Source organism: Aptenodytes patagonicus, chromosome Z, assembly GCF_965638725.1.
Source record: "Aptenodytes patagonicus chromosome Z, bAptPat1.pri.cur, whole genome shotgun sequence".
NCBI lineage: Eukaryota > Metazoa > Chordata > Aves > Sphenisciformes > Spheniscidae > Aptenodytes > Aptenodytes patagonicus.
Window position 1 is genome coordinate 32,421,723 of NC_134982.1, and position 268,997 is coordinate 32,690,719.

The following is a 268,997-nucleotide window of genomic DNA, read 5'->3' on the forward strand; positions in this document are numbered from 1 at the left end:
CACAGTCTATGTAAAACCCCGTAAGTAAGTCAGGTAAAAATACGTGAACTGTGATGCTATGCTACATGACAGTAAGAAGTTTTACATTTGAACTAATTACTCAACAGAATTTTCTTTAGGAGGAATTTGGAAGGAAAAGTGAAAATGAAGCTCAGCCAGATTTCCCCACTGATTATTTTTAAACAGTAATTTTAACTTTTCTCAGAGGAAAAGATGAGTCTTCTCCATGCCAGGCACTTATGTGTTTTACTTCCTATTACTGGAATGCCTAAAAATGCCTCATTCAACTCCAAATACGCTGTGTGCTCGGCGTAGCTTCTACAGTGCCAGTTTTGGAAAAATGCCCAACAGGAAACAACTTTGCATCTTAGATAGTAATCAGATAGTGAAGCAAGGGCACTGGGTAGGATTTGTCATATTATTTTCAAAAAGCACTGGCTCTGGCGAGCTGCATTTTCTCCTAAGAGAGACGTAGCAAGATTGAAGAAAGGTGTTCACATGGAAACTACTTTTGTCATTCTCTTGCTCTTGGAAAAGTGCTATCTGTTTCACAAAAAATATCATATCAGTAATGTTAAGGTTTTCTTCATAGCACTTGCTCTCGATTAAGATGGGAGCTGCTTTCTCCAGTGTCACGTTGCAGCTATTTACTCTAGCACAAAGTGGACCTACAGTGCTGCTATGAGACCAGAAAGACAGCATTCACACCCTCTTCTGTTTCACCAGGCTAGCTGATTAATTAAACAGCAGGGCTGCTGTTGATTTTACTTGTGGAAGAGAAAAACTAATCTCTCTCTGTCATCACCTCTACTTTAATATCTATGTATTGTACCTTTAAATACTCATTTGTAGCCATTGGATTCAGCTGAGACAAATCCACACTAGGCTTGCTATGTCCTCGCTGACATGGCAAATCAGGTAAGATGTCAGAGAATCAGAGGCAGCTTCTTGAAGCATTGCTTAGCTTCAGATGCAACAGCAGCTTGGGGACTGCCGTGGCTTGTACCATCTAGCAATACTTAAGGGTCAGTGCATAAGGTCAAGCAATTTCTCCCCATGCCAGATTTTCCTCCACTGGGAACTATGAGCCCCTTCTGTCAGCCACGGTGAAAAATCTAACCCTCTGTGTTCCTGGAAGGACTTCATTCTGCATTTTTCTATTTCTTTTTTCCTCCTAATCATAAAATGGAAGTAATTCAAACTGAATTTATGTGGATGAACATAAACAGTACATCACAGCCTTTGAAATTAGATTATGGTGATTATCATTGTTCCTTACTGAAATGAAAGTCATCCTGACATTATCTTATGCTGCTGAGTAAATGTTGCCTTGGCATGGGCAGGGAAGAACAGGTGTGGGCAACACTTCTTGCCCATTTTACGAGCATAGCAAACACTACCCTGCTTTTCCTCTTAATGGTCTGTACACTGAAAGGTTTCACCTGGCATCCCTAGGCAGAGGCAGCTCAGCTTTGCACAACAATCCTACGCCCTATCCGCTCCATTTCATATGATAGGAGCAATAGTACTAGTTACTGTAATAAGCATAAGAATACCCAGAAATGTATCTTGGTTTACAAGTTTCTATTTTTACCAGCTCTCACTGGATAATTATGAACTGCAATAAAAATAAATCAGGATGATTGTCACATCTTAGTATGTGAAAGTTAGCTTGTCAGCAGCTTGACCAGTCTATATGTGTCTATGAATTCATGCATGAGTTGTTTTTTACTGTAAACCATTGAGCATATGATACGTGTGTGATATGATGAGTCTCTGTTCTTTCTGCTTCAGCTACAGTTTTACACGCTGTTATCTTGAAACAGCTGAAGTAAGAGTTTTCAGATACAGATAAACTGTGTGCAAAATGCTTGAAGGGTTTGGGGTTTTTTTTGTTAGTTTTGAAGTTTACAATGAGTCAAGAGCTGATATTATTAGACCAGATAATATTAGATATTTTTAGATGTACTATAAAGATTAGTTTGTAGGGATTGACTTTAAAACTTACTTACACTCTCAACTGGCATTTTAGAGTGGCATAATGGACACCTTGCATAGGAAGCTTCCATTATCTTTTCTGATATGTACCTCCTCTATTAATCTCCATACATTTGTCCCAACTAGGAGAATGTCATAAGCAATAGCATATGTGTACTGTATAAGGTATGGATTCAGTTAAAGTTGGTGGAGTGTTTGCATGGAAAGATGTGCAAAGAATCTACTCACTGGTTTATAGTCATCAAAAACATAGTTCACTGAATTTTAATGATGATCATTTTTCACAAGCAAGTATAAAAAAAAATAGGTTTTAAGTATCAAATTCTTCTTGTCTGGCTAAGGAACACTACTTTTGCAATCCTCTGACCTGCTTTACTATGAGTGAGATATTTGCCATTTTAGCAGAGGAACAACTGGCAAATTGGGTGATTAGTCTTCTTGCTCATTCCTCACCTCTGCTATTTACCATAGATTTTAAGGGCTTGCAGTAGGTTCATCTGGGCTTTTCTACCACAGCAACATTCTTAGTATCTGTGAGCTGCAGCTTGCTCTGTGATTAGGAGCACTGAGGAGAGTAAGATTAGCTCTGTCTTGTACCATGTTCACTTTCATACCAGCAACAGCCTAAACCCACTCCATTTACTTGATTTCCATTAGCACAGACATGGCTGAAAGCAACAGTTAACATCAAGAATGTTAGTATCTTTGGAAAAAGACTGAAGTGGAAGATGGATTTCTAATGGCCAGTTGAAACGTAAGCCTTACAAGACTTATGTCTGCATACCAGGAAACTGCCAGCTGATTCTGACCATGGCTTACTGGGAGCAGTTGGAAATGCCTTTTAGAGGTTTGGATTGCCAATGAACAAAACCCTATGTCTTTCTTAAGAACTGGCGTCGTCATCTTTTCTTACAGAATTTCTTCCTTCACCTGACAGAAACGTGCTGCTTACTACCAAAACCAGTATCTTCCTACTTCACAAAATAGCAAAGGAGAAAGGTTTTACCTTTCTCTGTACACCTCTATACTGTAAAGAATCACCGTTACCGGAACAGATATAACTTCAAAGTAGGCTTTGCTTTCTGTGGGGGTGGGAGTCAACTAAGTGACCTCCAGAAGTCCCTTCTAACCCAAAGTGACCTTTGATTGTAAATTTGTTGTTCAAATTGGCTTCTGTATCCTTTGTAATTATCAGACTTTTCTTATAAAGCACGGCCTGAAAGTATAGCCCCACATCAATGACTGCCATCTGGTTTGACAAGACATCCTGGTTTTCCTCAGCATGTTGTCACGTGTGCCCTGAAATACTATTTTATAGCCAGTGCACTGTAATATTTCACTCAACTTCAGTATGCAGCCATATGGTAAAAAGTAGCTGACACAGGTAAATGCACCATGCAAACATTGTTAAAAGCTGACTTAAAAGAAACATTAATCAAGTTCAAATGTATTTACTTTTGGCTTTCATGTTTACTGCCCTTTTTCTGCATCTGAGGTTTGTTTACTCACAAAGCTCTTTCCTTAATGGGCTTTTCCAAGTGAGAAGTGAAATGTCTTTTATGCAAAGTCTGTGTTAGAAACCACTTTACATAAGGAAATAAGACAAACCTTATACAGTAGAAATTTGAAGAGTGGGTTTAAGTGCATTCCTTACACACACGTGTTTTTCAAGCAGTCGGGCAAGATGATTACATGAGTCTCAGCTGGTGAAGATAGGGCTTTCTGTGGTGAGGTGGGGAATCTATCTAGTCAGAAATTTGGAGTTCTAATTGCAATGGAAATGTTGCTAGCAAGAAGATTGCTGTGCTACTGGATGACTGCATTTGTGTATGAATCCCACCTTTTTTCAGGTGAGATGATGAACATACTCTTCCCAGATCTAAAGTAGACAATTGTCACGTGTTGTCACGTGTGCCCTGAAATACTATTTTATAGCCAGTGCACTGTAATATTTCACTCAACTTCAGTATGCAGCCATATGGTAAAAAGTAGCTGACACAGGTAAATGCACCATGCAAACATTGTTAAAAGCTGACTTAACAATGCTCCAGCTTGGCAACAGCTATACCAAAATGCTAAGCTGACAAACAGTGAAATAACCCTTTCCACCTTGTATTCATGGAGCAGTGAAGTAAAACCTGGCAGAACAAAGAAGCCAGATATTGGTGAAGAGACACATAAACCTGAGAATGTCACTGAGAAAGGAGAAGCTTTTGGTGGGAAAAGAGAACAGGAGAAGGTCAACAATTTTTGTTTAAAGGACCCAGAATTTTTATGAGAATAGTAAAGTCAGATGAAGGACTGTGAGCTCAAAGAATTTCCTGGTTCATGTAAGAAGCCATGAACTGCTGAGGGATGCTTCTGTACGTCCCCAAAATATTGCAACTCCAGTCCATGGAGCTGTCTCAGACTGGTGAGAAAACTGAGGCAGCAATACAGCTGTAAATTTATTGAGCAAAAACAACACATTTAGACCTCTATGCAAAGTCTTTGATTTTCTGTATGTTTGCCATGCATATACTTCATGCTCCTAAAGAGTTGTGAAGTAAAATGTAAATCACAGAGTGTAGACCTTGCTGATATTGGGGAAGATGTCAGAGACAGAGCCTGCTTCTGGACTAGTTAAATGCTCAAAGCCAGGAGCAGAATCTGATTCAGCAAACTTAGAGATGGAGAATCTGGTGAATTCCCAGCTGAGAAGCTTATTTACATGAGAGTCTGAATTTCACAGAGCTGGATGAAGATTAGTATATGCTGTGAATAGGAACTATTTACACCTTCCCATACATTCTGCTGTTGACATAGATTTAACAGTTTAACTTTGGAAGAGACCATTGGATCAGTTGTTTTAATTGCCCCTATGTTACAGCTCATGAAGAATTGTTCAGGTTCTTTATAACAAGCCTCAAACTTCACCTTTACAAAGTTGTTCAGTTTTCCAAAACTGAAAATGTGTATGACAATTGCTGCAAGAGAACAGAAGATCAGAGCCCCAGTCACATCCACTGGGAGGAAGTTGGTTGGGTCAGGTATTCCCAGGATTTCTGCAATGCTGAGTTGTACAAGTGTACCCCACATTGGAGGAAGGAAGGTGGAAAAAGCCCAAGGGTGCGAAAAATTTTGTTGCATCAGTCAAGACAGTCTTGAACAAGACATACTCTGGAAGCCATTTCAGGGCACGAGCCAACTCTGCAAGTTGACAGTTAGTCATTGCTGACCTTGCCCAGTCTCTGATACTTCAGACAAGGACGGCATCATGCTGGAAGCCAAACCATGCACTGGGATAACTTAACACTCCTGATGTTTCCAGGTGACTGGCTACAGTCTGAAACATGGAGATTTAGTTGCGCATCTTGCCCGACAGGAGAACTGCTAATGGGCAGAAGCTGAAAGGTTCTTGACTCAATAGAGAAAGCTATGAAGAATTGTAGGAAGTGATTAGCAAAATTAACTAGATAGATGGGCTCACAGTCCCATGTAGAGAAGGCCAAGGATTTTCTCAAGTCAAAGGTCATCAACATATGAATCTTCTCTGTGCTGGGTCTTGATATAAGCCATGCATCCTTTGTTGATCTGCCTATTTTCAGCTTCATTCTTTAACTGATCTGCCTCAGGTACCCTGTCAGTTACAGCAGCACAACTGCATATATAACTTAGCTCCAGTTCTGGGCTACATGTATGACTTGCTCCTTGATGTGTTATTTGAAACCAAGATCAAAACAAGATCATAACTGAGATAATTAAGCTTCCTGTTTCCAAGCCTGCATAGTTGTCCTTTTTGTCATTGCCCTTTATAGAACTTGAGTACTCCTTGGATTTTGCCTGCCTGCCTGAGAGGGAAGACAGGATTGCTGTTAAGAAAAATATCTCATTTAGGTTATTGGAGGGATAGTCCACCAGGATGGAAAGGAGTTGTTTAAAAGTCAATAGTGGCATAGAAATAAAGGTATAAAGTGGCTCTGTGCTAAATGCAGTGCAGAGATTAGGCTTCTTGAGAGTTTTAGAGTAGGTAGGCTCAGAAAAAGCTTTTCAGTGAAAGTGGTAGAGCAAACCCCAAACTCGTTTACAGCTAGAGCCCAGTAAGTTTATGGAAGCGATTGTATGACTTGGGTCTTGTGACATTGGGGTCCTGGACATGGTAATCATGAGACCTTCTCCAATTCTGTGGTCCTGTCTTAAAGATCACACAAACCCTTTTTACCACATGCTGAGGTGTATACCTGTGAGGACACAGGCTCTCCTGGAGTTACAACTTTTGAGATACTGTTTCCCACCCAGTAGGTGTGGCCTGTATTAATTTTCCTTCACAACCCCCTTAATAAACAAGAGTAACAAGCTGCAGTTATCCACTACTGAGTTCCTACTCAGAGATTCTGATTGCTTAGGCCTATAAACAAAAAAGGTCTGTTCTAATAAAAAAGTTTTGCCCTTGGTGTCTGGCCAAACACTTCTTCATATCTGGGTTTTTCCCAGGAGAACCAGAACATGTGCACAGCTTTGATGTGTATTGAAACTTTACTTCTCATGAGAAACAGCTCTCATCTTGCAGTGTCATGAAGCAAATGCTCTAGTAAAGGGGCCTGCTGCTAGTTTAGAAACCAGAAGCCTCACAGCAGGAATGAGGAACAAGGAAAACCGTTCTTCAGTCCTATGTGGCGACCGCTGTAAGCTAGTCATTCCCACGTGTAGGTAGATGCTCAGGCTTGCTCCACACCAGCCTTTCACTTCCTAGCTGTCTGACAGTGGGAGCACTCATACAGAGGACAGGTACGAGTTGCTGCCCTGCCTGCTGCTCCAATTCTGCAGGCATTGGCCAGCTACCATGTGTGTGTGGTGTTCACAGGCACAACGTGGCATGGCTGTTTGCAGAATGGGGCTTTGTGCCATGAAGATGTGCTCTGTGAAGAGCAGCTACAAAAGCATTTGAAACAAATCGTGCTACACAGTCTGTGGCAACAGAGTGTAGGGGGCAAAAGTGACGCAACCTGGTTTAAACCCCTCCTTGTGACTATGAATGTCCCTGAAAATCTTTTAAACCGTTAATTAAACCCAAAAAGCCACAGGGAGCTAAGAGAAACAAAACTGGAATGAGTTAGGGAATCCAGCTGGTATTTTCAGCCTAATTCTTTGATTTTTTCCACTTTTGTAGATTTAAGTTGAACCTTTCTTTTTATTAGTGTTTTAACAGGATACAGTATCTTTTAAAAATCCACTTTTGTTCATAAGAGAGGTTCTTCCTCTGGCTTTTGGAAGGCTGGGACAACAGGATAAGGTTGTTCTTGTTTTCTTCCAAAAATTGGGAACTGGAGATCTCAGTGCTGCAAGCTGCTTTGTATAAGCAGATGTGATATATTTACAGAAGCCCACTGAAGTACAGCAGACTGTACTGCAGCAAATATACTTGAATGCAGGGACCTATTTTTAATAAATCTGTCCAAACAGCAGGCCACACACCCCAGCATCATAGTACCACGTTTATTTGAACTTTTAACTTTGGGAAACAGTTGCTGCGAAAAGCAGCAGCAAAATAGCTATGTTCCTGAAAATGTAAGAGTAACTGCATTGAAAACTCAAACGGCTGCTCTCTGAAGGAACAAGGCAGCCTGTTTTGGCCCCGTTTTCCATCCCGGGTATGAGTTCACATATGAAGACTCAAGATAGGGACTACTTTTTTGTACTGAATTTTGCTATTTGTCATCTGATCTATTTTGTAAGAAGCACAGAATTTCCTGAGGAAGGGATTTAATTAGCTGACTTCATGGTTTCCTAAGTTAGTGAAGCACCAACACAGTATCTTGTATCTGAGAATCTCGAAGTATTTTCCAAGTGTGCGTAAACACCATTATACTATTTTACTGATGGAGAAGGCAAGCATGTACCCTAATAAAAGCAGGCTGAAGGACATCAAAAGAATAAAAGCCACATCTCTTGAGGTTCCTACCTACTACCTACTACTACTATCCCCATATAACTAGTTTTACTATCCTTGCAGGGCAAACTAAGTGTCAGTGAGCTGCAAGAGCAGTGCTGCCCCATGAGGGGCTATGGACGAGGAGTGGAGGGCAACCTCAGCACCATGCCCTCCCCAGGAGGGTACAGCCCCACGGTGCCTAAGCAGGACCAGGGCTGGTGACACAGTCTCTCAACAACCTCTTGCCAGCCAAGGTGATACATCAGGTCTAAGACCCACCTAGGGGATCCAGTTAGGCGCACCCAGCCAGGCATGGAGGCTGGGCAATCTACAGCACGAGCCCATAGTCCAGCCAGGAAAAGCAGTAAGTCAGGACGGCAGGGGACAGGGCTGGGCACAGACCTATGTACAGCTCAGCTCAGGCAAGGCTTGGGTGCCTGGGCATGAGCTTAAAGGGGACTCCTGGGCCCATAGGCAGAGAGTGCGTTGGTGGGGTCACCGATGAGGCTGGCTAGGGCAGCTAAAGCCTACTGTTGCACGTAGTCCCCTGGCAATGAGGAGTCCATTGCCTTCTGTAAACCATCCCGTGTTCATTATTACTAGTTTTAACAGCAATTATCTTTGTACAAGAGCAGGGCATCTCCTGTGACTCCTGTTCTCAGAGCAGCCACTTCTGCAGTATCTGTGCTCCTTCTGCTTTAACTGTTGTATTTAACTACAGCCCTGCATGTTGCTATTTTTAAATATTAAAGGGGTTTTTTTGCAATAGGGAAGCATAGAACTATTATAGTCATACTCAAATATAACTGACTGTTAACAAAAATTAAAAGTCAATTAACTTCCAGGTGCTCTTCATTGCACAGCCACACGATTTTTTCCTTAGGAAAGCAGGAAAGGCTGAGCTCCAAGTAGAGATTTGGAAAACTCTGAGCAGAAATACAGCCAACTTGATCCCTGTACCCACTCAAATGGACTTTTCTCCCTGAAACTATGAAAGTAATCAAGAAACAAAAGTTGTCCCAGCTTCTCTATAGTTAAGCTCTGCTGAGCTGACCACAATGCTGCTAACATCTTATCTCAAGTTAGGCGGATTGCTTACATGCTTTAGTGACCTATTCACTTCTCTCTTTTTCAAAGCAAACTTGGTTAAATCTAATGAGATGCCATCTCAGGGCAGCTTCCGACAGCTACACGGCATGACTTGGCAACTTTGCTACTTCTCACAACACAGCAGACCAGAAGATGGGTAGGGCTGATAACACCATAGCAAGTGGTAGAGACCTTCTTGCACTAGTTCTGCCTTTACTGAACAACTATGCTCAGGCGAGGCCTTTTAACTTAAAGAGAGTATTATACAAGGTATCATGGTATGGAGCCAAGTGAAATTCAGTTGAATAAATCATCAGCTCAAGTACTACAGAAAGACCTAATAGCAAACAGAGTAATGGAGAATCATAAACAAGATCCCATAATAAGATCCCATCATTTACAGAAAAAAAACATGGCAAAGTGCAAGAACAAAGCAAGTACTATTAAAAAAAGACAGTGACAGGTGGTAACTATGATACTTCCCCCCGCTGTAAAACAGGGAATAGACTGCTAAAAATCTGCAGCATGTTTTACTAAGCAGCCCCTGAGGATGTGAAATGAAAATAGTTTCATAGCTAAGCAAATTCTGTTGTTATTCAGTTATTTAACCCCTGGCCTGGCTGTTGGGCACGTAACCCTGGCATACTGTGTCCCCCAAACAGCAACAGGATTTTGATGGGGTCTCTAATCAGGAATTTGTTATCAAATAAGTAAAGGTTTCTTTGTATGCTAGCCTAATGGTTTTCAGTCCTATTTTCTGTCTGGTTTCTCTCCCTGCCCTCCTCTGCATATTTCATATTTCAAATTTCTCTTGAGCAGTATGTGCCAACTGCCACCAAAAAAGCAAACATAAAATGACAACACATTTGTTAACATTTTACCTATGTAACTAACATCAACTGAGTCAGAGTACCACCATCCGGCTGATGTCTCCAATAATCCCTTTCTGCTGGTAAGTCTCCAAAGGCTTTATTTTACAAATGTAAAGATCTGAATATTTTATGCTATTTGAATAAGGTGCTATTTCAAGTCAGACTCTATAAATACAATCAGATAAGCTGTCTGATGCCTAAGCGCTGTGCTCTGTCCAGGGATGTTGTGTGTGTGCGAGGGCTATTTTCTGAATACCACGAGAACAACACCACAAGTTGCTTCTCATGGGAAACATTGAGGGAAAACAGTACCACTGCTGTGAGATCTGTTTTTCTTTCTTCTTCTTTTTTAAAACACTGTTTGTGTGCACTAGCAGCATGTATGCATTTTGTAACAGAGAGACTCGGAATCTGGCTCTAGTGTTCTTACAGTCTTAATGACACCTAGCCCTTGTCAAACAGGCATAACAGTGGTACCTTCCATTGCTATTGACAGGAGGGAGGCTTGTATCTTACCTGTCAATTACATGTTGAAACACCAGATTGCTAAGTGATTCCACCTGTTTCATCAATAATGAAATTACAATGTCCTGTTCTTGCTGCAAAATCCTGTATTTCTGCACATCTTGTATTCTTCTACTGGTAGAAGTTCAGTTTTCAGCTCCTTAATTCAGATTTTCTTACCACATTTGGAAGCTTCTCTTCAGACCTTTACAGCCACATTTGCAACATAGTGCAGGACTCAGCCTGTAACACGGGCATTTTATTTTGCTGTCTCAGCAAGAGGCACATTATTTTGAAATCCAGTTCTTAATGGGAGTATGAAGGAAGGAGGGATGAAATGTCAGTATTTCAAGGACTGTTATAAAACTTAGGGAAGAGGATCACAAGACAGAAGTCTCACAAGGCAAGGAATGTCACATGACTCAAGACAGCATGTGCTCATGAACAAGCACTTCTTTTAAATCTGGCTTTTCTCCAGATTTTGCTGAGCAATGGCATAACTGGTTTTCCCATGTATACATAGAGCTAAATCCTGAGGGGCACTGAGCTCTTGCAAGTCTTTTCATGTCCAACAGAAGCTGCAAAAACGTAACAGTTTCAAGGACTAGATCTATGCACTTATTTTTTCTCCTGACTTCAGTTATGCATGTCCTGTGCTTGCTTACAAGCCTTGCAAGCTTGTAATTTTTTCCAGCTGAAAAAGCAAAGGTTGCAAGAGCAGTTTTGCCTGTGTGCCTTCCCATAAGCTCTCAGATATCTGTCAGAGGAATTAACAGAAAATAAAGTTTTGCAAATGCATCTATTAAAAATTAATTTGTAATTGGCAAGTCACTAAGGTTCCCTTTTTCATTTCAATAGAGTTGAATTAGAATTCTATCTATTTGTACATGGTTTCTGGATAAAATGGATACTCTGTCAAAGAACACAAACATGGCATTTTGAAATGTGTTGTCTGAGTAAAAGCTCAAGGAGGATCATTGGATACTGTGGATGAAGCATGAGTTTTGCCTCATCTGATGTTGGGGACTGCTCATGGACTATGTATTATGCATCCCAAACGGAGGTGACACTGAAATGACAGTGATTTTGATTCTGGGCATTATGATTTTGATTTTTTATGATTGAACTTACACACTGATAAAATAACGTTCTCATTACTATCAGTAAAGTAATATTGAGTTGGCATTTGCTAGGGCAAAACATCAATGATTAAAAAAGTGTTTAAGAGTTGGTATTGTAGCCCTGGTTTAGGAGTGCATTAGAAGCATGCTCACTAATTTTCAATGTGTGAATAAAAAACTCTCATCTTTACTGTAGGGCACACTAAAAGTACTAAAGTGTTTAACGTATTTAAGTACCACTGAAGCCAATGTGAGTCACAGTCATTTAAAGCACATGCTTGCTAAACTGTAGTCTTCTGACTAAACATCTTGCTGCATCTGTCCTCTATCAGGCATGCGCATTTTCAGCCACAGAGATTATTTCAATATATTCGGGGTTGGCCAGCAATTTTCGTTGACCTACGTAAGTAAAACAGAAAAATAACTCTTAATATGTAAGTATAGTATTCTTAATAAAACCTAGTAATTATTCTTAATAAGACTGTAAATATGCCAGTCACTCTGAGACCTGTGTTTCCCAGGATTGTTTAAGAACAATTGGTGCTATGTTTCATCATATGATTCCAAAAAGGTGAGTAATAGAAACATTTCTGCCTGAGCATGCCCTTATTTTGCATTAATTGTCCTTTATTTACTCTAAATATTAAGCCAAGTCATAAAGCAGTACCCAAGCTGGAAAGCTGGCATCCAATGATACATTACACGCTTACCAAAACAAATAAGCACCGGTGTACAGAATTGCATTTTGTTCTGCCAGCATTCCAACCAGTTCACTTCCCACTCAAGAGTTTTGTGGGTATGGTCTACAAAAGCTGAAATGCTTCTCTTTTTTTATTAAGATCATATCATGGAAAACAAATGCTTTGATTACATTTAGGAAAATGTCTGTTTAACTCTATCAAGGAACTGCTGAAAGGTTGGCATGGTTCAGTGACTGAAAAAATGTGACTACTGGAGCGTAGTCTAAAAGCAGAAGTTCATATAGCACTTCCCCTTTTATTTTGCTGTTTTGATGCTATCTAATTTACATCTCCAGAAGAACAAGCTCTATAGCTCCACACAGTGTTTATTTACAAATGTCAAACCTCTAAACAGGGCACAGGATAGTTAATTAGAGATTTTTCTAAATGTGGATAAAGTCAACCAACTCTCTATATTTCTAATGCATTCTTCTTTAATGGGTTTATTTTTCTGATAGGTTATTTAGTATTTGTGAGGTCCACCTAAGAATATAACTGACAACATTCACACTTTTTGTGTGTATGTATATTACCAGCTACTCCTGACGTTGCATCTTCTGCCCCTTCAGATCTTCAGCTGCAGTACAAGCTTCTCCTTGACAAACAACTTGGAATCTGTCTCCTGAACTAATTTACACATATAACAATTTGGTGAGGCACATATTATTAGCAAGATTTTAACCACAAAGACTTAGGTGACTTCCTAGAGATCGCATAGATGTCCCTGCATGGTCTCAGACCAGAAGTTGGAACCCTTGGCATGTAATTGTCCTCACTGCTCCGAGCCTCCTGATTGGAAAACATATTCTGTTTGATGTGCAGGGGATAGGTGTGAAGAAGAGCAATTTACTCATAAATACAATAAAGAAAAGGCTCTACTTTATGCTGATGATATTCTTGCATTGAATGGGTTACCATTTAATCAATGATTTGGGATAAACAATCAGTTTTAATGTAATTTACCAATAGGTAAATGATTTTCGAGTTTTGTCCTGCAACTGGAAGGTATTTTGAGCCTGCAACAGATCATTAACAAACAGGAAAAAAAAGCAGAGTTCAAACATAATTTATTTTACATTGCACTTGAACAGGAAACAGCTCAAAAATATGATGCCTTCTCTGACAGTGACAATTTCAGTTGTACTTGCAGCTGTATTTTAGGGATGTTGGGACAGCTCTACCTCAGTATCAACTTGGCTGAATCTGACAAAAGGCCCTTATAAAAAAGCTGATTTTTTTTTCAGTGTAGTCACTGATCCCAAAGAACTAAAAACTGAATTGATCACCCGTTTCTTTCAGACACAGACAGGTCAGTATAGACAGAGACAAGCTCCTAAGGGGAAGAGAGATGGGAACTGGAATTCCTGTTGCCCAGGATGCTGTATGGTTGTAACACACAAACCAACAGGACAGGCTCTTGAAACAAGCATGTAATTTGTTTGCGTAGCACTTTGTGGATGTTTACTTACAGCACTCTGTGTTTGTTTCCAAGCAGCTTGGGAATAAAATTCCAAAGTTCAGATGATGATCTGATAGCAAAATATTTAAAAAGAACTAGCTCAACCAGTATAAATACGTAATCAAAATAGAGTGGAGTTGCTACAGCTCTCTTTGCTTACCACATAAAAGCCTGCAGAGGGCACTGCTAATGCTATAGGCATCTTAATACACTGTCAAGAGGTTATTTAATATGCATCTCAGTCCAGACAAGTGCTTACAGTGAAGAGACACAGAAGACAAAATTAAGGTTAATATCAACTAATCATATACAAGAAAATCCCTCTGTTTTCTTCTTTTCTTTTACTTTGTCCTTTGTATCTGGTCAAGAAGTACTTGCAAATGTGTTTTGCATCTTGACACCTGTAAGTTAGGATCCTGCTTCTTGGATAGAGATGGTGTCCCATGCTGCAGATGATGTCCAACAGCCTACCAGATCAGACTCCTGCTTCCAGTATGTATGTTCTCCTTTACTGTTCCTCTTCAGACTGAAAACATTCTTACTCAAATTCAACAGTGGAGTCAGGGCATGATCTATTACAGCTAACACTGTATCCATAACACAAGTGTTATGGATAACATGTATCGATATAATATGTATAGAAATATAATTCAAGTGCACTTTTGTGAGTTTCAGATGATACAATACAGCAAATGTTCGCAATATTCCAGAAACACCTAGTAAAACCAATGAATAAATGTGTAACATACGACAAGTCTAGGTCATCCTAGCTACCAATGCTTCCATATGCAAGAACACCTATCTCTCCAATCATTTTGTCCACAATTCCATATCCATGTAATATACTGTAACTGTACTGTGCACCCCGTACTTCAGGTAGGGGGTGTTACCTGGTAAAAACATGCTGCCGTCACCCCAAAAAGCTTAATTCATTTCTTTCCCCACATGGCAGCTTGCACGGTTCTTTGGTCAGTTTGCTTACACTGAATAGAAAATGTTTTTCCAGCACTGGTTTATACTGAAAATGATGTTAGGACATGCATACCAGAGTCATTTAGCTCCTTCTACAATCCCTTTTTTCTCTTGGAAAGCCATATATGGTTTGTATATAGCCTCTTTATTGAACAGGAATGATCCAATCCAATTAAATGATCTGCAAGTACATAATGTTGGTGCTTTCCTTAAGAGGCTGCATTGTGTGTTCCAGAATCTGAAAGAATAAACTTATTTCCTAAAGCCAAGACTTTAAAAATGATGTGTGATTCTGGACATTTCAGATTCCTACTATCAAATATCAAACACCTTCAAGGAATGCAATTCTCTAGACATGTTCAGAAACCACAATGGCTTTTGGCAAAGTAATTGTGTGCACAGAGCAAATACTTCACTGGTAGGCTACTCATGAAACTAAGAGCATATTCGTCAGTCACTGAAACCCAGACAATAAAGTCTGAAAGAAGATAATGTATTTCTAAGCATATTTTCACTGACGTAAAGAGGAATTTTTTAAAAAATACCCCCCTACTGAATTTATAGCAGTTATGAAAACCAAACTGAAGTCCTCAGGGTTGTTTCTATATGGATTTTATTCCAAAGAACCCAAATCTTCTGCAAATGTTGGGGCAGCTATGTTAAATCTGATAGCCCATGGTTTTGGCACATGTATTTATTGATGCTGACAATGATTAATCCATTAAATGATATGGGTTGCTTTCAAAACTTTTAAATCTTTTTCTCCCTTCATATTTGGCTTTATATATTGTGTATGGCTGTTAATGTATAGGTAAGAGCTCTGCTTTGATCTCCCTTTCTATTTTCTCAGAGACAAATAAATGTACGAAAGTATTTTGGGCCCAAATGTATTTGATTTCAAACCTAACTAAACCATAACTATGACTTTATTGTAATATTTGTATCCACATATATTTCCACTCCAAAATTCACTAGCAAATTTACTAATTTACTTCCAAATTTTAGGTTTGGGTTCTTGAATGCTTGGTGAAAGCCACTTCTGAATAATATACACATTTCCAAAATTCAGAATAAAAATGTGTCAGTTGTTCGGTTCATCCACTGAAAAAAACCTAGAAACATTATTGCAAAACTCTATTGCAAAACTCAGGAAACTGAGTTCTAACACTATTGGTTTATACTGCTGGTTAGTTACATAAATTGCCCAGTGAGAAACTGAAAACAGTACTGTGTGACTTGTGTAAAATGGCATACCACTATAAAATGGATGGTGAGTATTTACAGATAATTAGAGAACGATCTGAAACCAATAATTACTAATTGCAGAAACTTATGAATTATGAAATGGTAAGTAATGCTGCCAAATGATTTTGTGACCATTTGTAAATAATTGATTACTAGGAAAAACAGGTGGAATGTATCCAATTAATTTTATTACTTGCACTTTCTTTGCTCAGAATTAGCTTTTTTTTCTATTTAACCATAACTGAGTAGAAAAATAAAAAATAATTTGACAGAAAGTGAGTATAAACGTAATGATTAATCGAAAAGAACGGTATTGGTCTATTCCAGAATGTTTGTTTTGTGTAGTAAAAAGATGGAGTCTAGCTATTGTAAATTAGTATTGTCCCAGTATTTCAGGTCATATACTGTATATAAGGACAGATTGCTGACTTTGATTTTGCAGTAACAATAGAATAAACTGTTTTTCCCCTTCTTTCTAACAGTCTCTTCACAGGAATACTCCTTTCATGTCTTTTGGCTGAATTCAGAAAATGTCTGCAATAATCACAGGGATTTTTCTCTGTGCTTTATTAAAACTCATGGCTTTGCAGCTGACTAGCCTTAGCATTTAATCTACTGTTTTGGTTTTTTTTTCCTTTTCCTTTTAAAATACGTAAGATTTTCCTGTGGTGTTGTAGCAAATAACTTCCCTTTTACTGTTTTTTTTTTTTCCAAATTTCTGGCATTAGTATTTTGATATTTCTTTAGGTTTCATCTTTAAGGATGCCAACAACCATTGTAACTCACTCTCTGAAATCATCTCTGTGGATGGTCTATTGGAAAATGAGCTCAATATTTGCCCTACCTTGTTCTGTTTACATGCACCTGTTCTCAGTGAAAAAGTCCATTTTTGGTGCGTCAAAGGATGACTAATAAAGCAGGCAGTTTAAGTAACAGGCTGATCTATGCCAATCTTCACATTTCAGCAGCAGGAATCTGCAAGGTAAAGGACTCGTTTGTTCCATAAACAGTTTTAATAAGTCAAGATGACTTTAAATAAAGATATTTTGATGTACATAACACAGATGCTCATGCATTGTCACACACCTTCTGTGGTTTATACGACATAACGCCTGCATCTTAAAGCAGCCTGGCAAAAACTTCATGCTGTTGACTATAACCATGCCTCACTAACAGTCCTTCTGTAAGTTTTTTTTGCCTTTGAGCTATGTTGCTGGCAGTGGTAATAGTGAGGGGAGGGGTAATTTTTTTTTTTAATTTCACATACAAGAACTGACCCTCCATAATTGTTCATGCAACAGCTGCAGATACAACATTAGGTGAAAGCTAGCTGCACAATCTAAATGACAGTTCATGGTAAGAGCTGCAAATCAATGCCAGGAGTCTAACAGTGGCAACTGTGCAGAATACCTACCCTCCCAGAACATTCTCATCCTTGATCTACTTTTGCCACCAGCAGTGTCCCCTCCTTCCTTTCACTAGCCTGCCAGTATCAAGCCTTACCTATCTAGGCTTATGATATTTCAATGTCTCTAGATGTTCCCACAGCTCTGCATGAGCTCTTCTTTTTCAGGGCACAGCTATCTCAAGAGTGCAGTTTCCAAAACAACATGACTGTCACCGAGTAGGCAGCTGCAAGCAAGTCTTATCTTCAACTAGGTGAACTTGATGACAACTGACAACTGGACCTCTGTGCATAAAGGGCTTTCACAACTCTGTTGAGCTTTGTTATCATAGTCTCTCTGCTATATCCTGTAATTGTTCCTTGGTAACCACTGCCAGATCTGTTCAAGAAACTCTGTGAGCTTGGTCCCCTGCATGCATTTCATTCCTACACAACCTTTGTGTCCCAGGGTATTACGAGTTACATTCCCACACCTCAACACTGAGAAATGTGGTTCTATTTTTGTACTCAAGTACAAACAGCCTATGATTAAAAAAGTCTATTATTACCAAACTACCATTCTAGGCATCTAAATATGTTCTTGATCCAGCCCACAGAAATGTACCAAAAATCACATAGTTTAGATCATATTTATATCGCTGATGTAAGGATTTTGATAGTCACTTCTAATGAAACACTGCACCATCATTATTTCCAATTTCAATTATGTGCCTCATGCCTCTCCACAGAGAAAACAACAATAGCAGCAATGCAAACATTACAAAGACTTCAGCCTCTTTACTTTTTGCACAGTGTACAGTTACAACAAAATCCTACAATGTAGTTGCTATTAACAGCAGTAGCCATTTCCTTCATTAATGCTGCTCTCAGCACACAACCTGGCATTGCTCTGCAGGAACAGCATGAGCTGGAAGTGTGTCTGCCTCTTACGCATACACATTAGGATGCTGTAGCATTAACTAAGGAAGCTACAAAGAAGTATGAGAGACACGCAGGTCCCTTACTAGTTGTTTCATTTGAGAAATTTCTCTGTACTTTCATCAAGTAAGATGAACTTGGCAAAATGTAATTAATACAGAAGAAGGGTGATTCTAAAAGTCGTACCTGTTCTTCAGGATGTATTTTGTGCCATTTATTTCATAGTATGAGGAATAGAAGGGGAGCTAATAAAGGAGATGTTGCTACACTCCTGAATATTATTTCCATTTCCTAATTTAGAAGGCTAGCTATCAAAAAAGCAGGCCAAAAAGGGTTCTGAGAAGAGACTGTAGCAAGGAGGGTGTTTGTAGCAGAAGTACTGATTGGCATCTATCTGACAGCAGGGAATTTGATGGTAAGGCATTTCCAAATTGCCCACCTAAAAGTCTAGGGTACAAAGTATCTTGGTATTTTGCTGCTTTACTACATTTTTTTTCAAGGTATATTACGGTTTTGTCTAGATTCTAATATATACATTCTTATAACTCACTTTGCTTTTTGTGTTTGTGTTCAGATGGAAATACTTCCGCTGGAACGTGGTATTCATATGGTAACCTCAATGATTTATTAACAGAAAGATGTTAGGAAAGAGCAGGTCTTAGGTGTGGGGGCAGACCATGTTCTTTAAAAGGAACTGGGCAATTTGCATGCAGTGAGACCTGTTTGGAGACAGCTCAGTCCAGAGGAACTCGTCTAACAAGCAGTGCTGGGGAACTGGTTCAATAAACTTTCCTGATTGTTTCTACTGGTAGCTATTTCTTTCCAACACCAGCACTGTCCTTGCAATGGTGTGGACATCTACCTTTAGTTCTCTTCCATCTCCTTTTATTTTCCAATTACAAGAGGAGACTAACAAGCCTCATACACTACTTCTAAAGCTATAGCTTTAGTTTCCACTTTTCATCCTTCACACCACATCCTCCTGCTCTCTCCTTAATGTATGAATAAAAGCATTTGAGCAATCATGGAAACAAGATTAAGGAATAGGTCTCAGATGAAAAACAACCTGGTGAAAAAATTTTTTTTTTTTTTTTAGATGAATCAGATCCTTGATCCAACTCATCACTTGTGGGAGAAATGTTTGTGCCAGCAACTGGCAGAAGTCTGATGCCAAAACCACGACGCTGTGCACACACAGCTGAGCAACTGTTCCCTACGCCTACGCCCATCTTTTCCCCAAAACACAGCCTCAATGGCAACATCCATGCTAGCCACTCACAGGTCTTTCTCACCCAGACTTGTCTTTCTCACCCACAGCAGCCCACCTCTGTCACTAAACAACCCCTTCATCTCCTAAGTTGCAGGCTGGGTGCGAAAGGGAGCTACTTCGTGCAAAGGCTTCGACAGCACCAAGCCCCGACGTAGGCCCGGGCCTGCCAGGGCTGTGAGGCGTGAGCAGCCCAACCGCCGGCGGCGGGAGCCAGCGCTCGAGCCTTACCCGAGCACCAAAGCCTCCCGGCTTGCCTCTTCGGAGCGCCCCCCTGGCCCCTCACCGACCATCCGCCGCGGGGCGCCCCCTCCCGCTCCCATCACGGCGGGGCGACCGCTCCCCGCCCACCTCGCCCCCGCCCGCGCATGCGCGGACCGCCACCAGAACCCCAGCGAAGCGGCGGACAGCGCCTTTGCACGCTTGCGCAGAACACCTCCGCCCTCCCCCGCGCTTCGTCCCCCCCCCCCCCGCCCCGTTCCCGCGCATGCGCTCCTCCACCCATTCCCTCCCCGCCTCCGGCACCGGCGCGCGCCTTTTCGCCCGGAACCTTGACACGGAGTCTCTCGGGGCCGGGGGCGGGAGCCTCAGACGCCCCTGACGTCACTTCCGCGTGGTCCTGCCGTCGGGGCCAATGGGCGCCTCCGCGCCCGGCCCCGCCCCGCCCCCGCCCTCCCCCTCCCTCCGCCGCCGGGCCGCCGTCGCGCTCGGGGCCGCGGCGTTCAGACGCCGTAGCGGGGGAGGAGGAGGAGGCGAAGGAGAAGGAGATGGCGGCGGGGGCCTCGGTGGCGGCGACGACGACGACGACGACGACAGTGACACGGAGAGCGGGCGGGCGAGGCACCCGCAGGAGGGAGGAGCCGCCGCTGCAGCCGCCGCAGCTCCCGTGGGCCCGCTCGGAGCAGTGACGGGCCGCCTCCCTCAGGCCGCGGCCCGCTTGGCTCTCGCCCCTTTCCGGACTCGCCTCCGCTTCTACCCTCGGTGGCTGCGGCGCTCCCCGCCCCCACGCTCGCGCGAGAGCACCGGCGGCGGCGGCTGGGGGCGACGGCCCGCGGCCCCCAGCGGCGGGGAGGCCTTAGCGGCCCCCCTCCCGGGCGCGGGCGGCGGTGGCGAGCCGAGGGGTACCGTCGCTTTGCTGGTGATTATGCATGGTCGGCCCCGGGCCGGTGGTCGGAGCCCTTCGTTCGGAGGCCGTCGAGCGGGCAGCGAGCCCTCCTGCATCTCTCCTTCGGTTGATGTCCCCGCTGTCCCCCGCCTAGGCTAGAGTAAGCTGAGAGCCCGCTTCTCGGGAAGAGGGAAATCTACAGCCATGTATTTTCTCAGCGGCTGGCCCAAGCGGCTGTTGTGTCCTCTGGAGTCCCTGGAGCAACCTCTTCACATCCAGACGGATCCCCAGAGAGCTTTCTTCGCAGTGTTATCCCCATCTGAGCTAAGCATCTGGTACTGCAGAGTGAGTATCCATCCTCCTGTTAGCCCTCAGACCCCGCTCTCCCAGCTGAAAAGCCCTCTCATCTGTAAAATGTTTTTTTCGTTCCTGTTCCAGAAAGAGTTGTAAAATTTGGGACTAAAGCTTACAGATTACTTCATCAGTTGTGAATCAGAGTGTTTAAGCCACGATGTTTACTGATAGCAATGTAGTGTTAAGAAAATACATAAGATCAGTCTCCTTGGAGTTAACACCAGTTATTCCTGAAAATGAGACTTCTAACCAACTTTTTTTTTTTTGCTTTGACTTTAAATAGCGCTGAAGCTTAAGATAAAGAATGTTTGTAGCAATGCTTTTTTTGCAAATATGCTTCATGTCTTCTGCCTTCATATGTTCTGTGTTTTATATAAAAGAACATATGAATGTAGGAGATATGAAACATTTTTTATAAAACACAGAACAGACTATAACATTCTGTGTAATGATATAGCACAGAAGTTCACAAACTTTTATGAAAAGTTTAAAAGTTTTGTGGCCCTAAACAGAAGAATTGTCATGGCTTTTGCATGGAAGTTGCTGCTCTAGCAACATCCAGTTTGCGACTACGTGAATAATTGACATTAAATGCCTTGCTTTTAATTCGCTTTGAATTAGTGTAGTAACAAAAATGCTGTTTGTCAGTTTGATTTGATGCAGTCAGTGAAACAGCTGTGATATTGACTTCAAATTTTGATGCTGGATCCTTTTAAATACTGCCTAGATTAGACCCTAAATCTGTCTATAAATATCGCCAACTCCAGATAATTTATAGAGTTCAGCTCAGATTACAGGAGAAAACTAACAATCCACTTTTAGAAAGCTGGTACTGAAAGGTATCAAATGACAATCATAGCCTTAAAATCTTGTTTTAAATTATGCTGGGATTTCATCACTTTACCTTGTGTTGTGCTCTGCATGGTTAGTTAGTTCCTGGGTGGGGTGCTGATGCTGTTTTTTTAACCTGTATGAGTATCCCACTAGGACATACCAGCCCAGTAACTATGCTGTGTGAACATCATCATGTGGCCTCTTTTCTTAGTTTTGTGGCACATAGTGTAGATAAAGTGTATGCCCTTCTAGGTTTTGCCAGTTGTTAAACCTATAGTTGTAGTCTGTCAACAGAGCACAACTGATCTTCTTTTCCAGGAAAATACATAAAAAAAGAACAGGCTTGTAGAATGCTTCTCAAGATGTGCCCCATGGTCTAGAATGTAGTTTACTTTATGGTCTGTTCCTGAGGATGACGTTCATTAACTTACATGCTTGGACTTGTTTTGACATGTTAAATGTTGTGTAACTGGCTACAGACAGAGCACTGAAAGAATTCACTCGATGCAGAAAAGTTGAGTGAACTTACAGGTCATTAAAATTTTTTTAATACATTTTAATTCAGTATGTAATGGGTGCTTTTGAGGAAGGTGCTGACTTTGCCAGGCTTGATCACTGACTGATCTTAGACTAAAAAGTATGTTACAATCTCACCATCTCTGTGGACATCTGGCTCTTAGCAAAATCCTGTAAGACAGAGGTTTCTGTTAAGGGCATTTTTTAAGAGAATCTCTTGCATTATTTTTATGCATATAGCTGGGGTTTTGGGTGGGGTTTTTTTTGTTTTGTTGTTTTTTGGTTTTGTTTTTTGTTTTTGAAGGTGAAGCTTAAAATCATATGTTGGACTTCTATAAAACAAACTAAAATTATTGCATTGTAGAAAATATTTTCATTTGTCAGAAGTATCTTCTTTGGAGCAAGGCTAAGTTCTGGTCAGGTTGAACTAATTCAATTGCTTGAATTAGAAAAGCCTTCAGGCTAATGTTCTTGTTAAGACTTACTACTATCTCAGCTATATATGAAAGGTTTCATGTAAGTATGAGGTCATGAGGCTGGTGAAGTTCTGTTTTGAATTTTTCAAGAACAGGGGGCTGTTTGAAATACTTCCAGGCCTGTGAATTTACATTCAGCATGTGTATTTTTCAAGTGAGGTGGTAATGTTTAAAGCTCCTTTTCACCTACCGTTTGCTAAGAACTAATGGAACTAAGGAAAGTTTATCCCAAAGTGTGGATTGTTTTCTGGTTTGGAAACAATATAGGTATTAGGATTAGAAACTGGGATAAATGGTGTAGGTAAAAACATATGGAATTCTGTTAATGTTTTTGAGCCAAGAAGTCCTTGACTATATTTTACATGTTGTTTTGTAGGGAGAGATTGGGTTGTGGATAGAAAAGACCACTGATCAGTGGTGAACGTTTTTGATCATGCACCAGTATTGGTGAAACATTTTTGAGCATGCACCCCCAATATGTGTACATTTATTTATTTATGAATTATATGCATGTGCTACTGTACTAGTATGCACATTATCAAGCATACACAACATAGAAATTAAAAAACAGAGTAGAATAGAACAGACTATTTCAGTTGGAAGGGACCTACAACGATCATCTAGTCCAACTGCCTGCTTCAGGGCTGAACAAAAGTTAAAGCATGTTGTTAAGGGCATTGTCCAAATGCCTCTTAAACACTGACAGGCGTGGGGCATCGAGCACCTCTCGAGGAAGCTGTCACCAAAAAGAACTGTCGTGGTTTAACCTCAGCCAGCAACTGAACACCACACAGCCGCTCGCTCACTCTCACCTCTACCCCAGTGGGATGGGGGAGAGAATTGGAAGAGTGAAAGTGAGAAAACTCATGGGTTGAGATAAGAACAGTTTAATAATTGAAATAAAATAAAGTAAAATAGTAGTAGTAGTAATAATAATAATAAAAGAATATACAAAGCAAGTGATGCACGATTGCAATTGCTCACCACCCGCCAACCGATGCCCAGCCAGTCCCCGAGCAGCGGCCCCCCCGGCCAGCTTTCCCCAGTTTATGTACTGAGCATGACATCACATGGTATGGAATGTCCCTTTGGCCAGTTTGGGTCAGCTGTCCTGGCTGTGCCCCTTCCCAGCTTCTCACTGGCAGGGCATGGAAGCTGAAAAGTCCTTGACTAGTGTAAGAACGACTTAGCAACGACTAAAACATCGGTGTGTTACCAACATTATTCTCATCCTAAATCCAAAACACAGCACTGTACCAGCTACTAGGAAGAAAATTAACTCTATCTCAACCAAAACCAGGACAGACGCCTGTCCCAGGGTTTGAAAAGAAAAAAAAAAAGAATGAGGTAAAGCTGAAATAAACACATTTTAAAATTTTTAGTTTCTTTTATTTATTAATGGTACAAAAAATATTTTCTTCTTGCACTCCAATGGGTTGTATTAAATGCGTCCCACTTTGGAGGCCACTGTTCGAAGTATTTTTCTTAAATCAGAAGAAATTTTTGGCTTAGGTACCTCAGAAGATTCCTTGATACTAAGAGCCAGCAAAACTGTTTTCGTTGACGGCATTGGAAGGCTTATCAGTGTTTTCATTCTGGTAATGTTAAGTACTTGGATGCTTGAAATGAGAAACTTCAATTCATGAAAGAAACTTTCTGAAATGCTAAAATGAGGTACTTGATGTTTAATAGATTGACTTGGGAACTAAAGGTGAGGTTTCACAAGGCAGCTATGCAGTCCTAAGTGTCATGATCTTTCCTGCTTGCACCTGTATTTTAGTGGCTCTTATGGTGGACCAGTGATGGCTTTTACAGGGTTGTTCAGCTTGCTGAACAAATAGAAGCCTGTTTTTTTCAGCTCATGAAGGGATCAAAGGAGCGTTGTACTTGGCTGGTTGAGAGTGTTACTCGTTTAACAGTAGTGGCTTTTAATTTTAAATTGGTTTGGTTATCTCATGAAATAAGAGCTTGAGGCAGTACAGGGAATTCTAGATATTCACCCCCAGGGTTCTAGATATTAAGGGAAGATGTATGCAACTGAGGAAGGAGGTGTGATGGATGAGTGGAATTCCCCCGTAAGTGTTGAAGAGTAAATTGGGTGCAACAAGAATAGTCTGATGATGTAGTTGTATGTATAAATATAGTTCAGTATTTCCTTTCTTTAATCTTAACAAACTTGTGGCAATGAGAGGAATACATACTGGCCTTGAATATTTAATGAAAACTCTTGGAGGTTGTTGGACTATCTGCTCTGACTCTGCCAGTCAAAACCAGTTTTGTAAGTTCTTTAAAGCCAAGAATAGCTTGTCCCAAGTACTCATTTTGAGGAGAATTTCTTAATTAACTAGGTGCTTATCAGCTTATGATTTACATCTGCCCTTGTTTTTAAACTTTCCTGTTTTTTTGTGATGATCTGATGTTGAATCGGATCACCCAAATGAACTATAAGCTTATGGGAAAGCATGCATGTCAGAATCCTAGATTGTCAAATAATCTATATTCATTCTGAATGCTGAATAAGTCTATATTCAGACAGCTCTCATAACTCACTCTTACGTGCTTTTCAGTCTCTAGCTGTTGCAGTATTAGAGTGGAACTCGATTCGTACTTTAAATCTAAGCATACACATTATTTAAACAAATAGGACAAAACAGGGGACTGTGCTTGTTAGAGAAGTGATCTCCGTAACCTGGAATTTTGGCATGCTATAAAAGGACTTACTTGTGACACCAGTGCTTATAGTTCATATGATATATGAATAAATATATTTTAAAAATACGCAGTTGTTTTTGTAATCTTTTTTATTACAGTTGGCCATTAAAAGAAAAAAAATATTATGTTTTCACCATGCTTTCAGGATTATGCTTTCATCCCAGAAGTGTAAGCAGAATAATTTACTGAATTACTGTATGTGGCCTTTTCCTAGATAGGATTAGATACAATCTTTGTAGCATTTTTATCTGAAATTTGATTGCAAAATAGACAACAGATGTCTTGATAATGATGTAAGTGGTTGTGTATTGTAAACAATATGACACAGATAGCATCAATGCAAACTAAGATGCCATGCCTCTTCTGCTGTGTTTTTTCCTTAGTAATTTAACCCGAGATGCTAACCTCTTACTGACACCCATCAGTAGTAGTCTGAGAAGGCCATTTCTTTTCATAAGTCAATAACAGTAACAGTTGTGCTGTTGCTTCTATTATAAAGATGTATTTGTGGTTACATAATTAAAGAAATGGGAAATAGCTGTTAGACTGATGCATTTATCATGTGAAATGTAAAATTGTTATGTGAATATTCAGTAGGCCTTACCAGGTTTTCAGTGTCTCCTGTATTAATATAAAATAGATGACCGCTGAAAGACATCTCAGAAGTACTTGGATGAAGAGAAAAGCATCCTCAGTTATGAGTTTTGACTGTCCAATTAGTTGCACATAACAGAGTCATCTGCCAGTGTGAGATCAGAGATGAGGTTAGAGTCTATTCTCCATCACACACGGTTCCATTTAATCCAAATTTAACCACTTGGCAATTCATGGGGCTGAGGAGCAGCAAAGGTCTATAGAATACGGCCATTCTTATTGGCAACATTTTTGAGGAGTAGGTTAATTGAAAACTTTCACTTGGGAGAGGCAGTGATTGACAGTTCTGATGCACTTTGGTTTTTTGGACTCTTTCACAGTAGCTTACGTGAAGCACTGTATTGGGAGCTGTGTCTGCTGTGTTTGTTGGATGGATGCTCTGCTGATTCTAGGCTTTCCAGCTGCTTTTAAAACTGAATTAAAGGAGTTATGTTTTTATAATTAACCCTGCTTTTAGAAATACTTTTATCACCACCTTGTATCTCTATTACCGACAAAATGGCTTTTTGTTGTCTATCTTTTTTTTTTTTTCCCTGGTGCTTACTAATGAATTTTCCTCTTCCTTATGCATGCATGCATGCTTTTCTTTTTTCCATCTAACCGTTCTGGTTTATTAGTTTATAAACCTACAAAGCTTCAGCCTTTAAAGTGGAGCACAGACCATCTAATGACAAAATAAAGTGCACAGCGTCACCAGGCTTTTGTTCTGTTTTCTCCCAGCCTTGTCTTTGTCATTTAGATCGTAAGCTCATCAGAACAGCGTGGTTTTGATTTTTGTCTTGTGCCTGCAGCCTAATGAAGAGCTGAAGCATTTGTCTTGTGAAACTAAACAGAACATTAGTGTTTTTGAAAGAAATTGCCTCTTGATTCTAAATGAGATTAATTTTTGATGTCTAGAATACTAAATTGTTAGGGGATGAGAGTATTAGGATTTTAACAACTATCTGCAGCCATGAAGGTTCTTGTATTAATGTCACATTAAAAAGCCCAAACCCATACATAATACCATGTTGTCAGCTGCTAATACTGTTACATGCTCTCAGCAAATACAAGAATCTTCTTTCTAGACATAACAGTTGTGAAAAGACTGCTAGTCTTCCAGATATTCAGTGTCTGAAAGCTATAATTAAATGTAAAAAATTCTTTGGAAAGTAAATTAGTAATAGTGAATTGGTGGCATTAAAGATGAGAATCCTTTAAAAGAGAGAAGGAAGTATTAAGGACTGTGAAATTTACTTGGGTTTAAAATTCAAGTTACTTTGGATTTATAGTTACAATAAAAAGAGCAAAATAAAAAATGGAGTTCCGAGCTGAACATGTTGGCTGTGGTTAGGTTAGGCAAAACATTCAGAACTTCTCAATGTTCTTGGGTATTATTTGGGCAGAAATAATTGGATTCAGTGCAGCTTTATCAGTATTTAAAAAAAAATCATTTAACTTTTTGCAGTACATAAGAATTTGAGTATGACTATATCAGCTGCTTGATGCAACATTCTTCGAATTTAAGCAAGGGTATGATTTTGCTATTCATATTTAATACAGATATAATAACTACTGTTTTGTTTTGCATAAAAATTATGGGAGTGCTGGTGTCTTACAGGACCATCCACAGGCCTGAGCAAGAGTATTGCTTCACATTTTTAGTAATTTTTTGGGTGACTATAAATGACAGTGTTCCTGTCTTGCTCCCTTTCCTTCTGGGTTCAAGTGAATTAATAGTTAGAGACCAAGTAAAAATAAAAGAGCACTAAGAAGTTTCAGTGTCTGAATGCATACATGCTGTTAGGTGTTTCCTTCTGAAACCTAGTCCAGTAGTTTTCCATTGTATTTGCTGACCTACTTAACTTCTTAAATCCCCTATATGCACAGTTTGTCATTAACCTGCAGCAGTCAAACCACAGAATCCAAATTAAGGAAAACTCATTTTTTCATTTTATATTCTGTCAAACAAACAATGATTGTACCTCTCTCCAATTGGTTAACATATTGGGTTTTTTTAAGCCCTTTAACATCTTGGTTAGGACAGACACTTGCTCCTATGAGGGCTGCTGTTCAAGTCTGTACTACTTGTCCTGTTGAAAGACAGCCTGTACAGAGCAGCATTCATGTCTTAGTTTAGGGTTTAAATGTCTGCTTGATTTGCATTTACATCAAATGTGGTAGAATGTTTGTATTTAGAGAAGTGAAGTGATAATACCCCGTATCTAAGCTTGCTGAGAGAATTTGCTGCAGGGTTTGTATATCTTGATAGATTTCTTCATAAAAGCTACTTTATATGGTTCAGTATTCTGAGACTCATAGTTATCCCTTAAAAAAGGGAAATGGGAAAGATGCTGTATTTGGTCAGGTAGAATTAAGTAAAATAGTAACAATTTTAAATTATTTCACCACGGGTTTGGTTTTGTGTGGTGTTTTGTGTTTTTTTTTTTTTTAAATTGTTTGCTTAGGTATTTTGTCCTGATGTTGATGCAGAGCTCTTCTTTCTTAGCAGAAAGTCCAAAGGAATTCTTAATGTACAACAACAACTGATAATGAAACAAAAGTGAGTTTTAAAGTAGTTTGGGTTAGATGTCTTTTGCTCATGAAGCTAGCTTGCTACCTTACTGTTTTATAAATAGTGCAATTCCTCTATTTCAGTATTGGTCATCCAAAACACATTTGCTTTCAGCTGTCTCTTGTGAATGTTGTCATAATCTCACATCATGTTTTATGCTAGAAAGGCATTGTTGAGAAATGTAAAGATTTCGGAGTAAGAGCTCCTGTGGAAAGTGCTCTTGTGAAAAGGTAGCCAAGGTAGCTGAATGAAGTACAAGAAGGGAAGGAGATAAAGTATATTTAACTGTAGGAACAAGAAGTTCTGTTTCTTTCTTTTCAGTAGCATTAACTAGAGCACTGGAGAATTTGTTTACTCTTTAGTAATGATACTACTATATTCTTTTTAAGGTTATCTTTCCCTTTTTTTTTTTCTTTTCACCTTTTTTGTTATCCTGTGAGCATCCACCTCCACTGTTCTGTTCATAAGTGAGTGGCAGCTTCTGTTTTGCCTGACCTTACATTCCTTCTGAGAGGCAAAATGTACTATATCAAAATAGATTTTCTCTGCAGCAGATTGTAAAATGCCAGATATGCTTCTTACCTATTTTGGGAAGCTTTTGCTAGTTTTAAGTTGCAAATTGGGTAAAGACTTGCTTACTCAGTTCTTTCTTCCTTAGTCTTCTGTTCTTTCTTCCTTAAAAACTGAAGGTGTTTATTTTTGTTTGGTAGACAAATTATTTTTTTTCAAACAACTCTTCATTTGCTAGGTCACTTGCTATGTTTCTGGAATCACCAGTTTCTCCAAAAGCTGTGGCTCTACCATTAATACTTCAGCAGCGTGCATGTTTCATTAGTTGTGCTTAACTAGAGTTCTTATAATTTTAGTAGCTGCATACAGAAGTATGAAGAGGAAAAAAGCATGTTTTCATGAAGCTGATGTGGAGAGTGGTTTTTCCAACAGAAAAAAAATTAAAGATTTAGAGAAAATTCTGTGTAATAGAATTTAAACCCCTACTGTTTCTGTACAGGCTGAGTTAAATATCTAAAACTAACCAGAGAAAAGTATTGTACTAACTACGTCCTTATTTTTGTTAAAATGTGTGTTTAATGGCTTGCTCTACTTGGGCCAAGTAATTAAAATTAGGCTGAAATACTCCTGTTTATAGAACATGCTCCTGTGCCATTATACATCCTTGGTCACTTCAGATGTAATAAATGACTTCAGATGTAAAATGACAATTTCCTTCTCTTGCATGAGCACAGCAGGATATTGTGCTGCCCTTCTAGCTTCGTTCACCTTGTAGCGGTTCACACTTTTGTGGGAAGCTTGTAAACAGGGGTATAAAGTTTGTATGTTAGGGTTTCCTCACATATGGAATAATGTTTTTGAGTTGTGGAGTATGTAGAAATAAATTGTATCAGTGAAATTTTTACGGTTTAACCATTAGCTAGGTAGCCTTTGTGACCTATTGAATTAGAAGTGGGTCTGCTTTCTAGTAAGAAAAGAAGCTACTTAAACTGCAAAAAGATAAAAATGATTGCTTGCACTCTTAATGTTAACTCCTTTAGTCCTCACTGTAAGGCACAAAGTGAGATCAGTCTAGAAATCAATTTGTATAAATTTTATAGGTGCTGTGTATACAGAATGTTATTCCAGGTTCTAAGGTGTAATAGCAGCTTTCTCATGAATAAATGTCACAAGAACATTATAGTATAAATACTGTCATTATGTTCTGTAAAAGTAGCAATATAGAATATAGTTGTGCATTACTGAACTTCTAAAATTTTTTTTGTCTGCTGCTAAAATGCTTGAAGCACAGAAGTGCTTTAAGATCGGTCTCCAAATCTGCACTAATGATGCAGATTATGAAGATTGTACTGTCACAAGGCACTTTTTCTCTGGACACCTGAGGCACTTAAGGTGGGTCTAAGCCAAGCAGTGAAAGGCTGTGTAGTTCATGAGAACAATCAGTAAGAATCTGTTAAGAATGATTAGTTATCTATTTAATGTTAGATAATTTGATTTGCAAATATTTGCAAAAGAAGCCACATGAATTGAAAAAGCTGGTGTAAATAGTTCTTAGGGTAAAGATTAGTTTGCCTGTTATACTTTATAGTATAAATATTTAACTTTATTTTTGATAATTCAGTTCTGTGTGAGTTTGAAATTTAAGTAATAATGCTGTTTATAGGATGCAAAGTCATACTATGAATTTACCAAGGCCAAGACTGCCTGTGTAACATTAATTCAGCTTCTTATTTATATGTAAGGTGAAAACATTTGATTACTTCGTTTCATACTATTTTTCCTTTTAAACTAATTTGTTCGTAACTCTACTTTTTCTTAAGGGAAGTGGAAGCAACTGATTCCAAATATGATGGTAGTAGATACCCACTGAATTCTGGGGTAGCAGACACCCATGTGATTTCTGGGTAGAATTAATGTTTTTAGATTTGTTGTACCAGCTTCTGCCGTTTGAGCAAGTAAACTAACTAAGAACAATAGTAAGTTGCCATCACCTGTGGTCCTAGTGGTGGATGACAAGCTTTGCCAAGCAGTTTCATGATTACTTTCAGCAAAAAGAGTGATTCCTGTTTAGCCTTTTGGTTCCCTTCCAGGGGCTGGAGAAGTGTGCTCTTTTTGGTACAGAGTTTGCTGCTATAACTCTGAAGAAAAATTGGCATTGATAAAGCTAGGGAGAGCATCTGCTATGGAGATGAGGGGAAACTTCTTTTACAAAAAGAAAAGTGTAGCTTGTTTAATTTAACTGAAGGCTGAGGAAGTACAGTTGTCATCTAACTAATATATATGCACATATTTCTCTGTCCCCACCTCCCACTGGTGGAGGGTAGCAGAAGGGGGAATACCTATCTAAGCTGAAAGCTATTATTGGTTCAAGAGCAAGAAAGTACAAAAAGTTCTTAAATATGTTTAAGGAGAAAGAATGTTTTTAAGCACTGGAGCGAGGAAGGGTAACTTTTCATTAGATTTTTGTGTTACAGCTCTCAACTGCTTTTGTGAAAGGGAATGAAGATATAGTGCCTATGGTAGCATTGTCTGGGCTTCATGACCCCAAAGTTCTTCTCCATTCCCAGGAGGAAAGGTGCTAATGGGTGCATCTCATCATATGCAAAATCTTTTCAGCAAACTGTAGAGGTGGATTTTCTGCACAATTTCTGGCAACCTGTTCTTGAAGAGATATAAAACAGATTTCCTGATTATCATTCTCTTTAATACAATGGCCCATCCATTTAGTAGAAACTAAGCAAATAGTTTGTACCAAATACTCTATAGACTATTTCATCCTAGTTAATTTAACAGTCCTTTCATTATAGGAGCCTGTTTGAGATGCTTTTGTTCATCTTAAGCATTAGTCACACTTTGTCTAACTTGAAACTACTTCTGTATTCTGTAATGACTCCTTTCTGGGCAAATTAAGTATTCTATTTAAATATCCTGGGTTTGAAAGAGTGAGATTAGGAATGACACTGTGGCAGGAGTTCTGCATAAACTCCCTTTAAAAGGACCATTGTGTAATGCATTGTCAAATATGTGCTAATTTTTTAACCTCCGTCTTCAAGGGAAACATGTTGTTGCTGTTAAGGAAACATAGTTGTTGACATTTGTATCACTATAGAAGAAACATCCCATTCCTTCTAGATATGAGATGTAATTTTTTTTTTTTTCTCTCCAGCCCAGTGTATTAATCGTAAGCTACAAGGAACTATCAAAAGCAGCTTCTCAGTTTGGATCTTATAAGCAAGCAGAATGGCGGCCTGACAGCACCATGATAGCTGTTTCAGTAAGTAGGGTTTTTACTTCTTACTGTGGTTAAACTATTTCAAAGAGAGTTTTGTATTACCAATTTCTGTGCGTATACAAACTTGCAGATTGTATATACATTTAATTGATATTTATCTTGTGAAAATATATAATAGTACCAAGGTTTTTTTGGATGACAGAAGCTTCCTTTAGTAGTTTTCATTAATTTTTTCCTCTGAAGAATGAACTGCAGTTCTTTGTATTAAAATAATGTTTAGATGTATTGGTGAGAGGTGATCCAGCATCTCATTACTTTAGTAATCTGGTCACAAAGAATAAGGGAATTTAAAGACATGTGAACGAAAGAAATAGTTGAGGAGTTAGGTGACATAAGCATATTTAGCTTGATAAATAGGGTTTACAGATGTTCCAGAAAGGTGGGGTCTTAAGAGGATGAAACTGTGGCTTTATTAAGGTGCAGTATCTTTTGGTGATTAAAAAAAAAATTGCAAGACACTGAGAACACAGAAATAAGGGCAGTGATAGGTGATACATAGACTCTTCTGTTAAGAGTCTTAAAGGTAAAGATGAGATCTTGTCTCACATGGAAATAAAATCTTGTTTTGCAGCTGGTGCTGTGCTTACAGCAGTAAAGTGGACTATTTCAGCACCAACATTTAAAAATTCGAGGTGTGAGGTAGACACAACAAAGGTGGGAGTAGAGTTTATAGGAGTCAGAATATTGGATAATACTCTTGGTGACTTTTGGTCAGGTCTTACGTTAGGACCAGGTCTTAAACTGGGAAGTTTCTTTTTCTAGCTTTTAAAATCAAGGCTATTGTATTTAAGATTTTCTTGTGAGAAGGTGCAGAGGAAAAGAATGAAATCATTAAAATTCCCCATGAGAAGTTGATTATATGGAATTACAAACTCGATAACAACTACTGTATTGTTGGTACACTGACTTAGAATCATAGAATCATAGAATCATTGAGGTTGGAAAAGACCTCTAAGATTATCGAGTCCAACCGTCAACCCAACACCACCATGCCCACTAAACCATGTCCCTAAGCGCCTCATCCACACGTCTTTTAAATACCTCCAGGGATGGGGACTCAACCACTTCCCTGGGCAGCCTGTTCCAATGTTTCACCACTCTTTCAGTAAAGAAATTTTTCCTTACATCCAATCTAAACCTCCCCTGGCGCAACTTGAGGCCATTTCCTCTCGTCCTATCACTTGTTACTTGGGAGAAGAGACCGACACCCACCTTGCTACAACCTCCTTTCAGGTAGTTGTAGAGAGCGATGAGGTCTCCCCTCAGCCTCCTTTTCTCCAGGCTAAACAACCCCAGTTCCCTCAGCCGCTCCTCATAAGACTTGTGCTCCAGACCCCTCACCAGCCTCGTTGCCCTTCTCTGGACACGCTCCAGCACCTCAATGTCCTTCTTGTAGTGAGGGGCCCAAAACCGAACACAGTATTCGAGGTGGGGCCTCACCAGTGCCGAGTACAGGGGCACGATCACTTCCCTACTCCTGCTGGCCACACCATTTCTGATACAGGCCAGGATGCCATTGGCCTTCTTGGTCGCCTGGGCACACTGCCGGCTCATGTTCAGCCGGCTGTCGACCAACACCCCCAGGTCCTTTTCCGACAGGCAGCTTTCCAGCCACTCTTCCCCAAGCCTGTAGCGCTGCATGGGGTTGTTGTGACCCAAGTGGAGGACCCGGCACTTGGCCTTGTTGAACCTCATACAGTTGGCCTGGGCCCATCGATCCAGCCTGTCCAGGTCCCTCTGCAGAGCCTTCCTACCCTCGAGCAGATCAACACTCCCGCCCAACTTGGTGTCGTCTGCAAACTTACTGAGGGTGCACTCAATCCCCTCATCCAGATCATCAATAAAGATATTAAACAAGACCGGCCCCAGTACTGAGCCCTGGGGAACACCGCTCGTGACCGGCCGCCAACTGGATTGAACTCCATTCACCACAACTCTCTGGGCCCGGCCGTCCAGCCAGTTTTTGACCCAGCGCAGAGTACACCTGTCTAAGCCATGAGCCGCCAGCTTCTCTAGGAGAATGCTGTGGGAGACGGTGTCAAAGGCCTTGCTGAAGTCCAGGTAGACCACATCCACAGCCTTTCCCTCATCCACGAGGCGGGTCACCTGGTCATAGAAGGAGATCAGGTTGGTCAAGCAGGACCTGCCTTTCATGAACCCGTGCTGGCTGGGCCGGATCCCCTGGTTGTCCCGCTCATGCCTTGTGAGCGCCCTCAAGATGAACCGCTCCATAATCTTCCCCGGCACCGAGGTCAGGCTGACAGGCCTGTAGTTCCCCGGATCCTCCTTCCGGCCCTTCTTGTGGATGGGCGTCACATTGGCAAGCCTCCAGTCGTCCGGGACTTCCCCCGTTAACCAGGACTGCTGATAAATGATGGAAAGCGGTTTGGCAAGCACCTCCGCCAGCTCCCTCAGCACTCTCGGGTGGATCCCATCCGGCCCCATAGACTTGTGAGCGTCCAGGTGGCATAGCAGGTCATTGACTGCTTCCTCTTGGATTACGGGGGGTTCATCCTGCTCGCCGTCCCTGTCTTCCAGCTCGGGGGGCCGAGTACCCTGAGGATAACTGGTCTGCCTGTTAAAGACTGAGGCAAAGAAGGCATTAAGTACCTCAGCCTTTTCCTCATCCTCAGTGACAATGTTCCCCCCCGCATCCAATAAAGGATGGAGATTCTCCTTGGCTCTCTTCTTATCATTAATATATTTGTAAAAACTTTTTTTGTTGTCTTTAACGACAGCGGCCAGATTGCGTTCTAGCTGGGCTTTTGCCTTTCTCATTTCTTCCCTGCACGACCTAACGAGATCCCTGTACTCTTCTTGAGTCGCCTGCCCCTTCTTCCACAAAGACTTCATCTCCTAATATCTTTTGTGCTTAAAATGATGCCTGTAATGCTTTGTAGTTTTTAAACCAATCAGATGTTATCTTAGTGGAAAATACCAGATAGTTTATGGAATAGTTCGTGTCTCTACCAATATCATCATGACTCTAAATCAACTGAACTTCCTGTGCTCCCATTTTCTTGTGTGTAATGCACGGGTAGACATTTCTGAGTGGTTGGTTTAGAATGTTTAAATCACCTAAAAGGATCTCATGGAATCAGTGCAGTGAAGTATTTCTGTTAGTGTCAGATTATATCTTCAGTTAGCAAATGCTAACAGTTACCAGCAAAGGCAGAAAGGAGACTTCTGTAACATTTACTATGAATAAAAAATAATTCTTCAATTTTATAATACAGCATATAATCACAAGTAAACTATCCAAACACATTTTAATTATGCCTTTATGCAGTAGTTCAGAAGAGATTTACGTTGCTATATTGAATTACTTTGCATATTATCTTTTTTCTGTGATGTTGGGATCCATTTGCTCAAGAGACCTTATGGTTCAGCTGACAGTCAGATTAGCTTTAATTTCTGCCAGTTCAGTTACTGTACTTTCACATTTTTCTGCAGCTAAATGTGTAGTGTTCTTTTTGGCAGATGATGTCAGAATCTAAATGCCCATGAAGTCTCAGTTTGTAAACTTAAGTTTTACAAATTAAAATTCAAAATGGTCAAACAGTTTATAAAATAATGAGTGTAATGAGATTTCTAATATTTTTCATGTTTCTTATGCTTGTATTGCATTTCCTGGGTGTATATATACAAATAATATAGTCAAGCATGTTTGTTACGGTAGTTTTAGCACCAGTTCCGTTTTGCAAGTTTTTTTTAATACGCTTTTGGAATACATATGAAGTTTAATTTGAAACAGTTAATGAGTCCTACTGAAAGACCACATTTACAAATATTGGTATAGAGAGACAGGGTGGAAAGGCAGTTTTGGGAGCTTAATGAAGAAGGTGTTCCTGCTAATGCATGATACTTTTATCCCCAAGTAAAACTGTGAACTTCTTTCCAAGAGAATAAACATCTTCTACCTGCTTTGTGACTTTTTCTTAAGAAGAAAACTAATGAGTACAAATGAAGGAGCACTAGCAAAACAAGTTATTGATTAAAAAAGAATAGTTTGTACTACTAGTTTTGTTGAACTGAATTAACTTCAGTTAATTACTGAAGTTCTGTGCAATACCTAAAAATACTAGTTTGAAAGCTGAGTTAAGGTGATTTAGTTTCTTACCTGTTATTACCTGTGCTCTTGAATTTCTTGATTGTAGTAGTTTTATGTAGTAATAAAATTATGTTGTACTTTGTTTTTAAGAAGGTGAACAAAAGGCTTAGTATGTACTTATTAGCCAAGTGGTACATTCACTTTTTAAATTTTTTTTTTTAATGACATAATGATGGGGAGTGTAGTCTGGATTTAATGTCTACCAGAGCAGTGATATACAGTGTTTTTTGTTTCTGTCTGCCAGAGTGTTCAGAACATCTCAATGAAAATAAATCACTTTGCAGCATATGCTTTGAGGTAATTATTATTTGTACTGAAGGCAAACTTTGGTCTAGCATATAAGGCTTTATAAAATACCTCAAGTAGCTTTAATGGTATGCAGTTAAACAAACTTAAGCAGTTCTTACATTGTCATCATCCCCTAGCAATTCTAACTTCTTTTACTACTAGTATCTTCTATTGCTAAACTGTTGGTACATTTTCTGAACTGATCTTTTTTCCCTGATATTTTGTAGCTTCTTCTCTCATATTGCTGCATTTGTAATTTTTCCAGTGTTACTGGGAAATATTTTGTTTCTTGTCTAGATTAGTACATACACACAAGGTAGCTAATTCTAATAAACAAACTTGTGAATTGGGTCAAGATGCTTCAATATAGAGACATATACAAGGCATTTTAGTCCTTCCCCTGCTACAGGCAGTCCTATGATATAGACTGCTCTTCAGTGTGCATTCCCATAGCTAAGGCAGAGCTTTATTAAACGTCATAGCATATGAGAAACCATGTAGTGAAATCCCTTGCAAGGTACTATATGTTTATACTTTTGACTGCCAGAGATGAGAATGATCAGGGAACGGATGACAGTGGTGGTTACTTTAGTAAGCTTCATTGCAGCACAGACATTTCTGAAGCAATGTAGAAACCTATGTGAATGAATATGATAAGTCTGCAGGAAGTGTATGGTTGAATGCTTCTGCATTTCATCCAGCTTCATGGAATTTGAGGTTCTATTTAGAAATGAACCTGTAACAATAGCAACTTGGTGCTTTGAATAGCATTCAGTAAGGCCCTTTGTACCATAATGTCAGTATAAAGATACTTCACAGTATTGTTTTACTTTTCCTTCCAGGATAAGATAACTTACAGGTTAAATATTTAATGATGTAATGGAAGGAACCTGTAAAGATGTCAGAAGTGAGCACGTTTCTTTACCACATAATACCTGAACATGATATTACTGCACACAGAAAAGCTTCCATTTATTTTCAGCCTGTCTCAAGCTCACCGTTATGGTTTGGATTTTACTCTTGCATGAGAAAATTATTCTCATTCAAAGCGAGTATCTGTGTTTCTTGGACTTTGAAGCCAAACCAGGAATTTCTTTCCTGATAAAGCAAAATGTTTGACTGGGCAAAACCATGGCATCTGTGAACAGATAAACTAAGCTAACAAGAGTGTTACTTTTTCCTTTGTTCAAAGAAAAGGAAACCAACCTTGCAAAGCAACTTGAAACCATTCATTTCAGTGCTTTTTGTCTCCAGTAATAGTGCTTTGGGTACATGCCCAGCCCATATTAAAATGATTGGAGGAAAACACTGTTTAACCAAAATGCATTTGCCAATTTGCCTGAAGGATAAATTTGTGCTTTAAACAAATCATACTTCTTTGAACAATTAATGTTATTGGTCATCTGCCTCTCCTGTGCTTACTGGATCAGCTTCTAGTCATGACTGGAACATCTGATAACTAAATGATTTATATTTGTTCTCTGAATAGCGTTATAGTTTGAAGTCAGTCTTCCAGAATGACAGAATATGACTTGGGATTGAAGTATAGTAGAATTTTTTTCAGACACCGGAAGATTTTGGAAAGGTGTTGTGGTATCTAAAGATACTGCATTGACATGAGGATTTTTTTAAAACTACCTGGATGACCAACATTGAGAGGCAGTGCCTAGCTTCTTTGCACTCTGTAGTGTCTATATGTGGTCAAACACCTGGAGGTCTTGTTCTGAAGGCTTGCTACCTTCTGCTGCATGCTTTCTGCATTAATTCTCTTCATTGGTGGGAATTAGGTGCCCAAGTTCTAAATATCTGATGTAGCTGTCTGGTTTTATGTATTTGTATGAATCGGAGGAAAATTTCTGCTGGACACATACATCAACAGTGGTGTTTTTCCATTTTTCTACCTACTGAGTGATCCATTCAGTGGGCTTTAAGGGCTAGTATGGATTTTACCTAGAGTGAATTTCAATGAATGCACAGGTTTTTAATATATCTGAAACTTGATATGCGTGTATATTTGTGTTCAATATATGAGACATATGTAGAAATCAAGAGTCTTTACTCATGCAGATAGACCAGATATATATCTTATCAGTGTTTCTCTTTCAGACTGCAAATGGATACATCTTATTTTTTGAAATCCCATCAGCAAGAGACAAGTATCTTTATGAGCCAATGTATCCCAAGTAAGTATTTTAAACTTTCTTTGCATCCCCACAGTGTGAAAAAATATGACTAGACAAGTCCTAAGCAGATTTTATGATAAAAAATATTTCCTTCCAAAGTATGTTTTAAAAATCAATGAGTATATGAAGCATCATTCTTATGACTTAGTCAGTTCAGAGAAGTTGGTCTAAATGGTTTGCTGTGTGCTGGTAAGATTCCTTAGGTCCATCTTACAAGCTCTCAAAATCCTAAATAGCAGGCTTAAAATTGTCTAGTTCTATAATTTGAGGTAGTCTGTTAAATTCATGATCTGTAACAAGCTTTAATAATTCCTTTTGAGTAACTCATTTGAATAAGTCATGTTTTTTAGGAACTATTAGGGTGCAATTTTTTAACAGATTCCTCTCCACCCCCAACTTTGTAATAACCTAGAGATTTTTGAAACAAATGGGGAATAAATTCTCAATATTTTGGAAAGAATATGAATCATTTTTAGTAAGAATATACAAGTATTTTAGCCGCAATGTGTTATGTTGTCATTATCGTCTTATTTTTGTTATTGTGAATGACAGAATACATTTTGTCTGTTAAAATGTGACTGTATGTTGGATGTATTTGTGGTTGACTTAGTTGACTTTGGATTTGGCAAACTTGGGAAATATTTAGGACAAATTAAAACCTCAAGGGGTGTATTTATGTGTGTCTGTGTGTGTTTAGGTAGGCAGAATCTGTAGTCACTGATTGAATCAAATTTGTCCACAGGAATAATAAAACACTCTTGATGTCTCATTGGCTAGAAACTGCTTTTTTTGATATATCTCTATATATACCTTCATCATTATGATAATGCTAGTCAATTTAATTTTAGGTTTTTTTCATATTCATAAAACAAGTTAAAAGTTGATCGGTGGGTGTCTCCAAATGGACATCTATGAGGAGCATTAGCTAACCTATGATGTCATGTAGGAGGAAAACATTTTCATTTTTTAAACCATAACTGTTAAACCATGAACATTAAAAAAAAAAAAAAATCAGGTCTTCACGAGCATTTAAATCTTAAATCTCTATTCTTTTACAAGTGTGTATAGGAAGAAATGACTTGGCAGGTAGTAAATGATTTCAAAGTGAATTCTTACTTCATTGAGTGGAAAATTTTGTGTGTGTTACTACTATAATGCATCTTCTGGCCTCTGAAATAGCCCTCAAAGCTCTGGAATTCAATGGAATTTACTGTTGCAACTTACTTGTCTATTTTCCAAAAACTTAAGACTAACGTAGACAAGTTATATTACTTTACTTGCCTTTTCTGAGACCTGAATAGCATTTTTCAAACTGACTTTCCACATCTAACTTACTGTCATCAGAAAAAAAAAACCCAGACAACCTGTTGCTGCAACCTGTTGAAATAGATAAAGGGATAGTATATCTTCAGCTGTACATAATGCAAAAGACTAAACAATAGTTTATGGTATGTTCTTATTGTTCTATTTAGAAAGTTTTTTTTTTTTGTTGGCAAAATCTGAAAATATATGGAAATATGTATAAAAATGCAGTAAGAGTTTAAAAAAGAACCTTTGGAAGGTTTATTTAGACTTGCCACATGTCAGAACATTTGAAAATATCTATTAAGCAGTCAATGACTAACCAGTCTAACTTTTATATAAAGCATTGGTATTTGATTTGTGTTGTCAACTTAAAAGCGTGTGTTTTATGAAAAAGTCTTTCTGTTAGCTGTGTGTTGAATGGAGGGGATTTTAAGATATATTTGTATAGCCCCAAAGGTTATAATGCTGATTCTGTGGATGAATAAGACAAGGTGTTTGTCCCTAGAGTGTTTATGATAGATTGCTCACGATCTCATAAGACTAATGCATGTGCTTAACTTTAAGCAGATGAATGATCTCACTGAATTTACTGGGATTACTAGTCTGTCTATATTTAGCCCTCAATTTTGAAAACCTACATAAAATTACTACTGTTCTGGTTATATTAGATGAAAAAAAAGACACAAGCATTTGTGTGTGAATTATGCCTGCTGTGATTAACATCAAATTATTCTATAAGCTATTATAATGGGATGAACTTTTTTTAGTACAGGTACAGTGCACTGCCTGTAGGCAGTTTCACTAATTGGCTTTGTAGATCAAGTACTAAAAAACAAACAAACAAACAAAACCAGTCCAAAATGAACAAACAGACAAACTGAACCAAAAGCCCAAAATTGAAACTTTCTTCTGGCATGTGCTCATTCTCCAAAGACATAATTTCACTGAAATGCTTGGATTTCATTTCCACGGGACTGAACAAATTAATTTTGTTAACTCTGAAGCCATTAAAAATCAGTGAAAGGCCTTGTACGTGACTTGCCTTATCCTTGAAAGGGGACATCTTACTGTTTTCTCCCACTGTAACTGTGTTCTTGGCTCCTTTCTCTGTGTTGGCAGCAGTGATTATGCAGCTGTGCCTTAAGTAAAGTTGGGTTGCTGACCCGATGGGGAAACTAAATCTGCCTATCTCCCTTCTTTACCCCTCCTCATCCCCTCCCCCGGATTCCAGTAGCTTATCTTGCAAATTGGCATATAATAAAAGGCTGGCATTAGAAGATGGTGACCATGAAGTAGCCATTAAGTAGCAGCACTGGAAAATTCAAGAACATGGAGTGACTGCTCAGTGATACTTGTATGATAATTCTTGTATGATAGTTTGTGATAAAGCAAATGCTTGCAACATTTTAACTCTCATGCAAATATTAATTATGTCTCATCCAGCTCTGTCTTATGTGATATTTACCTATGTTAGGCAAAGTGAGTGGGAGGGTGGTGATTTTTGCAGAGAGTACAAAAAGGTAAGGCGGTCCTTGCATTAGTGGTGTGATAGGACAGTTGCTAGAAACAAGTCAGTAAAAACAGTGAAATGGGTGGACAACAGGTTCAAATGTGGGTCTTCAAACTTTGCATATTTGAGGTAAAGGTGTTTTTGTCTACCATTCTCCTCTCTGGACACCTCCACAACATACCAGAAAGTTAAGAGATGTTGTAGAATATCATCAGTTGTGGGTTTTGGGGTTTTTTTAGATAGTGAGCACACTTCTGTCAGTGCTCCTAAAAGTTCAGTCTTATTCTACTTTTTAAAATCATGAATAATTCTTGATGTTGATGAACTATCCATATCTACTAACTTTTTGTAAGCAGAATGAAGCCTGTTCTCTAGTATCCTTTCTTTTAATAGTAATGTCCAGTTCTGACAGAAACATAAAATTTCAATGCAGTGACTACAAAAAAATAGGAAAATTCTCTTAATACAGCTTCAGCCTAACAGAATTCTTAGGCAGTATGGGTCAACAGAATGAGGTGGTCGTGCACTGGGAATACACACCAGTAGCATCCTCAGCTGTGCCAAAATCCTGGTGCACGATTTTCTAGTTTAGTCAGTATCCTGAAGTTGAACTTGCAGCTAGGTTTGATCCCATACAAGTGAAAACATTGAGAAAGGTTGTGTTTAAATTCTCCTGTCAGCTTAGCTCTTATTTAAATGAAATGTGTGTATCTTACCGTAAGTAAAAAAAGAACATCAGAAAAGCAGGTGATAAGGTATATGATAGACAGTCACTTTCTTGACTTTAGTTATTTTTGCAGTCTTCCAGATTGGGACACTGCAGCCACAGTAAAGTTGCAGCTTTATGTAGTATTGATATTTTTTAAATGACTGCTTTACAATCTGCTTGATAATGGTTTAGCCTTGATTTGAAGAAAAGGACCAAAAAAAGTTGCTGAAAATAAAAATACCTCCTCATTTGTTCATATGGGAGAGGGATGTTTGTGGAGAAAAAGTACAGTCCTTCCAGTTTATAGCTGTTTATTACACAGAGTGGTTACTATATATGCCTGTTGAGCAAGATGATCCAGAAGAGCTTGCCTGTATTTGATCTGTTAACAGAACTATTCTAGCATACAATTATTGAGTAAACTAACTACGCTTGCAAAAGTTTTTTGCTGGTACCGCTTGAACAAAATGCTTCAAGGTAAAAAAAACCAAAAAACAAAAAACCACAAAACTGCATGGGAAGTGACAGAAACACTTCTGCTGTTTATAACTCACTACGCATTGCAGTCTATCTAATCACAGTATAATTTTCTTTTTTTTAGGGCCAAGTCTCTCTTCTCTCCCAATCTAATCAACACAGATTTAGTAGAAGAGCTAAGGTGTGAGTTGAGGCTAAGCTCTCATTGTGTTTGAATGCAAGAGTTTCTGCTTCCCCTTATGTTTTAGTAGTGTGAAATAACCAGATTTTTAAAAACAGACAGAATCAGAGTCTAGAAAAATTGATTTCCTGTTTAAAAATGGCCATTTGGCATGACTTCCTCCTTTTCATATTAACCTATTGTAATGGTCTTTATATTCTGAAATTCAGTGTTTTAATGGAAATGCTGGAATGCAAGATTATCAACATTTGTGGCTGGAGCCCACAAAACCTTTTAAGTTTGTTCTATCAACATCTGTCAATATCTGAGGGCATAGCTCTTACAAAATCAAGAATATATGAAATACTTTAAGATGGTTGAGTGGGAAATTCTTTTTAAATGCTAGCTATTTTATACCTTTAGAGGTTTAACCAATTTAAAATATACTTATGTAGATATTGTAAGGGTTACGGAACTGACCTCTTCGGCATTATGCACATTTTATGTAAAATCTAGTATTAGATTAATGTGATAAAACAAGTGCTCATATCATAAGCACAGCATTCTGTCATGACTTCTGAATGTTTATGTTTATGTATAAAGAAAGGAAGCTTTTTAAATTTTTGCTGGAGTCAGTTGATAGTTTTTTGTCAAATTGTAATGTTGTAGGGATGTTATGAATTGTAGTTGTTCTATTGAAGAAAATACTTCTGGCTCTGTTGATATGTGGCCAGGAATTGCTAGTCTGTTCTTGGAGTGAACAGACATTCATGCTCAATGAAAACCTAAAGTATACTGCTTAATTTGTTAGGCTAAAAACAGGAAAAAAAGCAGTAATTGTGTGGGGTTTGGGGGTCTTTTTGTTTTTTAAATTGAGCCAGAATAGTCTGCAGGTTCATTCCAGCTCTTAGAGACTTTGCTCCAGTTCAGAGCAGACTTGGAAGAGAATCAGTATTGGCCAGTAGCCCACATTCTGGGATACTTTTCCTGCAGTGAGCACAAGTACAGAGTCCTGCTTCAATTAGTTCAGTCTAATTTTACCACCGTATTACTAAAGTCATTACAAGATAAAACAGGAAGAAAATGTATGTATGGTAAGATAATAGAATGGTAAAATAAAATTAATCTCCACCTGTGATACGCCTAAGAAAAGTGGCAATGCACACAAGCAAACTTGTAGCTTTGTAAGCTGTGGCAAGGTACGGTAATATTTTTTTGAGGAGTTTCCAAAGGAATGTGTGCAGATACTCCTTTGTTTCATGGTGAAGAGATCTGTAACACCATCACAGTAGAGGCTTCCCTGTACTGAACTGATAGTTATTTATGTTTAGAGTTTGGCAAGGAGAGTGACTTAAGATTTCTCACTTGAAGAGACAGCATGCGATGACTTAATGCTGAAGATATTTTTGCCTTTAAAAAAGACAAAACCTAAAAAAACTTTACATGGCTAATGAACTAAATGTGGTAATTGGAGATTCTTTTGCCTCAGATTTCTTCATATCCTCAAGGGGAGCCTGCATTTGGGGGGTGGGTGGGGGAAGGTGATATGAATGTTGTGTAAATTTAGAACAAGACCTCAATGCTGCAGATTTTTAAGTACCTGAAAATGCTTTAACAATTGAAGTTGTTTTCTAACCAGTATGGGCATGTGAACAAGCTAGTGTTTGTATCCTGGTTTGCAATGCTGTATTGTTGCTTTGCTTATATGTCTGGTTACTGTCTTCATGTCCTACTCTTTCTGGCACTTTTCAAAGCTTTTTCCTTTTCTACAGCAAGATTGTTTATAGGTGCCATAAATTACCTCACCAGTGGGAATTTTTTTCCTGATTCAGCAGACTTAAGATTAGTGTGTACAAAGGTTTTGAACTTTAAACTCTGCAAGGGTAATTGATGAGGTGTACAGTTAATTAACTTATTAAGTAATTTTTGTTCGGAATTAAGCTTGTACTAAACTTTAACAATGTGGTTTTCTCTGTAAGTTGTTTTTGGCATTGGTTGGAAAATGTATTTTTAAAACTAGATTAGTTGGAGATTTTTTATTAACCATTATGGCACTTGCTAGCCCTTGATGTGGTTCAGGAGTTTTAACATGTCATCAAGAAATCTTTGCAACTAGAATAATAATTTGGTAAACCATTTAGCTTTTTTACATGAATAGTGGATTAATACGCTAGCTCGTTATTTCTCTTCTCAAACCACAGAAACCTGTTATTACTCAATTGGGTAGAAAAGGCTGTACTAACAATTACTTTTCTAAACCCTTATTCGTTCTTTATAGTTGTTTCTTTTTAAACTTTTGTTTGTCCAGCTCTTGCCAATCTGTGTGCGTGTAGCTCTGGACCCAGCCAGACATACTTCATCTTCAGCTGGTGGCTTCCTGCAGTGTATGGAGGAGAGATGCAGGTTTAGGGCTATCAAAGCTCAGTGTAACTTGTTTTACTTGTTTGAGAACCATTACTAAAAAGCATAGTGGGCAATGAATTGTTAGTGCAGAATCACACGTTTAGAGGTGATAAGGCAGGCTCTTTGAATCAGGTATAGGTATATATTAAGTCCTCAGCTGTACAGACAATTCACTAACTGAAGTCTTCACATGAACCATTTAAAAACAGTTAATAAATGTTGTGTAATTGTGCTAGTGCAATAATAATAACTGTTGTCAGTTTTTTGCTTTTGTGCCTTCAAGGAGAGCAACTCAGAATTCTTGGTAGTGTAAATTCATTTAGAAACATTGTTTGCCCTGTTTTTTCTCACATGTATAATGCTCTTAATAGTTGAAACATCAAGGTGTTGGGATTTTTTTTGTTTGTTTGGCTTTTTTTTCCCCAAAAAAGTACTACTGAAGAAACCATTTTAGCAACAACAATTAAGAATATCATAGCCCCAAAGCAGTATAAAAATATTTTACCTTGTTTGTATCAATTATTTGTTCTAAAGATATTTACTGATGAGCAAGTCTGGAGTCTTTAATATTTTTTTTCAGTAAAATGTCTCCATTACTTCCCAAGCAGCTGTGATTTGACTAGTGGGAATGGATGCTACTGACTTGTTTGTTGTTTGCCTATTTGGTTTTTAAATTAATGCGATATCTGCCATTAGCCACACTAATTTTTTTTGGAAGCACAATACTTGTTGACTGTGAGAGCATCTCTGAACTTTTCTAGACTATTATCCAGCCATAACAGCTACCTATATAACTGTGATTACCCCAGATAGTAAGGTGGAAACTTAAATCCTAATCTAATGCTATTTCTACCTCTGGACTAGAATTCTTCAGTAATAAGCAGAAAACAGTGAACATTATTTTGAAAAACTGAGCATTATTTTGAAATACTTAGAACAGACTAAAAAAGATGATGTGTTATATACCTTAATTGCAAATTACAAAGAAGTCCTTAAGTACACCCTTTCAGATTCTGCTGTAATTAACTTCCTAAGTATTTCTTAGTTGCTTCTGCTAGCAGTGACTAAGTCTGATAGTGATATTTCTGAGTGAGTTTTGTCCATGGATCATGCTGTATCACTTAACCACTGTGCATGTAGTGGAGGACATAAGTGCAGTACTGCTGCTAGAAAAATTAGCTGGCTGTTGTTCTGTGTCCTCCCTGAATCTTCTCCCCACCACAAATAACAAACTCCAAGGAAATTCTTCCTCCCAGTTCAGGGGAGGCTAGCTGACTATGCTTTTGCATGGTACTGCTTCTTTCTTGAATCTAGGTTTGTTGGTTTTGGGGTTTTTTTTTGGGGGGGTGGGTTAAATACAGTTCTCCATTTTCTCATTGTTGCATCTTGCATCATAGTTTGAGCTTACGGTTTTTCTTCTAACAGAATCAGTGTTACTTCCAGAGCCAGTTCTTCCCCTGCAAGAAGATCAAATGAATACAAAAAATTATGACTTGATGCTAAGAATTTTAGCAATTCACTTTTTAATAGGCTCCTCTTTCATTTTGGGGAAGTCAGGTTAGAACTGAACAGCAGGAGAAGGTTAATGTGGAGAAAGCTGAGAGAATTGGAGTTTGGAGAAAGAGGGCAAGGCCTTAAGGTAGACTTACTTTTACCATTCTTCTTTACCCTTACTTAAAAGGTGATTCATGAGAGACAGTTACATAGGCTTTCAACATCTGAAAGACATTTTGTTACATCATGGAGTGCTCTGTTTTCTGTGAACAAGCATGTCACTGATTACATGCTAAGTAGGAAACGGTGAATGAACCCGGTGATTTAAAAAGTGCACCCTGAACTTCAATTCAAGATCTGAAACTTCCCTGTAAATATTGTATTCTACCTTTGAAAAAACAGGCTGGCATTCCTAGTCTTCCCATGTTTGGGGTTTTCTTGGATTGCAGATGTAGTGGGAAATTTTTCTCAGTTCTGAGTGTTAAGAGATTTTATTCATAGGTTTAGTGAATAGAAGTGAAGTAATTATATTTGTTTCAACATGCAGCTGATTGGTCACTGGAATGTGTCCATTCCTCTCAATTCTTGTGCAAAAGTGAGTTACTTAAAGTTCAGCTACAACGGTAGCAGATGCTGATGTGGCAACCCAGACCAAACATTCTTTCCTGCTTCCGTCAGCAGTGCACATTCTTTGTTTAAAGGTCAAAGTAACTTAACTGGTAAGGCTGACTCATGCAGATGTGTAGTATATGAACGCAGTACACTTTTGATTGTGCCCCCTTTGAACCCATAGTAAGGGTTTCTTTTTGAATCTATGAATTTGACATAATCGCGGGCAATGAATTAAAATACTGGCATTTCGGAGTTTCAGTCATGATGATAGTGCCTCAATGGGAAAAGATATACTCCGCAGATGGTAACAAATTTGCTGAAACTAGCTCATGAAACTGAAAATACTGAAATATTCTTGCAAACTATTTTTGGCAAAGTTGTTTAAAGACAAAGAAGCCTGCCCACATGGAGACTTAAAATTTCTCTTCCAGCAAAAGATGTCTTTTAAACCATTCTGGCTTTATAGTTTGGGCTGTGCAGAAACCTGTGTTTATACTTCGTTATGTAGCTCAGTCAGTTACAACAGGCATGTTACATGGTGTGTTATACATACATAACAGTAACGTTTATGCGTTACACAATCCTTTTCTCTCCATTTTAGTCGTTTGCTTACAAGATTCAGTTGTACCACTGATTCTTGATAACCCAGAGTCATTTCATCTTGCTTGGGAGTATACTATCTGGACCTGTATGTCCACATGGGTTGAAAGGCATGTCTCCAAACACATGGGTTTTTGTAAGTGTTTCTCCAGCCCCCAGGATGCTGCATGGCAGATAGTGACATAGAGATTTGAAGAAATTAATCCTGTATAATGTATTTTTTTCGTCTGTGAAATCCCAGAGTCTAAAAGATACCAGGCCATATCAGATGGATTTGGCTTCATGAACTTCAAGAAATGCAGTCTCATTTACTCTTAAAAAAAACAAAACAAAACAAAAACAACACAACAACCCCACAATGCTAGTATTAACTAGTCACCTTTTTTTTTTTTTCTATTTCATACTTCCTGTCAGTCCATGATAGCTGTCTTACATGAAGGACTGTACTTACTTACAGTCCAAGTAAGCTAGCTTACGTGTCTTTCCCAAGACAGCTGTATTTTGTAATTAATTTTCTTTTGAAATGCAAAGCAAACATTTTAATAATTTAATGCTTTTACAAGTTACCATCTGTGGGTGGTAGATTAACTAACCTTACAGTAATTTTTCTCATTTTTCACTATAATCTTTCATTGTCGCCATGGTTTTGTTCTGGAAAGGTGTTACTACTTCTGTCTGCTAACTCCAGAATGTCAAAGGTTGCCTTGGTCTTAGCTTAGCTAGCATATGTCTTTGTCCTTGCTGCATAAGAAAAGGTGTAGTATCCATCAAAGAATAAGAGATATGAATTTTGTGTTTTGCTGTAAAATGGTAATGGAATTAAGGCACTTGATATCAACTGAGATACCAAGGCAGGAAAGAGATTGAGGTATCCTTGTGGTGTCAAACATCTAAAACTGCAGCTGCTTTGGTTTCTGCCACGTCTTAGGCAGTTGTGTTGGCTACCCTGGTGTAAAATAAACGAAGTGCTTTGTCAGTTAAAATCCAGGTAAAGATTACATAGATTTGTGTCTGTATCTGTTGTTTCTGACTAATGAAGTTATACTAAACTCTAACTTGTCTGCAATGCCCGATTCATGCATAGTTTGCATAATGCTCATGACATGGATGAGCGGGATGACATGTTACAATACTTATGATTGTAGGTCACTTTTCATTTAAAAAAAAAAAAGTTAACGCATGGCACATCTGATAACCCACACAAATAAGGACTATTTTAATGATACTGTATTGAGTTTTAAAATAACTGCAGTTCATTAGAGAATGAAACGTGGAATTTAAAATGAGAAAAATAAAAATTGGAAGCTTTCTACTGTGTAATGATCTGTTTAAAGGAAGAGAATCAGTGCTCAGTCATCTCTTTTCTTAGTAGGTCGTAAGTTTATTGTTAATTTGCTATAGGGAGATATATTCTTATGAATTACTGTAATAAATGTCTACCTGTTGGGTTATGCATGCTGACTTAGTAGTATAAACATTGATCTGGCAAAAGAAACTGAAGAAACATGAAAATTTTACAGTCTATAATATCTGTAATGCATCTTGGCAAAGAACAAATTGGAGATACTTAAAAATTCAACACAATTAATGGAAACAGTTGAATACCATTTTATTGAATCAAGATTTGCACTAACATATGTCACTTATTTTAGGATTATTAAGACGGGATACACAGCTATTGTAATGTTCGTTCTCTGTTCGTTGTCTTATTTTACTTACATACTCTTTATAGGCATATAGGATGATATGACAGACTAAACTTTTTGCACTAAAATTATGTCCTAGATATTAAGTGCTGCTTGTGGCAGGTTGCACATGAGTGTCTGGTATATATATATAGGGGGGAAAAAACCCACAGGAATGTAAGTTAGTAACTCTTATCTCTTTTGAGGGACATCTTGTTTCAATTGTAGTATTTCTTTTTTATTTTAGAGGAAGCCCACATCTGAAGGGAACCCCACATTATAAGGAAGAACAGTGTGCTCCTTCATTAAATCTAGAAATGAAGAAAGTGCTGGACTTGCAAGCCTCTATCACAAGGTACGCTCACTAATCATGTCTTAAGAATTTTTCTGCATATAGCAGGTACTTGTTAAAAAGTGAAGGGGAAACTGGATGGAAAAAACTTCTAGTAAGTTTTTAGACTTATTAATAGTAAGGACTAATAGTTACTAATAGTAAGTTACTAATAGTAAGTCTAAGGAGGTGAAAAAGTAAATTGCTGTTTAAGAATTCTTTCTTTCTGTGCTTGGCTATAGTGATATTTTTGACATATAGAAGTATACAGCACATGTATGTTCGGTATTACATTATGTTACTATAAATGTGTTTGTCCTTGGGCTCAAAGTATGGATTAGAGATTTCATGGTGACATAGGTACATAAGAGCAAAACTGTATGTAGCATTTCAATGTTACTCCAGCTGCCCACAGAGGGTCCCTATTTGTCCTGGAAAAACTTTTTGTTTACCTCTTCCTTTTTTTGTGGTGAGTGCCTTCCCTATAAATAAGCTTTGAACATGCTAAATAAGTGTGTGTGAAAAGTTGGTGAAACTGTATAGCATTGGGGTGGGGTGGAAAAGTAACAAAATGCAATTTGGGAAGAGGCTCCATAGGAGAAAATGGAAGAAATGCAGTATATACTGGAAAAAGCTTTCCTGGGAAGCTGCAAGTTTTTATCTGCATGCAAACAGATTAACAATAGTTTTCAGAATTTTTGAGATGTTTGGGGAAGGATTTAGGAGAAGTCTAATTTCTGCTTCATCAATGAGCTTAGAAAGTTAGAGTTAGAAAGTGTTGTGGATTATTTACAGCCTAGGCAATATTGGTAATTTCCTAGGATAGATGAATAATTGATTGTGGGCAGCAATGTCTTATGTTTAGTCAAAAGTATTAAAATTATCTCCACCAGGTCATATACCAGTTAAACAAATAGTCTAACAATACAGACCTGTTCATGAACTCTGATTCCGGGAGAAAAAGAGAGACATATACCATATTTTGTCAGCTTGGTACCTTTACTGCCTAGAGGACTTAGGCACTTAGTTTGTAACTTATTTGATGTAACTTCTCAACATAGTTACTGATACAAGAGGCAGTAATGTGGTGTTTGTTACATTAATTGATTTTTCTGTGACATTGATTTGAGATGCAGTTTTTTAGAGACTGACAAATAAATTTGTTAGTTTGCAGTCAATGTTAGAAGATCTACTTGTTGCTACTGCTGATGGATTTCTCCATCTCGTTCACTGGGATGGTATGACCAATGGAAGGAAGGCCATCAACCTATGTACAGTTCCATTTTCTGTGGACCTGCAGTCTTCTCGAGGTAGGTTTTGGGGTTTTTTTATTGCTTATGATAGTTAACTATCGGCGAAATACCGTCTAATATAAAATATCATCTCTGTTCTCAAGCAGACATGAGAAAAATGTGCCTTTTGCAAATGTGAACAAAATAGCCTGTTTAAATTAGTTTTTTCTGTGAAGTAATAAGTAAACAACTGAAAAGTCTGTTGGCTTGCAATATCGCTGTGTTCACATATTTTTAAATTACTGATATTTTCTCAGCAGGTTCATTTTTGGGCTTTGAAGATGTTTACATCAGAGATATGGAATACTGTGCCACGCTTGATGGTTTTGCTGTTGTTTTTAATGATGGCAGAGTTGGTTTCATTGCACCAATGTCAAGTAGATTCACTGCTGAGGTATATTTCCTTTAGTATTTATAGCATGCACTCTGCAATAAATGTGTTTTCTTTGGTCTCTGCATTTCAGTTAGCTTTCTACTTCAAATTCTGTTCAGCTGCAGAGAAATTAAAATTTAACAACTGCTTAAGAGATAGCATAAGAACAAGACTATATTTCATACCATAATTTGAACTAGGTTGTTCTAGGGTTAGTACCTGTCTATGGGAGAGCATAATTGATAGTAGATTTAATTTTTGTTTATTGCTTCAAAATGCCATTATAGTTCTGAGGTGGTCTTACTGTCTCTGCAACAGACTTCCTATTGCTAGTTATAAGTGGGGTGATAAGAAGTGGTTTCTCCTATGGCGAAGTATCATAGGTACTATTTCTACCTTTTAGCTGTAATCAAGTCTAACTCTTCTCATAGTGACAAGCATACTTCAGAATTTGTTTTAAAGGAATCTTTTCCAAGTTATGTGTTTTCTTACCTGTACTACAGGTAAGAAGTACCTGTACTTACAGCCTACAAACTGTACTACATTTTGTCATTAGAGCTCTTTATTTTAATTACAGAAAACCCAGAAGGATTTGTGTAGTCTGTCCCAAACTCCTTCACACGCTTACAGTATCTGGGATTTCAGTTGTTGCAGATGAGAATTTATTTTCCTGTTTTGTCTTCATCCTTAGTACCATGTGCTGATTTTTTAATGCAGTTTCAGGGATATTCTTGCCTTATAGTTATTGACATGCTTTGGTTATTCAGAGCTCTGATAAGCAATTGCCTTACATACTGGCATCTTTCTGTAATTTTTATTAAGAACAGTTAAACCAGTTTTACATATACTGGATTTTGTTTGTCTGAGCCATGTCAGTTAATCTTGACATTTGCAACAGAAATTTCCTGAGGTGATGAAGGTCAACTGCCAGATCTGTAATATGGCATACATGGGCAGCACACAGGTAGAAGCTGACTATCGTGAATAAAAGCACTGTTTAACCAAAAATTCTGTGAATTCCATTCTTTACAGCAGCTCCATGGTGTTTGGGCGCAAGATGTGATCGATGGAACTTGTGTGGCAGTAAATAACAAATACAGGCTAATGGCATTTGGATGTGCCAAGTAAGTTTTGTAAGGCTGGTTCAATGGGGGGGTTGGGGGGGTGGCGTGGAAGATTTCATTATAAAGCTTAAGTACTAGTTTCTTCTTACCAAGTTGTATGGCAAGAGCTGTAAAGATGAAAACGATCAGTCTTGCTAGAGATGGTACAATCTGCTCTGTCAAGAAGGTGGGAGGGAAGAGGAAAGAAATGATTGCCTGCTTAAAGTGCAATTGAAATTAATGCTTGCTGTCCAGGTCTGGAAAAAAAAAAGAAGGTGGCTGGACCAGTAGCAAGGATTGGAAAGTGCTGCTGTCCCAGTTAATATCAAAGCAGGATTATAAAGTCAGTTTTAAGCAGTTAAGCATAATAATATTGGACAAGAATCAGCACTTCGCACCCATCTGAGAAAATTCTCTGTGAAGTGTTGATTTGGTCAGGAAAAATGTTGCCTGTTCGAGTAACTGTGAATATTTATAAATTAGATGTTGCAAAAGTGCTTTTAGTTGTGGTGTTTTGTTTACTGCTCCTTCAAGACAGTTCCTTCTGTATAATACTGCTTTAGCTGGTCTAGAGTGCAGCTTTTTTTTTTTAAATTGTGTTTTATTTGTCTTTTAGAGCATTTCAAAAGACCTGGGTCATTTAGTCTTCAACTGTCGTCTTAAAAAATAGTATTCTCGGTTGTAGTAACAATGTAGTGTGTTGGTATTTCCCTCTGAAACACGAATAGTTACTATAATTCATTGATCTTGGTATGCATTAGAACACTCCTAATGAAACTTCAGCACTCGGTGAATACTGACTTCCCACGTGGATTGTCTTGCAGTTGGAAGCCATAAATATATGTGTCCATGTGTATTTTCAGAGAATGAAATAGTCTTAGTGAATTGGTTATTATTAAGGCTGGTGTTTTGGGTCCTCCACTGCCTTCTGGAAAGTATGTTATAAATTTTTTTCATGAAGTTCTTTGAGTGTTACTTGACAATGTTTCTGTTCTAGACAAATTTGGTATTGGTGAGAAAAAAGCAGCTTTTATTAACCGCTTGAAACTGATGAGAAATCCAAATGGTCTGTAGTCTAAAGCATGTGTAATCTGTTCCAGCGGCTCTGTGCAGGTTTATACGATAGATACCACCACTGGCGCCATGCAGTTTTCTCATAAATTGGAGCTGACACCAAAACAATATCCTGGTGAGCTACGTTTGTTGCTAGAATTTTCCAGCTGTTTTTAGGGTATTAAAGAATATTTTTATCCTTGGCTAGTTAACAACTATTTGTTGTTTGCATTATCACCAATGGGATTAGTATTTACTTTTGCGTGTTTGTGGTAATTTACTCTTGTGCGTTTGTTCTTTTAGCTGCTTGCTTTTAACTGACTTTTGGATGTGTTTCATATGCGAGGGTTTGGGTTTTTGGGGGGTGGTGGTGGTGTTTGTTTGTTTTGGTTTGTTTTTTTTACTAAATCTGAATCTGAGTTAACAGTTTACAGGCAGTGCTGCTTCTGGTTGTCCCTTTTTAAATGCTGGAGATATTAGTAGTTCCCACATGTAGTCTTGAGATTTACTTTTCCATTACTCACCTGAGAAAATGAAAGATTATTGTCAAAACTGATAATGAATATAATAGAGGCGTGAATTAACTTGAAACAACTGACATGTAGGGTACAGAAAAAAATTGAGTAATCCAGCACCCTGCCTGAGCTGCAATGAACAAAAGCTCAGTGGAATTTTTCAAGTAGTAGTGATAAGTATTGCAGGCTTGAGAGTGAGGAACATATAAAGTGGGTAAATTGCATCCTCAACTGAAAATGTGTGTGCCTATTAAGTTTCAACAAAAAAATCAAATCTGTAAGTAACAGAGTTTTACAGTTGTGCTAAGTGCCAAAGGAAAAGGTTTCAAGGATGAATATAAAATCTTCTTTTGTCCTAAAAATCATTTTACCAGAATTACAGTTCTATGTTTGTGTCATACCACAGTGTATTTTTGGCCTGTTTTCATGCATTCTTAGTTTCCTATGAAACCAAACATGTACTGGAAAGAAAACATGAATTCTTCATTTGCTGTTTTTTCATTTTGAGATGGTCAGTTTGATGAATGCCTCAAAGAAGTTAATTGAAAAATCAAATATTTATTTCCATATATTTTTGTTTCTACTCTTATGGTGAAAGCAGTTGAAGGACATTTGATGTTTTTCACATGGCATTTTATTGTCTGTTTTTAAATAGATATTTGGAATAAAACAGGACCTGTTAAACTAATCAGATGGTCACCTGATAGCTGTGTTGTGATGGTGACGTGGGATTGTGGAGGCTTGTCCTTATGGAGTGTTTTTGGTGCTCAGCTTATCTGTACTTTAGGAGGTGATTTTGCGTGAGTATCTTGAATGAAATTGTAAAATGTTTTATTAGAAACCTTTATTTTTCTAATTAAAAGCATTTAATTAGAAACTAATTCACTTAATGCTTTTAAAAGTCGTCTTCTATTATAATTCCTTAGATATTGGAATCATTGAATAATATTTAGGAGGGGATCATTTGAATATAAATTAAAATGTATTATTTTCTTTTTATAGTGGTCTTTTTGGCCATAAAAGCAAATTACCCTAAAGGCAGGCTTTAGCAGGCAAATATTAAAATTCCCTCAGTGCCTGTATATATTTGCTGAAAATGTGCTAACATCCAGAAATCACAATTCAAACAGTTTATGCTAGACATCTGACAATTGCATTGCCTTTTATGCAGTGTCATGGATCAAACAGGCTTTATAGTTTGAGATGAGGTTCCATGTAGAACCATATAACAATACAAAGATAGGAAGATAATTTCTTATTTTGATCAAGTTATATCCAAACTCAAACTTGTTCTGTTCTGTTTTTAAGGTATCAGTCTGATGGTGCCAAAAAGGACCCTCTAAAGATCAGTTCTATGGTAAATACAAATGTAGAAATACTGTAAGAGGATGGCTGTTAATTTTTTAAATTATTCGTAAATTATTAGTAAAACATTTTCAGAAAATCAAACTGGCTTTCTTTAGCTTCATTACTTTTAAAGAGTAAGATGCCTTTACTACACTTCCTAACACCAACGTTGTATTGAAGGAAGATGAAAAGGGGACAGCTGATGATTCCCCCCCCCATATGCCTGGTCATGAAGTGTGCGTGACATGCCTTTTCTTGGCTTTGCTTTTAATATTAAGAATGAACAATTTGGTTTTCCTTAACAGCTTTTTCTTTAATCTGGTGCTGTATTTCAGAGTACAGTGAGACACAGCACAACACTAATTGTAAACTTACTTATTTCCCTACAGTGACGAACTTACCTTTGGCTGTTGAAGTAGCTTAACTCAGAATATGCATTCAAGAGAAACTTAACTGCTGTTGTCTTAATACAAACTAATTAACATGAAATCCTGCCAGTCTGTCAAATCAGTAGATGTTGATAAATATCAAATGCAAGGACAGTACAATGTACCTTTTAAAAAATCCCAAAGATTGAAATTCTGATACCATTGAATTTAATGAACAACAACCAATGTAATTTTGGAATCAGGATTTTTTTCATACTATTCTGTTCGTGGATTTTTTGTTAGTTGCTTTAAGCTGCAAACTAAACAGTCTTCATTACTTAGGTGGATGTCTTGCATAGTTACTGTTCATTTAATCGACATTTTTTACATAAAAAAGAATTTAAGCTAGATTCTTACTGTTCCTTGTGGATTTTACTGCTATGGGTTACTTATGATTCCTATGATGATACATTTTAGAACACCAAACTGTGTGGTTTTTTACCACGCTCATGTCTATCATAAGATCAGTTACAGTAAGTTTCTGTAGTTCTTGTTTTCAGAGAATATATAGTGTTGGTTTGGGGCTTTTATTATTGTTATTCTTTTACATTCAGACCTGGGGATCAGAAGGGTATCATCTGTGGGTTATTGATGGGAATTCTTCTTCAAACATGAAGCCTGAAAGAGATGCAAACAATGAAGCTCACCAATTTGGTATTCTGCAGTTTCATTTCATCAAGAGCGCACTCACTGTTAATCCTTGTATGGTAAGATTTTGTTGATAAATATATCCTTATTTTAGAGCGTATTTCCAGTTTTCAGGTGATCTCTGAGTTGTTCCCTTACCAGATTTTAAGTCTGTTTTGCAGCCATTAGACTGGTCTTCCTTTTTTGCCATAGAGCCTTTAAAATGATACTTTTAAAATATTGCTGTGCAATATTGTAACATAAAACCTGCTAGTACACAGTGATACAAAAACTGCCTTAATGCTTATTTTTCATATTGTTTACATAGAACCTGTTAATACCTTGATGACGTGTTTTCCTTTGTTTTCTGTACATGGAATTCAAGGTTGCTTTTGGTTTTTTTTGTTGTTTTATTTTTAATGTAGAGTAACCAGGAACAAGTCCTCCTTCAAGGAGAAGATCGCTTGTATTTGAACTGTGGAGATGCAACACAGGCTCAGAGTCCCAGAAATACTTCAGCACACTCTGAACATAAGCCTTCCAGGGAAAGAGGCCCATTTTCAGATGGCAATTTAGATTCTCAGGGTTTAAGCACTTTACTAGGACATAGACATTGGCATGTTGTACAGGTAATGGTTGCTGGTTGCCCGTATGTGCTCTGTGCTTGCGAGGGTTTATAGGACTGGAATTTGCAGCTGATCTCATCAATCTCTGCCATACCCTTTTCCTCTAGTATGAGATCATTGCCTTTTTACTGCCTCTTGGGTTTCCCCTGGTACAGCTTTTTCTTATTGCCAAATGGTAAAGGAATGATGGCCATCTCAGCCTTCTGGCTATGAGTTTGCATCCTAGCCAATAAAAAAATCTAAATGTCTTTTTGACTTCAGGAAGGAGTAGTTAAATTACTTTGAAAGGGAGTGTAAGTGCAACATGCAAGAAATCCTTTAGGGATTTGTTCTGTTATTTATGCAAATTGCTTTAAGCATATTCAACTGATTAATACAGCCTTTGGACTTCGGCTGTATTTTCAAGCAGTCTGAGATGGCATCTATTTAAGCATGTAATTAAAACTTCACAGTATCAAACTTGCAAAGAAGAAATTATTTCCAGGGGTAGTAACGGGACAGATTCTATTTCTCTGTAATATAGAGGAAAAATTAAATAACTTTTAATCTGTAATTCTAGTTTGTGTTCTTCCATGCTTGAATTGGTAGATATTTTTCTAAATAAAGGTTTTTAAAAGGTCCCCAAGATTTTGTTTTTCACATAGTACATGAATAGGTATTATTAAACAGCATTTCACTCTAGGCATGTATGTGTCAGGTTCTAGATACTGTTGAATTTCCACTTCAGCTGGCCAGGTAGCTCTTCTGTCTTCTAAAACTGGCATAGGAGGGGGAAGTCCTCATTCTGTGTAGGAGTGAAACTAACAGAATAGGAATTACTGTGGGGAGCAACATACCCATGAGAACAGCCAGTGGCTGGGTAATGAGAGCACCTACCTGCCTTGTATCAGACCAAGGACTGGAGTTTGAACCTGGATTTGAATCATCATCCCATGTGACATGAAGAATCCAGGATCAAGATTTAATTTGACATATCCTGGTCAAGTTATCTCATGACAAGGCTTTTGGATGTGCTGGTGTGTATTTCTGATGGGATTAGAAATTTCATCCCAACACTGAAAGTCCTTCCTGAATGCTGTGTTTATCAAAACTTGTATGCTCCCATGAAAGGTTCTGATGGAGGAGAAATACCTAGGAGGGGAGAAGAGCAAATTTTGACTATTAATCTGTAATATAGTATTAGCTGTTGTATGTTTTGAATGCATTCTATATTTCTTGTATTAAAAACAGGCTAATATTTAGGGGTCAGTAACTTTTTTTTTTGGGGGTAGTAGTATTTAAAAAAGGAATCCCAACATTAAAAACCTTTAAGCCAGTGTTTTGGAAAAACATGGACATTGTACAAATTCCTTTAGAACATTGTAATTAATCACTACTTTAATGGTGCTTGGTATAGTTATGTGGTTTTGGTTTTCTCTTTTTTTTTAGATTCATAGTACGTATCTAGAGAGCAACTGGCCTATAAGGGTGAGTTATTTTAAGAATATGTTCTTGCTTCTTTAAAAGTATTTGGTTTTTATAACTGTCCCTTAGGGTTGGATGAGCTCTGGAGGATGAAATCATTGTTTTAAATTACAGAAAGAAGAATGTGTTGGGCAGTAAAGTAGAAAACATGAAGATACTTTACAAGCTTTAACATTATATTGCCTTGTAGTGATGTACTTGGATAGGATATATCATTTAAATAAGTTCCCTCCTGAGGTTCTGGGTTTTTTCTCTTTGAACAGTTTTCAGCTATTGACAAGCTTGGACAGAATGTAGCTGTTGTTGGCAAGTTTGGTTTTGCACATTATTCTTTACTCACCAAAAAATGGAAGCTGTTTGGAAACATTACCCAGGTAAGAGATTATGGTACTTTATTCAGGTATACTAGGGAGGTTGTATTTGTTGGAATGTGACTCTTGGAGAAAATTAAAAAATATCTTTTTCGAATAAACAACCTGTAGACACACTTGGGATTAGGGATGCTGGTTTTGCATGTGTTTTTCATAAAATGGCTGAAACACTTACCTTGTGCCTTTGGCACAACAATTTGTGTCTGATTATTAAAAGGTTTCCAAATCTGAGTGCAGATAGTCAGACACTTATTCCCGTATGTCTTATCTGAGAGTTTGTGTGAGACGTAGCTTTGGATGCCAAGCTTGTAAATTCTGGCCAGAAGGAGAAAGCTACTTTGAGAGACTTCAGGGATGCCAGTAGCATAAGGAACTGTGGAGCTGTGTTTTGTAAGATGATGTTTGTCCTTCACGTTATTCTTTAGTACTTTGGTTTTTTTAAACAACAAAAACTTCATATACATAGATTGTCTTGCCACTATCAATAAAGCTTATAGAGATTGTGTATGGCTTTCAGAAATTACCCACAGAATGTACGTGTGTGTGTGTATAAGTAAATAAAAATACATACATATATGTCATTTGCTTGCTTTTTTCTTTTCAGGAGCAAAATATGATGGTAACGGGTGGCTTAGCATGGTGGAATGACTTCATTGTTCTTGCATGTTATAATTTAAATGATCATCAGGAAGAGGTGAGGTGTTTTTCTCCAAAGTAAATAAATCATGTTTAGAATATCTGATCTATTCTACAGTAGTATTATAAATATGAAAAGTTTGATACATACATGGATTTTGGTCACGTTCAGAAATTCTTTATTAATAGGTAAGTAATTCTTTGCAGAAAAGTTTATTATTGCTATTAAAAACTTTTCTGCTGACTACCATGAATGTACTCATTGTTCTGAAAACTTTGTGACATTTTTGCAGGTTAGCACGAAGCCTGTTTTGAGGTATCTAGTTACAGTATTTTGGGACACTTTTGTAAGGTTTTAAATTAGATGGGCAGAAGAGCTTTACTTACTCTTTGCTTTTTAAAACTAATGAATAAAACTCCTTCCTTATGTTTGTTGTTCAGTACTTCAGATTTGGCTGTACTGTCCTTTAACCACTTTGGATGCAATACATAAAACATTTGATGAAACAAAAACCCAGTAATGTGTCTTGATAGAAATCCTTGACAGCCATTCCACAAAAAAGAAAATAATTGAACGTGGATTTACTATTAGTTTGTTGGTAAACAGAACCTGTATTCAAATTACTCCTTTTCCTTGTAGCTGAGAATCTACCTGCGAACGTCTAATCTTGACAATGCATTTGCACACATTACCAAAGTGCAAGCAGACACGTTACTACTGAGTGTCTTCCGGGACATTGTAATATTGTTCAGAGCAGATTGTTCCATTTGCCTTTACAGTATCGAGAGAAGGCCTGAAGGGTGAGTATCAGTATTTAAATGCTTTTGCAGTATAATCTACTTGTAAATCTGTTCTCAGTCTGAGTAAATTCTTACAATAATACAAAGTTGTTTGATAACTTGTGGAGTCAGATTTTTAAAATACAGAGGGGTAAGTGTTATCTGTATGCACAGGTGATAGCTCATGAGTGTTGTCACTTGCATGCATGCAGATATGCACATTAGGTGTGGAGGTAGTGACTGAGATACGCGTGTTTCCAGTTGTCTGTACAAACATGTTCTAGCTGATAGGAACTTGAAAACTGAATTTAAATAGAAGAAAAAGGTACTAAATGGCACCCATATATTCGAATATTTTTAATAAAAAATGTTTCTAACATTAGAAGTAGGAATTGGTGAGGGTGGCAGTGGAGTAGCAAAGATGAAGGGAGAAAAAGTTTGTTCTGTGGTGTGGTTGCATGGAGCTATTTTGGTGCAAAAGAAGTAGCAACATAAGAGCCAGATACTTTCAGACAGTTAAGATTAGTGAACCTAAGGAAGAGATAAAGATTCCCGGATAGTGGTGGTGGTGGTTTTTTTTTTTTTTTTTAAAGTGCCTAAGCAGGTGATTTTTCTTACAGTTAATGGCATCTTTGTTTCAGCAAGAAGGGGCCTTTTTTTAGCAGAAAGCAAGCTGTTGATCTACTTTAGAGGAAAATGTTTTCAATGCTTTTCAAAGAAAACTCCAGCAAAATCCAAACCCTGGGAATTGTCTTATTTGGGGGATGAATAGAGTCTTATTCTGAAGTATCTGATGTTGTCTTCTGTCCACTCATAGCTGTATTCCCCAAAACTATCAAGATAAAGTAGCCCAGCTTAGGTTCATTTGTTAACTTTATGTAGAGTAGATATGTGGGCCTGTGGGATTCCTGGTTAAAGGAAAGTCATTTTGGTCTGTAGAGTAAAGTGTTTGCTGAGGGTAAGTTGCTTATTTTCATTAGGTTTACTTCAAGATACTAATTTTATGATAAATACTATTTTAAAATTGCTAAACGTAGTCATCTTTCCTTTCAGTCTTAACCCTACTGCCAGTATCCAAGTTCTTCAAGAAGTGTCCATGTCTCGGTACATTCCTCATCCTTTTCTCGTAGTGTCTGTTACATTGACATCTGTGAGGACAGAGACTGGCATCACCTTGAAGATGCCTCAGCAGGTAACAGGTCTATAGTGCTCAAAATTTAAAAGAATCGGTGCCTGGATTTGTTGGCTTAGCTCTCAAAGGTTACCTGGCTGATAAATGAATCATAAATCAGTGGTTCTTCTATGTGGTAAAACGCAGAACATGTTTTTTCTGATGCTTGTTATATAGACATTTTATGTATGAATTGGGGGTGGTGGTGGAAATAAAATCCAAACTCTTACTTCTATTTCCTGTCTTCTTTTGTCACCTTAACAAAGTTTGGGGCCAAATCTTGGAGAACAAATTAAACTTAACTATGTCAAGGGTATGTTTCTCTATTGTGTATTAAAAGTTGAACACCAGAGCAGTCCATGGCATTAGGAAGTGACTTTCTTGCAGCAACAGGTCCATTACTCAAAGAATAAACAGAAAAAAGGAAACGATGGCATATGACCCTATAAGGTTACTTCTAAAAATTTCCTACTACACTAAAATAAAGTAAGATGATCCCTCCCACTAATTAAGTCAGGAGATAAGCCAACAGCCAAACAATGACTAAGGTGAGAAGGTGAAGCCCTGTCTTAACTCCAGGAACTGATTCAGGCCACTGAAAGCACCGTGCAGGGAGAAGTTTTTTGTTGTCTGTGGTGTAAACAAATTAAGCTTAACTATTTGAGTAGCTGCAGTATGAAGTGTATTTTCTCATCAGAGCAGCTACCTTAAGCGAGTTCGGAAGTTGTGTTGTCTGTGAGGCAGGCCTGTAGACATGTGAAGGTGCATATTTTTCTCCACATACCAAAGCCACTGGCAGATATGAAAGCAATGGCACAGATGCAAAATCTAAAGGTTTGCGCTTGCTTCCTTCAGTTCATTCTAATTTAGTGTCCCACAATGCTAACGTGTCCTGAGACTGATACAATCTTAGACAAGGGCATAAAAGGCAACATGCTTGTGGTTTTCTAGTCCATCTTGTTGTGAGACAGCGTCCTTATTCCTGAACTACCTGACCTATGGTGTTACCTAATTTTGAGAAAAAGCTGCTGAAACTTCTTAGAGCACTAGTAATATTTTAAACTTAGCTTCAGGCTGAACAAATATTACCCCTTTTCTTTCTAACTAGGAGCCCGTATCTTCAAACTTTGTGAATCGTCCAGATCAAACACTGCACTGTAGACAAAGCAATGTGTCTGACTTAGTGGAGTGTGTCAGCCTTTTCAGTGTTGTTACCTATTAGTGACCTTAACCCCCAATGCTGCAAATTTACCATACAGGCCCTCTACCAATGTATTTTAAAACTAAACTTCATGCACAGGATGGTATTAGCTCCAGTGACTTGGTTTAAAATTAACATGAAACAGTTCTGAAATAAATATTTATAAAGAATACTTTGCTTTCTTGATATACCTAACTAGAAAGATTTTTCTCTAACTGCAGCTTCTAAAAGTTCAAGATGCTGTACCAGTGTGGCTAAACTCTTTTTGGCTCAACTCTTTTTGGCTGGTGTACCAGTGTTAGTCTATGCAGTCAGATACTGGCAATCGTATAGTGGTGATACTGATAAGAATACAGAGCTTTATTTTTCTTTAAATACTGGTGGCTTGCCCATGCCAAGAGGCATAGTTGGAAAAAGCCCATATCAAATAAACACATGGAATGAGTCTAGTGAACAAGAAACTTTCCAGTATTTACTCCTTTGCACAAGAACTATATAAATGAATCTATCTGTAGGTACTTGGTTCTATTTGATTTTTCTGAGTCCTTCTGCACTGAATTTGGTTGTTAGTCATCTGTACGGCAGTGCAGTTAATTTACTCTTTATTCTGGGTTTGTATTGTGGTTATGGGTAAAACAATGCATTCAAAAAGCTTAAATAATTTGCTAATAACTCTTTCATCCTTAGGCTTGTGAGGCTGAAAGTATTATGCTAAACTTAGCAGGACAACTCATCATGTTGCAAAGGGATCGATCTGGACCCCAGATACGAGATAAGGATAACAATCCTAATCAAAGGAAGCATGTGAGTAAATATATGTGGAATATCGTACATGGCTTCAAAGATGTTGTCAGTGAAGAAGTTGTGGAAGAGAATGGTCCAGGCATAAAGAAAAGAGGTCTATAATGCAAGACAGTGTCTACACTTACAGGCCAAATTGTTAGCTGGAAGTAAATCACTACTCCTGTGATTTTTTTTTATTTTTTTTCTCTAAGAATCTGTGAAACATTACTACTTAATTGTGTGAATGTCTAACTAAAGTATTTACTGTGTGTGTTTGCTACTTGTATTGCAGTGAAAGATACAAGTTTTATGTGCAAAATTTGGTATGTACTAATGTCAGAAAATCTCTAGTCTATCTAAAACTGTTCTGTATGTTTAAGGAACGTTATCAATTTTTGCAGAGTATGTTTACAAAGTTCCTAAAAACAACAATAATAGAAATCAGTGACTTAACTTTTCAGTTTTTCTGTGCTGATGAAAATTCTACATGAAACAAGTACTTTGGGAGAGTGAAATCTGAAAAGTTTAGATGAAAAGTTGTTTGCAGCTCAGTAAAATACTAGCAAATTTGGTGTTTGTAGTAATTTTGTCAGTTCTAGGTTGGACTCTTGGGCTAACTGAAGAAGCAGAGAGCAGGTTTTTATTTTCCTCCCTTATTCTCACCCCTCTGGCTTCCTGACTAAGTATAAGGAGGTTAAAAAAATGAAAGACATGTCTTTTGAGTTAATGTAAGTAGTAAGTGTTGTTTTCCCAGGTACTAGGGTGCAGTTAAGGGATAAGCAGATTTGTTTCTCCTTTGTTAGAAGAATAACATGTTTGAAGAGAGTAGTTCTTAGCTGAAAAAAGAGTTCTTGTGAAGAGTGTAAAAAAAAAAAAAAAAAAAAAAAGAATAGTGAATTCTGATTTTTTTTTTTTTTTTTCTTTTTTTTAAATAGCTGCCTTTTTGTGCTCCAGTTGTCCTAGCCCAGTCTGTTGAAAATGTATGGACTACTTGCAGGATCAACAAACAGAAACGCCACTTATTGGAGGCTCTGTGGCTCAGCTGTGGTGGGGCGGGTATGAAAGTCTGGCTTCCCCTGTTTCCCAGAGATCATCGAAAACCGCATTCCTTTCTGTCAAGACGGATCATGCTGCCTTTCCACATCAACATATACCCGTTGGCTGTTTTGTTTGAAGATGCCTTGGTTCTTGGTGCTGTTAATGACACTGTGCTCTATGACTGTTTATACACTCAAACCAGTGCTAGAGAACACTTAGAGGTTCTCTTTCCTTTCTCTATTGTTGAGAGAACCTCTCAGATCTACCTCCATCACATTTTACGCCAGCTCTTGGTTAGGAACCTCGGTGAACAAGCCTTGCTTTTGGCCCACTCCTGTGCCACATTACCATACTTTCCTCACGTACTAGAACTGATGCTTCATGAAGTGCTGGAAGAAGAAGCTACCTCGCGGGAGCCCATTCCCGACCCTCTGCTTCCCACTGTGGCGAAGTTCATTACAGAGTTCCCCCTCTTCCTGCAGACAGTTGTTCATTGTGCTAGGAAGACAGAATATGCCCTGTGGAATTACCTTTTTGCTGCTGTTGGAAACCCGAAGGACTTATTTGAAGAGTGCTTAATGGCCCAGGACTTGGACACAGCTGCCTCTTATCTCATTATCCTACAGGTAACGATACCTCATATACTGCAAGGGAGGTGATACTGTCATATCAAAGTTACACGTTAAACGAATTTTTAATTTAACAGTTTTCTGTTGAGATTATGTCCAGTTATGAAGGGGGAGAATATCATGCAATGTAAGTAGTTAGTTTACTGTTATAAAAAGGAAAATAATAGCATGAAATTTGCTTCTTCTAATCTCTGGTATACTTGAACATGACGTGATGTGACTTGACTTAATAGGACTTTTGTTGCTCGATGGCAAAAGCAAATGACTTAATTATGCTTTGTTACTTGCAGAATATGGAAGTTCCAGCAGTTAGCAGACAACATGCTACTCTCCTATTTAATACTGCCTTAGAGCAGGGAAAGTGGGATCTTTGTCGTCATATGATCAGATTTCTTAAAGCCATTGGCTCTGGAGAAACAGAGACACCTCCAGCTACACCAACAACTCAGGTTTGTGATGAAAATAGTAAATACTGTGCCTCGAACCTTGTATGATTAATCTTCCTATTATATAGCATGTTTGCTCCTTTGACTGTATGTTTGGGTTTTCTTGGTTTTAGGAACCTAGTTCAAGTAGTGGCTTTGAGTTCTTCAGACATCGCAGCATTAGTTTATCCCAATCAGCAGAGAATCTCCATAGCAAATTTAACTTGACAAAAACACTGAGTATGCCCTCTGGTCCATCTGGAAAAAGGTAATTGGTAGTAATGTCCTCTTCCCCACTTTGTTAGGTACTGTATTAACTCTCTTACCAATTTAAGTTACGGAAGTACGTTACATAATAAGAGTTAGATTTGTCATAGTCTCCTGCTACATCCTTCTGCACTTGTCTTTTCCCAACTCTTGTAATGTCTGTGCCTCTCTTACATTCTTGGGAGAATACATTCTCACACACGTGTGTGTGTGTTTTTGTATGTATATACCCACAGGCACACTTACATGGATATTGCTGACCAAAAGCTTTTGAATCCATGGGATGCATATGTAGTGATTTAAATAGCTGGTGAGACCGCATGCCTTAAATTTGAAGGATCTGTTTTGCTGAAGAATAGGTCTTCAACAGCTCACAGTACTGCAGCATCATAGTATACATTGCACTGTGATACTGTGCACATCTTAATCTAGCAGTGTGTTGCCAAGCCATAAATAAAGCCTTCTACACCTTGGGGTGAATCCCTCTTAAACTGCTGTATACAGAATTTATATCAATTGATATTAATGTTCAGAAGTAGCACTGAGCTGGGATTCATTATTATCTTGGTTTTGGCTTTTTCCCCCATATAAGACGTTCAAAACAATCATAGTACAAATTCAAATGCTTTTATTTAGTAATTTTCCATAGAGAGTACTATCTTAAGAGTTTTGATAGGAAGGGTCCTAGACTAATACTTGACTTGTTCTCTAAACTTGTTTCTCAGAAGTCACTTTGCAATGGCATGTGCCTTTTATCTCTCCTTCTTTACTTTTTTCCTGCATTGCTAATAGTTTAATACTCTATGGACACTGCTGCTGTTGTAACTTCCTTCCCTTATCTCACTTACCTGTTGAGGCAATGGGATCTTTTAGAGAACATAAATAGCAAGGAATGGTGGAAACTGCTTTTGCTGGTATATAGAAAGCTCCCATCACTACTCTGGTCACTTGATGTACTGTGATTGTGGCCAACAGCCTTTACGACTCCGTTTCATCAGTCTTAGCGTCACTGTTCGCTGGTCTGTCTACAGGTGGAGTAAAGACAGTGACTGTGCTGAGAACATGTACATTGACATGATGCTCTGGCGGCATGCTCGGCGTCTGCTAGAAGAAATCAAGCTGAAAGACCTTGGCTGCTTTGCTGCACAGTTAGGCTTTGAGCTGATTGGCTGGCTGTGCAAGGAGCGAGCCAGAGCTGCCCGTGTGGAAGATTTTGTGTTCGCTTTGAAAAAGCTACACAAGGATTTCCTCTGGCCATTTCCAGTCATACCGGCTTCGTCCATTAATTCACCTTTCAAGAATGGAAAGTACAAGACAGGTGCTGTAACATCTGAGTTGATTTGGACTAGGTTTCCCTCCTGCAGTCCTACACTCATCAGTCTGAATCTGTCCTTCCTCAGTACAGCCAAGCAAAGAACAGGCTGCTTGCCACCTGCACAGCTTTCTCACACAGGGTGTGTTTTTTGAAGGGGACTCTGTTTAGCACAGACGGCATCTCTTGTGTAGTCTGATTACACTACTGTTTCTGTTGAGGTTTCTTGCTTCTCAGGTGCACTGAACAGGATGTCATTTGTGCAGATGTTGAGTTGAACGTGGATATTGCTCTTTGATGTAAATTCTGCTACAGAAAATTACTAAAATCAACATTGTTATATAGTCTTTAGATGAGGTTTTGATGAACTTTTTTATATTTAAAAAAGTAACATTCCTAGTATTTGAAGTTTGCTTTACGTTAAAGGGTAAGAATTTTGAGGACTTGCGGTAAACCTCCTGTGTATTATTAATCTCTCAGTTCACTAGTTTATCTAGGGCAAAGTTGACACTAGCTGCCAAGTCTCTCCCTCTTTTTGGTAGTAGCAGCACCATTATTTAGTTCTATTGATGCTAACACTTTATCAGCTGATATTTCTTTTATGCCAGTGCTGACATAAAAAGCTGATCAGAAATTCTTGAAATACCTAAACTTGCTGCATTCCCTTGCTTTTGGTGATCCCTCAGCAAACTAATTGAATATTGACTTAGATACAAGTTTTAGCTTCCTGAAATGCCTAGAGAGAACTTTCCAAATTTCCTTTTTGATGGTTACGTGACTTTTCTTTGGTGGGTTCTTTTTTTAGCCGTGGGGGAGCAGCTGCTAAAATCTCAGTCTGCAGACACCTTTGTAAACATGGAAATGGACACAGGGGTTTCAAATGTACCTCGGAGTCGCAGCTGGCTTGGCACTATCAGCTCCTCTCAGAGAGAGATTGACACAGTTTCATCCCATGGACCACACATGCAAGATGCATTTCTTTCTCCTTTGCTAAGTAAAGGTTAGTCACCCTTCCTTCTGTCACCTACCACTACCTGGGAGTATGCACTTATATTTTGATTTTTGCATGCCACTGCTGTATTGTTGCTTCTCAACTACTGATAACCATAATTCAGAAAAAAAAGAAAGAGGACTTCCTGAAAAGTGAACTGAAATTTTTGCAACAGAAAGATAATGCCCATGTCATACACTTTACGTACTTGAAGTAGAATATGAAATTGACATTTGCTGAAGTTCCTGTCTGTGCTGGTAACTTGAAATTTAGTATTTTTACAGTCTGGCTGGGAAGAGTGTTCTAAGTTGGTTTTTTTTTTTTTTTATCTTGCATGGGTCGGCCTCTTGCACAGGTTGGCACTGTTCTATTGCATGAACTTTGTGCTTTTGGATTTCTTTGGAAAGATACTGTATACATTCTTTATTGAGGAAGTTGAGAAAATTGTAGTCCCATATAGTTTCTTTTTTCCTATGGCTTTGTTTAAATCGCTTTTCTAAAAGCTGACATGTATGATCAGCTTATGAAAATACAAAGGGGAATTTTATTCTATATGCATCTTTTCTGATCACAGTCAGAGAAAAGAAATGTTTGTCTGACCATTCATCTCTTTTTTTTTACTGCCTCTTGTCCTCAAGCTTAGAGCTACATTTCAACAGCGTTTATGTCATGCAATTTCCACTTTATTAGGGGAAAGACCCAAGTATCTAAGTGTGAACTACAATCTCCCCAAGATGCTAGGGCCTCCTGTGAGAGTCAGAGCACTTGGAGCTGCTATTTAACAAGTTGACGGGCTTTAAAAAATGAAGAAAGTGAGGTTCTCTCCCTCCGCTTGGGCACTGCCTCATTCTATTTTCACTCCTGTTTCTCTTGTTTATTACTTCTGGAGACTGCAAGAATGCATTAGGTTTAAGTAAGTTTGTTCTAGAATTCTCAAAAAAAGCATAATTTAAACAGGGGAAATTTATTTCTCTTTTCATTGCACTGTCTGGTACTGCTGTCTGCCACTACCACTGTTTCTATAAACAAGTATCTCATTTTTTTCTGAGCTGGATGAAGACCTTTGAGTTCAATGGACTTCGGTATGCATTTTGAAGCAGTTTATTTCTAAAGTGAAACTAAAACATTGCAAGCTGAATTCTAATAATTTCACAAATAACTAATCCAGCAGTGGTATTCATGGGCAAGAAGCTAACAAAATAACTTTCTGACTTTCTAAACGTTTTCCACAGAAAAGATGCATCTACTTTAATATGGGAACTGTTCTGGAGGATGGGTGCCTTCATGACCCACCGCTGTCATGGTTTTAGCTTTGCTATTACTGTTCCTGTGAAAATTCTGTGGCTACATCTACTCTTCATGTTTTTATTAGAAACACTTACTTCTTTTTGTAATTAGTGCAGGTAAATGTTTACATTACCAAACACTCAGAATCTTCAGTGTTTTGTATGAAGAAAAGAACTTGCTATTGCATCTTCATTTTTAACAAAGTTAAAGGTTAAGAAAGCAGTATCTTTAGACAGACTGCAACCCTTCCTACAGACTTAATTCTAGGACTATAGTATGCAAGGGGCTGTCGCTGTGCTCTTACAATGATTGCCCACACATCTTTAGGATCCCTTATTGATATTATTCTGAAGAATTATTTTTATTTGATAGAAAAACTACTGCATTCCTGCAATAATAGTTCTACCATATAGTATGACAAGAAGAATGCTGAAGTGGGATGGACTGTATGCCCAAAGTAACTCCTTAGCACTGTGATGCACAGCAAAGCATTACTGTGTATTTTGTCAATTTCTATAGGAAGTAGTTCAGAAATTCTGAGTCTTACTAAAGTAAGCAGTTTCTTTTTCCCTTATGTTTCTGAGTGTTTTTGATAGGTGATGAATGCAGCATTGGTTCAGCAACGGACCTGACTGAAACAAGTTCTGTGGTGGATGGTGACTGGACCATGGTGGATGAAAACTTCTCCAGTCTAAGTTTAACTCAGTCAGAGCTTGAACATATCTCTCTAGAACTGGCTAGTAAAGGGCCGCACAAGTCACAGGTCCAGCTGCGGTAAGTAACGTAATCTCTGCATTTGAAACTTAAAATGACTAGTATGCAGCATTAGGAGAAAGAAACACTGTCTACAGAATCATGCTGGGATTTTGTCTTCAGAGTAGAAAAAGACATAAACAGACTGTTTTCCCATATAGGTACTTGCTACATATCTTCATGGAAGCAGGATGTCTGGATTGGTGTATTATCATAGGCCTTATCCTCAGAGAATCTTCAGTAATCAACCAGGTTTTCAGTATAATGCAATCCTCTGATATTGATGGAGAAATCTGTCAGAATATCAAGACTGGCCTATATGCTGTTGACAAATGGGCTTCTACAGATTGGTAAGTGTTATTTTCCACCCTCCGGTTGTAGATAATTAGTTACCTAAAAAATAACTTTGAGTTATCTCAGCCCTAGCTGAAACAATTATTTAAAAGCACTTTTGCAGAAAATTTCAGGACAGTCACTTAATACAGTTGTGATCAAACTGGAAAAAAACTCCAACAAATCCAAACAGCCAACCCCCCAACTTTTATTGTTTGATTATGGTTGCCTTTTTCCCTCTATTTAAAAAAAAAAAAAAAAGAGTTTCTGTACAGGAAGGATTATAGAAGATACTAATTTATATTGAACATCATGCAAGAAAAGCTGCTTTTCAGGTGTATGACAGGAGTACTACTTTTTAATTCACTCATGGTGTTCTATACCATTATTTTCCTAGCCCTGGGTACAAGCCATTTCTAAATATCATCAAACCACAGATCCAGAAACTAAGTGAAATAGCAGAAGAGCAAGTACAGCCTGAAGCTTTTCAGCCAGTGAATCCTTCTAAGGTTACTGAACAAGCAAACCCCAGAGCTGAGGAAAGCAGGACTTCATCTAGCCACGGCACTAATCCTCAGAGTGATGCTAGCAACAGCAATGCAAGCAGGCATGAAGAGGACAAGTCTAAGACAGAGGATGAGGATTCATTCCAAGAAGGCAGTTATGACTGTATTGTGTCTTAAACGGAAGATGAACAACTTCCCAAGCATCAGGTGTGAAAGGAAGCAAACCAGCTCTTAGACATGCTTCCATGTTTTGGATTTGAACTTTTTTCTTTTTTTTTTTTTTAAATATTTCAATCTTTGAAATCTTTAGTGGGGATAACTAAGCAGCAGTTTCATCTAATAATTTTAAAAGGAGGCAAGTTTTTTTTTTTTTAATGCAATCTTCAGGCTGCAGCTTATGTTTTGATACTTAATAGTGTTGAGAGACAGTGAATACCTATGGAGACAGGTTCAGCTAATATGTTCATCAGTACCTTTACATCATCACATGTTCTGAAGAAACTACTTATCTCTTGCTTGAGTTTAAAAGGTGAAGAGGGGATTAAATTTAAAAACTGTTATCCTTTGCAGCTTGCCTGCCTAAGAAATGTCTGATCAATGCAGTTCAGATTGGTTTGATATCAATATTTTGTATTAAAGGACTGTAAAATATATTGTATGTTTTTGTGAATACTCTTGTACAAATACTCAAGGTTGTACCATATTTGAAGGTACCAATATGTATTGTGCATGTTTCTAGATTACTAGTAAAGTTAAAGCAGAGTTGCACTTCTTTCTGGATGAGGCATACTTTACTGACCTAACATTGACACAAGGCGGCTTACCTGTTTTTTACTGCCACTTACAGATCTTGTAGTTGGGTTTAAGGGATTGCTGAAGGTTATTTATTTCATTGTAAATTCTTTTCTGAAAAATGGATTTTTTAAATGTAAATAATCATCATATACTCTTGCTATGGAAAATTAGTTTAACAGCTCATACTTAAACATTTTTCAAACATTTTATAATACACATACTTGTAACTAAGACATATTTAACTTTCATACAATGTTATGGAAAGCTGGCTGCAGAAGTCTGTTGCTTTGAGGTACTTATTTTTTCTAGCTGCTGTCCCTATGTAATAACTACCTGTAACAGTATTAATTTAGATATTAGCTTGTTTGTACTGTGCAATCTGAACAAAAATGCAACATTACTCATTTTATACAAAATAAACTAGTTTATTTTTTATAACATCACTTGATTACTGACATGGACCAAACTAGTCATCGTAGGGTAGTTACAGCATCTGTTGCTTTTCTAGTGTAGTTACTAAATGCACATCCATTTAAACTCTGAAAATTAATTATGAATATTCTTAAGTTGAAATAAATTGTGGTTTTATCTTTATTTCCTTTGTAGATAAGATCAAGTGCTTTAAAATGTACAAATATTAAACTGTTGCTTTAGAATGGCTTTACTAAGCCAATACAACCAGTACAAGTGCAATAACTGCGAGTATTACTTGGAAAGCTGGAGATTTTAGTGAATGCAGCTTGAATTTCCATTTAAGAGTTGAAACTAATATTGAAGTTATAGGAAAGAAATCTGGTCAAGAGTCCCAGCATTAAGCTTAGTCTGCACTGTAGCTACTGGTTACAGATGATGTCTATCATACCTACGGGCCTGTTGTGATCTGACGTCAAAATCCATTATTGTTATAAGGGGATACTTAAAGCTTTTTTTATGATTAAAAAACCTGCTTAATCTATGTTAAAAGAAATAAAAACTGTGCTCCAAGTTAATATTTTTCTGTGGTTCTGTGGTAATGATGTAAGCCAAGCCCATCCTGATCAGCTTCCTGCTGTTCAGGTGTTGGATCTGTACAAGTAAACAAACACATACACTAACCGATATACTAATGCTCTTAATATTAGTATCTTACTACTGTGCTATTGTTGTTTAGCAGTTAAATCTTTTTAGTTGTGATATTTTAGAAGTTTGTACTTCTTTAGTGGTAATTATCTCTATGCAAATCTTACGTGCTAATTTTGTATTTCAATTTCACTGCTGTTATACCTGTAATTAAAAGACAAATGTATTCAACTTTACTTGAAGTTACACCTGTGGAAAATAACTATTTCTGACTTCAAGCTATTGACAGTAAATTACCAGAATTCAAGTAGGTTGTCTCAGAGAAACAAAGCTCTCAAATGAAGATTGTTTTAGTTTGACGCATCATACCCCTATGGCCTGTTTTACAGGACGAAGGTATCAAGCTTCTAAGTTAAAAATTACCTTATTAGTGCATCTTTGAAGCGACATCCACTTATTATTTTGAAAAGAGGTGTACTGGAGTTAGGTGGCAATGGTGTGGTAGCAAGGGGGACTGCAGGGATGGCCTCAGTGAGTAGAGCCCAGGAGCTGCCCCTGTATCAGACACAGACACTTCCAACAGACCCACCACGGGACACAGCTGAGCCCATCAGCCAAGCTGGTGCCTCCTCTCTGATAATATATTTAACAAGGGGTAAAAAAAATGCTGTGCAGCAGCTGTGAGAGATACCAGTGAGGAAAAAAAGATCTGAGAAACAGTCCTGCAGACAGCCAGGCCCATCAAGGAAGAGCAGGAGGAGGTGCTCCAGGCACTGGAGCAGAGATCCCCTGCAGCTTGTGGATCTGTACAAGTAAACGCATACATTAACTGATACTAACATTCTTAATATTAGTGTCTTACTACTGTGCTACTGTTGTTCAGCAGTTAACTCTTTTTAGATCATGGTGAAGCAGGCTGTCCCTCTGCGACCCATCAAGAGGAAGATCTAAATGAAAGACTATGCCATGGGAGGGACCCCGTGCTGGAGCAGGGGAACAGTGTGAGGAGGAAGGAGCAGCAGAGAGGAACTGTTACAGACCGACCATCCCCGATCCCTCTGCACGATTGTTTAAGAGGAGGTAGAACAGTGAAGTTGAGTCTGGGAAGAAAGGGGAGGTTGGGAGAAGGTGTTTTTATTTTTCTCTTTGTTTGTTGCTATCCTATTTTATTTTTAAATTGGCAATAAATTTAATTTAATTTTCCCCAAGGCCAGTTTGTTTGGCCTATTCTAGTAACTGCTGAATAATCTCCCCATCTTAACCTGTGAGCTTTTTCATCTTTTTTTTCTCCTCCTGGCCTGCTGACGAGAGGGAGTGAAAGAGCAGTTGGGTGGGTACCTGGCAGCCAGCCAAGGTTAACCCACCACAAAAGGTTTATTCATCTACAACCATGCACTAAACCTAAACATAGGAAAAATGGGCCATTTAACTAGTTGAGGGTCAACATTTTCTGTGGCATTCCAACTCACTGTCTCTCCTCTCACTTTGCTTATCCAGCTCACATAAAACTGGCTGCCCTGGTTCTTGCCAACTTGGCCTACTTAAGCGTTTAGCATTTAATGGCATAGAAAGATGTCCAATTTCCTCCTTCACCAGAATTTGCGTATCATCAGTTTTCTTGATCTGATTCTCATCCTGTACAAAACTAATTGCCTCTGAAAAATGGCAACAATGCTGGATTCCTTGCTACCCATTTACAAAAAAAAATCCTCTCACACAGGGTATACTTGCAAAACTGCTCGAGTCGTCACGTTTCTGAGGATAACTTTCGCCATCAGTTTTGTCAACCAAAGTAAGTAATTTTTCACTAGTGTGTTTTAGTCCAAAGCAACCAATTTAAACGGTTTTAGAGCTGAAGTGTCTGTAAGCTACAGGTTGAGATGCACTGCTAAGTAAACAGAAATACATGAATGCACAATCTAGCCAGAATCTGTACAAAAGAGGTCCCTCTTTCCATTATAAACTGCGGGGAGAAGGTGTCTATAGCTATAATGATATTATAAAAGATGATGGGTGACTTGTTGAGGGTGGTAAGCTGGCTTCAACTAAAGGAAGGAGAAACCCCAAGAAAGAAAAGGCCACAGACCCAACTTACTGTCTCATCATAGTTTCCTATCCTAGAGCTGAAGACTGTTGAGATATTCTAGTGGGAAGTGAGATGAATGCCAGCTTATGGTGAGTGGCAAAAGTAGTCCCAGTGCTTAAACACAGAAAAGGGAGGAGCTTTCTCATACCACTCTGAAAGAAAGATACAACTTGCTCTTGCTGAGTTTTCTATTTATCATGTACCACCGGAAATAAGTAAACTCAAGGAGTTTCCTACCACAGAGCACCGAGACGAGACTTTACAAAAGCCCACAACTGGAGACTGAAGCTAGCTAAACGTTTCAGACGTAACTTTTCATAACTTTTTCAAATTATTGTCTCCTATCAAAAAAAGAAATACACCACCACCACACACAGAAAAAGCAACATCCCTGAATAAACCATGCATATGCATGGGCAGCTTTCTAAGACAGTTACTTAAATTCACCTGTACCTATTGGCTTTGAAGCTTGTATTTGTTCCAGAGTCTCAGACCAGACTGACAGAATTATTCCTTTCTAGACAAACTACTGCTAACTTTCAAGACTGATTCTTAACAGCTTTCTGAAACTGTATTTTTTAAAAAAAAAAAAAAAACTGTTTTGTTAATGGCCAGTGATGCTTGACACTCTGCTTGAAATATAGGTAGCAGTGACTAGATGTCCCTAAATTTGCTTATACTTCCTGCTCAAGTCTCGGCTTTATCCTTGGCATGTTCTCAAACAGCATCTGCAGCCTTGACAGAACTATGAAGTGTCACAGGCCAACAGAACCTCTTCTGCAGTGAACAGGGAAGCCTGACTACTTTCTAGGACTAATCTATCCTCTGACACTGGAACAGATTTTCATGAAGACTGAGAATCCATGTTCTATCTTCAAAACAGAAGTCACACTTAGGCAACTACGCGTTGTCTAACCACAAAGTTTTGTGACAGCACTTCAGGTTATTGATCCTGCATGGCTTTTTAACCATCCTTCACTAAGACCGCATATCAAGTTCTAAGATGGGTCATCCTGCACGCTCCTTCCAGATTATTATCAAGAACCAGACTAGGTTTAGCCCTCAACAAAAAAAGTACTGAACAGCATTACCATACAGGCGAACTCTCCAGCAGCTATGTCCCATATGCTACAATTAGCTCTGTATAGACTTGTTAGATCTTGTCTATTTAATTAGTGTTTTTCCAACAGGTTTGCAACCCAACCTAGATTGAACAGACATTGAAGACACATCTTGCTAATGCAGAACAGCTCCACTCAGCTCAACAGTCTGTCACTTTGTGTATGATAGCTAAAATTCTACTGTTCATTGCACCTATCTTTCTTTCTTCAAATGCATACTTCTACTTGACAGGCAATCTGAAGGTACGGTGACACACTCTAGTGCTGCATTAGATTGTATAAACACAACATGTACAGGCCTCCTTTGCAACCACATGCTTAAATTAATAAAATACTTATTTCTGAAGCTCTTTTACCTATAGATATGTAACAGAATACTATGTATGTTAATAGAGAACATAATAGATTCTCAAAGCGATCAAAAGTCATGGAAGAACTCTAGCATTAAGGAAGAGTGAAGCAATTTAGAAAAGGCTGTGCATGTAAATTGTTTCAGATAAACATAGGGGAATTCTGATCAGCTAGCTGCTTACTGCCCCCACTAAGAATAAAGACTGTTTCTACTTCGATGCTCTTCTACCCTTAAAATTACCAGCTGCTTGCTTTTTGTGTATTTCACAGAATAAGACACACAATACTTTTTATGAGAAATAATAAACCACAGTAGCAGAAGACTAATCTGCTTGTACTGAATGGGGAAGCAGATGGACACTGAAACAGTTAGCAAAATTTTCCATCCTGTTTTTCTACCTGTGATCAACAATAAATTTGCTCTCAACTATCAGTTTTGCAAAGAATACTTAGCTTTGCTACCAGTGACTCTTCCATACCACATCTTGTTTCAAGAAGAACCTTCCTCTCCAGGCAACCAGCCAGGGCCCTCATTTTAACATTGCCCAGATAATTTTTTACATTCTTTGGCCATGCTTATCTTCCACATAGCTCTAACTCCAACATCACTTAGCAGTATTTCTACCCCAAGCTTAAATAAAACATTAATGCAATGAATAAAACCAACTCAAATATGCCTTTAATCATGCTGAAAAATCAAGTTTCACTGATTAAGTTTCGCTTTTATTCACAAAGGCAGAAATTTACAACAAACTAGACATCCCTCATAATTAAATTATTTAACAAAGGTCAAATCCTGAGTTAGCAAAGTTATTGCTTCACTGAAGTTGCAGAAATTGTTAACAGGCATTTTTATGTTTTTGGCTCCCAGTACGAATTCTTCACACAGCACTTTTTCAAACTTTAAATCAGAGGCAAAACACAAGATAAAAATCAAAACTGAGGAAGACTGTAAATATCAGTGCAGCTTTAGTTAACTAGCTGTGCATCAGCTAGAGTACAGTACAAAACATTTGTTGAGATTCAAGACAAGTGTTATGAACTAAAACTCTGTTTTTCAAATCATTAATAGCACTTTTTTTAAAAAAGTAATAAATGCATAATATAGGGATTGTAGTTTCAATCAGATACAATCAAGTGAGTGATGATTAAAGCACATGTTAATGTAGAAAGACCCAGTGGTTTTAAGATACTGATGGCCAGTTTGTTATAATTACAGTAATTAAACCTCCATGAGTCAGTTGACAATCTTTACGAATGTACCTTGCAACAAATTAAACCGGTTCTTGCCAGTATTGTACAGAACTACAGAACATACAAAACTACAGAACAATTTGAAGGAAAAATACCTGATTGGGGAGCTGCTCTCCATCACAGCTCACACAAAGTGTCACAAAATTTTCTTTCACATGCCCTGCAAACCTCCCAGTACTAGCATGTTTTTACTCGAAATGATGATGCATGCACAAAATCTGCTTTGCATGTGATTTGGCATTACTCATGAGATGAACAAGATACTAACCTGTACAATTTGTAGCATGGTATTGATGTCACAGAATGTTTTATATATAGTTTGGAAAAAAGCATGAAGAAGTTTCTTCAGGTACACAGAGTTCTTTGAATTTCAGAAACTAACATTAACTATTAGACTGCACTGAAAAAAAACTAAGAGTACAAAAACCCAAAGAGGTTAGTGGCTTCTGAACTCAAAGCTTGTCAATTAAAACTGGAATATGTTCTAAATCACTCACAGTCATTTATAAAACCCATCCTGTGGAAATAAAACGAGCAATCCAGAGATACTAGACACCTTTAAAAAGATGACTCTTCTTGGTATTTTTCCTTATGGAAAGCAAACTGTATTTTAAGAAACAGTTAAATGTATTACCGAGTCTCTCCAGAGGAGATACCAAAAATTAGCCAATTCTAATAAATTAGAAGATAACCTGAAATTTAGAGTAGATTAATTATAAAACATCCCTATCAAGGAGTGGGGACTTAGCACTCTTGCATACAAAAGAGCAAGTCACATGCTTATATGCTGATACGGAAAGATCCCAACAAGAACAAAACTACAAGATGATCGTTAGGTCAAACTTACCCACTCAAGTTTTAACACTGAAGAGACAGGCAAAAGGGTAGGAACTAAGTTTTTAACAGAAACATATTATTTGGAAAAGATAATCTAGATAAATAATTACCACATTCCATCATAATATCAATTTTTCTGCATTGTGCGTTTGCCAAGGACTGGGAATGCAACATACAGAATTAAGCATCACAGCATCCAGTGACAGAAGTAATGTTTAGGACTTTGCCACCTCTGCCCCCCCATGTGAACAAGTACCTTTCAGCTGAAGATCTTACTTAAATAGGACGGATAAGGTTGGTAGGTGATAGTCCCCACATGTGCATGAAGTACGGTTATATTTTGCATAACATCAAAATGATTTCACGAGGCCCTTTCATTACAATTGCCATCATATTATGCTAGCGTTGCGTCCTCAAATGCAATTTTCATTTTAAGAAAGCCACTAAGTCAAACTGCCATTTCAGTGGAAGAACCAAGGTGAACTGTATTCACATTGACACGAAGTATCACTATATCCCCAAGAAAGCAGTAGTCCTTAAATAGTCAAACTGCCAAAGAAACACCATTTGTCGCCAAAGTACTTCAAATTCTTGTGAAAGTCTCTGGCATCTTGTTAGAACGTGTTTGCTACAACAGCATTCTGCATCAGAGAGATTACCCTATTAGCGCTGCATTACTGTCAACGTTAAAAGACAAAAAGGTCGTAAGTGCAGGACCAACCAGAAGAAAACGTCCAGTTTGGAAACCTCTCCAGTAAGGCATAGAGTTGAGGTGACTTTTGATCTTCCCCAAAAAAGTAATGTGCTGCTATGGCGAGGGAGACTATTCCATCCGAATGCTTTTCTGGGGCCTGAAAGTGAGAAAAGGGCAACAGAGTCTTCGATTGTTTATGGCTTTTAAACATAACATCAATCCAGATGTACTCTTCTACAGACTTAATCCTGCAGCTCTTTGTCCTGTATGTTAAAACACTTCCTATCTTCAAACGTATCAGTCTGATTACATGATGAGTTCAATTTGAATTGACCTTGCAACTAGGTATTTAGATCACAGTGCCTCTGACATGTTACGTAGCTTGCACATGCTTTAACTTCAACATTTCTATCTGTTGGTTTTGCTGACAAATTAAGACATGGACTCAAACATAGCATTTATACTGATCCTTCTATTGTGAATCCTTAGATGAAAAGCCTTTTCTGTCTAGCTTTGCCACTATCAAAGCTTGTCACGCTGCAGATTCCTGTCTGCCTTTATCAAGTACCCTCAGAGGATTATTTGGTTAAGTGTTTAGACTGCCTGATCCAGGAAGGAACAAGAGACTTTCTCGTAATATTTACTCAAAGAATAAGACACTGTTAAACCTATAATAAAAACATACAGATCTGGAAAAAGTTCTTCACTGGCATGTTAACGGGGGGGTGGCTGGTGAGGGCATCAGAAATCCCACTGGAACAGCAAGGCTGGAAGCCTTGCTTCCAACCGAAAATAATGTAAAAGAATTTACAAAGCAAAGCTTTTTACAACTCTCTTCAGCTTCAAGGCAGGTAAGTTTCCCACCAAGGACTCCCTGTAATTTCCCAAAACCAAGCAAACAAAATACATTAAAAGGAAAGTAGTCACAATAGGAAAAAGAACTCTGAAATACCAGTAATAAAGGTGAAGCTTAAGAACTGTAAGTTTAAGATTGGAGAAATCTAAACTTAACGACCTAAGACCATGGAGACACGGAAAATATTCTCCCTTTGGCTGTTTGGCAAGTTAGTGGACTACGCATCAGAAATATATGTGAGCTGATATATAAAGTTGAGGGACAAATTAAAAGAGGGAAGCTAGAATTAGGATCTATCAAATAAAGCAAAGCTTAAGAAAGTTATGACATTTTTCACATAAGAATGCAGAAATGGTGACAACAGGGCAGACCAAGGGATCGCTGGGTTTCCAGCAGCGGCATACTCACCGTCAGTTCTACCCAGAAGTGCCACGGTGTAGCCTGCAGCCCGTGGGAGTAAAACACAAAGTAGTCTCCTCCTAAGCTAGCAACTGGCATACCATCCCCGAAAGACCAGGTGGACAGAGCTGACCCTTCATGTGGCCGAACATACAGAGACATGTGACTTGGACCTGCAGAGACAGGGATATGTATCCAGATATATCAACAGGTGGAGGTAGAACAACCATCTGTTTTCCTATATAGTAGCATGTTATCTGTGCATTACTCTTCATGTCTTCCAAAACATGAATATAACTGTCTTCTCTACAGAAGAAGCTTCAATTATAAGCAGTGAGATAAATGAGATGATGTAGGAGAGGGGAAGAGCTATAAAATGGACTTTAAGAAAGGACTTGCTATAAAAAAGATCAAGGCTTACTCAAAATAGACAAGGTTATCAGTCCCCCAAATAACAACTGCAACACAACACCCACAGCTTCTAGTGTGTTATGAAACTAAATTAATTCATGCTAATCTCACAAAGCTCACTATCTTGGGAATGGCACTAGAACCTGCAGTACTGGAGTCAAACCCTGATTTATTATGGGCATAAAAATACACAAATCACAAACCAGAAGCTTCAGTCACTCACCAGATACTTCAAAGCTTAACCTCATGGAGTTCCAGGGCATCAGCTCCTTGGACAGAACTTTAAAGTGAATGGGGCTTCTTGGAAAAATTTCTGGAGCAGGAAGATACCAGTTCTTCCTGGGGGGGGGGGAGGGAAAGTTTTCAGTTATTCTCAATGCAACACTCAGAGGTACTAAATATGAGAAGCTAAGAAGAAGTTTTTGTATAGTGTAGCTGACTGTGCTGTTACTAAGTGAAATATTCAAAAGCTACTGATTCTAGCAGAAGGCAGGTAAATTTAGCAGCTTGTAGCCGGACAAATATTTAAAGGGCATATTAATAGAAAAGTAGTCACCAGTGTGTTCATTCATTACCTTCATCTGCCTTCATTTACAAAACAATAAAATAAGTAAGAATATTTGCATCTTCAAACTGTTAAGACTTTTGCTCACAAGATTCTTGGGGTATGAGAAATAGTCACAGCAGCTAGCTTTCTTCTGTGGAGACCAGCTACTCGAGACTTCCTCTGCTGTCGCCTGGGGTGAGCGGGGGAAGAAGGGAAGAGGCATATATACTCCTACTCTTAACTACCCTTTAGAAGGCCTCCCCTTCACCTTTTTCTCCACTGGTGCTGACACCCATTTTCTACACATCAACTTCTACAGCTCCTGCAGCAGATCCAGCAATCTCTTGCAGAGATTCTGGCAGAAGACACTGCATCTAGACAGAAGTTTAAGTGTCTTCTGAAGTGGAAGGATTACTTACTTTCAGACCAAGATTAGCCTTACTTTTTCTTCCCTTACATAAGCGAGACTGCATAAATGACCAATGTGCTTTGGCAGTAAGTGCTCAAGAGAAGCAGCGTTCACACCAACCGGAACATGAAATGCACTGGCAGAATCCAAGGGAGGCCACAGAAAGGAGCCTGCTCCTCACATGGAGTTCTAATGGTGTCATTGATTTCAGGTACATGGGGAGTTATGTGAGATATTCCATTATAATCAAATCCATTAATCCATATACCAGAGTCACTTTTAACCATATTTCCATCTAGATCATGAAATCTTCTGCTCGTGTGCTAGAAGAAGGAAAAAAGAAAGAAGATACACAGAAAGATGATGGAGCCTGTGCAGTTCACAAGATCCAGAAGTGATTCTGAAATATCCTCCATGTCAATCCTTAAGGTCTACTGCATTTTCAGTCTGCACTGAACACATATCTGACTATTTATGAATATATATATAGAGAGAGAATTACTCAGATAAAAGAAACATACCATAAAAACACCTACATTTAGAAGATGACTGTGCCAGTAAGTATTTGCTCATCTCCTATCATGTTCACTTTTTAAGTTATCATTGTTTACTCAACTCTCCCACTTAAAACCCCCTAAAAAACCCTGCTCTTCTGACACAGATGAACTGTACACAGAGATTGAACAAGGGAAACATTAGCAGTTCTTTCAACTCCAGGAATAATCATTAGAGCTTTTAAATCAAGCAAGAAAGGGAAGGTTACTCTTTTTGGGGCAGGGGGTGGTTAAACTTTGAAAAAACCCAAACACTCTTGCAACCAACAAAGGCAATATGATATGCAAGACTTTTCTTACCTGGAGGAAAACTCGCTTAGGCTTTGGATTAGCTGCATCAGAACTGTAAGGAAAGAAGATTCCACTACAAACGAGAATCAGAGTGACTACAAACACAGTAGTTAAAGTTATTAGCGTCGTTTTTGTACTTTTGACAAGGTAAATGAAGTTAATCTAGAGAATAAAAAGACAGCCGAGTTATAAAACTGCAAGACTTAAGAAATAAGACACTATTCATATAACTCTAACATCCAATTATGGAACTGAAAGTACATTAAAAAGGTATCATTGCAAGTACAACCTGACACAAGACACTTCTTTGTAATCTCAGTATTTAAAACCAAAAGGAAGAGAGTACTTCCCGGACCTTTCAAAAATTTCCTATTTTTTAAAATATCTGCCAACAAAAACTTAGGATCTTTGTAGCAAGGGCAGCAGAAAAAAAAAACCCTGAGAATTTTTTTTGAAGTGTACTACGTGTATTGTTCAGCCACATACTATACTTCACCTAAAACGAATGCCTGTTCAAACTCCGGCATTAAATTGCATATTTTACACCAATCTTTATTACATCATCATAGAGCAGATATATTTTTGTAACCCCTGCTTCAATGACTTTTCTTTGACTAACGCAAAACATGGAATCTTTGACGTTTTCTAGAAGTCTCCTGTAACATTTAAGATATTGTCAAATTATCATTACCTTCAAGTATTAATTTAGAAAAACATTGATTCTAAACTCTAGAGAAAGTTTAAGTTTTAAACAACATTTACAAATTCTGCTTACGAAATAGGATGACAGAATCATAGTGATGACCACAATAAATCCTGCCAACACCACATCTGGTAGAATTTCTGAACCACTTCGTCCCATGATAGGCGTAAACATTTCAAATACAGTCCAACTAAGATACATCATATACAAATAGGGAACAAACATTCCCAGCATGTACATCATGACAAACTTCATTGAGGCACCTGTAGGGGACAGAAAAAAAAACCAAAAGACAAAAAACCGTAAAAGCTTAAAAAGACATAAACACACAGCCTTTACTAATAAATCCATATACTGCTGCAAGGCCCAATACACAATACTGGTCCTCATCCCTGACATGGATATGGAAAGGGGATCTCATTTTGCATAGTCAATGTCAATATAACTCTTTCAAAAGCACCACAAAACTATTCTTGTATTACAAAAAAAATGTAAACAGGTGTTCTGTCCCAAACACTGTTTAAATATTGCAATATTTTTAACAAGCTTTACTGTCCATCGAAGTATCTGATCACTTATTAATAATCCCGCATAGTATTGTTCTTCTTAGCCTGAGACACAGGATGTTTTTCAGTGTATTTTTTTTTTTTTTTTTTTAAAGAGCTTGTCCATACTTTCAAACCGTCTTTAGTTTAAGAACACTTTTTTCTTGTTACAGAAATGTTACATGGTTACTTTGACTGTTCAAGTTCAAAGTTTGGGATTTCTTTTGCTTAAATAATAGAGTCTGGAGGAACACACTCAATATACAATAGTAGGGGTAGATGTTTCGAACTACAACCTCCCCCCCTCAAAACTCATACCTTTTTGGCTGAATTCTTTATGGATCATCAGCTTAGTGAGTAAAGGAAATGCTACCCATAACGTACAAATGAATGCTGAACAAAGGCCCATCTGAGTAATCACAGCCAATGCTATAGACCAAATCATCAATGAGGCATCAAAAAAAATATCTCCCAGGTACTGCTCATTCATATTCTGTAGCAAAAAAAGCAAATACACTCATTACTAAGCATATTCCATGTATCACATGTCATGAGAACACAAAGAAAAATCTTTATTTCTTGTATATAATTGTTTTCCTTGGACAAAGCAATTTTGACAAGCATCATCTCACCATTCTCTTAACCATTTAGAGTTATCCATGACAGTATACTTTTATTTTTTAAATCTGCTCTGACATAGCTTGAAAAAGAGATTACATGGGCTGGGCTGGAGGGAGGAAGGGAATGTACAAATGACAATACCAAGAATATGGAAGGCTAATGTTTCAGGTACACAGGCAAATAGGGCTTTTTTATAAAAAGCATTGGTATTTGTGAAGCATCTAAAAAAAGTTATATAGTACTTATGCGTGAAAAAATTACCTGTATCTCCTGAGATTCTAAACTTGTTTTTGAACAGCAGCTGTTAATACACTTCTTATACAAGCACTATTATTAGTGCACAAATATTATACTGGTGCCTTTATATGTAATGCCACAGCTCTCACTTCAGAAGTCTGCTTTTTTAATGATATTATTTGTTTTGAAGAAAAGACATGCATGGGTCAGATGATACCAGATACGTTTTCAGAAAAGAAGGAAGTTTAACCATCAAAAATGTGGTTTGTTTTTGTAGGGTTTTTTTTAAGTTACATGGGCAATGCTGCAGTGTTTGTAGTGCAAGATTCTTAATTGTCAATCCTGCTAATAGCAAGTAGGACTGCTTGCATGAACAATGGCTACCAGAAAGCACCTCGTTCAGTTTTAGGCTGAGAAGAAAAAAAAAAAAAAAAAAAAAAAGGAGGGGGAGGAAGAAGATACAAGTTGCCAAACCTATTTCAAAACAAAAAGCTTATTAATTCACAGGTTCTTGAGCCACTAACAGAAAACACCCAGGCATTGCCTGTGATAGCCAAGTCAGAGATTAGCTTCCAAAATTTTTATGCAACTCTAAGTACAATGTAAGTTACAGAGGCAGCATAAACTGTATGGTGTACTGCAAGCTACAGCATGCAAGAAAATTAAGAGACTCATGATATCAAGCTGGCTGATCTGCTGATCAGACAATCAGCAGGCAAGAAGTAGATCCAGAGCCTGGAACAGCTGAACAGTTAGTGACAGTATGCTCTCCCATCAGCTCTTCTGAAAGACTAGAAAATGTTAACATTGCATCTGTTTTATAAATGGGTCACCTTTTCCACAAAAGGACACCACTACATACATGTATTTGTTAACATACATATACCAGTTAACACTTCCCTTCCCCAAACAATTAAAAAACCCACTTCCAGATAAAGACATGATGGATCCACCCAGAACTTTCCATGCAACCAAATTTCAGTAAGTTCTTAAAACTTTTTCAAATACTTGGATGAAGCTGGATTATGCTTACAACTTCGGTTTCCTGAATTGCCTTGCCCAAAGCTTGTGCAAATGGCTGAGAAGATAAGTAACAGCAAGCTGAATGACTAAATATCACTGCGCCTAAAACCTAAGCCTAACAGGCTCGAGTAGTCGACTTCAGCCCTGGAAGAGCATCATCTGTCAGATAAATAGGGCCTTGAGGTGGTGCCTTGAGGTGTTTTTAATTAAAAAAAAAAAAACAACATTAAACTATCATCTAAACATATGGGATTGTTATGAGCTATAATTATGACATTATTATGCATGTTAAATCATGTTGGTTAGTCCATAAAAAAGAATTCTAAGCAAAAAAGGTAGATAGACAGTGATCATGACAAATGACAGCAACAGAAAGGTAACACAGACCAAATCGTCACCAAGCCTTGCAGGGGTGAGGATCACATCTCCAGCTGTGGTCAAAACAACTAATGATCAGAATAATCATAGAGGGAAGGGTGACTACTCAAATTTTTACAACAGCTTCATTTAGAAAGCTCTGTGCAGCACAGATTACTGTATTAGAAGAGGGCATGACAGAACTATAAATTCTGATAGATGTAAAAAAAAAGCTCTCATATGAACCATCTGAAAAAAAAAAATCGTATTGTTTGCTTAGAAGGTTATGAATACAAATGACATCACCAAAACACGCATAATAAAAGGACAGAATAAAACAAAGAGAACTGGAATTCCAAGTTTCACAACAAAATGTAAATGATGAATTAGATTAAATAAAGAATAAAAATATTAAAAGATACATAAGGTGGTACTGTACCAAAATAAATTATTAAATTTAGGGAACCTGTCATACAAGTACATTCAAAGGCAAGAATCTGGTAAGATTCAAAGAACATTTGAGTATATATGTCAATTCTGTAATTATTAAGAACACTGAAAGGTAACAAAACCCCCAAATTCTCCAGCTGTTCCTCTGCTCTCTTATCAATGAAGTGATGGCACACTTTATACTGTGTTCTACTAGGCTTTTGCCTTTTTTTCTGAAGCAGCTCCTAAAGGTCATTAGCAACAAGAAAGCCTTAAATCACGAAGGTCTTAACCCTCTGACTTAGCAGAGCAACCCCTATGCTTAGATGAAGCATTTTTTACAGCAACATTTTAAATACTTCTGTCCAATACAGAAAACTTTTTGCATCTTTTTAATCAACTCAAAAATTAAGTCTTCCACAAATTAAACACTACGTTACCCTTCAACATTAGCAACGAAGTCAAGCTTACCTTGTAGAAGAACTTCTTGGCTAGCGTATGCACAAGAATAAGCTTAGCTGCAGCTGCAGTGCCATACAGAAACACAGAAACATAGAAATGGGTGTACCAAGAAAGAGACCGTCCAATGACAGAGATGAACACTGCCACTATAAGGACTGTCACCAGTGTGCAGACCCAACTTATCAGTGTTAAGCTGAACGCGGTAAAGAATTTCTTCAGGTTATGAATAGCTATGAAGAAGAAAAAAGTTTCATTCAACAGCCATGTATTCTATTGCAGACTATCATCAAGATTGTAATTACCCCACAGTGTAATTGCTTTAATGACCAAAATAAAACTGCATGAGGAATTCACTCTGAAGATTTCTTAACAGCATGGTCTAAATCACTTAGCCTATTTCTTTGCAGTCTTTTTGCAGTCTTCCCCACTGCAAGATTTATTCCCAGAGTACTAGTGTATTTTGCAGATTACCATGTTCCTGATCGTAAAAATTTCTCTAGGGAACCAGTGGAGCCACTCTACCATATATAAAGTATTTAAAAAAAAAAAAAAAAATTGAGTTGCTTTTCTTGTAACTTTTTCTTACTCCAAAAACGTTTGCTGGATTTTGGGGGAGGTGGGGGGGGTGTTTGTTTTGTTTGGGTTTTTTTTGTTTGTTTGTTTTTTAACACAGGTATGTTCCTACACATACCTGAAAAGGTCTAAATAGAAGATTTAAGTTGTTTTACACCCTTTATTAAGCTTTGTTACCTTTTTCCCCATTTGTTGTTTTCTTATTTGCTCCTGCCTGTGGACAGGTGTTAAAGAAACATGATTCTGAAGCCTACCTGTGCTAACAGAACAACGAGTTTATATAGATACTAAGCAAATTTTATTTTTTTTCCCTATTTTCAGATCTTTAAAAGACTTAATTTTAATCTTCATGAAAGGATAAGAGACATAATCATGATTCATAAATGCTAGACATATAGGCCTGTCATAGTCTCTCTTCATCACAATTATTCACAGTTGAGAGATTCAAACACAAAGCAACTCCTATGGCATGCTGCACACTTAAAATTTATTTCTGAAGTTTATCTAAAAAGATGCCTTAATTGCCTGAACACTTCATCTACTAATTGCTATTCATTAAAGAGTAATGTGATTGATTTGTTTGTTTGTTTGAAGAATTACACTTACCTCTGGTTCTGGGCTGTAATACTTTTTTGCTTAAGTAAAGAAAAGCAATTGCTGCTGTAATGTAGTTCATGATGGTGCCAACACGAGCAGGATAAGCCAGGACAAATAAACCAAGTACATCAAAGAACACAACATTTCCATGTCGATACTCAAAAGATTTAGCCAACTTATCTGATGTTGCTAGGTATTTTAGGACAGCTAGAATATTGTCACCTATCAAAAAAAGCAGATATACAACATAACTACATCAGGGTTGATAAATTAGTACACAGCATTCTTTTAAATATGTGTTCTTAAAAATAAAACTGTATTGAAATATCCTCAATAAAGACATGAATATACAACTGATTATTCTGAAATAGGTATTCGATGGTACGCACAGCATAGTATTTTCATGAGTTAATCTATACAGCTGTCACTAAAGTAAGTATACTTGGGAAGCTTCGTGTATTTAAACACCGTTGCAATGAAGGGAGTAGTCAAGCTTTCAGCCCATAAGCCCTTCTTCAGGTCTGATATTAAAGCACTGGACTTCAAGGCTAACCCATAGAAGAGTGTGTAATTTCCTAATCTTCCTCCTCTTCTCCTTGCCACTAGTAACCCTCCATGTTTCAATGACTATGAATTACCTGCCTTTCTTTCCCTAGATGACTGTAAGGTAGGGGACAAGGAGGCTATTTTCCTTTGTAGCCTATAGGTACCGACCACCTTTTCCTTTCCCACAGTACAGCCAAAACATGTAATCAAAGGAGAACAATTGTTTTCAACTTTCATTTTGCTTTTGCTTGACCTGTAAAAGTGCTGACTGGCTGAAAAGTTTGTCTTTTTTTTTTTTTTAGCTGCGACACGTTTAGCAAGAGATGTTCTACATAACCACCATGACCAGTAAAATCATCTTTCCAACAGGAATTTCGAAGTGTTACTTTCTGTCTTGCAACTGCATTCGCACAAGAAAATGTTTAAAACTCTTATTCATGCTGGTCATCTAAGTTGGCTTCTGTATAAGCTTAAAGAGGGAAATAGTCAAAATCCTGGAGACATTTAGGTTTTTCCAGGGAAACTAAAGGTCTTACTGTAATTTTCTTTACTGCAGTCTGTCAAATAGCCTGCTATGAGCACAAGCTGTTAGTAGAAAATAAATCCTGTTTATCCACAGTCTGTGTGCTACCATAAAAGTTTGACTGAGATCCATTCTAAAAGAAAAACCTCTGTTGGCAAATCAGTCTCTATGCCACCAATTAACCGTAAGCTTCTCATGATGAACATTAATCAATAAGGGGACTTACCGAGAGAAAAGGAACGCAGAATGCTGAACAACCAGGTATCAATGGCTAGATTATAACCTTAATTAGATTGCACAGTTACTTTCAAATCAACATCACTGGATGCTGATAAGTTTATCTTCCCAAGTTGACCAAACATATTTCCTTTGTATTTTGAAGACATGCATTCAGCTAATTCTTTGTTCTTCAGAACCTGTCTAGCATGTTCTAAATGTGTAATTAAAATTATGAATTTCTTGCGATGGTAGTCTTACAGCAAAATGAAAAACAGCTACAACACTACTCTTTAGTAAATTACTGAATTCTTGAAATACCAACCTGCTCTCTGAATGGAATCTGTTAAAATTCTGTCTGATGTGTCATATTCTGTATGATAAATGTAGCCATTTTCAATAAAAGCCAAATCTATTCCTACAGAGAGAGAAAAAGCATGTTTGAAATTATGTAAACCTAAAACCTCAAAACAAACATGTGAAAGCCTCAGATGTATTTCACACAAAACGTTGCTCTACTTTGTAGCCCACTCACTATCCTTAGATGAACAAAATAGTCTGCTTTGTAGAAGGAAGACTAACTGGGATTCCATGTGTATTTAAAAAAGGACACTTTAAAAACATTTTAAAATATCTGTCCTTTCTAATGTGTTGATTTGCATGACATCTGTACACAAACTGATCTCTACTGGAGAAACATGAAAATTCTTCATCATCTCAGCTTCAGGAAAGACGTACAAGGTGTTTTCCAAACATTTACCAGTAAAACATCAATAGAGATCCATGCTGAAAAGTAATAAAAAGCAGCAGTGTGGGACTATAGGAACACCTTCTCAAAATACGAGGTGTGTTCATTTTACTTCTAATTTGTAAACAGCTTTTCTAATAGCCAGTCTGAAAACTCTTAATTTAAAAGTCAAAATAATTTGTAAAAATAAAAAAATATTTTTAAAAAAAAGATTAATTATACATTCAGTGTATCCCAAACACCCCCCCCTCAGCTGCATATGCAAAAAGCTGCTGTCTGCAATCTGAATCCTCACAATTTTGCAGAGGTTTAACAAATCAGACCTCTATTCTACCAGTGGACAAAGAGGACCAAACTAGTTCTTTAACTCAATTATTTAATTTCTATTTGTTTAGGAAAAACAGAGGTCAGTGAGAACTCATTTACCATTTATGATCCAGGTACGATTCTGAACAGATAAAGAACACATTGTACAAAATCAGCTACTTTATTTTCAGGCTAGAAGTGTACTTTGGAACCATTCAGAATATGCCAACATGTTTTGTTCTAAGAATCAATTTGGAAACACTTTTCTTGAAAGCAACTCCAATGACAACCTGTGCCAGACAGCAAAGATTTTACAGTTTACACTCCTTTGAATTGTGTTTGCATTGTGTGTTCCACATTTTTCCCCACTGGTCATTCTCTGCAGAATGGATAGCAAACTGTAAACAGATTAGCAAAACCAAAAACTGCTGTCCTGTGCTTGATTATGACAAAAAAAAAAAAGTAATGAAAATGCATTAATTACTAAGTCACTATCTTTAAAAAAGATTATTTTGCTTTCTCCATTAGGTACAGACATCTCATTCCTGCAAGCAGGTTGTTAGCATCAATACCAAAATGTTTCAAACCAGAATATTTAATAGTGTACTGTTAATTCCTGAGTGTTTTCCTGATTTTCAGGAAACTTTTCTACCATGTAGTTTCTTTCTGGAAAACAGCAGCCTCCAAAAAACATCCTTAACAACCTACACAACAAACCAAATCTAAATGTTCTTGCCTTAAAAAAAAAAGCAGGAAAATTTGCTCCCGAACTGAAAGTCAACACAAATTTGAGGACCTTCATACAGTGAGCTGCAGAACAGCCTCCTTGTTATAAACTTAAGATAAATGGTTGCATGATGCACATTGACATGTCTTCTGATAACATACCTGGAACATTGCCAAAGTCCCTGTAGATACGGAAGTCTGTATCTGCTGGGATAATACCACTCTGAAATATTTCCTGTGCCACCACAGAGGCAAAGGGATGTTTGGCTGCAACTACGTATGCTTGTACCAACCAAGGATTCTCAGGTCCTAACAAAAGATGAGCAGAAAGTTCACAACAAATACTTTCTGAACTTCCATTAAGGTATGTATCTTTATGGTAATAAATAAATAGTGCAAGGAACTCGCTAGAGTTTTAACACCGTGGCCCCACAGAGTATACACTAAGTGCATTTGTGTTGGCTGAATGACTCACATTGAGAGAAAGAATTATTTACACTTGGGAGGAAAAAAACCCACTGATGCCTTGAGTGTTCAGTGGCAGAGTACATAAGCCATCTCCCAAAAAAGACCCAGCACTAATGAAGAAGTCACAACTTTTAGCAGAGTTTCCAATTTATCATCTATGTATCACACCTCAAAATTGTTGTTTAGAGAAAAGCCTCTCTACTAAAGCATTCAATGCAAGTAAACAATTAAGCAGCTCCAGCAGTAGAAGGAAGTCTGCGGTCCAACTAGGATGGAGCAGAAGTTTAACCGTAGCCTACAAAACACAGAAGTTTTGCTGCTTCCTGAGCAGCAGATGGGAGTTCTAATGCCAACATTGCCCTGCAAAGATTTTGAAGGAACTGCTGTGAAAATTAAATAAAGCATATGAAAGTATGAGTACGCAAGATATACAAGATACCCAAATCTGGTGTTCTCCTTATTACCTTGGTGTAAAAGGGAAATACAACTTCTGTAATTCTGTTCTACACAGGCTTCCCACCTATGAGGCAACTTCTGTGGCAGTGCTTTAGCCTACGTGTATCTAAAGATGGAGTGCAACTTATTTGCTGCACAGGGTTGGGAAAGAGGCACAGAGGTTCTCCTGTCTTTTGCTTATGCATCACTTTCAATACTCCTTCAAGTCTACATTGTTTATTATCAAGTTATCCTAGTGTAGAAACTGGACACAATGCAAGCTCATACCTGTTTGAAAAACAAGTTCTTTTCCTCCTACACCTGCTGCCTCCAGGTTAATAAAAGCTCTAATTGACTTGGCCCACTCATGTTGTGTAATGAAGCCGTGACTAGCCTTGATGGGAAAACAAAAAAAAGATAGATCAAGTATCTTCCAGACCAGCCTAAATGTTATTTTCCATCACGTATGATAACTCAAGATTGGACAAGGCAGCCAGATCACTTACAACACAAAGAGATGCAGATAGTCCAAGTCTTCTAAATTAATATGGGCAATATTCTTAATCTAAGTATATTTTTCCCTTTGAAATCAAATACATTTTCCTCAGAATGTTAAGACTGGCATTTAACTAATATTTCAACAGATTAAATACAAGCCATATCTGCAGTTACTCTTTCCTTCGTCAGAGTCTTAATACACAGCTTTGATGTGTATTTTATAATTCTGGCATATTCTCACCTGCAAAATATTTTCTTCCGCACCATTAAATAAGAATATGACAGCATGCTGCAGGGGCTCTGATGATTTTGAAAGCGTGTTAAGTATTTCAAGCATCACTGCGCAGCTAACAGCATCATCACTGGCACCTTAAAATAATCAGCAGAATAGTACGGTTTACAACAAACACACAGAATTGCAACAAAGACCAGAGAAGAAAAAAGATTTATGCTATCTCAGTCACTTAATCTAACTGAGGTACAATTATGTCAAGCTTTAGTATATTTTCTGCTACTGCTTGTACCCTGTGTCTATACTAGTTAAAAGCAAGAGCAGAAAGAAAAATAATGTTCAAAAGTTGAGCAAGTGAAGTACAAGATATCAGATCCAATACTACTGTACAAAAAAAGTAGACTAACCAGGCTACTAAGCAAGCAAAGTGATCATTATCTATTTTTCTAATAACACCATGAATAAACAAGGACATAATTTCCACTTACAGCATACTCAAATTTCAAAAACTAAACATTCCCACACAAGTCACCTTAAAGCATTCTACACTGCTACAATTACACTTCCTCTCACCTCCTCCCATGCCCTGCCATTTTTTTATCTTGATTAAGCATCCATCTTTTAGCCAAGGTCTCCCATTGCCCCATTTCCCTCACTTTGGTGCAAGCTGTAGCATCTCCCTACCCCACTCTAATCAATAAAATTTGGGAGCAAACAGAGAAATTTAACCTCATTCCTTTAGGCCTGGGTTGCATATATGATGCCGACACGCATTGAGATGACAACGACAGTGTGGTCAGGCCTCAGCATGCTATTAGGGCAGACTCATCAGCCGCTAAAACTGTTTAATTTACACATTAAAAAAGCAGCTTTTCCAAAGCTTGTAACTTGGCAAAATTTAGACATATCTGCCCCTTCCGTGAAAAGGGCATATTCCCGATACAAACACAAATCTCAGTCTAAATTTTAGCCTTAGCTTATTGTAGGGAGGTACTTTAGAATAAATAAATAAATAAAACCAAAATCTTTCCGATACACTGTTTTCTAATCTATTTCTCAGACATTAATGCCTTGTTCTGCCAAAAGCTTTTTGGAAAGCCCCCCAAAAATATCTGATTTAAAGCCCTGATTGTATTGCTACCCAAATTTATCAGTAGTCTACTCTTAGCCACACTGAATTCTTCTATCTAACTTATGCAGTGTTGAAAACTCAGCAGAGAAGTGATTATAGTTTTCAGCGAGATTAATAATCTGTCGCGCTGTGAAGCTAAGAAAAAGAAAAGTTACTGATTTCAACAGACATACAGATTTACATCTGATTAAAGCAGCCATGTGGCCACAGACTATGACACAAGCTCACAGAGAAAGTATCATCCTCAAATACTTCATCTACAGCAAAACTGACCACAGGTTAAAACAGATTTTATGGCAAATATCAGTAACCTAAGAAAACCACATTATCAGCTACACCTGCAATGATAATTTCAAGGATGTTTCTGCCTTCAAGTTTATTAGAAAAGAATCAAATACGCCATAAACTGAAAATTAGTACCATTAGAACAAAAGACATGTTTCAGGAGTTTACAGTTTATGTTTTTCCTTCACAAGGAAATCAAGCTTTGTAACATTGAAGCACTAATGGTTTACCCAGTTTTGCTTTACTCATTTTGTATGCATAAGCATCAAGAGCAGATTATGTTTTATTATCTGTTTTTCAAATATATATTATCTGTTTTTCAAATATATTACTCATTGATCACTGAGTCCTGCTGATTCTAGTTAAATAACACATTTTTGGTAATGAAAAAAGCTGTAAGCAAGTAACTTACAGAAATACAGAACAGAAAACAAAAGGTTCTTGCTTAGGTCATGTGCAAGTTTCACACTAAGAAAATGAAAGACAGAGCAGTTCCTCACTGTTGTGGTAAAGGACTAGGCTGCTTTGTGATTAAGGGCAAGCATACTGGCCGATTTCTAGCTCCTCCACACATTTCTGTATAATGCTATACAAATCACTAATATTTTTTGGCACCTCTGTGAAAGGTTGGCGAAATACTTCACTAAGTAACTGTAAAGAAAGTAACTGATGTAGTCATAATCTTGTGTTACAACCCATAGAAGCGGACACACAGTTTTCACAGAGCATCAATTTAAAGACAGTTTTCAATAATCATTGTATTATGCTTGTGAAGTATTCTTTCTAAGTCTAGGCAGACATATTTAGACTATAAATACAGTAATTAGCATCTCTGCAGTTCCTAAAAATCACAGAGCATGTATAATAATCATGCAGTTATTAAGCTTTATTTGGAAACTCATCTTGCCTAAATATGATTGAAGAGAAAGAGAAGTTCTGTATACTATTTGTGGACAGAAAAAAGGCACAAAGAGTATGGCAAGTACTTTGTTTCTCTAGCTAATACTCAACTGTTTTCTCAATAATGAAGACTATTTGCATGTGCTAAAGAACAGAAGGTTTACCCCCCAAAATAAAATATCATGTGGGGTATAAATGAAGAAACTTCAGTAAAAGCTGTGCTGCTGGCGACTGAAATCTGTAGGTATTTTTCAACTGCAGTAACAGCCACACACCTGTGGCTGAGTGTTACAACAAATGTTTCGGTATGGTTTTCAGTTCCCTACCTTCCTGGCACTGTCAAAACCATGTATTTACAAAGCTGTTTACACCCTTGCTACAATAATTATTTAACATGATTAGATTTATAAAAATGCAGAGGGACAATAAGAAGAGAGTATGCAACAGTGACAGTGAAAGTAGCAGCGAGAGAGATGTACACGCTACCAAGGCAACAGTACCTTAATCTTTGATCACTACAGTCTTTTGAGACAGAAGCTCTGAATGCAGAAAGAAAAAAAAATGTGGCCTAGCTTAAGGATATCACACTAAAAATTTGAGATAAAGTACAATACCAGCAAAGGGAGGGGAAAACAGAGACTGGTTAGTGGGGGTTGGGAACAGTCTCTGGCGCAAAGCGTCCTGTGAAAGGAAAGCCAGGATTAAATCAGTGCAGAAGTATGGAAAGATCTGAATGACAGGTGGAAGCAGCACATGAACTACATGCATAAGCAGTGAATTACAAGGAAGGCAGATACAACCAAACTTTCTAGAAGTCTAAATACAGTATCTGTAATTTGCTGCCTACCAGAAAGCAAGACTGAAATCCTGACTTTAATAGGACCAACCTGTCACTCTAAATACTGAATCTCACTGAAATCAAGCAGACTAGTTGACACATGCAGTATTCTAGCATGTGGCTATAAGGCTACTTGGTATGAGAAGACAGCGAGCCAAGCCCTGTGGCTCATGTAATATACAGAAACGCAGAATGAACATGTGGACCTACCCGGGGTATTTGGTACGGAATCAAAGTGACAATTGGATAACACTGCATGCTGAGCTCCATTTCGGGGTTCCAGCTTCACTACGACATTGGTTATGTTTGCATAGTAACTAGTAAAGCCTCCTAAAAAGTCAATGCTGAAGGAGCCTGTGGGCCTCTGTATGTCTACAGATATCTTGTGAGCATCTGTGCTTTCTCTTTCTATTGCCCTAATTTGTTCTAAGAGGTAGTTAACTGCAAGAACTTCATTTTCTGGACTTCCAACTGTTCTGGGCCCAATTGCTGTTATGTTGTCAAGATATCCCCTGTAAGAGATAAATTACACATTCAAGATCAACACGTTCAACATTTACTATGTAACTTATCTACAACTGTAGTATCTTTGTACGTTGTTCTATTTCAAAACTCAAAGTAAGTGGAAGAGACTAAAGCCAGTTAGATGGTAACTGTAGTCAAGATGCCAAAGATCATTACAGTAATGGGCATATAGTACCGATCTTTACTCAGGGCTCCTCATCCTATCTATCACGGTATTAAATCAAACCACTGGTTTCCTGGTTTGAACATATCAATCCAAGAAGAAACAAAAGGGTGAATGGAGAAGCTAAAGATTTTCTCTTTAGCAAGGTTCTGCATATGCACACATGCTCTTCCCTGACTGTCTGAATAAGCACACTCTTAGCAAGATTTACACCAACTAAAAATTTACGAAGAAACTTTCCCAGACACTAAGTCCTTTACAATACTACGAGAATTAAACTGTGGAGGATGCATTGTTTGATCAAAATAGCCCAAAATAGCACCTTTAAGAGGCAGCCAATACAAGAACTGGAGCCCTGACAATATTTTTACCTACGTTCTGCAAGCGTCCGAGCGAGCTCCGAGTTCTTGCCAGGGCAGGGAGAGACACAACCACTCTACAGAGGACAGTAACCCAGCAACCGACGGGAGAGGCCCACACCGGCTTCGCCAGCCGGCGGGACTCCCAGAGCGCACACCCGCTGCACCGGCACCTCTAACTGGACGCGGCAGAGCCGGGCTCGTCCGTGCGCCCGCTCGGAGTCAGAACCAGGCCGCCAACGCGAGCCTCCCGCCGGGGCCCCCTGCGGAAAGCAAACGGCCATCGCCGCTACCGTCGCCCTCGGGGTAACCCCGGGCGGACTCTGCCCCGCGGCGCGGCTGGCGTGACACGGGAAGGTCTCACGGCTCTCCGCCGCCCCGGGCAGGAGGGGCAGCCCCCACCCCGCCCCGCCCCGCCCTGCCCGCCGTACCTAGCGCGGGGGGCGCTGAAGTCGCGGGGCCCGGCGGCGGCCGGCTGGCTCAGCAGCTGCCGGTGCGAGACGTGCACCAGCGCCCGCAGCCCCAGCAGGTACAGCAGCACCAGCGGCGCCCCCCGCGCCTCTGGCAGCGGCAGCAGCCGCCGCCGCGGCCCGCCCCGCTTCTTCCCGCCCACGTCGCGGTCGCCGTCCTCCCGCGGCGGCGGGTGGCGTCGGTCGCGGTCCCGGTGGCCACCGGTCGCGCGGAGCCGCCATACGGCCGCCGCCGCGCTCCGCTCCATGGGCCGCGCGCTCAGCCCCAGCTGCCGGCGCGAGCTCCGCCGCGCAGACGCGCGATACGGAAACGGACGAGGGTCAAAAAGCGCCCCGGCCTCCTCCTCGGCTGTGTACGGCGAGGCCAGAGGGCGGGGGGCGTGACCCCGGCGAGTCACGTGGGTGGGCAGGGCCGCCTCGCCGCCGGCTCCGCCCCCGCCCCCGGCCGTTGGTGTCCGCGATAGGCGCTGCCTGTTGTCCCGCGCGTCGGCGGCGGTCGCTTCTCGCCTTGCAGGCCCGGGCGTGCGTCCCGCCACAGAACCGAGGCCGGGAAGCCCTCGGCGGCGGTCGCCGGTGGAGGGCACCGGCCTGTTAGCGGTGGAGCCCTCTGTCCCGCCGCAGCGCCCGGGCGAGCGACGGCCTGACCCTGCGCCTGACCGAGGATCGCCCGGTGCTTTGTGGGCAGTGTCGCCTCACTCGCAAAGATGCACAAGTCTTCGTGTTTTCACGGCTTTTTTTTTGTTGTCGTTTTTTCTTTGTTAATGCTAAAACACAAAGGAACGCGTGCAGAAGCAGGCGTGGTGCCGGTGGGGGAGCGGTAAAGACTGCCACAAACCAGCGCGCCAGGGGCGGGGGGGGTGAAGCCTCGCAGACGCGAAGGCACCGCACCGGCGGTGCTCAGCGTTGCTGGTTTTTTCCCCCCGCTGCATTATATTTTGGGCATTTCGCAGCCGTAGCGCTGCCCTGGCTGGAGCTCGGGGGGCCTGGGGTGAAGTGCAATAACTCTTGGAGGCGCTAGTGAATAGCAGCTTCAATGCCGAGGAGAGCACCCGTGAGGATGGGGGCCCGAGCTGTGACACGGGTTGTCGCCCCTGCAGCGCTCCACTTGCTTCTTTTGGGGGGAGCATGCCTCTGCCTGCCCTGGCGGTGCCTTTGAGTGATGGGACAGAGCTGTTCGATGGTCATGTTTCCTATCTTTATCATACTGCTTTGCAATGTACCTGGCTACTCCTGAAGATATCCTAAAAGATACTTGGCAATTGTGCTCTGTGATGTAATCTGGAAACAAAATATGTAATGGCGTGATCCAGAGAAACGGCTGTTTCAATATATCCAGGGTTGCAGATAAACGCTGAACATTGCTGCTTTCTACCCTGCCTCTGTGTTGCTTTCTAACAGGAGTTGCAATACTCTTTGGGATGAAAAAGTGTGAAGGAGTGGTGCACTAAAATGTGATGACTATGCTCTCTGCACACCTCAGGTGCTTTAGTAAATTTCCATATTCTGGCTTAATGAGTTTTCTCATTTGCTTCACTGCACCCTTGGTACAGGCAAGATTATTGCTCACAATTTATGATTTACAACTCCAGATTATGCTACTACATTTAAGACCCAGTAACATAGTTCTAGGCCGAGAGGTTTGTTTTACTCTGTTTTGTTCAATTTTTCTTCCTCCTGCTGTTTTTTCATTTAACTGTGTTACCTCTCTCTTCACAAGGAGACAAACATACCCCCAGATTTGGGTCTCGAAAGTAGATTTTACATTAGAAACAGCTCTACAGTGAAAAATTCCAATGTAAATGTTTTCTTAAAAATACAAGAGCGTAATTAGTCCAATGAAATGCTTGCAACACAAATAACCAAAGCTAATTAAATGTAAGCCCCCCCCCCCCAAATGTGGTGGAATGGAAGCTGCCCTTTGAAAATGTCATATTAATAATCTGTGTGGTGATAAGGTAGTATTACTAATATACATAAGAAGATGTGGTTTTAAAGAAAGATGCGGCCAGATACTCAGTGTAGATCTGCATTTCTCCTTTGAAATTCCTAAGTAGGTCTTGAAGTTGTATAGAGAGGTCAAACAAGGAATCAGGTATGGACTTTCATCTTTTATTTTGATTTCGTGTATAATATCATCAGTGCTAAAGTACTGGGGGCCACCACTCCTGAAAAACTCACCTAAGCAGCTTATGCAGGGGCAGTTCCTCTCCAGCAACACATTTTGCTGCATTTCAATTTGGCTATGTCAGAACAGGCCCTACATTACTGATTTGGAGGGTAATACACAATCTGAGAAAATAGGAGCTACGCATCACTCATTTATTTTGGCTCTATGCTTACTTGAGGATTAGAACTGTAAAAGAATTTAATCCTTTTCTTAATGCTCTTTTTCCTTTCATTCTTTGGGCAACATCTGAACATTAAAAACCCTCAATTAAGAAAAAGACCTGACTGTACTGATTTTGGTGACAGTCATACTCTACAGGTCAAAACAATTTTTAATATTCTGTCAATTCAAACTCCAGAAGTAATTTTCTGCTTTAGATCAGAAAGACTTCTGATGTTTGGAATACTGACAGCCCTCTTATCATCTGTTCTGAGCACAGCATTTGGGAGGGCACTGTGCCATATGAATTAAGCTGGAAGTATAGTGCATGTTTTGACATGACTGGAACGTCAGGGTCAAATACATCAACAAATACAGTGCCCTTTAGTGCTCTGTTAGTCTGGAATGACCGATTTAAGATAATTGGATCTAATTTCCAAACAAATGATTCAGCATAGATTCAGTTTGACTTTATGTCAAGAAGGCTGATGCTTAACCTAGTATCTTGCAGTCCACACTGCTTCATTTTGTCAGCTCACAACATAGGGAAATACCTTGTTCACTGAGCATGAATTGTACTTGTAAACTATGTTTTAAGCAGAAAAAGTAAAAACCCAATCTCTTATCCACAGGGACTATGGGCCTGCTTTGTTTTCTAGCTTAGTAGCAAAACCAAGTTAAATGATAGCAGGATAACGTTCTTGTTTAACAAATAAATACAAATACAAACATTTTATTGGTTAAGGCCACCATCATCTATTTAGGGTAAGAGAAGTAGAACATTGTCTTCAGAAAAGCATTTAGTTTTGATTAAAAATAAACAACGATGAAGCATCCATCAAATAATTGGTAAATGGTTCCAATAGTCATCTTTCTTATTCAAATGTGACTTATTTGTGGTACTAATTTCTTAGCTTCAGTTTTCCATCCATTGGATCCTCTTATATCATTGACTGATAAATTGAAAATCCCTTTGTTACCAGATTTCTGGTCCACTGTAGGTATTAATACGTCATGATCAAGACTACTCTTACATTCATCTTCAAGCTTGAGCTTTACAAGCTGCTACTTTTCCAGTCCTTTCATCCTCCTTCTAGCTTTTCTCTGGTGATTTCCAGTTTTTCAGTAACTTTTCTGCATTGCTGAACCGAAAGGAGAAGTAATATTCCAGCGCATACACCAGTGCCAAATACAAAGGTAAAATCATCACTACCCTGCAGGGAGGCAAAGCTGTTTGTTTGCTTTAACATAAGCATGCCGCCACAGTTTTGAAGTGTCATTTCTGTCCAAGTGTCTTGGGAATCTGTTTCTGTCACTACAGCATGTTCCAGCCACGCACTCAGTGTTCTGTGGCTTCTCTGACAGGCAGGATCTTCCATACCAGCTTTCAGTGAAATTGGAACTCAGCAGGAAGCAGGAAACATTGTGAGGAGGAGAAACCAGATTCTACATCCCAAGTTTCCAGGGCCTATTGTGTCAGCCTTTCCTAGTGACATCTGTGGGTTTGGGAAAACCTTGCTTCCCTGCGCTGAAGCCAGTGTTGGACCATTGAGCATCTGAGCCCTCCTGCTGCAATGGAGCTAGATCTTCACTCCTCCCTCAGGCATTGGATCTATCTTCTCTTCGATCGTATACCCATCAGTTACCTCACTCCTATAGCCACAGTGTTGTAACTGGACGCTCATACTGGATCAATTTTCTACCCTGTCTTCAAGGGGTTTTTTTGGTCATCACTACCCACAGTCCAGTCCCCATCTCTTAGCTATGGCCTGCCTCTGATTCTGTATACTGCAAGCTTAAAAATGTTTGCCTTGCAAACTCGGTAAACATTGCTCTGAATCAACAGGTGTTCTTCTTCATTACCTGTAGCTATCCTAGTCTTAAAAACGAAACTGGGAAGAATATTGTAAGAAGCCAGTGCAAGAATTCACCCTTGTAAAAATGCAAGGCAGTCTTGTGTAGCCTGTATTCAGTTCAGATATAAGCAGCTGTTCACTTTGAGAACTCTTCAATGCAGGCACACTTCAACCTGTCAAGGAAGTTTGCATTTCTTCTTCTTGGTCTTTGTTGCCACACTTTATCACATAACTCCACAATACAGCATCTAGCCATGGATGGCATTGCGTATGGTAGTCTAGTTTAAGAAAATGGCACAGGGAGTCTAATGAGCTTATATCCCTCGATGTCTGTGCTCTCAGATGAATCCTTGTAAAAATCTTTCCCAGACATCAACCAGAGGACATTTAGGGCTCATTTAGCCAAACATCCATCTCTTTCCCAAGATGCAAGGACAGAAGATGCCTCGTCAACACTCCAGACATACCCAAGAATTGGGCATTTCCACCATCATCCTATAATTAAAGCAGAATGATTAAACCCTGGTCACAGTTCATTTCAGAACTGGAAGTGGAAGAACCATCCACAGATTCTAGATTGATAGGGTGCAGATAGACTGTTGTTTGCATCAGCACTGTACTTAACCATTTTCTTTTGATAAGCTTAAGCAGTGCTTTTTCCTCTTCCCTGTTTAGCAGTACTCGTTTTCTGTGCTCCCTCTCACCCTGTTATTTTGTAATGGGAGCTGTAATCACAACCAATAATTACACAGAGAAAATGAACTGATTATTGCTTGTCGAAAAACAAAACAAACAACCTTTCTTCAGATAGACATACCCTCCCTTTGCAGCCAATTCAGGCCCTATGTCACCCTCTTTCCTGTGGATACTCTGCCCCCTTTTCCATGCAGGCTCAGCATTCCCTTTGTTATTAAAGGGAGGCCAGGGCTTGATGTTACCCTGGAGAGAGGGCAGGAGGGCAGTCAGCACCCTCTGCTGTGATTTCAGGACAGAAGGCTTTTTCTTCTTTTGCTCCCAGCCTGTAAAGGTTCGGTCAATCTTAAACTAATAATAATTTGTTAAGCTGATAATAGGATAACCGGAACCCAGTCTGAATATAAGCCATTTATTCTTCCTTTATCTATTAAATATCTCACCTTGTACAGTCTGACAGCTTCTGCCAAACCCTAATCACTCAATAGCTTGATTGCTACCTCTTTCTGCTTTTTAGCCCCTCCGATATCTGCCAGCTATGTCTGCCAGCTGTCCTGTCTCCACAAAACACAAGCTCAGAAATCGCCTCCTTCATCAGCCTAACAACATTATGCAACCGAATCACCTCCCTGGTTCTCCTTCTCTAATCACATCAAGATTAATCTCTTTTTTTCCTTCAAGACCTCAAGTCTCTCCATACTCATCTGCATTTCTTACCCAGTTTGGTTTAGCATCCCGTGTCAGCTGTTTTGGCAGTAATGTCAACCTGTTTATTTTTTCCATAATAGTTTCCCAATCCTTTCCCATGCTAACATCTCTCCTACACACAGTCCTCAATTAATGTTCAGGCTACCCATATTACATCAGCAATCATTTAACACCACAAACCAAAGATACAGTCATTTTGATAAATATCCTCTTAGTTGAGAAATCATGTGACCTGGCAATATTTTATCTCGGCTTACTATCTGTTTATATAATGCTCTCAGAAAGCTTTGGTCAGTAGAAAAAGAGTGTGTATGTGATAAGAGCTGGTAGTTCCAGGTAGAGGGACGAGCGTGATCACCACCAAGGTCTGCTGAATGCAGGAGGCATGGTGTCATAAGCTAGCCGTCCTTCCACCTGAGCACAGCTGACTGCTAGGAGACTTTGCCAGGCTCTGTGTGTATTTATGGCAGGCTGGCCTTTTACATTTGTACAGTTTATTTAAATAAGAACTACACTCCACAGACTTGTTTCCCACATCTTATATATACTACAATAATAATAAACAGCCAATGGGTAGATATATTGTATCTTCTTCGAAAGCAGCCCTGTCCCAATTGAGAAATCAGTGAGGAAATTCTCTGGTGAAAGGGGTGAAATAACTTTGAAATCAATGGAGCTGAAACCATTTACAGCAGCAGAGAACACAGTCACTAACTTCAGTTTTGAGATTATTGAGAAAAAGACATTTCAAAAAGCACATAGAGCCAGCCTCTGTTTAAACCATTGCCAATTTTGTTCTACAAGCCTGATAGTAAAAGCCAAGACATGGCTAACTCCCGAATGGTTAAATAATTCTTCATGACTTGATTGGACAGAATTTAAGCATAATCTCTTCCTAATCATGAATCACTGTTATTCTCTGAAGTACAGATGTTCCAGGCAGATTCTCATTTCACTTCACACCAAATATTTCATGTAGCTGTCTACCTATGAACATATTTTGTGCTTACTCAAGCACTTGAAGTGGAAGCTAGCCCTTGGACTTAATGAAAGCTGAGCTGACAAGCTAGATCTGAACAGAAGTGACTCTTCTTGCCCCCTGGAATAAACTGTTTTCTCCAATGTATCAGTGGAAACCTGAAAGCTCTCTTAAGAGTATTCTAAAAGGCTTAAATGCTAAACAAGAAATAATGTAAGTAGTATTTATAGAAGTGCAGTCTACATTTTTTTCTTATTTCTTAAGGAGAAATGAGAGAGGCTTAGATTTAATTTTGAAATGTAAAATGTGGAGAAAAGCAATAGATGATTAGGGAGAAGTACTGTACGAAGTATGAAGATTCCATATGTTGACAGAAAGTTGTGAAAATATTTTAGCCTGATCAGCTGAGCAAAAGCTGCTATGGTAGTAATTCATAATAGTAGTTCTGGATAACCCAAACTAAATTATATGACTAAAGATTAAATCTATATAGTAGGAAGGACTGTAGAAAGTGAACATTCAGTGTACTATCAATAAGACCATTCTGTTTTTAAGCCACAGTCATGACAGGCCATGACAATATTCCTTTGCACATAATCTCCAATAATTTCAGTGAATATAATATTAAAAAATAATCTGATGGACTGACCGATGAACTATTCCAGAGATCACTATTTTGTCTATAGACTTGAACCTCCATGACTGAAAAATAACACAGTACTGGAATAATGAAAAATTCTTCATGAATAACAAACTCAAAATAGCAAGGAAGCCTTTCCAAGACTCTTTACTACAAAGAATCATGCTGTTGTCCCATATATTTTACCAGATACAAGAAAAACCTTTGGGGTTGTTAATCTTTAAAGGCTGCTTCTCATCTGGCTGCTGACTTACTGTCTGATTCCTAAGTGCTAACACGTCTCATGCATTTAAAATGGATACAAAAAAAAGGATACAAACTATTAATGGAAATCATCTCATTTTGATTACATAGCATATCCTTATTCAGTAGTTCCTAGGCTTGGCAGTTTCAAGGGGCTATTCTTCCTTATTCACTAGGCTATCCATTATACATCGTTTTCTACATTGTCATATTTTCCAATGGGCTGAACAGGAGTTCAGTGCAACTGGCAAAACAGACTTCAAAACCCTGTAGGCCTGCAGTGGGCATATGAAGAATTGTCTTTTGCTTTCCGTTGAGTGGCACAGGAAAAGAACAAAAGGCCAGAGTCATAAGCTACAGCGAGGAAAATTCAAATTAGATATTAGGGGAAAAAATCACAATGAGAGTGGTACAACACTGGCACAGGTTGTCCAGAGAGGCTTCATCTCTGCTATGATCAACAAAATCTGTTTGGATTGCTGTTTGTCTCCATCTGGTTTACAGCTTTAACTATGTCAGTAATGCACTCTTGTTTAGCACGGTCACTGTCATGTGCACATCTGTCTGGACAATATAGCTTAGTGTCATCCATCTATGCACATACAATTGCCACACAGTTTATTTTTTTCACAGTGGGGCTCCGGAAGGTAACGCAGGCCTACAGAGTTAGGAGGGAAAATAAGCCTGTGAAAGAACCAGACCTACTGATCCAGTTTATATATATCAGGGTATAAGAAAATCTGGCATAAAGACATCTTTCAGCTCACGGCTTCCCAGGTTTCTCAGACAGAAGCTGTGCGGCAACATAGCACGTAAGTCCCTCCAGCGTGGGGAAGGAGGAAGGAGGATGTGAGCAGTGCCACTGCTGACAAGTTACTCTGAAACTTTGTTTTAAAGTAAGTCCACAATTCAGTTGTGGTTCTTCATTGGCACCACTGGAGTCACCTACCTTTCCTTGTCTATAAGGCAGTGTTTCTAGGCTCACAGCTTCACGGGGGGTGTGAATATACTAATTGTGCTACAATTGCTATGTGAATTTCTTCTCTGGATTAAGCAGCCCCATCTGCCAAGTTTCGTTCCTGGCCACTTTTTTCTGCCTTCTGCATTGTGAAGGCACACAATGAATTTCTCTGAATTGAGGAACTACCCCAGCATAGTGTTTTGCCCAGCTGTGTCAGTTCACCAGTCTGGTTCACTGTATAAAAGCCCACATGGAAGCAGGAGGGTGGAGAAGGGATGGCAGCAACTTTTCTGTCAGCAGTACACACTTAAATGCACTTCAAAAATTACCCCATAATTTTTCTTTGCCATGCTTTTGACTTCTCCAGCCCTACAAAACAGTCCTAGAGAATCCTCCCAGCAAAAGAAAATTAGAATGTCACCACAAAAACTTGCTGACTTCCCACTTCAGAAGTGCCAAAAAATATGAAATATACCTGTTTTCTTGGTTATGCAAGGTAACTGACCAATCTGTATGTTCATAATTCCTCTTAGCGCACACAAACTGCAGATTACTGATGAAGCCATAAGGTAAGCACACAAGCATGTAAATAAAAAGATTACAAAAAGCAACAAGCTACTGCAGCAACCCACCCTCCCCCCCAACTATTACAATAGCAGGCTACAGCCACCACGAGCTTAGTGCAAGGCAAATTGTTAGGAAACACAGATCAGTTACAATAAACCAGCAATGAAAGCCGGGAGGTAAAATCTTCACGAGATCCAGCAGTATATAAGGAATTGGGAGCCCTTAAAAAACACAAATCACAACAAAGGGACTGCTCTGATACGGTGAAAGGTTCTGACCGTCCATGTTGCAGGCTCAGGACCTGGAGAGCATATTCAAGCTTCCTGTCATTTCTGTAGTTGCTGCAGGCTATGTGATGCTCAGCTGTAGCCAACATCTGCCCAACAGCACAATCATAGAGAAGCTACAAATGAATTTCATATTTGAACAAACATTGGCAGTAACTGCCCCAAAACACTGGGGAGTTTGAGGTTGGCTGACACATCTGAACTTTTTGGTTGGCCCAGTAGTTGAGTTCAATAAAAACTGTGGACAGCGGTCCAAGTCAAGTACAAGTACAGTGCAGATATACTATAAAATTTGCCTTCCTTCTCTCGTTCCCTCCACCCACCCCTGATTTTGCTTTCACTGATCTCTAGTCGGGACAGAACTTTGTTTTTTCTGAGTGTAGGTGGAGTCAAATGACTTTTGGGGAGGGGAGGAGGGGATTCTTATAAAATCTGACAGCTTACACATCCTGAATGAGACAGATTGGTTTGTTCAGATAGACTGTGCATACAAGGAACAATGAGTAAGATGACCTGGTGGTTTGCAGCACAACTCAAGAACTTACATACAACTGGAAGGTGAAGGAAGAGCTTCATATCCCACACAAGCCTGGGTTACCTGAATAAGGTAATTTCTGTATGCTATATTTTATTTTTGTTACTTCAAACTGGCTGCTCAGAGCATTCAGCCCCTCTTTTCCATGCTAATATACTTTGTCAGTAAATTGTGTTATAGATTATATTCATTAGACTGGCTCTTACTAAAATGATGTTAATGAAGTTAGAAAGGAGAATTTTATTAAGAGGTCCTCTTGAATTTGTGTCTGAAGAGCAGTAACTAGCACGGCTCTATTGTATTTGAAGCTGTGGCGGCATGAGAGCATCAGCAGAGCCAGTCTGAGTGTTAGATGAAAGCCAGAAGTGTGACAAACGTAGTAAGTACCTGTTCCCTGGCTGTGTACAAAGGCACATGTGTGAAGGAAGTTTCAGCATAAATTACAATTTATTTCCGTGTTTCTTTCCATCTTTCTTCTAATACAACAATTAAAACAAGATTATATTAGTTAATCTGTTGTCAATTTATTAAAGATCTAATTTGTATTTAGTTTTATGTATTTTATTTTGCTGAATAATTCCTACTTCAAGGTAGTCTAGTTGGTGGTCCTGTCCCAATATCAGCCTTTGGTAAAAGTAGTTTTGCCTTTGTGTACATCAAGTGTGTTTTTCTCCTTTTCTTTTTCTTTTTTTTTTTGTAAATCCAAATCCAAGGTAAAGTACCGTGCTTGTACTGGAAACCCAAACCAAACCTCAACTAACAAGTCACGTTTCTTCATCTAAGTATGGAAAAACTTAATACTTGCCTTTTTTGTCTTCTTGGGGAACCTGTTTCTGCAAAGTGCTAAGTATTACCAGCTCACAGGGAGTCCATCCAGCCTCTAAGAGAGATTGAATACAGTTATTTGGGGAGCTTTATGTATGAGCTGCATGAAAACAAGACTAGGATTCATGGCAACAACAGTCTTTTCTTGATTCCACCACCAAGTTGTTCCGCGATGTGCAGCAAATATATTAAACTCATTTGCTCTTCTGTAAAAAGCAAATTAGAACGTGGAACACGAGATAACCAAGTAACGCAAATGTCAGTCTTCACAAGTTTATATGGCACCCTAAAATGCAAGCAGTCAAACAAGCTTTATATAGTTTATTTTTATTATTGTCTGTTAAATCTTCTGAATCATTGACATGAATAAAAGCAGAAATAGCTTGGAGAATTTGTAGAGCATGAATAGAGGAACACTCCCAGTGCCACAGAAAGTGCCTTTGTAGCTATCCAGCTGCAAAGATGAAGGTTGCGCTTTTGCCTGCATGTTCTTGCTGGCAAATTTTGCCATAAGGCGAATGATACTACTGGCAGAGCTGCCTGCAGCTGTGAGCTGATGCACACACCAAGCACAGACGACAGCATAGTGGCTTTCCTGATTGAAGCCCCTGTCTCACAGAGCATCCATTCCAGCTGCCATGGGAAAGCTTGGAGGTAGGAGGCAGTGGGATGCTAGGCAGAATGTTAATGCTTCCAGGCATGGCTTTATGTTCTTTGAGGGATCTTGTGCGTGGCCAAGCACAACAGAAAGGGCAGTTTCCCCACAGGTTTTTCCTCCTTTCTTTTAAAAGGTTAGTTTCAGGGGCAAGAGGAGAAAGTGAAGTCATTAAAAGATGTATTTGTGGTCAGGAAAAAGACTATTCATTTATGTCTTGAGAGCAGTAGGGACTGATTTATAGTCCTCCTAGGGCAGAATTTGCCTAATGAAGGTGAAGGGTGCTGGGTGGTGTCAGGAAGTAGTAGATTTTATCATGCCTGTTTTAGTCTGGGTGCTGCCTGGTAAGTAGCAGGATTTCTTCTATCTGTCTTGCAGCAGAAATCATAATCCCTTGCCCAGGCATGTGCATGCAGAGTGGAGTAATATCAGTAACACTCTGCCTAGGCAGGCTCATTTAGCCTGAGTTTTGCATCCTTTTTTATGTTCTTCAGTGCCTCAAAACAAATTATGACCATGCCACTTGAACCCAGCAATATAAGAAGACATGGCTACAGCTTGATCTAGTTTCTGCATTTTCTTACAGTATCTGAGCACTAATACAAGTATTAACGTTTTCAACCTCACAAAATTCATGACCTTTGAGAGTATTAGCTGCATTTGACAACTGAGAAAACAGAGGCACAGCAAGATCAAACAGCTTGCTCAAGGTCACCCAGAAACTGTGGGAATGAAAACCAGATTCTTTCATATGGACCTCAACCACAAGGCATTCCTCCCTCTCTTGTGGCTGAGCTTTAAGATTTTCAGGATGTTGTCTGAGACCTTGAGCAACTGATTAATCTGTCTGGCTATGTCTGTCACGCAAATGTGTCCAGTGCCATATGTTAGTCCGAAATTTAAGACAGACACATGGCAGCAGAATGATTTTGCTTCTGATCCCCACAAGGCTCTGACGGCTTCTTTCCCCCACCCTGCTGCAGTGTTTTAGGTCCTCCTGAGACCATGTACCTCAGTGGGGCAAATCACGGGACTAGTGACTGCTGCTTTGTACTGGATGGCTTCTAGTCATATGGATTCCCTTAACCCTCATCTTTCCCAGCTGCACACAGGGAAGATAAACGTACGTATAGTGCATCTTTAGCTATCTTTAGCTCACATTCTCCCTCTTAGAACCAAACTTCTTCCTGTGCCATGTCTTTTTTGGTCTCCTGCATTTGCTCAGAATTTAGTGCCCATGAAGAAACAAGAAAAAAGTAGGAATGTTTCCCTCCCTCGGCCAGATCCTATGTCCTCCGTGCACTGTGTGATTACTCCAAGTTTGTCACAAAACTTCTAAGGGGAAATACGCTTTTTCAGTTATGTATGTGTTTAATAAGACGTGCTTGCCTATTGAGATGCCTTCACAAGGAAGCATGTGCCCCATTTTGGCAAAAAATGTTTATAAATAATAATAATTAAATAATATTAAATTAATAATAATAAAAAATAAATGTTTGGCATGAATGTTTATAAATGCTCAAATGTTGAGGACCCTAAAATTCTTACGCAGTGTTCCTTGCAAGTTACTCACACTATAAAAATGGCTATATTGGTTCAGGCCAAAAGGGGATGTTTAAGGTTAAGAATAGACTAAGCATAAAGTCATACTTCCCAGTTTCTGACTACGTGCAGCTTGGAGACTTCCTGAGCCAGGGACCATTTTTAAGCATTTGGTAATCCTCAGTAGTTTTGCACAGCACAGATTTATCTAATATTTCCATGTAAAGTTTTAGTATCCATAGTATTATGTGGTAGGGAGCTCCAAAGTTTCACAGTGTACAGGTAGTGTTCAGATGTCCAGTACCATATCTAGTACTGGTTCCCTAATACACTCCTCGGAGACCAGAGTAACACCCAGTTTCATGCTGAATACCATTTTTGAGATTACACACATCCTGTTTACACAGGGAGAAGACATATTGCCACGGGAATTACTAAGAAATTATTGTCATGGTTCTGAATTAGAGTATTGCTTACAACAACAGCAAGAGTTAGTATTAAGTTTATACATTCCCATTCTTTAGTCAAAGTTGCCACTTCACATGGGATTTTAGAGACAAAGCACAAACAGAAAAAACAGGTTTACAGGATTCCTGGAACTTATGCAATGATTAAATAGGCAGTATCAAGGTTGAGAGGGTCCCATAGTCAATACCTTCAACTTGAATTCCTTTGTTTTTAAATGTCATTTTGGTATTTGCCAAATGGAAGGTGAAATCTCTCTTTGAGAGGCTGCCATTTCAGGAATGGAAAGTCCACTAGGTTCAGACTTCCAGATAAGTGGAGTAGCTTCCATTTATTTCCATTTATGTGGATACCCAGAAGATTGAAACCGATAGATTTCCTGTCCTTTTAAGGTTAGGAATCTTTTCTTTTTTTCTATCTCTTATCCTGTCACACTAGTGATACCACCCATAGGAGCAACTTAGCAAATATAATGCTTTATTCATACACACAATTATGACGAGAGGCTGATGGGTACAAACAACTGCCTTAATGGCTTTGAAGTTTGTGAAGTTTATTGCGATGCCCAGAGAATGTTAGAAAGTAGGGTATCCTGTCAGGCATTCAGTTTTCTAATTGTTTACTGTGATGTGGGTGGGATAAGGTTCTTGAAGTTACTAGAATGGGTAGGATCCTGGGCCTGTCTTTGAAAATCTTAGTGTCTGCATCATCTCTTTTCCCATCGTCTTCTCTCCTATTTTCACATCTGCATGCTTCTTTTTTCTGTCCTCCTTACCTGAATATTTTTCTCTTCTTCATTTTTTTGCTTTCTTTGTTTTACTTCCTACTCTGCCTTCTGTCTCCTGGGGCATCTGTTTCCCAGGTAATATTTTCAATCAAACCACTGAAATGCATATTGTATTTTCACTTGGTAATTACTTGTGTAAGCCATTCCTAGAATCTTTTAATTAATTTCTTTAACACTGGGCCTTCTACTGATTTGCAGATCTGTTAAAAGTCCTCACCACCATCACTACCACCCCAGCAAAAAAAACTGAGAGAAGATCTGAGAATTAGAAAAGATGCAGGCCAAAGACAGCAGTCCACCAGATGGTGGCTATGGATGGGTTGTGGTAGTGTCAGCCTTCATGGTGATGGGCCTCACTGCTGCCGTCCTCAAGACTTTTGGTCTGTTCTTTGTTGAAATCCAGCAGCACTTTGATGAACTTGCAAGCACCACTTCCTGGATCACATCAGTAACTATTGCCATGTTTCATTTAGGAGGTAGGTAGAGGTGCTCCTCTAGCACTTTATTTTAATGTTAACTACTCCAGAAATTTTGAAGAGCTTCCTTAAAAAACCCCACAAAACAAAAACATGTAAGGACAATACTTCCTTCTTCTGTCTTTACAGAAAATTGGCATTTGCTTCCTCTCATAAAAATGTATCCATGCCTCAGACATGGAATGGGTTAATGAGGACTCTGTATATACACAGGAATCTGATTGCCTTAAAGAACTTCATGTACCTAGACTCATGATTCAATTTTCCTACAGGCTTTGAATCAAACTCATTGGAGATAATCCTAAGAACTGCAGAGCTTGTTGGATCAAGCTCTTAAACCGGTTGGTGCAAGTTCACTGATCTCACAGTGAATGTCACTTTTTCAAAGTACTTTAAGACATAAGGACTGTGACCCTGCCTAGCAGATAAGCCATCTGCTACCAAAATGGTGACCCTCAGTCCTGCTTTCCTCCCACTTCTCCTTTTTGTCTTCACCAAGATCCCCCTTTCTTCCATGTATTGCCAGTTTTGGCTCTCCTTTTTCCCCCTTAGAATGATTCCAAGTCATTGATCTAACAGAAAACTCACCGAGTTAAAAAGAAAAAAAAAATCGGTTCATTCATAGCATAAGGAAGACAAGACCACGCAAGCAGAGAGTAAGGGAAGAGAGAGTGAACTATCCCATTCAAAGGCAATGAGCTATGGGATCAGGTCAAATACCACATCTCACCAAATGAAGGAGGGAAAAATATCAAACATACTGCATTTGGCTCTTAACTTAGTTGTTTACAGAGTCCTTTGTGCCCTTGTAAACTGGATGATCCTTCACCATTACGGTGAGGATTCTAAACATGTGCAGGCAGGAACTGTACGGAATTTGTGAAGTCCGCTCTACATATTCTCATATAGATACATAGTTGCAATAGGTAAGTATCCTGACGTAATAAATGCTATCATAATTTTGTTTGTGAAAATGCTTCATTGCATAGACACTATATAATTATATGCATCCTACTCAGTCCACACCTATCAGTATTACTGCTTGTAATTGCAGTACTTCCAAAGATCATGAACAACTGATCTTTCTTTGAAAAATGTATTCAGAAGAACAAAACAGTAATTCAAAGTCAAAGGAAAAAGATAAAGGAAGTCATGCGTTGAAAAGATTTTATCAGTTCCATAAACTGCTATCCTTGATGCTTGGTTTGCAGTTTTAGAGCTTGTTTCAGTCTGACAGAAATAATGAATTGAAAAATCAGTGAAAAACCTGCTTTTCCACCTACTTCACAGACTACAGAAATAAATAAATGGGAATCTGTCAATTTGGTTTACAAATTAGACTTGTCACTGACCTATTGTGATACTATTTTGTCATTCAGGCATATGAACCTAATGAGAAAAAAAAACAACATAGGAGGATAAAAGAACTCAAAGTCCTGTGTTAGGTTGTTTTGGTTTTTTTTTAAATATATATTATATAGGAATGTATCAAGGATAAAGCATATTAAATAATAATATCAAGTATAAACCAGCAAAACTGTATTTGCCTAGCCAGGTGTGAGGCTGGCCTACTTCAAAGAAGGCAGCTATAATTTTCAGCAGAAATTGGTTTTCATCTTTTGAAATCCTATGAAAATAATCCTCTTTCAGTGAATACAGCTTGATAGCCAAACGTTCCAAAACCTTTCTGTATAGCAGTTCATAATGTCTCAGGTCACTAGGTAATTTTCCTTACCTTCTCCTGCCTTTGCTTCATTTATAGGGACCAGAAGACTTTCTGCCGAACATCATCTGAGCCTCCAGTTCTTTGAGCATCTTTCCTGGCCTGGCTTAGTGTTTCTTAGTATGTTCCTCTGGGAAACCTTCAGTGTCATTTGGCTTAGTATGAAGGTTGATCAGTGAATTATTAATTTTTCCCATTTGGATCCTTTCAACAGCAGCTCTGTGTCTTGTCTGGAAGGAGAGCACGTGCTTCTACTTTTGGGGTTTGCACCTGCAACAGGCTGTTCAATTTACCACAGCAAGGATTCTCCCCATCACACACATAGGCCTTCTCTTCGTACTGATGTACATTTCCCATCACCTTTCTCTTTGCACTGTGATTATCATCTCTTTCCACTGTTTGTAAGTTTTCTGTGTATTGCCCTTTATCCCTTCAGACTCTGGACCCTAGCTATCTTCTCCATTTCCAGTTCTGTGGCTAGCTTCTTTCTTCCTCCTGCTACCCCACAGTCAATTTCCGTCTATATCTTCTCCTCGTTCTCTATAAAAAAATTGCTTTTTGGTAGTATTTGTGCTCCAACTGCAGATCTTTCGCTTGTCTTTAAGCACTTCCATGGATCTCTCTTGTTATCCTGAGTCTACTTTTATTTTGTTCATCATATATGTATGATTCTCCAACTATATAGTCTTTTTCCTGTCATCCCTTCCACTACATCTTACAGACCATGGCTGAATTCCAGTATCATTTTTATATGCTTATCAAATCATTGTATTTTTGCTGTAAATGCTGATGAGACATTTGCGGTTTGTGTAACTTCTGCCAGCTACCTGCTGTCAGACAATGTACATCCTGCAGATTTTGCAGCCATTAATATCTCTCTGCCAGGTTTATTTCACTTACCCTAGCTACCAAATTCTCTTCATTCTTACCTTATTTAACACATGTGAACGTACAACAACCTGCCCCTACAAACTACTATAAATCCTACCTTGCTGACTACCCTCTCTTAATTGTCTCCCCACTTATTTCAGTTTATAAGCATGGTCCTCGTTAACTGAATTTCATTTTATCCCCGAACTCCAATTTCCAGAATATCAATAAACTGTAGGGAGCTGACTCCCTGTTTGCAGCAGGAAACCCCACCGAGGACTGCTGGTGTCAGATGTTACTTGGGATCCCTCTAGTGGCCATGGTTATTTAAAAAAGAATCCTATATTTGGGGTTTGAAACTGTCCCCACAGAACAGAGAGTGCCTTTCCATGATAGGTATGGCCTGATCTTAACTCTGTGATGCTAATGCAAAAACTGCCGGGTAGTATAAATGATCCTTTTAAGCAAAAATATCCCTAACATTTCAGGTGCTTCCAGACAGTGGCTAGAGACCAGTGCTTTGGCTTTTGGAATCGCTGCACCAAGTCAGATCTGTACCTGGTGCAACTTTGCCCTCATGTGTTGAAGAGTTGATGCAGTCTGCTGAGAGAAACTGTAACACTGAAATAAAAATTTAAGAAATGAACTGCAAATTTCCTGGAAAAATATTACCTCAAAATAAACCTCAATTTTTGGTCCTTTATAAGTGAACAGATGATTTTGCAAAGCTCTAGAAGATAAAGATTTGTTTTCTCCAGAAAGTTTTCATGCCAGCCATATCAATAATACACTCTCAATAATACAATTTTTATAGATTAACCTAGAGATTCTATGGCTGGGGTTTCTCTTTCTGCTAAAAGGCTACACAAATTTCTGTCATGTCGCTAGTTGTACACTTACATGAAATTCAGTAGGACTGTTCCACAAGGAAGGCACTGAAATGCTCTTTCCCTTTAAAAAAAGTCCACATATTTTGAATATATTTTGAAATCTGTGCTGCAGGGACAGTCATTTCCCTATCAGCAAGGATCCAATTTTAAAATCTCAATTGGTCCCCCTGCTGTCCAGCAGAATTCAGGCTGTTTGAGACAAACATTATAAGGGTATTTCTCCTCCAAATGCTTTATTTGATTGTTTGGTCCTGTCCATCAGCTTAATGTTCCTAACGTATTTATCTTTCTCCTATTCTGCTGCTGATCTAGCCCCTGTTGCCAGCTCGTTATGTGTACGGTACACCCATCGGGCAGTTGTGATCACTGGAGGACTCTTGGCTTTTTCAGGAATGGCACTGGGATTTCTTGGACTCAACATGGTCTGGATGTATGCAACGACTGGCTTCCTACAGGGTATGACTTTATGGCTTTATGGATTTCCTTCACCAGCAACTCAGACCCCTTATTTGAGGGTGCTAATGGTAGGGGGTTTAAAATCTGATTTCTATTTTGATTTTATGAGCAACTAGAAACAGCAACCCTCTTTAAAGGTCATTTCCCTCATGTCCCACTCTGGAAGTAAGAATTTGCACTAGAAACCTGCAATGACAAAGAAGGTGAATAATTAGAAGCTAGTAGTTTTCACCTGCAAATTATATGCAACCAGAAAATGAAGGGTGTTTTATTTTTTACTCAGAGCCAAGAGCTCTGTGAAGGTTTAAAGAACCTAAAGGGTGCTGAAGTACAAGGATGTAGAGACCCCAAATTTTGTACTCTCTATCAAATAATCTTATGATTTGAACACAGGCCCAGACTTTCAGTTGATTCCAATCCTTTGCTTTACTCCAGGTGAAAACAGGCCAGAAAGTTGTCTTCAAGAGCTAGCAGATTTTCCTGGAACAGGAAGCGAAGCTGGCAGGGAATAAAATAAACCATTCCCAGTTCCATGCTGGATGCCTGAGAAAATGTCTGGAATTTGAGCCCTTTGGCAGTCCTGAGCTGCCAAATAGTTTCTAGGGAGCCATTAAAATCACTGTAAGTTAGAGCAGGTTTGCAGCCTGCTCAAAGCAGTCGGGCAAGAAAATGAAGAGCAAATAGAGGTAATACACCAGCTTCCTTCACCTCCTCCCTCACTTTCTACCCTGAACACAGCTCAGCTTAACCTGGCGATCTGATCTAGTAGCAGCCTTAATTAGGATTTCTCATCCAGTGACAAACTTGTCAAACCAAGGTTTTTTTTTCACAGTGAGAATATAATAGTGTATACTTCATACTCCTGCTTTTTTGCTTGCACATGCGACTTATCCTCATAGAACATACACCACGAATACACTCTTAGACATAGTACAACTGAGCTCATGCTTCTGCTAGGAACAAAAGTGTTTTTCTTTTACCAGTTTTTAACTTTGCAAAGGTAGGAGCACTGGCTGCTTTAATTTCCACCTTCACAAAATACCTCAATAGTGTCTAACTCGTGCTATTTGTATTGGTGTTTTTCAGGACTTGGGATTTCCTTTTCATGGACACCAGCCATTAGCATTGTTAGCCATTATTTCTCCAAGAAAAGAGCTTTGGCCAATGCTATTGCCAGTGCCGGAGAATGTGCCTTTGCATTCACATTTGGGCCATTTTTCCAGTGGTTGATTAGTCAATATGGATGGAAAGGTGCCCTCTTGATCATAGGTGGCATCCAACTCAATATTTGTGTCTGTGGAGTACTGATGCGACCTCTGGCAAGCACCTGTCTCCTTGAGGCTAGCCATTCTGAAACTGAGACACCACCTGGTAATGGTGCATCTAGGATAGACAAAGAAGATAAGTCTGCCATCACACACAAAACCTTCAACTGGATGCTTGTGAGGCAACCGGAGTTTGTACTTTATGCCATTTTTGGCATATTAGCTGCTATGAGTTTTTTTGTTCCTCCGTTATTTTTAGTTCCACTTAGCTACAGCCTGGGAATAGATGAATCGTGGACTGCATCCCTCCTATCCATTTTGGCTATGGTGGACTTTGCAGGCAGGCTGCTATGTGGCTGGTATGCCAATCTCCACGTTACCAAACCTGTTCATTTGCTGACAATGACAATTACACTGATCAGTACTTCCCTGATGCTGTTGCCACTGGCTAACAATTACCTGTCCTTGGCAATATTCACTGGCTTCTATGGATTCTTCTTTGGCACAACAGTTGCCGTTCACATTACAGTGCTAGCAGATGTTGTAGGCATGCCAGATTTTGACAGTGCTCTAGGGCTTTTCATGCTCATTCGAAGCACTGGAGGTTTTGTGGGGCCTCCTCTCGCTGGTAAGTTAAGATGATACTCTGCCAAATACAGTTTACAAGAAAGGGGAATGGTAACCCAAACTGAAAAAATCTGGATCTGGATCCAGATTTCCCCCTTTTTTAGCTCAGGGGTATCGGGACCAAGAAGTATATAAAAACAAAGAGTCAGTTTAATTCCTCTCCAAAATATCTTGCTCCCTCTCTTCTCTGTGGTTTTAGAGATACCTGTTCAACATGAAAGCAGGGAAGAATGGCAGTGTTCGCATGGGGTGTTCCTGCTTCGTGAATCCCGCAGAATCCCACTTGATGGACTCTCACTGTCTTGCTGTGAAAGTGTACCTTTGGGACAAGCAGCAGATCCGTACTTTCAGAGAAGAAACTGAAATTTGAGACTAGTGATGTGGCATAAATGCTGGTATTGTTGGGAGGGTTTCTACAGAGGTCAAATTGAACAGCTTGAAACATTAGGCTATGTGAACCTCAAGGAAATATTCACAGAGATGCCTGCTGTTTTCAGACAGCATTTGAGCTAACCAATGTAATAAATGGGGGAGGCAGCACATAAAAACAGTAGGAGGAGAGAGCAGACAATGAGACAGCACATGGATTTATGGGCTGGCAACGAGACAAAGTCATCTTGGAAAAATGCAAGACAAACAAGCTGCAAGCTGTAGGGACTTTACAAAGTGATATGGCAGAAAAATGACCAATATGTGACTTGTAAAACGCTGATCTGAGTCCTCATCCAAAGACCACTGCTCATGCACTACAGTGACTTTTGTGGTAATGACACCAGTAATAGGTTGCAAATGGGTCAGACTGAATACTGGAACATTTTAATTCACTTTTGAAAATAGCGGAACCAGGAAGATTTATAGAGACTTTGAGACAGAACAGTATCAAAAATATGTTGGGAAGATCTGAATAAAATACAAAGGTAACAAGACATTTATATAGTGTCTGGTCACTAGTACTAATTACCTGGGGATCAGTGTGACCCCTTTGTGTATATATAGTAACCTAAAAAGAAGGTATAGAAGACGAAGGAACCCTAAGTGCTTCTCGAGCTCTCCTCTCCTACTTTAAGAGTAAAATCTAAAAGATTTGGATTCAGAGTTTCTTTGCCTAACAGCACTAATATTAGGTTGGAATGAGGGCCAGGGAGTACACTAAATGTGGACAGACTTTCCAATGGGAGACCAAGCAAGCAGCCTTCATCAGCCCACAAATGAACCTGCCATTGTACCCACAGAGCAGCCGATACTACCACATACACTGCTGCAGTACTGCTACACTACTACTGTTTTTTCAGTATGGTACACAATGGCATTAGGTATTTTGGTTGGCTTAAAGCTACCTAAAAACCAGGGTCTTTTTGTAAACATCTGTGACTTTGTAAAACGATGAACAGGAAAGCCCATAAGACTGCAGGCAACCTCTCCAACTGTGTCTCCAGCAGAGGCCTCTCCTTTCCTTCTTTAAACTCTCTCGTGCTGTACAGTTATGGTCCAAATTACAGCAACTGATGACAGCTACACCACAGAACATGGGGCTACTCAGATAGAAAGCTGCATGATTTGGGTTTTTTTCTGCCATTACCTTCATTACCTTCTGCCATGTGTTAGGTTGGAAAGTGCTTCAAACTGTATAGTATCTTGTTTTACTAGCAATTCACATATGCAAAGTAAATGAGACATGAATCGTGTTTCAAATTTTAAAATGCTATAATGGGGTGTTGTTCCATGCACTCATGATGTAGAAAGCTGCAAGACTGGTATATAGCCAGCATACCCCCTTTGTGAGAGGATATGTTCACACTGCTGAGCTAATTCACGTTAACCTGTTTTCTGTCAATCACATTACTGTCATTTGTTTCTCTCCAGGTCTGATCGTGGACATGGCTGGAGATTACAGAGCAGGCTTTTACATGGCAGGAGCCAGTCTTGTCCTATCAGCTGGATTTTTAGTTACTTTAGATCAACTCCAACAGAGAAAAGAAAGAGGAAGCCAGACTAATACTAAACCAGAAAAGTCAACATTACCCTACCCTTCCCTCCATCCCCTGAAACTTCAAAACAGAACGTATCGAGAACATGACGTAGTGGTGTGACTACACTGGCCATCTTACAGCATTTCAGGACATATGGAAGTGTTTTATTTTCTCCAAACGCAATATTAGTAGGATTTATAAAATGATGGAAGTCTTGGATAGGAATGTTTTAAACTGAGGAAGAACGTCGTTAGTTTACAAGCAAACCACACTAGTAACCATTATCATATTATTTTGATGCTGAAGTTGCTTTTTGACTATGCAAGTCTTCAACTTAGTCCCACAGGGCCGCAATAAGCAAACTAGGGAAACTACGGCCTAAATGAAATTACCATGAAGCGTGTGTGCAGCAGGTAGAAACCCTCCTCCCAAATACAGACTGCAGCCATCACTATCAAATAAGAAGAGGCATCAGCTCACAGATGTTTAGCTTGAGGAAGTAGTGTTCAGTATTTTCAGTAAACAAGTTGGATGTGAAAGCAAGAGTACATGAATATAGTTTTGAGCTAAACGGTTTGCAGGTACTCTACAGAGCAGGGCTGGAATCTGATAAATAAATAAACCTGATAAAATGGGGAAAGTTACATAAATAATAGAATTAGTAGAGAGAAATGCAGTCCTAAGTACTGGAAGTAAAAAGCAAAATACACACATAAAATGGAGAAGGATTGACGAATAACAGAGGAAGACCTAAGGCTACAGTGGACTTCAAACCAAGTAAGAATCCCAAATGCAGCCCTATATTAAAAATAGTAAATGTCTTTCTGTGCTATGGTAAGATAGAGGAGATAATGATGCTTGCAAGGCTTTAACTGGAAGAGGTACATAAGTTGCAAAGAATTAAGTGGAACAAGAATGAGAAAGGTTAAGAAAACAGCCTAAAGAAAAAGTGTAAGAAATAAAGTTTGTCTGGTTTAGAAGACACAAGGTTGTACAGAGCATGAGAACAGCCTTCAAATCCATAATAGGTTGAGATAAAGGAGACACAATTAATTCCTTTCCTTGTTATGGCAATTAGTAATTGACATAATGTGCAGCAAGGCAGATTTATGTAATGGGGAAAAAACTTCGTTGTAGCCTGTTAAGCATAGAAACAGACTATAGGGAGAATATGAAAACAGAGAGATATCAGAGAATAGCTAAGACAGGAGAGAGAATCTAAATATATACAGTTGTGCTTCAGAACAGTGGGATGTAGTAGATGACTTCCTGAGGTCCTCTTTAGTCCCACATTTCAACTATCCTGAGGCTCTTTGAGCAAATACTCTATTTATGAGAATAAAAAGAGTCTGTATCCAAATCACTTTTTTTTTGGTCATTTTATTTTATTGGGGGAAGAGACAATGTAAAAGAAGGGAGGAAGGGCTGGATCACATTTAAAAAGAAACAGTAAAAGGAAAAAACTTAGCACTTAAAAGCTTTCAAACTCTTACAAATGTCATAGCTGCCCTAGTTATAAACTTCAGAAATTTTTAACATTGAATCACTTTATCTGTGATGCCAAGTTTAACATAAATCACTCATCGAAAATAATTATTTCTTGTCTCATAAGAATAACAGTTATTTCAAAAAATTAATTTAACTTACAGGAAATTAGCTGAACCAGTAATAAATCAAGTGTCTGTGAGGGCTTGATTGCAGAACACACGTTGGAAGGGACACAACTGGGTGGGCAAGGTATTGTAGCAAGGCCCTGAAATTTCTGGCAAAACATTTTTCAATCATGTCAGTTGAAAAACTTAGATTTTTCTAGAAAGTATTATTCTTCAGTCTTCTGCTGTGTTCCAATATTTAAAATAACTCTTCATTTTATAAAATGAAAGGAAGGCGAATTGGAGGAGGGAGGAATGGAGATGTTTTTAATAGATGCAGTTTCCCCTTCTGACTTTCTGTTAAAATTCTATATTTTATTTACAAGCCCTGTCACCGATTTCTGTATTTTGATATGTCCTGACATCTGACATGGGCAGTAAAGGCGGCTAGTGGCATCCTGGGCTGTATGAACAGGGGCACAGACAGTAGATCAAGGGAGGCGATTATTCCCCTCTGCTCTGCAGTTGTGCATCCATTTTGGGGCACCAGCTACAGGAAAGACATTGATAAACATGACAGAGTGCAGCAGAGGGCCACTGAGGGGCTGCGGGACCGGGGCTGGTTCAGCCAGGAGGAGGGGTGGCTTTGGGGGCACCCAAGAGCATCCCCGGCACTGACGGGAGGGATGGAGGAGATGCAGCCAGGCTCTTCACAGTGGCTCATAGCTGGAGGGAGAGAGGCAGCGGCACAAGCTGAAACACAAGAGGCTCAGGCTGGAGCCACGAGGACAGCCCAGCGGTGGAGCTGGGACCCAGGGAGGTTGGGCCGTCACCATCCTTGGGAGTTTCATGCCCTGTTGGGGTGAAGCCCTGAGCAGCCCGGTCTGAGCCCAGAACTGGCTCTGCTCTGGGCAGGGGCTGGGGCTGGAGACTTCCCCAGGTCCCCACCAGCCTGAACAGGATCCCGTGACCCTGTGAAGGGAGAAATGAAAAGTCATTCTTTCATTTTTTCTGCTAAATGCACTGAATAGCATTAGTCACCTAGACACACTGTCAGCTGATGATTATGTATCTGTTTAATAGCACAGAAAAAGTACTATTTGTATTCATTCTGGGACTGCTTTTACTTCAGCTGTAGCAGCAATATTCCAAGTTAAGTTTCACTGGACTATTACTGCAGGAATTACTTGCAAAGGGCTGTTTTGTTCCAAGCTGCTGCTGCTGTAGTCAGTGTTGCCTATATTCACTTTCTTCAAACAAAGAGTTTCTGAGATGGCCTCAGAGACCTAAACCAGCAGCTCACCTGCAAGGAGTTTCTTACCCCAAACCAGTTAGTCACTCACTGGTGGAAACAGGACTGTGAGGCTTTAGAAAGCACCACCGTTCTCTTGAATCCAGGTATGGCCTCCTGAAATTACATACAAGGAAAGTCATAACTCTGCCTCACCTTGATAGCGCCTGACTGCATCCAAAAGGTTTTCACCTGGTTGGTCATCCTGCATCTCATGGAGAAAGTCCCATAAATCTGAACAATCCCCTGGGCTCAGAACCTCCAGTCAACCACAGACAAAGTAGCAGCAAAGAAAAACACTGCCAGAAAGCTATCCAATCTTTTTTCTTTGGAAAAACAAGGTGCAGGAACGCAGGCACCACTTCATTCGTGGCATCCTCTTGGTATAACTACTACAGGATTAACACTACCACTCCTTCTGTACTGTACATTGTTCAGAGATGGAGCAGAGGGAGATGGGTCTGACACTAAGGACCACAGTTTCACTTGGAAATTCCTTGAGGAGGAACTTATTTTCATGAACCAGGCTTTCATGATGGCAACATATTAATGGTGTCTGTGCAAGGCAGTCTACAGGACAACATGTTGCTTCCTGGAGATGCCTGCAGTTGAGGTAGCAGCAATTTGAGGAATGGCTTCTTTTCAAAAAGCTCCAAATCAGGCCTATAGTGGAACTGTTCAGCTCTGGAAGCCAGATAATACCTATTTCAAAGTAAATCCCCAAACCATGGAGAGATGAGGATCCCCAGCACCAACTGAAAGGGGTATAATCTCCTTATTCACTCTTACTGTACTGTGTTACTGTTAATGTAGATTTAGCACTGCAATACTTGAGGCTTTCCACTGAAATTCCCATCAAACTCAAAACTAAAGCCTTTCTAAATCAGGTGTCAAGGTACTTAAGTTTCTTTGCTTTGTCTGCTGTAGGAAGCCTCAAATGCCAGAGTAAAATAAAGATTATCAATTAAGGAAAATAAACAAGTGAATAAAAATCCCAGGATCTTGTCCTAGAAAGATGGAATCACAGTGTCAACAACTGCTATTCTTTTTAAAAGGTCAAGCATGTTATTTTCAGTTACACTAGAACTAGAAGCATTCATTTCATACCTATCATCAAGATTCATCAGAGTGTCCTAGGCTTGCCACAGGTTGCTAGCTATCACAAAAGGCCTGGATTGCTTTGGGGTTTCTCCTAAGCACTCCTCCTCTTCCATCCTCTTCTCCTCCTGAAATGTTATCTTTAAAAAGGTAACACATGTGGAATCCATATGTCAATTCCAGTGACTTTACACTGACAGAGTTAGCAGCACCACCTCAGTGAAATAAGATTTTGTTAAAAAACTGAGATCAGAACCAGGACATGGTGTTTCACCTTCTCATCCATCCAATTCCTCAATAGCAGCATTGTGCATTTACATACCAGATGGCACCACAGATCGATGACAAAGTTGTTCTTTTTTTCCCTTCCTTGTTATACTATTAACAAGAGATTTGTTCAGAACACAAAATATACAATCAGTTGACATTTTGCCCCCTACACTGCTTGAGGCAAGGAAGGGGCAGAGACTGGTTTTGGTATCACATGGATTTTCTGTATGTCTCAGTTTTGTTTCTGACAAGAACAAACAGTAACCTTCAGTTATCATCCTCTCCCAGAAGTGAAGCTTTTCTTCAGGAAAACACGATTTGATTATGAGCTCTTGGACATTTTCAGAGTACTGCACAAGGGCTGGCATGTTGCTTGGGAACTTGATAGACTGTGATAGCGTACACTTACTGTTTTACACACACGGGTATCTACAGAAATTTTCCCTACATCTCTTTCACCTTTGAAACCCCCATTGAGTTCATCTGGGATAATATAAGAGAAACACTGAACCATTTGGCCAAATGAGCAAGTTTATGCTCCTCACTAATGTTCATCCTTCTTTCTCCCTTTATTTTTCCCTCTGCAAAAAATGTGTTGTGTCAAACTTTAATGGGTCTAGCAAAAACAATTAGATCCTTCTGGTGTTAATCACAGACTGGCTGAGGCTGGCAGGGACCTCTGGAGGTCATCTGGTCTAATCCCCTGGTCCAGCAGGGCCACCTAGAGCTGGTTGCCCAGGACCACGTCCAGACGGCTTTTGCATATCTCCAAGGATGGACACTCCACAAGTGCTCTGGACAACCTGTGCCAGGACTCAGTCACCATCACAGTAAAAAAGTGTTTCCTGGTGTTCAGGAGGAGCCTCCTGTGTTTCAGTCTGTGCCCATTGCCTCTGGTCCTGCCACAGCGCACCACCATGGAAAAATATCCAAAGAAAGATCAGATTTTTACCATAATTAGGCAAAACACACAAGCAGAAAAATGGTCTGGCTCTTCCCAGCCCTGCACTAGCTAAGAATATTGTTGTTAAGACTTTTCATCTGATTTCCTAAGGAAACGGATGTTGATCTCTCACACTGTTCTTTCCTATGCACTTTTGAGTCTGTCAGCCATTTTCAACCACATTTAGAGCCAGGTTCACAGCTTCAAAGATAAGTGAAAATGTCAAAGTTTTAAGTTTGAGTTCTTCAAACTTAAAAAAAAAAAAAAAAATCTGTGGCAGGATAGAGAGGCCCAAATTAATGATTCATTGGGACAAATGACAAGCAGAATGTGGTTCTTATATCTTCTTTTTTTTTTTTGTCAGTAACTAACACTGCTGGCCCATCACAGCACCCAGACCTCTGAATTAATCACAGACTGCAATTTCTTGCCTGGTGTTGTAAATGGAATTACTGCAGCGTGAGCACAGGCCATTCACACAAATCCATAGGAAACCAGTCTTCGTTAGTTCTGCAGCTCATGGGACAGACTCTCTTTTTGTTGCAGCATTTACTTACCAGTACAGAATTAAACTGTACGTGACACTTGTACTAAGACACTTGTGTCACAGTCTAACAGCATCCATCTATGAGTTTTGCTCCAACTACACTAGTTTCCACAGTGTTACGGTGGTGCAAAAAGTGTGCATGAACAAAGCTATAGTTAAACAAATGCGAAAACTCTGTTTACACCAGCCCTCTGTCACAAAATAATCAGCCGTAAATCAAGACATGTTTGACTTCAGAAGTAGTCTGCCCACGCTAGGAGCTTGTACTGATTAGGCAGGTAAAATGGTGTTGAGCCATTTCTCAGAGGGTATGTAATAAATGAAAAAATAACAGATTTTTGAGCTGCTTATTAGGAGGGAAGGATGCAGACTGTAAGAAGAAAATGAAAAGTTGTCTCTTTGCCTCTTTCATGCTAATTAATGCATTCAGAAGCTGTACTGAAAGGAATTTAAACTCGTGATAGTCATAAGAGGACAGATCAAAGAAGAAAAAAAACAGGCTAAGTCAAGGAAAAGAAAGCTGTACATGCTTTACAGTTAACAGACAGAATACAGGTCTGAAGGAGGTAAGATTTGTATTTTTTTATTCTACCCAAAATTTTGCTCAAAATTTCTACTCAAAATTATGCCTTAGAAGAGGCTTGACTGTCTCTAAGTGAACTCTGAAAATGTTTTGTTTCCTTGGCTAGAATTCTCTTCAGTAAAGTCATCGGGTTTTATACTTTACCTGTGTAAGGTAGGTAGATTAGCTGGATACTATCAAGTAGGATCTGCTGTTGTGCTGTTTAAATGGCAGAAACATGATTACTTGTGGATTTCTTCTTCACTATATTTGATCAATTGGATTTTTAACTGCTCAGACTACTTTTAGCTGGATGATTATTCCCTTAAGACTGGAAATTAAGATTATAATATAAATTCCCTGCACGTCTAAGTATAGTTTGTCAGCAGATATAAATTAGTACAACCATCTGAAAATCAACAGATCTCTGAGAGTTTATGCTGATTGAAAACCTGGCCCTTAAGCGTTTACAGGGAATAACAGAAATAAAGAAACAACTACTTGTAAAGACAATATTAGTTTTTCTTCTTCTGAATAGTTTTTCTTGTCCAGGTAAATTGCCTTTCTTTCTACATTCCTGAGAGATTTTACTTCAGAAGTCTGCCATCACGTAGTACCTAAAGACACCATGACAAATTCTTCTTCGTTGCACTCAGGTGCAAATACCTTGATGTCAGTGGAGCTATTCAAATGTAGACTATAGTTACAGTTTTGGATTTTGCCTTAAATTGGGACAGTTGCATATGTATGTGGATCTACTCGATTCTGAAGACATCAGATTGTCCTGCCTCCCTAAAATGCTCTTGTTAAAACAAAAAAGTTGATAATATTATGCTTTAGAGATAACAAATTATTTATTGCACTGAGGCACTCTATTTCTATCCTGTAGGTTTGAGCAGGACCAAGCTCACAAAATGCCCAGAAGAAACCACCATCCAGATGGCAACTTTTTCAGAGGGAAAGGACACAGCTATCTTGCAGCAGAAGAGTAAGCATAAAGCAAAACCTATGTTGGAATGTAAGCTGATGAAAAAAATTTACATTGCAAGAAATGTACAAAATAGTATCAGAAAAAGTCACCATTGTATATAGGTGGAGGGCATTTTAGCTATCCTGTAGTTGTCTCTAATGTTTGTCATTGCAGAATAATAAAGAGCCCTCAACGGTTAAGAAAAATCAGAATTGCAGAATTCAAGAATCTAGAGTTTAATTATATGATCACAAGTCATTAACCTTTATAATAAAATTACTAGGTTTACTGAGGCTTATTTCAAATTTTCTTTTGAGGCTGTTGCAAGGTGATCTTTACACTAAGTTTTATCTCCAGATCCACATACCTCTCTTCAGAACCTCAAAGGGACATTGTCTCACCCTAAATAATAATATAAGTGAAAACCCCGGAGAAATGGTAAAATACCATCAAAAAGCAGATGGAGACATCAATGCCATACAAATGTGACTCTCAGTAAATTATTTCTGGGTGAGACTCCACTTAAGCAGAACTAATCCAAGCTAATACTTCGTGAGTTTTGGCTTACAATAAAACGTTGGGTCTTGGATTACTAGAGACACTATCCCACTGGTGATGTGTTATTACTTTAGACAAGTATTTCCAATGTACTTGGGATATCTGTATGTGGAATGTGCTTCTGGTTCTGGTTTACTGGCCCCCAAACTTGGTGACTTGTCCCACACACACACGTACTGCAAGATACTTGTTTCTCCATGTTCATCCCTCGGCAGAGAGAATAAACAAAGGGGAAGGCACTCTCATAGTCCTTCCACAGCAGTTCAGTTCTCCAAAAGAGAAAGCTGGCTAGTCATGTCTCAGCACTTGACACTAAGCACGCTCACCTCTAACTGCCGTGAATTCCAGTGGCTGCAATCGTAAGCAGTTTTTCTAGATACATGAGGGAAAAGTGACTCTCTCCTTCCAGTACCAGAAGGAGCATTCAAGATATAAGCACGGATTACTAATATCACAGCTTCAACTTTAACTGGAATTGCAAGAAATTGCATACACACTTTTCATACTAGCCTCTGAATAGGTAGGGAACGAGTTAGATGGCAAATACAGAGCTAAAATCACCAACTCTGGAAATGACATACATGCATTCTGTGGGGGATACAGGCTAATGGATAGCTAAAACTATGGAGCACATGAACAGCAGAAAGCAGTCTCAAAATGCAGAAAAGGCAGCAGTTGCTTGGAGAAGTAGTCTCTCCAAGTTTTAACTGTGCTGAGGACAGTAACAAAACCAGTGGAGCCATCTCGTAACTTTGAAGATGGCTGCACCAGGAAGCAAGGGAATGCCGTGAGCTGTGTTCTTGGGATAAACAGAACTCCAGCCAACACAAAGTCTCGAAGGGGCAGGAGCAACTTGCAAGATTCAGGTACTTGTGAAAAAGAAAATCCCTTTGGCTCCAAGGGGCTTCATGCTTCAAGCAGCACCCAGGCAGTTCAGACAAAAAGCCTGATCTGCCACATGAATCTGCTTGCATCTTCCTTTAGGTTTCTTAGGTCAGAAGGAAACACTCCTTCACGAGACTCTGAGGCAGTGAAAATGATAGCAAATAGATATAAAAGGTCTCTGATAAGTCACATACCCCACTCCTCAGTCCCAATGGAAAAGCCTGGTGGTAATTACTGCAGGGCAACTGGATAGAAGGTATATAAAAGTATGTTAAAATGGGTTTATCCTGACTTGTGGTCATTTTTTTTCCTGTCCTCTTTTCCCTTTAAGCATTTTGCAGGCTCTTCTGTTCCTGAACAGGCAAAGAACAAAAAAATTCAGAGTGAATTCTGTATGTCTTAACAGGGAGAGTATTAGCACAGGAGGAAGGGTTTTTGTGACTAGGAAACTTGCAATTGCTCTGTCAGCTTGCTTTCTGACAGATAGTGGAACTGTGCTACTTCTCCCAAGTTCCCGGTAAGCAGTGGGAAGGATGTCTTACAGCACAGTTTGCAAAACCTATGTTCCCTAAAATGACCCAGTGACACCCATACTGTGCCTAGTATGTCACGGAACAAGAGCTAAAGAATTATAGAGCTCTTATTCATAAACTCAAAGTTTCTTACTCGGGTTTTGAGGTTGTGAGGTGTTTTATGTATCCAAAAAAATCCTTCTATCACCAGCAGTTGTTGCAATATGATGCAATTAGGATACATTTCTCAATACTTGCTGCCTAGAGAAATTTAACAAATAAACATGAGCTGTGTCTCTGCAGGTGTGGCATTTAATTTATTTCACATTCTCTTCCAATATTGCAATGCTGTTTGCTGGATTTACAGGCAGGGATTTTTTTAGAAGCAGTAGTCACTGGTAGATTATTAACTTTGAAACAATATATTTCTCATTTTTAAAAGGCATAAGAACTTGGCAGAGAATTTAGCTAACTGCTTAATCTACAGAGACTGGCTGAAGTCACTGATACTTTGTCTTTTTTCTGAGGTAAATTCTGCTCCATGCCTTCCTGTGATAAAAGGATACTGACACAAACTTTTGCTCTAATCATTCTTGCTCCCAGAAGGATGCATCTAGTTCTGGTGTTAATTATTTTCTTTTGCTTTCCCAACAGAGCTCTGGGTATTGGACTCTTCATTTTGGTGCTGGCAATTTTACTTATCTTTGGCTGCTGGTATTACAAAAGACGTAGTGGCTATAAAAGTCTGCGGGTAAGCATGGCAGCTGACTTTCTAGCATGCTATTATTTTGACAACATATTATCATTATTTGCATTACATTAATGCAAAGAACACTGAATCTATAATAGGACATCATTATCTCAGGCAATTTATACACTGACATATACACAGTTAAAACCACACAATATGAAACACACCTTGCCCTGAAGAACTTGCAAGTCAGGCGAAGGGGTAAGAGGAAGCAGAAGCATAGGGAGATGAAGCCGGTTGCCCAACTTTGCACAACACATCAGTGGAAAAACTGATCTCTAGGAAGCATTATATTTAATATTTATGCAAAACTAAGATGTGTATTGTCATTTAAATAAAAAGAACATATTCACTATTCATAAGACTTACCCCTAAATAAGGACAGATATGATTAGAGTAAATCTAGGAAGCAGAGAAGAAAAATAACTGTTACAAGTAACTAAGTAAATATTATGTTCATGTATGGGTGATGCATGATTTATTTGTATAAAAGTTGAATTGCAGTTCTAAGATTTACAAAAAGCAGGGCAGGTTTGAGGTTTGCTTTCTAAACACTACTTCTAAAAAATTCTACTTTGTCTCTTCTTAAAAATGATGAAAAAAAAGGTACAATCCTTCTCATAACATCTGTTGTTAGAAGTCTCAAAACTATCTTTGAAATTCTGCTCTCTCTCCTATGAAAGGAAAGACTTTCACTTTAAAGTGAAAGCTTTAGCCGATTGTATGTTTTACAGTAAAATATGTTTTAGTTATCCTAATATTTCGAAAAAGATGTGACCATTTGGAATTAGAAAACATACCTCTCATCTAAGTCAGCAAATCCATTTCCTTGCTGTTTCCAATATTTTTGTCCTGTTACCTTTCCAGTGATCTATCCAATACATATATCAACTGGCAGCATACATAAAACCTGAGCTTTCATAGTGAAATGTTGCAAAAACGAAGGTAATACTCAAAAAAAACTTCAAAAAGAAAACCAGAATTCTTTCATGCCTGCTTTGCACATCACGGCAAAAAGCACAATCTCTTTTTTAATTCCTTCTCATTGCAGATTGCTGCTTCTGGTTTTGAAAATCAAATTTTTGTTAGGCTTTTTGGCTAGGGGAGAACTGGTACAGAATGCATACAAAAGAAATGGTGGAAAAATGGGAAAGAAAAAGGTTGGACATTAAAGAAAGGAATGGGTGGGATAAAAAAGAGGAGGCATTCAGGTACGTGAGAAGGTGTCAGTTCCTGCAGCAGTACTGGACCTAAAAAATGTGATCCTCATTTTTCTGTCAATGTAATTGGGTGATATAGGAGAGAGAGTATGTCTCAGCAGAGACAGCAAAAAGTGATAGGTAATTACCTCTCTTACTTGCTGGCATCGTGTCTGGCCCTAATCCCAGATTCTAATACATACTGTAAATGTGCTGTCAAATATTAAATGATGCATAATTTGCTCCAACTTCACATTCTCTTCTTCCTTTCATCTTCCCCATATTTCTTTATGATCTGTCACAGAGCAAAAGCTCTAGTGTGGGCACAATACGAACTGTGGTACGTGAGGGAACAATACTGGACTGCAAAATGGCTCTGCAGGGGTACAGAAACTTTAATTCTGTGGTAAGTTGCAACTCAAGGTTTCATTTACTTACAACATAGTAAGACACGGTGAGACAATCATGGTAAACAGTCACTTGATGATTTCTTTCTTGGGGTGTGCTCTCTAGATTGGGTCTTCAATACCTCTCCATTAACTTAAAAAGTAGTATTTTGCACAATTTTTACTGTGAAAAGGGTTTTTAAAATCTACTATTAAGAATGCTTCTTTTAAAAAATTCTCTTCTTTCACCTACCTTTATTCTTAAGTTGCATGATCATTATGCAATCTATTAGAATGATGTAATACCTGAATGCTGAAATATACTGAATAAACAAACATCTCCCTAATAGATGTTCCACCATTCTGACAAACAACAAATGACTGTGTCTGGTATACTATACCCTGACAAGGATATAGTATATATACTATACAGGGAACGTTATAAAACTTCAAGGTTGTAGCTCCTCTAATCATTATGGAAAGATGAACATTCAAACGTATTATTTTAAAAAAGTTAAAATAAGTTAATTGATAAATATATATGTCAAGTTATGGGTGTGTTTAAATAGTTTTAGAATAGGAAAAAGGCTAATTTACAACCAATTTTAAATAAGCTGCCCAAATTGTTAATATTGGAAATAAGACAATGTACCTGCATCAAGACTCTTAAAGAAAAGTTTCAATATTAGTCTGAATTCTCAATATAAAAAAAATTTTCCTTTTCTTTAAAATTCCTGTCCTTATAACACTGAAAATTTTCTCTTTGGATGAATGATACAAACAAAATTAATTTAATCTTATGCAAAACCAAAAAACACACTAGCAAAAACCTTAAAAAAATAAAGACATAATGAATGAGTTCAACTATTTTAAGCTGTAGTACCATATCTGATATGAACGTAAATAGCTCACTGCATCTTTACTGTCATTTTTGCACCTCAATTGTTTTTTCAATCTTTCACACCCATTTTCCTTACCATAGGTACCTGATGCTCCACCAGCTTATGACAAAATTGCTGCAGATCAGTCACCACCACCTTATTCACCATGATAACACGAAATCTTAAACTCTGAACATACCAATTCAATTTCTTCATGCTCCCTCTTAATTTCCTGTACATGCTTAACTTTCTTAAAGCTAAAATCATAAAAAAATCACATGCTTTCATTAGCAGTTGCTGAAAATTATTCCTGCTTAGTTTACAGAACTGGTTCTTGACATGCCTCAACAAATCTGAATGTCCTTTTGTTTTAAGTTTTTCATTTCCTGTGGTCAGATTAATATACTATACTCAAGTCTGAGCATCTTGCATCCTTCATAGATCTACCAAGAGGAAGTACATACAGTTGAGTATCAACCAGAGTAGAAAGTGTTGGCACCTTTGTTTTCATCTTCCCTACCTACTCTCCCTTTAAGAAAGAAAGAAATAAACTATTCCCTAGAATGTAATGTACAAGAATCTGTCATAAAATGGACAACACCATTTGACAACATGTCCTGCTACAAAGACTAACCATTTTCCCTACCAGCAGTTCTAAAATTAACCTGCAAAAAGTGACTATGTTTTACAACAGGCTTCTACCTCACATCACTTATTTACGTACCTGTAATGAAATAATTCCTCATAAAACACAGTCCAGGCAACCTAGGAATTTCTGCTTAGAGTCCATATTATTTCATACCGGTCAATGGGTATAATGACAATCACCTTTAGTTTCCTTCTGGCAGTCTTATGAGAAAGCAAAAGAACTTGGTAGATGTAGAGATTTACGTGCCATCTGCTTCTAACATGATGAAACAATATGGGAAAATGTGTGAAGCCCACGTTCCTTGAAGAATACAGAAGACAGCAGACTCCAAGATGTTAGTTTTTACAGGTTGCCAGAACACTAGCAGTAATAGAAAACAAAGAATTGTGATACGCATAAATTAGGCTACATATATTGTGCAGTTATTGTTTACTTAGCCTTTTTCGTTATTGTTTACTTGCCAGATTATTACTTAAGATTATATGCAAATCAACAAATTTATCCACAAGGCCTGACATCTCACAGCAGGAGGCAGCTAAAACTGTACAACATTCGTTAAAATTAAAAGTAGTTACAGAAGAAAACTATTTTCATAAAACAATTATTAACTGCTATTAGTAAAGAATCCAGTTCTTTGTCACTAAATACACAAACACAAGCACCTTCAAACAAAAAGAACTTTTAAATACAAGGTAGATTTACTTGCCTAACAAACTCCATATACAGTGGTAAATAATAAGACATAGATTTTTAGAAATGTTTCTTTTGTAATAAAAATTAGTAAAATTAGATACTTTTTGGAAGGTAATAGATATCTGTAATCGCTGTGAAAGATTATAATCAATATATCTGTTTTTATAAATTTAGTTGATATCTGTATTTAGAAATTTAGAGAGGTACTTTAACCTAAAAAGCTGCCTTACATGTGTCATTTCCAATATACACCTTTAAGGAAAAAATTCTGTGGACTTGTTTAGTGACAGGAAGAAGAATACACAGGAAAATATACAAAATGCCACTTTATAGCTAGTAAGCGCCAGAGATGTAGAATGCAATGGCTGACTAAATTTTTTGCAGAACTGGTAAGCTAAAGCTTGAGGCTAATGATATTTAGAAACTCTGTACTCTGCAAGTCTCTACCCTGGGGCAACATCCTTTCAAAAGACAGTGTGGTGCTACAGTTGAATGGAACTGACATACACATTCATGGCTGAGAAAAAAAGTAATTTCTATAAAGATTAATTACTATAAAGAAGTCAAGTGCTTAGAGTTCAAAAAGCTTTACTTGATCCCACACATTTTTCAGTAGTATCAGCATTAAATATGTTACTAGCCATTTCAAAAGCTCACGAGGAAGTTAACATTGACTAAGTAGAAACATTAATTTACTTCCAGTAGTACATAAGGCCAAATTGTTGGACCTGCTCAGCAGCCAGAGCTGGAACTATTGAACTTTGACACTAATTTATAGATACTTAAAGGATAGATGAGCCCTCTCGGAAACCTATCCTTAGTTTTCAGAAAGTCCTCCCGTTTTTCCTCCCTGTGAAAGCAGTATTCTTTCTTCATAGACACAGTCAGACAGTGGTCTCAGATTTTAATTATTGCATGAAAATAAGAGCAAGAAACAGAGGTTCATAGAGTACTATATTATATAGGTGGAAGCTTCATCACTCATGCTAAACACGCTCACAAATTCCATTTTTCAAATCTGGGTCTATACCCAACGAGGGTACACTGGAGAGGCTGGCTGCTGATCCATTAAAAACCACCAATACGGGACAGGTCTGAACTTGAAAGCAAGAGACCTGTAATTGCCAAAATTGCATGCTGCAAGAACTGGCTATGTTACGTGCTTTCTGTATTACACTCGATCACACTGCACTCGACCAAAGACAAGCTAAAACTTTCTAGGATGTCTGTCCCCTTAAAAAGAAAGAGAAATGCATAGAAACTTCTCAACTACCACACATGGAGAATATGGTATAGATTTTTCAAATTTCCAAGAAAGGCTTTCACAGTAGACAGTCATATGACCCCAGAGTAATAAATGGTCACCAAAATTTAGATTTATAATTTCTCTGGTGTGGTCATGTATGTACAGGGAGGGTGTAAAAGCCAAAGATCTCCTGCTCCTCTTTTTTTACCCTTTTTGCAATCAGGCTGCAATCAGATGCCTTGTATTACAACTGTAATTCTCAACAAACATGATCTTTGTGCTTTATTTTCTCCCACCAAATGAGCAAATGAAGAAACCCATGGGCAATTTGAGTTGTCCCCCAGGATGCTGATGAAGAGAGGTGACTGGTCATAGCTGGAGAATGAAGCTCTGCTTGCTACTGGTCTGCATTAAACTGCTTCCATCAGGGAAGTAGACACACTGTTATTAAAGCTTATCTGTACAAGACGATCTTAGCAACTTCTCTATAGCTATGCATGCAACCCTTATGTAGATACAATGAACAACTTGAAAACCAGGCCTTTCATTAATATAGTGTGTTTTTGTCAGATTGGTAAATTATAACGGCAGTAGCAGTTGCATTGTCTGTGTTTGGATTCCTGGTATGATCCTGCTGGATCATCTACTTCCTAATGAGGTTACAAGCCTCAATATAGCCTTAAAAGATTCCAGAATATTGGTCAGCCATCCCAGCCATTGCACAAAAGTAAAATGCAGCACGTCCTGACGAGTGCAATCTTCTTGGCATACTGAACCATGTAGCAAAACACTCACTGGGCCAAGAGCCATGGATGTATACCGCATACATAAGAGCGCTATGACAGAAGAAAGTACCAAGGACTTTCCGCAGGAAGCACTTGGTCCCTTTGAGTCTCACCAGTCCAGTGTAACAGGACTGGCATATGCAGCTGGTTGCCAGGACAATCCAGTGATGTTCACCTCAGCAATCTCTGTTGGCTTAATACCTGCTGCAGCTGAGGATGTAGATAGATTATCTTGGCCTCAGGAACTGTATTAGTATTAACCATATTGCTTGTAATTTTTCAGTTAAATAAAACATTGCCAGCATATTTTGATTCATGTTTATGTCTAATATTGGTAAAATATCCCTTACTTTCTTGGTGTATGTCCATGTATTTATGTGACATAAGAGTACATCTTCTTGCCTTTGAAAGCAAACTTATTTTCACTTCTTCTGTAAAGGTTAATGAGTTCCTCTGTGCTTTGGAGAAGTAGCATTTATTCATTTGTACTTTCCTGTTGACTGCATATTAAACTGTGCAACAAAACTGAAAGACTGTCGTGTGTTCACGCCATTTCATTAAATGTATTTTGTCGCCCATTAGATCTGAAAAGTGCCTGAAAGTTTCCAGTATTGCCTTTTGGCCACACATCTGCACTGAACTTTACATATAGTAATAAAGGTAAACTAGCAGCAGTATAATGTTAAAAAAGCTATCTACAGCTACTATCTACACATCCCATACACGCTGACAGCTAAAAACCAGCCCTTGTGCACTTTTTGGAGTTGACCCTCTGTATTCTGCATCCTCACACAATCCTCCGATTTTCACTTTACTTCCTTTCCCCAGAAAATCCTTGCCTCAAAGGCAGCTTGGTTTCTAATAAACAGAAAGAACTGTTACTTCCCTTGCTGCAAAAATCTAGCTCTTCAAGACCTTTTGTCCACACAGGTTCTACTCTTGGGCTTTTTTGCCCAAGACTGCATTTTTGGGGGTAGCTGTGATCCTAAATGCCTCGTGCTCATAGGAATGTGAAGGACAGATCCTCGTCCATCTCATCCTCATCCACCCTGAACCATCTGTTAAATTTACTCATCAAAAGAGAACCAGAGACTACTGGGCCCCACTTTACTGGGAAAAAAAGGGCAGAATGTAGAATCCACTGTAACAACACCATTGACATCTAAGCTACAAGTCATAGTTATTGCCTTCTCTAGTTCCTCCAGAAAACTCTTGCCATGTGATAGTGGTAAACTCCACTCTTGCTGGACTCACATGGGCCAAAACCTGAACAATGCTTGAGCAGCTTCATGTTTCCAAACCATTTTAGTATAGGTCCCAATTACACATTTGGACCACATGCTTTACTTGCCCCTTCCCTGAGAGGTACACCACACGGGTAGAGTACAAATCAGTATGAGACAAAGAATGATGGCCTAATATAAATACTTTAGTCTTTCAATACTAATTCTGTAAGGTCTTTTCAACTCTGCTAGCTTCCATTTCTGGATGGGAGAAAGAGACTGCTCTGCTGCACATTCACTATGTTCTCTGCTTACACAGAAAAGCAGCCTTCCTTCTTCCCAGTTCTTTTTTGAATTTACCTTATCATCAGCTGCATTCTTGTAGCTATTAGGGAAAAGAACTGACTAATTTTTTTTCAAGAGTATTTTCTAAGAAAAAGGTCTAATTTTTCAATTTCTATCAGTTTGTCCTTTCCCATTTATCTTGGCAGAAGTAATTGATTTCTGTTTCTGCATACCATCACTTACACCCCAAGTAACTCTTTACTGACACTCAGGAGCAAAACAGCCACCCCTTTTAGACACTGTTCAGTGCTAGATTTGCTGTCTGCAGTTGTTTGCAGGAGGAACTTTAGGCTTGTCATCTGGTAACCATATTCAGAAAAATCTTGGAACTGCTTCAGAATTTGCAGTAAAACAACAAAATCATATGATAAGTGTGAATATTTCCTGAACATTACTCTCCTGTAGAGTTATCCTTGCAAGGATTAAAAGGTATCAGATGCCTACCTTGTAATAAATTACTCCTATTTCTGTATCTCCAGAAATCTCTTCCTGAACATTTTTCGTGTCAACACAAATTTAAGAAGCCTGTCTTTCTTACATTTGTAATCCTCGGGATATACAGTCCACATGCTCTACACCTCTTCGGTTTTGGCCTCACCAACAGGAAGAACAACGATATTTCACAGTCAATTCCTCATTCAAAACTTCTGCTTTTTAGCAGGATTCATGCACCTCTCCTACCACTTCTTAAACTGGAGAAGCAATTTTAAGCTTTTATGTCCATTGTTTTTTCTGCTCTGCTTCTCTGAATTACTGCTCACTTTTTTCCAGTACCCGATTCTCTGATTGCAAAATCTGTTCTTTCATGTCATAGACAAGTCCAGGCTGAGTTTACACAATTCTCCTAGAATTACTGTTGAAAGCTGTGTATACATACTGGGAAAAATGAACTCATACTTGATCTACTGCTTGTTCTTTCCACTAAGCATTCTCTACTGGCCAGTACAGTGAGATAAATGCCCTGTCCAAGGTGCAGCTCATACAAGGACTGGACTGCTGTACCAGCCAGACCACCTGCATTCCATAAGCCAAAGTAAGAAACTCACTTTCAAATATGGGCTGTTTTTTAACAAAAGGTTATGTTTTTGCATCAATTTCTTAGGCCATGGAAAGAGGAAAACACTTTAGGACAGGCCTCCCTCACTTTTTGTGTTTGTCTATAAAAGGTTCCTCTGAGACCACCTTGCAGAAAAACACTCTACAGGCAAGAACAATATTTTGAAGGCATAACATGTAGTTGAACTGTAGAATACTGGCCAGACAAGCCTCAAATAAACTATTGTAATTTTAGTATTGGCATGTTGCTAATATGAATTGACAAGTTTTTTTATGAATAGATGTAAGGAATTCCTCCTCTCCAGTAGTTAAAATTGAATATAATGCTAAAAATACCTGCTTTTTATACTGTGTAAATTGATTCCATCATAATTCCACTCTTTCCTTATTCTAACCAAGACACCCCATGACTACATAGTAATATCCAATCACTAATCCCTTTTTGATATTCTGTTTTAATGCTGCATGTGATTTAAAAAAAGGGAGTGAGGAATGATTCTACAAATACCAGCACGTTACGTTGACAGGATCTCGATGTATATGCTGGTACTAGGTGCCCATGACTTATAGATAGCCAAAATATCTGATCTTATACTTGTACACTTGCTAGAAGGAATCAATATGAACAACTAATTAAACAAGTATATTGTCTTCTTTTTATGACATCAATATTGACAAGCAAAGTTCTAAACCCTGAAGACAATCACAAAAATCACAGTTATAGTGGTTCCTTTCCTATCTTGTCTTCCTGTGCTATTTAATTTTTATAAATGCTACCTGTCAGCGCCACTCACATTCTTGAAAATAATTTCATTTTCTAATTAATTTTTCTTCTTTGTAAAAAGCAAGAATAGGGGAAAATAAAGCAGTAACCTAGTTGTCTGACCTTTAGTTTATGGATGGGAGGCTGGAAGAGTCAGGGGACCAAGGGTCCTGTTCCCAGTTCTTCCATGTTGCTACGAGAACTCTATACTTCATTGTCTTCATCTGCAAAAGGTGGAAAATCATATTTATGCACATTTTAATACACTTTCTGTGTAGTAAACTTAATTTCAAGAAATATTAGAAGCAATTAATTACATTTCCTTTACTTTGCTTTTACATACCATTTCCATTTAATGTGTTTAGTTCAGCTGAGATTGAAATAAAAGATATTGTAAGAACACCAACTTCCTGCAGAACTTCTGGACCAATCATACATGAAACAACAAAGTATCCTGGTTTCCAAGTTTACACCAGACATCCAGGTATGACTATTAATCAGCAAATTCAGTATTTTGAGAAAAGAAGAAGAGACATGTTTATCAAGATCTTAAAGTTTGCTTTATGACACTGTAGTTTCAAGGAAAATATTTAAAATAGAACATAGTCTGTGTCACATTTGCAAAAGTGGCCTCTTCAACAACTCAAAAATTTTTATTTGGGCGCCAATGTGGATAAAATGATCATGCATCTAATATATGAAATTGTATCCTATGCACAAAAATGAGAGTTAAAAAATCATAATGTTCAAAATCATTACAGCAGTTTGTCCTTCTGCATTGTCAAGATAGCTAAAACAAACAAGAGTAGGAACTGTACAGAGAGAGGAGAGTGCCAGACTTGCACTGGTTTCAATAATCTGGTTTAAAGATCATGTCTTTACAGCCATGATATTCTGCAAGTGGTATAGTCTTGTAGGATGAATTGAATTTATTTTGAGATTGTTGCGTATTTGGTTTACAACTGATATTTCTACAAAAAAGTTAGTACATGACTAAATAAGAGCCAGAAATGCACCCCCAAAAATTGAAATAATTATTGTGAGAGAAAAATCATCATCACACTGCTGAATAGATTTGCAGTGCTTTTAGAACATGCACTGTTCTGATCCCACATCTCAAGGATACAGTAATACTGAAAAAGGTACAGACAGCAATGACACTAACTGATTACTTCCATGTAAGAAATAACTGAATTGACTATCTCTCTTTATTCTAGAAAAGAGACAACCAACATGGCAAAGGTCTGCATAGGCCACATGGAAAAATGAATAAAGACCAAAGGCTTATTGTATCTTACAATATAAATATTTGCATCAAATGAAACTAGCAGGTGCCAGGTTCAGAAACAAACAGGAGATTTATTTACACACTGGATGAAGAAAAACTCTTTACCACAGGAAGCTGTGGATGGTCATAGTTTACATGGGTTCAAGAAGAATTCTAGAAAGGATTGGCCAATTTCATCAAGAAAAATACACTGAGGGCTATTAAATTGAAAAAAAATCACAGCTGTCTGAGCAAGACTCTGGCTCACAGATCAGTGGATACTAGAAGAGCATTCAGGCCTGTTATGCTCTTTTGGACTGCTACTGTTGACTGCTCCTAGAGACATGATGCTAGGATAGATGGACCTTTAGTCTGATACAGCATTACTAATCTTATTTTGAGTCAGTAAACTCACTTCAGGTGCAGCTTACAGAGAACAGGCTACCTGAATGTAAGTTTCTGTGAGCAGCTCCTGCTGTTCTTTTTAAAGGAAACAGCCTCATCATAAAAAACATTCATGCTTTAATAAAAATGATTGATTTACTTTAAAATCAATTTGGGCTACTAAAATTCTACACTACCACAAAATATAAGCAAAACCAGCTATGAAACAAACTGTGATGAGGCTACGGACTTTCTTCAAATGCCAGCTTTTAGTAATTTTCTGACCTACCTACATGAGACAACTAATTTTCTCTTCACTTACTTATCAGGAGAATTTTGCTTCACTTTTCTCATTGTACTCTTTGCTATGTCACACAGTGAAATCAAAGTGGGTTTGAATGACTTGACAGTAACACACTTGGTTTGAACAGGTACTTCTATGACTCCTAATACTTGTGAAATTTAATTGCTTTTAGTATGGTAGAGGCAGAATCCCCACAAGAAAATGGCAGCACACACACACAGGTTTGAACAGTGAGGCACAATTAATGTAATTTTCTACTCAAAGCAAAGAAAAATTACTGTGCAGAATATGTCCATTTAGGTAAATATCAAAACTACCATCCAAAATGTTGAAAGTCATGAATAAACCCAAAGTTTTGTATATAATATAGTGTCTGAATATCTGTATATAGTATCTGAAGGGGTCTAAAAGCAAGGCATCTTACAAGCTCTGAAAAGTTGAACATGTTTTCTTCAAAGATTGATTTTTATAGATATTTGTTTATATGTGTAATTAAATGTCTTTTAATTTCAAGTAAAGATGCAGGTAGTTCTGCTTTTTCATTGCGTCTGTGAATACAATCTACTTTTTTACAGTACTTTTTGTGCTCTAGGTAGCAATATGTATTTGGTACAGAGAATAAAAGATAAGTAGCAAATTGTCAACGGCTATTTACTTTCATTTGAAAGAAAGTCTTACTCTGACCGACACTTATATTGTTGGAAAGGAGTGATAGGAAGAGGTATTTTATTCACAAAAATCACTAACATTTGTTTTTACAAAGTAATGAATCATGCAAACCCATTATGTCGCAATCTCAAGCCTTTCTCCAATAGGATTTGGAATCTGAACATGTGTCCAGTAGAGAATAAAAGTCCATGAAAATTCTAATCCAACTGAATCAAACTTTGCATGTTGCAAAGTTTATGCCTGCCAAATTACAAAATATTTATAAAACAATTATAAAATATTATCGTACTAATTCAGAAAATTTCTAAGAAATCATTCAGGTAAGTAGCTTGAGTCCCGAGTTCCTCAATTAAGCTTTTCTGACTTTTCTCTTTATTAGAATTAATTACAGCATAAATCTTTCTACTACATTGACACACAGAAAAATGTCATGCAAGATTTTTTTCTCCATTCAGGCCACCTGCAATAGTAGAACCTAGTCTTAAGCTCTCCAAACAATGTAAATATTCACTCTACAACAAACATAAATAAAAATTAAAAAGGAAAACCAGCCATTGTAAGAGAAGAGAAAAATCCAAGAAAGTCAGTCCCAAGGTTCCACCAGTGAAATGGAAATAAAATGTGTTGCTGGTATGTATGGTTTTAGAGTATATAAAATGTCCATGAAGAAACTGCCATTCTCTGTCACCTTCCTCTGTTGGAAAAGTCATCTGCAGCATTCAACTGCAAAATGCAGTCAGATTTAAAAAGCCTTAATATTGTAAACTCTTGGCAGGCAGACACCACTTACTACTAAGTGTCTTCAAAATCGATTACATAACACCTTTAATGAGAAGTAGCAAAAGTTCACCAGGTAGCTTTTCCTAAAATAAAAACCAACCTTCTCACACCCCAAAACTGACAGCTTCCATCTTTCCCAGTCCTGAGATAAGATGGAGATTGCTGATCCAAAAAAAGGCAATTTCCCAATACAAATTTCTTAGTTAGTGCAGAAAGGGAGGTACCTATGGAAGGCACAAGCCTTTCTTCCCCCCCGCTTACCCCCCAGAATTCTAGTTAACTAGTTACCAGATTACTTTTCAGAACAATATGAAGGGCAGCCAACACAGAGGGAGTTACCTGTGGTCTTAATCTTCAGCCCAACATCCAAACTGCCAAACTGTGTATAGCAAATGGGGAAGGGAAGGAGAAAACTTGACAGGATGAGGAACAAAAGCTTAAGCCTTGTCTTGATGAAAATCAGTCTAAGAATGCTGCTACATACAGATATGTAAGCTTTTATCCCCCTTTGAAGTCACAGTTATTAAAAAGGCAACTAACATTCATGAGTTCTTCTGAAATCTTCCCTTCTAGTTTCTAAAAAAAAAAAAAAAAACAAAAAATCCCACACAAACAAAGATGTTCAGCCTGACTGGATCTTCCAAGCAACTAACAGAGACTATGATTTCAGATTTTAAAACAGCACTTCTAAAATCATCATCTTCCATAAAATAAGAGCTGCTAGACGAGCACCCTTTCTTTATATGCTAAGTCTCAAAAGATACCAAAAAACTTCTCTATTTCCATGAACACTGCAGCAGGCACCTGTGAACTCAGCTGATCTGCAGAAAATAACCCAAGGGTTTTATCAGATCAAAAGCTGAACCTATGCCAACAAATATTTAATACACTGCATAAAAAGGGAAGGTTTATGTAGTATGTGAATTATTCCCACTCAAAGCACTAATAAGGCCTCCTTTAATACTGTGTGATGTTTCAGCACTATCCTTCCAGATAGACCCAATTGAAAGCTAAAGAAAAAAATACAGATCTAGAAAGCCTAACTGGTGAAAAAACTGGGTAGCTTATTATGGCTAGACAGAAGATTAAAGGGTGACCTTGTTACAGTTACCAGGTATGTGGAAATGCATACAAGGTTGTAAAAAAGAATAATGAACTGTTCAATAGGTCTATGAGCTTTATGACAAAACATAGTAGTCCTGAACAGCAACCAGTGTGACTTAGACTGGTGTCTGGGAAACCGTTTCTAGCCTTACCACATCACTAGAGATTTTAGGCAATATAACCAAACATTTATTAAGAATGGATGAAGTATGGGTTATCCCAACCTGTATAAGGAAGATCAACAAGATGGCCTTCCTTCCAACTCCTATGAAATCATGTGAAATGTAAACCACAAAGAAGAGCAGAAGAGATTAAATAATTTCATTCTACTATATTCCAAAAGCTGAGATGCATCTGCATTAAGTAGGAAGGTGTATATATATCTGCCATGGTGTAACAGATATACACATTTTTAAACTATTGCCAACACAAAGCAGTACAGCAACTTGATTTATTATATGCAGATTTTTCTGCATTGTTGCTAAACAGTACACTGGTCCAATGTTACTAAAATACTTAAAAAACTATACATTATGTAAACAAAACATAAATAAGACAGCATAGTTCTTTGTACATATAGTTTAGTACAGACTGTTAGGAATTCATGAATATTTACAATTCTATACCATAGACTGCATTTTTACAATGCATAAATATTTTTTTACAGAAACAAATCAAAAATAAATTTGACAAATAAAAAGAAGATATATACTGTCATAAACACACTGGCAAACAGTCCATACTGTAAGATGGAACATGTGCAAAAGGCTAGATTTCTCCAAACTAAAATGTTTAATGAACTCATTGGTCATTTCTGACTTTTTACTAAAGAACTCTCCGAAAACTTCTGAGAAACTAAATAAATTTTTCTTCCTCCTAAGCCCCACAGGTAAACAGGAAAGAACTGTAATCTTAAGTAATTTTGAGTAAATCAACTGCTTCAAACAACGTAAGAAATTATTCAATAGTTACAACTTCCAAAGTCAGAATGCCCCAAAATTTCAAAGAAGTGGCTCATTTGTGGTAAATTCAGGATGCAGCTTTGTCAGGTTTATCAAGGCAAGATGACCGAGATGCAGGGAAGACAGTGGCAGGATTTCTGCTTGTGGACACAACAACAGGAGGCAGTGATGAAGACAGGGAAGAAACTTTTGATGCTGGAGTATTTATAGCATTCAAGATGGCTCCCTCTGGACTAACCAACAGTTTTTTGATAGAAGTGTCTAAGTGAAACACTGAAGTGCTGCTTGGCAAATGAGAGTTCGGAGGATGAATGGCAGAAACCACAGAAGATGTAGCTACAACATTAACGGGAGATTTTATCACTGAAGACACAGACTGTGTCACTGCAGACAGTGGAGTACATGAGCTAGCTGGAGTACTAAGTATCTGGGGTGTTGCATGTACGATGGGTAAAGCATCTGCAGACCCAAAAGAGTTAACAATTTTTGTAGAGCTTTTCAAGGGATGTTTTGATATTTGCCAACTTAATGAATTACTTGGTGCTAGCATGACTTTCGAGGTTATTGGATTAACAATTGGTACACCTTGAGCCTCTTGACTATGGTTAATAGTTAAAGGAGCCGTCTGTTTTGTATTACAAGACAGAAGAAGAACATGGCTGCCAGTTCCAAGGCCTTGTGGTGGAACAACAAAACGAGTACCATTAATCATTATCTGAGTTCCTGGTGCCAAAGGCATACAGGTGTTAATGACTATTTTCTGCTGAATGCAAGGTTCATTCAACTGACCTCCTGCCTTGCTTGTTACAATTGGTGAAGCTGCAGACATCTGAATGGTAGAAGCGCAAGTGTGAGCATGACTTTGTTTCTCTGTACTGGGAGGCACCTGCTGGCATTGTAGGGAAGAAAAACTGGGAAAACTAGTGACTTTACCTGTATTTGGTGATGGAGGGGGCAACACACTCTGAGGCTTGTGAATACTTGCATTACTTGGCATAGCAGCTGAAACTCCTGATGATTGAAACTGAAGCAGTGCGGGCAACTGGCTTTTTGGTACTGGAGGAGGAGCTGGAACTGGTGCCAACTGAGGAACTGTATTTAACACTTTGTGCGGGGTGGCTACAGATCCAGGCAAGCTAATGACTGGAAATTGCAAAGCAGGTGCTAAGTTTTGAGAAGGTACTGTTGGTTGTGTTGTTGAAATCAGCACAGATGAAGCAAGATGTCCCGTTTTCACAGTTGATATACCCACAGTATTGCCAATATTTGATGTACACAGTCGATTACCCAGAATTGGCCTTATTCTTGAGGGATCATTTCCACCAATCAATACAGTGGGCCGTGTCCCAGAAGAAGTCCCACTTGATGTTACTGAAACAGATTCTACACATGCACTTGCTGTTGTTACTGTAAGGGCATTTTCAGCTTTTGTGGCAATACACACAGATTCATTAACCGACACAGAACTTTGACTCACAAAACTTGGAACAGGAACCAGAGTACTACTACTTGTCAACGATAGCGCCAAGCCCATGCTCGTTTTGTCTTCTCCCTTAGAAATGGCAGAGTGCAATATATTAACTGGTGGAGGTGGTTGTCCATTGCCTTTAGTATTCACAATGGTTTGACCTATATTTAGTCCAATTTTCACATCTTTTACTTGAGCAATAGTTGGTGATGAATTTATTCTTATTGGTGCTCTTACTGTAGATGGGATCAGAACCAACTGTGGTTGCTCTGTGGCACTAACAAAGGTTTTGCTTAGGGAAGAAGGAAGGTTATGTTTCAATGACTCTGCAACTACATTGGTGGTTGATGGGCCACTGGCAATTTGTGTGTTAATGAAAACCAACTTCTGAGCATTAACACCAGTGGATGCCGGAGAAGGTATAATACTGACACCTGATGCCCCACAAGGCGATAAAATAGGTGGATTTGTGACTAATGTAAGTTTCTGGACTGGAGTACCACTGATTAAATCTCCATTTGTTGCTGAATTAGACTCAGATTGTATAACAGGATTTGTTTTAGTTTTCATATCACCTTGTTTCTGCACAGAAGAATTTGGAGTTATGACAGTGTTATTTTGTCCAATGCTAGTCACGCTAATAGGACTGTTTGGAGTTGCTGACATCGAATTGCTAGCTAATGAAATGGAGGATAAAGGAGAGGACACATAGGAGGAGTTCTCTGTTACTTGACTCACAGTGCCCCCAATAGCAGGCTGCTGTAATGTGAATTTGATATTTTTCTCCATTGCCTGGGTAAAATCAGCTGGGAAAGCTGGAATGTTAACAGAAGAAGCTGTTGAGGGGGCAAATCCAGAAAGAGACAATTGTCCAATATGAGGGAGACTAGACGTGGCTGTTGCTACAGATGGAAGAGTAGAGCATGATAATGCTGTGGTTTTTGGCACAAGAAAGGCCTGAAGTTGAGGTGCGTAAGTGAAAACTGAACTAGAAGATAAACTACTAGGTGAAATCTGGTCTGGGTTTGTTCGCACTTTAACAATTCCTGTGTTTCCACCTCGTGTTGTGACCAGAATAGATTGTGATTCTCTTATACACACCGTCTTCAGCTCTTGTCTAGTTTCAAAGGAGTCAGTTGTCTGCTGTGATGCAAGACTATGACAGGCAGAAGCAGTGTTTGTAGACCCACTTAATGCTGTTGCTGATATCAAAGACTGGCTAGCTGTGGAAAGAGTAGGTGAAGTCAAAGACACAGGCAACATGGCAGTTGAAACTGTAGTCTTGTCAGTTTCAGTTTGGCTCACCTTAATTGTTGATGATAATAAGTAAGCTGCTGAAGTTACCGCAGGCAATGGTTGCGTAGTGTTCATAGGACCAGTCACTTGTGACAAGTGGGTAATATTCTTGTTAAAAATGGTACTAGGTGACTGAGTAGTAGCATTTGCAGGGCCTGTTACCAGAACAGGTGTTAAAGAAACACTAACATTTGGTATTTCTGGTAAAGTTGCGCAGTGCAGCTCAGATGATTTTTGTTGTAGTGACTGAATGTCCTTGGACACAATTTTTCCTTCCTTCTGCTGAATAAGAAAATTCTTAGGTAAAATAAGAACTTGTTGCATGACTTTTTCTCCAGTTTTAGGGTCAATCATAGGTTGCATTTGAATTTTCACAGAGCTGTTGTGAAGGTCTATTGGTACACAGTGGCCATTTGGCATTTTGTATAGCATTTGTAAAGGAGTCTTTGAACTGGTCTGGGAGGTCAATGCTGGTTTTATCAGTGATGATTCCAAAGGTGATAAAACTGGCTTTTCAGAAGTAGATACATTTATGCTTGGGGGAGGTGACAGTTGATTTGTTAAGGTCACTTTGTTCCCAGTATTCTTGGCAAGCAAGGCCTGGATAGGTTTGGTCCCTTTCAGAAAGTTTGATACTGATGTTGCAGGATCTGTCAAGGAAAACGATTCCAGAGTTGACCCTTCAAATTGTTTCAGCTCAGTCAAGAAACTATCTGGCTGCAGGCTACTTTCTGAACTCTGGACCACAGCCTCATTAGTGCTCAGCTTAGCTTTCTTCCTTGGTGAAAGCTCATTAGTGCTTTGATCCAGACAACTATTTTGCTTGGACTGTCGTTTAACACATTTGGGCAGTGTCTTCTGTATTTCTTTAGAAGTTGATTCTTTTTTCAGAACTCTGTTTTTTCCTGCAGGTAAATTCATCTCTAATAGTTTCATTTCATCTGCAAGGATATTAAAACAGAAACTGTGTTTTACACATTTGCAACTGATACCTCTATATAACAATTTTACAGTGTCTAGCTAAAGGCAAAATGCTAGCTTGCAAGCGTTAAGGATATGTGGAAGGACAATGTCTCCTTCTTTAAGGGCATCTGGTCAAGGACCTTTTTCAATGCAAAAAGGGGGTAATAAGGAAAGGAGGAAGTCATAAACAAGAACATACAGGGACACAAACCTGACCAGCATGGAAGACAGTGAGGAAAACAAAACCTGGTCATTCACACTAATTGATGAAGGCATGTGAGAGTGTGAGAATGTTTATTCCAGCAATGTCATCTCATCAAGGACCTGGTTAATTGGGAAACTGAGGGAAAAAGGGAGAAGCCAGGGAAAAAAAGTATACAGAGACACAGATCTAACAAAACAAACATGGAGACAATGACAAGAAACAACCTCACCAATCACACCAATTGATGGGTTATCAAGAAACTGCAGGTGCCCCTTCCAGGAAGATCAACCTGGACTTTGCAACTGATATTATTATAAACCAGGGGAGATCCTGGACACTTGGCTGGGAGGGATGAAAGAATCAGTATAGCTATACAAACCCATGAAGAGATGTGCAGAGGAAGGGGGAGCTGCAAGGACAGAGCAGGAGGTCACAGCCTGTGTGCCTGGTGCCAGCTGCTGGGGGATGAGTGTCTGTATCTTCCCCAAATGCAGTGTGCGTGGGGGCAGTGCATGTATTCACTGGCAAACTTCAAGCCAGACTAGCTGGTGAGCAGGGGGGTCTGGGGTCTGGACTGGCACATCAGGCGGACTTGTGAGTGTGGGGTTCCTGTGGGACAGGGGTATGAGTGCCACATGTTTCATACTGAGCATAAGGCTGGACCAGCCAGCAAGCAGGGGATGCATGAGGTGGATAGGAGGACCCAGGATGCAGGCAGGGGTGCCAGGTGGACAGAGGGGCCGTGCATTGAGGTTCTGGCAAGGTTTTGGCAGTGCGGGACTGTGGGGGGGCCTCTGTGAGGAGAGGCCAGGAGCTGCCCTGTGCCGGGCAGCTGGCTCCAAAACAGATCCATGGCACGGCTGAGCCCGTCAGCCAAGCTGGTGATGCCTCATGGAAAATGCTGTGCAGAAGAGTGTGACACAAAGGAGTGAGGAAAAAATATAGGAGAAACAACCCTGTAGACAACAAGGTCAGTGAAGAAGGAGGGGAAAGATGTGCTCCAGGGACTGGAATGGATTCCCCTGCAACCCGTGAACACCATGGTGAAGCAGGTTGACCCCTTTCCATGGAGGACCATGCTGGAGAAGGTATCTACACTGCAGCCTGTTGAGAACCCCATTCCACACCAGGTGAATATGCCCTGAAGGAAGCTGCAGCCCATGGAGAGCCCACACTGGAGCAGGCTCCTGACAGGAACTGTGGCTTATGGGGGACCCACACTGCAGCAGTCTTATCCTGAAGGATTCTAGCCTGTGGAACGTACCCACGCTGGAGCAGTTAATGAAGGACTGTATCCCATGGGAGGGACCCCACACTGGAGCAGGGCAAAAGTGTGAGGAAGGAGCAGCAGAGACAAAGTGTTATAAACTGACCTCAACCCCCAATCCCCATCCCCACTGTGCCACTTGACAGGGGAGGAGGTAGAAGAATTGGGAATGAAGTTGACCCTGGGAAGAAGGTGGAGATGGGGCGGGGGGTGGGGAAGGTGTTTTAGTTTTCATCTTTGTTTCTCACCATCCTACTGCATTTTGGCAGTAAATCAAATTAGTTTTCCCCAAATGAGTCTGTTCTGCCTGTGACAGTAACTGGTGAGTGATCTCCCTGTCTGTATCTTGACCCATGAGCTTTCCCATCTTATTTTCTCTCCCTGTCCTGTTAAAGAAGGGGAGTGACAAAGTGGTGGGGTGGGCGTCTGGCAGCCAGCCAAGGTCAACCCACCATAAATGTACATTCCAAGCAGGCCTACTATGTTATCACAGAAATAGTTAAGCACAAAAATGGCAAAAACTTGCATTAATCAGAATTTTCATCTTGGTCATGTCTGCCCTCTTCTAGTCTACATCCGTCAGACATGCATCACAAGTTATTTCAATTATTATCACAGTAGTAGTTAAGGTAAAAAGTAGGACACAAGCTCACATGGAAAAATTAAGCTCCTGAATCAACTTCATTCAGGTCCTGAATCAAGTTCAAGCTATCAAATTCCAGCAAATGCTTACCATTGTCTGGGTGATCTTTTTTGGGAACTTCCACACGTTCTGTGGACTCTGAAGATTTACCGCATACTACTGGAAAAGAATCTTTGCCAGAATCAACTTCACTTTCATCATTACTCCACAATTCTCTGGTAAATTTATCATGGTCTGGATGTCTTTTAAAGTCATCATAGTCCTTCTTCAATCTAGACCTTGAAAATAACAAAACTGACTTTAGTAAACCACACTGTTGTTAACATTTTTTTAATTTGTATTTGCTGCCACACAAAAAGTTGGTGTAGAATTAATTGCCTGTGTCCTTCAAAAAATTTCAGAGTAGCTCTGTCTGCAAGTCTCTAAAACCCAGAAATGTGAAGTGACAGTAATGTCCCTTCCCTCACCGAAACGGAATTCTATGTCATTAGGTTCTCTAACAATAGGCAAAAAGACTGAGTCAAATATGACCATCACTGTTTTACTGCATCCATCTTCTGTTTCTTCCTTCATCTTGCATTGTGACAAATGTACCTGTATGGACTTGAGTATTAACTGTAACAAGTGTACTCTTTCCTCTGAAGGCAACCCCAACTAAAAAATTAAGTAAAGCTTGTTTTTCTTAAACGCATCATGCTTTTGGCCCAGCTATGGGACTGTAATGTAACTTTCTCCTTTAAGAAAACTTTCTTATCTCTGGGCCTCTAGAACAGCTGCCACTGTCATTTCCATAGGCTCACACTCCACTGAAGAATGTGCATATAATGGAAATACATAGCTGCTTTACTCATTTGAACACCATTCAGAAACACATCCACTTACCTTGACACTCCTAAACTGCTACATATTTCCATTGTCCCTTCTTCTAAACCATTGTTTAGATGAGATCTAGGGGGTATTTCAGTGTACAAATACAGTGAACTGCAGGATTCAGCGGCTGGTAGCCAACGCAATATCCAGGAGGATTATTTAGCAAACGAGTAAATAGATTATAGCAATTAGCACCTTGTGTGGAATAGAATCTAGCCTCTAGTCTGGATCTAACCCTTATGACAGAATAAGATCTTAAATTTACCCATTCTTCTGCATTAAAATAACAATTGTTTGCATTGAGTGCAGCAATGGCCAGCTGCTCCCTAAGAGATGGAAAGGGAGGAGCCAAGCATGATGTCACAGCTGGCAGGGCATGAGTCTCACCAGCCAGGACGCACACCATCCCACCGCCCCTGAATGAAGCAGCAGGGCAGGCCTAGGGGTGGTAACTGGGTTCAACCAAGAGCCCAGATCAATAGGCAAGTTCCTGGTGCTGAGGCAGATCTGAAGTCAAGCTGGGAAGTCAATTCACAGGTTCAGGTTAGCATCAGGTCCAGTGATGGCTGCCAGGGTCAGGACCCAGTTGAATGATTTCTGGGCAGGTCCACAGTGATGACACAGGTCCAAGGTCAGTCTGAGGGTCAGTCCAGACCAGCAGGACCCATGGCCAGGCAGGGTAACTGCTGTAGTTAAGCTGGAAACTGGCATTCCTACAGCAGAGATTGAAGGCTGCAGAATGACCTGAAATGGGGATCCTGGGCCCATGGGCAGGTGATGTGGATGGAGGCCCAGGTGAGGCTGGTCAGGGTCAGTAAGACCTAATAGTTTACTCACAGCTTTGACACTCTCACTGAGAGAAGACAACCTTGAAGTCTGTATGAAGATGTATTGTGGATGATACTTTTCAACTTTGTCATTAGGATTTTGAGCTTGAAGTCTAGGTGTGGAAGAACTATAGAAGGACTATAGTTCCCTCCTAGGGAACCACAGGAGGACACTAGGGAACCATCGCTGTACTAGAGCTTCTGGATGGGAATTTCTTTTTTCCTTTTGAGGAACTTCTGCTGTGGGGCCAGTGAAAAAAATGTGACCAGTGGGCACAAGTAACCATTCCGTTTAAACGATGCTGCTATTCAAATACCATTCAACATTATACTCTGTCATAATTTTGAAAAGACAAGAGGACCTTTCAGAAGGAGGAAAAAAAAAAAGGGGGGCAGATTTTGATCATAAAGAGTGCTCCTACTAATTAAATACAGCAAAAAAGGAAGGAAGGAAAACTCCAGACTTATTCCATACTGAGGTCTTGCGCAGAAGGAAGGAGCTCACCCAGCCCTTGACAACCTAGAAGGCCAACACTGTCATTCAATTAGTACATGTTAGTAGTTGGCTGACACACCCTATAGACACTGCAACTGCAGCTAGTCTTGTGCTTGTGCTGCTGTTTACACCAGCATAAGCAATCTTTATTCAATTGCTTTTTCCCGTTCACATGACACCTTTCTTCACCACTGTCACTGGTGCTACACAGCTGCCTAGCAGCTGCATAATGAATCAGACCAAGACATTGATCTAGCCTCCCCCCACCCATCTCTCTTTCCTCCCCATGATTTGTAAAGATTGTTTTTCAGCTGGAGCTGTTCCCTGGTATATTATGTGTCTGTCCAAACAGTTATGTCATGGAAAAAGCTATGCTAGCATTGCTGAATAAACTAGGGTTACAGCCTAAAACATACATCCTGAGAAATATGAGTTAAATTAATCTCAGAAATTATTCTCCGCTCTAAGTGCATGCTTCTCTAGCTACCAGCACACAAGCTACATGCAAGACCTCATCCACCCAGTTCCAGACTAAAATTTACTCATATTAGGCACACCTCATATATAGTACTTCTACACACTTTACATGGCAGTTCCACTTCTGTATTCTATAACCACATTTAACAAACAAGAACTAATACTGGGCACCAAACCATTCCACAGGAGAATTTACATAAAGGATAAAACTGGAAACCCCATATACTGGAAACTGAAATCCTTTCTAATAGTATTACTATCTGCCACATTTCCAAAAGGAGTCTGAATTGCTACAGACAGGAAGAAAGGAACAGCTAAGGAAAATGAACAGAAACTTGACTAGAAAGGAGTAGAAAAAAGCAAATCTTGTACTTTGGTCCATTATTTAAAGCAAAATGTTCAATAACATCCTAAATTTCCAAGTAAGGATTTTAATTAATGCATGATATCCATAAAATGAGCTACTAAGGAACCAACTCTTAGTAGTTCTATCTGTTTACTGTCTTTGGTGCTACGGTGTTTTTTTTTTAAACTTAGTACCTTTTACACTTTTCAGAATTATTTCTGCACCATGTAACTGTGTAAGTTGCTTCCTTCACACTCAACATTTAAGCAGCTGCCTAACTTTAGCTATCATTTGACACAGAGTTCAAGCTTCTAAGACATTTAAAAAGCAAGTAATGATATGTGGCAAAACTAAGGTATGATATAGCAACAGCTGTATGGCTAACAGACAACAACGGCACCAAGCTTCAAGACACAATGACGATACCAAGTCAATATCCAGTCTCTCCAGGATTTATAATCTGGGTAGCATCATAGAATCATTTAGGTTGGAAAAGACCTTTAAGATCATGGAGTATAATTGTTAACCTAGCACTGCCAAGTCCACCATTAAGCCATGTCCCTAAGCACCACCATCTACAGGTCTCTTAAATACCTCCAGGGATGGTGACTCAACCACTTCCCTGGGCAGCCTCTTCCAATGCTTGACAACCCTTTTGGAGAAGACATTTCTCCTAATACCCAATCTAAACCTCCCCTGGCGCAACTTGAGGCCATTTCCTCTTGTCCTATCGCTAGTTACTTGGGAGAAGAGACCAACACCCACCTCGCTACAACCTCCTTGCAGGTAGTTGTAGAGTGCAATAAGGTCTCCCCTCAGCCTCCTTTTCTCCAGGCTAAACAATCCCAGTTCCCTCAGACACTCCTCATAAGACTTGTTCTCCAGACCCTTCATCAGCTTCATTGCCCTTCTCTGGACACGCTCCAGCACCTCAACGTCCTTCTTGTAGTGAGGGGCCCAAAACTGAACACAGTATTCGAGGTGGGGCCTCACCAGTGCCGAGTACAGGGGCACAATCACTTCCCTACTCCTGCTGGCCACACCATTTCTGATACAGGCCAGGATGCCATTGGCCTTCTTGGCCGCCTGGGCACACTGCCGGCTCATGTTCAGCCGGCTGTCAACCAACACCCCCAGGTCCTTTTCCGACAGGCAGCTTTCCAGCCACTCTTCCCCAAGCCTGTAGCGCTGCATGGGGTTGTTGTGGCCAAAGTGCAGGACCCGGCACTTGGCCTTGCTGAAGCTCATACAGTTGGCCTCGGCCCATCGATCCAGCCTGTCCAGGTCCCTCTGCAGAGCCTTCCTACCCTCAAGCAGATCAACACTCCCACCCAACTTGGTGTCATCTGCAAACTTACTGAGGGTGCACTTGATCCCCTCATCCAGATCATTGATAAAGATATTAAACAGAACTGGCCCCAGTACTGAGCCCTGGGGAACACCACTTGTGACCGGCCGCCAACTGGATTTCACTCCATTCACCACATCTCTTTGGGCTCAGCCGTCCAACCAGATTTTTACCCAGCAAAGAGTACGTGCATCCAAGCCATGAGCAGCCAGCTTCTCCAGGAGAATGCTGTGGGAAACGGTGTCAAAGCATCTTCACTGCTATTAATACTTGCCCTTACTAGATTTAAATCAGTCATCACTTCACTGATATTTCTCTGACACACCTCATTCCAGTTGCATTTCAAATTTACAGGGTTACAAAGACCACAAAACATTGTTTTAAGAATTGCTTTGTGAAGAATTCATTAACAACCAATTTAAGTAGCTTTAGACAGTAAGTAGTCCGACAAAGTATTCTAAGAAGCCCTGGTCTAGTTTCCTAGATACAGGTTTTCAGCATCTCTTAACCAAATAAACAGCAATACAAATCCTAGCTGGATTGTGATACAACTATTGATAGGCACACTTAAGGATTCTAGAGCATTTTAGAGGTAAAAAATATTAGGGGGTTAAACTCAACTTTATTTAGAGACAGTAAGTCTGGAACATAAAATAATTCTTCCAACTAAAGCACTGCCAGTGCCTCACTCCTCTCCTCAAAGTATTTTCATTTAATTTATTTGAGAAGCCAACTTATTGATTAGTTTTTAAAAGGTGAGTTTTGTTCTGTTTTCCATCCCATGCACTATTGTTAAAAAAAAAAAAAAAGCAGCTAATTACCTGTTTCTTTGAAATGCTTTCATTAGCTTTGGTTCCCATGGTAACAGTTCATTGAGCAGTCGTATCAACGTACCATGCAATTCCTTTACTGCTTGCTTCCGGTGGTACCATCTTCCCTGCAAACATAAATACCATTTATTTATCATTGCACTAGACCTGATTCTTGTTATATTGTATGAGTACTACAATAACCCTGGTACACTAACACAGCATATGAAGAAAATCACTGGAAGAAAATATTAGTAAGTTTCACAGTTACATCTACCCTTAACTTATGTAAGACATTAATACTTCTATTTTTTTTTTTTATACTGCTGAGAGATAACATCCTAGTTAAAAAAGCAATACTGCAAGGATTGCAGTTTACTTTTTACAGGTCAAACTTAAAACTGAAGCAGAATTCTACAAACACACCATGTGTTTAAAATTACTTAAATGAGTAACTAACATCAGTAGTAATCTATTCAGGTCAGGGAAACCAACCATGTATGTACACTTTTAATAGTTAGAGATAAAATTTCTGCAGAAAATCTTACCATAATCTCATTTAACATAAGTGATTTATATTATTATTTGCAAAAACAATTTACTACAATTTTCAGGGGTAAACCCACAGTTTTTGCATCACATTTTTGTATTTTATTCGAAGTTCTAGATAAAGTTGTTTTTAAAAGAAAAGTTTTGCAAATTGGTCATTTACAAAGAAACAGACTATGCAGCAGAGACCAGTTTTCCAACATAAAAACTTTAAGCTTTGAACTCAAATGTATAATTAAAAATGGTTTTCTCTTCCAAACTGATATATGTAATCTTATGATCTTCCATGAAGAATTCATGTTTAAATAAATCTGGAAAGGCTGAATGAGGATAAAAGACATTGGGAAATGACAATTAGCGTGTATATACATATATACAGCACAACCATGGTGGCCGTAATGCTACAGCACACATCTCTTAACACTCTTAGATACCCTTTATAAGTATTTCTTCCCAAAACTTTATTCTCTAGTTTATTACACAAAAGACTGAACAATGCATATATATGTAACAGCTACAAAAAGAGATGTGGTATACTCTAGTACTTCTGCCACTCTACTAATTCTGTGCATTTTACATAAATGAGGATTTTACCTCTTGACTTGTCAGAGAGGATGTAAGACAGTAAAGAGACTATGGTTCTGCAAGAAAAAGAAGCAAGACTTGGGAACTTATTTATTTCATATACATATTTAGCGTTTGATAGAGCTCATATCCTTCACAGCTTCCTGTGGTCCAGCACACCAAGAAATGTAGGGCAGGAAAAGCTGGATAAAGCTTGACACGGCTGTCTTTCAGCAGTCTACAATAATGATTTTTCTGTGGAATTTGGAATAATTCCTTTCTACACATTTCAGCAGTCTCTCCAATGTACAGCAAGATCAGTCAGGCTGAATGCTTGTTTGAAGACCAGGTATCTATTTTTTATGGATAATCATTTACATGTTACATAAGAAAACAAACAGCTACTCCTTCATTCTTCAGTTAAGATTACAAAAGCAAAGATTCTAAGTAGGAAATTATGCCACATTACCACATAATGGTTAGTGTTGAGCACACAGACAAGCCAGCAAACTGCATTCTAATTTCCTTCATTTGTGGCCAGTCATATTTGCACATGTAATGCACCACAGCATAAAACCTGCCACCGAGCACTGCAACAGAAAACAGCCCTTGTGTATACTGTAGCCTATCAAGGCATTTGGTATCACCTCCTAATGTTAGCAGTCAACAGAATTAATTGCTAACATATGAAAGAATATTATGTGCACAGATTTATCTTTCTTATAAGATATACAAAACACTTCACAGACAGTTTTAAAAGGATAAATTTATATACTACACAGTATTAATGGATTGTATCAAAACAAAAAACAAAATGGCAAAAATAAATGATGCCACTACTATCAGGATACAGAAATGCTGTACATGCATCTGATATAGCAAAGAATGGGATGTGTGAAAACGTAGTATTAAAAAGACATGAAAAATTACTACACAGTAAAACCAAGAAGAAATTATTAATTTCTGAGACTCATTTATCTTTAAGTAAGGCTAAGATCTTGGCTTAAGTAGAAAAAAAAAGAGTATTTATGAGCCAGATAAATATCAGCTGACCACTGAGTAAATTTTGAAGTGGTAACTGTATCATGCATTGAATAGCCAGACACAAGTAGAAGGCTTAGTCAAGAGCAGACTTCAAGACTTTACGGCTTTCATTAACACTTCAAAGAACAAATACAAGTCACTTTTCTCCTTGCTAACAAAACTTAACAAAATAATAACCAATCCGCTGCCCCCCAAAGTCTAGAGCTAGTTTTTAACAAAAATAGTGTCCTCCGTATATAATCTCCGGAAAACTCCACATTTGCTTCCAAATACTTTTAATGCAAATATTATAGCAACGTAATTTTAAAAAATGTAAATTAATTATTTCCTTGTATCCCAATTACTCGTTTTTCTTACTGGGGTTTAGGAGTTGATGATAAACCTGTTAGTGGAAACATACACAAATTTAAGCCATGAGAAGAACTTTCTTTCCTCAGAAGTAGTCAGGACACAGAACAAATATGGGCCAAAAAAGACTTGGGGGCGGGGAGGGGGGAGATCTTTATCTTTTACATTACTGTGGTTCAGTTGGTTTTCTGTGCAAACACATAAGATTTCTGCAAAGCCCAGATGTTACACAAATGATCTGCTATTATTCCTTAAATATTAAAATAGTGAAAAGGGAAATTAAAAAAATGTCTATAACCTTAAGACACATCACTAAAAAATCTAGCATTATGTTTCCTATGCAATTTCATTCTCTAACACAGTCTTGTGTTTTTTCCAGGAAAAAAAAGGCAAATCAATAATTGATAAAGCTATGACTTAACTCCCTACTTCAGCATTACATAGCTGCCTACTAATTTCTATAGGTAATAAACTTGCCTTTACAAATGTCTGTGTTGCAAACTCTTCTCAGTAATACCAAATGATATAATGCAAGAGCACAGCCACAAATTGAAGCTTAGGAGATTCAGGCTGGACCTTAGAATGTATATTTTCATCAGAAACATACGGCATTAGAACAGGTTGCACAGTGAAGCTGTTGAATCTCCATTCTTTCTTTCTTGTTTTCAGAACTCGGCTAGTCAGGTCATGGATGACTTAATGCAGCACTGACAATAGTCCTGCTTCAAGGTGGGGAGACTTTGAAATGTCCCTTTCACCCACTGACTGCAGGGTTCCTTATGATGAAAGATAAAACCCTCTAAGTACAACCTGATGTGTTATGGGATTAACAAATAAATGGAATGCAACATCTAATGGCGTAGAAGGAACTGACCAGAGCAGAGTAGCCATGACTGCTCCACTCAAAGTAATCAAAATACAGCTGTTCAGGAAATTCCACAAGTAGTAGTTTAGTGGAACGGCAGGGTTAGTGCAAAGGAAAAGCTATTACAGCCCTGTAGTTCAGTCCTCCTGTCAACAAGGGGTCTGTAGAAATGGAGATCTGGATGCACTGCCTTCTGGTGTTTATGAAATCCAGCAGGATTTTATTAGTAGACATGAACTAAAATTATCCAACTACATCAACCCAAGACAGTACTTTAGAGGTAAAAACAGTCTTTCTCTATCACTGAAGAGCCTGCTCTTAATAGATGTGTGAAGAAACTGTTCCCCTTCAATTTACTTGAGCTAATTCTAAGTTTGATACGAGCCTGCATTCCTAACTGATTATTTAAATAGAAATATCCAGTACCTAACTTGGGTGCGTACTGACTTATACTTATGTGATCTGTAATTCACATTCCTGGTACCACTGTTTCTATACCTTGGATCTCACTTCTAGTTACCATCTTGTTCCAGGTAGTGACAAACAAAACGCTATTTTCTTCTGGAAACACAGTGTAAGGTATTAACAACGGAACAAAAGAGAAAAGGCCTAGACAGAGGACAAGCATAAAATGTGACTTTCAGCTGTTCTAAGTTACAAGTAAATTTTAAAAATGCAAACACAATAAAAATACAGTTTAGAAATGTGCTGAATGTTTCCATATAAACACAGAGAGACATTCAACACATTCTCAACAGAAAACTTACCTTTTAAAATAAGGTTTCTGACATCCAGAGCAGCCAGGAAATGCTGACTCCACTCTCCGTGATGCCCCAACATACACTATTCTGGCATACTCATCATGGAACCCCAAAGCAGACTGGAGCCAGGATATGGATATATGGGGTAAGGACTGAACTTTATAGGGGAGGTTTTGTTTTGTTTTTAAATAAACGCACACACACACAACCACAATATTATGCAGTTTTATAAGATTTTCTTTAATCTTTACTTTATATCCCAGGGACATAAAATAAAGAAAATTAGAAATCTTAAAAAACCATGCAATATTGTTGAAAAGGGGTGGTGGTGGAGGGAGAAAACTTACCTTACCCTTAATAGGCCTGCTCCATTCTGCAGCGGGGTTCTGTGGTATGTGTGACATCACCAGTCTAGCGTTTTCTAGTGATGTCACACAGAGAGGGAGTTGATGATCTGCAGCTGCTTTGGACATCAGATACCTAAAGAAAAGAGACCGGTAACTTTTTCAATTCAGATATGGATTGATATTGAACGTTCTTATTAACCAATTTATGGGCCAAATACTAGAATTTCAGACACTTACTTCAATGACAGTTTTGACTGAATAAGAATGCGTGATGAGATTATGTATTCATACTACACAAACTCATCTATAATTGAAAGTGTTTTCATTTTGAAAATGCTTAGAAGTTATCTTCTACAGTAAAAGTTCCTGAAAGTCAGTATCTTGTGGTTTACCTTCAGCAATGTCGTTCTGAATATATTATATTATATACATATCTATCAACAGCTAACCTCTGATGTTATTTGAAGACTAGGACTGAATATAGTCAGGAAGAACGACTTGTAGTATATTATAAAACAAATTCACTCATGACATGTCTTATCAATTTTATCTTTGAGCATTTACCGGCAACTAATGAAAAGATGTCTTGTATCAGCCCTCAAGCTTTTTTTTTTTTTTAAAAAGACTTCAGCCTGCACTTCCATGACCTAGATATCTGATCACACCAAGCTATATCCTAAAATGGTATCCCATACTCTCTTATTGAACACTGCAAACAAATGAAGTAAAAAAAAAAAAAAAAAAGGCAATAAATTCCTTGCTACCAAGAGTGTCTTTATTTCATGACTTAGTTCATTACTATGAAATGACTCTTCATTCAGACATTTAGCCATATGTTCTAATTTTCTTTAGGCAAAATTACTACATGATCATCATTGCATTGATTAATCTACCACATTTATTTTAAAGATATAAAACACAAAAACACAGGAGAAAGTTTATTAGCAGCATGATCTTACTATCTTTCTGAACCTAACTCAGAACAGTGAAATTATCCAGCACTGAAATGTCACATTTTACTCTTCATTAGAAGAACTTCAAGATATTAACTAACTTACACTTCTGTAACTCATGAAGAAACTGGATATATGCAGTATCTTAAACTATTTACAAAAAAGCTGTGTCTTGTAAGCTATTATGGATCTTACTTAACTTCCTTTTATACAGCTGAATTTTGCATTGTCTTAACTCTGGATATACAAGTATTTCTCTATTCTTCAGCTGAACATCTTAAAATCAGTTGTTTTGTTGTAACTGTGTGCTGACAGGAATGCCTTGAGTAATTTTTTCAAAATAATATACTAACTGAACAAAATCCAAAGCACTGTGAAATGTTATGAATATGCAGTAGTATCTCTACAACAAAAATGTTTCAGATTAAATGTATGAGTACACATTCATATCTTTGATGCAGAGCCCATGCTTTCACATTTGGAACTGTAGAAAGGTACACGATAGAAGTGGCTTACGGAAACCTTCTTGGCAAACATTTATTGGAGGGCTAGCCACACAAGGAAAGGCATGAATGATCATGGGAAGCTAAGAGAAAATAGTTGTGAAAAAACTAGACAATATACACAGAAAAATACAGAGATACCGGGGAGCTAAGAAAATCTGAAGACTGGGACAAAAATATTGAAAGCTAGTGAGATAAGCAGAAGACAGAAATACCAGAGAAAAAAAAAGTAATTATTGTGGAGAAGATTTCACAATTTGAAGCCTAAAATTCACTTTCTTCATTCATATTATATAACTAAGTAACTGGTTGACAACTAAATAGCTGGTTGGATTTCCAAAAGCTCCACATGCTCAATCTCTCCTCAGAAGTACAGGAAACTGCATGGATGTAAATGTGTAGATTTCAGACTCAAAATTCAACATTTTGGGCTCACATCAGTGTTTTTAAAAGATGCAGGCAAGCCAGAGAGAAGCAATAACAGACTATTTGGAAGTGACTCAAGTACAAATCAAGTTTTTAGGACAAAGAATGGAAAAAGAGAATATGTCAGATACATTACAGATGAAGATGCATAGTAACACAGAACCTAAGCTGAAATTAAAAGAAATTGTTTTAGCTGCAAGACTTCAAGCAGGTCTATTCAAATTCTGTTATCCTAAACATTTATTGGAATACGGATCTCTTCATCTGCAGTTTAAATCTGCAAATGTGTGTACAAACACAGATTTCTCAGACTATAATATTATGTTTGCATGTACATTTATGTAAATATAGTAATATAGATGAAAACAAGAATAACTGAAAACTCCTTAAATGCAGAAGTCTCAAGCATGGTATGTATTTCACTGGGGAGCAGGCAGAAGAGGGCAGAAGTGGAGGGAGGAATGGGGAGAAGGAAGTCCACCTCTGCTGAAAAGTGAAGAAGATTTAATGCAGTAATAATTAAGTTTCCACAGGGCCCAAATGGGAAGACACAAATTTTGCCATTTTATTGTTTGTAAAGTTGAGGTCTGATTCACTAAAATATTAGTAAGAGCCCTAATCTGTTTTTGATGGTTACATGAATTTCTGCTGGGCATTCTTGGGAAGTCCCTGTATAGTCTTTTCTAAACAGTTTCCCTACCAAACATTTTCAAACATATGGGAGTATTTCCCATTTCTTTACTGTACACAGAGGAAATATTTTATAAACTTTTATTCAGTAAATGAACCATTTTGCATTATTTTTACTTTAAAAAAAATAAAAAAAGCAAAGTGTAGCAAATCAATAAAAACCCAGAAAACAGTCTCTTCTCTTAGTTTAGATACTTCCACTTCCTATGAACAAATTTAACAGCAGCCTGTTTGGAATTTAAAAAAAAAAAAAAAAAAAAAAAGAGCAAACAAAAAATACTATGTTCCGTCCTCGCCCAATGTATTCCTTTGGATAGCCTCAGTATCCTACAAATGAATTTATGTCTAAGGTTCTAAATATTTCTGACCCTGAACCCGTGGGTTTTTAACTTTGAATTTTCAGGTGCACTCCAAAATATGTATTTCTGCAGGTGATATGGACTTACAGCTGCAGAAAACCTCAGTCTGCTTCCAGCCCTTCTGACTCACCTGCTTAAAAGATATATCCACTCCCAAAGATAGACAAAGACATTCACCTGTCTTGTGAAGTACAACTGTCTAATTAAAACCTTCAGGAACAACATTAGAAGATGGCAGAACCTGAAACCTTTATAAAGGAGGTTTTTACCTTTTTCACTACTAAGTCAAGAATATCAGTGTGTTACAGACCTCTGCAAAACAATAAAATCTTCAACGCATTTTCTCCAAACCCTAATTAGTTGTGAACTTGGCTGGTGTCCTTTGACTAAGTAATTCTCCTTCCCCTCACCTTTGTCTGACTTTTCTCTCCCTGTAGGGAGAGTCTGGTCTCCTTCTCAGGAATGTACTGCCCTTTATCATTTTAACCTTGTCAACTTAACTGTGGGAATCCTGGGTTCCAGCCTTTCTTCTCACTCCCCAGACAGCTATGCACTTACCAATAAGACTTACATGGAATGATTCAAATCCAATGGCACTACCAAAAGAAAGTCTTGCATTTCAGTAAACAAGGAATCTTTCAACATTTATGTTCTCTCCAAGACAATCTATGCTTTAACATAAACAGGACAGGGTCTAGAATTAACTGTCCTTGTCAAAACCCAGTTCAATTTACAATAAACATGCTTACTACAAAGTAAGCTTGTAAAATGACATCTGCAAAAAAGCCCAAAGTTCACTATTTGATACAAGTATCTGCAATCCTGTCAAGTTTCATACTACACAATGGCAAGAAGGGCTTTTTTTAAAAAAAAAAAAAAAATCAAGTTCTGCAACAGTTAAATACATACAACTGATCTACAAAATAGGTTAATTAAGTTTCACACAAAAAAACAGTGACTTCAGATCACAAGAGAAGCTGATTATCTGAAAGGCAATAAGGAGATTTCCATTCACTCTGCAACTCCCACTGATTTTACCTGACACAGAAGACACAGAGAAAAATGGGATCCAAAATGTAAGAAACTGACAGTTGTTACCTTGTGTACTGATCAGGATAGAAGGTGCTACTTTACCATCTCTTCTCATGAAAGAAATTTCATATATTAGACAGAAGCCTTTATGTTATCCTAAATATACTGGCAAAATGCTTCACTATCACATATGTTCATCAAAATTATTTTTTCATCAATACCACTGCAAGTAGATTTTTAAGTGGAATTAGGCTACTTCGCATGTCTCGATCAATTTGCTAGTTATAGCAAATTTCTAAGAGCTCACGTTCAACTGAACTGCCATGCTTATATATACAGCCTAAATTTTCAGCAAACATGAGGTAAAAATGCAATAAAATCTCAATAGAATTTTTAGCCAATATGTTCTACTTCAGATTTGTAATTGTCTACTGACTGCTTGTAACTTCCCCCACATCTTATCTATGTCAGTATTAGCAACAAAACAGACATAATTTTTACTAGAATGTAATTCGTTACTCTAAATTCTGTGTTTTTTTTCTATTAATTCCATTTTTACTCTACTTTTTAGTCACACTGCTTTAAAGTGAAAGGATGTCACTTCACATGTCCTAAGGAACATACCAAAGCTAGAAGACATTCTAGCTTAGACATTCCTTAGGGAGCCACCCTCCATCCTTTCACTAGACAGTGCACAGAGCATTAGACTCAAGTCCTTCAAGTCCCCTTTCTGCACCTCCCGCTTTCTGATTTCCAGTCAGGAACTCAAATAAATAGTAAATCTGACTAACTTATTCTCTCCTCTCCCTCTTGAAATGTAGTAGGTGGTAAGGAGAGGAACTGCTTAGTAGCTGAAGGGATAGACTCTTTAGAGCACCCCTGATAGTAGTATCACGTACAACTTCACCTGCCACAAAACGGCATTTTTCCTGTCAAAAGCAGTTTCTTTTGCCACCAGATGCTCATTCCTGTCCTTACAATGACTCCCCGAACTGTGGCAGAACACAAGCACAGGTATTTGTGCAACTGTGTCATAAATTGCACTAGAAAACCGATCTGGTTTACAAACACCTCAGCAGCAGCAAAAAAGTAGTTAGGTTTATCACAGACTAACTCTCTCACCATGCAGCTGAACAAAGAATTTTGCTACCCTCTCTCATGGAGTGGCACAGAAAATATTAGCTGCCAGAGACACAGAGAGTAGGAACTATTTATTTGGCAGCAGTTTTGGCTTATGTCAGTTGAAAGCATATGTGAAATTGCAGCCTCGCTTCAGAACTGTGGCTAGAGTTCAAAAGCGAAGCAGTCTGGGAAGAGATAATACTGAGTTGAACTTCTGTTTAAAATTAAAGAACTGAGGTCAAATGTCATTTTCTTCTCTAAACAGTTATGGCAAACTGGCGCTAAGGCAAATCTCATCATTGTTACAACAAACTGACCAGTAATCAAGCAAAAGTACAAGACTTTTTAAATGAAAAAATATTACTCATAGCTAATTCAAAAGACAATACAGGTGTACAAAAGAGTACAGAAGCAAACTGTTTTAATCAACCAATCAGTGAAAATCCTTTCCAAACAGGTTTATTATTTCATTGTTGTAGGAGAAACTAGTAGTAATGCCTACACTTAAAATTACCCATGGCTTTCCATTACATAACCCTGTTCTAATTTGCTTTTAACTTGCCAAACAAAACTTGTTTGGGCTAAAGATCTCATGTCATTTGTTGGTTCAAGCTGATGTTCTGAAAAGTGTCAGATACAACTAGTCCAACTACCTACAAAAAATGTGGGACAACAGTAAGTTTACTCATGTTAAAGAAGTCTTACAGCTCAGCTTTTTCATTACAGCCTCCAGTACTTCCAAGTTCTGGAAAAGGAATTTCTTTTACGTACTCTAGAATGGTCTCCTAGGAAACAAAGGGCAGTTAGGACTAAGAAAAAGGTTATACTTTAAAGTCGTCTTATAAATTAGACAAGCTGTATTTCTAATATGTGTTAGTATTTAACATAAGCTTTAAAGCTTGCCTTGAGGGTTTCTCTCAGTAGCATGTGCTAATAATTACTAAAACTGGAACTACCGAGCAGGTTAGTCACAAAGAAGAAAGATTCCTATGGCTTCACCTAGGTCACTACTGCAAACCAAATCAGTAAAGTTACCATGAAGTAGTAAGAACACCACCATCTTCAGGTCAAAACAAGAAAGAAGTCCATGAACAGCATCAAAATGAGTACCATCATATTAAAATAAGCTTTCACATTAGGTCAAATTCCATCATCAAATTAAAACAGTGTTTTACTTAATAGACTAGACACTTCAGAAAAGCTGAAACAAACTCTATTCTGGATGCTTCTGAAACTGCCACTGTCACTTGTGTCAGAGCTGAAGAATGAAAATCTGCATTTCCTCCAGTTTTTAAGATATCTAACCTAATTACACATGGGTTTAGACATCAAAAATGAAATTCTAATGACTTCCCTTGCAATGTGAAACCTCATTTTAGCAAGTCAAGTTTATTGACTATTCAGCTAATTTAACATCTATTTGTATTTTTTAAAAGTGAATATGAAATTTGCCTGATAATTATTTTTTAAAAATCAATACTTTACTGTTTCATTATAATCACTTCCTCAGCAATTAATCTTAGTGTTTTTCCTTTACACAGAATTTCTAATGACACAAGTGTTTAGAGACCCAGAATCATGATCTGATAAATCTATACAAGCACACAGAAAGACTGTCCTTACCTCACAACTTCTGAATGCTGAATGAGTTGTATCTTAACTCCCCTGGTACTTAAGTGTTTGTTTGTTTTAAGACGGTGCGATTAGAACTAAACATAGTATTCCTGCTGAAGTCATGCAACTTATTTACATAATGACATTATCAGATTTCAGTTCAAAGAGCAATTATGACATATTTAGCATTTGTCTACCCTTGAAGTCCTGTTGGTATGGTTTTACTAGTAGACTAAAAGTCTCACCTATACTAAGATTATTGATATGCTGATGTGTACTCTCATTTTTGGCTTTTTCTTCTGCTGTTGACATAGCCTTTCTGATAACCTCTTGACAATCTTATCATAAAACCAATTCTCAATTTAGCAACTACAAAATAGCTTCAAGTTAAGTCTGTTTTTATTCCTTTGGATATTTTAACAACTATTATGCTAAGTGTCTGTACTGAAATTTGGCTTTCAGAGTCCTAATTTATATTGCCTCTCACCTACCATATCTTTCTCCCCTATTTAAATAAGTCAAGAATAAATTGTTTCTGCATAAGACTAAAGACATTCACAGAAATTAGCAGCCTAATTTCTAAGGTATAGAAAAAGCAACATTTTTAACTACTGCTGTTCATAGAAATGCCACAGAAATGCCTACCAAAGGTTTAATAAACAAAACTGCAATGAAAAAGAGTAAGTAATAAGAGGAGCTGGCTGTAGAGGGCCATTTAAATGAGTACTATTTATGTATTTAAAACCATCCACCATCTTGATGAGAATCACTGCCTCCTACAAAACCCCAAAGGTGTTGGATTCTCTTGTCTAACCATTATTCTTTTGAGGTTTTCAGCTGCATAGACCGAGCAATCCAGTGTACATCGGTAAAATTTTTATCTCAATCTGGTATCAAAAGCCAGATAGCATGCTTTCCTGTACAACCTACTTGAATAAAAATTAAACAAAATCAATTTTAATAACTTACTTGCAAACAGAAGGAGTTAGGAATCCTAATAAACAACGTAAGAGTCAGCTCACAAGAAGATCTGATCAGCACTGCATAAGCTGATACGAGAACTCTATCCTGTAATTGCTTGTTGGGTAAGAGTTTGTCCTCAGGAAAGAACAGTCATGTTTAATAGAAATGAACTACTCCTTCTAAGGTATTACCACTATCTACATTTTATTTTGGCAGTGAAAAGCGTTAACACAGTTATTGAATTTATTTATCATAAAAACATTGTGAACAGAGCACTATATACAGAAAAGATTAAGATTACAATCTCCAGGTATCAACCTTATAAGGCTTCATGCAGTTACTGAACAGGCATAAAATCTTCAGCTGACAGACCTCAGCAAATAACTGGCACCGTTTTATACCCATACAATAGAAAGCTTTTAATGTCACATACCGATTTCTTTTTAATGTCCTCCAGATCTTTGAGTTCATTCTCAATCTTTGTGATTAATTCCCTGAGTTCATCAAGATTAGTGCAAATAAGCTAAAAAACAAATGAACACAAACACTTGGTAATGTGGGACTTGGAAAATGTACAATGAAGTTAAATAAAATGTAAAAGCACATGTTATTACTTAGTGCCACCATTTGATTTTTATTTTCTTATAGCATTTTTGAATGTAAAAAAATAGGACTTTTTGGAAGGAAAAAATCTAATGAAAAAATACTTCACTCTTCAGACAAACCATATCTCTGCCTGTAAGCTTCCATTTAAAAATGTAGGTATTTTCTTAAAACTTCTGTGAATGACAACTACCAAATTTGTCTCAAGTATAGTAATGAGTTGGAACAGGAACAAATAACTCCCTGGCAAATTAAAGTGCACTAGCTTTGGACTATGCTGTGCTAATAACATAACTACACTTGTTACAACTTTTTCCTGAACATAACTCTATACGTTTACACAGAGTATTCCTGAAAGATAACCTAGCCATGTCTATCAAATCTACCTACCTAATTATGTTTTGAAAAAGGATTATATTCTTTGTAATCCTGTCTTTTGAAAACAGCTTCCTACATTTTTCCTTCCAGAATATGGATGCTATTTTCTTGAAAAAATTGTCTAACAAAAGTAATCTGTATGTTTTGGCTTACCATCATTTAGGGCAATTAAAGACTCAATAAACTGGAAATTATTGAGCTGTTAGGTTCTTTCAGGTTATCGTATGTTAAGACTTGCTTCTAGGTTATCGTATGTTAAGACTTGCTTCTTTCTGAACACCCTTAGGTGGAAATGTTTTCATTACTACTGAAAACATTAAAATAATTTAAGAAAATCAAATCCAAACAGAAAAAAAAACCCACAAAAATGCTTTTATCATACAACTGCTGATTTTTTAAATTTTTCTCCCAAATCAGTAATTCATAACAATATATTTTTACTTCAGTTACACATGAAGTTTTAGATTTGCTGCAAATTCATACTAGAAAAACTTTGTTTCACTGTTAAAACACAGAATTGACACTTTTAGCAAAATACATAAATTTCAGAAACCTTTAACGCATACATGCCATTATTTTCATAACACTTGTGTACATTTGACAGCATTGGGGATTTGGAATGACTCAAACTAAAGTTTACAGTGTTCACATTTATCAAGTTTAAAATAACAAATGAATAAGGAAATTGGCACTATCTTGCTGTAGACAACATATGTAAAATTAACTTGCAAAAGGTTTCTTTCTTAATCCAGAAAATAGCATTACTATGTGTAGCTCTACGAGGTTCAACATGCATGTCTGTCCTGCACTTAAAGAAGTTCCAAATACATAAGATGTAAACTGGAAGCCAAATACTGGCTTTTCTTTTCGCATCTGGCCTGCAAAGAAATCTATGATACTGTATTATTATACAAAGAGGTGCAAGTTTGTCACATCAAGGCCTTGACAAAAGTCAATAAAGGCATGGATAAAGGTTTTCCCCATGCAATTATAATCCGCTCCTTTCACTATATACCTGACAATTCAGTTTTTATATTTTATCACTGCTATTTATTTTCTACTATGAGACATGTTTAATTCAGTATACCATGGATCAAAGATAAAGCAGAACTATGAACCAAAGAAAGATACTGTCTTCATTTCCTAGAAGTGGGTGAATTTCTCTCTAGGAACTCACTTCTAGAAAAGCAAGAGTTTGCAGGGAGAAGGATGATTTCACTGTTTTTAGCTGAATCCTGTCCTGGAAATACCAACTCTATTCTTTGACTCTACCATAAAAAGTCCCTACATGTCATCAGACAATTCAGGTGGCCAAACTCTTCAGAGGTCCCAGTCCTGCTTCTCATTTTCAGAATAGTCACTTGAGACATAAGGATCCGATTTGTTAAATTGTTAGTGTGTACCAATCTAAACTACATAAATGGGAAAAACAGTGCAAATATATAAAAGTTTAGTTGTCTTGGGGCTGAGGGTGACAGGGAAAAGTAATCAAATCTCTAAGTCCCAATTTTCATCAGAAAAGATGTACAGTTGAGGCGCATATCTGTGTGTCAATTACCCATTGGTAAAACAAGGAAGGTAACAGCAGCTCAGCTTAGAGGACTTACTGTCAAAATGAATTTAGTATTTGAAATACTCCAATATTGTACTGAAAACCACTATAAAAAGGTTCAAGAAGAAATATATATTTCTTCATTCACAGTAGGATTTGAGATGAGGTACTAAAGATGCACACTGATTGGGAAGAAGCTATTTCTGAAAGTTCTCTCGGTTAACATTTCCCATTTTACAGAATGAAGGCAGCATTTTGAAGGAAAGGTGGAAAGAACAGTAATAAAAAAAGTGTAGTGTATTTTATATGATCGTTTTGATATGAAATCTAGCTGCTATTTCTCATAATGAGACTCTACTGTATGTTTCAGTGTTCTTTGCTCGTGGTTGCTAATTGGCTGAACTTTGCAGTTCAATTTTCTGCAAACAACACTGCCTTTCTAAATTGTTTTGTATGTTTTAACAGGTAAGTTAACATGAAGGCAAAAAGAAAGGTATTAATGTTACAATCTAATCATTCTGTCACATTCCAATAGCTCACTGATCGTTTCACATACTGCTCTTGAAGAACGTACCTTCTGATCATCTATCATGAGAAAAAGAATCTGAAGAGAAAAAATGTTTCCGTTGTGACTAATCAAAGGTAGTGACAGATTAGTCCCTATTCTGTAGAACATCACATGGTAGCTTAAAGATTCAGGTTGTAAATATTCCCATTAATGTACAAGTCATGTAATTAGTTATGTACATGCTAACTACAACACAGACATTTTCACATCAGGCACAGTACTTACTACATATGGGCTTAATTTTCATAGGCAGTCAGCATCCTGTTTTTCAACTGAATACAATGGAAGCTTCAGGTATTCAGTATTCCAGTAAATTTTCAAATTCAGTGTTCAACTTCCTGTTAGGATACAATCTCAGAAATCTCTCAAAGACCCTCACTGACTCCTAGAACTTCAAGGAGGAAAGACAGGATATCTCCCCTGATTTTTGTAAGGAAAGACAGAGGGACCAAGGTCTATTCCAACTTGGGACTCTCCCATGATCCATTTCTCAGAATTTATAAATGAACTATTTATCATTATAAAAACAAATCTAATCTCTGGATCTATTCATAAATACAAACGTAGTGTACTCCCCCAGATCACTGATGCTCCCTCCTTGCCCCTCTTAAGTTAATCTTTTAGCATAATTTTTACTCACTTCAGTGGGGTCTCATGCTTAACTTCAAGTTATCTGTGTAATGACTGTAAGTTATACTTTTATTTCCTATGAACCTGCTCTTTTATTGCTGCCATCTCCATGTGGAAAATGTCCAGATAGCCCCCTTTCAAGACTTGTATTTAATACAGACAATAGCTGATAAAACTGAAACTGTTAAGACACAGTTAAACAGAAAAGCTTCAGTTAGCCCAGTTCCTTAAAATGTGTGCATTCCTTTTTTCCTTAGTTATAGTACATGTAGGTCTATATAGCTACATGTGTATATGTGTGAGGGGAAAGGAGGAAAGACTGAGACAAAGCACTTGTTACGAAACCTAAATGTACTTTATAACTGGAAGAGAAACCCCAGAAAACCACATTAGTATCCCTTCTGTACAGCAATATAATTACTGTCATTTCTTTAAAACATTAATGAGCAACAGTAATAACAAGCTTGGAACTCAGAATTTCTTCTAAAAGGCAATGCGCAACAGCCAACTAACTCATGGTCTATGAAGCTTTAAACTCACTTCTCAAATAATTTTCAAAATATTAAAAACAGGACATGGCTTTTGTGTGTTTTTATTTGGTAAAGAGAATTTAATATGCATCTGCTTTTGTTTTGGGTTTGTTTTCTGTTTTGTTGTTTGTGATTTTTTTTTTAAAGCAGCCTTGAGCTAAGAAATTAATAAGATCTGAAATCACATACAAGGAAGGAGTGATGTTCACTGACCTATGCTTTGACTGCTTTGTCCATGACATTCAATCTATGATAGAGAGCAGAAAAATCTATGCAGTGTGTTTCCTCAAAAGGTTGTTTAAAAATGGCACTATAAATGTTAGGACTAAGTAGTACAATTATCTCCTGAATTTTTTTGTTAATAATTGATTTTCATGTATAATTTGGGTCACTGCACATATTAAAAAAAAAATTAATACTAATTTTCTCAGCTTTAATGTCAAGCTATGATTTTCAGGTAAAGGATCTATACTTAAGTACAGGATCTAGTCTTATGAAATAAAGTGCCTTTGGTTTGTTTTTTTCTTTTTTTAAACATTTGTAGGCTGCAGGAACATAAAACATCTTACAATTTTTCATTTATTTATTTTCTTTCCAAAAGAACTGATGTTTAGATATGAATAGCAATATTCTTATGGTTATACCCTCCCTGGCATACCTCACAGGGCCTGTATACACTCAAGCTGTCTTACCAAATACTTAAAAAATATACTCTCACCTTCAAACAGTTACATAATTTCATTAAGTTTGGCCATCCGTGTATGTGGAGCAGAGTCCACTCAGATCAAAAGAGCCAGAATTATTTTGTTACATTTTAATTAGCATTTTACATAGGTAAATGTAATAATGATAATTTCACACTTAAATATGTAAATGTACAGTTTACCTTGGTTAGATAAAAAGTTGGGCTAAGTTTTAGACAATGTTTTAGACAGACTACTTAAATGCAGTAGTTTAATACTGTACAAAATGATTTCTAACCTAACCATGTACATCCATGGCAAGCAGGTAACGTGCTGGGAAAAATAAAATTTTTAGACACTGTACGTATTTTTTGGAGTTGCTAGGAAACATTTTAGTCGCTACCATTAGAATATAGACAAAAGTCAGCGTACACTTAAATATCAGTCTTTTCTCAATATTGACTGTTACTAACCAATTTTATCACCAGAAATTCTACTACCTCCACCTGAAACACATCATCATAATCATGGAATAAATTGATTCAGCGTGAGGGCTTTACAGAACAGTCATGATTTAATGTGGGTCTATTGCTCAGAATAGCACAGGTTGCTTTCTGAAAAAAAAAATTTATAGCCAAAGGAGAACTTCAATCCAAGCAGGCATGCATACATAAACTGTGACTTAGAACAGAAGTACTGTAACGCTTCTATTACAGTACCATAAAACCACATTATCATAATTAGCACTCTACTCTTAGTGCTCTCTGGTCTACAGGTCATGTGCATATACAGGGTAAAAGTTGCAAACAAGATGAGCACAGAAGCCTATAAATTTTTTGCAAGTCCTTCAGTAAATCAAGCTATATTTCAATTCAAAGACACAGTGTCACACCTCATACAAAACCCAAGTAATTTTATCCCAGAAAATTTTAAAAATTCCACGAACAACAACTAGTTTTTACAGGTTTTGTCCTGTAACAGATTTATCTGGGATCTTAAACAATACTGTGAAACAGTGTGTAAGCTGCACATAATAAAAAACGCCAAAACATTCTCTACCAAGAAAAGGTGAAATGCACTTTTAAAAACACTATCAGATTAAACCTTTTGAACTAGAAGAAGGAAATTAATCTTTGATTAGGATTTTCAAGGTCTCTATCAGAAACTAAAGGACTTATTTTACAGACATTGAGATTTCAAGTGCTTGAAACAAAAATTAAAGTAATTTACCTGAAATTCTGGTATGGTAGACTTTGTGACACCTTTCCTCTTCTTTGTGATTGCTTTTTTAGATACCGATTTTTTTCCTTGTAAGATTAAAAGAGAAAAGCTTCATAATGCTGTTTGTTGTACTTCATTAATAAAACGAAATTACATACAGACTTGAAAGTTAAACTATAACTAACAGATGGCTGACAGTAAGTCACATAAACATGATGAATCAGAACTAGACTCAGCAAAAGCAAACATTAAACTACAAGTATCTCTGTAGGGCAGTTGGGGGGAGGGGGGCGGGGAGAGGGGAAAAAAAAAAAAAAGAAAAAAAGAACAAACCCACTACAATGCCCATAATATACCACCTAAAAATTTAAGTCATAAAAGAAACATTCACACCACTGTTCTCAAAGGAGTGAAATCCAGAACTTATGCCACAAACTTAAGAAATACAGCATCTTACCTGCAAGATTTGTTCTCTGACACTGTAAAGTGAACGACACATTAGGGTCTGGGACCTCTGTATCTTATAGTAAAAAAAACCCTCAAAGCACAAGCAGTATCTAGAAATCCCCAAATGAACATCCTGAAGTTACCAATGAAATGAGATTACCGATTTGTTTTTTCCGGCTGTGGCAAAATCTAACATTTTAGAAGAAAGCAAATACCTTCCTATAATGCCCTTTCACACCCAACTGTGCCATATAAGAACATGGATGTAACTAAAAACCTCCTGGAAGGTAGGGCAGGTGCTTTACTGCCTATAGTATCAGGGTTCACAAGTCACATACATTTCTCAAATCAAGCAGTTATGTTACCAAGTCATATATGCAAGATAATGGAGTTTCTTATGTGGTTATTTCTAGATTCACGTGGTAAATTGAAACAAGCCCACTTTTGACCTGTTCATTCAGACCAAAACCATCACTCTAAGATTACCGCTGTGCTCACATTCAGAAGTCCTAAACAATAATTATAAACTTTAAAAAAAAAAACCCAAAAACATACAAAGTATGTGGAATTTGTTGTCAAATAGAATCATTACAGGCACTTGGTAATAACACAAACACAGGCAGACTGGATATTTATATTAATGAAAATATTAGCAGGAATTGCATTTAATTTTTTCCTAACAGATGCTTCCTCGTGTGTGCAAATGCATACGTACATATACATACACCTATTCATAGATGCCTAGGCATCTACATTTTCAGTTTATTACACTATCCTATTTTCAGTTTATTATACTGCGCATTTCCTGAACATCTTATCTGAATCTGAAATAAAACACACTTAAGAGACAGGGCACAGGGCTCTAAGGATCTAGATTTGAAACTCCACATAAAATCAAACCATATAAAAATCAATAAATCAACCTAGATTTAGAACTCCACATACTGAACACACAATAAAATTTAAAGAGCCCTCAACTACCAAAAATAAACACTCACAGATTTCACATTACAGAACAAGTGATAAAACAGAGAAGCATGTTTATTAGAACAATGACCCAGATATTTTGACAATGGGCAAAAAAGTCAGCTTTTTTGTTATATACTTTATGAATCCAGCTGCATTGAAAACAAAATTGCTAGTACTGAGAACAGTGCTGTCCATTTAATGAACTAAAGCAGACATCTAATATAAGCTTTCTTGACAAACTGACTCAAAAAGAAGTCTGGTCATAAGGTGGTTCTTTGTTATAGCCCTGTAAAAGAATGTTATCTGGCAAGAACTTGAAGGGATAAAAACATGGGGCAGCTAGACTGTCTTGCTTCTTTACAAAAAGAAAGATTCAAATATGATTAAAATGAAAATTTTCATTTTATTTTAATATTTTCAACATACTTTTCAGCAAATATTTACTTGAGTATTTTCAGCATCAGGTGCTGTATGATGCAGCGTACTTAAATAAATAACAAAGTTAAGAGATATACTGTCTTTTCCCCAATATTTCCTTCTGAAAAAGGGGGAAAAAATTGTTAGAAAGAATTATGATTAATTACCAAAAAAAGAAAGTAGATATTTCTTCCTTTGCAGCAGCATCTGAAAAGCATGCAGTAGGGAAGATATGGGGTAACAGACAGAACAAGAATTAAAAAAAACCTGACTAGAAGCACAAGGAAAATGAGCTTTACCTTCTGTGTACACTGAATCAAGGAAAAAAAAGACTTTGAAAATAGAGTATGACATATGGGTTATCATAAAGCATACCTACTAGAATATATGTACCATAAGACTTACACAATTCCCAGGCTGACATCTGCTGAACTAAGAATATATCTGTACAGAGCAGCACCACAGTCTCTTTCCCACTTCGTGACTATACACACCAGATGTCCTATGGTGCAGGCATGCATCACATACCAAAAAAAAAAGAAAACACTACAGATATTTGCACAATGGGAGAGAATTAATATATACAGCAAACTAACTTTGGCAAACTCATCTTCTACCTTAATAACATCCTTATAAAATACCAAATTGAAATTCGAAAGAAGTTACAGCAACAGTACTGATAATCTCACTCTTTTAAAAAAGGTTATATCTGGTTTTCCAAAAATAGTATTTGTCATTTGCGAAGTTTTAAAGGAAAAATTTTCTTTAATAGCTTTTCAAGTAACAACCCACAAAGATGATAAAGGGAAACTTCTATATAATATTCCTGAGACAATGCAGCTGCACCTGTGTCCAGTTTCCAAATTGACTTTAGTACCTAAAAGTATTCCAATTCACTTACCTTTACGCGGAAAAGTCTTTGGATAAAATTAACCAAGGATCAGATTTCTACAATAAAAATCTATCGAGATCTGCTAGTTTAGATTCTCAGACCACAAGCTGACACGTTCAGCAAGAACAGCAGCAATGGTAAGGGATATCAGCCTCTACCAGCTACCCGCTACTGGCCCTGTCGCCTGTAGCATAACCACGTGAACATTTCAGCCGTGCCACCACAGAGCAGTCACTTAGCTTCAACTGCCAGGCTGAGGTGGGCATAGATTCTGCATGGAGGGTAAAAATCACTAAGGCGTTGAACAGGCATCAACTGAGTGGCAACTTCTCAAACCGCTCCACTGAGGTCTGCTAGAGCTCCTTTGCCCATAATCCTAGATAGAGAGACTATTTAAAATGGCTTAAATTACTTACTTCAGCAGATGAAGTAATGTTTCTGACAGCAGCTAGAGACATTTTGAATTACAGCACACTGTACCCTTCAGAGCATACGCAATGTACAAATAAATTTAATTGCCGACTGAAAGCAGAGTTAGAGAAAACACCTAAGAAACAATGAAGAAAAAATAAATATTTCTAATAAGGAAGCTCATATGCATTATCTCTTCAGGTCACCTATTCCAATTTAATACACCCTGCTTGCTTCCCACCTCTCAGTCCCATAATTTATAAACCACTTAACAAGAGTTCTACACATAGACAAAATTAAAGTAATCTCAGTACAAAAATTCTTGGAGGGGAAGAGGGGGAACAGTGGCTCAATAAATAGATTTCCATCTGTAGAGGTCTTCAAGTCACAGCTGACCTGATCTGGTATTTGTGACAGTCCTGCTTCAAACAAGGAATCAGATTACATGACCTCCAGATGTTCCTTCCAACCAGCTTTTCTATGGTTCTGTGACTCTTTAAAAGACCGCTTTGCACAGTATACATGTATTAGTAACAAATACATAGGAATCAATAACTCGGGACTGCACTGCACAGAAGGAAGATAAATCAGATAATGCTTTTGTCCAATCAATTTCTTTACACTTCTCCCTAATCATGTAAGAATGAAATGAGAAAAACCACTCTCCATCAAAACAAGTTAAGAGTTTCCCAAACTAAAACAAGAAGTTCAAAGAAAATCATGATCTTAAATAGCTGAAGAAGCCTTCTCCTTCAATAGCTGCAACTCAAAAAGCTCGTTAGGCCTACCATCTTGAGGCACTAACAGTGGCCTCCCTATCCAGCAATAGCTACAACAGTAAATTATTTTTTGTGTAGTAGAGAGGTACTTACTTGGACAAGTATTTGATAAATGTTTTATAAATACTGATAAATAAATATTTATTTACTCTTATTCCTGTTTCCACTATAGGGCAATACTTGTAATAAAGATAAAAGTTTTACTTCTTTTTTATATAAAGTTCAATTTCAAATACAGTCAACACTTCGGGGGGGGGGGGGGGGGGGGGGGGGAGAAGAGCTTTATTCCCCCTTGCCAGAATTATAAAATAACATTACTGAATTAAAAAAACTGGTTTGTATTCAAATATATACACATCAAAACTGTTTTTAAAAAAAATCTACTTTGCTGCAAATGGAACTGTTCTAAAGCTAGGAAATGTCAGCCTGTATTATTCCTGTGTAACCTTACATTCACCCACTAAAATGATTTTACTGTGCCACAATTACTAATTATGTCTCCACGCTGCCTTTTCCAACGGGCTCCACATCTCAGTTGGGTTTCACTTCAGAGGGGAAGAGACTACGAGACATCTTACCTTGGACAGAAGTTGTAACTATCATCTCTTTTCCCCTCCCATGCTGCAGGAGAGGATCAGCTCTTTTTATACCACCTCTAATATTGACAGAGAGATAAGCCATTCCTGAGATTAGGGAGGGGACAACTACAGACACCTAAGGCAAGAGACCTTCCATATTCAGTAGACGACTCGGGACTGTGCAACAAATAAAGAGTCCTTTTTATTCTCTACCAGAGAATGAAGGGAAAATACACAATCACTTTATTCTTCAAGCAAACTACAACAAATCTTATCCTAAATTAAACTATAATTCAGTTATCTGTGGATATAAAACAAAACTCTTTATTAATTTGAGGTAATATTTCTCTCCAACAACATGCTACCAACCCATACCTGGAGCTGGTAGCATCAGAGCCCAAAAGCTCAATTTGCACATTTCCTGACTTTACCTGCTGCAACAAACCACCTGGATATTAAATTGAAACAACAACACTGTCAAAATGCATACAATCTGCAGTAAAGGACAGTGCAGCTGTGTAACATTTTAGCTATCATGCCATTGTTTTTTCTGAATGAAACCAAACTCCATCTTGCAGCATGAATGCAGTAAAAGACAGGTTTTCTACAGTAAACTTACTTGAGCAAGCCCTTAGTCATCTGCCAAAAAAGCTGGAAACTCTATTAAGCAGACACAAGTAACGTGAACTTGGATACTGCCCTGTCCACCCAACAGTATTTGGTGCTTGAAGGACAATGAGGACGGAAACCTGTATAGTGAGTATTAGTATAAGCCAATAACAGAGGTTAGTGAAAGCACTAAAGTGAATGTGAAACAAATGCTATTCTGCAAAAAGCTCATTTCAAAGTAAGCGAACGTCGTATTGGAAAGCACTGAAATATTTGTACTGTTTGGAATAGTGTATTCCAGGTTTCATGTATGACTCAGTCTCAGAGTAAAGACAGTACTTTATATAACAAACCAAAAATAAACCAAAATAAATGAGTAGAATAATTCAAAGGTGAACAATTTTTACTGCTTTTTAATTTTTAATGTTAAATTAATGGTGATCACAATAGGTAGAGCAGAATTAATTAATACTGTTTTGTGTTATCATCTGTTCTAATCTCAATTCCAAGAGATTGGATTATTTTATACTTTCGACTGACAGCTAAGAGCTGTTTTTTATTGATTTTCCTTATCATAGAATCATAGAATCACTAAGGTTGGAAAAGACCTCTAAGATCATCGAGTCCAACCGTCGACCCAATGCCACCATGTCCACTAAACCATGTCCCTAAGCACCACATCTACGCGTCTTTTAAATACTTCCAGGAATGGTGACTCAACCACTTCCCTGGGCAGCCTCTTCCAATGTTTCACCACTCTTTCAGTAAAGAAATTTTTCCTGATATCCAATCTAAACCTCCCCTGGCGCAACTTGAGGCCATTTCCTCTCGTCCTATCACTAGTTACTTGGGAAATCACTAGTTACTTGGGAACATATTCTTCATATCCCTTCTACATATCCCTTCTACATATTTAACAAATTACTTGATGACGATTATAAACAATCTCACTGCTGAAAGTAAAAAACAAATCCAGATCTACAGATCTTTCACATTTATTCCTTCTAAGTAACACCACTGCTGGAACACTTCTGTTCTAAGATTCACTGGAAATCAACATTTTACTAGTCAAGAGCCCCTTAGCCAGCTCTGAGAAAATTCTTAGATGTTATTTAAGTTCAGTAGGTCCAGAAAATGTCTGGCTGCCATAGGTTTTCCTTTCAAGCCAAAACAAATTCCACTGATGTTATCACTGAATAGATGTGCAGGCAATTAACAAGGCAATATAAAAACTAGGGCCTGGACACTAGTTATGAGCATCCAAAAACCCCACTAGGGAGATTAGATACAACTAAAACAGAAGCCATCTCAAGCTGGTCTTGCCATCTGAGGGTGAAGAAGGGGGAACAAATAAATAAATGATATTTCAGATCTCTTCTAGTCCTATTTTAGAGGCATAGAAATGTAGACAAATAAAACACTGAGCCACAGAAATGCTCTTGACATTTGTCAATTACCTCAGCAAGGACAATACAACCCATTTATAAGTTATCATAACAAATTATTTTGACTTGAAAACAAGAACATTTTTACAGATCTAGTAAAACTTTTTTGTTATGAACTATGATGTTTGAGTCCTCGTGGCTCCTCCTTGAAGAACAAAAGTAATGTCAATCCGTGCTTCAAATTATAAAGTGACAACACAGAGCAATTTTTATTAAAAATTGCTCTTAATAATAATTTTTAATAAAAATGCAACTTTTACCACATATGCAGCAGAGCCTCATCCCCCAAGGGGGAAATGGATGTTTTTGACATCAAACACCAATTTAGCAGTATTTGCCATGGTAAAGTTAAGTTAGTCCCCTCCAACTGCAAGAATTCCTGTTTTCTCATTACATTCTAGCAGAAACTCCACTGTTCTCAAATTGAAAATCTGGCCTGAATTTTCCTGTTCACAAATTTGTAAGACACATTTCATACCTTTCAAAGATCTGGCAACTACTGAGCATGTCCTACTTTCTCTTTATTCTCCTAATCTATTTTGCTCCCAACAGCTCCTCTTTTAGAAAATATAACGTGCAATAATCTGGAAAATGAAGCATTACTATAGACTTTTGAAGCTTCCACACTGACACGGCATATGCTTTTATGTAGTCAAAGCAGCAAGCAGGTCTGAACAAGTGCATTAATAATGCTGATTTACAGAACAATATAAGTAAACCCAATAAAACCTCAGTGGTACATGTTTCTGAAGATACTGACACTGCAGCTTAATGCATTGAGTACATTGTTACAACTTGGTAGAATACCTCATTTCATGTCTTCAACATGGTTAACAGGCTGTTCCAGATCTAGAGGCTAGACAACACTACAACGAAGTCTTTACAACTCTGAAGACAAAAGAGAAGATTAAACACCCAAGGACAGTACACCAGACACTACAAAACTGCTGCCAGGCTGTTAAATTCATTTCTTCCCATTCAAGGAATGCTTGATTTCATACACAAAACATAATGGCACTCTAAAGAAATAAAATATACTGTGAAATAGACTTTAAGCAGGTGGATTGCTATGAATCTTCCAGAGCACAAGTACAGTGTATAGAATTTACCTCAAGGTTCTTCTAAAGGTGTGTGCTATATTGGTGTTTTCTACACTAATTGGAATAAGAGAGATTCAACTTACACTTACAACACCTGCTTCAGGCACATCACAGTTATTTCAAGCAGCTTCTAATCCCTCCTATTTTCTCAAACCTATGGATTATCTGAATTTCATCCAATCCCTGTTTCAAGCACGCAGTCACAGAATTCTCATGCTTTTGTACTGTGCTTTGCACTGCACTCTTTGTGGTACCCCATGATTTACTTCAGTGTAGCTGTCTTAGTCCAGATCCAACTAGCCTATCACCATTGTCACAGTCTAATTCAAAGACTTATAGCCTAATTTATCTAACTCCAGTAACAAAATAACATTTAAAATGAATGTGTAGCATGCAAGTTGTTTACAGAACTACCCTCTCTGATTCTGTCGTTCCATTATATTCAGTACTATTCTGTCAATAATATCGACACAGAACACTGCCACAGTAATAAACATCACCCTGTTTCAAAGACACAGATTCAATAAAGTGGTTATATCTTCCTTTTCATAACTTGTAAGAAAATCTCATAACTATGGCAATGCTCACAACATGGCTGTGTTCTCCAGGAAGTTTTGCTCACAATAGTTATGGGAAGTTTTCAGCTAAAAAAACTGCACAACCAGTCTATAGTCATGAACAGTATCTTTTGGGTACCACTTCTACAGCAAGTCAGGAATGTGCAAAACATCTCAATAGAAACATGAACTGTGACTCAAAGTTACATTTAGCTGCCTCAGAGAACTAATAGCAGAAAAAAAAAATCACTTTGTTAAAAAATAAGGAAAGGTACTCACTTTTACATCCCTGATGCTCTCTTCTACCTCCTGAACTTCTGAATAACATTGTAAAGAGTGATTATGGCTATGATCAGATTTAAATCAAGTGTTTTTGTGAATTCAGAACAAGTTTTACCAAATCTCTTTCTCTGTTCTACACTTAAGGGTATCTTTAAACAGAAAATAAAATTTCAGAAGCACTTTGAGAAATACTACTTTGCCTTAAACATTATGAAACATTACAAAACAATAAGGCATTAGCATGAATTCAATCCAGTCCTATCTGTTTCACCCTAACAGTTACAGGACTAATGGACACTTAACAAGCATAGGAAGAAAAGCGCTCTCTCGTAATACTGTAATGTTTTAGGAAAACTTTCTCCAGCAAGGTCAAAATTTGCAATGAAGAAATAGTCAGAGTAAGGAGGAAAGTGCCTCAACATATTGAGAGATAAAGGACAAGAGAGTACCAAAAGAAATAGAACCCTTCATATCATGCCCAGGACAATGCTGTCACCTGCAGATGAAAAAGAATGTTTTATGCCCTCCACCTGAATGGAAATGAACACACCATCTGAGCGTAACTTAGACTATCAGATCCAGCAGATCAAATAGTTAGAGACATGGGAAAAGTAAAAGTGGAGAGGAGGAACTTCCATAATTTCTCATTGAATAGACACACATGACATTTCTGTGTGCAGTCAGAGTTGCAAAACTGTGCAAACACTAATAGAATGCCTCACAGAAAACTTTGTTACTCTTTTCTGGATTTCCACTTGCACTGAGGCATCTCATTCCTGTCTGAAACTGACAACGAAAAGGAGTAATACCTGCAGTGTTCTCTGATGATGAAAATATGTATAATTAAAACCTAAGTTCAGATGATTAATGGCATCCGGTACTGGTCTACAGTTACAAATACATATTCTTAACAAAACTATGCACTAATTATTTTCTATATTAAATTATCTCTGATAATGTTAAGCTCCTTATGACACAACACAGAACTGGAAAAAAAGAGGTATGTGGTATTCTGCTGCTGAATTTACTATTTAGTCATGTAAAACCGCAAACTAAAACTGAAAGAACAACTGTTTTAATGCCCATGTTTTTAGTGGTATGGAACACTTAGCTTGTTTTATAATAAGCTTCTGAAACATATTTGGGTCCTAAAATACATTCTAATAAAGCTCAGCATAAAGCACAAAGGATGATAATTGGATAAATGATCTCCATTATAATCCTGTATCAGCATTAGATGAGCCTTGGCATTAAGATATTACAAAACCCAAACTTTTTTTTGCACTTCAGAAAACAAAACAAACTTATTGCAAGAAATAGAGATCACATAATAGCTGTACAGGTCAATATATGTAAGGTAACTGGGATAATGAAAAGCCACGGATTTCTGTTTTCACTTTAGCATCCATGCACCACATGCAAGATAGAAAAAGGAAACTGACTGAAGGAAAGTTCTCTCTTGATTCCAGTTTTACTAATGAGCTTAATTTCCACTGTGTCAATTAAAAGACAGGAATTTTGAACCGAAAGAAGTGTCTGTACTTAGATATTGCGATTAAGCATATTAAAGTAAGCACTACAGTTTCCACTAACAGTGCAGGATTTAGTCTGGGATCTACTCAAGACCAAAAATTCTTTAATGTTACAGAATAAAAATTAAGAATTAAAAATATGAGAATTTTCACTGAGATTATATTATAGAATATATTTTTATTATAAATACAATCATTCTGTGATAGCTGTTCATGATGCATTTCTTTAAAAAAAAGTTTAAACTCACATGCCAGTATTTACAGTTCTTCTACCAGCACTTCACAATATCTCTTTTATTCTTTAAAAACAAAACATAATTTGTAACTAGAAAAAAATTCTGCTAACATGCTATTAAGTATATCAAGTACCAAGATGGAGGCAAATGGGAAGCTTTTTTGAACTTTTGTAATTTTTATGACACATATAAGAAAAGCAGTTATCACAGTAAACATCATCTCTATCAATTAACTTCAGAAGCTACTTTCAAATATTGCCAGTCTGTGGTTGCCAACAGTGGTTGTCTTTCAAAACAATAATCTATTAAAAAATGGCACATGCTGTTCTATGAGCATTGCTTAATTCATAGAAAGTAGAATTTTAAGCAAGTGTTGTAAAATGAGGGTTACAGTGAAGACGGTGACCTACTTTAAACGCTTTCACAAAGAAATAAAGGACACTCTGTGGGGATGGGAATCTCCTGAGTTTGACTTTAATGAGTAAACATTGTACCACCTGGCACGAGAAAGCACGTAAACAGAAGATATGCTGCAGCTGAAAGGAGGAAAAGGAATGTGCTGCAGCTGGAAGGAGAAAACCAGACAAAGGCCATGAAGGCATTATTGCAACAGAGGCAGGAGGAGGAAGAATGGGTCAGTCTGCTAGAGCATAGATGCATGCGAACACGAGGCTGTAACCTTTCTGCAAGCTGCAGGTAGCATGTGTACACTTCTGCTTGCTATGAAAGATGCTGACAAAGAGCAATAAAGGTCTTTGGTTGCCGTGCCTGCCAGAGTCCGCGCCGTTTAAATCCCTACAAATGGCGCCTGAACAGGGACTTGAATGCTGGAACTAAGCAAGAGTCTGTGGCATTAACCCCCACAACACTCGGTCCCCAATTTCTTTCCAATAGTTCTCTAAATTAAAGAGCCCTTATTTGCAATTTGGGTTATTATTCGTTTTGCTGTTGTTTGGTTTTAAGAAGAATGAAAACAGTGATACATTTGGAGAGCTAACAGTCACAAAAGTGAATGTAAAATACATTACTTGTGCTGAACACTACATATATGAACTTCAACTGTAACTCTTAAAATTTATGTTTAGAAGTGGGCATTGAAATTTTTGGAGGGAGGAGTTTGTGATTTATATTGTAAGACAGTTCTTTGGGTATTCTGCACAAATATTTGGGATCTAAACATTACCTGTTTTCTTAGCTTTAAATTTCCACTCAACTTCTAGCTAAAATGCACCGGCATCAGATCTCTGAATTCTCTTACCCTTTAGAAGATGTTTTGTTACACAGATTTTTTGTTTTGGCTCTCTGCTTTTCACCTGAAATCCGGTATTTACCTGTCAGTCTACACTGCTCTGAAAATAAGCCTGTCATTTCAAAAAATGTAATGTTTGAAGTAGCCTGCTGAAATCTAGCACAGATAGCTTAGCCCATGACTCAACAGGATAGCAGATCAAGCTTTATGGTGCTTCGTATGACATCAAAAATACTACAACTACCTGACAATTTGAACTGACTTAAGGACTTCATAACTGTATTGTTTTAAAATTTTCCAGTGAGTTAACTGAAATCTGGATCACGTATCACCTACCTGAAACACCTAACTAGATGCTGCCCACATCTGTAATAAAAATGCCATCTGCATAAATTCTGTATCTCAGTTGTTGGACTAAGCAGAAATGTGATTAGGCCCGCAGTCAAAGCAGTACTGTTTGGTGACCTAAGACTGCACAGTTCCAGTAGGAATGATTTTAGATTCATGTTCTCATGTAATTACTCTGTGTTTCTTTGCAATTTGGATAAGGTAACATTATCAGAAAGGGGAGAAATATTTCCACAATTGCTATGACATAAGACAGCATAAAACAACTTCAAGCTACACTCTCTGATGCTAACCAGTCAGTCAGATTCATTCTCCTAAATATTTTTGTAACAAACAAACTCTTCTAATGAATTGTGTTCTCTAAAGATACATTCTGCAAATGAATCATGGTTTAATCAGCTGATGAGCCTGTTTTATATACTTGTGTTATTGAATGGGAAACTTTCACATTAAAATTATCAGAAAAGTCTAATGCAGTAAGGCTGTCCTGCTTCACAAAATAAAATGTAGACTAATCACCTAGGAAAAAAATTAAAAAAAAAAAATCAGTATCCTAATTTTTACTACAGGTAAAAATGTCAACTTACCAGACTTGTGCTTCTTGTGTTTTGCTTTCTTTTTAATTATAAACAACTTGTTCTGGATCTCAGATTTATAAGATTTGAACGGATGAAGATGAATATCACGCTTTCGTTGCAAGTCATCAAGTCTTCTCTGTAAATTTTCATTTAGAATATCCTTCAACTTCTTTTTTTTCTTTTTCTTCTTTTTTGCCCGCAACTTATTTAGTTTCTTATTATTTCGCAGTGAGTTCTCTAACATTGTTTCTTTAGCAGATTCGTGGTAATTTATGTCTTGGTTGTCATTATGAGTGCCATTGACATGCATTTGGCAAGCTTTCAGTGTGTTCTCCTTGAATGGACTGATCTCAGCTTTTACTCTAGCCATTTCAGCACAACCTTGTCCATTCTCCACAGCCCTTATTTCTACTGAACTAGGATGACCACCCATACCAACAATCCCTCCTGAACTAATCAAATTCCTCAAGTTCTCTTTATAGTAACCAGTTTTTTTGATGTCGCAGACTCCTGAGGTCTTGATTTCACAGTTAATCTTAATTTCCTCTGTAGTAACTCTAAAGCTACCTAAATGTGTTTTTTTTTCTGGACAGATAACAATGGAGTCCATACTTTTCTCTACTTCTGTCTTGGAATGATGTAGCAGCTCTTCTCTACCAGCAGAACTGACCTCCCCATTGCTTTTGCTTACATATTCATGTTTTAATTTCTCCAATTTAATACGTGACACTTTTTTAACTTTGATGGGAGGAGATGGGAATTCAGGAGCCTGAAAAGGTTTTTGTTTGTAAATCCGAACATCTGCACCACAGAACTGTGGAAAATGAACATACGCATTCTCCAAGTAGTCATAACCAAGAATTACTTCTCTGCATTCATGGATAGGCTGACCTAGTACTGCATCCTGAACATCCTTTTGCGTTTCATATACGAAATCACAGAGACCTTTTAGCAGCCACACTTTTTGGTAGAATGGTAGCTCATGAAATGGCTTTTCCTCCAAGGGATTAACTTCTCCAAGGACTTTGAAAAACTGGGGACACAGTCCAAGTTTTTCTGCAGAGCTGTTAGGATTGTCAGTCTGCCCTACAACAGTATACCAGTGTTGTACTTTCTGTCTGAGTGCTGCTTCCCAAGTCCTGTAAGAAAGTGTAGGCCTGCGATGTAATGTAGATCTGCGATGAGGAGGACTTAACAAAGAAGTCATTATTTTAGATAAAAAAGCATTACACTGAGGCATCAGAAGACAACGTTCCAATTCATAGAATACTATTTCAGGTAAATTTAAAATCTGTTGTGCTAAACAAAGAAAATGACCAATAGCTGGAATCTCCCACATTGTCTCCATCCTTGTAGGTGCTGCTTGAGCTAAAAGTGACTTTTCCCATTCTTCTATTTCTTTCTGACTAGCTTCTTCTGCTTCTTTTCTTTCTTGCTCTCTCAGCCTATTAAAAGAAAGTTCATGAAAATTCAGGTATCAGGTGAACGAAAAGAAACCGGGGAGAAAAAAAAAATCAGAACTACAGCATGACAAACATACCTATCTTGAAGTAATAAAGAACACAGTACATAAAGTTTTAATTCAGTTTGTCTTGCTTTGGATTACACAACACATCACTGCACCAAAATGGGAAATTACAGTCTTATTTCTATCATCACTTTTGATGATAGTTTAAAAGGGGGGGGGGGGGAAGTTAAAAAAAGGGGAAAAGATAAGAAAAAAACCTGGCAGATACCAACAGTTTGGGTGGTTTAGATTTTTTTAAAAAAATTTATTCCCTTCCCCAAACCCTTTTTTGGCAGGATTAAGTATTTCCAACAATCTGTCCATATAAAAATCTCTGAAAACAAATTCCAGATAAGCCTTGCTTTCAAATGGTTGCCCTGTGGCTTGTGTCACCTACTTTGTAACTCCCTTCCCTCAGTACACAAGTATACATGCCTAACTGTTAAGTACTTCATTCACATACAAAAGCCATTTTCCCTCCCACCCATAGGCATGTTACTAGTTGGTTTGCAATGGTGGTCAAAAAGGAAACAAATATTGGGATGCATGAAGAATGTGATGGAAAATAACACCAGAAATAAAATGTCATTACATTAATAAATGGTTTGCCCTCACCTGAAAAACTGTATTCAGTTCTGGTCCCCCTATCTAAAAAAAGGATAGAGCAGAAATAGTGGGTATTCAGAGAAAGAGGTTATCAGTAATCAGAGGCCTGTAAAAACTTCTGAAAAATCTGGGACTCTGCACAAAACACTAGCAAGAGGAAACATGACAGCAACACACAAAACTAATATGATAGACTGGGAACTTCTATTTACTTTCATTTGTAAATTCTTCACTAAATTTCAAGGCAACAAGTTTAAGAGGAAGAAATGCTTCCACTTCAGATAATTAATCCCCTGTAGCTTACCATCTAACTTACTAGAACGCAGGATATGTTTAGTTCCAAAGTGAAAAATAGGACATCTGCACGAATCACAAGAATATCAAGGGTTACCAGTAGCAGGAGGGATTTTTCTTTAATGTTGCAATGGTAAACTAACATTTTTGCCTCAAGGCATGACCAGATTCCAAAAGACAGGATTAGGATACAGCTGTACTTACAGGAAAATTTTTCTAGAGCTCATCCAAAGCTCTTGTATCTTTTTCTCTGAAGCTTCTATCACTGACCATTGCTAGAAACAATCACCTGCATATATCACTGTGACCTGTTACTGGAATTTGCATGTCCTTATTTCCAGATTGCTAATCTCCAATTATATCTCCTCATATACAAGTAGCAAATAAATGCCATGTATCCATTCAAACATCAATGCTTCCCAAATTCAGCCAAAGACTAATAGTATATTAAAATCTTTCTTTTCACAACATGAAGCTAATAGTGGCTTGTAGCATGAAGAATGTGCATTTGAAGCATTAAGTATTGACTAGATATCTCAATAATGTAAAAAATGCAACAAACCTAGCTTAGCTCACATTTTAGTATCAATGCAGGAGAAATATGCTGTGACCACAAACTTAAAATTTGCATCCACTGCGTATGCAAAATGACATATAATACAGTAAGATTCCACTGAATGCTTTATCTTATATAATTAAATTAAATTTCAAGTGACTTGTTATCATAATTTGAACAGAAAATTTTTAATACCTCACACATGCATCCTTGTTATTTATGTACCTATCAAATGCAGAAAGACAGATTCACGTAAAACAAAATTAAAATGTAAAAGCAAACAGGTCAGTAAATTCTCAACTTCACTCTCCCAGTGCAGCATTAGTTTAACCATATAATGGATGGGATCTAAAAACAAAATCCCACTTTGCAACACTAATTTAAACATATAATGAATGTGGTCTAAAGTAAAAATCCCATTTGTCATGCTAGGTGAATAAACCAGTAAATTCAACAATACTACTTGCGTAGGTAAAGTGAGCATTTTTTTAATTCTGACTTTTGTTCTATTTCCACGCATTAATATTGCATTAATATAATAAATAAAAATAACTAAAATAATAAATAAAAATAAGTAACTTACAAGTGGGGTAGAGGAAGAAACGATAGTAAGTAAAAAGTGTTCTCAAAAATAAATTTCAAAGCGCTCCTGAATCCCACTCCCTCCTTCATCCTCACTGTAAAACATACTTCCAAATAACCTGCTGCCTCAAAAGGTGTGAACTCTATTAAAATAGTATGGAAATAAGCTTAAATATGAATAGGTAGTGAGACAGAACATTTGTAGAAACAATCAAATTTCAGTACCGTTTAATAAAAACACAGGCTGTAGATGATCTAAAAATATTGTCTTTGCAAGCAGTTCCAACTTATCAATTAATAATTTAAATTAAGGTAGAATTCTCAAAATAAATACAATACCCTAGATGCACTTCTGTCTTGTACTTCATAAAATGACAATCATTATACTATTTTAAAGATCTTTTTAAAAAGAAAAACATACGTTGTTTCACTTGCAAAAAGTTTACCTTTTTTTTAAAGCTATTATTTTATCACAATATCTGTAGTCATTCAATTCTCAGTAGACATTCAAGAGAAAAATGTAAATAATAGCACACTTTCATATCTTCATTATTGAGGTCCTCCTACTAGCTGCCCGTCTTTTGGAGGGCACAGATTTTTCCTGGGGTATTTTTTTTTTTTGAGAGGGAGGAGGGGGATGAATAGGGGAGAGGAGGTGGGGCAAGGGAGCAGGGGGCAGGGGGGAGGGGAGGGGAGAGAGAGGTTTGCTGTTTAGCAGGACAAATATCCTTACACCGAGAAATTCTCTGGACAAACATATTTGGCTTTTATGCTGACAGCAACTGTAAAAAAACCCTGTTGTTTCATACTTTTATTTACATTTATCAGGAATGTGATTGCAGACATGTATTGTGGTTACAATAATAACACAAAACTGTTCTAAGGTCAAGCTGACATTTCCAGACTATCAAAGGACAAACATATTCCTAGACCATGTCTGCAGCAGTTGTTTTGCAGCTCGAGTGGATAAAACCATGGCACATGACCTTAAAACTCAGCAGACATGCTCCCCAAGTAGAGATACGACCTAAAACAGAGTCCAGATGTAACTCCCCACTTTTCTTATCATTTTCTCCCTTAAGACAGAAGACACATCTCACCAGCTAATTCCTTCTCACTTGTAAGATTTCACTTGGAGGGGAGAGGAGGCAAAGACTAGACTGTACTTTCCCCTCCCTCCCGCCCCAACTACCACATCTAACCCACTTAAGTGTTGAGTAATTTTTCACAGGTAAAAGGTAAGGCATTGGAACTCTGATGACAAGGTAGAGAGCTGTTTTAATTCTACAACAACTTGTTTCTACAAACTTTCTTTTAAAAAATAAACTAGAAAGCTACATACAAAACAGCAATATTACACATTATTCTAAATTAAAGATTTAATAGTTAGAACAAATTAAATTTGAAGATGCCCATGTGACCTTAATTCCATATCTGTAATGTCTTACATCATATTACAACATACTCTTTTTTTTTTTCCATAGGACCCAGTTCATTCCATGCTCACAACATCATCACAAAGGCAAAATTGACTGTATAAGCATACCTCATTCCACAATTTGCTAATTTAAATGACTAACTTGCAACCGGAATTGAATTCTTTAATTGTTTTAATGAACACGTCTGAAACTTATCCCAGGATCACATTTTCAGACACAGAGCTGCCTAGCATAATTTTCAACAAACCAAAGTTGTACAGACACTTAATTGCCATTGAAATCAACTAGTTAGTTACCTGCCATTCACTGGTGGTTTTAAAAATTTCAGTAAGACTCTACCTCTATGTTTTGGTATCTAAATGCCTCTAAATAGGCAAGCATTCCCAATTATATAAGAACTCCACAATTCTTTACTGTTAACTAATATGTAAGTTGGTATGTATATTGAGATGTTACTTAATTAGCATGTAACCAAGCAGCTGAGTAGAACCTCATGGAAATGTAACTAATAATCCAAAGAAGATATTCCATATTCTGATAATTAGAACAATTGAACAAAAGGAAAGCTTATAAACAAGACTGACAAGAAATGTAAATCAGATGTTATATATATACACACATACTTTGGAGGGAAGAAGAACTTTTGCTGCTGTACAGAAACTGTTAGCTGCAAAATAGTGAAATCAGCTTCGCAAAGACATCTTAGTTTTTACATGTTGAGTCTACCATGATGAATGTATCACTTGGGGAGGTTATAAAACATTAAATAAAGATAAAATGAAATAGATTGTGCAAGAAATGGATAAACTACGAGAAAGAAAAAGAGAACTCTCTACAAAGGATACCTATATAACAAAAATAACGAAAGGATTTGGAGTAGGATTTCCATGAAGTTAACTACAGAAAAGAAGATAAAAACCACACTTCAAGATACTCTTCCAAAAGACGCAGCTGAAAAAAAGGCTTGTAAAATAAATTTCAAGGATTTGGCTGGGGGGGGGAGGGGGGGGAGAAAAAACTATTTTAAAGATTTCATTTACTGCAGTTCTTTCTACTCATCATAAGATGCCTGTGCCTTACAAGAGTATCTAAATATCTAAATCAAAGGATTAGATATTAACTTGGACTTCAACAGGCAATTTCTTTAGGTATCAGGCTAAGTTTTGTAGAAAGGCAGTTGCATTTGCAACCTTACTTATCTGGGGCTGAAAGTATGTAATTCCTAGTGAGGTGGCTAAACAGTCTCAACTAAGATAACTACTAGCTAGAAAGTACATATATGCTGAGGGGTCAGCTGGATGGCCAGAAAGTGAGCACTTTTTTATATTCCTGATAACTCACCTGCAAGTTGGGTGAACGGCAGGTGCTGCCTATCCAAACACAACAGATTTGCTAGCACACAAGGAAGTTATACTACCACACTACACACAATTTTATGGGGGAAAAACAGCAGCAGAGCAAGACCAGGAGGAAGGCAAAGTTCAGTATGGTAGAAATTAAAATCCGAAATAGTTTACCCACTCATTTGAGCTGACCATCATAGTCATTCATAATTACACTCTGACACAGGACAGCTTATATTATAGCAACAGATTTGGACATGCCTTCTTTTACAACTGTGATGAAAGACTAAGTGTAACAATCAATAATAATAATCAATAAAATAATCTGCATCCATTAAAGTAGCGCTCTAGTTCTACGAATACAGTTTATACCATGAATTCTACTGGGATACATTAAAATAAATAGGAATTTCGCATGAACATTTTGTAGCCTGAAAAAGATTTGGATAATTGTTGAGAATCACATATTTTTACTTGAATTTTCCTTGCAAATTTAGTATAAGCTTTAAATAGGTATAAAAGTAATTTCTGTTCAGCAAATTTCATTTTTATTACAAAAAATGAAGAGTGAGTGAAAGCCAAATTCAGTAACGAAAATGCACATCTGCCAATGGACCAAGACAGTAGCTCTAAGGAATACTGCAATGGGGTTACCAAAAGGATGGCACTGTGCACTCCACTTAAATTACCCAAGTCTGTGATCTTGCATACAGTTTTGAAACTATTCTGTGCCAACCTCAGTGTGTCAGATTTCTAAAAAAAAAAGAAGCTGAATAACAATTTTCTCTTCTTAACAGATAACAATAAATTCAACATAATCTATATTTTATAATAATCCAAAGTAAGTTTACGAAGTTGCAATACATTTTTGAATAAAACTAGTGTCGCATCTTAGTGTCGCAAGTATGTGCGTTTATATATAAAACACTTTGAAAATTTATATATGTCGTACCATATGATCCTCACTGGTAATGTATTACTAATTTTACAGGCCTTCTAATTTCCAAGCCTTTTTCATAAAATACCTCTACAATGTACTTTTGGAACATTTGCATTTTGGTGAGTTGGGAAACAATTGGTATAGAGGGGTCCAAGTTACTTTGAAAACATGGTGGATCCATTAGGAAATAAGAAAAGTTAAGAAGATACCTGAAGCATGATTATTTGAGGAGATCAATAGAGTCAAAGAAATATTCAACCAGCTATCTACTGACACATTTTTATTGCTTCCTAATAAGTGACATAGTTCAAAAGTTTAGGGCATGAAGAGGCAAGCTAGTTGTGATCTTTTTCTGTTATTGTAGAACATTCTGTAGAATCAACCACCGTGGAGTATCCTTTGCCCAGGATCTGGGACTTTTGAGTATATCCAGATACGTGGATTTAACTGTTAATTACTACAGTTTTGCAGGAACTTGCTTAAAACAGGTGTATGAAAGCAAAATTTGTATTTGATCATGTAATATGTTCTACTGACTCTACGGATGAATTAAAATCCAATCAAAATGTCCTTTTTCGTAACAGTGTTATCAAGTTCAGAGATCTAGAACACAGAGTTGAACACAAATCGAGAATTTTACCAGAGAAACAATAACCCTAGTGATCTTTGTTTTGCAAAGTATGAAGTGGATTAGAAGAAGAAAGATTCACCCTTTTCTAGGGAAAAAGTACTGGCTAACACTCAAGTCAGCCAAAACTGTATGGCTTCAAATCTGTTGAAAATGAAGATAACCTGCAAAATGAGAGTGAACTGGTTATATGTGGAAAAAAATTCCAAAACTGTAAACTTTGAAAAAAGCTTTGAAAAAAGCTTGCTTCCTAAAGCTAATACTGTCTTATCATCATGCTCCATGTTCAGACACAGTCTCTCAAGGTACTGTTAAAGTATACAAGCTTATAAGCTTAATTTTCCTCAAAGCGAAACATATCACAATCAACATTGAACATTGCCTGGAATTATATACCTCTTAAATTTATAAAAAACACAAAATGCCACAGAGTTAATTACATACACATTCTAAATTTGTTATCTAACTGACAAGCTGAAATGCCACATCAGTGAGATAACAGGAGTGGCACTGGTAGAGATAATTTGCTTCTGGCTATCAGTGAGGGAAGCAGTGACAAGATCACAGAATTAGACTGTAGTTAAGCATTCTGGTAGTTTTTAATCTGATTGTTGCATGGAAAACAGTCCAAGGAAAGGCATGATAAAATGTGTCTGAGCTAACAGGAAATTGCTGTGGATGCCTTCAGTTACTATTAAAAGTTTCACAATCCTAAAATAACAGCAGCCTTAATTTATTTTAAAGCTTACATGACTTCAGCAATTTTTCAAGAAGGTGGTAAATCAAAAACTAGTTTCTTGCTTTGTGGATGCATTGTACTGAAGTCCTAGGTTCATTCATGGACTTAAGACAAAGAGCACCACAACATTTACTTACCTAAAAAAGCCTTAAGGAGCTCGCTTCCTAAGAACTAGGAAGACATAATTATTTAAAACAAAAACCCCCCAGTTTTTCCTATTACCTCTTTTCCTCTTTCGCTCTCAGTTGTTCCTCTTGTCTTAGAACCTGAACCATCACAGACTCAAACATGCCTGTTGACAAGCCTACTAAATTGCGAGGCGTGGAACGACGTCTTGTTGAAATGCATGCTGTGCCTTTCTCATCTTCTAGCCCGTAGCATCCTCTAGATGTTACAGCTATTGATGTTTTCTCTCTTAAATGCCTATAAGAAAAAAGTAAGCCAATTCACAATTACAATTTCCCTTACCAACGGCACTTCAATGCCTACACTACCAACCATAGATCAAGCATATTTACTTAGAAAAAAGCAGTTATTTTTCATGTGCCATTTTTTCCACTTTTAAAGTTCCCTTACGAAATTCTAAACTTAAACCCAACATGCTAACATGAGCTATGTTTTCACATCTGTTAAAAATGGTGGATATTTATCTCAAGTAACCAAGTATTATTTTGAGATTGAATTGCCTATATTAATCCATAAATATTTGGAAAGAAAATACTTCCATAAGACCTGAGATAAGAAACTATCATTTTTAGAAGACACCTAAAAATACTGGGGGGAAAAAAAAGTGCACTTGTTGGTTTGTGTTGGGGTGTGTGAGTGTTAAACAGCAGTTTAGTTTAAAAAAAAAAAAAAAAGCAAAGCAAAACACTACAAATTTGGTTGTGAAGTTACATTACATCTTATACTGTTTCAAAGTACTCCAGCAAAACTGGTATGAGAAATAACACTCTTTATCATACAACGCCTGCAAACATTTGAGGGGGGTGTGTGGAAATCCAACCTCCATTCAAAAGCAACCTCTATTCTACGGTAATTTTATGTGGTTTGTAATATCTGAGAATCATACAACCAACATTGATCGCTTCCCTTGAGTCACCTGATGATCATTGAGCTAAACACTCCTCTGTAATGAAGCAAGAATGATTATTCCAAGTAGTTGTTCTTGAATTTCATTTTACTAATAAAATTAGTTCTGTTGAACACTTAAAACAAATTTCTCTGATCAAAAATTGTAGAACTTCGAGACTTCTAGATTCCATAATCCTTTCTAGATACAGTTCTTAGAAACTTTTACCAAGCTAGTGTACAGACATATTAAAACAAATCTTACAAATCTCTGAAAAGTTACTATAAGAGAAATCCACTCTACACTGAGGTAGGACTACTTTTAGCCAGTTCAATATTTCTTAATATTTATTTGAACAAAGACTGTGCATTTGTGAAAGAATGACAACAGCAATTGAATTGTTTTAGTAAATACATATATTGCTATTTGATGACACAGTACACAAATTGACTTCACTTTCTTACGCAGTTTCTAATAAAAAGGCATTGAGCATTCTCAGGTCCTACCGAATCCAACAAGTAGTCATATAATTCAACAAAGAGCCTTCAACAAAATGCCCTTCAGTTCAATACAGTTGAGATGTTACAGTCACACAACATACAGAAATGAACTTGGCACAGATCTTCCAAGCTGCATTTGGTTAGCTATTTGTTTACCAGCAGTAACTATTTTAAGCCAGGATTTCTGATTTTTTTTTTTTAAATCAAGTTTTACTCAAGCAAACCAGCAACATTCATGCCCCATTAGGTTCAGCTCCTTCCCTTCTACTCCCAAACTGTCCCAAAACTGGTGTTACGCAAAAACAGTTTCAGATACAGTGTTGCTACACCAACACAGAATACATTCACTCTGGCTTATTCAGTTGAGTTCTGCACCACGCTCAAGTGTTCCTACTACACAAGCAAGGTTCTTCTTACCAGCTGGCGGCTAATGCTCTGTGTCACTAGGAAGTTTAAGGTTGATGGACATGCACAGCTTTACGCATTTCCTAATACTGTTCTTTCTTCACCTTCACTCTTTGCCAAAAAATCCTCTTGGTTTTTACACGCAAAATACTATGTCACTCAGAAGACTGGTGGACCTTTCATTGAAAGAAGCCACCACAGTTTTCTAAATATGACTAAACTAAGCCTATGTCAAACTCATCAGAAAGCATGTATTTCAGTTGTGATTTAAACTGGGCTTTCTACTATATAGCTTGGCAGCTTTCTGTGCTTCAGCTGCTTTGGCTGATAAACAGGTTCCTGCCAGGGACTTATATTTAAACATATCACAATTTCCATTTTGCGATTCAAGATTATGATATGCCAAGCATTATCTTTATTTTTATGTTTATCAAAAAATATTCTGACATTAAATTACCCATTTCAAAGTAGGTACTTTGGCTGAAGATTTTATTCCTACTTATTTTGAGACAGTAAAAATTTCACAGACTGTAAAAAATCACAATTTTAAAGAGCCAGTTGTTCACACAGAGTTTGGGTAGTTTCACTTGCTTTTGACTGCATAAAATAAAGAAAGAAGCATTTGACATCTTGTCTAAACAAGTGTGCCTCCATGTTCAAAAGGGTTCTTTCAGAAGGAAAGTCTTAGCCAGGAAATGCTGTGCCCTATTTTGCATTTTGGTATTTTCGGGTTTGGAATCTCCAAAGCATTTTGAATTAAGATTTGAATAGTTCCCAGTAGGAAACGTTCCCCTTCGTGGAAGTATTGAGTTCGAGGATTTGAATGGAAACCATGCAAATGTGTTTTATTGTAGGTTAAAAAACCATTCAAATGGTATTTTTACATAAAGGAACACACCCTCCTGTTCTACTTCATGTAAACAGCATCTGGCAGGGCCCCTATAGAGTTTTCTACACCTACCGGGACAGCAGCGCCAGCTTCTGTTCCAGCATCATCTCCAGCTTCTGGGCCTGTTTGGAGAGCCAGTGATCTACACCATGCAGCCGGTAACATGTCTCCAGCATTAGCCGGAAGTCACCCACGAAATCTGCTATTCCTGTGTACTGCCCACTGGAAAATTTCTCTTCCATCTTCAACAGCCACATTCCAGCTGGCAACTGCTGAAAGGAGTGACTGCTGTTATGATCTGAGAGGGAGCCAGCTCCTTCTTCCCTGATGGATGCCTGATCCGCGAGGGGCTTCAAAAACGGTGCTGTCAGAGGTCGGTACTTCTCCATGAGAAACTCGCGCAAGATGCGGTATCCCTGCTGCAGCTCGGGATTCAGGCTCTGCTCCCAGGAGCAGCCGCCGCTCTTCCCTCCCGCATCATCTCCCTCCTCGTCCGGCTCCTCCTCCCCGCACCAAAGGCGGCTAGCCGCGGGCCGATCCGCCGAGAGGTCTCCGCCCGCGGGCTCTGCCGAGTCCATGTCTCCCACCCCGCGCACGCACAGGGCCTCGCCGGCTCCAGGGGGGCTGCCAGCCCCGGGCCGGCTCTTCAGCATCAGCTAGGGACCGCCGCGCTCCCCCTCGCCCAGCCGGCGAATCGACATCGGGCTCACCTATGCACAGAGAGACGATTCAGTCCCTCGCCACGCTCCCCCGCGACGGCCTCAGCCCTGCCCCCAGCGGCGGGGGGGGTGGGGTTGGCCGCGGCTGCCGGGGAGGAGGCAGCGGCCGGCCGCCGGCTTGGCCCGCCTCTCCCCGGCGCCGGCCTCCCCCGGCCTCCGGCTGGCGCGCCCGGGCCTGCGTACGGCCCCGCCCTCCCGAAGACCGCGCCCTCGCCCTCAGGGGCCGCCCCCGGCGGCGGGCAGGGGCGCATCCCTCCGCCCGCATCCCGCCCCCCGCCGGCCTCGCCCCCTCGCCCCCCTCCCCGCCCGCCGTGAGGGGGCCTCCCTCCTCCGCTCGCCCGCGGCCCCCTCCCGAAGGGAGGAGGAGGGGCCGGGTGGGCGGCGGGTGCCGTCCCCTGCGCCGGCCGCCACCGGCCGGCCCGTGTCTGCGCGGCGAGCGCTTCCCCTCCTCGCCTCACAGCGCGGCGGGGCTGGCCCAGTGGCGGCGGCTGGAAGCGGCCGCGGCGGGCAGCGGTGCCGGTTAACAGTCGGCGCGTGCGGGAGGTGGAGGAGGAGGGAGAGGGGCGAGGGAAAGAGACGCGGCGCCTCACCTAGCGCGCATGCGCCCGAGTGGCGGCGGCGGCCGTGGCGCGCTGGTTGTTTCGGACGCCAGGTGAGGTGGCGTCATCAGAGGGCGCCTGGCTCGGAGCGGGGCGCGGGAGGCCGAGGGCGCCTGCGCCGCCTGCGGCGGCGGCCGCTGGTGCGCACGCGCAGCCGTGGGCGTTTCGTGAGGGAATGGGGGGCGGGGGGAAGGCGGCGGGCGGCGGCGGCGGCTGGCGCCCTGCTGGGGAAAGGCGCGGCCCGTAGCGAGCTGGGCGAGGCCGTTCTCTCGTCAGGGTGGGTGAATGCCAGCGGTCTTACACGCTGTTTTCACTCGGCATGGTTGTCGATACAGGTGCATAATAACTTCCGCCAACCTCACCAAAGCATAAACAGACCTTTGCTCTTGTGCTATCGATAAGAGATTTCCTCGAAGGACACGCAAATAACGGTTTTCCCGAATGTTGAAGGTGTTCCGTTAAAGACATTTAGCAGTTAAGGTGAGGAAGTTTGCAAAAGCACTCAGTTCTGCCTATTGAAGTACTTACCTGAGGAGTTGGTGTTCTGTGAGTGGAAGCAGCTAGAAACCATGTTGAACCATACTGGGGGTGCGCTTGCAGCCCTTTCAGATTTGCCCTTAAGCACCCTTCACTCTTGCTCACCCCTACGACGACATACTGAGGGACGTTGCCCGGGCTCCAGGGGACTCCACAGTAGTAGTATTAAGCACCTGGGAAACCATTATTTGTGTGCACGCTTTTGAACTTAGCCTTTCCAACCAATGTAACTGTCTGAAAAGCTTAGGGTACCTTGCTAAGAGAGAGGCAATGAATGTAAGGGGGAACAAAAATACCATGTTTTCTTTGATCAAGCCTCTACTTCTATAGGGGCATTCTTGTCCGTTCTGCAGGGTAACTTTCTGCAGAGATCAGTCCAGAGACCTTGCTCATGACAGCATCTTGATGGGAATAGATAAGACTTTGCAACATAAAGAAATGTAGAACCACTCCTCTGTCATTGTTGCACTTTCTCATTCTAAGGACACCAGGAAATTTCTGTTCCCTTCATCCCCATTTGGTCACAGCCATCTTTCATAAATGCTTCTCTCAAGCTGTTTTTGTGGAAGGGGCCTCAGCAGAGGCCACAGGCGTGGTACCTTGCTCATGGTGCTATGTTTCCCCTGCAGGCTGTGCCTACAGGACAGAAGTTTGGGACCCACAAGGTTAGCAAAAGCCCCCTCTAGCCCTGTTTTCCAACCCCAGTCTACAAAGCCGTGGTACAGCCTATGCACTAAGGTTGATCCCCAAGGTCCTGCTATCTCTCCTGATAACTTACTGATATTACAGCTACCTGGTTTTATCCTACAAAACCTCCTCTTGAATTGCAGACTCCAAAGAAATGAAGTCAGACACCTCGGCAGGCAGGGTGTGGTGCTGGAGCAGAAGCTGCACTGTGCCTCCACATTGGAGGGGGGTGATCGTACCTGGAGGACCATTGTGCACTGAGGGCTTAGTGATCCATGCAACAGTTAACCCAAGCGTAGCCATGTACAGTGTGACCTTCAGGCCTGTGTTGTGCCATGCATATCCCATGGCCACAGGATAAACTCAGCCAGCTCACTGTTAGGGGAGCTGGCAGGCAGCTCCCACGTTGTACTGGCGATTACACCACCTCCATGACCTTGCCTCTATCGAAAAGGGCAGCAAGAATTTATCATGTGAATATCCTTTCTGTTTGACAGTAGAAATAATGACTAGAGTTGTTTTCTTGTAAGAAAATCCTCTAATAGCTTGAATGACCACAAGGCGGTGGTCCTTCCACAGGCAGGGTCTTCACAGTGTGCCCTGATCAGAGGCCCATTTGATGTTGCGCTACTCATGGTTTGCAGCGTCTGAAATGCTGTAAGATAACAGTTCTCCATTTCTTTATGGTGTTAACTCTAATAAATCACATTTGAAATTATACTTTGCAGAGTCTGAATGTCTTTCTTACTGGGACTGTAATGGACCATTATGTCCTGGTGCAAAACAGAGGGAATGCTGTCTTGTGTTTTCTTTGATAACTTATCTCAGGAAGAGTGTTCAGCTTGTCTTAATTCCCACTCCAAGCTGAAGGTGGAGGGTCATCATCAGGGGGACAGAAGTGGTGGAGTGCTTCCTGCAACATATGTGGAGACTAAATCAACTGTAGAAAAAGCATTATCGAAGATGATAGAAAGCAGTCAGCCAAGTTACAGTGGGAATTTCTATTATAAATTAAATAAAAGTAGATCAGGCTGGCAGCTCTTTTAGCAGCTTTGTGGCTTTTGGATGTTTGGCCAGCAACACTTGCTTTCTGGTACTGCTGGGTCAATCAGATGGGAAAATGCATCCAAGCAGGACTCTTAGACCTCTTCCCACAAGACACTCAAGCAGTGGCTCCTCTCCTCCCTTCAATCCTTGGCCTAACAACATGTAAGGCCATGGGTCTTCACAAGTCTTGAGATCAGGCCTGCCCTGGATTAATGAGGATCAGCTCTCCAGTAATCTTCAAAATAAGGCTTTTCTTTCTTCAGGACTGTGAATATCCTTCTCCTGTATTCCAGCCCCACTGAGATGCGTGTTGCTTGCAATCTCCCCGCTCTGGGACCTGCCAGCAGCCTGACACTTTGCAAGAAATCTGTTAGCCATGGGAAATGGCTAGCAGAAGACTTAGCAAGACTAAGAAAACTTAGCAAGACTATAGGCAGTCCAACTATTTCAGCTGGACCAAACATGCACCGTTGGAGGAGAGAGGGAATTTTAAGTCCTGTTCTTCTTGCTTGGATACTGTGGTACTGCAGCTCTTGTTAGTGAGCACCCTGCCCTGCGTGCCTTGCTGTGCCTCTTTGCTTCTGGCTAACTGTCTGCTCAACCTTCTGCTCCCTGACACTTACATTGTACCGATCTACACCTGCTTGTGATTGCCCAAAATGTGGGAGGTGTGCTCCAAAGGGCTTCTTTCTCCCTGAAATACAGCTTCACAAAGACTATAAATGGCAACAGTAAAGTTGATTTGACTTGTGTCAGCTAACCAGTTACCATCTCTCCAGCTGCCTAAAAGCGCTGGGTGTACAGGTGCCTGTTATGATTTCTTGGAGGTGGCTGTCTTAATCAAAGAAAAAGGATTTGTAGTCTCTGCAATACACAGCTTTGTGATGGGGAGAGAGGCTGTAACGAACTACAAAGCCAGTATCTGTTTCCCACTTTTTTTGTATTCCAAAAAGTTAGAATTTTAGTTCAATGCTCGTCCTTTGAAAGTGTTTTGTAGGTCTCCCGTGTGAGTCAGGACTGAGATATAACATGGGTGGTTATATCATATGCTGCATATCTAAGTAAATAAGAGCAGTTGTTTTCAATGTATGTTTAGCTTTCAACTCCACTTTTTTTTTTTTTTTTTTAAGAAGGGCTTGTTTGCCTGGAAGCTCACTTACACTTTCTTCAACAATACCAGGTAGCTTAATAAAAGTTGTTACTTCTTGCTATTCCCTGGCCTTGCCTTGAGGCTGTGAGAACTTGTAGTCAGAGTTCTGCATACAATTCATACACTAGTACCCGAGAAGCCACAAAATGGGATGTCCGTAGATTTTGGTGTGATAACATCTCAGCTATATTCAGGTCTGCCTTAGAAAACAGATCTTTTAGTCTATGGTGAATTAGAAATACAGATATCAAGATTACACTCTGAAATTAAATTTATAGTGAAGAATGGGGCCACATACAACAAAACAAGATAATATCCTTTATTGGGAGCTGTGACTTGTATCACCAAAATATTTGAAAGAGGATATTTTTTCTAAGTATGCAGTCAAAGTAGGATAAAAGAATAAAAAAAAAAAGTACCTGAAATGAATTATACTGGAGAACAGATTATTGTATCTATCTACAACAACTTTTATGTGTTATTTTGTCTTCTGTAATGAAAAAATGTATTGCATGTAACCAATCCCGTAATGTACTATCTATGTACTTTCTAAGTCTTGCCACACGAGTGCACTGTTGAATAAAAACTATACCCCATTCCTGCTTTCAGTTAGAGGTAGTATTCCCTTTCGATGTAACCAGGATATAACTGCTGGAGCAAAAGCAAACAAACTAGAAAATATGTAACAGTGATAAAATTGGAGTTGTGTTTTACCACATTCAGTATTAATAATAGGTGCTATGACCCACATACCAGAAAAAATACTCTTCAGAATAAATAGAGCTGATAAATTTAACACTTCAGTGAGGCTTATTCTAATTTCTCTCCATACATCTGAATTTGAGATACAATTTTTGTAAAATGTCATGATACAGATTTACATCTTTTTTAACCATAAAAAATAATTCCAAATGTGGATCTGTATGATCTTCTCTATGACAGAATGTTACACTAAATGAGCCCCTCTACCTTCATGTTATCACAAAGATGGCAAGAAGTGTTGCAAGTACAGTGTTATCCACAGTGCCTGAGGTGGTTAGGGAAAAGTGCCAATGTCAAGTGGATGAAGGTATGCCATGAGGAAGAAATGCAAGATATGCTTGGGAAAAAATAATCTTCCATATACAGTTCACAAAGGACAGGATGATCTTGTAAAGGAAGAGAGACAACCATCAGACATGACCAGTATCCGCTATCTCTGATATGATTGTTGGGTGAGGGAACCTTAGCGGGTCATGGGGGTCAAATTCAGGGATCTAAAGTTAAGAGAGTCTTTTAGGCTGACCATGAAAGCATCCACAATCTACAGACTCCCATTGACAATGTAAATATTTAGTCTCTTCCTGAAACTTGATTTTGGTATTATTATAACGTTTTTATAGTGTGCCCTAACCTGATACTTTGCCTTTACATTTGCTCTCAAACTGAACTCAGTGTTATTAGACCATAAAGGAACAGTTAGTGGCTACAAATATTATATAGAGTAAGATGAACTACTACTAGGCAAAAACCAAAAACTGTAATGATCTGATTTACTTGCGGCCATTGTCTATATTTAACAACAGATGATACAGGCATTCTCAGAGATTTATACATAATTCTCAGAAAATGTGTAAAATATTTTACAAAAACTATTCTAAACCTCTTAAATCCAAAGGCCTTCTAGCTCAAGTTGTTGTCTATCCTAACCTTTTGAAGAGGACTATAGCATTTCTGTAAAGGAAGATATCACTGTTCCACCACCCTCAAAGAATTATTTAGGCTGACAGAATTATAATGTGCATATTAGGACACTGGAAGGTTTTGTCCTAATGGGTCAGAAGCTGCCTGTTTCAGGGTGTGGGATGAAGAAAGAAGGATGGTCTCTGCAGCAGCAGTACAGAAACGGTGTTTAGGAAGGAGGGTAAAATTGTCTGTTTCTTTCTGTGAAGCCCTGGACTTTGAAATAATGTTATCTGTTTGCGACAGACGACATTCTGGAGCAGTAAAGGGGGATAAAAAAAGTGTCTTCCACCTTCAACTTTAGGTTATGCTCCACATATCAGAAAAAATATCTGGTTTTTATGTAACACACATCCACTCAGTGTATCTTTTCCTTCTTCTCCTGGCAGTGTCATGAATAGTGACTGATTAGCTTACTGTTACCTTCATTCTGCTTCGTTTAGTTCATACATTAAACCCAGAGGTCCAAAATTCAATTTTCTGCTACTGATGACCCCCACAGTGACATACAAGACAGCCCACATTAAGGATCCTTGGAGCTTTTCTGTGAGGTGACTGAATTAGTACTGCCAGCAGAAACAGTTAAACTGTGTGCCCAAATAAACACATGCTGCTTTTGCTTCCATAAACTAATGGTAAATAAAACCAACACCAAACTTCAGAAAACACTATCAAAGTTCTTTTCTTTTGAGGATCTGCCACCTGAAGTTTCTTTTTTATCAGCTGCACAAAAATTCTTGGGGAACTGGGTCTCTGGCATGTGAAGAAAATAATCAATCTTTGAAATGTTCCAGATGAGTTATTCTGCTGATGTTTTTCATCCTCTCACATGTCCCACCACCATTACTTAGATCTTCCTCCCACTTAGGGATACAGTACTACTTTTTATTGCTAATGCTGTCCTCATTGCTGATAGGATATACAAGCTGACAGAAAACAGAGAAAGCATCCTTGAATTTTACACTTTAGAGACATTCCCCCTTTTTTGAGTTCTCAAAGCTGTAAGCTGTTTTGCACCCAGAGTTCCGCAGCAAATAATGCTGAAAAACTACTGTTCTCCCTAAAATAAGTCATTCTCAGCAACTTAAAGTAAAGCAGAAGTAAAATTTTACGATGTGTTGCAATGCATCAAAAATCCATTCTCTTACAAAGACCATGAACAAATATTTAATTTTTATTAATATGACATGCTATGATTAAAAAGTCTGTTATGATGTCTTTTTAGAACTAGAAAAAGGATAAAGCAATTGAACAAATTAAAATGTTTTTTCTTGATTCCAGATTGCCTTTGAAGTCCACTGCATAAGCTAGTTACTTCTGATTAGACTGCTAAACCAGGCTCCTCCTGAAGAGTAGCATGATGGAACTTGCCATCTTTAATCTATTCAAAAAGTTTAAATTTTTGTATTATTTCCTATTGCTACATTTTATAACTCACTCACCTAGTGCCAGCTACTTTTTCTCCATAACGCTGCACCAAAATTACTTTTTCTCACCTAAATATGTGACAGGCAGAACAGAGATGTAGCTCCAACATTGGCTCCTGAACAGTAAAACTAATCTCAGCTGGTTCCCTGTGAACTGGTGTGTACTGATACGAAGTTACTCTGCTGCAGTATCTTCACATCCTTAACCTTCCCTCATTCCCTCCCCTACCTTCCATTAACAGCGAGGCAAGAGTGTCAAAGCCCAGTGCTGTGACTGGTTCAGCTACATATGTGCTCACTGGTGTCACAGATGAAAAAATAACTTAAACTGTGAATGCTAAAAGGTGGCAGGTAATGGCTGCATGTTGAGGTGGTGATGAATATATGAAACCGATCTTTGAAACTCTGAAGCGCAAGCCTGCTACCTGCTAGCTGCAATTGATACGGGCTGGCTGTAAATTTTGGTAATACCTGGACAAAATAAAAGTGACATGTCCTGAACCCTCCAATTAATAAAGAGACAAGACCACCAGTTAGGAGGCAGCTCATGCATTGTGCTTCTGCATATAGACTATATGTATTTAGAAAACCAGGGGCTTGGGGCCCTGGAAAGAAGAGCTGGCTCCAAAAAGAAGGGTTCCTGAATAGAATTCGTTTCAGAAAGTGTAAAGGGGCCCAGAAAGAGGAAGGTGCTATCCTGGTTGGAGGAAAGATCCTGGAAGTGGGGAAGATTCTGGAGATCAGAGAGCTGTGTGGAGATGAATGCTGTGGGATGCCCAGGGACCTTGGCCGGTGGTGTCCGAGACTGGAGGCTGCAGGAGGTGGCACAGCAGGAACCAGCATGATTTTCTGCCTGACCATCCCAGACCAGCAGGGACCTTCCTGCAGATGAGGCAAGTTGAGACCTAGGAATGTGACGTGAGTGAGTGATTGTGACGGATAATCAAGTAGAGTAAAAGCTCTAATCTCTTTGGTTCTGAAATAAACTCCAGTGTTCAGATCCACTGTGGGTGGTCATTTACTCTGTTGCACCTGGACAGCTGCACAGCCAGTACATACAGGCTGATAACTAGGTTCTTAGCCAAAGAGAAAGGATAACTTTTGAGATCAGGCTGCAGTTTTTCATTCAGCGATGTATGTCAGTCTGTCTGCTATTCAGCTGCTGATGTTCACAAAACTTGAAAGAATGCGTATTTTTTCCAGCTAAGCTTCCTTCTTCCATGCCCTTGCCAAACGTGGTCAAAATTATCCAGCAGGTTCAAAAGTGATTGGAGAGGACAGCACAACTGCATAAGCCTCAGTTCCTTACAAAATCAAGGTAACAGGAACCTCCAACACTGTACATTTTTACTCTTCTCTCTGTAATTGAGCAGCACAAAAAAGGCAACCACAAAATTGCTTCATACAGACTTAACCTTTATTTATGTGGAAGGTTTTGCAATTATACTTTACTATGTCTAATTGCAGAGCTGAAAGTTGTTTTTCATTGTTCTGGTATTGTAGAAATGGCAGTTATTTCCCTTTCCCATTGCTGAAGAGTGGAGGAAAAAATATGAGGATATTATTTTAACAGCAAAGAGGGATTTTGAGAGAGGCTAGATACAGATCTTGAAAGTACACAGAGAGGCAATGTTTAGATGACTAAAACATTTGCTCTGTTCACTGCCCATTCAGTTCCTTTATAATCATTAACTGTAAAGACCATGTTCTACAGTATCTGAGAAGATGTATCACGGGCCAGGGCTAAAACTGCAGTCACCCAGATATGAATGCCTGCTTCTGACAGGGGAAAAGAGAACTCCTCCGAATATGTTCACATTATCAACAATTCTACAGTACGCATTGTATGTCACTGTGCCTGGTGGCTGGTGTCAAACAAAAGAAGCTGTGCCAGTGCTTAGTCACCTTACACGTTGAACACACATACAAGACAACACTTGTATCCTACTGTACCATTCCATCAATGAAGAATAGTGGAAAGACTGGGCAATACTTGAAAAGTATAAATTAAAAGGGTGATCTGTATTTCTGGATAACTACAAATACTGATGCTTGTTCTGGAGTGTTTTCACAAAAGTTGTAGGAAACCACCAGTAAAATTTGGTTAAAATGTAACAGTCTTCAGTCTCATCCAACCACATCTCTTCTGTACGTCTGTTTTGACTCTACATTCAAAGAAAAAACACAATTATTTCCAAATAGATTTAGAAAAGTCAGAGTAGATAAATGAATCAATTGATATAAATAATAAATATTTTTCTTAATATTAATTTCACAGAATCACAGGATAGTTGAGGTTGAAACAGACCTCTGGAGGTCTGTTGCCTCCGTGCTCGAAGCAGGGGCAGCTAGAACAGCTTGCTCAGGGCCATGTTCAGTTGGGTTTTGCGTATCTGCAAGGATGGAGGCTCCACAGCCTCTCCAGAAAACCTGTACCAGTTCTGCCAAGTTGCTTTCCAGTCAATCAGCCCCAAGGCTGTGCTGCTGTGGGGTGTCATTCCTCCCCAGGTGCAACACTTCGCATTTCACTTTGTTGAACTCCATGAAGTTCCTGTCAGCCCATTTCTCCAGCTTGTCAAGGTCCCTCTGAGTGGCAGCATCTGGTGTATCCATCCGGTGTATCAACCACTCCTCCCAATTCTGAGTTGTTTGCAAACTTCCTGGGGGAGAACTGTACCCCATCATCTAGATCATTAATGAAGATGTTAAACAGTACTGGCCCCTGTATCAATCCTGGGGTACACCATGAGTGACTGGCCTCCGAGGTGGACTTCATGCCACTGATTACAACCCTCTAAGCCTGGCACCAGTTTTAAACCGACTTCACTGTCCACTTATCTAGTACATATTTCATTAGTTTGTCAAGAGGTATGCAATGGAAGACTGTCAAAAATTTTACTGAAGTCAAGATAAACTGCATCCACTGCTCTCCTGTGATCCACCGTGCCTGTCATCTCATCGCAGAACACTATCAGGTTGATCAGGCATGATTTACCCTTCATGAATCCATGCTGACTACTCCTAATCACCTTCTTGACCTTCATACAGTGTAGAAATGGTTTCTAGTGTTATTTGTTTCACCTTCTCTGGGATCAAGGTGAAGCTGACTGGTCAGTACTTCCCACGATCCTTCTTCCCATCCTGCTTGGAGGTACGAGTGGTATTTGCTCTCTTACAGTCCTCAGGAACCTCCCCCAGTTGCCATGACTTTTCAGAGATAACCAAGAGGGGCCTCGCCCTCAGCACTTGTGGGTGCATTCTGTTAAGTCCAAAGGGCTTGTTTACATCCAGTTTGTTTAAGAGTTCCCCACCTGGATCCTTCTTTACCAAGGATAAGTCTTCATTGTGCCTCATTGAAAATCCCCATTGAAATCGGGACAACTAAAGAAAAAGAGAAGAACTAATCTCTTTTTAAAGATACAGCATGGCCTCCCTTTGTGTAACATTTAATATGAAAATGTAATCTTCTGGAATGTCCCTTTATATTGTGTCACTCCCACTCTCTTTTGAAGTTAACCCTACTCTCCTTTGGACTAAAGCCAAAGTTAATGTGACTCAGTTTTGCATGTAAGAAAGAGAAGCTACTGTAGTCCAAGGAGATATCCTGACAGCCTCCAGGTTTTTCTCTATATGCAGTGAAAGCACATACCACTGGGTATTGCAGCATATCACTGTGCAATGGACCACTTTTGCTGAACCCCTTCTGTGGACCTGTGTGTCCTCTAGTGAGTGAAGAGAGCACATCTTTTGTGATCTCAAGTTCAAGAGATGTCATCCTTCTGTTATTCCTGGACACACCAAAAATGACATAACCCATAATGTGTAAAAAACAATGGCAGTAACATTCAGTGTGTCCTGGTTTTGTCAGGGATAGAGTTAATTTCCTTCCTAGTAGCTGGTACAGTGCTGTGTTATGGATTTAGGATGAGAAGAATGTTGATAACACACCGGTGTTTTAGTTGTTGCTAAGTAGCGCTTACACTAGGCAAGGACTTTCCAGCTTCCCATGCTCTACCGACTGAGAAGGCTGGAGGTGCACAAGGAGCTGGGAGGGGGCACAGCCAGGACAGCTGACCCAAACTGGCCCAAGGGACATTCCATACCATGTGACGTCATGCTCAGTACATAAACTGGGGAAAGCTGGCCAGGGGGGGCCGCTGCTCGGGGACTGGCTGGGCATTGGTCGGCGGGTGGTGAGCAATTGCACTGTGCATCACTTGCTTTGTGTATTATTATTATTATTACTACATTATTATTATTGCTATTATTATTTTATTTCAATTATGAAACTGTTTTTATCTCAACCCACGAGTTTTTTTCTCACTTCTACTCTCCCAATTCCCTCCCCCATCCCACCGGGGGGGGAGGGGGGAGAGGAGTGAGCGAGTGGCTGTGTGGTACTCAGTTGCCGACTGAGGTTAAACCACCACACAGTGTAAGAACTCTAGACTTTGAGAAATATTAAAAAATAGTAAAATGGCATTGGAGCAGAAATAGCTTCTGTTTATACAGCGCCATTTTTCACTTGTGTGTGTGTGTTTTTAAGAACAGACGTTTCTCAAAAAATGGTAGACTTTGCAGCAGTGGTCAGCATAGACATTACTAAGTTATTAGTCTTCTGTTGTATACAGAAACAGATGGAGGTTTAAATAAGTGCCTGCTGTTTTGAGTAGTAGAAAGCTTCACTGTACAGTAGAACAGAATTATTTAATGACAGTTTAGAAGTACTGGGAGAAATAGATAGTCTACAGTAGGCTCAGTTTAGTCCTATATATGTCTTTGGCATGCCATGTAAACAGGACGTGAAGTAAGAGAAAGTTGACTGTTAGATGCTCATGTTAAAATGTTCCTAGAATATTAAAACCCGCTACAGTTTCCAAGAAAAAAATGTATTGATAGATTGCCATGTAAGTTTGTTTCAGTAAGCTGCTAAATATATTCGGTTTGGTATCTTCATGTCTTTGGGGGAGAAACCTCAATGTGAAGAAAAAGAGGAACTTCTCATACACATACTAATATATGTTCTATATATTCATACCAATATGAATATATGTATAATATTCATACAAATGTTAATATATGTATAATGAAAATATTATCTGTATTCCCTAATAGTAAGTCACTGGATTTTAGACTAGAAACTCTGTTTTCAAAACTAGAGCAAGTATTTTTGACCTGACATCTCCAAAGTCTGAAAATCCTATGTTTCACATCTGTTTTAATGTTTTCAATCACTTTCACTGAAAATGTTTTGGATAGGCTTTCTTTAGAGTATTACTGTTTGTGATCAAACTTTTAACTACTGTAAATCTGGCAATACACTGGAGTCAGAAATAAGTTTTTATATCTGATCTTTTTTCTGGTACAGTCCATTGGCTATGTTTCAGTTTTGTTCCAGCTTGAGAGACTTTGAGTTAGGTCTCCTGCAAATTGTTTGCAAATTAACTGGCTGATAAAATGTAGTTGCTGGTATTTACTGTATGCCCAGTATTATCCATGCAATAGCATGTGGTACCAGGAAACTTCTTCCTTCTTTTCATTGCTGCAAATACTGACTTTTTGCAGATGAATATCCTTTTACCTAAAAAAAACCCAAACCAGTTTTAGGTGGTTATTTTCCTTGTTACTTTCCATGCCAATAATTATACTAAAACTGATTTTATAGTAATTTTGTTGAAGTTTTTCCCACTATGACTGTTTTCTAAAGACTATTGCCTTTCGAGATAATTTGATGTGAGATACTAATTTGAATTAGAAGAAAATTTTGAAGATACATCCAGTAATGGACTGGACCTAGCATTGTAACTGTAGGGATACAGTTATTAGCGGGGTCTGCAGCTGATGAAATACATCGACTCTAATGGTGAAGCTAGGAAAATTAAAAAAAAAAAAACAAGAAGAGTGAGAGGCACAGTGACAGAAAGGGAAAGGGAGATGTAGGCGCCAAGAAGGAGAGAGAAAGAGAAATGGAGTGGGGGGTGGGGGAAGAGAGACAGAGAGAATATGGAAAACCCTTCCCAGTGGCCAGCCAGGAAGAGACGTGTGTGTGGCTCCCCAGATGAGTGTCCTGCCCCGGTGCCCTCTCCAGTGGAGCAGGTGGTCCCCCCTAATAGTACTTTTCCCGCAATAACTTGATATTTTTCATCAGGACCTGCACAAATTCCCCGTTGGTTGTTCCTGCTTTTGATTCTGTTATTGCTGATGGGAGCATGCGCTGGTCAGGGAAGGTGCTGCACAGCTGGTTCATTGCTGAGCTTTCTGCCAACACAAAACTTCGGGATACAATAAACTAAAACCTCTATTTATTGTTGAAGACCACTACTGATCTGGATTTAGAAAGACTTTTCAGATCCGGAAATGCTCAATGACATAGTCTATTACAGTCTAAACAACCAGAAAGTTTAAAATAAACTGTAAAGGCTAAGATGGAAGGTCGGCTGCAATGTGGATGCCTCCTCAGTATTTACATGGCTTAATCTACCCAGATTAATTACAATTAGTTTACGATATCAATTACAATTAGTTTAAGATTGTTTCTTTTTGTGGCTGCTGATGGCATATGTTATTATTTAGCTATTCTACAGTAGTGTTGGTGTAGTGCATTATAATGTTCATACAGTTGGTCATTTAAAATAAAAAATTGTTCTGTGCTGTGGCTGTAGGGACCATCCAGCCTGTAAGGACGGTTCATGTGACATGCAGACTACATCTTGCAACCTGGATCTATCTGCTCCTTACCAAAAAATGCAGCTGCTGCAGCATCATCAGATCTTGACCCAGTATAGCCTCTGAACAACTGTATTAAAAAAAAAAAAAAAAGCTTTTGCTGCATCACACATTTCTCATTGCATTTCCCACATCTTTCAATATGCTTGAGTAATAGACAGAGACTTGAGATTTCAAATTTTTCAAAAAATGCTTTGTCATTAAATACATCTTTTAACAAAGTCTTTCTACTGACCTGATATACTACAAGTGTCCAGTGAGGGCTTAATGAACTAAAAAACACTTTTCCTAAACAAAACACAGGTAAAATATAGAACTTACTTGACATAGTACACAAATTCTAGATAAAAGCAGTAGCTCCTTGATTTTAAGAAAACTGGCCAAAAAAAAAAAAAGTCGCTGTTTTTAGAGGAGTTTCATTATTTCAGTGAGGTATATAAAAGTGTGATTCACTCCTTTAATAATGCAAGGCTTCTTTATTAAAACAAATTTAGTGTGTATGAATAGAGAGCACCAATAGGTGAGTGAAGGGTTAGGAATGTACGTAGGTAGATAAAGCCAAATGAACATGCCGAATGTGGTAATGAAAGAGCTAGTTCTTGTGTAATAAACACCATTATCTGGGCTTTATGGGCAAAGAAATACATCACCGCTTTAAACCAGATCACTCATGTCACAAGCAGTCTATTGCTATTGGTGCAATACCTGCAAAGCCCATTTAATAGCTGCGTTAATGTTTAAGCAGTTAACTTGTTTCAAGCTCCCTACAACTGAGGCTACACTCCTACTTTTAATATGTCTGTAGTACCATAAACCCAGCATCTGCTCTTGAATCAGCCTTGGAAGGAATGACAGATAGCAAGAACAAGATCAGTGACGTAAAGTCAGAATGGTATTTGTGAGTATATTCAGGCATTGCACAGAACTACTGGCTAAAAATTTGCATGCAGTTCCACCTTCTGTGGCATCTTAGAGAAAAAGACGTTTAAAAGTTTGTTCTTACTATTTCCAACACTCCTGGAATTCCAGCAGCAGTTAAAGCCATGAGAATATTGATGTAAATGAGTGAATGTAGAGATCTAAAAGATTAGGTCCACGTCAGGCTTTTCTTTTATTTGGAGGTTTGGCTTCCTGCCATGTGTTCAGGCAATAAATTGGCTCTAACAGAGCTGCTTCTAGCATTCTGAGTAGAAGTATCCCAGCAGAGACAATAGCAGGCAAAATAAGGTAAGTGAGAGTGGAAGATTACAGCAGGGTTTTAAATAGGCTTCAATTTAAGATTATTTTATCAGACTGCTTGTTTAGATTCTAACAAATAGTGATTATTTCAGTTGACTTTAAGGTTTTCTTCTTAAATCTCTTCCTTAGTCTAGTTTACGTCTATTTTTATATATTCCTATATCTAGTTTAGAGTGTAGATTTCGTAAAGTCTGTCTGATTTGAAAGAGATGATAACCTCCTTATTTATTAGCTATAGGATGCCCTAAGTTCTTTTTAATCCACTGTTAAATTGTAACAAACTTGGAGGAGTTACTTACATTCCTTGGAAGCAGGACTGTCAACTGCAACCCAATACACTCAACAAAAACAGTCTTAGAGATACCTTGTTATGAATGTACCAATATAGTATGAGATAATATTTGGATTGTACCACTGTGTGAACGAACTCAAAAATTTTAAATTCTGTTTTCATGTACTGAATTTGATTTAATTTTATGATCAGATGTGTCTGGGGGTTAAGTGGAAGAGACAATGATGGCTAAAAACAAATGAGATCACTAAGGGGGCAAGAGAAGCTATGTAACAGATTTTCTTTGCTGCCTTCATATAAATGAATTGATATGGTCTATGTAGTGGGAGAAATTTTCAAACTCCCTGTGCTTTTAGGGTGATCTTGTTGCCATTGGCCACAAATGTGCTTAAGTATATCTGATTTCAGCAGTTTAAAGAGCTATAGCTCGAGTTTACTGCTTCCTTTGTACTTAGCTTAGATGCAAAACAAAACAAAACAGTCCCAAGTTTCCAAAACAAACAGTGGTTGACAAAGTCTGCAGCCAAGAACAGTACCCAGCTCTTCCTAGCCCTCTTCAAGCAGCGTATACCTTACAGAGAAGAAATAGGCATGAAAGACATTAAAACAAAGAAATAGACAGGGCGAAACACACAACATTAAAAACCATGAGTAAGAATAAGAAAAGTGGGAGTAGGTGACACCTATGTAAGAACATGGCATGAGAGGAAAGGCTTATTGAAATGGGAGTGTTTATATGTCACTCAGTCTTAAGCGACATGTAAGGAAATTCAAGCTATGGAAGCTTTTGTTATTTATTGTAGAGAGATTTATGTGTTCTGGAGAGCTAACAGAGGTGAAGTTCTACCATAGACTTTACCATTTTCTACTTGCTCAAACAGGCCAAAATAATTAAACTTAAGTACAGTCCTTCAGAACTTCAAGATTACCTGTCTATTTTTCTCCATAGAAAGTTTCCTAAGAATTTATTCACTTCCTAAATATGCTTCTGAAAATTTCTTTGAACTGGCCTGCCCTCTTCAGGAATTCTTCAGGGTCTTGACTTGTAATCATCCTCCTTCTTTTCTTACAGTGGTGGATGTAAGTAACACAGATGCAAGACTCTGAATCTAGATGGTTTGCATGGTATTGCATTGGTTCTCAAAAAAAGAGAAATAATTTCATTAAGCATTTAAGACTAACTTGACATAAATTGGCATTAGTAACTGCAGTATATGAAGGGCAAATGCAGCAGAAGACAATTCCCTGACTGCTTCACTGGGTATAAAAATCAGGAATTGGGATCTTAAGAACTTCTGATCAAGTGCAGCCAAACTAGAATTGCACTTGTGTCTTCAGTAGGAATGTTCTGTAAGGGATTAAATGTCTGGTTTTGAGCATCCTGGATGAAGGCTTGATGCTTTGTTAATGCTGAACACCTAGCACACTAACGTCTCTCGAGATCCACAGGCTGGTATTACTGCCCACATACTCTGCAGAGCCTGATTCAGTTAGATGTTTGCAGAGGTCAGGTCCCAGTTAGGACTTAGTGGAAAACCACAAAGGGTCTTCTCTTTTGTTTAGCATGCTCAGTGATAAAGCAATTTCAGCAAGATGAAGAAGACCCAGCCTCTACTTTCTACCTCTGACTACAAGTTATCAGACATTTGAAAAATGAGACATCTTTACTAGGAAGAATAAGTTAATTCTTTCTAATAAATGTTTCACTTTTTAGTGGCCTAACTGAATGTTTAGTTATAACTAAAGAGCCAAAGAGAGTGAAAAAGAGCCTTAGTTAGCCTTTGTAGTCTAGTAACAACTGAATTGCCAGGGACAAAAGTCTTTCATTTCTACCATTTCACATAAATATTTAACGTGAAATTCTGCATCAGTGAACTGAACCAAACCAGAAGACGGAACTCCCCTCCCCTGGGTGAATTCACAAATCATTACACTAGTGTCAGAGCCATGATCTCTCTGGCCTAACAATTATTTATTTATTCTGTGCAAAGCTGCATAGGGCTAAAATTGTACACATCTTCGCTTGGTTCATTTGCCAGGGTACTAGGCAAAATTGAAGCTCGTTGTTTTCTTTGGTCCGCACTTGCCATAAACAGTTGTCATAAACAGTTGACTTCAGGAGAGTGTGTAGACTTGAGAATTCCAGTTTCCCTTTCTTCAAACCAAAGTAAGGTCCTTAGCTTTTCTGAAATGCAGTGATTTAAGCTGTGTCCTCAGGATATCTTACTAGCTGCCTGGGTGGTTCCTCAGTCAATATAGTTCCCATTCTTAGACACCAGCCTCTCCTTAGGATATGTAGCCTAGGTAATGCTTAAATCCTTTTATTCATCTAGCCTTCAAAAACTGAAGACTATTATTTTTTGTAAATATAGTCACAAATACAACATCATTTGAAAAATGCAGAGCACATTGAAGTCAAATTATTGAATTGTAAAGGAAACATTAATCATTTAAAAATATGAATGGTTGCTAATGGTAGGAGATTGATTTTTTTTTTCTGGTCACTTGTGATATTCATTAATAATTCTAATATACTCCTCAAATTTCCAAAATCCAGTCCTCATTCCTGAGGTAACGTTTCCTGAACCTTGGTTTAAGACTGCAATATGGCTGCATATCTTTACTGAAAGTCAGATTATGCTGTGTTGAAGTTAGCATCATTTTCAATCACTTATGAATACTTCAAAAATTATCTTAGACTGTATTCTGAAGGACAAAAAGAATATGAATTTTCAATCCAGCTAGCAAAGTATAGCTAGCTTCCTATGATTGAGAAGCATAAATAAATTAAATTGAAGTCACATAAACTGCTTATATTTTATTTAAAGGGAAGTCTTTTAAAATATATTCCTTCAACACAACTGTATCCGTGATAACCTGCATCTTAGTGGAAGTGTAGATAGATAACTGGTTTACCGTCACTGGAAACACACCATTTTTGCCTTGCAAGACACAGGCTTGGGTCATGCAAGCAGTCAAACATTTATTGAGTTTATCTTGCTTCCTTTAACTGTCATTTATCAAAATTATACTCTTTGCAAACTCATTTCTCAAACGAAACATGAAGTATTGTGACAAATTCTAACTCCTACTTTAGGACTGGAAAAGAGAGGCAAGTCAGGTTATCAGGATTTCTCGAGTGCTTCCGCAATGCTGCTCCGCTCAGGCTGCAAAAAGCCGTATGAAGTTTCTGTCCATGGAAGGCAGTCTGTTAAGAGGCAATCTCTGCTGAGAACTGTGAAAACAGCTTCTGGAAAGTCAGGTAACTCTTTCCTGAGTGACAGGTATGTTTGTAATCTTGGAAAGATGATTCTAATCCAAGGCAGAATCCAACCAAATTAAGTATCTGGAACACCTTATCTATAAGAAGGTCAAAAATAAAAATACCTGGAGGAACAAAAAAATGAAAGCTGCCTTTAAAACAACTAGTACAGAAATACCCCTCAAAATAGCGACATTAGATTTTTCACATCACCAAATTCAGACCAGTAGTTCCTGAAGTATATCTATACCTCCCTGGGAAAGAGTGAATGACATAGCAGGCCCACCAACTGTTTTATTCTGGGTTCTTGTAATTCTAGTTAAAAGTAGAATTCTTACACTGTAACTATTATAAGAATTTTTAAAAGGTTTGCTGTATTGATTATTGCAGTTGTTGTCCTGTTGCTTTTTAGAACAACCCATCTTTTTTCTGGAAGCCCTAGTTGCCAGGCCTTTGAAGAGAAGGCCTTTGCCCACACATAGATCAGCTATGCATGTGCCAAAGGTCCAACGCAGGACGTGTCAGATCTGCCGCTTCTGGAGCCTGTGACTCAGGCTGTCAGGGTGTGCATTGTCCATCTCTTTTGTTGACTGTACGTGCAGAGTTTCAGCTCAGCCTAAACAGGGTAGAAAGAAAGCTTCTGGGAAACAACTTTATTTTTTTCAAAATGTCTGTTTAAATACAGATGTTTCAGAGGATGTGCATTAATATAAAATGAGTAACAAAATTTTTTGTCAAGTCAAGCATTCCCAGAATATTATGTCACTGCTGGCGCATTTTGAGTATCCTGTTGTTTTACTTGCCTAATTGTTCTGGTGAAGAAGGGACTGTTTATCTTACAGCATGCCCTGGAGGTCTGTGTGGTCTCAGAAATGTCTTAACTGAATTTGAAAATAGCAAACCTATTCCAGTAAAACAATGTTCAGCCTAACATAATCAAAATTGTGCCTTATAGTGTTCTTCTGTAGGTGTCTGATACCCAAGTGGCTGGACCTACATCCTTCTGACATCCAGAACAGCACAGTTGTGTTCAGTAATGATAGGGAACAATTTCCCTCCTGACAGCTTTTAGCTATGAAGACCTGGGTTTTTTTTTCAGTAAGAGATGTCAGGTTCCCAAAATAAATGGTGCTATTTTAGGTAGCCAAATGCACTCTCACCTAAAACTCTTGTCTGTAAACAGATCCAATTTTCAAAGTGCAAAATTGGGAAACAGGCAAGTACTTATCTATGAAACAAAGGAAACTCGTCTAGAAACAGTATGCTGCAGAGATACTTTCCTTACTTCACCTTTTCCCTTCTTCAGAATGAAAACTTATAACTTAACTCTGTGTTTTTCACATCTCTCTCTCTGCGCAGGCTCCTGTGCACAGCCTTGTTCTGGCTCTGGCTACCCACAGGACTCTCTCCCCCACTGTAAGACTACTCATTCACCAGCCAATTGCTAATTTAGGCCCCCTCTCTCATGTTCAAATTCATCCCACCCCCATTAGTCTCTTTCAACACAGCTATCTGCAGGTTGCCCACAATCCCCCTTCTTACACCATCCCTCAGGCTCTTGGGTTGGAAGCCATTTTTTCACGCTCAAGTTTTTGCACACGTTAACTCCCCAAAAGGTTCAGCATACATCTCTTCTTCTCACTGAGATAACCTTCCAAGCAAAGAAATCTTTGCCTTCCTTCTTCATACCACCATCAAGCCCCCAAAACAGCTGCTTAAGCCCACTGTATAATTTCTATTATATGTTGGCTATACTGTTCATAGTTCAAATATACATAGGTTATCAAGGAAAGATTGCTATAAAAATATACTTTATCTTTTTATTATGGAATTTTACAATTTTTCTGTTGCTAGTAAAATTAATTACAAATCATTTTTTATTAGTGTTTAGTCTGCGAGAAACACTGAAATGCTATATCCTGACTGAAGATTCAAAAACAGTGCATTTTGACATAGATGAAGATGGTCATCATGAAATATCAACCAAGGATTCACAGTCCCATGAAGGTAGTGTGTTTTTTATACCAAAACTCACCAACCATATGTCACATTTTTTAATGTACTATTATGTGTACTGTGTTCAGTTTTGGGCCCCCTCTCTAGAAGAAGGACATTGAGGTGCTGGAGGGTGTCCAGAGAAGGGCAACGAGGCTGGTGAGGGGTCTGGAGAACAAGTCTTCTGAGGAGCGGCTGAGGGAACTGGGGTTGTTTAGCCTGGAGAAAAGGAGGCTGAGGGGAGACCTCATCGCTCTCTACAACTACCTGAGAGGAGGTTGTAGCGAGGTGGGTGTTGGTCTCTTCTCCCAAGTGACAAGCGATAGGACAAGAGGAAATGGCCTCAAGTTGCGCCAGGGGAGGTTTGGATTAGGTATTAGGAAAAATGTCTTCAGTGAAAGGGTTGTCAAGCATTGGAAGAGGCTGCCCAGGGAAGTGGTTGAGTCACCATCCCTGGAGGTACTTAAAAGACGTGTAGATGTGGTGCTTAGGGACATGGTTTAGTGGTGGACTTGGCAGCGTTAGGTTAACGGTTGGACTCGATGATCTTAAAGGTCTTTTCCAACCTAAATGATTCTATGATTCTAAAACATTGAATGTTTTCTGTAGACATAACATTATATTGCATCTTTATGAATATTGATAGTGCTGTAAGAAAACTTTTATTCGAATTTACAGTAGGTATATAATATACTTAAATGATAAGAAGATTATTTTCTTCACTCCCATTTGAGTTAATGGGAAGTCTAGATGCTTAGCTATTAAGAGACTGAAAGCAAAGATAATCCTCAGAGACAGGGCAAAATGGAGAAAAATAAAGAAGATTTTGGAATTTGTGGGGTTATTTTATTTGTCATGGAACTCTTCTTTTATCTCAAATGCGGCTTCTGTAATTGACACCAAAAATGATACCACAGCTAACATCACAGAATTAGTTGTTAGAGGGTATTCTTCTGGTAGAGAAGAGGCAAATAACAACAAATGTAATTATTCTAGAATTATACATTTTCCAGAGATGTGAAAGTAGGGAGAAAAAATAATAAACCATATTTCTAACCAAAATACAGGAAAAAGTTGAAACCTGTAAGATAGCTATCAACTTACTGAAACTTTCTTACAAAAAGCCAGCTTTTACAGTAATGAGAAGTCCATTGTATATGCTTCAGATAAAGACATAGAAAGGCTTGTTTGATATATTTATAAACTAAATTAATGTTATTTTTATTCTATTGTGAATAATGACAGCTGCACTGATAAGGTATTTGAGTGTGCTTTATATCTTTTGAAGTATCTTTTACTTGATAACTTCACAGAATTTTGAAGTAACTCGTACAATTAGTATTGCTAATTTATGAACAGAACTGAAATCTGTATAGGTATGCAATAGAAGCAGTTTGTGAATGGATTTGTAGTGTGACAATCCTGATGTAGAAGATACTGATGTTCCTAGAAGAAAAAGAAAAAAAAGGAAATGCTGTGCGATATTCTTGTATGTGTAAACACAACCACCACAAACATATATTCATGATGATACAATTAAGACAACATCATATTAAGAACCAGCTGTAACCTGGATGTTTGTGACTTTGACCTGAAGTGCGTGATGCCTTCCCCAGACAGCTGGCTACCTGATTCAGGCTGATGTTAGGAAAGCCAGAAACCGCCTGCTATTGCTACCTGTTACTTTCCAGTCTTGTACATTTCGTATTAGGGTCCTCACATCTGCTGCCAAAGACTTCCAGGCTCCTCTTTGATGCCATTACATCTCATTACTGACCTCTGTTTTCTCAGGTGCATTATCTTTTGCAAAAGATAATTAATCAATCAATACATTTATTAGACTCAGAGTTCAGACTTCAGGGTACCTATTCACAAATCTAACTGTACAGTCTTCTGGGGTTATATGAATTCAGAGACCTGCAGGAAATGAAGTCTGATGCTTGTTGCTATTACACACTCTTTCTCGGATTATGTTTTAAAACAACTCTTTAAATTGCTTGTAATGTTTTTAAATTTGAAGAATGTAACTATCTAATTCCACATATTTGTTAAATATCTTCTATTTTAGATGTTGCATGGTTAAGCGTGTTCACAAAGAATGAACCAACAGTTACTGGTAAGACTGATGTGGGAATAGAAGGTATCATTCTCTTTGCTAGGGTCTGGTTTTGAAGAGATGTTTGAGAGTAGGAAAAGAACTTAGTAATGTTTTATACATAGACTTGACATTAGAAGTAACATATTATACCAGAATTTCATTTAGGTCAGGTTGCTGGACAATTCTAAAAATGAAAGAGCCTTTCCGTGTTCCATAAGAAGAAATCTTCAAAGTCACAAAATTTGCCTTAGCAAGTTATGAGTAATGCCTTGGACTGAAGACAAATGTATATGAGGAAATAAAATGTATACAAGCTAGAAAATCCAGTTTTTCTTAAAGAAAAGTGTGTGTGCTCTGTTGCTGACATATGGGTCTTAGCTAGCAAAGACCTGTTGTAACAGGAGAGGAAAAACAAAAAGAAATTGATATGAAGAAAGAGGAGACACATTTTTGGAACTTTCATATTGTAAGCATAAGAAATGATTGGGAAAATCAAAGATATATTAGTTCCAGGTATTCCAGTAGAAGAGAAATGTATTCCAATTTCAACTATAAAGGGCTGCTGTAATAGATGAGAGCGAATATTCATCTGGTCCAGGACTGCACCTTGAACAATGGCCAAATGAGGATTTCTAGGTAACAGTATAAAATGTTGATGCCTTCCCAAAACCCAACGCTTTGCATTTCAGGGACACCCCAAGCAAGAAGTGGTTTCTTGTATTTAGTTAATTTCAAAGCATTTCCTTTGCATGAATTTGTAAAATTGCCCTTTAGACTCTGCTAAGGTTTTAGTAACCAGAGAGGCTAGGTAATTCATCCAAAGGTCATCAGAGAGTGGAAGTATCACATATGAAATCATGGAAAGGTTCCTTACTTTACTTGCTGTTCACTGTCTGCCTGATAGACCACTTGTCACGTTTTTCAGAGGTGATAGGGAAAGTTAGACTCCTCCAGATTTACTCAGACTAAACAGTGTACAAGCAAGTTGCAATAAACTCTATAGATGGAGAAAGCCAAGGACAGTTAGGATATTACTCATATCAACATATGTCCTTGGTCAACTGACAGGACTCCCACATCCCTCCTGTCTTACCTCTAAGTCAGAACACTCTTGACTTGGATATGAAATCTCTCTTCCCTGCTGATGTGCCTCTTACATGCTACAGCTGAAGTTGGGCAATTGCGGCTGAGGCAATCTAAACTGATGTCACAAAAAGTAATAAAAATGGCAGAATTTTAGGCCTTCTACATTCTATAACATGTATCTCAATACATGTGTAAACTGAATAAAATACACTAGGCTGGAGTGTGTCTCAATTTTTAACAAGGATTTTAATGCTATTTTCATGCTGTAGCTGGCTCAGACAAAATTCCTTCAGAAGACTTCCACAAAAGCATTACAGCTAGGGTAAGTTAGGGCAACTAAAATCAGGGCCAGGATTAGAGCCGCTAAAATCAGTCAGGTGGCATGAATATGTTCTGCTGATTCCGAATAGCCTTCAAAGGCTAAAAAATACCTTTGGTAATATGAAAAAAAAAATCTCCTTAACTGCAACTGTTAATACATAATTACCTAACCTCTGTAAAATTTGTATTCCGTTGCTGCAGTGGTGGACATACAGATCAACTGCTACTTTCTTTTGTATTTTTCATCTTAAACAGTACACCTGAGATACTTTTAAAAGCACATTATTTGAAGTAAATCTGCAAGGCAGTCAGATAGTTATAGCATCACTGGATAGTTATTAATGTCACAGGCTTTGCTAGGTCATGCTTTTGTATGCTGTATCAGTTGACAAAGGGTACCTTAATTTATTTACTTTTTGCTGAGGCCTTGAAGTACCAAAAGGTAACAAATATTGTCAGTTTATCAGGCTGAGGAGTATCCTGTATTATTGGTATACTGTTATTTCCTGCAGCTGAAAAAACAGTGTTATCTCAAAAGGGAGTAAATCAAATGCACCCACAATTATGACAGTGGAAAGATTTTGACCTAGAAAGCATGTAGAAAATAAAAGGGAAAAAATCCTACGTTTTTCATAGTGATGTATAGTCAGGTATATTACATAAACATGTTTATTACATGTATGCGTTAAGTACTAATATATATGCCTTTGTAGTTCATATATATAAATTAATGTATAACTGATATTCCATACATTAACTATAAATATAGGGAAATAAAATATATATATGGCAAATTGAAAGCATCATAAAGCCATAGACTTTAAATACTTTACAGAAGAGAACGGTATCAAGAGTGACTATATTTGTTGCTATTCCTATGCGTATCGATGTAAAGGGAACCTGAATATTGTCTCTTTACAAAATATTTTCAGCTATTCTTCATTTTACAAAGTGATACACATTTTATTACAATATTCTCCTCTATGTAAAACAGATTCTAAAAACTTGGTGATCCTCACGCAGAGATCAAAGCTTAATGAATTTGTCCTATTGTGCAAGGGTAAGAAGCAGCTCTCTCTGAAGGTAAGAAGTTTATTTCCTTTGTAACTTGTGGGTGCTCTTTCTCACTGTAGAACGATTTCCCCCCCTGACCTTTTCAAATTCATTTTCCTCTACTTACCACCTTTCACATTTCACAACTTCTGACTACCTCCCTCTATTCTGTCTGGGGAAATATTTAAAGAAGGTTATTGCAAAAATCACTGGGTCAGGTAGTTGACTGCTGTCACTAGAAGACAGTCGGGGATATTGGATTCCAGTCTCTGTGGACGGAGAGGGGGCTTCTTAACCAGAAAACATGCAGGAAATAAAAGGGGAGGAAGAATCAGGAATGCTGCCTTGGAGAGAGATGAGTTTAAGAGGGGAATTCTTTTCTCCTAATCAACCCGAATTACAAAATAAGGAATGTGATGAAAAGAAAATACAGCTGAATGTAGTATCCTGTCTTAAACATTTACCATCTGTTGTCAGAGCCTTCTCATGTTCTCCAGTCTTGCGAAAGTTTGTTTATGGTAGGAAGATTAGGCAAGGATAGTTTTCCCTATTGGAGGGTTATAATCTTTACTAAAATCTGTCTGAGGAAGAACGTTATGTCGGATTTTACCCTTTAAAACAGGGCAAAGGTCTAAGAAGCTCTGTTTACACAGATTATGTTGAGAAAAAGAATGACCCTTCATCTAACGTTGGCCATGCATGACGGTGTAAATCGCCAAATGCTTCCTCAGATTAAGTCTTTGATGTTTTTCATTTGTTTTTAATTCACAGATGACTTTCCATAAAATCTATTTCCTAAAATTATCTGGGGAAATGTATGTTGCAAGATACATTAATTATATTTACAGCCTATTATGCCACTGGGATTTTCCTTTCTGTCCTTGAAAGGGTGACTATTTTAAAAGGATTTTTCTGATTCAGAGATTACCTTTTCATAAACTAATTGTTTGAAAGGTGTTCCACCAAATCAGGGAAAGAACTGAGTGTTGAGCCCTAATGGATTTTACTTCTCAGTCACCTATTTTAAAGTACCAGGTTATACCAGATTATGTTTCTTGATATGACTAAAAGTATTTCTTATCTGAAAATTAGGTAGAACATATTTAGTGTCCCCCAAATATGTAAAAACCTTGGAAAGATCATGAACCTTTCTTTTTCCAGCAGAATACAAATAATTTTCTTAATCTCAGCAGGAATTCTGATATGGAAAATGGCAAGGCTCCTTATCTGTGATAAAAGTTTTGGTATTCTGTTACAACATGGTTCAGTCTTGGCTACATTGCAAAATAGAATCTGGACATTAAACAGTTTGAAGGACTGTCTTCGGTATTTGCTTTCAACCCAATTCATTTTGCACTGCAAATGGTAAAAGAGGAATATATTCATGGAAGTGTTTTGAGAACTTATCAACTTGTTCATCTTGGGTAATTTGAATGTAATCATTAATGGGCTTTATAAAAAAAAGAGAGTTTTCTTTAGAATTAATACTACTTTTGGTGGACTAAAAGAGCAAACTACGAAGACAAGATTACCAATCTGGTTGGTTGTAAACACAGGTCTTAAAGGCATCCTGTTCAGAGCCAGATTATCCTTCAGTGGAAAGATGCAACATGAAAACATGCAACCATGAAGATCCTGACTTCAAACAGGTATATAATCATGATCAGACAAATAAAAACGTGTGTGTGAGAGGGTGTGTATGCAAACATAGGTGTAAAAAAAGTGCGGTTAAATGCATCCTGCTGTTACTCATTAAGTGACTAATTGTTTACTTTCCTACTTCAGCTGATTTTTAGTATTTTCCTCAGAAAAAGGAAAAGAAGAACTTTTTCATGTTTTTGACTTGACTTGTATGTGTAAGTACATCATTCAATCTACAGGCAAAATATCTGACTTTCAATTAAAACATGAAAGATGGAGATGTTTCCCGTATTATTATGCTTATATAAAATGCAGGGAGGTAGAAGGTAATTTTCACCTGGTACAAATTATTAGACAAGATGTAGAAAATCTGGATGAGTGTACTAGCAGATCTAGAAGGGTCAGATTACAAGAGTAATGATGCTTTTAAGAAATAGTGAATCCATCAGTCAAAAACTTCTGGGAAGTAATAAAACCATAAAAGATATATATATATATATATAACTTCATATAAATAAGAAATTAAAAGTAAGCAGTCCCTGAAGTACTTTCAGACTGAATTCTGTATCAGCAGATGATTATAAATCAGGAGTAATGCATTGTGTATAGAAATACAGGTAGCCAGGTGGTTTCTTAACATGTTTTTGTAACCAAAGCTTGATTTTGTTGGCTCTTCTCTAGATAGAAATGATAAAACATTGTGAACACAGGAAGGCAACTACTTTAGTTGTTCTATAAGATATCTCAGACAGACATTCTAATCTAGAGAAAATGAAAAACTAAGGAAATGTAGCTAATAATAGTTTTTGTAAGGGTTGTAGTCCAGTGCATTTACTATTCAGGGGGATTGAAAAGTCAATCTTTCCAATTTCAGTGAGCAAAATTAAAGTTATCTGGGATCAGATAGCTTTCAGAACTTCATAATAGCAATTGTGAAACACTGAAAACCTAAAATTCCTAGCCTAATATTTCTAACATTGCTAACATTTCTCCTAAATCAGAAAGGTATTCTGGTAATTTGAAATTATAAGAAGTTTCTTGTTTGAAGTCATTCTGAAATGGTCTTTCAAAGGTAGGAACTACAGTACAATTTTTTTTTTTCTAATAATTAATGAACAAATCTTCTGCATACTGGGCCTGGAAAATCCAAGTAGGTCCTTCAGTTTTAAGTTCCTGCTGAGGTACTTACTTGCCACAAATATTCCTTGGCTCTACATAGAAGGAGAAAACAACGAAGCTTAGGAAATTTATAAGGCAACTTCTAGTCCCCTCCTTGTATGATGTAAATTATCACAGTCATATTGCATTCTTCTAAAATGTATTTCATACGCTTTTTTATAGAAAAAGATATGCCTTTTTCTGTGGAGCTGTTCATAGGGAAAGAATTAGTGTCTTGATGGCTGCAAGTTTTGGGGGACAGCTGGAAAGAAGAGCTGTAACAGTTACCTGTAGAGGCCTAGTCATCACTCCAGGTTTCTAAACAGATAATTGAAATGAAAAATTCATTCTGAGAACCCATTCATTACCTAACAAGACAGATAGTGATCTACTCATCATGGTTTCTTGCTGATAACTTCAAGTAGAAGAAAAAAAAGTTACTCATTTGTGTGAGGAGAAATCAGCATCCTGCACTTGAACCACATCCAGTTAGGCCAAGAGGCAAAATCATAGTCAAATCTGAATTATGAGGTTCTTAAATAAACCTTCTAGAATGAGTGCACTGATCAGGAAATAATTTCTCCACTGTCCTTAGGATGAAGAAGTGTGGGAGTAGTTGGCTGAAATGGAGAAATACTTCTCATTGCCAGTGACAAAGCTATGTGGTGCTGCAATGTGATATTTAGTCTGCTAGCTTTTAACAATAAATCTTAAAGACAGGCACTTTCCTTTTTTTTTTTATTGGAAGACTGCCAGTAGAATTACCAGAAACATGAGAATCTGTGGAGCCTGCTGTTATACCAGCAGGAAGAGTTGCGTATAGTGTTGTAAATTTCCATTTCTGTAACCAAGGCTTATGGAGACACAGTTCCCAATCAATGTTTATTAAAATATCTTTTATTAATTAGGCTGTTATTATCACAATAAAACAACAACACCTTGTAACAGCAAATAATAGTTTATAATAACGTCTTATTTTGATAGGTGGTTAAGTCAGGAAGGTAACAGATCACAACCAATATTTATTGCAACGCTATGCTGGTAAGAGTGGAAAAACTGTTTGCATCGTACATGCAGTTACTGCCTCACACAGTGCACACACTCGCGGTCGCCCAGCTGGAGCACCAGCGGAGAGGCCAACCCCAGGGATTCACTCAGGAGGAGGCTTACATTTACTTATAACTGTAATTATTTTAACTCTGTAATACAGGATGCTTATCATAATTAATAATATAATACAAGCAAATGCAGTTAACCACACAACAGGATGAATTAAGAGATACAGAACACTATTTCCCTTTAGCTCCACCACAGAAAAGGTTTTCCCAACTATCTCCCCACAACATGTTGACAATAATGGGATGTTTCCCACCCCTTGTATAGAATTCTCCCACTAGCCAATACGGTCTCTTTTAGCACAAGGAAGATTACATTCACAAACTTTGTCACTTGATATAGCCCACGCACAGGAAAGTGTTAATCCCAGTCATTTCTGAAAAAAGAGCATATGGTTATGATGTTGAAATGAGATTTAGTTAGCATTCACTGTTGACATTAATGGCTTGATTTGACCTAGAGTTCTCAACTAGACTGCTACTATTTCATGCCCTTCTTGTCTTCTTGCAGGCTGTCTCATAAATTAGCAGTTTCCTTAGAAGTCTGGACCAAAATTATGCAGCCATGTGGTATCAGAGCTGGGCCTGTATCCTTGGGACACAGGCAGCTAAACAGATCGTAGGAGGAGGGAGTACAGGGGGAACAAATAGTAGAGGGGGGAATTACCAAGGAGAGTTGTTCACATTCTGTGTTGTTACATGTATGTATACATTTTAATGTTCTCATTTGACCATTTTCATTAATTATGTATACATTTTTACTGTTTCTTTTTTACTGTTCCAGAAGTGCAGGGTTTAGTGATTATATATTGGTTTTCAGAGAAGTATATCATATCTATATACTACATACTATATACTATATCAGTATATAGTACCTCCCTTCAGTGTTATTTCTGTTCTGGTTCAACCATAATATTTTACTATTGATGATACGTTACCACCCTCAGACCTTTGCGTATGTATACTTAACCCCCTCAGCTCTTCTTAAGTACTAGTAGCACTCAGTTTTCCCTCAGTTTCAAACCTTCCTTTCTCTTTCCTTTCTCAGTTGATTCCACTTCTAAATTCCTTCTTGACTTAAAACATTCACTTAAAAGATTACTGAAGTCAACAATTCTGTCACTAGATCTGGCTGCTCCTCTTCAAGTTGTTGTCCCTTGGTGGGTAATGCAGGGTTGTTAGGTTATTATAACTGGACAGCGTTTTCCCAAAACTTTGACTGGAATTCCCCAGCCTGGGTGGACTGAGATCTGAAGGGCTGCAACTCTCAAAGCTCCATTAAGAGCTCTAGCAGTTTTTTATTCTAGGGTCCTCTCTACTTTGCCAAGTAGTTAGATGAAGATAAACAAGACAGAGACATTGTCAGAGGTTAGCTATGCAATCATGAAAGATCTTATTGTTGGACTTGCTCCCTTAACCTCCAGTTAAATGGGCCAATATAAAGAAAATGAAGCTCCAAACAGGCGAGTGAGGTCCACAGAATTAGCTTGGTTCAGAACTTTTGACCTTGTCAGTAATGACAATGCCATGATTACTGTGCTTGGCTGCTGGCTGGGGTCAACCCACCGCAGGCCTTTTTGGTGCCCAGCATGCAGCTTGAGGCGTTTTTTTGACTCCGTAAGTTCATCTGTTGGAGAGCCAAGGAGTGATCAGCAAGGTTCACTCACCCTTCGGTAGTCCCCTATGGCCGGTGTGAAAGTCTGATGGAGGGTGGAAGTTAACAGTGGACTATTCTGGCCTGAACAAAGTCATGCCACCATTGATTGCTGCTGTATCAGATGTCCTAGAGATCCAATATGAATGGGAGTCAAATGTGGCAGAGCGTATGCTACAGCTGATACTGCCAAAGCATTTTTCTTGACCCCTTTGGCAGCAGAGTGCAGGCCACAGTTTGCTTTCATGTGGAGGGGCGTCTAATACACCTGGAACTGACTGCCCCAGGGCTAGAAGCACAGCCCCACCATTTGTCAGGACAGGACCAGCTGTGAGAAAAAAAGCACTGAGGTGTGTTGGCCCCAGCCAGCTGCCAAGCCCCCACACAGCCACTCACTTAATCCCACCCCCTGCCAGTGGGACAGGGGAGAGAATAGCAAGAGCAAAAGTGAGAAAACTTGTGAGTCAAGATAAAGACAGTATAATATGTGAAGGTCAGAAAAAAACGCAAGTGATGCAAAAATACTTACCTCTTCCCATAAGGAGATCAATGCCCAGCCAGTCTCTGAGCAACAGCCACCTTGGAAGCAAAAAAACCCCACCGCCTTCTTCCTCTATGCCAGTCTTTATGGCTGACCATGACATTATGTGGCATGGAGTATCCCTTTGGCCAGTCTGGGTCAGCTGTCCCAGCTGTGTCCCCTCTCAGCCTCTTGCCCGCCCCCAGTCTACTCGCTGGGGCAGAGTGGGAAAAAGAGGAGGTCTTGATGCTGTGCACGCACTGCTGAGCAATAGCCAAAACACTGGTGTGTTATCAGCCCTGTTTTAGTCACAAATTCAAGGCACCATATAATTCATTTGTAATACTTTCCAAGGTCCATAGCTTCTTTGATGCAATTGAGGTGACAGCTCAGCTTTACCAATTTGCTTATCATCATAAGCAAATGATCATGCACTCATGCGGTTTTTGATCATGTGCTCATTTCCTTGTTTCACCTGAAGTAAAATGTAGATTGTAGTGTGCCCTACACTCCTTTGTGTAACATGTCGTGATGATGTAAGATGATTTGTTCTGTTTCAGCTGGCCTTCATATGCATTCTTTCTTATCTTTTAGCTGCTTCCTGGTTCAGAGTGCAGCAGTAGAACTTAGCCTGGAGTTATGCTCATTGTGCCTTATTCAAACTGACTTTAAATCATTTTGAGACTATTTATTTTAAAACTTGGATACTACTCTCCCACATCTTTCTCTGTAGCTCCCGTCACTGACATATTATTCCATAAGACAATGTTTTTTTCTGTAACCTGTGGAGACAACATTTGTACCATTTTTCTAACATGACCATACATGTGCTATCACAAGTACACTGTGAATCACCTCTGGGACATGAGTAAAGGTGTATTTTTTTGTCACTAAATGTGAAATCTAACCTGCAAATTGGTTCTTCATTTAATGCAATGGCAAAGAAACAGTCAGATCTATAACTGAAAGCCAGTTGTTTTTTTCTTGGAAATTGCAAATGATCTCTCAGGCATACCTGCTGCCATAGGAGCTGTCCTCAGGATGAACTTTATCTGGCAGTAGTCCACCATATTCTCCAGGTTTTCTCATCAGCCTTCTTAACAGGCCATAATAGAAAATCACCCGTGTCATGATTTCTTGCAAAACACCTTGTTCTTCAATGACCTGCTGCAACTTGCAGCCCTAGCAGTGTTTGGATATGCTTCTACTCCCAGCTCCTCTTTCTTCTCCCAGTCACACAATATCATTCCCCAAATCATCTTCCTGTGATGGCTCTCCATCTAATTTTCCACTATTTCATGCAGATACAGCAGGTATTTCTAATTTTTGCATCTTGATCTGCTTTTGCAAGCACCTAATTTTGGCTTCAAATTTACCAGATCCCACTGGAGTCTCCCTTGCTCTAGAGTGAATTTCTGCATTGTACATATTAATTCCTCTCCTTGCTTCTGCAGGTTTTCTTTCTTCTTTTTTTTCCGAAGTCACCAGATTCTCTTATTCCATTTGTATTTCCTTATTACCTTTTTGAGTCCCTAGAAGGTATTTCTTTCCTAAAGACAAATTGTCTTCAACTTTCTTAATAGTATTTTTTAAAACAGAATTTTTGGATTGAAGCTGCAGATACTCTGCTATTACACTGGCTTGATCAGGACAGAATGTTTTAGCTGCTTCCCATTATAACTTTGCTAATACAGGAGGTGTATCCTCAAGTTTCTTTCATGTACTCTGCAATAACTGCAGGACATTCTCTTTCCATCCCCTGTTGTCATATGGGCTGAAAGGACACAAGGTTCATCTTGAGGGTGCTCACAAGGCATGAGCGGGACAACCAGGGGATCAGGCCCAGCCAGCACGGGTTCATGAGAGGCAGGTCCTGCTTGACCAACCTGATCTCCTTCTATGACCAGGTGACCCGCCTAGTGGATGAGGGAAAGGCTGTGGATGTGGTCTATCTGGACTTCAGTAAGGCCTTTGACACCGTCTCCCACAGCATTCTCCTAGAGAAGCTGGTGGCTCACGGCTTAGACAGGTGTACTCTGCGCTGGGTCAAAAACTGGCTGGACGGCCGGGCCCAGAGAGTTGTGGTGAATGGAGTTCAATCCAGTTGGTGGCTGGTCACGAGAGGTGTTCCCCAGGGCTCAGTTTTGGGGCTGGTCTTTTTCAAGATCTTTATCAATGATCTGGATGAGGGGATTGAGTGCACCCTCAGTAAGTTTGCAGACGACACCAAGTTGGGTGGGAGTGTTGATCTGCTCGAGGGTAGGAAGGCTCTGCAGAGGGACCCGGACAGGCTGGATCGATGGGCCCAGGCCAACTGTATGAAGTTCAACAAGGCCAAGTGCCGGGTCCTGCCCTTCGGCCACAACAACCCCATGCAGCGCTACAGGCTTGGGGAAGAGTGGCTGGAAAGCTGCCTGTCGGAAAAGGACCTGGGGGTGTTGGTTGACAGCCGGCTGAACATGAGCCGGCAGTGTGCCCAGGCGGCCAAGAAGGCCAATGGCATCCTGGCCTGTATCAGAAATAGTGTGGCCAGCAGGACTAGGGAAGTGATCGTGCCCCTGTACTCGGCACTGGTGAGGCCCCACCTCGAATACTGTGTTGAGTTTTGGGCCTCTCACTACAAGAAGGACATCGAGGTGTTAGAGCATGTCCAGAGAAGGGCAACGAGGCTGGTGAGGGGTCTGGAGAACAAGTCTTCTGAGGAGCGGCTGAGGGAACTGGGGTTGTTTAGCCTGGAGAAAAGGAGGCTGAGGGGAGACCTCATCGCTCTCTACAACTACCTGAGAGGAGGTTGTAGCGAGGTGGGTGTCGGTCTCTTCTCCCAAGTAACTAGCGATAGGACGAGAGGAAATGGCCTCAAGTTGCGCCAGGGGAGGTTTAGATTGGACGTGAGGAAAAATTTCTTTACTGAAAGAGTGGTGAAACATTGGAAGAGGCTGCCCAGGGAAGTGGTTGAGTCACCATTCCTGGAAGTATTTAGAAGACGTGTAGATGAGGCGCTTAGGGATGTGGTTTAGTGGGTGGTGGTGTTGGGTCGACGGTTGGACTCGATGATCTTAGAGGTCTTTTCCAACCTCAATGATTCTATGATTCTGTGATTCTCAGTTACTCCCTCACTCAGTGCACACGCTCAGGAGCAGGGGCTCGTACCCGCACTCCAGGGGTTTCCAGGCAGCTGTGCACAGACACACACGGGGTCCCTCATTTCAGCAGGCGTGTTTACATATACTGCCCTGTAGTCTTTGTCCGCCTATAGCAGCCGATGCCTTCTTGGATGTGGTGTGGGTTACATGACCCGTCATGCATGCCAGTGTGTGCTGGAGGTCTTGGGCAGGTTCAGCAGCTCCTTGTACCGTGAGTTTATCAGTTTTTGCAGATTTAACAGGGCTACTAGTCTCCAGGGCTTATGGTTTCAGAGGCTACCTCTCAGCATGTACTCTTCCTCTCCCTGGCATGGTGTTTTCTGGTAACTATTTCTTCATCCTCACCCTGAGGTGCCTACAGAGCCCAAACAAATCCACACACACAGAAGGGCTGTTTTGACAATAGCCATTCCTCCAAAGATGGATCTTTAAAAAAGCATATTGGACACTGGAGATGTACAGCAAAATCATAGGTAATAGAACAGTTGTTTAATTGGTACTGTAACACTCTAATTTTACCCCAAAAGAGGCAGGAAAAACTGTGGATTGGCATTTTGTTGCTAGTGGCAGTTGACAGGGTAGGTCTGTGGTAAGAAAATAACCAGATGAAAATCCTAAATTATCCCAATAACAGGTATACTGCAGAGGAAAACTGTGCTGGTCTTTTTGTGAAGCAAAGGAATGCTGCTATGAGTCTGGAAATACTCAGTCCTTTGAGGGAGACAGGTATTATTTTATTCTTAGTTATCACAGAATCTGTCCCAAAATGATTAGGTGCTGCCAAAGATTTATCTAAAAATTGGTAAATATATGTCACTGGAGAAAAGCATTCAAAATACAAAAATCCACCAACATACATGAATTTTTGTCACATGAAACCCTATAGAAAGGCTTTAAAAATATAACGTATGTTCTTTACTTTGTGTATTTTCATAGCTGAGTGAAGATAATCACTTTTTCATCATGCATTACCAAGGAGATTCAGTGCAGTTCCAATGCTATGAAGATACAAGTTACTACCTGTGTGTGAACGACGACTCACTTGATATTCGCAAGCTGGAAAACAAAGAACCCAATGAGGACAAAAATTTTTACTTCAGGGTGTCATATTTACAGGAAAAGTAACTCGTTTACCTTTCAGTGGCCTAAGTGTCCAAACAACTCCTATAACAAGCTAACAGAAGCGTAGGAAGGTTGAGATCAACTAATTTCCATTTTGGCTTAATTTTTACTTTTTTATAATTTCTTGAGTCACCGTTTTGCATAAGTAACATCCTTTATTTCTGTACTCTCAATAGGAAAAGAGAAAGGCTAAGTCTGAAAAACATACTAACTGATCAGTGTCTGTGTCTTACCCGCACAATTGTGGTTTTAAGGTGCTGAATTCTTCTGGAAGGGGAAAAATACACAGGGGATATTTCAAAGAGAGGGGAAAAAGAAGGAAGCATACATGGATATGAAATACAAAGAACAGTCAGTTCTCCATGTGGTAAACATTTTACTTTTTAAAAAATGTCTCTTATGAACTCACCTGTACTTGAGAAGAAAACATTTAGAAGTTATTAAATGCGTATGTGCACGTCCTGACTGACTGACTGACTGACTTTGGGAAAGGAGTGGAAAAGGTGTCTCAGGTCTAACTGAGAACAAAGGAAGAGGCTGAAGGTTAGACAGAAGATCTCTCTGCCCCTGTAGCTCCAAGTCAGCCCATATATGCCATTATGCAATTTCAGCACCTATCCAGCAGGGCAGCTCTCTAAGGAAACGTACACAGAGCATCAGACTCACAAGGTGCAGGCAGAGGGAGGGAGGCCCATTGAACTGGCGGGGCATAATTGATGCCTGTGAACACCGGCAGAAAATTGCTCTGACATACCGGCTTCCACCTCTGAGTCATAAAGGGAAACGCAATCATGTGTTCAGCTGCAAAGCAGAGTGCAGAACAACATCTGAAAAATAATTAAATGTTCAAAATGACTGAATAAAATAAACACTAGGTGCTTATGTGGGGTACACTGGAGGAGCAGTAAGAGTACCTGCCTTTTAGCAACAGGGTCTGTCAGTGTGAAATGGCAGATGCTGACACTTAAACATCCATGGAGCATACCCTGCAAGGCACAAAACGTTTGGAATACAGGAGGAGACAAACCGAAAGTGTACACAGGATCACTAGGTGTTAAAGATCTGGTTCTCCACTGCTGTGCATGGAGTCCCGCTGTCATTTAGTGGCAGTTTTCTTTGACGCAAGTCATTTGGGAATGTATGTGTATAAATGATAGACATCATGCACCTATGCCAAGAGGTTGTCGCTCAGTTGCAGTGGAACAACCTACACAGCACTTGCAGGAATCGTTCTGTGTAAATATAATAAACAATGCATACCTGAAATAGGAACCCTAACATCAGTCAATCACACCAATGCACATTACAGTAAGGCAATTACCTACAGTAGACCAAACTACAAAGGTCTGTGAGGCCTGAAAAGATTTTTCATTGCCCCCCCGCCCCCCGCTGGTGGTGTGGAGTTTCACTGCTGGGCTTGTATTCTTCAAGTAGTGAAAATCATTCTGTTGCTTCCAGTGCTGACTGAACAGAAGAGACCGTTTGAGTATTCCCTAAATAATACTTACAACTTCTAGATCTGTTAAGAGTTCAGTGAAGTCAGTGGGAATAAGAAAAACCCCAAACTCTAGATATTGACTTCAGCATACATTACGCTAGAATTACATTATTTTAGCACTATGTATTATGTTGCACAAGAGATAAATTCAATTATGTATCAGGTACAATAGTTTCACTAACATATACTAACACTTCATAGTCATACGTTTATTATTGGTAATGTGATCACCTTACTAAATTATAGAACATGATCTCTAGATGGTAAGTTGATGAAACCATGACAACTCATCATAAAGCTCATACAAAGCATACTAATGAAATCAGCATTGCTGCTGCCAGCAAAAAAGTAACGTTGACCTCAGTGAATTTTGAATCCATCTTGTAGTTAAAACTTGAATTATGGTTATATGCAGAATTTTGTACTTTTACCACCTACCTTAAAAATCAGATTTTTTAAACAATTTAAGGGACAAAAGCCCTTATGGAAAGCAGCAGTGGTGATTTTGTAAAGTTTCAGATTTGAGATATAAGATAGTAATGTCATTTGACAATTTTTTCTCAGAAAACACAATAAATTCAGCCAGCTTTGTAACTATAAATGTACATAGAAAAACAAGTTAACAATTTCTGGATCCTAATCTTTCCTGGATTCTTATTTTGCTCATATAAACTCTTCAAACTGACATTTTCAAATTCCCACTAATCTGAGTGTCTCATGAGTGGCAGATAAGTTTTTATTTTGTGAGGTGGAAAGCATGTAGAAATTCTATTTAAAAATAGAAAATGAAAGCCAGTGAGTCTTTTAGAAAAATATAGCCTCTAACACTTTACAATACAAAAAACATTCATCCAATGTGTCTAATAGTTGAATATGAAATATAATTACTATTTTGCAGTTTATTTTCAAAACATTACTGGTACTCTTTAACTTTTACTCAGCAGATGTGATAATTACTAAAATACTAACACAAATATTTCGCTCTTATTTTTCTCCTCTTCAAAAGCCGTGCCTTAAAGAAAATACTGTGTTCTGTTTGCTGCAGAACAATTTATTGCAAGTATTCTTCATATATAAAGTCTAGTACTTTGACCATATTTGTGACTTGTTAGAATAAAACTTGTGAGAAGAACATCGATAACTATGAAGAATGTGATCCTTATGCTAGTTAATCTGACAAAAGCTAATCAAAATAATGTATGTAAAACAGGGGACCATATCTTCTTAGGATCTATGTGCTAATTTTTCAGGAAACCAGAGTTCTTTCAGTCATGGAGAAGGGAATGGTCATTTACAGTAAAAAACACTGAAGACTGGTAAAAGAGCGACTGCATTAAAGTGTGAGTTTAGGAACAATTGTCATATGTTAAAGCAAGAGACTGGCAGCCAGCCTTGCTAGCCCTGAAATATGTGCCTAGTATACACTGTGTTACATACCGCCTTCATTATGGGTAGCCAAAAAACTAGAAATTAGAAATTGTTCGTCTAATGAATGCTGTTACAGTCTGAACAAAATATAACAACCTAGCATTAGTGCAATTGCAACAGTACTAAAACTTGTAAGTAATCCAAATCACGCAGTTTCTGTTAAGGATCTTCAGTAACACATCAATAGATAAAGACTCGTTTATGCCTCTTCCCTGGTGTGAAGTTCTCACCCTTCCAGTCACTCACAGTCTGAAGTCAAGGGCCCTTTTTTCTTAGATAGGATGATGCGATGATGTTGCCATTACAATAGATACAATAGTATATATGTATCTCATAGTTCCCCACTGATTTAGACAGCAGAGTGTTCTGTCTTGAGTGTTGCTGCTTTTAGATATAGGTGGCATGAATTTTGAAGTAGAAGGTGTGTATAAACAGAGATTTTTTAAATGTCATCTTGTTTTTGTTTCTATTTGTCTATAATTTGTCTAACCAAAGAAATCATAGGCAGGCTAAATTCCTCCGACATTTGTGTGTTTTAAATGCGACTCCCCATATTCCCTGTATATATGAAGAGCTGCAGAGGAGCAGATTCTCTACCAGCTCCGCTCTTCATTGCTTCTGGCGAATTACAGGGGCTAGCTAATACCGAGGATGAAAGACAGCTGGTATTAGTGTGCAGCTCCTGTGTTAATATACAGTTCATTGACGACGTCGGACTCTAGCACCATCTCGTGGACTTCAGGTGAACGATAGTAACCTTGTATCCAAATTTTATCACATCAGCAAGCTACAAAAAAGTTCTCAGCAGCTGAAAACAAAAAATTTCTTTCTTTTTCCAAACGCTGATACTTATTTCCAACTGATGTAGGGCCCAGATCTCCTGTGTCTGGAATGACTGAAGCAGGCAGCCAAGCAGGTCAAGGAAAGAAAACATTCCCCTCTACTTGGCATTTGCAAGGCCGTATCTGCAGTACGGTGTTCAGCACTGTATGTGCTTTCCAGCGCATACTGGCGCAAGGCTGAGCAGAGGCACGAGGATGGTTAGGAGGATGGAGCATTTGAGGAGGCGAGGCTAGGGCAGCAGGGTTTGTTTAGCCTGGAGGTGAGAAGGGTGACTTCACCTAGCTGAAGGCAGATTGTAGAGAAGATGGAACCAAACTTTCCTTAGAGGTGCACAGCAGAAGGACAATAGGCCGTAGACACAAGTTGTAGCAAGGGAAATTTTGACTGCCTGTAAAGAAAAAAAAAAGAAAAGATAAGGATATGTAGGAATTGGAACAGGTTTTGTGACTATAAAGTGTCCTTCTTCGGAGTTTTTCAAAATTCAATTGGACAAGGCCCTGTGCAACCTCATCTAACGCTGAAGGTAAGCCTGCTTTGAGCAGGTGGCTTGACAAAATGACCTCCAGGGGTTCCTTCCAAGGCAAATTTTATTGTGATTCTATAATTCAAAGGCAGCTTCAGTATCTTAGAGAATATTTAATCCAAAGAGCAAAAGTATTCAGTACAACCTACACAAATGTACAGAAGAACCACATAAAAGAAAACAAAATAAATCCTATTGATTTCACCCCAAAGCACAATGTTTTCATGGCTACATGCAGGCTTAAGCCCAAGGGAAAACATATTCAGTGTCAGGAAAAATGTCATAACAAGTGAAAGATTCCCTCTTGATCTCCAGAAAACTCAAATTGAAACACATGGGCTATTTCAAAGCAGAAAACTGTACAAGGATAACAAGGGTTCATTTGGAAAATAAAAAGTAATTGCAATATGATTATCAGGTGAATTTAAAAGCTACTGTCTTTCTACCTGATTGTTTCTGGTGTAGTTTTTCTTGCAATAATGGTCTTCTCAATATTTGAATGATCTCAGAAAATACAGTAAGCACATCTCATGATATTGAAGTCCGGTCCGTTCTGTGAGGATCCCCTCCACCCCCGCTACAACTATTAAAAGTTATGGCTAAACTACAATTTTATTAAAGAAATCAGAATGTGCATTAGGTATTCTAATAATGTTAAAAACTAAAAGATCTAATAGACCTACCTACAAGTGTTACCTAAATTCCACGTTATGCAAATTACTACCAGAATAATTAATTCCTGTAATAAACAGATTTTTCTCTCATAGACATTGAAGTTGTGGCTGACAGGCATGATATTTTCTGTAACACTAAGACTGTCCTGTTAGGCACTACACCAGCAAAACTGACATTTGCACTGCTTTCTCATAAAAATATTTACAAAGAGAAAGCAACTAGATTTCCACTATTCTTCTCAGGTTGCTGGTGTAGCGGGCTTCAAGCCGAGCTGTTGTCAATGCAAGTAACTGAAGTGATTAGCAGACACTGATAAGAAAAATTAAAATGTTGTTTAATGTATCTTTGCTGCCAGTTTGTCGGTAAAGGGATTCTAAGGTGTTTTACAGGGACTGAATATGAGAAGTACCTGAAAAAAGGGGTGAGAAAGTCTAGAAAACGGATTGAAATTGGAGAGAAAAATATAGAGAAAGAGAACAGATGAGAACAGAAAGACACAGCATGAAGAGCAGAAAGATACACAAGAAAAAATTAGCTAAAGGGTATAAAATGGAGAGGGATAAAGAAAAAGTTTGAAAATGAAGCACAGAAAGAATAGCATGATTCCATGTGCATTCCTTCCTCCCGCTAGAAAACTAATAAACAGAAGAGTTAACTACACTAACCCTGGGTAAAAATCTGTAGTTCTCATAGCTGAGCAGAGGACAATGTCTTGAAATCTCTGTATCGGTCCCAAAGCCCTTTTATCATAGTACCAATAATTGCCCAAACGAGTGCAAATCACAGTTCAAAGAAGTCATAAAGGTATGTTTAAAGAAATTATTTTACCCCTATGCTCACCCCTCGCCCCAGGTTATTCCACAGTTGTACAGGGAGCTGCAAATAAGATAGACTAACTGAAATGGTGCCCTGGGGTGTATCTGTAAGAAAACAGGTATGTGCTCATGCACAACAGAAATTAAATCTATTGCCTGTTGTTTGAAGCTTTAGCTCCTCAGTAGACAACATGTTAACTGTCTAAGTGGCATATCAAATTACTTTTATTTCCTGTATGAGAAGAAATGCAGGGAAAAAAAAAAGAATTAAATATAGCTATCCGTGCATGTGGGGTACTTAACATTTTGGCTATTTAGAGTCATATGTTCTTCATTATTCGCTGCAGCTTTACTACAGAATTTGCAGAATCTCTCAATCCAGTTTCAACTTCATTTTTTTGATAGCTTAGAAAACCAGAAAGTAGTTAATTAGTAATTAATTATGAGTTTGCTTTGTTTGCAGTCTGAGCATCTATATATAAAGCTGTTACTTAGAAATAGGGGATATATAATTCAAAGTACAGTTTTAGAAGACCCATACATTCTGACCTCTGCTGCTTCCTTTACTGGCAGCTCCACACTTTCTGTCTGAAATTAATTTAATATTTTCTTCGTAATTATGTAATTCTCTTGAATAAGGTCATACTAAATACTAGACTGTTAGTCATACTAAAATATTACTATTAAAACTAGTATTAACCACTACTATATGTTGACTGCTAACATCATAAACAAATATGTTCTGTATTTACAAAGTTAGGCAATCTTTGCTGACAATTAAGATTCACTCTTAAGATAAGCCTTAAGACTATTTTATGGGTTTGACTCAAGAGTAGAGAAATCAATATTTCACCATGTCACACTGAGGTGCCTTTGCTATAACTTTTTTTTCCAAAATCATGTTATTGAGATGGTAACAACTAGCTATGCTTTTAAAGACCCTCTGACAAAGTATCTAGAGCCATACCTGGACAGTACTCATTCTTCTCAACTATCTATCAATCATTTAAATGAGTCTAATAATTAACAGGGATAATTGCTCAATGTTTTTGAAACTGGAGTTTACAAAGTGTAATCTGGATGCAGCACAAAACCCAGTTCTTGCAGTAGATGAAAACAAGAACTTTAAGATTTGTTCCTGATGATCAGGTGGATCTCAAGATCCGCCATGAATTAGACAGAAAGCGGTGATGTGCATCACAAGTTCGAGTTCACCCCGCTTTGAGCAGCAGAGCTGACTATGTGATTTCTGGAGGTCTCTTCCAACCTCAATTACTCTATGCTAAGTGCTGGTCATTCTATTCTGTAAGAGGAATTTATGCCAGGAAAAAACGCTTCTGGGAGGAGCGTCAGGAACATGGAAATGGGATAAAAATACTTTTGGTGAGAATAAAACATTTGTTTGTATGAAATTTTCTGTTCAGAAGGACACTGAGCTAAATCCACAAATATGAACCCTAAGTAATCTCTTTGTTGGTAGATTATATTACTGTAAGTGTTCTACAATGTCTTCTTAATTCTGTGTCCAGTGTTTTCGGTATTGCATTATCTACTTTTTTTAGAGGTAACTGAGAAATTCATTCAGACAACAGTAGCTGTACCATCTGTACTAAAACTATAAATTTAGCTCCCTAACTCTCCTTGTATTCATATATCTTCCCAAGGTATTATTGGATATGTATCACGCTCCAAATGTATTGATTGGGTGGAAACCCACTGCGGTTTTTCCACTTATTCCACATCTTGGAACTGTAAATGAGCAAAATGGTTGAAGTTGCGGTATTGTAAACAGTGACATAGTCTGCATTGGTACAGCCTGCAATAACACTTCACAATCCCATAGTACTTTATGAGTCAAAATTTTGTAAAATATTAACATGCAATAAAGATGAATACAAATTTTATTGTGTACTTTTTAAATAGAGGAAACTGGAGACAGAAAAATGACTTAGCCAAGACCAGGCAATAGCAAATGGCAAAGCCAGAATTCTAACTGATGATTCCCAGTCCTACACACATTCCTCTGGTATTTTCTAGTGGAGAATTGCAGCTTTGCGGTATGTCTGACATCCACGCACATTCTCACAGCTAAATAATAAGATTCTAACAGATTTTCCGTAACTATCAGACTATCAACACTTTAGAGTATGAACTTCAAAGCAAAGCAAAGTGTCTTACAAATGTATCTATCAGGACTGATTTTGACCTTTCAGTATTGAATTGCTTTTTCAAAACTGAAATGAAAGTAATTTGATATTATTATTCCTTGTCATAACAAGTTACTGACAGGAAGCCAGAAAGGACTTCAACCTGAATTTTTTTTGGAACTTAGTTTTAACAAATGAGATGATCTGCAGTGTTTGGGTGTATGTGTACTGTATAAATCTCAATAAATTTAACAAGTTTCAACTGTGGACACAGACTTGCCAGCACTGTATTCTGAAGTTTCATATATGATTCTGTCAGAAATTGCTTAAAAATAGAAACATTATCTGCCTTTACTGTAATGCAGAAATTAATGTTTAAAAAAATCCAGACACCAGAGAATTGGCAAGTTTAATAGAAGATTCATAAATGCTTTTTAGAAGGCAACAAATTTGCTATCAAATTAGTAGTTGTCAGTGTTCTAATTATAATCTATTTTGGCAAACCCTATTGAAGTAAACCTGATCTCTCCTTCCAAATGCAGCTTTTTTTTTTTTTCCAGAGAGACAGAGGAGAATAATTTATTGCAAACCTTTATCGTGGGTCTTTATTAAGCTCTTACACTCAAAAAGATTTTGATCAATTTATTTAGGTTAACTTGACTGTGAGACCTTGTTGTGGTTTAACCCCAGTTGGCAACTGAGTACCACACAGCTGCTCAGTCACTCTCCTCCACCCCTCCACCCCCCCCCCACCCCCACCCCCCGGTGGGATGGGGGAGAGAATTGGGAGAGTAGAATTGAGAAAAACTCATGGGTTGAGATAAAAACAGTTTAATAATTGAAACAACCAAACAACAACAACAACAACAACAACAACAATAATGTAATAACAACAACAACAACAACAACAACAACAATAACAATAATACACAAAGCAAGTGATGCACAGTACAATTGCTCACCACCTGCCGACCGATGCCCAGCCAGTCCCCGAGCAGCGGCCCCCCCAGCCAGCTTTCCCCAGTTTATGTACGGAGCATGACGTCACATGGTATGGAATGTCCCTGTGGCCAGTTTGGGTCAGCTGTCCTGGCTGTGCCCCCTCCCAGCTCCTTGTGCACCTCCAGCCTTCTCAGTCGGTAGAGCATGGGAAGCTGGAAAGTCCTTGCCTAGTGTAAGCGCTACTTAGCAACAACTAAAACACCGGTGTGTTATCAACATTCTTCTCATCCTAAATCCAAAACACAGCACTGTACCAGCTACTAGGAAGGAAATTAACTCTATCCCAGCCAAAACCAGGACAGACCTACAAAAGAACTTTCTAGAATTTGCATTTATTTCTATTAAAAAGTGGAGATAGAGTAACAGACATTTGGAGGAAGAAATGGCAGATAACCTGCCAGGGAGTAGCAAGGGTTGGCCTCTCTGCAAGAGAAAGTGAGCTGACCTTAAATAAAAGCAGTCAAGCACTCAGTGAGGGGAAGAGATTGCAGAGGGGTGTTACAGAGGAAGAGGGTCACAGGCTTCTCATGGCAATTAGAGCCTGCTGATGTGTTCAAGGCTCTGCCACAATCTTCATTACAGAGACATAAAAAGATATTTGTTTTATTATAAAACAGTTGATTAAGTCAAAGCGTATTTAATGTGCTTTTTCTTATTACAGATATTTCTATTTCTTTAATCCTTTTTGCTTTAATTTTAGCCATAAAATTTAACCTACATATATTTGTCTTAAGTCTCTTACAGTGTACTTTTTAACAGGTGACAAAGATCAGGAAAAATGAGCTAACTTTATGCATCTTTCCTCTTGATTACTCAAAACACATTTAAGGCTTTGATAGCTTTGAACTGACAATTTAGAAATACAGACACACCATATCTTCATGATAAGCCATCCGTAAACCTAAGTGGCAGTATATTTAGCTTCACACTGAAATGAGTATATCCTGGGCTTCAGTCCTGTAGTCTTTACGGTAGGACAGGGTCCAGTATTTTTACGGACAAACAGACAGTATGACAATGTTCTCTTGTCTTTTAGTCATCTGTTCCATTTCCGAAAGCACTACTTTAATTCATGATGATGAACTTATCTTTTTATTTACAACCTAAGATTAATCTCAATATATTTGTCATAATTTTTCAGCTTCCATCTGGTAATACCCTAAACCTAGCAGTATGACTTGAAGTTGACTTTGAAATTGAGTATCATAGGGCCAGAAATTTACCATGGATTGCTGGAAGTTATGAACTACCTGTGTAAATACAGAACAACCATGGAAATGGAAGGGATCAGCTGAGTCATAAAGTCTGGTTGTGAAATTAGAAGCATAATAGACATTTAGTTTCTAGCCATTTAGTCCAGAAGGACTTTTACTCCCTACGCTTCCCCTTAAATCACAAAATGCATTAAAATCCGCAAAAAGTGTAACACTCTACAGGAGAGAGCAGGTCAGACACAGAAGTATACTATAACCCTTACCCTTTCTTGCCTGTATTCCTATTCTCCCTATCATTTGTTACATTCTCTCATCATGTCTTACTTTAAATAGAAATCTAAGCAAACTGTGTTATAATAACATCTCTGTGAGGCCCCAGTTCTGACTATGGACCCTTAATCACTAAATAAATACAATGAACACACTTACTCTTTTAACAGCTCTAATAATAACACTTTTTTAGCAGTAAGGATGAAGTAGGCTGTTGACAAGTGATTCTCCCACTCCCAGCATGGAGCTACTTTGTGGGCAATTCGCTAGTATTAGTGCTAATGAACAGAACAGCTACTGTTTATCTAATAAGTTGCTGATAAAGAGAATCTACAGACATATTAGTGTAATTCCATTGTTAAACCCAATTATACACCTTATCACAGTGGGATATGGATTTGGCAAACAAAGAGATTATTGGCTGTACACTGAGATGCTAATTTATAAATGGTTAATATTAAAATAATTTTATTACATAAATCTATTCTGTGCATTACTTAACTGTCGATGAAGGCAGAAGGCATTCTGATGAAGGCATTTTTTGGGGCGAAGACAGACAGATTGCAATGTGAGCTATAATCTGAGATGTAACAGCAGCACTTGTGATGCTTTTTAGCCAGTCCCCACTTCCCAGGGGACTACAGCACCATCCTTTTCTGTGGTTATGATGCCCACCTTGTTGCTGGCATTTGGACTGCTTCTGTCTGTGTTCAGCACAAAGAAAATAAAGGTATTACGAAGGTGATTTGTGGTAAAGATGTGGTGGTAATGAACTCCATTGTCCCTAATGGAAGAGCTGCCCCTGAGTCCTCTACATTCCACTGCTGAACTGTAAAGTTCAGGTACATTTAAAGATACGAAGTACAACTGTACTGCTGAATGCAGTGGTATGGCCACCATCAGTTCCCTTGGGTTTGAATGTTATGCTTCAGCTTGCGTTAGAACACCAATGTTTTTCACGCTGCTCTTACTTTGGCCTAAAATAGGCCAAATCACCAATCACACTTTTAAAAAAGTGGTGCACACTGGTAATGCACAAGTGCCTGAGACAATTAAAAAAGAAGCATATCAGTTTCTGGGCCAGATTAACGAGGATGGGGTGGCAGGGCTGAGGAGTTGGCATTAAGAAAACAGTGGCTCTGAGCTTTTTCATTCTGAAACTGCTAGTGTTGGCAGAGGCAGACTCTAGAAAGGCTTTAGGGCTACTGTGAATTATGGTTTCTCACATCTCCTAGTAACTGTTCTGTTTCTTGAACACTTGCTGGTTCAGCTGCACAATGAAGACTGTATTTCAATCCTGTTCTGTTTGAATGGGTCTTTAACATAGCAGCAAGAGAATAACTTTGCTTAAAACATGAAAATACAGTGCTAAAGCCTCGTATTTGGCAGAAGAAGGTCAGACGCAGATGTAAAACCTGAAAGTAATTTTAACTCATGCTTTGAAATCAATTTACTTTGAAAATAGGTCCCTAACTGTAATATGATTTCATGGGCTCAAAATTTAATCTCAGAAATAAAGTACCCCTTTCTCAGGGTGTACTATGAAAATGCTTTGTATTCTCCAGTAACTGGTAAGTTCAGCAAGCAGATGAATCAAATATAGCTTGGTGCTGCCCCATAATCAAAGCCTAGCAAAAGATCAGCTATTCTGTCTCATTGTTAACAACTGTATGGGAAGCTGATAAAAAACCTGAATCCCTAGATGGAAAGATATGTCCTTTTTTGCTTTAGATGCTGAAAGAGATTATAAGAAGGACTGTTTTACATTCTCATCTAGCAGTTTATTTTCTATAAAGGAGTTGCTCATAGAGTAGCTATGAATCCTGTAACATACTGATAAATTTCTAACAGTAAAAATAAGCCAATGAAATATATTCTATAACAGAACAGTCATTTTAATTTGAGTATTTTATTTATCACCTCCACCATGGAAAATGATTACATGTTCTTAAATTACCATTTTTTTTAAACCTGTTATTATATTCTAAAGTCAGACTTCTTCACCACCCCCAGACCTTTACAAACAGATGCAAGAAGGAGATGTTTTGGATTACTTCCTCTCAGTTCTGCTGGAAGTCAATACAGAAGGTCTATTTGTTGATCTTTCCTCTCCCAACATACAAAAAAGCCCAGCGTTGGCAAGAAACTGTATTCTTCTAGCCAATACTACCAAAAAAAAAAAAAAGAAACAGAAAAACAAGAAGCAAGGAGGCCAAGGAATAAAATTACCATGAGAAAAGAGAAAGCACCATTTTCTATCTGGTTTGAGTTAGCAGGAAACGTGGCACGCAGTGTATACTATATCAGGTCTGAAAGCCTTGTATCTCATAGCAGCATGAATTGTTTTGCCGGCATTAATTAAATTATCAAATTGTTCCTTTTAACTAAGTGTATGTTATTTACAATTCCTTAATGTTTGCTTTTAAAAGTAGTCATTTTGCAGAAAATATATTTTAAAACTGCCTAAACGGGATTTTATTGGACTGACAGAAAGAAAGGACAAAATAAAATGACGCTGTTCTATTCAAAATACAGAACTGGACTTCCTGTCAGATAAGTATGTGAAATATGGTCACTTTGCACCACATTTCAAGATGTTCTGGACTTACAGTATAGTTAGGTAACTATGGGAGGCTGGTGCAGAGGATCCTAATACATTACTTTCTACTTCACTTTGTTTAAATGAGAGAATTCAGCACAGGATTGCATTGTGCACCTTTGAATCAACACATGTCCAAAAGCAATCCATGACTATTGCAACTACTATTATGAAGTTATTGCTCTTCCTGATCAAAGGGATCAGACTACATACTGTGGTTTTCCTAGAGAAAGGCAGTTTCCAGTTTGGACTTGTGGAATACCAGCAAACCACCTGAGCTGGAAATGGAATTCATTTGGTGGTCATGTAGAGAGTAGGGACCAAACTGCATTTAAGAACAGCAGCTGCTCAGTTCTCTGTTACCAGCCAACCATCCCCAAATTACAGGGCAGTAAAAAGCTGAAAAAGAAGGAGTGTTTCTCCTGGAATATATGATTTTCAATTGCTTTAATTTCTCAATGAAAACAAGTTATTAATGTTAGCATAAATATAAAAAGAATTATCCAATCCGGTCTTTCTTCTCTCTGAAATATAACTGTATTTTGAATGCAACAGCAGCAAACGCATTTTCATAAACTAAAGGAGTGCTCCCAAAATTGTCCAAGAACCAACTGCAACAGCAGAAAAACATGATCGAAACAATTTAACACAATCCTGAGCACAGCTTTCAGCCAACACAGAAGATAAATTATACCCAGGCTTTTATTTGTCTAACAGGCAAATTTGCATAGGCATGTATGACAAAATTCACAGGAAGAAATTGCTGACCAAACTGATGTAAGGCTTTGCAATGCTATGTCAGTCAGAGCTATAGTTCATATACTACAGCATTAAGAAATTATACCCTGAACTACTGCATATGTAGTTCTCAACTTTGTTTGTGAGTGTTTTAGACCCATAAGAGACTTATGGGCTTCCAGATTCTGTAGTAAAATAAGTAAACAAGTTTGAAAGAGTGATTAAAACATCCTTAAAGCTCTCAGTTTTTTATATCAAAAAGACAGTGAAATAACAAATATTACCTACATTTCTTACTGTATTCATAATACAGGAAAATTAAATTTTATGAACATGATCTTGATATATTTTTGTTCATTGTGAAACTACATCAATTACTTGATATTGTAATCTGGCTAAATTCAAGTTTTTTCACATACTTACATAGACTACTCCTGAAGATTATCCAAAATTTGCTTTGCTTACCTGTTAGTAAAAGGTAAATAAAACCAGACAAAGTACTTGAAGGTGCCTGAGATAAAAAAGTTAAAGACAGGCTTACTTCATAAACTACACTTACTGTTATATCAGGTGAGCTTCAGCAAAAGATTCTGGTTTATACTGACAGTTTTTAATGGTGATCAGAAGAGAAACATGACTCAGAGGAGCATCCCATACAGGAATGAATAAAATTTGAAAACCATCTCTGGTATTGTGCTGAATTCTTCTTACCTTTTCAATTAACAGTTGCTCAGTTGCATGTTTTGCTGACTTTGTGATTATATCTAACATTATAACTATTTAAGCCATTCTTTGCCATGAAACAAAATCAAGTGTTTTTACTGAAGATTAATCCCTGATCAAGTTTTGATCAGTAAGAATGAAAGGAAAAATCAACTATGCGCTACGTTATTGGGAATAAAGATAAATCTTAATTTTCTTTGCAATTAACATTTTCTCCAAGCTTAGGAAAGACTGGCAATTTCTCCTTACTCCTTGAGCTATAATCTAAATTTTTCTGGATTGCAGATCTTGTGCTGCTATGAGCATTAAAAGTCATATTTTCCATTGCTTTTCAGTCTACTCTGGTAAGTGAACAAATCATATATAAATCATCCATAAGTCATCTGTAAGAATCTTTGAAAAGAATCTAAATAAATCTGTAATGAGAATTTGGAAACCCTTTAAATTCAGTTAAAATATCACACACTTAAAACTAAAAACATTAGGATTAAACTCTATTTCAGAATAGAAATCAAAGGCATGAATGAATATCTTCCAATCTCATTCATTTTTATATCGTACATTTCCCTTTCCATTACATAAACTGAAAAAAAATGGAACTTGGTGTTCACAGTTTAATGGAATGAGTATTCTAGAAAATGCAGCTCCATATCCTGATCTTCAAAAACTTTCACGTTTTTGGGAAAATTAGTTCTTTACAATGAACACAAAAAGTAAAGGAATTTGGCATTTAATAGTACAAGCAGGTTTTGGACAAAAGCACAACACCCAACATCTTGCAACCAAAAAGGCAGAAAAAACTGAGATTATTTAATTTTGATTTGTCTTGGCTGTGTGTTTCACAACAGTCCACTGGATGGCTCCCTTACACTCTCCGGTTTTGCATTTCCTTGAGCACCTTATTACCGTGTTGTAACTGCATGAAGCGAGTTCCACTGCCTCAGGAAACTTCGCTCAGAACAAATGAAAAAGCATCTCCATTTGTGGTCCGCAGGTTTGCAAGCGCAAGGTGTCCTCCCAAAACAATGAACTTCAGTTTCCTGTACAACAGAGCGGCTGATAATCTATGAGTGTAAAAGACAGTGGAACAGCTATATGTAACAACCACAACAAAAAAACCCCAAACCCACAGAGTTAAAAATTAAAATTAAAATGAAGTGGGTTAGGCTCTGGCACTTGCATCCTCTTATAATGCACTACAGCAAGTGACAGACATAGTCATCCTAACACTAAGTAATCCATCCTCCTTAGAAACTGTGTAAAGGCAACATGGCAAAGAAACGTCAGGAACAGAGGCATGTTGAAAATGCTCGGCTTGTGGGAGTCAAGAATGATAAAAAAGTCAGGTGTCAGTCAGTGTACACTTTGGTCCTTGCAGCAGGTTGAGTTTGCAATTGTGGATTCACATAACTTTTAACAGCAAGTTGACCCTAAAACAGGCAGCCCTGCTCACTCCTGTCCTGGTTTCGGCAGGGGTAGAGTTAATTTCCTTCCTAGTAGCTGGTACAGTGCTGTGTTTTGGATTTAGAGTGAGAACAATGTTGATAACACACCGATGTTTTAGTTGTTGCTAAGTAGCACTTACACTAGTCAAGGACTTTCCAGCTTCCCATGCTCTACCGACTGAGAAGGCTGGAGGTGCACAAGGAGCTGGGAGGGGGCACAGCCAGGACAGCTGACCCAAACTGGCCAAAGGGACATTCCATACCATGTGACGTCATGCTCCATACATATAAAGCTGGGGGAAGAAAAAGGAAGGGGGGGACATTCGGAGTGATGGCGTTTGTCTTCCCAAGTAGCTGTTAGGCCTGATGGAGCCCTGCTTTCCTGGAGATGGCTGAACACCTGCCTGCCGATAGGAAGGAGTGAATGAATTCCTTGTTTTGCTTTGCTCGCGTGCGCAGCTTTTGCTTTACCTATTAAACTGTCTTTATCTCAACCCACAAATTTTCTCACTTTTACCCTTCCGATTCTCTCCCCCATCCCACTGCGGGGGAGTGAGTGAGTGGCTGTGTGGTGCTTAGTTGCTGGCTGAGGTTAAACCACAACTCCTTTCTTTAGTTAGATCTAGCAACAGCGTTACTGCAGGATATGTCAGATCAACGAGCTGATTACATGGAATTTTTCTGATGTATTAGTTTTAGATCAGATGGTAAAATCTGTGATTGTATGATCTCCACAATTTAACACAAGACAGGGTCTTCAGTTACTGTTGGTAAAGTGTAACACAAATCTACATCCTGCGTTGAAACGCTAAAGCCGTTTTTATTTCTCTGGTTTTTTGGTTGCATTTTTAGCAGTATTCCTAATGAGATTTTATTGCAAAGTCTGTTACCTGACAAAGTCACCTACATGGGTTATAAAATTCCTGAATGTCTCTGAAAAAATTCCTAAATGTCCTAGATTCCTAGTCTGTATCCCATAGAACAGTATGAAATTACTTCATTATTCCTTTTTGTCTCAGCTAATTCCCTTAAATACCAGACAACTAAACAACATTTTAAAATAAAGGCATCATAAAAATAACTGAGATAATGGGCTGATTCTGTAACCAGTTGCAGATTCATTCTCTTGGGAAACCATCTTACATCCCTTACTCATATAAAACTCCACTGATGCCCAAGAACTATTTTACTGAATATTGTAATGTCACTATAGCATTCAACCTTTACTCTATTGTTTTTCAGTCTTAATTGTTTTAATACATTATAGGTACTATCTGATATATTGAATGTGACACTCTGTGTGTGTTGAATGTAATGAACATGTAAGTGTGTGCATCATGGGGATATTAAAAATGTACTTTGTTTTCAGAAATGAAGGATGGCAGCCATGGTGTACAGAAAGCTGACAGTTTTATACCACACTGGACACATAAATGCTCAGAATGCCATCACTGCAAACCAAAATCACACTCACTTATACCAGGTCAATTAACCAGCTGGAAGAACTGTCTTACATTGCCTTTAGGAAGTGATACCTTACTGTACTTAGGCAGGGATTTTACTTAAAGAAAACTTCAACCTATTTATTGCAAACTGCCAGATTCCACAAAAAAGGAGGAGAGCTCCCTGAATAGCCAGCTCAGCTACAGAGTTAGGCTGAGCCTAGTTTATAATTCCTTCTTTAACAGAGCAGATTACTTATAGAATGGAGTAAGATAACTGAAGATGGAAACAAAGCATCAATGTTGTTATAACATAAACAGAGGCAAAATCTTGTCTACTTGCCTACAGTTGTGTCAATGTATATTGAATACAAATTCAGGCAATGTCTTTATCTACACATGTACAGAACAGCTGGAGCAACAGTGGCGAGACTTGATTCTTACATGAAATAAAATCGTTTACTTTCCAATGAGGAATAGGCAGTCTTTAGAATAAATCAGGACTCAGTTCCAGAGGCTCACAGGCAGAACAAAAGCAGAGGAGGTCCAAAAACGGGATGCGAAATGTGGGACCAAGAATGCAGATGTATGTTGTCTTCTCTGTGTGGAATAATGTGCTTGTTCTACAAAAAGGCTTCAATACCTATCTTACCACAAGAGGCTGATACGATATATGCACATGTAGCTAAGACATTTTTAAGTAGTGTAAGGTCAGTTGAACTATACTACACCTATTCTTCTATGTTTTTGTAGGGCTGGGTCTGTTGTGGCTCTAGCCACAATATATGTTATGTAAATAACATATACAGCTATGAAAGGTTCATATATTTAAGCTTATGATCAGATGATTCTATGATTCTATGATTCTATGGTGGAACAAAATACAGAGACCTTGTGTGCAAGCAGTCATCAGAATAGCCATTTGTTAACAACACAGGCTGCTTAATTTTCTCACAGATTTTTTTTAAATTGGTCTGTCATGGTGGTCATAGTAATATGCTGTAAAGGGAAGGGAAGGGAAGGGAAGGGAAGGGAAGGGAAGGGAAGGGAAGGGAAGGGAAGGGAAGGGAAGGGAAGGGAAGGGAAGGGAAGGGAAGGGAAGGGAAGGGAAGGGAAGGGAAGGGAAGGGAAGGGAAGGGAAGGGAAGGGAAGGGAAGGGAAGGGAAGGGGAGGGGAGGGGAGGGGAGGGGAGGGGAGGGGAGGGGAGGGGAAGAGGAAGAGGACTATTTCAGTTGGAAGGGACCTGCAACGATCATCTAGTCCAACTGCCTGACCACTCCAGGGCTGACCAAAAGTTAAAGCATGTTATTAAGGGCATTGTCCAAATGCCTCTTAAACACTGACAGGCGTGGGGCATCGACCGCCCCTCTAGGAAGCCTGTTCCAGTGTTTCACCACCCTCTTGGCAAAGAATTGTTTCCTAGTATGTAGTCTGAACCTCCCCTGATGCAGCTTTGAGCCATTACCACGTCCTGTCACTGAAGTACTGAGGCAGTTAAATATTTAAGACATATAGTATAATTATATTTCTATTTCAGACAGTCCACCGAGGCGAAGGGCTCCGGAGCGGAGGATCGCGCCGAGGGACCCTTCCTGAAGCGGCAAAACCGCGGCAAGACCCAGGGTGCCCCAGCCCCCCCATTCCCCCAGCCGGAGGAGGGAGCTCCTGACGAGCGGCAGCTCTGACTCAGCGTGGGTGGGGACCGGAGGGACGGGACGGCGGCCAAACCCCCTCACACACAAGAGCAGCCCCCAGGGAGCGCGAGCGACCGGCAGCGCGGCGAACAGGGCGTGGCGCAGCAGAAGGGCGTGGCGCAACAGTTTGCGCGGCAATTCGCGCAGGGAAGGCGAGCGGGCGGGGCGCAGCCCCCCTCCCGGCTCTAGAGGCCAACTCAACTAGGAGTCGTCGCCCTCCCAGAAGAGGACCAGCTGTGGTTTCCACTCGGCCGAAAGCCGTCGCCAGAAGGAATGTGGCGACCCAGACGGAGCCCTCACGCAAGCGTACAGCTGTCCAGGTCTCTGGCTGCAGGGAGTGCCTGAGCCTGTCAGCTGTACCGGAGGGCAGCAGAGGCAGCACCTGTGTGCGGTGTGACCAGGTGGATGATCTGCTCGGCCTGGTGGCAGAGCTGAAGGAGGAAGTGGAAAGGTTGAGGAGTATCCGGGAGTGTGAGAGGGAGATAGATTGGTGGAGCCGCACCCTACCGTCCCTGAGGCAAAGGCAGCAGATGGAGGCTCCGCGAGAAGCAGAGGATCCCTTGCCATCTTGCCACCAGGCAGAAGGAGGGGACCTAAGCGACAGGGGGGGAATGGAAACAGGTCCCTGCTCGGGATGCCAGGCGAACCCCTGCCCGGCCTCCCTCACCTTCCTGGTTGCCCTTACAGAACAGATATGGGTCCCTGGAACTTGAGGGCCAGGCAAATGAGGATGTAGACGAAGGTCCATCCAGGGGGTTGCCTAGGGTGAGGCAGTCAGCCCCATGCATTATGACTGCCTCTGCTAAGAAAAAAAGGAGGGTAATTGTCATAGGCGATTCCCTTCTGAGGGGAACAGAGGGCCCAATGTGCTGACCGGACCCGTCCCACAGGGAATTCTGCTGCCTCCCTGGGGCCTGGGTCAGAGACATTACTAGGAAACTCCCTGGTCTGGTACGGCCTTCTGACTACTACCTGCTGTTGGTTATACAGGCTGGCAGTGATGAGGTTCCAGAGAGAAGTCCAGACGCGATCAAAAGGGACTTCAGGGCACTGGGGCGACTGGTTGAAGGATCGGGAGCACAGGTAGTGTTTTCCTCAATCCCTGCAGTGGCAAGGAAGGATACTGAAAGGAACAGGAAAACACACCTGATCAACACGTGGCTCAGGGGCTGGTGCCATCAGCGGAATTTTGGCTTTTTTGATCATGGGGAGGTTTACATGGCACCGGGCCTGCTGGTGGCAGATGGAGTTCAGCTGTCTCACAGGGGGAAAAGGATCATTGCTCATGAATTGGCAGGGCTCATTGAGAGGGCTTTAAACTAGGTTTGAAGGGGGAAGGGGATAAAACCAGGCTCACTAGAAATGAGCCTAGGGGTGGCGTGCCAATGCTGGGGGAGAAATCGATAGCGCAGCTCAAGTGCACCTACACCAATGCAAGCAGCGTGGGCGGCAAACAGGAGGAGCTGGAAGCCACTGTGCAGCAGGATAGCTATGACTTAGTCGCCATCACAGAAACACGGTGGGGTGATGCTCACGATTGGAGTGCTGCAATGGATGGCTATAAACTCTTCAGAAGGGACAGGTGAGGAAGGAGAGGCAGTGGGGTGGCTCTGTATGTTAGGGAGTGTTTCGATTGTCTAGAGCTCAATTATTGTGATGATGATACGGTTGAGTGTTTATGGGTAAGGATGAGGGGGAAGGCCAACGAGGCAGATATCCTGCTGGGAGTCTGTTATAGACCACCCAACCAGGATGAAGGGGCAGATGAAGCATTCTACAAGCGGCTGGCAGAAGTCTCTCAATCGCTAGCCCTTGTTCTCGTGGGGGACTTCAACTTCCCAGATGTCTGCTGGAAATACAACACAGCAGAGAGGAAACAGTCTAGGAGATTCCTGGAGTGTGTGGAAGACAACTTCCTGACACAGCTGGTAAGTGAGCCTACGAGGGGAGGTGCCTCGCTCGACCTGCTGTTTACAAACAGAGAAGGACTGGTGGGAGATGTGGTGATCGGAGGCTGTCTTGGGCTTAGTGACCATGAAATGACAGAATTCCCGATTCTCGGAGAAGTAAGGAGGGGGGCCAGCAAAACCACAACCATGGACTTCCGGAGGGCGGACTTTGGCCTGTTCAGGACACTGGTTGAGAGAATCCCTTGGGAGACAGTCCTGAAGGGCAAAGGAGTCCAAGAAGGCTGGATGTTCTTCAAGAAGGAAGTCTTAAAGGCGCAGGAGCAGGCTGTCCCCGTGTGCCGTAAGAAGAACGGGTGGGGAAGACGACCGGCCTGGCTGAACGGAAGCTTTTGCTGGGACTCAGGAAAAAAAGGAGAGTTTACCACTTGTGGAAGAAGGGGCAGGCGACTCAAGAAGAGTACAGGGATCTCGTTAGGTCATGCAGAGAGGAAATGAGAAAGGCAAAAGCCCAGCTAGAACGCAATCTGGCCGCTGTTGTTAAAGACCACAAAAAATGTTTTTACAAATACATTAATGACAAGAAGAGAGCCAAGGAGAATCTCCATCCTTTATTGGATGCGGGGGGGAACATTGTCACCAAGGATGAGGAAAAGGCTGAGGTACTCAATGCCTTCTTTGCCTCAGTCTTTAACAGGCAGACCAGTTATCCTCAGGGTACTCGGCCCCCTGAGCTGGAAGACAGGGACGACAAGCAGGATGAACCCCCCATAATCTGAGAGGAAGCAGTTAACGACCTGCTACGCCACCTGGATGCTCACAAGTCTATGGGGCTGGATGGGATCCACCCGAGAGTGCTGAGGGAGCTGGCGGAGGAGCTCGCCAAGCCACTCTCCATCATTTATCAGCAGTCCTGATTAACGGGGGAGGTCCCAGATGACTGGAGGCTTGCCAATGTGATGCCCATCTACAAGAAGGGCCGGAAGGAGGATCTGGGGAACTATAGGCCTGTCAGCCTGACCTCGGTGCCGGGGAAGATTATGGAGTGGTTTGTCTTGAGGGCGCTCACAAGGCATGAGCGGGACAACCAGGGGATCCGGCCCAGCCAGCACGGGTTCATGAGAGGCAGGTCCTGCTTGACCAACCTGCTCTCCTTCTATGACCAGGTGACCCGCCTAGTGGATGAGGGAAAGGCTGTGGATGTGGTCTACCTGGACTTCAGCAAGGCCTTTGACACCGTCTCCCACAGCATTCTCCTAGAGAAGCTGGCGGCTCACGGCTTAGACAGGCATACTCTGCGCTGGGTCAAAAACTGGCTGGACGGCCGGGCCCAGAGAGTTGTGATGAATGGAGTTAAATCCAGTTGGTGGCCGGTCACGAATGGTGTTCCCCAGGGCCTGGTCTTGTTCAATATCTTTATCAATGATCTGGATGAGGGGATTGAGTGCACCCTCAGTAAATTTGCAGATGACACCAAGTTGGGCGGGAGTGTTGATCTGTTCGACGGTAGGAAGGCTCTGCAGAGGGACCTGGACAGGCTGGATCGATGGGCCCAGGCCAACTGTATGAGGTTCAACAAGGCCAAGTGCCGGGTCCTGCACTTCGGCCACAACAACCCCATGCAGCGCTACAGGCTTGGGGAAGAGTGGCTGGAAAGCTGCCTGTTGGAAAAGGACCTGGGGGTGCTGGTTGACAGGCAGCTGAACATGAGCCGGCAGTGTGCCCAGGCGGCCAAGAAGGCCAATGGCATCCTGGCCTGTATCAGAAATGGTGTGGCCAGCAGGAGTAGGGAAGTGATGGTGCCCCTGTACTCGGCACTGGTGAGGCCGCACCTCGAATACTGTGTTGAGTTTTGGGCCTCTCACTACAAGAAGGACGTCGAGGTGCTGGAGTGTGTCCAGAGAAGGGCAACGAGGCTGGTGAGGGGTCTGGAGAACAAGTCTTATGTCGTGGTTTAATTTCAGTCGGCAACTAAGCACCACGCAGCCGCTCGCTCACTCCCCCCCACCCGGTGGGATGGGGGAGAGAATTGGAAGAGCACAAGTTAGAAAAACTCGTGGGTTGAGATAAAAACAGTTTAATAATTGAAATAAAATGATAATAATATGATGATAATAATAATAATACACAAAGCAAGTGATGCACAGTACAATTGCTCACCACCCGCTGACCGATGCCCAGCCAGTCCCCGAGCAGCGGCCCCCCTGGCCAGCTTTCCCCAGTTTATGTACTGAGCATGACGTCACATGGTATGGAATGTCCCTTTGGCCAGTTTGGCTGTGCCCCCTCCCAGCTTCTTGTGCACCTCCAGCCTTCTCAGTCAGTAGAGCATGGGAAGCTGAAAAGTCCTTGGCTAGCGTAAGCATTACCTAGCAACAACTAAAACATCGGTGCATTATCAACTTTGTTCTCATCCTAAATCCAAAACACTGTACCAGCTACTAGAAAGGAAATTAACTCCATCCCTGCCAAAACCAGGACATCTTATGAGGAGTGTCTGAGGGAACTGGGGTTGTTCAGCCTGGAGAAAAGGAGGCTGAGGGGAGACCTCATCGCTCTCTACAACTACCTGAAAGGAGGTTGTAGCGAGGTGGGTGTCGGTCTCTTCTCCCAAGTAACTAGCGATAGGATGAGAGGAAATGGCCTCAAGTTGCGCCAGGGGAGGTTTAGATTGGACGTGAGGAAAAATTTCTTCACCAAAAGAGTGGTTAAACATTGGAACAGGCTGCCCAGGGAAGTGGTTGAGTCACCGTCCCTGGAAGTATTTAAAAGACGTGTAGATGAGGCGCTTAGGGACATGGTTTAGTGGTCATGGTGGTGTTGGGTTGACAGTTGGACTCAATGATCTTAGATGTCTTTTCCAACCTTAATGATTCTATGATTCTATAATCCCCAATTTAATTTGCACGGCCACTGGAGTGTTGCTATACCATGGCCCTAGCAGAGGAAACTCCCTCCTCCTGAGTCTCAGCTGAAAACATGTACCCTGCAAACATGAGGTCTGCAAGCTCAACCAATACTGATACTAGTTTGAGCAACTGCAAACAATACTCTAATTCATATGTAGTGTTTCCTGTGCTTTTCTTAGCTTGTAGTTATATTAAAGTTGTAGCCTTCAAGCCCAATAAATGTGGCATGCAAATGCTTGTAATAGGACACAGACTTTGTGTTAAGCTAACAATGCAAGCCTTAGGACTTGCCTGGATTTTTTTTGGCCTACCTGGAGTTCTGCTTTTGTTTGTTTTGTTCTACAAGCAATTATATAACTCTTTTGGTAATTATCTAGTATTAGGTAATAGGTGACTATTACCTATTACTGTATTATATTTTACCTAGGTGACTATTAACTATTATGGTATTACACTTTACCTTTTGCTTAGCATTGCACTGCTGTGTGTTGTAATGCCTACTGTCACACTCAAGTTGTAGCCTACTGTAACAAATTGTTGCCTTTTGGAACTAACAGATGGCAACAGGAACTAATTATTTTCTGTAGAATGAAATAGCTATGACTCTATAATAAAACACAGCATTGAGGGCTAGAGAAATCAGATGATAGTAGAGGCCTAGGTACGGAATGATAGTGGGGTCCTCAGGCTCTAAGCAACTCACCAGTCTATTTACTGGTCATTAAAGGAGTGCAGTCTTGGGAGCTGGATAAAACCAGTCTTAGTGGTAACAGAACAAAGAGCAAGTATCCAACATATGCAAACCACATTTTATAGTAAATTTTGATCTACCCTGGACTTGCGGTCTGATGCAGAAAGGACAATGTATAAAATATGTTAACAAGCACATAAAAGTGATTCCAAACAGATCCTAGGGTGAGGAGTAAGCAGCAGCAGCAATATTTTACTCCTGCTAGCAAGGGGGAAGAAGAAATCCCACCATCAATATCATGCTCCTCTCAGTGATGGACTCAAGATGCAGCCCCCAGACTGAAGCCATTAATGTTTCATACTCAGGGGGTCAGTGGAAAGGTTAGCATCCAATCAAAGAAAGGGGTAGATACTAGAAAGTTTGCTTATATCAGTCTTAACTGTACATAGTCTGAACTATAAGTGGTGATATACATTTCAATGGACTAATATTAATTCTTGATTAAGAATTTACTTGAAGTATTAAGATTTTACTTAGACTAACAATAGATTCTTGGCTTTGCATATAAAGTATGTTCTTTGGCTCACAGCTGCAGAATTTGTGCAACTAAATGAGGGAGGTTTAAACTGGTCTGTAACTTGGGTACAACAAATTGATAATAAAATACCTACACATATATACAGACATAAAAACTTATGATATGTCCCAGGAAATTTTATCTTGCCAAAGATAGCTTAGAAGAATGGAATTGGTAACAACAGTATCCCTTGCCATCCTAATACATCCTTGATTTTTTTTTTTGTTAAAAAAGTGAACTTTGTCCCTATCTTCGAAATAAATTAAGTAAGTCTTTGTTTTTCGAAGTCAGTTCCAGTAACTAAGTGGGGATCCAGAATTAGCCATTTGAGCTGTTTGTACTATCTGCAAAACAGAATTTAAGATTTCCCTTATTGTTTCTGTCCTCCTAGATGTAGACAGAGACAAACTGTCCATACTGAATTTAAATAGCTCCCTACTCATCATGTTGCCTGTTTTGGATGTCCTTCTTGGGCATCTAATTTTAGCACATGATGTGCAGTTAGCTTAAATGCTTCGCTCAGAGGTCTACATTCAACTCCAGAAGTGCTAGGTAGTGCATTGCTGTAAGGTTACTTCCACTTACCCTACCCATCATTACAAAGGTCTGTCTGTTTAACCAGAAAGTTTGGTGTTGTTCAGTGATTCCAGTGAACTATTGGCACAAGAAAGCCCTCCAACTTTCTCATAGGCCCCTGGGATAGCCACAAAGGACAAGAATGTTCTGCATTTTCTGTGTAATGAGGACCAAATGCGAATCATTTAGAAATGCCTTGCACATTGCTGGTTTGCGTTGTGCATAGTTCATGAATCACTTCTCTGATGGATAGTCAGGAATAGAAATATTTCTAAAAAGACAAACTCTATTGCCACTAAAAACTACTTCATAGAATTATAAAGCTTTTCAAGAGGTAAAATAGTCGTCATCTTTACAACTTTATAATGTTAGTTTTTAGATAACCAGTATTTGTAGCTAAAGCCACAAAAGACCCAGTCCTGAACTTTGCAAGGGACACAAAGGATAATAAGGGCTTCTATAGCCATGTCAGCCAGAAAAGGAAGGTCAAAGAAAGTGTACCCCCCTGATGAACACGACTGGCAAAGTGGTAACAATGGACAAGGAGAAGGTTGAGGTACTTGACAACATTTTTGCCTCAGTCTTCACTGGCAAGCTCTCTTCTCACACCTCTCGCATGGATAGGCCTCAAGGCAGGGACTGGGGGAGCAAAGTCCCTCCCACTGTAGGACAAGATCAGGTTCGAGACCACCTGAGGAACCTGAACATACATAAGTCTATGGGACCCGACGAGATGCATCCCAGACTCCTGAGGGAGTTGGCTGATACAGTTGCCAAGCCACTCTCCATGATATTTGAAAAGTCATGGCAGTCAGGTGAAGTCCCCAGTGACTGGAAAAAGGGAAACATTGCACCCATTTTTAAAAAGAGTAGAAAGGAGGACCCTGGGACTGACCTGTCACCCTCACCTCTGTGCCTGGGAAGATCATGGAACAGATCCTCGTGGAAACTATGCTAAGGCACATGGAGGACAGGGAGGTGATTTGAGACAGCCAGCATGGCTTCACCAAGGGCAAGTCCTGCCTGACCAACCTAGTGGCCTTCTGTGATGGAGTGACTACATCAGTGGACAAGGGAAGAGGTATGGATGTCATCTATCTGGACTTCTGTAAGGCCTTTGACACAGTCCCCCACAACATCCTTCTGTCTAAATCAGCGAGATATGGATTTGATGGATGGACTGTTTGGCGGAGAAGGAATTGGCTGGATGGTCACATCCAGAGAGTAGTGGTCAATGGCCCAATGTTTGGATGGAGACCAGTGATAAGTGGTGTCCCTCAGGGGTCCATATTGGAACCAGAACTGTTTAATATCTTCAACATAGACATAGACAGTGGGATTGAGTGCAAGTTTGCAGCAAGTTTGCAGATGACACCAAGCCGAGTGGTGTGGTTGACACACCTGAGGGACGGGATGCCATCCAGAGGGACCTGGACAAGCTCGAGAAGTGGGCCTGTGTGAACCTCATGAGGTTTAACAAGGCCAAGTGCAAGGTCCTGCACCTGGGTTGGGGCAACCCCCGGTATCAATACAGGCTGGGGGATGAAGGGATTGAGAGCAGCCCTGCCGAGAAGGATTTGGGGGTACTGGTGGATGAAAAGCTGGACGTGAGCCGGCAATGTGTGCTCGCAGCCCAGAAGGCCAGTAGTGTCCTGAGCTGCACCAAAACAAGTGTGGCCAGCAGGTCAAGGGAAGTAATTCTGCTCCTCTACTCTGCTCTGGTGAGACCCCACCTGGAGTACTGCTCTGGAGTCCTCAGCACAGGAAAGACATGGACGTGTTGGAGCCGGTCCAGAGGAGGGCCACAAAAATGATCAGAGGGCTGGAACACCGCTCCTAGGAGGAAAGGCTGAGAGAGTTGGGGTTGTTCACCTAGAGAAGAGAAGCCTCTGGGGAGCCTTATTGTGGCCTTTCAATACCTAAAGGGGGCTTAGAAGAAAGATGGGGACAGACTTTTTAGTAGGGCCTGTTGCGACAGGCCAAGGGGGAATGGTTTTAAACTAAAAGAGGGTAGATTCAGACTGCATTTAAGGAAGAAATTTTTTACGCTAAGGGTGGTGAAACACTGGCACAGGCTGCCCAGAGAGGTGGTGGATGCCCCATCCCTGGAAATATTCAAGGTCAGGTTGGACGGGGCTCTGCACAACCTGATCTAGTTGAAGATGTCCCTGCTCATTGCAGGGGGTTTGGACTAGATGACCTTTAAAGGTCCCTACCAACGCAAACTGTTCTATGATTCTATGATTCTGCAAAAACATACAAGAATAGGCATAGTGTAATTCAACTGACCTCATATTACTTCCATATTTGCAGCACTTAGCCTTTTTTCATACATACCCTTTTCCTTTTGATTGCTGTTTATTTTCTTATACTGAAGTAATATAGAGTAGTGACGAAGTGATTATGAAAGACATTCTAATTCCTTTGCTAACTCATATTTTCTGGAGCTTATAATGCTGAGAAAAAAAATAATTCTGGCCTTGGTACACACAGTTTCAGCTTTGACGTACTTTCCGCTCTGACATTTAATTAATAATCTGACCACTATATAAGGACAAATACACCCTTATAAATGAATACATTTTCAGCAGATCAAACTTAATATATTTTATTATGCAAGTAAAAAAGAGCTGTACTTAAAAAAAAAATAATTTGGCAAGCATGTGCTCCCTAATGAGGACTAATTGCTCCAGCTTTCATAAATATGTATTTTTATAATTAAGATACAACTACCTGGAATGTTTTTCCTTTTTGCACTTTTCACTTTTTTAAGCTGCTAGACAAATAGGATTAAAAAATCAGTGCTTGATTTTTCAAGTATTTGTATGCTTGTTTCCAAGTAAACTGGCAAAATGTTGAAAGCATTGTTTGAGAGCTATCAACTTTATCCTTGGTTTTTGATGGGGCCAAGCAGGTCCAGCTTTTTTTTTTCAGAACAGCACTAATTTTCAGAGGTGAAGATATGCACTAACATAATTGCAAAACCAGAACCTTCAGTCCTAGGTTAACAGACACATAAGAAGCAATTAAAGGCAGTAAAATCAGGTTAGTAGCTCAGTTTGGAAATAAGAGTAGCAAAGGGGGATGTTATATAGTGAAGGCTGGGTCTGCTATGGGTGAAAGGCTAGATCAGGCTGGAAGCTGACTCTGCTGGGCTAGGGTTTCAGGGAGGATTAGCAGGCATTGTTGAGCTAGTGAAAGACCTAGAATTTGACTGATGTGATCCATACTAATATTGACTCCTTACATATTTATGAATTATTGAGACATGTTGTTAGGCCTAGGTTTAGACCCGAAAGTGGTTTCCTGATGTGTTACTGCTAGTGTTTGCACTTGCAGAGTTTCATGTACTGGGATATATTAATCTAGGAAGAAGGTTTAGGACTGATGAGCTAGGGTTAGTGCTGTCTTATTGGGAGCTGTTGTAAGAGTTAGGGTTAATATTGTTGTTTTGGCTGAGCAGACCCAGTTGACCTACAGTCATACCCGGATCCACAAGGAATTGCTGAGTTGGGTTAAACATGGTGCCATCGTGTCAAGTTTGGAGAAGAACTGAAATTTGAAATGTTCTAAGTTGATGAGGTAGGGTTATGGTGAGATCATGGGACAGCTTCAGTCCTACAGTGATAACTTCATAGAGAAATGGTGGTATCTTAGGTAGTAAGGCTCCAACCTATCTGAAGATTTTTAAAGGAAAAGTGGCACTTCAAATTCAAACTGGAAGTGAAACAGAAATCAGTGGGAATAATGATTTTCTAGTGAGAAGTGTTTTGCCACAAAGAAATGATGGGATTCTGGGTCCAGCTTAATTTTCTGGATTGATCTACGGTTAGCTGATCCAGTTTGATGTAGCAAAGCCATCAGTCATGCAACTACCTTCCATATAAAATGATCTCACATGTCTTAGCAAGGTACAGATGTTAAAAAAACATACAGAATACTACTGCTGTATGATAAACTAAAAATAAAGACCTCCCTTTATCCCTCAACTTCTGCTTACTAGAAACCAACTTTTAGTTGCCAGCCTAAAAATGATCCAAAATTTTCTGAAGCTTTACTTTGTCCTTGTGGAACACTATACCTGAATTCGCATAGTTATTATTTTCTCATTTTGTTCACCTGTTGTGTTTAGCACTGAAGAAGTCAACCCTTCTAGTCTTCTAAGACAGGTTCTCTATTCTGTAGATTATCCTAGAAGCAGTTTTCTGTACCTATTCCTAGTTAAACTAAGCTGTCCTGACAATGCTAAACAGTATTTTAGATAAAGTTTCATATGAGGTTTGTACAAATGGGGTCCCCATTTGAGTCCTTTTGCATGTATGGAAAATAGCTCTAGTACAAAAAGTAAGATTTATGTGGTAAAAATATGCCTTCCCAAACTTTGGAAACTTCTCCTGAGGGGTGTGAGTGACAAGGCTTCCACACATCTTTTTTGGTTAATATAAACACTGAAAAGATTATTTTCTGATTTGTTTCTTTAAAAGTAAAGCTGGTGAAGTACACTTTTCTCTGCATTACTGGGAGTGCAGAAGAATGCAGGGGCCCCCCGTTACATGGATAAAACAGTAATTGTGCAAGAAGCCTACAATAGCTTACACCAAATAAATTCTTAAACTTTACTGGAAAATAACATTAGCATTGGATATCACAACACCCAGATAATTACATTTACCTTGATGTTTCTACTGTTAGCCTGTTTTTGTAGGTTTATTATTTTGCAGTAAAAATTCTCACTGTGATTATTTTTCACATACTCTCAAAACAGAAATATATTTTCACATTTCACTCAACTCAGTAACTAAAATACAGTTCATCACAGAGTGTTGAAGGTGAGATGAGGTTTTTGTTATTGACTATACAAGAGTTGAATGGCATACCTAGAGATTTCAGAAACACAAAGGAGACCATAAAAGGTTTTAGAGTGATCAGTTCCATCCAGTTTTGCAGGATGTAGTTCTTTAATCTAAAGATTTGGAGTGATCTTCTAAAACAAGTGGGAAACTGAAGCTGAAACCCGTGTCATTCTACTTGTCCCATATATAATACATCTAGCTGTAAAGTTCTTCTACTTCATGAATCCAACCTTACTGAAATAAAGGAGATGAACTATAGATTTGCCACTTCTGAAAATTCAATATGAATGCTCCATTGGTTTTCAAGGAGTAATTTTATCAAATTCTAAGTCAAGACAGCTTTATAAATGCTCTACTGATTTCAAATGAGCTTTTTTACAAAGCTTGGTTCAGACGCAATACAAATTTTCCTTTGAAATTAACAGAAGATTTCTATCACAATAGCCTAATTTATGATTCCCTGGAAAAGTTCAAGTAAAACGAATGGAAGACTTGATTGACTACACTTTTATGAATTTTACATGAGCTGCTTCCAGTTGCTAATGCTCCAGATTCAGTTATGATATCACAACAGCGTCTCTTCTACTTGTGCAATGCCAACAATGGTGGCATGTACCCTGCTGGTACCACAGGATGCTGACCTGAAGCAAAAAATGTAGTAGAGCAATAAAAATCAATTATGTGAATCATACAGATTCAGATGGAAATAGAAAGATGGCCTTATAAAGAAAATTGTATGTTTTTATAAATCCTGCAATTGAACAGTAGCTTACAGTAAAGTTCAAGTTTTAGTCACATCAGGACTCTATTAATTGCTATCATACTTACTCATTTATTTTGCTAGCCTGAGCTATCTCATAAGATCACCAGCTACAAATTCCAATAGCTTTAATTCTCACCAGCAATAGAGTGACATTATTTGGAAACAAGGCAACCGATTTATCCTAACTTCAGGCCTACCGCAATAAAGTCTATAGCTTCAGAAAAGGTTTCTGATTCTTCCTTTGAAAAATTTTGTAACTTTGGAAAGTATTTTCTCACACTGAGAAAAATTTAAGAAAATATTGTTAAGAAGTGTAAGAAAAGAATCGCACAAATCTAAAACCATGGAAAGAAAACATACAGACTTCTGAAAAAAACCAAGGCTTTGGTGCTTTTCCTCCTAATTAAGCCAAGTACTGAGGACTGGATATGACTCTAGGATAAGACTGTGTTTACACCACTCTGTCTTTTACAGAGAACTACTCACATGCATAGAAGATACTGGTACTGTGGAAAGCATTAAATGGCCCCATACATGTCATCCTTTCATATCCTTTCAAAAATAACACGAGGCTCAAACTTACAGGGACTGCCACTTCTGAGTCAGAGAAAGAATGGACAACAGGACATAAACTGGATATGCCTCTCTCCTTCTACATAACAAAATGTGAGTATTTTTGACCAGGTCTACTCTTGATTTTCTAACTTCTATATGCTTACATGATGAGTTGTGAGTTCATCCTTAATACCTAAAGAACTCTCAGTTGACCAACTAAGCATTAGTAGCGTTACCCGGCATTTAAATTTCTCAAGTAGTTATTAAATAATTTAACATTTATCTGCCTTGCTGTAGAAGACTGGTTTTATACACATAAAACATTTCTCTATATTATAACTGTAAACTATAGAACTACATATACTATATTCAACACCATAGTTTTGCTCTTAAATTAAGCACCTTCTCATAAGGATGCTTGTAAAGAATGCAATACGGTTAGATTTGGACATAATATCATAGAATTTATAAATAAAAACCTGAAAGAAAATTTAATGTCTCATTACTCATTTCAGTAATGTAGGATTTGAAACACAATTACAATACAATAATTCTTGATAAAATCACTGCATTTCCGTTAAAAAATCAACTGTTCTTACACATTGTAATTTATCATATTGATACCTAAATTGAAATGAACAATTTAAACTGAGAAAAAATCTCAAATCGTATACAGAGAAGAGGCTGTAATCTCATGAAGTGTTACTTTTCACTGTAAAAATTACTGACTTCTGAAATAATTAAGGATGATAACCTTACTAACATGAATTAGCTAGCTTTTAAAAGACAAAAGCATATACTGAGATAAATTAATTCTTAAAGCAACTTTTCTAGAATCAGAATTACATGAGTAAACAATGTGGACTTTTGACTTAGATCCGGTTGGGGATTATTAGAATGATGCAGTATCATATTTACTTCTTTTTACATTTTTCACAGTAGAAATTTTACAAAATTATATAAATACAGATTATTTAAAGTATAATTTAAGGCTTACTTTACTTCACTGAGCTTTAAGTACATCACTCCATGAACAGGTACAATGTACTAAAGAAACAGGCAGCGTCTGCTCTGGGCTGTATGGTCCTCAGGACAGGGACTTTTCTCACTGTAAATAAAAATAAGACTCTTGTTATTTCTTAGTCAGGGCAAAACACGCACTGCTTTGTTGCCCTGAACTCTTACCCTGCATAGGGTAAGTCTCTTCTCATTCCAGCGGCCATGGAACCCACACTTTCTAATGCCTCAACCCTTCTGGCAGAAGAAACATTGCTACATGTATCATCTTCAATAAGGCAGAGTTCTGCCTAGCAGTTCTGTTCCTATCATAATAAAATAAAAATATTTATGTTATGAACTCTTACTGTCACAACTTTGCTGTCTTTCATAACTCCCTTTACACAATGGAAAAACAGTCAGCTCTACATATAGGATACCATTCTTATGCATACTTGCTGCGTTATCTGCAACAACTATACTGCATTTACTTTTGCTCTCTTTGTCAAGTTTAAATAAGGTTAATTAAGTCAGCCAGCCTGGTTTTCTCTCCCAACATGTTTATGCTGAAATAGTCACATTGACTTCATGAGAGTTAAGTGACACATTTCTACTAAGTTCAGTTGATGGACAATTTAAATTTCCTTCTTCTCTTCCTCTTCCCTGGAAGGCATATCAGCACATCTGAGCAAAACAGTAACGAAACATCCACATAGGTTATTACATTGCCTACAAGCCATTAAAAGGCTCTCAGGAGTAAAGGTCACTAGAAAAATAAGCCTGTAAAAAGATTTCCTGTCTTCTCCTTCCTGGCTTGCTGCTCCTCTTGCACAGCTCCTCCTTGAAACTCAGCAGCATGCGTTTCCCTCTTCCGATGGCTTCTTTCTGTTTCCTTCGCTTTGTATTACGCTTCCATTCTTCCACCCCCTCCTCACGTGTCCTACACATATCTCTGCTCATCTCTGGCTTCTTCTGTCTATCCCCATGACTTTATCCACATTAGGGCCATTCAATCAAGAGGTGTCCTACTGTCAAACATAAAATATGTAAGACAGGCTCCAGGATTTTTAAGAATTCAGACAGAATTTCAAACACCAGAACAAACATAATCTCAAGCAAGTAATTATCTTTATTTACATGCTAAAGCAACCTACCCATGGGGAATTATGAAAATGCCTACACATGCAAAGGCCCCATTCCAATAGCTCCCATATTTCACCCCATAATTTTAAACCTTTGACTATTTTATCTCACAAAAAACCC

At 38.8% G+C, this 268,997-nt stretch overlaps 6 protein-coding genes across 14 annotated transcripts; 4 read left to right on the top strand and 2 right to left on the bottom strand.

The window, feature by feature from the left end:
- Positions 1–20,200: 20,200 nt before the first annotated feature.
- On the top strand, positions 20,201–73,783 carry RIC1 (RIC1 partner of RAB6A GEF complex). 6 transcript variants are annotated; one of them, XM_076363354.1, is made up of 26 exons: positions 20,201–20,951; positions 32,383–32,490; positions 39,014–39,090; positions 50,293–50,400; positions 51,544–51,686; positions 51,926–52,062; positions 53,074–53,165; positions 54,245–54,333; positions 55,368–55,512; positions 56,021–56,069; positions 57,042–57,194; positions 57,540–57,743; positions 59,169–59,207; positions 59,468–59,578; positions 60,180–60,269; positions 60,852–61,012; positions 62,045–62,183; positions 64,051–64,167; positions 65,082–65,810; positions 66,104–66,262; positions 66,373–66,506; positions 67,537–67,823; positions 68,623–68,817; positions 70,680–70,869; positions 71,010–71,198; positions 71,579–73,783. In XM_076363354.1, exons 1-26 carry the CDS (start codon positions 20,811–20,813, stop codon positions 71,862–71,864), a joined length of 4,272 nt encoding a protein of 1,423 aa, XP_076219469.1. In that variant the 5' UTR covers positions 20,201–20,810; the 3' UTR covers positions 71,865–73,783. The 6 variants fall into 6 exon arrangements, with proteins under 6 accessions (XP_076219469.1, XP_076219472.1, XP_076219471.1 ...); XM_076363357.1 differs by having other exon boundaries at positions 70,692–70,869; XM_076363356.1 differs by having other exon boundaries at positions 53,077–53,165.
- A 3,973-nt stretch (positions 73,784–77,756) lies between these two features.
- Positions 77,757–98,598, bottom strand: ERMP1 (endoplasmic reticulum metallopeptidase 1). The gene is made up of 15 exons (XM_076361919.1): positions 98,230–98,598; positions 96,962–97,263; positions 93,606–93,733; positions 93,155–93,260; positions 92,126–92,272; positions 90,509–90,601; positions 88,908–89,120; positions 87,738–87,958; positions 84,918–85,092; positions 84,127–84,317; positions 83,361–83,513; positions 82,627–82,829; positions 81,774–81,889; positions 81,149–81,312; positions 77,757–80,041 (listed from the first exon to the last, which is right to left on the bottom strand). Exons 1-15 carry the CDS (start codon positions 98,514–98,516, stop codon positions 79,877–79,879), a joined length of 2,664 nt encoding a protein of 887 aa, XP_076218034.1. The 5' UTR covers positions 98,517–98,598; the 3' UTR covers positions 77,757–79,876.
- Positions 98,599–112,611: 14,013 nt separating this feature from the next.
- On the top strand, positions 112,612–120,734 carry LOC143173057 (monocarboxylate transporter 13-like). Its single transcript, XM_076363034.1, has 4 exons — positions 112,612–112,813; positions 116,609–116,752; positions 117,839–118,645; positions 120,508–120,734. The coding sequence occupies exons 1-4, from the start codon at positions 112,612–112,614 to the stop codon at positions 120,732–120,734; spliced, it is 1,380 nt and encodes a 459-aa protein (XP_076219149.1).
- Positions 120,735–127,831: 7,097 nt separating this feature from the next.
- MLANA (melan-A) lies at positions 127,832–133,229 on the top strand. Its single transcript, XM_076363211.1, has 4 exons — positions 127,832–127,905; positions 130,497–130,593; positions 132,097–132,198; positions 133,161–133,229. Exons 1-4 carry the CDS (start codon positions 127,832–127,834, stop codon positions 133,227–133,229), a joined length of 342 nt encoding a protein of 113 aa, XP_076219326.1.
- Positions 133,230–142,483: 9,254 nt separating this feature from the next.
- On the bottom strand, positions 142,484–199,913 carry BRD10 (bromodomain containing 10). 3 transcript variants are annotated; one of them, XM_076363208.1, is made up of 11 exons: positions 199,848–199,913; positions 198,611–199,248; positions 195,895–196,095; positions 187,048–188,483; positions 174,619–174,695; positions 168,878–168,967; positions 166,573–166,652; positions 160,783–160,915; positions 156,317–156,432; positions 151,222–151,409; positions 142,484–148,994 (listed from the first exon to the last, which is right to left on the bottom strand). In XM_076363208.1, the coding sequence occupies exons 2-11, from the start codon at positions 199,189–199,191 to the stop codon at positions 145,357–145,359; spliced, it is 6,540 nt and encodes a 2,179-aa protein (XP_076219323.1). In that variant the 5' UTR covers positions 199,192–199,248; positions 199,848–199,913; the 3' UTR covers positions 142,484–145,356. The 3 variants fall into 3 exon arrangements, with proteins under 3 accessions (XP_076219323.1, XP_076219324.1, XP_076219325.1); XM_076363209.1 differs by lacking the exons at positions 160,783–160,915; positions 166,573–166,652; XM_076363210.1 differs by lacking the exons at positions 160,783–160,915; positions 166,573–166,652; positions 198,611–199,248; positions 199,848–199,913 and adding an exon at positions 189,161–189,193 and having other exon boundaries at positions 195,895–195,976.
- A 14,372-nt stretch (positions 199,914–214,285) lies between these two features.
- On the top strand, positions 214,286–236,827 carry LOC143172965 (uncharacterized). 2 transcript variants are annotated; one of them, XM_076362893.1, is made up of 8 exons: positions 214,286–214,379; positions 217,781–217,945; positions 219,830–219,952; positions 222,009–222,056; positions 224,440–224,528; positions 226,055–226,147; positions 234,364–234,455; positions 234,666–234,728. In XM_076362893.1, the coding sequence occupies exons 2-8, from the start codon at positions 217,834–217,836 to the stop codon at positions 234,667–234,669; spliced, it is 561 nt and encodes a 186-aa protein (XP_076219008.1). In that variant the 5' UTR covers positions 214,286–214,379; positions 217,781–217,833; the 3' UTR covers positions 234,670–234,728. The 2 variants fall into 2 exon arrangements, with proteins under 2 accessions (XP_076219008.1, XP_076219007.1); XM_076362892.1 differs by lacking the exon at positions 234,364–234,455 and having other exon boundaries at positions 234,666–236,827.
- The last annotated feature ends 32,170 nt before the right edge of the window (positions 236,828–268,997 follow it).

Excerpts from the sequence above, each read along its gene's own strand:
- RIC1 (XM_076363354.1), top strand. The coding sequence starts at position 20,811 with ATGTATTTTCTCAGCGGCTGGCCCAAGCGGCTGTTGTGTCCTCTGGAG. Across the intron at positions 55,513-56,020 it reads ACTTTAGGAGGTGATTTTGC|GTATCAGTCTGATGGTGCCA; the intron begins GTGAGTATCTTG and ends TCTGTTTTTAAG. Across the intron at positions 71,199-71,578 it reads AAATGGGCTTCTACAGATTG|CCCTGGGTACAAGCCATTTC; the intron begins GTAAGTGTTATT and ends TTATTTTCCTAG.
- ERMP1 (XM_076361919.1), bottom strand. The coding sequence starts at position 98,516 with ATGGAGCGGAGCGCGGCGGCGGCCGTATGGCGGCTCCGCGCGACCGGT. Across the intron at positions 93,734-96,961 it reads TTCCGTACCAAATACCCCGG|GTGCCAGTGATGATGCTGTT; the intron begins GTAGGTCCACAT and ends GATTATTTTAAG. Across the intron at positions 89,121-90,508 it reads AGATTCCATTCAGAGAGCAG|GTGACAATATTCTAGCTGTC; the intron begins GTTGGTATTTCA and ends TTTTTTTGATAG.
- LOC143173057 (XM_076363034.1), top strand. The coding sequence starts at position 112,612 with ATGCAGGCCAAAGACAGCAGTCCACCAGATGGTGGCTATGGATGGGTT. Across the intron at positions 112,814-116,608 it reads TGCCATGTTTCATTTAGGAG|CCCCTGTTGCCAGCTCGTTA; the intron begins GTAGGTAGAGGT and ends CTGCTGATCTAG. Across the intron at positions 116,753-117,838 it reads AACGACTGGCTTCCTACAGG|GACTTGGGATTTCCTTTTCA; the intron begins GTATGACTTTAT and ends GGTGTTTTTCAG.
- MLANA (XM_076363211.1), top strand. The coding sequence starts at position 127,832 with ATGCCCAGAAGAAACCACCATCCAGATGGCAACTTTTTCAGAGGGAAA. Across the intron at positions 130,594-132,096 it reads GTGGCTATAAAAGTCTGCGG|AGCAAAAGCTCTAGTGTGGG; the intron begins GTAAGCATGGCA and ends GATCTGTCACAG. Across the intron at positions 132,199-133,160 it reads ACAGAAACTTTAATTCTGTG|GTACCTGATGCTCCACCAGC; the intron begins GTAAGTTGCAAC and ends TCCTTACCATAG.
- BRD10 (XM_076363208.1), bottom strand. The coding sequence starts at position 199,191 with ATGCTGAAGAGCCGGCCCGGGGCTGGCAGCCCCCCTGGAGCCGGCGAG. Across the intron at positions 160,916-166,572 it reads TGTAATGAAAAAGCTGAGCT|GTATCTGATGTCCAAAGCAG; the intron begins GTAAGACTTCTT and ends TCTTTTCTTTAG. Across the intron at positions 148,995-151,221 it reads AAAAGATCACCCAGACAATG|ATGAAATGAAACTATTAGAG; the intron begins GTAAGCATTTGC and ends ATATCCTTGCAG.
- LOC143172965 (XM_076362892.1), top strand. The coding sequence starts at position 217,834 with ATGCTGCTCCGCTCAGGCTGCAAAAAGCCGTATGAAGTTTCTGTCCAT. Across the intron at positions 222,057-224,439 it reads GAATGAACCAACAGTTACTG|ATTCTAAAAACTTGGTGATC; the intron begins GTAAGACTGATG and ends TATGTAAAACAG. Across the intron at positions 226,148-234,665 it reads AAGATCCTGACTTCAAACAG|CTGAGTGAAGATAATCACTT; the intron begins GTATATAATCAT and ends GTATTTTCATAG.